Below are 280,776 nucleotides of genomic sequence, written 5' to 3'. Positions count from 1 at the left end.
GATTCGTAATGATATCTTCTACGAGTTCTAGATTGGCTGTTTCTAGTATTTGTCTGTCTCATGAGAAAGTTACAAGGTGATCTCGTGCTCTAAAATATACATGGGCAATTGTCAAAAACAAAATACATTTAAAATAAGGTAAATAATTATTGCAGAGTGAGACTCAGCGCGCGTGCCTTGATGTTACAATAGATCACGCGTTCTGTGGAGGATTAATTCATCTTTGCTGCCACTAATGAACCTACAGACGAAATACAGCACTGAATGGGTAAATGTGAGTGGGGTTTGTTAAAGATCAGAATAAATTTTGTACTGATTTATTTCTTGAGTCATATACTATCATTATGAATTTATTTTATTTTCGTAAAGAAATGAGTTAGTTTCTACGTATACGTGTCTAATTATATGTTTTCTGAAGAAAGAAAGAGTGTATTCTTTTAGGTGCAAAAGAGAGCAAGCACTTGTTTAGTCTCAACGCTGCTATAAGGGGAGAGAGCAAAACGATGTTACCCCAGGCGTTCTCTGAAATGCCTGTCTTATCTCTGGCTTAACCGTGAACTGAACGCATTATTATTTAACAAAATGGTGGTCGATGGAATACTGTTCTGTGTATAAACACAGAAAAAAGAAAACATATGGAAATAACAAGTATTTGGAAATATTATTTGAACCTGTTTCCCCAATAGGATAATATTGCAATCAAAATGAAAAGTTAATGAGCCAACCGGTCAAATAACGATATAAGGTAATTCAACTGCTAACTATATTAAAAATTCATTTTAAACTGTTAAACCATTTCATTGCTTTGGCCACTTTATATATACAAATTTGAAAATTAAAATCTTGTAGCAGCTGTCCCCTTTCTGTGCTAGGGACGAAATTTTCGAAAACGTCGGAGCATTTGGTCAAACGGATTTAATGATGAGTTTATATGCCGAGTTTCGTCATCCAATGATGAGAGGTTCATGAAATACTATATTTTTGGCGTGCACTTTTAATCCTCCTTGTTTCCGCTTAAGTTATGCATTGTAATGAAAGCAGCATGATAAAAATCCCGACCTAAGCTACGAAATGGTCAATGTTTGCCCGCTGGTAAACCTGAACACTATTTAGAGAAAGGTCGACTAGCCTTAATACAAAATATATGAGATGGAACTGCACAAGGAAGGAAGTTACGGGAGTTGAAGTAACGTTTAGCATTCAAACTCAGTTAAGAAACAGAATTTGATTCAGCAGCAATCGATCAGCACTATTTAGAGCAAAGGCTAACAATTTAGATACGTGTAAGAAATAGGAGAGTGGTTGGGGTAAATAATATGTTAAAAAGATGTTCAAGTGTTCAAACCCGTAAGAAGTATTTTTTTTTCGTTTGCGAGCCTCAAATTCTCTTTCTCAGTACTCCCAAAGCTAAATCTCAATACGATAAATATCCTCTCCTCGTGTTCACTTCCATCTGAAATTTTACATTAACCATTCTCTAAACTGTATCCAGGTTTTGTCAAATTTCCAGCAACAGCCAGCTAACCACTTCTTGCAAGTACTAAATGTGTACAAAAATTCATTTCAAACAGTTCAATAGTTTTCCAGTATTCATCAGGCCAAAAATCATTATGTCACTTTTATATATTGACTAACAATTTGGAATGTACCTCCTTTATCCCTTAAGCTTGTGTCCTAAAATCGGATTGCGATGGGATTTCTCTATATAATAACACGGCATATTTCTTTCCAAAATGTTATGAAAACTACTTATTTTATACACTTCGAAATTCGTCCAAATATTTTTTAGTATCAATATTGCATGTTCAGTTTTACTTTTTCTTGCTAGGATAATATTATAGCATGCTAATTAGAATTTAATTTTCTACCAATTAAAGCTGTTTAAAATATTGGCTGCATTTTGCAACAATTCAGAACAGCTAATAGAAGTCTAACCAGGTAAGTTTCTTACATTCTCTGCCCCCCCCCCCTTACCCGCTAAGTCACTTGCTTGAGCTTCGGGTTATTCCCGGAGATAAAGAAACTTATGCAATGCAGATTGAGAGCAGATAAGAGCAAAATCTCTTTCTTCTTTCTTCATAGATTGTAAAGATTTCATTGATTCTACATAAACATCTCCGCTAATAATTACCTTTAGAGGTATATCGGAGCAAAGGAAGTACGAAAGTTTCAGAAAATCTGTCTATGTAGCTTTCAAGTGAGGGAAGTGTTCATGTTGTAAAAGTAGCTTCGGCACGGCCAAAGACGCGTACGCTATCCACATAAGACCGGGGGAGATCCATAGACATATGCAGATCAATATTGAAACGGGAAGAGTGAAATTGTTTTACCATTTCCGGTTTCCGTGGACGGATATTGGTGAAAATGATATTTTCTTGAAATGCTCAATCGATTTTCGAAAATTGTCGCTATCTACTATCAATTTAGTTTTAAGGCGATCAATTAAAACCGGTTGACTTCTATCACTTCTGGTTTGAATACAGGGTTAACGGAAGAAAGGGAAAGTATTCTTGAGACGTTATATGAATTCCCGAAAACCCCTCAATATCTCTGACAGTTTTTGCTCTATGAAAATCAATATTGAAACCGGAAAAAGTAGTAAACCTCTACCATTTTCGGGTGTAATAGTGAGATAGTGGTATCGGTGGTAAATTTCCTTGACGTTGAATGGATTTCCGAAATCCTCTCGTTGCTAGCTATTTTCGTTTTTGGTTTATGGCAATTTTCAAACCGGTTGTGGCCGAATTCAGCCACTTACGTTTTAAAAGAAAAACTTGTTAGAAGCAATGTTGGGCAAAATCAATTGAAATGAATTGCAATTGATCAATCAATTGAAAGTAATTGCTCTTCAAATTAATTGCAATTGATTTCAATTGAAATTGATTTCAATTTGTAATTGACAATTAATTTCAATTGCAATTGAATTCAATCATAAAATTTGCAATTAAATTTTCGTTACGAGGGTTGCTATATATATTTCTGGCCTAGGCAACACTAAGTGTTGCCAGGTGCAATCTGACATTTCCATTGGAAAGTTTGACATTTTGTAGCATAAATGTACTCAGAACTTTTTGACTTACGACAATTTTTTTTTCTTTTACAGGTACTTGAAGAAATCAACTTGGCAAAAAAATGGAATTAACTCGTGAACATTTTCGTGCGATCATTTTTCACAACTTTCGACGTGGATTATCACGACAAGAGTGCATCGATGAACTTAAATCTTTGTATGGCGACGAAGCACCATCCTATAGCACTGTGAAAAACTGGTACAACGAATTCAATCGTGGCCGACGCTCGCTCAAAGACGAATTCCGTGAAGGTCGTCCAAAAACAGCCGTTGTGCCAGAAAACATCGATGCCGTACGTGAACTGATAATGCAAGACCGTCATGTGACTTACCGTGAGATAGAGGCATGCCTAGGCATTTCTTCCACCAGCATACATTCGATATTGCATGAACACCTGGCCGTAAAAAAGGTTTGTTCTCGTTGGATCCCGCACAATTTGACAATCGCTCAAAAGAAAGCTCGTGTGGATTGGTGTAAAGAAATGCTGAAAAAATACGATCGCGGTGCTTCAAAAGACGTTTATAAGATCGTCACAGGTGACGAATCATGGATCTATGCGTATGAGCCCGAAACAAAACAGCAATCGACCGTGTGGGTCTTCCAAGACGAGCCAAATCCAACGAAAGTTGTTCGTGGAAGAAGCACTTCGAAGCAAATGGTCGCCTGTTTCTTCGGCATAACTGGTCATGTGGCGACTGTTCCGCTTGAGCAACGTAGGACGGTCAATTCTGAGTGGTACACCACCATTTGTTTGCCTGAAGTCTTCGGAGAAATTCGAAAAATGAACAAGAGAAGACGAATCATTGTGCACCATGACAATGCGAGCTCTCACACATCGGCTCAAACCAGCGCATTTTTGACCGGCCAAAACGTCGAAGTGATGGGTCATCCGCCGTACAGCCCTGACTTGGCACCCAATGACTTCTTTTTATTCCCACACATCAAGAAAAAAATGCGTGGTCAACGATTTTCGTCGCCAGAAAATGCTGTTGAAGCATTCAAAAACCATGTTTTGGAGGTGTCTCAATCGGAGTGGAAAAAGTGCTTCGAAAATTGGTTTGAGCGCATGCAAAAGTGTATAAATCTTGATGGAGAATATTTTGAAAAACAATAAAACCATTTTCGTTGATAAATATTCGTATTTTCATTATTAGGCCAGAAATATATATAGCAGCCCTCGTAATTGTTAATTGGACACCAGGCAATTGAAACATTTAATTATTAATAGTCAATTGCAAAGAATGCAATTGAAACATTTAATTGTTAATTGCAATTGAAATCATCAATTAAAATTGAAGATAAGATATGTGTATATTCTGTTGTCCACTTGTTACTGTTTTACATATTTCAAATAAGGTACTTATAAGAAATGCTGGATAACTATCATCCCTTCGCCCCCCTGAGAAGAAAGTCGTAAAACTAAGTATTTTTTTTAAATATATTATGTTTATGATTCTATCCCCCTCGAAAGAACTCTATATGCCCGTCATGCATACAATAGGGATGGGCACGAGCCAGTTCGAGCGAGTTTTCTTTAAAACTCGACTCGACTCGAAGCAGACATTTTTGAGCTCGACTCGAGAACTTGACTCGAAAAATTTCCCCCAGCTCGACTCAATTCGGATCGAGTTTCCAGTCGAGTCGAGCCAAAATGAGCCAATTCCAGCTAAATCCTTTGTGTAGTTCCAAGTACTACTCTCTTCTAGTATCCTACATAGACAATATAATTATCAGTGATACTACTACTATAGTGGTTTTCAAAGCTAAACCAGAGCTCCTCCGTGGCTAAGCGGTTAGTGTACGCGCCTTTGGCGTGGGAGATCCGGGTTCGATTCCCGGCGGGAGCGCATGTGGTTCGTATTCCACGTTAATCAGTAGGTCCACGTCTCATATAGCCTCGCTGCTGAACGGGACGTAAAACTCAAAATCAATCAATCAATCAATCAAAGCTAAACCAAGTTTTCTTATCAGCAATAAAACTGTCAAATGGTTGTTAGCGGCCACGTGCGGTTTGTCAACCAGTTGGATGTTGCCGGTATTACAAAAGCTTAGCCGCTCTCCCTGTCGCCAGGGTAAACAATGAAGTCTCGAACTATTCTTTCTGAGTGTTGCAAACCAATAAGCAGATACATAAAACCAGAAAAAACATTTAAAATAGGGATAAAATACGTATCGGTCATTCAACAAGTACCGGCCATTTCGGGCTACTGTGCATTTGTGGTGATGCTCGGAAAATAGAATAGAAACTGGACCGCACGTTGGACCGATATTGTATTTTTACCCTATGAATCGGGTTTGTCCGATTGAACCGTATGAATATGGATGACCTGATGATCCCGTTTTTATGAAAACAAGCTTAGTCTGTCATTATTGTAAATTATGTGTTGTTTCACTTTATTATCATAACACAAATTGTTCTAATTATCAAGTACGAACTCATAACGAGTCTATCGGTCCAAACAGGCCAAACACGGGTCAAACGGGTTTATCAGGTCTAAGGATCGAGTAAACCAAACGCAATGGATATCGAGCGGGTACAGTTTACCCGAAAAGTTCAAGCACTAATTACAGGTTAAAGTCAATACTTAAGAGCTCTAATTGTTTGCATTCACTTTTTTCTTTTTTTCTTTCTTTTTTTTAGGTAGCCGACCAACGAACTTGCGGATACATAAAAATAAATGCTCAAATCTAAATTATTGCATTATATTATTGCAATGAGCATCAACGTGATTTACTATTAGGAGTTAGCGTGATGCACTAATGTCAGTCTTTTATAATTATAATTATTATTATTATTATTATTATTATTATTATTATTATTATTATTATTATTATTATTATTATTATTATTATTATTATTATTATTATTTGTTTATGCCCTTCATGCAACTTAGAATCAATCTCACATAAAGCACTATATCAGACCTGATTGAACATTATTTTGAAAATTCTCACATAAATAGATAAAATAAACAATTGGAACTTAACACCTCAAGAGTTCAAAACATGTCCTCGTTTTCGTTTTCCTCAGATTCTGAGGACGATTGATCTCAGATTTTCCAAGACATGATAACTTTGTTCAATGTCCTGAGAAAACATTATTATTATTATTATTATTATTATTATTATTATTATTATTATTATTATTATTATTATTATTATTATTATACGACAGGTCATCTGCCTATAATGACAATTTAAAACTTTCTTTTTTAAAAAAAGAAATGATTAAAAAGCATTCTATTAAGTACCTAAATCCTAATATGTATTAATGTATGCAGGTTAATATCTGAGTAATAAAGCTATCATTATTAATTTTCTGTGTATAGTATCCTAATTTGTAGTTTGTCCAGTTTTTATATACGTGACGAATCACATTAGAAAGAAACTGATCAATTATATATTTACCTGTATAACTATACCTTAAAGTTAGAAATAATATACTTACAAGCAGAGCACATAAACAGGCAGAATATTTATTAAGCCTATTACTAATATTACGTATTATTATTAGCAATAATAATAATGATAGCTAAATTCATGGCGCAAGAGCCCTTAGAAGGCCTGGACTTATGGCACTCATTTCTGTGGGGTAATGTGTTTAGAGGTTTCCACGGGCTCGGGCTACTATGATAACCGTAATGGGGTTACCCATACTGAGAGCTTTATACAGTTCTACCTGAGTTGGAGCGGCAACGCCGGAATCTAGTTACAATGAAGCATTTATGGTAGGGACAAGTAAACCCTTAGATCTTGACCTTCGAGGAAAAAATTGATTATGTTTTGTTGCGAGCTATACTATAACTAATTATTATTATAACACCGTGTATAAACAAGGTTTGTATCTGAATACTAAAAATTAGTTGACTGTCGATCTCGGTCGTCAAGAAATCTTCAGGAGGCAAGGACATCGGTTACGAGTTTCTAGATTAGAGTTCAGGAGAAGCAAGTATTCGGGCTCGAGCTAAAAATTGTTAAAAGTTATAGGACTCCAGCCAAACATGTTCAAAACTGCTCGACCCGGGTTTAGGGTTGTCAACGACTCAAGCGGCTCTCTCACAGCTCATTAACTTATCGAGTCGAACCGAGAAGTGAGCCGAACCAACAGCTCATCCAACCGAGCCATCTCGAGCCGGTGGCTCACACGAGCCGAACCGAACCGATCTGATTCCTTACGCCAACCGAGCCGGTTTGAGCCATCGGCTCAGTTGAGCTGACTCGAACCCAGCTTATGGACTCATTTCAACGGAGCTGGTTCGAGACATTGGCTCCAATCGAGATGAGTCAATGACTCGTCCCTACCGAACCGGCTCAAGCTATCAGCTCAATTGAGCACAGTCGATGGGTCATCCCAACCAAGCCAGCTCAAGCTGTTCGATCAGTTGAACCGAGTCGAGCCGGTTGACATCACTTTCCCGGTTGGGCTTCTACTTTGGCTAAAAAAAAATAGACCATGCAGTTCTCATCCTTGATGGATATTGCTGCTCTCGGCGTCACTTGCTTGTTCCACCACCAACGAGTATCGAGGTACTTTGTTTTGCATCGTTTTTTGCGTCTTTTGTGTAGCTTTGTGCGCCTATTCCCACATTTTGAGCGTCACCGGAAGTTGTTCAAAATTGACCTACAAATCTAGCGGAACAAGTTACTGCTGTTCCGCCACCAATGAATTTCGAGGTCGCTTCCTTCACATCGTTTTGTGCGTCTACTTCAACGTTTTGTGCGTCATGGGAAGTGGGTTAAAATGAAAATAAATGAAATGAAATCTTTGATTTTTACGTTCCACGGTTATGCCGGTTGGGCTAAAGGAGACAGTGATGACGATAAATGAATGAAATGGTGGAATGAAGAAAGTGGGAAGAAACGGGGGAACCCCGACAAAACCCACGAGCATGGTGTTTGTCCACCACAAAGTCCACACGGCGCGAGCTGGAATCGAACCAGGGACCAAAAGCACCGGAGATGAACGCTCTACCACTGAGCCGCCAAGATGGGATGAAAATGACCAGTTCTGCCACTATCGAATTTCGAGGTCGTTAATTTCACATCGCGTACCCTTTTATGCGCCTATTTCGACGATTTGTGCGTCACTGGAAGAGGGTCAAAATGGGCCTCGAAAGTAGGACGAAAACAAACCCACTGCTCCGCCACTACCGAATTTCGAGGTCCTTCCAATCAAATCGACTAGTGAATGTTTTGTGCCGTTTCGTGCCCCTATCTCCACGTTTTGTGCGTCACCGGAAGTGGGCCAAAATGGACCTATGAATATAACGAAACAGATTAATGCTGTTCCGCCTCCAATGAATTTGGAGAACGTTTCCTTCACATCGTTTAGTGGGTATTTTGTACCGTTCTGTTCGCCTACTTCCACGTTTTAAGCATCACCAGAAATGCGTCAAAATGGTCCATCAAGGTGTGAGGAAAAAGAGCCATTGTTCCGCCACTATCGAATTTGGAGGTCGTTTCTTTCGCATCGTGTAGTGCCTGTTTTGTACCGTTCTGCGCTTCTATTTCCACTTTAGTGCGACAACAAAAATGGGTCAAAATGGCCTACAAATATAGCGGAATAACTTAATGCTGTTCCGTCACCATCGAATGTCGAGGTCGTTTCCTTCACATTTTTTGTGCATGATTTGTGTCGCTTTGAGCATCAGTGGAAGTGGGTCAGAATGGTCGTTGAAAGTGGGATGAATATGTCTTTTCTGCCATATTTGTAGGTCTGTTTGACCCACTTTCGGTGGTGGACAAAACGTGAAAATATGCGCAGAAACGGTACAAAACATGCACTAAACAATGCGAAAAAACGACCTCGAAATTCGATACTGGTGGGAGAGTGGATCATTTTCCCCCCACATTGAATGCCCATTTTGACCCACTACCATTTATTCACAAAACTTGGAAATAGGCTTGCAAAACGGTAGAAAACACGCACAAGACGATGTGAATGAAACGATCTTGAAATCGTTCCTGGTGGAACAGCATTAACTTGTTCCGCCATATTTGTAAGATAACATTGACCCATTTCCGGTGACGCACAAAACGTGGAAATAAGCGCACAAAACGACACAAAAATGGAAATTTAGATTAACTACATGGAAATTTTAAGTTTGTAAGGTACGCTTAATTATATGGAAAATTTTATACATTTTTCCTTTACGTTGGTCTACTTTATGTTGATTTGGGACTTTTAAATTTTATTCTTTTTTCAACTGAAAAGTATCTTTAACTCAACAAGGAAATAATTATCAATGATAATTATAATAATTATCTATATAATTGAATTCGTTGTAATTTGGTCCATGACAAACACTTTGCCATTTCGCACTAGCTGTTATGCCCGTTCTTCGCACGGATCAGATAAAATATCAATGTAAAAAACTGAACAACGGGAGAACAATTAAGAAACATTTCTAAAATTGAATATATTTTGTGTGAATATATATCCAACAACGTACATGTGTTTTCATTGGGAAGGCCGATGGGGGCTGAATTTGAACGTAAACATTATCGGGGGTGTCACTATACATCTGAGCAACCCTTATAAATATGGATTCGACACAAACATTGATCATTATGTACTACTTTTACATGTCCCGGTGGACAGACTCCCTTGGTTCGAATTGTGAAAAAAATCTCTGGCCTCCAGCCAATACCGCGAAAACTATGAGTGTGACACTAAGATCTGCCATTTTCTACTACTTTTTACATATCCCGGTAAAAGCCCCTATGATCCTTTGGTTCCAATTTTCAAAAAAACAACGCCTCTCGCTCGTGGCCATAGGGGATGTATTTGAAAGTCATCACATGTGGAAGTATAATCATTCATCTCAGCGACAGCGAAAACTATGGATTTGACACTAATATCGGTCATTTTCCATTATTTTCACATGTCTCGTAATTCTCCACCCCCGGTCACTACCGGCCCGCACACAATGGTGGCTAAATTTGAAAATCATCGCTAATGAAAGTATCACCATTGATCTCAGCGACCGCGAAAACTACAGATTTGACACTAATATCGGTCATTGTGGATTATTTTTACATGTCTCTTGATCCCGTTTATAATGCCTCCGTTAGTTAGCTGATGGGAGCTAAATGTGAAAGTAAACGCGGTCTTGAAGTTCACCATTGAGCTCAGCGACGCCGAAAGCTATAGATTTGACACTAATATCGATCATTTTTGATTATTTTTACATGTCTCGGAATTCCCCCCTCTGGTGACCTAAGGACCGCATACCTTAAGTGGATGAAAGTAGTAAGTGAGTGACCTGATCTAACATTGGACTTTGACCCCGACATTTGTGACGTCATAGGTCAAAAGTCAATGACCTTGGCCCAGAGTCAGTGACCTAGGGGTACGTAGGACCAACCCCTCTAAATTTTGGCAGGAGTACCATGGCCCACCCACTAAATTTTGGCAGGGGTACCTAGGACCATACCCCTTAAATTTTGGAAATTGCCAAATCTAAAAATTTGGTATGGTAGCCTAGGACCATAGTATGTACTTCTATCAGGATTCTGTGTCTATGTCGTTCCCTTTCATGGGTAAAAAATTGCCAAATATTAAAATGTCGTGGCTTTTTGACCTAATTTATCCCCTTTGATGAGGTGTTATTATCCTATATAGTTATATGGGCGTATACAGGGGTCCATTCCCTTTCACAAGACATGGGAATATTAATGCGCCCCTTGAAAAATTTGGGAGGGAAACCTTGGCCCACCCCTTAAATTTTGGAAATTGTCCAATTTAAACATTTGGTATAATAGTATAGAACCATAGTATGAATCACTATAAATTTGGGTGGTCCACCTCGTTCCCTTTTAGGGGTACAAAATTGCCAAAATATAAACGTAGGCAATACGTTGTACCACGTGTTTGGTCTTTTGGCCCAATTTATCCTTTTGGATGAGGTCCTATTACCTTATATGATTATATGCTTATGTATAGGGGGTCTATTCCCTATTATAAGACATAGGTACATTTGTGACCCCTTTAAAAATTTGGGAGTGGTACTTGACCCACCCCTTAAATTTTAGAAATTTCTCATTTTACACATTTGATATAATAGTATAGCACCCTAATATATATTACTATAAATTTGGGTGGTCCATCTCGTTCCCTTTCATGGGTAAGAAATTGCCAAATTTTAGTACAACCACGTGTTTCGTTTTTGACCTAATGTATTCCCTTGGATGAGGTCCTATTACCTTATATGGTTATATGGTCATGTATAGGGGTCCATTTCCTATCATAAGACATAGGTACATTTGTTCATCCCTTTAAATTTTTGGGAGGGGTAACTTGACCCATCCCTTTCATTTTGGAAATTGCCCATTTTTATATTTGGTATTATAGTATAGGACCCTAATATAGATCACTATAAATTTGGGTGGTCCACCTCGTTTCCTTTCATGGGTACAAAATTGCCAAATTTTAGTACAACTACGTGTTTGGTTTTGGCTCAATTTACCCCTTGGATGAGGTCCTATTACCTTATTTGGTTATATGGTCATGTATATTAATCCATTTCCTATTTTAAGACATTGGTATATTGATGCACCCCTTTAAATTTTTGGGAGGGGCACTTTGGGCCCCTCCCTTAAATTTTGGAAATTGCCCAATTTAAACATTTGGTATTATAGTATAAAACCTAAATATAGATCACTATAAATTTGGGTGGTCCACTTCGTTTCCTTTCATGGGTACAAAATTGCCAAATTTTAGTACAACCACGTGTTTGGTTTTGGCTCAATTTACCCCTTGGATGAGGTCCTATTACCTTATTTGGTTATATGGTCATGTATATTAATCCATTTCCTATTATAAGACATGGGTACATTGATGCACCCCTTTAAATTTTTGGGAGGGGTACCATGGCCAACCCTTAAATTTTAGAAATTTTCCAATTTAAGTATTCGCTATCATTGTACATGACCTCGACATGTATCATGATAAATTTGGGTGGTCTACCTTGTTCCCTTTCATGGGTAAAAAAAATTGTCAAAATATAAACATAAGCAATATGTGGTACCACGTGTTTGGTTTTTGGCCGAATTTATTCCCTTTGACGCGATCTTATTACAGAATATGGTTATATGTTCATGTATATAGGTTCATTTCCTATCGTAAGACGTGGGTATATTGATGCACCCTTTAAAATTGGGAAAAGGTATCTTGGCTCATCCACTCAGTTTTAGAAATTGTTTAATATAAGCATTTGGTATCATAGTACAGGTCTTTAATATGTACCACTATAAATTTGGATGGTTCACATCCTTCCCTTTTATGGGTAAAGAACTACCAAAAATCAAATTTCGGAGGTTATTGACCCCTTTGATAAGTATTTAGCACGTTATATGGGTATGTACAGAGATTTATTACCTTTATATGTTTATGTTCCCTTTTAAATTTGGGAATTATCAAATAACAAAATTCGGTAAACGTTTTGTAGGACCCATTCTAGATGTTGGTGTTCCTCTTATGGCTAAATATTCAAAATTTAAAGGTTATTGACCTATTTTTTGATACAGCTTTATTATTGAATAAGTACAGGATTAATTACTTTTTCATAAGACACAGGTGTATTTTTGTACTAATCTTACATTTTTGGAGGGGTACATTTCTTCTTGTCAATCAACAATTGGTAATTGTTCTTAAAATTGGATAGTATCTCATTCATCGGGTAAATCATTGTCAGATATTAGTATGATCACTTGATCAGTTATTGACCTATGATGTTATTAGGAGTCCAGGACATTGGTACATTTAAACTTTGTAAGATAATTTGAGAATTGTCAAATGAAATTGCGTCATTGGTTTTGGTTATTACAATGAAATTGCGTCATTGGTTTTGATTATTACAGCCTATGGACCAAATATAAACGTAAGCAATACGATGTAGCACGTGATTGAACTTGATGAGGTAGTGTACAGGGATTCTTTCCTTTGTTGTGGTACTTTTGAGTACACACTTGTTAGAAACAGTTGGTTCTACTCGGGTAAACAATTGACGGACATTACTAACCTTATTGAACATATAATGATATGATTAAGTCTACGGCTTAGGTATATCAAGAGAAATATTATTTAAATTTGGGAATTGTGATAAACAGAACTTTAACATAAGGCGCGAAATTTGAAACAATACTTTGAACTTTAGTCACAGCTCATAGTCTAAGATCCTACATGCTACAACACTGAAATTTAGTCACAAGGTGACGTAATCTGACAATGGCAAAGTTATTGTTGATTCAATTTGATTGGTTGATCACTATCCTTCGTGCAATCTGATTGGCTCATCACTATCTTTCGTGCAATCTAATTGGTTGATGATTTTCAAATCTTTGCTGCATTAAGTTGTTTTATTTACATTTAAAAAGTTTTTGAAATTTTTGTTTGAAAATTTTTTGTTTCTAACTTTGGTTTGACATTTTTTCGTTTGATATTTTTAGTTTGAAACTTTTTGTTTCGAAATTTTTGTTTCAATTTTTTTTTAAAATTGTGTTCAAAATTTTTTGTTTGAAACTGGTTTGAAATTTTTTCGTTTCAAATTTTTAGTTTGAAAATTTGTTTCGAAATTTTTGTTTCAACAATTTTTTTTGAAATTGTTTTCAAATTTTTTTAAAAAATTTTGTTTGAAATTTTTTGTTTGTAATATTTTTTGTTTTGAAATTTTTGTTTGAAAATTTTGTTTCGAATTTTTTTTAAATTTTTCGTTCCAAACAATTTTTTGTTTAAAATTTTAGTTTAAAATATTCGATTTTTTGTTTAAAATTTTTGTTTCGACATTTTTGTTTCGAAATTTTTGTTTGGAAAATTTTGGTTTCAAATTTTTAAGTTTGTGCACTCATTAGTGAAGAACCGGAACTGCTTAGAAGAAAATTTTGTTTGAAATTTTTTCATTTGAAAATTTTTGTTTGTAAATTTGTGTTTGAAATTTTTGTTTCAAAGTTTGTTTGAAATTTTTAAAAGTTTGTGCACTCATTAGTAAAGAACCGGAATTGTTTAGAGCAAGAACCTTTGGCAAAATTGTTTATCATGGTGCAATAGTACACGTCAGAACATGGGGTTGTACTTGAAATGAAAAAACACAAATCATTGAAATGGATCATTTTATTACACTGCACTGGTTATTCACATACATCCATACCAGATAAAGGATCTGGATATTGTCTATACAATGTATTTTGAACTTCTTGCACTAGTTTGTCTTTAGCGTATAATTTTAATTCCAGTTGAAGTCTTTTAAAGTCTATTGCAATATCAATTGGTGGAAACTCAATGTCCATTTGATCACAAATAAACTGTTTATCAATACAGGTAAGTACCCACGAACTATGTTGACAACCATCACAACATCTAGATACATGTTGTACAATATGCATGACACATTTTTCAAAATAGTACTTTTTCACGAATATACTTGTTTTGTTGCACACTTCCACTGCATGTTTAACACACTGGAATACGTTGATGAATTTGTTCCATTGCGTTTGCATTAGATACACCATCTTGCGAGGGACATGCAATGTACTCTTTTTAAGTAACAGCACCATCTTTTCTTCGTGGGCTGTACGCAGCACCACTTCATGATTTGAGCCTAATGATTTGACTATGGTCACATTTAGCTCATATTGAAAATAATCATTTATTTGGTCGATTCGTGAACATAATATTTCTTCAAAGTTCAGTTGTACACCAAATTGTTCTGCTTTGCCCAATCGAATCACTGGTTCAAATGTTCTAGCACTGATACCAATCATCACATGTTTTGTTTGAAATATATTTATTGGATAATAGCTTGCGAAGATGAATTCTTTATCGTTAGAAGTACACATCTTTCCTGCTGAAACGCACTTGCTCAAATGATTTAATGGGCTGACACTGTATTTGCTGATTTCATAGAGTTATTGCTGACGTCATTGGAAAGGAATATCCTGACGTTTGAATTCATGATTTCATCACAGTTGCTGACGTCATCATGCTGACAAACCAAATTCATAGATCGCATTCTGCATACAGCTACGTCTGTCAAAGAAATGTGCTGACGTTTGAATTTACAATATCATCACAATTACTGACGAAACCAAATTCACTGATCCGGCTGTGTACTAAATTCAAATTGATGACTTCGACCCAAGAATCCTTTGTTACATAAAGATACAGATCCAGTATTTAAGAAACATAGCAGTTCTTGTTTTGATGCTTCCATGGGTAAATATCTTGCTGGTAAAATTATATTCTTATCGTTTTCAAGCTTCACTACGACTCTTAATCCAAACTTTTAGGGATTTTTTGGCTAGCTAAGATTCTCTAAGGTACATTCTGTTGTAAATCAGTAATCTCGGTAAATGATTTCATCACATCCGTGTGTTTCGAAACTGCAGACAAGTAGCCATGATGATGTTATCATGAATACTAACTCGAACGATACTTATATATAATGCAAAACTGATGACGTTGCATTATCATGTTCTGACGTGTACTATTGCACCATGATAAACAACGTTGCCAGAGGTTTTTGTTCTAAACAGTTCCGGTTCTTTACTAATGAGTGCACAAACTTTTAAAAATGTCAAACCAAACTTTGAAACAAAAATTTTCAAACAAATTTTCAAACGAAAAAATTTCAAACCAAATTTTCTTTTAAGCATTTCCGGTTCTTCACTAATGAGTGCACAAACTTAAAAATTTGAAACCAAAATTTTCCAAAAAAATTTTCAAACAAAAATGTCGAAACAAAAAATTTTAAACAAAAAATCGAACCATATTTTTAAATTAAATTTCAAAAAAATTTTGTTTTGAAACGAAAAATTTCAAAAAAATTTCAAAACAAAATTTTGAACAAAATTTCAAAACGAAAAATATTACAAACGAAAAATTTCAAACAAAATTTTCAAACGAAAAACCTTTGAAAAAAGTTTGAAACAAAAATTTTTAAAACAAAATTTTTGAAACAAATTTTCAAACTAAAAATTTGAAACGAAAAAAATTTCAAACCAAAGTTTCAAACAAAAAATTTTGAAGACAATTTCAAAATAAATTCAAACAAAACTTTCGAAACAAAAAGTTTCAAACTAAAAATATCAAACGAAAAAATGTCAAACCAAAGTTTGAAACAAAAAATTTTCAAACAAAAATTTCAAAAACTTTTTAAATGTAAATAAAACAACTTAATCCAGCAAAGATTTGAAAATCATCAGCCAATCAGATTGCACGAAAAATAGACATCAGCCAATCAGATTGCACGAAAGATAGTGATCAACTAATCAAATTGCATCAACAATAACTTTGCCATTGTCAGATTATATCACCTTGTGACTAAATTTCAGTGTTGTAGCATGTATTCCCTTAAGACTGAGTCATAAGATTCAATAAGGTTAGCTATCAGATTTCTAAAGCTCAAGGGCATTTCAATCACCACAAATGATCTTAGACTATGAGCTGTGACTAAAGTTCAAAGTATTGTTTCAAATTTCGCGCCTTCTGTTAAAGTTCTGTTTATCACAATTCCCAAATTTAAATATACTTCTCATGATATACCTAAGTCTCAGATTTAATCATATCGGTTGGATGAGCTGTTCGCTAGGCTCACTTCTCTGTTCGATTCGATAAGTTAATGAGCTGTGAGAGAGCCGCTTGAGTCGTTAACAACCCTAAACCCGGGTCGAGCAGTTTTGAACATGTTTGGCTGGAGTCCTATAACTTTTAACAATTTTTCGCTTGAGCCCGAGTACTTGCTCCTCCTGAACTCAAACCTAGAACCTCGTGGCCGATGTCCTTGCCTCCTGAAGATTTCTTGACGAGCGAGATCGACAGTCAACTAATTTTTATATTCAGATACAAACCGCCTATATTCCATGTTTATACACGGTGTTATAATAATAATTAGTTATAGTAGTAGTTGTTGTATGATGGATAATTATATTGTCTATGTAGGATACTTAAAGAGAGTAGTACTTGGAACTTCGCAAAGAATTTAGCTCGAATTGGCTCCTTTTGGATCCACTCGACTGGAAACTCGATCCGAATTTAGTCGAGTTGGGGGAAATTTTTTGAGCCGAGTTCTCGAGTCGAGCTCAAAGATGTCTGCTTCGAGTCGAGTCGAGTTTTGAAGAAAACTCGCTCCAACTGGCTTGTGCCCATCCGTATTGTATACATGACGGGCATATAAAGTTCTTTCGAAGGTGATAGAATCATAAACATAATATATTTAAAAAATGCTTAGTTTTACGGCTTTCTTCCCAGGGGGGGACGAAGGGATGGTAATTATCCAGCATTTCTTACAAGTACCTTTTTTTTAAATATACATAAAGCAGTAACAAATGGACAACACAATATACACATATCTTCTTATTTTCAGTTTTAATTGCTGATTTCAATTGCAATTAACAATTACAATTAACAATTACAAGTTTCAATTGTCAATTGCAGTTAACAATTAAATGTTTCAATTGCACTGTTTCCGATTAACAATTAAGAAATAAAAGTTTCAATCGCCTGGTGACCAATTAACAATTAACAATTGACGAAAAATTAATTGCAAATTTTATGATTGAATTCAATTGCAATTGAAATTAATTTGTCAATTACAAATTGAAATCAATTGCAATTGATTTTCAGAGCAATTACTTTCAATTGATTGATCAATTGCAATTGATTTCAATTGATTGTGCCCAACACTGGTCCTAGAAAACGTTTACCGAATTTTGTTATTTGATAATTCCCAAATTTAAAAGGGAACATAAACATATAAAGATAATAAACCTCTGTACATACCCATATAACGTGCTAAATACTTATCAAAGGGGTCAATAACCTCCGAAATTTGATTTTTGGTAGTTCTTTACCCATGAAAGGGAAGGATGTGAACCATCCAAATTTATAGTGGTACATATTGAAGACCTGTACTATGATACCAAATGCTTATATTAAACAATTTCTAAAACTGAGTGGATGAGCCAAGATACTTCCTCCCAATTTTTAAAGGATGCATCAATGTACCCACGTCTTATGATAGGAAATGAACTTATATACATGACCCTATAAGCATATACGGTAATAAGACCGCGTTAAAGGGAATAAATTCGGCCAAAAACCAAACACGTGGTACAACATATTGCTTATGTTTATATTTTGACAATTTTTTTTTTACCCATGAAAGGGAACAAGGTGGACCACCTAAATTTATCATGATACATGTCGAGGTCATGTACCATGATAGCGAATACTTAAATTGGAAAATTTCTAAAATTTAAGGGTTGGCCATGGTACCCCTCCCAAAAATTTAAAGGGGTGCATCAATGTACCTATGGTTTATGATATGGAATGGAACCCTATACATGATCATATAACCATATAACGTAATAGGGTCTCATCCAAGGGGATAAATTGAGCCAAAACCAAACACGTGGTTGTACTAAAATTTGGCAATTTTGTACCCATGAAAGGAAACGAGGTGGACCACCTAAATTTATAGTGATCTATATTAGGGTCCTATGCTATAATACCAAACATATAAAATGAGCAATTTCCAAAATTAAAGGGATAGGCCAAGTTACCCCTCCCAAAAATTTAAATGGGTGCACAAATGTACCTATGTCTTATGATAGGACATGGACCAATATACATGACCATATAAGCATATAAGGTAATAGGGCCTCATCCAAGGGGATTAATTGAGCAAAAACCAAACACGCGGTTGTACTAAAATTTGGCAATTTCGTACCGATGAAAGGGAACGAGATGGAAAACCCAAATTTATAGTAATATATATTAGGGTGCTATACTATTATACCAAATGTGTAAAATGGGCAATTTCTAAAATTTAAGTGGTGGGTCAAGGTACCCCTCCCAAAAATTTAAAGGGGTGCACAAATGTACCTATGTCTTATGATAGGACATGGACCCCTATACATGACCATATAACCATATAAGGTAATAGGACCTCATGCAAGGGAATAAATTAGGTCAAATCGAAACACGTGGTTGTACTAAAAGTTGGCAATTTCGTACCGATGAAAGGGAACGAGATGGAAAACCCAAATTTATAGTAATATATATTAGGGTGCTATACTATTATACCAAATGTGTAAAATGGGCAATTTCTAAAATTTAAGTGGTGGGTCAAGGTACCCCTCCCAAATTTTTCAAGGGATCCATTAATATACCCATGTCTTATGAAAGGTAATGGACCCCTGTATACGCCCATATAACTATATAGGATAATAACACCTCATCAAAGGGGATAAATTAGGTCAAATAGCCACGAAATTTTAATATTTGGCAATTTTTTACCCATGAAAGGGAACGACATAGACACAGAATACTGATAGAGGTACATACTATGGTCCTAGGCTACCATAGCAAAATTTTTAGATTTGGCAATTTTCAAAATTTAAGGGGTGTGGTCTTAGGTACCCCTGCCAAAATTTAGGGGGTGGGCCATGGTTGTCCTGCCAAAATTTAGAGGGGTTGGTCCTATGTACCCCTAGGTCATTGACCCTGGGCCAAGGTCATTGAAGTCCAAAGTGAGATCAGGTCACTCCCTTACTACTATGAATTTGAAAGTCATCGCTAATGGTAGTGTCACCATTGATCTCAGCTACCGCGATAACTATGGATTTGACATTAATATCGGTCATTTTGGATAACTTTTACGTTTCGGTATCTTTCCCCGTTGACCCCGGCCCGCAGCCTAATAGGGCGAATTTGAAAGTTAATGCGATCGGAGTTTCGCCACTGATCTCAGCTACCGCGAAAACTATGAAATCGACACTAATATCGGTCATTTTCTACTACTTTTACGTGTCCCGGTAAACGCCCCCTGAGACCTCCCCTAGTTCGAAATTTAAGAAAACTCTTCGTCTTGATCAGGGGTCTAGACCAAGCTACCCGTGACCAAATTTTGAAAAGTTTCGGTCCACTCGTTTGGTCCACAGGCCGCACAAAGATAGACAGACAGACAAAAACTAACTCTTTATTTTATTTATATTAGAAAAGTTAGTTCCGCCGTTATTGTAATAGAGCGGTGCTTGAGCGATTGATCGTAGAAATTCAAATTCCGGTGAGTGATAATTTCATAGGCTTGTTTTATTACAAGTTTAAACTCTTTAGTCAGTAGAGAAGAGGGCGTGAATCATGGGTCAGAGTTGATGACAATGGGTTTTGGTGGGTCTATGGGTCACAATGGGTGAGAGTGGTTCATGATGGGCGGAGGGTCAGAGTGGGTCACGGTGGGTCGTGGATCACGATGGGTGGTGAGTCAATTGGTCGTGGCTAGTTTTCATTGCCCCACGCCTACTCTGAACTACAGTGTTGAAAATTAATCAGTGAAAATCAATTGCAATTGATCAATCAATCAATTGCAATTGAATTAATTGCCAATTAATTTCAATTGCAATTGAATCACTGAATTCAATTGCAATTACTTTCCACTGCAATTACTTTCAATCAATTGATTAATTGCCAATTGATTCTCCATTATTAATTGCCAACTGCAATTAACAATTAACCATTACTTACTTCAATTGTTAATAGCAATTAGCAATTAAATTTACAGATTAATTGTTAATTGTTAATTCAATTGAAATTTGCCCAACACTGGTTGGAAGAGACGAAACCTATTATTGTGCTGATAAATGGATTTCAGAAAACTACTTTTCGATATATCTTATCTTTTCTACTATATGAAAATCAACATTGGAAACGGAACTAGAACTAAATGTCTACGAGTTCTAGTTTTAATAGAGAAATAAGGTTGGAGATAGCATATTTTTCTAAAACCTCTTGTTGCTAGCTATTATAGTTTTTTCTTATTTATGGCCCATAAGTGGTGGATCTGTATCACTTCCGACTTATATAGAAGATTGACGGAGAATATGGAACCTATTCTTAGAACGCTAAATCGAATCCGGAAAATCCTTCTGCATATCTCTTACCGCTTTTAGTCTGATACCTGTTAAAAGACAGACTGACATAGCCGTTCTATCAGTTTTCCAATACTTACGTATAGCATAGTTTGGAAGTCTAATAAGCCCAGGTAGAAGAAATATTATTCATCAAATCTATTTTCGTGCAGATTAAGAGTAAAGGAAATTCAAGAATTATTTTAAATACGTTATTATGTCCTAAAGAATGATGGGTACCGCGGTGGCTCAGTGATAAATCGTTCATCTTTTGTTTGAGGGATCCCTGGTTCGATCCCACCTTGCGCCAAGTGGGCTTTGTGGTAGAAAAACACCATGTGCATTGGTTTTCTCAGTTTACTCCTGTTTTCTCCCACATTCTTCATTCCACCATTTCAATCATTCTCAAAACCCCCGTTTCCCTTAAACTAGTCGGCATAATCGTGCGACGTAAAACTCAAAGATTTCATTCCATTTCCAAAAAATAGCCTAATGCAATATACAGTGTTATATTCTGGGCTAATTTCTCAACAACAGCGTGCAGATTGATGATATGCATGCAGATTGATATGCCATAAAATCGAATATTGTTGCAAAAATTCACCAACACCTGCCAGGTAGTCACTACAAGTAAGAATGATATGTATTTCGTTCAGATAGTGTTCTCATGAGACGAGACGAGACGAGAAATAAGGTTTTCTCGACTCGCCTTCTAGATTTAATACTTCTCGTCTTATTTCGACTCTCGAAGACTTATTGTTCCACTTTGTTAATTTATGATATATATATATCGATAGATAGATATTCCCTAATTTGTTTCTTAATTTCATCTCAAAGTTACCACATTCGTTCCACGTCATGATTGGAATAGTGTGATACAACACTTAAACGATACTTATTATTGGAGTAAATTGTGTAATGACTTGCATATTTTCAGCGTGGATAAATGCTGTTCATTGCTTTAATATCATTATTTTATCAATTCGTAGTATTTTACATATCAATCATGTAATATTAAAACAGTGTTTCAGATTCAAGACTTGGGTGAATAAGTGTTGCCCACATTGCTCACAGGACTCGAAAAGTTTCTCGTCTCGAAACCGAGACGATAATTGTTGTGTTTCTTGCCTCGTCTCGAATTTAAAAAGGTACTTCTCGTGTTTTTTTCGAGACTATAATCAAGGCGAGATGACAAATTTCTAGTCTCGTGGACAACATTACGTTTAGAATAGAATGAACTAGTGGACTTGCGCCGGGGTGCGTCTGCAGAGAGCAGGTGCGTTAGCAACGGTGGGTACGAGCGTAAACTAAAAATTTATTAAATTATTATGTGAATTAGAAATAAAAAATGGTACCATACGTGTTTTGTCGGAAGCTGTCTGAGAGGGACGATTAAGGTGTCAATCGATTCAGCAGGACAGAAAGAGTATTTTAAGGTTGGTCTCATCACTTGCTGATGGGTAGTTGCCGGAATATTTATGATCAAAGTGTAAGGGAAGAGAGCCATAGACATAGTGTGAAAATCGACTCTAAAGCGTAGCGCATTCAGCAGAATCAGCACAACGTTGTGGAACAGTGACATACCATCGATCAGAGTTTAAATGGAAAGTCTAAATACCAATTTTTCTTTTTTTCTTTTTTCTTCTTTTTTTTTTTTTTAACTGTAAAGGAAATCCGCGGAATCAACATCTTGTTATAATAATTACTATCCTTACTGTTCCCCCCAAAGTAAAATTACCATCTAATAATTCCTAAGCGTTATCTTATGTCACAAATTCTATGTATTGTTTAATTTCAAGTTTCTACTTTAAGCAGTTTGTAGTGTACAAAACTCTTTTCATATATTTTGTATCTGAACTATTTTACTGTAATTCTTTCTCTTGTTATAAAAAGTACTTATAAGATCTATTTTATATCTATAGAGGCTAAATTCTTCTTTATTGATACTCAGTTTCTACCTTATTCAATTTTCATTGTTGAATAAAATTGTTTTGTTAGTAACTGCTCCTTTCAGTAGATGCGCTATTTTCAATTTAAAACCCCCTTCCACTTCCTTTTGGCAATGTGATTGCTTCTCACCTTTTTAAAAACAGACAAACAAAACATTTGCAATAACTTTTCTTGTATCCATAAAGGCTAAATCGTTGTTTATTGACACTAATTTTCGACCTTAAATAATAATTTTCATTGTTGAAAAAAAAAAAAAAACCTTTTTGTTCTAGTAACTACAACTTTCGGTAGAGGTCATGTTTTGAATTTAAAATCCCTTGTACAGTTTTACCTCGTGTATCCGTATATTTGTTTACGCGAGCTGCTTGGATTATCAAAAAGTTCAGATTACTAAGCAATACTAAAAAAGCCGAAAGAAACAAGCCTAAAATACGTACATAAATTTACTGACAGTATAATAAGCTGAAAAATGGCACAATAAAGACATACTGAAATATGAGACTTTGTATGTTACTGTTCTTTAAATACTACAGTACAGTAACTTTTTATAAACAAAAGTCATTTGAAAAAGCCTTTAATCAGTTTTCTGACTTGCTTGTTTTGATCTGAAAATACAGTACATATGTACAGACCACGATTGAAGGGCGTTTTGAGTAGCGCGGCGGCCGGAGTATCGTATGTGCGGATTAACGAGCTTTTACTATATTTATTTTACTCAATGTGAAATTCAATAGTGTTTTATCCAGTTGCACTGTATAAGCTCGAAAATTACTATTAATAAACAAGAATTTAGCCTTTATGGTAAAACAAAAGATCTTAGAAATAACTTTTTATAACAGTAAAATACGTTCAGATAAAAAAGAAACACTTGAAATTAGACAGTACATAGAATTTGTGTCATAAGATAGCGCTTAGGAAGGATTTGATGGTAATTTTACTTGAAAAAGGAAGAATAGGGATTGCAATAATTATAACATGTTCACAGTTCTGTTCGCAGAAATTTTAAATCTTGATTTATAACAATTTAAATGAACAATTTTGGGCAGGCCCCCCTAGCGGTCCCCCCCCCCCACACACACACAGAGTGATGCTGCTATAGGTCGTCAAACGGTGAGTTAATTGTGGCCGCAAGTTAAACTACTACCTAAACATATCTCGACAACAAAGTTACCAATTGCAGAATATCGTATGTTGCAATAGTCTGCGTTCCGAGCAAAAATCTTCAGGCTCCTTTTTGTTTGTAGTACAGCAAGATTTAATTTATCTAAATCTGTAAGGTGCATGCATTGACGTCAGCATCTGAACGTTCCTTTTAACCTCTGTCCCTTATCTGGTTGTCTTCTTTGTTTTCGACAAAAAAAGAAAAAAGAAAAAAAAAAGCAAAATCGGTCTGCATTCTGATTTGCTTCAATGTTGAAAGTCATACTAAAATAAGAGATGCTTACTTACAAATAGCATGCACTGCAGTGAAACATTACACTTGTGTTGGACGAAAGAAGTCTTCGTACACTAAATAATTAATTTCCATTGATTATGGCGACATAGAACAAATGAATAGCATCCATTAAGTAATTTGGTATTATTATTATTATTATTATCAAATAATATCGAGAGGTCTTGTTTATTATACAGTAAAAGAAGAGAGCAGAAGTATTTATTATTTCTGTCATTCTCTCTGCTGTTCGTATCCTAATAGTTCGAGAAAATTAAGATACTGAATACTACCAACACCTACTATTTACTACTGGTACTGGTTCTCCTTCTCGTCAACCTTCTGGTCTTGTCTCTAGTACTTCTAACTTGCTGACGCTCTTGGCCGTGGCAACTAAGTAGAAACCTTCTGCTGCGATGTTAATAAGCGATACTAGCGATCTCCAAGGAAAACGGAGTCAGCGTTTGGTGGACCTATTCTACTAACTAAAGTTTGGGGAAATGAGGCTAACAAAAATCAGTGATTCTTTATAAATAAATCTTTCAAAAGTATTTTCTTTTAAACTATTATAAATGTAGCTTATTCCCAAAACTGCTACTACTAGAGAAATTCCGAAATTTATCACAGAGCCAGTGCCACAAATTCCTGATTACTAACCATCAGGTAAGATAACGAGATGATACTACTTGGTCACGGCAGTAATGCTGTTTTGTGTAAAAGTGTAGTTACTCCCATGACCAGGTTGTATCATCCTGTTATGTGATGTTTCTGGGACTGGTCTACAGATATTCCATTCAGTAAGTTCAGTCAGTAAATACCAATTTTTATCACAGATTTATATTAATTCTGCATCAAAATATGCATTTCTGAGAAAATTAAGCATTAAGCATTTCTGAGAAAATTACATTGTAGGAATTATGCAGAACAGTAAATTAGTGGTGACATAGATTTTCAACAGGATATACTAATCAATGCCCCTGCTTCAAATCTAATCTCAAAACTTACAATATTAATTTAGCATCGACTACAGGATAGTAGCGTTATTTCAACTACATTTGAATTTGTTTTAAGGCTTTGAAACATCCGAGACTCAGAGGTTAGAAATAAGGGAAATTAGTCAATAGGGCCACCGAGGAAGAATCTTGGTAATCGCCTCAGTTGAAATATGAATCCACGAGGGATCTTCGGAATCTTAAGCTGATGTTCTACCGCTGAGCTTTGGCCATTCGGTGTGGGTATGAAGTGTTTGTGTATTTGAATTCGCGTCAAATTCTAAAAATTAGTGAAGGTAAACACACGAATGAAAGAAAAGGACCACATATACTTCTTTTGCTGTAAGGAGTCCCGATTTAAATGTCTGTTCTAAACTGTTTGATATTAGGGAAAGAAAAATATATTTCCTCTTTTTGTTTCAAAGAGTGCTCACTTCATCATTTTAATGACGTAAAGGCACACTCATTACTCAGTTTTAGAGCTCAAGGGTAAAAGTAACCAAAAGTAATTGAACTACGGCCAGATCAAAACAAGATCCTTAAACCGGGGCAGTTGCCCGGGCGCCAGCAAGCTAATATGTGTGTTTATTGGTGTGGATGTAGATGAAAGGGGTACTAATAGCAAAATTTGCCTCGGGCACCAAATATCTAGTTTCGTCACTGATTAGGCTACCACTTTTTAGAGAATGAAATTTTGACATTTTTCTGAAATATTAAGTATACATGATAATTATTGGCAGTTTACTTTAGAGTGAAACTTAAGCTTCAAGAGCAAGGCTTATAATTTAATCACTGTCCTGTTAGAGTTCAGTTCCTGTTTCTGCGTGACGTTTGTCTCGTAAGCACCTTTGTCCTCGTACATCACATTTCACTTTATCATTATTATTAATAATACAGTTTATCTACCAAACAACTATTTATAATATTATGCGGTATTAAACCAAATCTGGATCTTGTGATATTTATTTACTTCCATCATTCCATCCGGGAAATAAGTGTCATCTATACGAGATGGAATGTTTTCGGGTAAAATTTAATATTAATGCTGCCATGCTGTAACTTTGAGCTTCGCCTTATTTTAAGTAGATGCAGACATGTCGGAAGGTTTGATTCTTGTAGATTCACTAGTTCAAACGCTGTTGAAAATGTGGTCTGGAGAATATGACTCTCAACGAACAACATTCGAACAAATTTATCAAGAATATTTGTGGATACGCTTAGAAAATGGTCCTGAAATTCCTGAGCCGGAAACAAATAGGCTATAGGAGTTCCTCCTGGAAACGAATTAGACATTTCCCATCGAAATATCACAAATTCATTTTGGATTAATCTCTTCCTTTACTGGAGGCAGAAAACGAATTTTCTAAAGACATTTTTCTGCCTACTATTGATAAGGCAGTCACTGAGATGGAACACCGCTCTGGATCATAAACAAAATCATTAGATCAATCACCATTCTACATCCAAAAAGTAAAATCTTTCTAAATTACAACATGTGGAGCATATGACCCAGAATTATGAAAGTGATCTGGATTTAAATGTAATCTCAATATCCTCCCAAACACAATTAAGTTGTACGAAGACGAGAGAAAACCAAAGCTGATTCCTTGGTTCGTTGCCTGAAGTTCGTTGATCTTTGCGTCTACAAAAACGCATTCCTAAAAACCATATTGAAGTTATTAGTGTTAACTTAAATATGGAAATTGCCGATAAATCAATAACAAACAAACCTGGAACTATTATAGATTACCAAAGTCTAAAAAATGAAATACAGAAGTGTAGTTGGTTGAATGTGTATCAAAGTTTGGATGTAAATTTAGCTACTTCAGCTTTCATTTCGATATTAGAAAAATGTATTAAAACTTCACAAATAGTAATTGAAAAAACTATCCCAAAATATCGTAAGTTAAAGCCATGGATAACTGATGAATTGATATTACATATACGAGAAAGAGACAAATTAAGCAAACTTGTAATAAAAAATAAAGACAATCTAGAAATAAAAGAACATTATTAAAAGTATAGAAATAAGGCAACTCAACTGATAAAAATGGTAAAAAATGAGTACTATAAATAGCAGATTGTTAATTGTGAAAACAAGACAGGTAAATTATGGAATGTAATATCAAACATTATTGACAAAAAAGAAAACGAAAGCATGGACATTAAAGTAATACAAACGGCTACGGGTAACATTAACTTTCAGCAATATCCTAAACTAGTAGTTGACACATTCAACAAATATTTTTGCAATATAAGTGAAAGGTTAGTAAAAAATGTAAATTTAACCAAAATAAATGAAAATCTAGGAAACAAAGCTAAAAACAGTATGTTTTTACGCCTATTACTGAACAAGAAATCTCATTTTATATAAACCGACTAAAAGCAAAATCGGCTCCAGGACTAGATGAAATAACTGCTAAAATATTGAAAATGTAAAAGAAGAAATTACTAAACCACTGTTGCATATATATAATATGAGTTTAGAAACAGGTATTTTCCCTAATCAATTTAAAGTAGCACTCGTGAAACCAGTATATAAAAAAGGGTCAAGAAAGGATTTCAATAACTATAGACCAATATCGCTACTTAGTAATTGTGCTATAATATTAGAAAAATGTATTAAAAAGAGATTAGTTTCTTTTCTTGAAACTAATAACATACTTGCATTAAATCAGTTTGGTTTCAGAAAAGAGAGAAGTACATCTGATGCAATTTATAAACTAACGGAAATAATAACAAATTACATGGATCATAATGAAAAAGTAATAACAATATTTTTGGACTTAACCAAAGCATTCGATACAATATCTCATAATATATTGTTAACTAAGCTAGAACATTATGGAGTGAGAGGTGTAGTACTCTCGTGGTTTACTAGTTATTTAAGTAATAGATTGCAAGCTGTTAAAATTGGAAATTTTATGAGTGACTTAACACATGTTAGCTATGGAGTGCCACAAGGATCAGTGTTAGGTCCAATTTTATTTATAATTTATATAAATGATTTGTACAATATAGGCATTGATGGCTATATTCAATCTTTTGCAGACGACACCACTATAACAATAACAGGGAAAAAGTGGGAAGAAACTTATAAAAAAGCGGAAATAACAGTAAAGAAAATAAAACAATGGCTTGTACAAAATTCCCTGGTACTAAACTTAACGAAAACCAATTACATTGCTTTCTCACCAACAATAACCGGACAGCCACAAAATTTTGTCTTAAGATATCATAACTGTATTAATACTTTAGACTGTAACTGTAATACAATAAATAAAGTAACTGAACAAAATTATTTAGGAGTGAAAATTGATAAACATTTAAAGTGGATATCGCATATTCAACATCTAGCCAAGACATTAAGAAAATTGCTGTATAAATTTGTACAATTAAGAGGGTGTTTAGAATTAAAAGTTTTACGTATGGTATATTATGCACTAACACAAAATATATTACAGTATGGTATCTTAAGTTGGGGATCTGCCTATGAGACGCATATAAGACCTTTAAAAGTTCAGCAAATAATATTATAAGAATATGTTTAAAAAAACAAAGAAGACAGTCTAGAAAACCTGTATAGAGAATTTTCAGTCTTAACTGTTGAAAAATTATATATAAAAGCAGTCCTACTCTATGTAAAAAAACATGAAAATGAATGGAATAAAATTTCTCATGGGTATGGAACATGAAAAGTAACTCAAAAAGATCTTGAAACAATAAAAGTAAATAAGGGTATATCACAAAATCAAACATATTATTTGGCTCCGAAACTTTCTAATATTACTCCAAAAGAAATTAGGGAAGAAGGAAAATTGCATAGATTAAAAATACTAATAACTAATTGGTTAAAGGAAATAAAAATGATGACTTAAGAGCGTTAATGTATTAAATTAGTAAATAATCGACTAACGTCACTTGAAATATGCTTATCTACAACTACTGGGGGGTTTATTTTTAATTTTAAAAAAAATGGAGGAGAGAAGGAAGAAAAAAGAGAAAAGAGGAAAAAATTATAAAATTTCACTCATATATACTTTATGAAGATGGTTTCTCACTCACAAGCGAAAGCTTCTGCGAAGAGCCATCTATCATAATCACATTATGTCATTAGGCTGTATTATGTATGTGTCTTCTTGTTGAAAGATAATGTAAAATTAATAATAAATTAAATGATAGTTAATTGAAATTGTAGTAAAAAAGTAACTTCTGTAAAAATGATTTATAATATAATACTGATTTATATTAAAGAAACCCTGCCAAGAACTGGAACTTAACCTCAAGGATTTCCGGAGGTTACCAGACGTAGTGCTAATAAATGTATATAAAAAAAATAATAATAATTTTATAATTGTGGTGTGTGTATTAGAAGTGTTGCCATCAATATATATATATGTATGTGTCTGTCTGTCTGTATGTATTTCACAGTATGTGTTTTAATTTTTTTTTGGGGGGGGGGCCTCGTGGAATACCGCAGGCCATCCGGCCATTAGGCTGGTTTCTAAACTAAGTTTTTTTTTTTGTATAGGCCTGATATTGTCTATGGAGTTTCGGAGAATTTCCGGCCTAAGAATATAGATAAACTATTTGTGTGTGCAGTGTGTGTGTCCAATATGTCTGGATTGTTACTTGTATAAATAAATAATAAATAAAATAAATAAATAAATAAAACAAGCAAGTTAGATATAATCTCAGCGACTATATCAGATTCTAGTGCTACATGGGAAAGGCCATTCTCATGTTTGAAAATATTAAAGATTTATAGGCAATTCAATGACTGATGATAGGTTGAAAAACTTAGGATTACTTTATATTGAAGAAAATTGCTAAATTGTTAGATCTTGAAGTTGTTGATAAGTTTACTGCTGCCCACAAGAATAGAAAGATCCTCTTTTAAGTAGAGGCATGTACCTCTAAGTTATTTTCTTGACCTGTAAAAGTGTATTTCTCTGCTTCCACTTAAATCTACCAGCCACACATATTTTAAATGCAGCGATTAAATTACTACTTACTTATATTGGAAATCAATTGTATTAATGTATCCTAGTTGTTTGAAGTAGTAAATTCATACGTTTTCACCGTAAAAGAGTAAAATCATGAACAACAAAGATGAAAACATTCACCTTGAAAACATACACACACACACACACATATATATATATATATATATATATATATATATATATATATATATATATATATATATATGTGTGTGTGTGTGTGTGTGTGTGTATGTATGTCTGTGTGTGTGAAAAATTACTTCATTGGAGATGGCCGCTTCAAAATTTTCTTGGGCCCTTCATTGGAATTATTCTAGTTACGCTACTGACTTATAGCAATTTAAATTAACAAATTATGGACCACTTGCGATCCGACTGTCAACAACGTAATATAACTCTTTTATTTCGCAATGAAATATAGTTCTAATGAGAGTTCTGGTTAGCACTCGTTTAGTTCTATTAAATTCTTTTCGTAGAGTATTTAAATCTTTATTCATAACAATTTAAATTAACAATTTATAGGCCAATCGTAAACCGTCTCTGAACAAGGTGATACAACTCTTTTATTTCGCAAGGAATTAGAGTTCTGATGAGAGTTAAACTCGCTGTAAAATCTTTATTTACTCAGAACTATTGGTGCAACTTAGCAGGAACTCTAGAACTCTTTTAGTGCTACTCTGAACTCTAAAAATATATTGTTTTTTAAACTTGTGCTCGCTAACTTCACGGGGGTTGCAATATCTCGGGCGTGTGAAAGTACAGATAATGAACTGGAAAAGCGATATGGCTGGTTCAACTCACTCGCTTCAGCACCTGATGTGCTTGAAATCGTAGTATTTCTATAAATAATTAAAGAAAGCACTTAATTCAGTTCCAAATAACATATTATTCCCGTATGCAGTACTCAATGTTCCGTCACAATCAGATCAAGTTAAAAACTTAACGACTTGGGTCAAGCAACGAGTTTGCGAATGGAATGATTCTCATCGAGATGCGTTACTCCATGATTATTCAAAAAATACAAACTCAAATCTCAAAATTCTTCTGACTCAACATCCTTTAACACCAAAAGAGTCGAAAACAAACTCAACGATGGAGACATAAGAGGCGCAGTCAGATTACTAATTTCTGAAGATATCATCGCCACACCTAATGCATCTGTTTTAAAAGCACTTAAGGAGAAACACCCTTCACATTCAGACACCTTTCCATTACCAGACCTTTCTAAAGATCACCCTAATATACCAAGAGTTTCAGTTCTGAATTACGATACGCTGTAAAATCCTTCCCATCTGGATCAGCTGGAGGTATTGATGGTCTCCGTCCATCGATTCTTAAGGATCTACTTTTACATCATGAGTCAGATTCAAAAGAAAGATTAACTACGATGATTCTAGAATTACTTCATTTAATCCTTTCAGGTAATATACCTCAGGAAATAAGACCAATCTTTTTTGGAGCATCGCTTATTGCGCTCAATAAGAAGAGCGGTTGAATTCGACCAATTGCAGTGGGGAACATTTGGAGAAGAATATCAGCAAAAGTTATATGTTCCAGAATTAAAGAATCCGTCGTAAGTTTCCTTTACCCGAACCAATTGGGAGTATGCGTTCCCAATGGAGCCGAAGCCGCAGCACATGCAGCTCGCATTTACTTTTCTACTCCCCATTCACAACAAAAGGCTTTTCTGAAATTAGACTTTCGTAACGCTTTTAATGAACTGAACGGAGACGCTATGCTACTCACAGTTAAAACTAATTTTCCATCGATTTATCACTATGTATATCAATGTTATGCGCAACCAAGTAACCTATTTCTAGGTGATAAGATTATACTCTCGCAACGTGGAGTACAACAAGGCGATCCTCTAGGTCCCGCTTTGTTCGCCATGACAAGTCAGTCCATAGTGTCTAGGATTAACACTGAAATAAATATCTGGTACTTAGATGATGGCACCATAGCAGGAGATCCTGACACAGTTATAAGTGAACTACACAATATTCGAACTATGGCAGCAGACATCGGACTACACTTAAATTTTATGAAGTGTGAAGTAAGATTTTTAGGAATTTCGCAAGATCAAATGGAAGTGTTATATTCACAATTTAAAAATTCAGCACCGGGAATACAACTTATCACAACCTCGTCAGACTTTCTACTTGGTGCAGCCCTTTCACCTGAGACAACACGTAATTTGCTAGTCGATTAAGTTAGATTTTTTTTCTTGTCACGTCTGGCCCTAGTCTCCGCACATTCAGCTTTTTATCTCCTTCGTGCGGTGTTCTCCATACCAAGAATAATCTATTTTTTACGCTGTTCTACTTCTTGGCGTGAAGTCGATTTACTAGAGAAGTTTGACACCGTTCTGAAATGTGGACTGGAATCGTTACTCAACTGTAACCTAAATAGCAACGCATGGATACATGCTTCCTTTGCAGTTGTTTCTGGAGGTCTTGGTATTCGTCGGGTTGTAGATTTGGCGTATCCTTCATTTTTAGCTTCGTTCTATGACTCCCGTCATACCATTGAGATAATCCTCAACCAACTGAATGAGCCTCACATAGAATCCGATGTACAAGACTGCATATCTGACTGGTCTAATCTAGTTGGTTTAAACCCTCCTGAAATAACGGGCAGAAGTTCGCAATCAATTTGGGACAAGCCAATCATCAAATTATATCAATCAGTGTTATCACAAGAAGCAGACAGTCAAGAGGATAAGGCTAGACTTCTTGCCTCCTCATCATCAATTTCAGGTGCTTTCTACAGGCATTACCTTCACACACCCTAGGACTGCACCTTCCAAACGAACGTTTTCGTATTGCAGTTGCACTTCGCCTAGGAGTAGACATCTGTGAATCACACAACTGCTCTAAATGTGGTGCATTAGTCAATCAGAATGGTCTACACGGTCTGTCTTGTATAAGTAGCTCCGGAAGACATGTGAGGCATTCGAACGTGAATGGCATTATCTGGAGAGCACTCATATCGGCGGAAGTTCCATCTGTTCGTGAACCTGTGGGGTGTAACAGATCTGATGGCAAAAGACCAGATGGCATGACGTTGGTACCATGGAAGAGGGGAAGAATTCTTCTCTGGGATTTCACCTGCTCTGACACTTTCGCGTCATCTAATCTCACTCTTTCTTCATCTCGAGAAGGAGCTATTGCAAACCGCAGAGAATGCGAGAAAAGAAGAAAATATAAAGATCTGCTCGATAGATACTTGTTCGTGCCCGTAGGCATTGAATCGAGCGGCATTTGGGGCCTCGAAGGGCTCAATTTCATCAAAGAAGTAGGCCAACGTATTGCACACCTTACTGGTGACAAGCGGGCTACTATTTTTCTGATACAACGTATCAGCATAGCAGTTCAGTGAGGAAATGTGGCTTCCATTTTAGGTACATTACCTCCTGGAAAATTATTATAAGTTTTCCTTTTATAACTAACTGTCCAGAATTTACTGTTTATCTTTCTGTAAAAAAAATGTCAAATATATTCCAATAATTTTATTCAATATATAAAAAAAGAAATTATATAATAATAGACATAAACAGTTATAAACAATGTAGATAAAACAGAGACAATGAAAATTCAATAAACAATATACCAAAACAACTGTAGAATATATACTGTGCATATTAATACGTCACTGAAAAGGTTCTCGCTCGCTGAAATTCTCTCAGCACAAAGCAATGTTTTAAATATATATATGAAAAAACAATGAAATACTTCTTTGTCCAGTTGCGTGGGAAGGAAGCAATTCCCACCAAAGAAAGAACTTATTTGCGTCACAGAATAAAGTATAAGTCGAAAAAATAATCACTGTTTTTGCAAAATGTACAGAGCGTCCACAAAAAATACTTCTATAACCTGGTGGCGGTTATAAGATTTTAGATGGATAAGTTTTATCCCGCGAGGTTTTGGGCAGGCTAGAATTTGAATATGCGAGATTTTGGTGTCGGAAATCTTCGCCAGGCGAGATTGTAGGTCGCGAGATTTTGGTTGCGGTGATTCACCAGCAAATCAACAGATCAAGTATTAGCTCTGTTGTAGTGGGTGATCAACTAAAAAATAGAAGTACGGACGAATCTGGATATATGGACTAATATAGCTTTCCTTGGATACATTTTTATTGATTCCGTGCGATTTCTGATGATTCCACCTTGCGACAAGGCCATTACTGTTCAGGTATCGGCCAAATTTATTTGAGAGTTTGATAAGATTCCGGTGCTGAAAATAATAATTCAAGTTTGCGACAACCGGTAATTGGATCTTTAAATGAATCGGGAGGACAGAAGTGATACACGTTGCCAGGTATTTTTTCCGTAAAACTATGTAGCGTTATGAACTACGTAGGAGAAACGATGATAAATGACTCTTTATTCAGAAGTGAGGGAGTTGCCGTCAGGAAATTGAATCGAAATACTATGACACACACACACACACACACACACACATATATATATATATATATATATATATATATATATATATATATATATATATATATATTTATTTATTTATAGAGAGAGAGAGAGAGAGAGAGATGAATATATAGATAGATAGATAGACTGTTCCATAATTCCTGTAATTTTCTACAGCACTGGGAGAAGCTAACGTTTTCACACTATTAATATAATATTTGGCACTCTTATTGAGAAATATCTGAATTTTTCGAATTTCTAAAGGAAATGGGAGAAAATTTCTGTTTAGCCCCCCTTCTGTTTAGTCCCCCCGTTTGTTAATTAATGTGAAATGTGTCATTGAAACAAAATAGTATGCGTTTTTGAAATCTGGAATGCTATTTTGGTAACGCACTGCCTTAGAGAGGCACATGGGGAAAGCATTAGATGATGGATCTTTATAAAAATTCAAAATTTTGTTCCGGAAATGCCAGTGAGCGTCAGATTATTCACAAGTGTCACAGAATTAATATTCCAATGCTCCTCGCATGTGTAAGTGATTTATATGGGGCTATAGCCCCCTTTCAAAAATTAAAAAAATCGCCATAAATATCTTTAGTATTGACATACGGGAAGAATGATTTTTTCTCAATTAATGTGAAACTCGGGTTAGCAAAAGGTTATGCGTTTACCAAATCTGGAATATTATTTTGGCAATGTACCGCTTTAGGGGGGCAAAGTGGCTGAAGCATAAATTATTGGATCTTTATAAAAATTTCAAATTTTATTTTAGAAAATCCAATGTGTGTCAGATTTATCACAAATAATACAAAATTAATATCCTGATGCTCTTTGCATATGCCAGTGACTGATTTTGAGGTAAAAATGTACAATAAATATCCTTAGCACGGACATACGGAAGAAACGTGCATTTCATTATGTCCTTACAAACATAAACTTACGGAAATATACAATTGACTATTGATATTTAAATTTTTCAAATTAGAACATACTTTTAACATTAACGGAAGAAACTATATTTTGTCAATTAATGTGAAATTAGGCGTTGTGCTAGTAAAAATCAGGAATATTATTTTGGCAATAGGAGGCACAGGGCACGGAGGGTAATTTGGTACCTATGGGAATCATAGGGGGAGGACTGATAGAAATTCAAAATTTTATTTTGGGAGTGCTCATGAGTGTCAAATTAGTTGCAAGATGCACTGAATTAATACTCCATACTGTTTTTATATACCAGTGACTAATATGTTACTACAGCTATCTTTGAAAAGCATCATAAATTCAATATGGTTATTCTTACGCAAAGACCTACTGGCAGAAGCATTTTTTTTTTTTACAATGTGAAATTTGGCATTATTTAAAAAAAATGTTTTTGACAATAAGATAATACCCATATGTGGATACCCTTTAGGGGCGGAGACTCAGAATTTATTTTGCCTAATGGGGGTATGACATGGGTAAATTTGCATTTTTAGTTAGAAAATACAATAACACACTTTCGCTTGTACCTATGATGGTGCATGCGTCTGGAATTTTATTACTGCCATTTCTCCTTATTGCGTAACATAAAACAAAGAATTGTCCAGAGCGTAGTCATCCAGATATGTTGGAGAATGTATTCACAGTGCCTCTAGTAAATCGCATTAATTCATTCATGTCTGGCTCGTTCACGAGGGCATGCTGAATAAAGTAAGTTCATTTTATCTGTCTTACACTTAGATTATGAAATATTTAAGCAATTTAGTTAATGGCAACTGAGCCAAAAGAAAAGTGTTGTTTTTGAAAGGGATAATATGTTTTCTTGAGTTTATGGTATAGCCTGACTCAACCTGATCCTTAGTCCTCGCGAGACATTTGTTTTAACTACAACCATGTGTCCGTAGTATGCGATTTCCTGACGTGCTTACATGTGCAGTATACGAGTAGACTACTGCGTGGAAAGCGGGATTATACAGTTATTGTGGAAGAAGCAGCGGAATGATACGCTTTTTCTATGAATAAAGAAAACAATATTTTAATTTTTAAAATATTACTTCTCATTAAAATCTTTTTGTGCGTGGTATCTGCGTCATTTTCCAGTGTCATTTTGTGTTCTATTCGAGCTGGTTTGCTTAAGTGTGCAAAAAATATGCTGGTGACCTTATGTGTGATTTTTTGCTATAAGAAGAGACAAATTTGTTTTCTTAAAAACGCAAAATTCTTTGATTATATTCCAGTGATGCCAAGAAAACGAAGGTATATCCTCAATCTGTTACACTGACAGACGATATTAATTTACACTAGATTCGAAATTTTTAAAAAATCAAAACATTCTTCTACAATAATGACAAATTGCACATTATTGTAAAGCATATTTACCTCCTTCCCGTACGTCCCTGCTAAGGATATTTACCGTAAATTATGTGACTTTTGGAAGGGTGGCTGCAGCCCAATATGTCACTGGCACATGTAAGGAGCATCGGAATATTAATTTTGTATTATTTGTGATCAATCTGATACACATTGGATTTTCCAAAATAGAATTTGAAATTTTTATAAAGATTAAATAATTTATGCTTCAAACCCTGTGCCCCTCTAAGGCGGTACATTACCAAAATAATATTCCAGATTTAGTAAACGCATAACGTTTTGCTAACCCGACGCCAAGTTTCACATTAATTGAGAAAAAATCATTCTTCCCATATGTCAATACTAAGGATATTTATGATGACTTTTTTTAATTTTTGAAAGGAAAGCCCCATAAAAGTCACTGACTATACAAGGAGCATTGGAATATTAATTCTGTGATATTTGTGAATAATCGGACGCTCACTGGCATTTCCGGAACAAAATTTTGAATTTTAAAAATCCATTATCAGACGCTTCGCCCCCTGTGTCACCCTAAGGCGGTGCGTTACCAAAATAACATTCCAGATATGAAAACGCATACTCTTTTGCTACAATGACGCCAAATTTTACATTAATTAATAAAAAATGCCTTCTTCTCGTATGTCCCTACTAAGGATATTTATGGTGATTTTCTTATTTTAGAAAGGCGGCTGTAACTCCATTATCAGTCACTCTTTCATCTAAGGAGCATTCGAGCATTAATTCTGTGACATTCGTTATTATTCTAACGTTTACTGGCACTCCGAAAATAAATTTTAGGATTTTGGTAACACATCACCCACCACCTTTTTACGCTTCTTGCTCCCCAAAAGAGGGACCTTCCCGAAATAATGTTTGAGACGGCTTTACTAGCTTTGTGAATGAGTGTTTTTGCATTTTGTAACAAATACAACTTATTTGCCCCAAAATCTTTACGAATAATTATTGGAGAAAACTGCTTCCAAAATTTAACATTGAATCTCCCATAAGGAAAATGAATTTTTGTGTTTACATCCCCAAAAGAAGGACTAAACAGAAATTTTCTCCTATTTCCTTAAAAATTCGAAAAATTCAGATATTTCTCAACAATAGTGCCAAATTTTATATTAATAGTGTGAAAACTTTAGCTTCTCCCAGTGCTGTAGAAAATTACACGAATTATGGAACAGTCTGTGTGTATATATATTTGGGGATTTGTTGGTGTGTGGTTTTTTTTGGAACATCAGAACTTATATATTTACGTACTGTTTATATATCGATATGATATTTGTGTTATACAACCCCACCCTTTTATCTGGATTTTCGCCATCTTCGATATGCATTTTACTACTTGGATAATGATATTATACTGTACAATGTGTTGGGACTACCATGTTTTCTTCGATTATGTGGAATTTGATGAACACGACAATACCTTCTGTCAACAGTGAAATTATGGATGCAGAATTGGAATTGTTGCCAGCGCATTCTAGAAAGGTGGATGTATTTTCTTAATATACACAGCTTGCTGATTATTTAACGTTGATATATCCTGGGCTTCAAGTTTACGAACTCAAGTTATTATCATATATTGCTAAGATTCTTCCAATTAGTCCGTGTTTAGTTAGATATAGTAGTGGTGATCGCCTTTCGTTTCTCTTTCTCCACCCTCGCAAGCAAGCCCAGGTTGCTATATACCTGTATTCTTCGGCCACGTGAGACTTAGAACCTCTCAAGTGTTTCTTTTTCGAGGAATAGAGTTGAAACCCTTTAACAGATTTTTTTTTATTATTCCGCCCATCTTCTATCATCTTTGGTTAGCTAATTAGCCCGCATACCAAATTAGAGTGATTTTTCTTCAGTTGAAGTCTTTTATTGTTCTCTGCTTATAGTTGTTTTCCTACATTTTCCTTGCACTATTTTCCAATTATTCATAATGTTCCCATCAGGATCCTGCCGCCTATAGTCGGACAATTTGTCCATGCCGACCAGATGCCGCGGTCGGATTGCCGGCGCCGGACAACGGCGTCTTTCCGCTCGATTTTCGACCGCGACGAGCAAAAAGAGATTCGTTCACCAAAAGAAAACAAAGAGAGTTAGAAAGTAATTTGTTGCTTTAAAATACGAATTAGGGCTTATATTTCCCTCGTATAAAGCTTTCTCGAAACAGTCGGCAGACAGTCGGACGACGACTGCAAAAAGAGACTGCCGGCAATTTCTTGAAAAGCGACGTCGGCACGACGTCGGCGAAAGTTGCAATAACGCGTACCAGCGGCAAAGAGTCGAATTTGGAAAATGAATAGAGCCTGTATCTTCTTTAATGATGAAGTAAAAATTGAAAGTGTCCGAAGGTTTTTCTTGTGGGTGGGCACAAATTCCATAAAACATGTCTTGTGAAAACGGAGTCGGCAGAAAGTCAACATACAGCGGACGGAACAACAACGGCAAATGATAGTTGTAAAGATGTCGAAACGTTGACGGCGTGCCGACCATAAAAAAAGGTAAATGCATTAAAAGAAATGTAGTAATGGGACTGCACGTAAAAGGTATATGAGAAGTAAATACTTAAAATAAAATACAAGTACGAGAGGATCCTTGACAAACATTTTGGAAGGAGACGGCAAACAGCGGACGGCGACCGCCGCAAATGTCGGAAAGACGCCGAAACGTTGACGGCGTGCCGACAAGTAAGGGAGCCGGAAGAAGGTCGGCAAACAGCGGATGTACCGACCTTGAAAAGATGCTCGGACAGGCGCCGAGCCGCCAGTGCCGCTGAAGAGCCTGATTGCAGAAATCGTAGTCTGGTTGCGCTGCCTGTATGTTCGGTTCGCGTTCTTCATTTGTCACATGGTGATGCAGTGTGGGCCAAGTGTTCAAACAAAGTTCGTTGGGGTTGAGTTTCCAAGTGGCGATAACATGTTTATAAATATAAATATATTTCTTTAAAGTATATATCATGCTGCAACAGTTCCCGAAGGAGCAGGACGCTCACAGTTTTATGGATTATTCATTGAGTATGAAGTGAGAGCAATATACATTTGGTGAGTTAATTTAATATTATGCATATACATTTCAAATTGTCATAAATTTTATATGTTGTGTTACATATGTTAATTGGTAGATTCGGTTGTAGTACGTTCCCGCGCACTGGCGTTTGTGGCATGTAAATTTTGGGGGGAAGGTATCAAAGAAAGTGATTTAAATGGTACTACCTAGCCCAACCTGTGTATTAACTTCGATTCTATTTGTTACCTTTCTGCTTACCTTCACGGACCCCCTAAGGTATATCAAGAACTCGATTACAATTGTAGGGTCCGCGCTGGTTCAGTGGTAGAACGTTCACCTCTGGTGCTACTGGTCCCGGATTCGATCCCAGCCATCGCCATGTGAACTTTGTGGTGGGCAAACAGCGTCCGCGTGGGTTTCCTCGGGGTTCTCCCGTTTATTTACACTTTCTTCATTCCACCATTTCATTCATTACTCATCATCACCGTCTTCTTTAGCCTGACCGGCATAACCGTGGGACAAAAAACTTAAGGATTTCACTTAATTTTTTATTTAAAAAAACGAAGGACAGTTAAGAAACTGTAGTACACGATTTTCTTCTTCAAATTGCAAAAGTTTACATGCCTTAGTTTTTAAGGTAAGTGGCTTCTAACTCAACGGCAATGTATTTCTACACAGTGTACGAGAGCTGTATTTTATGTTTAGAACTGGAGCGTTAATAGTATGAAACCATAACAAGTGATATCGAAATATGTCTGATTACCAAAGCCTACATGTTTTCACTACCCTCGCTTACGCGTATACCCACCGTCGCTGACGCACTTGTTCCCTTCGAACACATCCCCGCGCGGGTCCACCAACGTTGCCCTGCTTGACTCAGTTATATAGAATTCGTGCTTTTTAGTGGCCAACTAGCACCAGGGGCGGATCCAGGGGGAGCAATCGGGGCGATTGCCCCTCTTCCAAATGAGGAAACTTTCTTATATATAAATAAAATCCATTCCAGAGTTTGGAGTACTCAAAAGTAGCTCTAAGTAGTAGTATTACAACCTCCCTCCCTCCCTCCAGAAATCCGTCCTGGATGCGCCCCTGACTAGCACAGGTTGGTTTGTGTTTTTTGCACTGTAGTTTTTATGCCCCTAATCTAATATAAAGTAATCGAACGTAACTTAATCTAATCCAACCAAATATAACCGCTCGGAGTACGTTTTGGTACTTTTTTTTTCGATTTTCAAATTGGTTCTGCGATACAACAGTAAATCCCTAAATTTAGGTTAGGTTAGATTAGATAATTTTTAGATTAAGTGCTCTGACGTACTACTAGAGGTGATAGCTTGATTTTGTTTTTTGTGAATAGTTGTTGCATAATAGAGTGAGAAAGTGACCCGCAACCTTTTCTTATGGCTAAAATACTTAATAAAGCGAGGTGGTATACAGGCTGCACTCTTATAATACAATCAAAGGAACGCTATTTCCAAGCAGAAATCCTACTCCAAGGGAAAACGTCAGCGCGGTGAGTAGTACACTGAGAAAATTAATCAGTAACCAACTGGAGGTTAAAGGATAACTTGGCTGCTAGAAGCAGTTAATAATTTTATCTATGCCAGGTGTGATATTTTCATGTCGCCCAGTGGAAATATTTTAGAAGCAATAAGAAGGAAATTGGTGAAATAATTAAAATTTTTCATCAATTATTCCGGGTGGTGCGCCGAAAATAAACCTGAACGAACACAAATTCGGATTTGTACATAAGTTTTATGCCGAAATACCCAAAGGAAGATAATTATCTTAGAGAAACGTGGACAATTTCTCACAATGCTTGGGCCATGACAAGGTTTGTGTTCCTTTAGTATTCTCTAGTATTTAGTGTATCTTTAGTAACCTAATAAGATCCACTAGATTATATACTACAGGACTTGTTTCACATGTGAGCGAAAACTTCCAATTAAAAAAAAAAAAAAAAAAAAAACAGGAGAAATGAGGTAGTGGCTAAACGCTCTTGTATACAGGTTTACTTGTGGCGCAATACTAAAAAAAATTGAAAAATTATAATTCTTTTACCAGTTTCTTTTTTATTGTCCCCTAGTCGGTTTCAAATGGGCGGAATATAATATTATTTTACTTGGCATAAATAAAATTCAAGGGGACCTCTAGAAGTAAGTGTTGAAAAACTATAATTCTTTTACGATTTGCGTATAAATAAGGCTTCCAGATGTCTAGCATAAAAACAGCGCAAAAAAGCACAAAACAATCTCTGCTGGGTGGCCACTAAATAGTACGAATGCTATCGAACCGAGTCAGATAGGGCGAAGCTGGTGGGCTCGCGCGGAAATACGTCCGAAGGGAGCAGGCACGTCAGCGATAGTGTGTATGCGCAGAAGTGAGGGTAGTGGAAGGAAGTGAGTTTTGAGAATAATACAAGTTTCAACAACACTTGTTGTTGTTTCATACTAGTAACTCTCCACTTGTAAACAAAATACAGGTTCTGCACACTGTGCAGAAATTTGATGCCGGTGTACACGGTGCAGAAATAAGCCGCCCGTGGAAAATAACATCTAATAGAGCCATTTTTCATATGCACTCATTTGTTTTATTCGTCGTAAAGCACTTGTAATGATTTAACATTAGTAAACCTAAGATACAGTTGTATTACATTGTATGTAATTAAGTTACCTGTAGAAATTCGTTCCTTATAAACATGTCTTTTCATGGAAAGTATTGAATTTTACCTGTAAATCTTCCAAAATGTAGTGCACCAAAACTACACCTGCACCAGACTGTCTTATTTTGATTTTTTACCGGCCGCGGTGGCTCAGTGGTAGAGCGTTCACCTCTGGTGCATGGGATTCCTGGTTCAAACCCTGCTCCTGTCAAGTGAACTTTGTGGTGGACAAACACCGTGTGCGTGGGTTTTCTCGGGATTCTCCCGTTTCCTCCCACTTTCTTCATTCCACCATTTTCATTCATCTCTCATCATCACCGTCTCCTTTAGCCTAACCGGCATAACCGTGGGACGTAAAACTCAAATATTTCATTTTCCGAGTGTTAACCCTTTCTCCTCACACTGTTTCACGATGTGTAGGTACAAAAACTTGGACATCGGAAGTTTGAAAAAATTAAACACTTTAACATTAACATCTGTAGAAAACCATTAGCGACTACTATTAAAACTTTTTTGAGGAGAAAAGCTCATCATGAACGAGGGTTTGAAAAAACCCGGGCTTTTTTGAAAAAGCCAAACCCACCTGGGCCCATTTTTCCGGGTATTTTCAGGTTTAATTGTTTTTTTTTTCGGGTTTAATCGGGTTTTTTCGAAGTATTTCAATGTCTTTGGGGTAAAAGTGTTAAAATGTGATTTATATTTCTATATTGTCATTGCCACAACTTGCAACAATTTTCTACTCACTGCCGTTTTGAAAAAATGGCCGCCATTTTGATTTTTTTTTTTACATTAGACCGCCGAGAAAATCTACACAGCAAATTTAGCATATCTTGTGCTTCTACCATCAAAATTTCAACTTAAAAGACTGAAAATTGCGCTTCGTAGCGTAGATACTCGTTCATTTGACAAAATGGCCGCCACTTTGATATTTTACGTCGGTATGCCGCCAAAATCTAAACAGGAAATTTAGAGTGTCTCGTGCTTGTACTCTGAAAATTTTAACTTAAAAGGCCGAAAGTTGAGTTGATTTTGTGTTTAACGTCCCTTTCAGCAGCGAGGCTATATAAGACGGGACCTACTGATTAAAGTGGAATCCGAACCACGTGAGCTCCCTCCGGGAAGCAAACCCGGGTCACCCACGCCGAAGACGCGTACACTAACCGCTTAGCCATAAAGGAGCTCGGCAGACAAACGAACAAATGTAAAGTTATAGTTTTGTGATTTTTTTTTTTTTTATAGCGTTTCTCAAAGTTATGTTCATTCGATTGAATTCTTATTACAGATGGTTTGTGTTTTAGATATGTTACTCAAATTGACTCCTAGGAGAACATAAGATGTATTTCTTTTGAAACTTTTATCATTTTTGCCCACCTGATCGATTTTACCTGTAGTTTATTTAAGTATATGTGCATTTTATTTGTTCCACTAACAAGGTTTTATTTTAAGATGTAATATTTTGAATTCAGCCGAATACAAAATTCTCAATTGCCAATACAATAGTGTCGCAAAACCCTGACGCGTATCGAATTCTATTTCAAAGTAATATAATGCTATCTTCACTAAATATAATATTCTATTTTAATACGTATTTTTGTCTGGTGAGGGACTTAGAGATTTATTGTTTAACTTGCAGCTTCAAGGTAATGTTTCAGAGATTTCTCAAGAAACTCCGATTCCTACCATTGGATATATGGCAGGATTTCTTTTCTTTTCTGATTCTCGCTTGGGGGGGGGGGGGCGACCGTACTGTTGTAATAAAGATTAAGTAAAAGTTAACTGTTTCGACGTAATTGAATTCTTCATCAGTGACTATAGTTTTAATTACTCTTATTGGTTTTCTTGTACATTTTTAAATGTTGAATTGTATCAAAGTAACTTATCAGTCTATTCGGTTCTCCGTGTTCTTCGCGTATCACTGTCATAGTAAAGCTGCTTTGTAAACATTTTGTAACATCCATTAAAATTAGATACTATAAATAGCTAATATGTTTATTAGAGAATTTAGAAGCAAATGATTGCTTCCATTTTAAGAATGTAATATCTAGTTTAACGTCTCACGATCACGCACTGAGGCTAATGTAGACAGTGATGATGAGAAATGAATGAAATGGTGGAATGAAGAAAGGGGGAGGAAACAGAAGAACTCCGAGAAAACCCTATGCGCACGGTGCTTGCTCACTACAAAGCTCACTTGGTCTGGGATCGGTGCTTTAGTTGAGAACCGTCCAAGTTGAGAACCGGTGCTTTAATTTACAAACGATAAAATTGAAATAATAATCAGCACGTCAAAGGGCCAAAACTTTTTTCTGCTTCTAATGTGACTACTAGAGGGGGCGCGGTGGCTCAGTGGTAGAGCGTTCACCTCCGTGGGACGTAAAACTCAAAGATTTTTTTTTTCATTTTTGTGACTACTAGCTCAAACACGTTTTACACTCAGTTAGCTACTCTGATTTCACTCAAGGTAAATGCACAGTTATGCATCTCGCTGTCCACTAGCTCCGAAGAATATAAAAATGTCTCACTCAGTTGACGATCTCTGGTCTAGGGCTTAGAGCGTTGGACTCATGTATGTATAGTCCCGGGTTCAATCCCCTGATGGAGTACCCCAAATTTTCGCTATCTACCCAGCGTCGTGATGTACACTGGGATCATTTAAATAAAAGACGTATCGGCCATTTGGTCTAGAATTTCCCCGGTACACCTGTGGAGGCAGGTAACACAATGGGTTGACTACATATTCGTCACTCAGGTAGACGTAGTTTCTGCAATCTCTAACATATAGCGCTGAAGCCGGTTCATTGCAACAAGGTCCATTACACTGTGTAGTTTGGTTTGGTTTTCGTGTGATGAAGTATATATTCGATTGTAATAAATATACGTGATGTGCTACCGCCGTACACATTGAAGAGTATATTTTACAAAGCATTATATTTGAGTTGAGTTGATTTTGAGTTTAACGTCCCGTTCAGCAGCGAGACGTGGACCTACTGATTAATGTGGAATCCGAACCACATGAGCTCCCGCCGGGAATCGGACCCGGGTCTCCCACGCCAAAGGCGAGTACGCTAACCGCTTAGCCACGGAGGAGCTCAGCATTATATTTGTTCTATTTTAGATACTTCATTTATTTCTGGAAGCAAGGGGAAGTGTTGCAATGGAAGAAGACCCACAGAGAGCAGTAGCGTAGCCAGGATGTGTTTGGAGGGGGGGGGAGTGCTGTTAAAGGTACATATAAAAAAATACCAAACAAAAAATACTTTTCTGATTTTACATACTGTATGAAGGCTATCTGTGTTAAAACTCAATGTTATGAAATGCTACAAATTTTTCTTAAAAAAAAAAAAAAAAAAAAATTGTAGTACATCCGAAGGTATATTACATATAACTTCTATTGAATGATAAGGTTCATTACATAGGCTAATGTATTTAAGTTAATGCGATGTGCATTGTATTTTGTTAATACAATTTGGTGTGTTCTTAGTGCTAATATAGACCAGAAAACAATGTGATCTTTCCTTCATTTATTCTCTTAAAGAATTCCTTTAAAACAAAGGATCTTTGCAAAGTATTATGTGAAAACATTTCATTTTTGATGTAAATGACTTCATTAACCTTTTTTCTCTATATAATGGGTATGCACTATGAGTATACTGTACATGTGGCTTTTTCACTTACGATATATATTATTTTCTCACATTTTTCTGTTTCGTTGTATACAATTAATGTATAAATCATATAGAAACGAATTAAATGAACAATTAGTTACCTACTTAATTGTTATTTTAACTTAATATGATTTCCACTTTTGAAGTGTAGGCCTATTTAAATAAATATTTAAGGCATAGAGTGAGAACTGATAGCTTAGTCGTTAGAACTTGTGTTTGGTGCATTTCAGTGTTTGGTTTCTACGAATATAGTCATGGGTGTAAGTAGGGGTAAAAGTGTGGAGAATGCGGGTGGACGCCGTCCCCTCGCTTCCAGGATATATCCGTGGCGTCCCCCCACTTTCTAACTTAATTACAATGTGCAAAGATAGGTACGGGTAAATTCATGCGTCTCCCTATTTTTTCAAATCCACTTTTACCCCTGGGTGCAAGTAAAGCTGTACCCTGGCCAAGGATGCCGATTTTTCTGTAAATTGGGGGGAGGGGGCATCTAGATGCAAAAGGCATACATAGGGATTTAAAGACAAATTGCATTCAAATTATACCAAATATGGTATATTCATAAATACAATGCGAGGAAGCCCACATGAGCTTTGGGGGGGGGGCTAGGTCCTCCAGGATCGGCGCCCTTGACCCTGGTTTCAACAATACATACATGATGCATTAGTATCGGGGATTTTAAATTATTGCCCCACACTTTCGACCATAGCCGGACAAGTGATCGCTCCGGCCACTTTTTTTTTTTTTTTTTTTTTTTTTAAATACCAAAGTTACAACAAATGCAGAGACATTTTGTTTTCAGTGTAGTATAAGAAAATGAATGCTTTCAGAGACGCAGGCGTGGAATTGCTAGTGAAAAATGTTTAACATTGTGGCCAGTATTTGAAGCTTGATTCATACACATAATCCCAAACGGCTGGGCTATACGGATAACTTATATTTTGCAGTATTATTATATTTTAATTAGTTTATTTGACTCTGTGAATAATTTTTCGAGTTAATTTTTTATCCACCATCTATTTGCAGTAAATTGAACAGAATATCAAAAACTCTGCAGTATGGAAACGGAAAGTAGAATTCACATTAAGGGCGGTGGGATACTGTCATGACTCTTTATAACATTGTTCTGCTTTTATTTCAATTGTTTCATATTGTTCACAATGTGTAAAAACTGACGGAGCTCCTGTTCTACTGTGTTTTACAGGACTATAAAAGCTTTATATTTTACAGGACTATGAAGTGTTTTATATTTTTCAGGGTTAAAATTTTGTATTGGTTTTAAGGTTAAGATTTTATGTCGAACCCAGAAATGTGTCCCAGTATAAACCGTTGAACCACTTAAGTTTGACGTGAACCAAATCCATTCCCCAAAGCTAAATTCTTTCCCTTTTATAAAACTATACCTTTTTCGTCTTTCTTCAAATGATACAGAAAGGTAGTAACAATTTTATGGATTATTAAATATACCCTCTACTGTACTTTTAGAAATCTGTTATGTTGCAGCCGAAATAATTTTTCAAATTTCAATTAGCAAATTACTATAGGAAATTAAGGAATTACCATTTCGCATTGCATTGATAATCCTCTTCTATACTATTATTAATTAATATTTCCAATTATTCATTCTGAATCATTCTAAACAATGCTTTTACCTTTCTGTATAAGACACCTTCCTCAGATTCATATTGAAAATAAGTACGTCACTTTATGTGGTTTTATAAACTAGAGAAAAATTTAGTTTTGTACATAAACTTTTATTTCACATCGCTACGTTAAGTGGTTCAAAAATTATAAAGCGAGAACAATTCTGAATTGGGCATAAACTTTTAACCTTCAGAAAGGTTAAACAGAATTTTAACCCTTGAAACTTTGTCAATATATGGACAACAAAGCAAAAGAGGTTATAACAAATTGAGTCATGGTTATTTCAACTAAGAAAGGAGGTTATATGAGACGAGATACTCGGTTACTAGAATTAACTTACCCTATTACATTCACCGAGTAAACGGGTTATTTCAATTAACTGAACAGGTTAAATTAACCGATCTACTCGGTTAAACATTTGCCCTACCTTATTACATTAATCGAGTAAATATGTTATCTTAACTAATTTAATTTGTTATATTAACCGATCTACTTGGTTATACTTTTGTTCTACCGTATTACTTTAACCCAGTAAATGGGTTACTTTCAGTAATTGAATATGTTATATTAACCAAAATACTCGGTTACTGCAGTTGATGCATCCTGTTTCATTAACCGAGCAGTCGGTTATTCCAACATACTAACTAGGTTACCGGTTACAGGCTATGATTGATAGTGGTAACTGCGTGATCGGTTAGCGTACCCCTGTGAGTTATTACACTGTAACCTAGCAATATTAACCTGTAACGCAAGGTTGCTATCACCTTCTCTCGTTAACCTTTTTGGTTTGGCTGATTGGACACACGTCTCTGTTTTCCATATATTGACAAACTAACTTGGTTACTGTCCACCTTTTTCTTGTTTACTAGTAACTTTTTTTTTTTTTTTTTTTGCGTGTAGGCTCGGTTTGAATCTCTCCGCCACCATATACCTTTTAATGCAGTATTTTTGTTTATAATTTTTACTTCATTAATTTTTATTTAAATCTCATTTTCCATTGGGAGTGTGACCCCTGTACTTTAAAAAATTTAGAAAATCATTGACCTTTAAAATTCTTTTTCCAATAGTTGATGGGAAAACGACAACCTGAAAAGACCGTATTCCGACGGATTCCTGCGGCTTTTTTTTTTTCGAAGAAAGCGTTTGCAAGTAGCAAATTTCGATTGCATAGAACAGTGTTGTTCTTAGTAGTCGTGATAGTGAAAAATGTGATTTGAGGGGGAAAATGTACTGACTGTTATAAGTTTTTCACATTAGGCCCACAGACATGTTAATTGAATTATTCTTAACGTTCATTATTAGCTGCTCAGTTGTTATTTTTAGGTCGCTTTTAAGCATTTGTAAGTCATTCACAGATACTTTCCCTCTATATAGCACTTAAATCGTACTGAGAATTGTAGAAATGTACTGCGTATGTACCGAGTGCAACATTACTGGTGGAATCCGCCATGATTTTCATTGCAGTGCTACGCATCTTTTCTGCTGTATGTCGACTGGTCGGAAAGGCAAGTTTCCACCGGCGGGGCCGGAGCATTTTATGCGCCTTTCCGGTTGTTTGCCGACTGCTCGAAAGGACCTCTTTTCGATGTCAGCTTCTCAATTCTCCCACAGCCGGCATCCGACCTCTTGCCGCAGTCGAAAAATAGCCCTTTGCCGACTGGATATCAATCCTTCAGGAAGGCAAAATTTTCACCACCTTTTACAGTAGCTTTGCCTAAGTTTGCCTCCGCCTAAGTATGCCTCTTGCCGACCGCGGCATCCTGATGGGGGTAATACAACTCCCTCCCTACTGTTTAGAGCTAGGACCATTTGCGCTTTTTTAAATTTACCTGCCTTCTTTTGTTCACAGTTTAACTTGCTAGTTGTTATTTATTTTATTCGCCCTTTATTCGTTCTTTCAATATATTTAAACATATTTTAAATTATAATATAGTGTATGTTTGCTCTTAATCAAAGTATGCATACTAATGTTTCTTTGCACCTATACTATTTCTACAACATACACAGGTTTTCAGTTAAGATTTGTGTTTCTGATACCATTTTAAAAAATTACTATTTTTATTTTATTTTACTTATACAACTTTATTTGGAATTGTTACTAATTAATTTTTTATTACAATTTCAAAATATTTCTTCTCACCATTACTTTTTCTTCTTCCTTTTCTACCACGCTGATGTCAAGCCAACTCTCGCTTGGGGCCGTGAATCATCATGCATGATTCTGCCAGTCTACGATTCCGTTCTGATTCAAACTGACCAGTTCCTTTTGAGTCGAAAGACTACATACATGAACGATCGATTCCTTCTACAAGTTATGAGCGCCATTGTTTCTGCGTCTGTACACTTATTGTGATTACCTGTACTTAGATGCAATCTAGAGATCATTTTTTGTATTACGTTAAATTTTTTCTATCCTCATCTTGTGTTTATTTTGGATATCAGCTATTAAAAAATTCGTTTAGTTTTTTTTTTTAGATTTAATGTTTTTCGTTCATACTCTGCGTTTTTCTCGATTCATGAATTAAAAACATAATTTTGGGGACGGCCATGATACATGATGAGAAATATGGTCCCGGAAGTCCGTCGTTCGATTCTAGTGGATGTCACTTACAAAATTGTACCGGTATATGTTTCTTTCGAGAAGATTTGAACTCATGAAGCCTCAAGCTTCTTTGAATCATTTGTTAAAACTTGTTTGGTTCATTAAAGTAGGTTCAATAGCAGAAGTCCTTTATCATGCACATTTCTACATCTTATTCCTTGTCCTGACATTTTCCCTTACTTGCTACCTTTTTACAATTCACAGCTTGTCATATATCAGCTATACTTTCTTATGTTACTTTGTTAAGTCAATATTTTGATGTTGACTCACATGCAGACAATGCTTTCTACATAGTGAAGCGATCAATATCCGCAAAACATAAACATTATTTTATTGTGAAAATCCTTATTTGCTACTTTATCAGCTGTATGGGTAAGTTCACGTTGGACGATGTCACTTCCTGTGAGGTCGATTGACCGTAACGCTTGTGGTACTGAACTTTGTAGGTTTATGTTCTAAACCTTCTAGAACTTTCGATTTACGTCAAGACAACGTGATTGTGAGTGTTCCCTAATATTTGAAGTTTCCTACCTTCTATGGAAAAGAGAAGAAAGGGTGTTGGATTTTGTAAATCCAGCCTTTGAATAAAACCACGAACACCGAGTTTGTCGGGAAAGTGTGAATAAGATTTTGACTTAGAAACTTCGTTGGACGATAGGTCATGGAGCTACCTCAATACTTGAAGGTATTGTTATCACTTGACATATTGAAAAATTTTACATCACAAAACCATTCCATTTTGCAGACCTAAGATCCCAGTTTACCTACCCAAATTCTGTTGCATCTTTCAAAATATGTATTTTGTGTATTGCATTTATAACTACAATAACGCTACATCCCGAATTAAGTATTCTTGCATTTTCATGAAAGAATTATACAATTTAATTATTCATGTTTCCAGCTTTTCATAAAGCTGGTGGTGGAGACAACACCCCCAATTTGTTGGGGAACGACGTTCTTACATTTTCTAGGTTGCCTTCTGTGCTATGCCGACACTATTTTCGGAAATGCCACACTATACCGAAAAATCTGTAATTTTGAATGGACCTTAAAATTTCTCTTGTTTCTAATCCACTGACTCCAGTGCCTACACCCGCAGCTTTGGACCACGTTCTTTTGAGAAGACGTCCAAATTCTATTCTCGAAATTGTTTTTTTTTTCTGGATGAGCATGTGCAACAACCTTCATTCATTATTATAATACTGCTTATGAGGCTTAAAGGATGCAACGTCAAGGGACAACATTTAGTTCGTAGCATATGAAGGGAGGCAAATCATGTCAATATCATGATCTAAATCATGATCGAGAACATGCACGTCCTTGCAGTGGGACCCATGACCATTTAACATAAGCAGAATCGATTATTCTAATTTCTGAGAAGCTAGGCGATCCAGATACTTTAAAAAAATGCCGGATACCAAATGTAAATGGGTGTAGCACTTACTCAGTTGGGAGACGGATTTTAACATTTGTCTTTGTTATTACTTTAGCTCCGGTGAAGAACAAGGCTTCAGCTTTTCGAACACTAAGGTTTGGATGCCGAGACAAGAATGAATCAACCCATTTATATCCTGGCATTTGGTCGGTTTTGTTAAATCAGTGTGTTATCTTATTTATTTATTTATTTATTTTTGTGAACTGACAGGCTACGTGACGTAAACCATTGATCTTTAACATATAGCCGCATCAATGTAATCCACAAAGACGTTTCTGAACTTTCTCCTCTTGTTGAATTGTAAAGGTTATGCGTCCTCCTAATATTGAATGCGAATATCCAGGAAGTACTTTGTCTCTCAGTGTGTTCCTGAGAACATTGTTTGCATGAGCAGCAGTAGCCAAAGACATACCATGTTTCACTGCATCGATAGTAGTACTCATTGTCTTAACAGTCCACTGGTATTTCAATGATATTTTATATACCTCCGCACCTTATTCACACCGTGGGAAACACAACATAAACTATTTTAAGTGTGTTGCTTAAATATATCAATCTACGCCTGAAAAACATTTTCATTCATGAAGAGTTTAAACTCCCCGATTTTCCTATGTCGAAGTTCTCCATAACAGAACGTCTGCAATTTGGTACATTTTTGGTACAGTTATTAACACTGCAAGGGCAAATGTTTTGTACGGCATTACTCAGAAACGATCTTGTGCCACCACACAATGCTGAATATACAAAAACTCGCAATGACTTTGGTAGCACTTGTTTCCTTTCAGTATTACAATTTTATAAGACATATTTCTGAATGCGTGAACTCACATCTGCTCTTTTTGTCCCCTCTTCTATCTCAACAAACTCAACTGTGATGGCGAGAGCTCCCACAATACATCTTAACACTTTACTGCATACATCTTGATAATTATTTTTATTTTGTTGTCCTTGAACTTGAAGTCACGGTGTGACTAACTATGAAATGTCGAAGTTTCCCAGATGGAGTTCTATACAATTATTCTATTAATATAAACTATTTACACACTTAAAGTACTAGACATAAAGGAGTCTTTTTTAAATAAAAATAATTACTTGAACATATAAATACGTCTCTAAAAATTATATTGTATTTTATTTATGTATCGAACATAGTATTGCTCTATGTTTGAAGCTCTTTGGTTTATTATAAACATAAGTGACACGGGGCAGAGGCTAAACAAGAAGGAATTTACAATTAAAAAATAATTTAACACTTATTTTGGTCATTTTCTTAAAAATCGAAATGCATAGACAGTGATTCATCACAACTAACTATACTAATTATCTGTTTTAGTGTGAAAATAACTGAAACATTTCGAACCCTAGCGTACCCGAAATAACATTATTAGAACTGTTACTACATGAGATTCGACACCATATGAAACTGCTATCCAACCAACTTAAAAGTATCATTTCAAACTAGACCTCCTTCGTGGCTAAGCAGTTAGTGTACGTGCCTTGGGCGTGGGAGACCCGGGTTCGATTACCGGCAGCAGCTCATGTGCTTCGGATTTCACGTTAATCAGTAGGTCAACTTCTCACATAGCCATTCTGCTGAACGGGACTTGAACTCAAAATCAACAAACATTCCAAACTTACTAAGCGTTGTTACTAGTAACAAAAATGTAAACTTTTTCTTCTATGAAAAGATCGTATATAAAGAAATAAAAAATAGTATATGTTATCTACTTTCATTGCAATTACAACCAGTTGGGTGATGATGTTCATATCTAGTTTTATAAAGGAAACAATGTCCGAAACAAAAACTTGAACTCGACACATCAAGAACTTAACCGATGAATAACATTAAAGTCATACTCAGTGGTATAGTATTCACTCGCCTGATTGAGATCCTTGGTTCCATTCCAACTCGCACAAGGTGGACTTTGGATTGGTGCGTGGTTTTCTCAGGGTTCTCCCGTTTCCTCCCACATATTTCATTTCACCATTTCATTCACTATTACCACCAACGTCTCCCTAGCATAGGGACATAATTGTAGGACGTTCAGTTTTAAAAGAAATCTCTAAAGCAAAACCATCGAAGAAACCAGAAGGTATGTTCACTTACATCCTTATAGGGACTTCATCACTAGTAACAATTCACTTTTTATGGGCATGTTTATTTAACAAGTCTCACAAAGAAACAAGAATTAATTTCCCAGTGCAATTAATGCGCTTCTTTTCAAGTGACAACCTCGGACAACATCACCATAAGTTGCAATTTACATTAAATATCAGATTCCTAAATACCCCCAAGTCTACACCCTCTTCAACATGTTTCTGCCTATGTGAAATCATTCGTATATATCGCTATAAACAACCAATTACTAAAAGTATTTATGCGGTTTTGAAATTAGCACATGTACTGGATCAAAATGATATCTACGGCGTCCGATTCATACCCACCTTACATGATCATCAAAGTACTGATATACTCAGAAATTTAATTAAATTCTCAAAACGAAATGGCTCTTTGTTGATCGAGAATCAGGAAGTGTCGGATTTTCAAATTCATCTCACCTCATAATGATACATTACATTGAAGTGTATGTTTGTTCTTGGTTAACAAATCTGTAAGTTCTACTTTTTACATAATGACTTGTACATCAAATACTCAGGGTTGATCCGTCTGTGCCTTTCTTATTTTGACGTCTCACTTAGCGAAAAAAACAGGGAACATCGTCGGTTTCCCTCCGTGTGAGCACCATGTCTCTTGAACCTATCCCTGCACCGTAACTTTCATTATATGATATTCCTGTGAAGTACAGGAAGAACAATCTTGAGCTACTCCTCCTGGCAGGTTTTCAACAGGCCACGAAAATGGTAACACGACGGGATGTAACTACTCTTTTCAGTAGGACAAGCCTTCAAACATCCATGGACGGTGTATCCTAGATGCCGGAGTATACTGTCATTTATTAGGGAATTTTCTGTGCAGAACGGGATGTATATGATGAGGCCTTGTCCTCATGCACACATACTGATTTATTGCATTTCCATTCAGACGGGGCAGATCTTCTGTATAAATTGGTGTTTGAATTTACCACTGATAAAATGCCTAGTTCGTTTTGCAGTTTGTATTCACATTCCGAATCGCTAACTTGTCTTCACAGCGGTATCCTCTGACAACCATTCATAAGACTTGCCTTGCTCTGACAGATGAAGTCAGGCTTGTTTCTTGCGGATCTTGGAGTGTACGTTATGGCCCGAATTTTGCCATAATCTGATGGATAAATCCATGCTTCAGAGAGTATGGTGACAAACGTCCACTTTTACCAGAGTACAGTAAATTTCGTTTGTAGAGAAGCCTCTAGTGGATCTTCCTCTCCCTCGATTTGCCGCAGTAAGGACATTAAACCTACTTCTAATCATCATCCGGAGCTTTTATTTGCCTTGTACGTTGCGGGTGACTGTACCACGTGCTACTTCGGCCACATACAATCGTCTTGTCGTCACATTTATGAAGGACGGATTCCCTCCAAGGGCAGTCGGAAAAATTTAAGTACTACACGTAGTCACCTCAATATACGGACGCTTTGTACTCCTCTTAATGGGTGAACGAACGCTGGAACGTCGTGGTGTTGATGTCGATTGATTATGTTCTGGATTGTCGTTGACCAAAATTCACATCTATTTTCACGCACTGTTCTTCATTCTGTGTCACAGAAAACTGATTGCTGAAGATTGCAACCTCTGCCTAGGTACAAAGCTCCACATCCTTTAGAGACCTCTACAAAGATGATCGTATTAACCCTCCAAATCATTTCTCAAGACTTGCTTCTTGGTATGAAACTTTGCGTTTGAAATTAAAGCCTAATAAATCTATATCTCTTACACTTTTTCTCAAGAAAATTCGTATTAAAATATACTATTTACTGTATGGCATTTCTCACACCCCTTTTCAAGTTAGACACTGTTTTCAACTTACTTCCAGAAATTGTTCGTGACAAGCTTCCAGAGCTATGTTGTTCAGGTAACGAAACCATTATTTGAACACTCAATATAGAATCACACCCTGCTCGTTGAGAAAAATATCTCATCTTATTTCTTCATAAAATTGCAAATGGAAAATTGAACCGCCATTCTCCTTTCTTCACACTCAATTTGAGGGTACCCCTTCGTATAGCATAGAATAGGAATGTATTCTATATCCTGGATCTATGCCCTCCAACAGCGCAAAGATCGCTCGTTTGTGGCCTTCCTACTGATTTAAACAGAAATCCAGCTGCTATAGATACATTTATCTCTAAAAGCAGGTAAAAGCCGTTTCTGAGCTGAATTGACAAAATTAAGTTGTATATTTCTTTCGATCTATAATTTTTTGAGAACATACTAGGGCAGTCCGAATAAGTTTTCCCTCTTGTTTTCCCCAGGAAAGCGAAGAACTACGGGGGAAACAAGACAGTGTAGCGGTTGCACTCGCAACATACCCAGACACAAATGGGTATCGTTCGCCCGAGATCCTGCAGATGGAGCCGTCGCAGCGTCTGCACAAAGCGGAGACGAGTTTCTCAATGTGAGCCTGATAGCTATGTAGAGAAGGCGTGTTTTGACGTCGTGGTCAAAGGAAGAATTACGAGAAGTTGTCCGCTATGAGTGATATATTGAGAGCAGACATCCATAAACTGTTGTTTAATGAGAATGGAAGTCGACATTCAGCGACGGCAACGCAAAACCATATTAAAACTCTTAGGTAAGAGCCCCTTGCTCATCCGCCATAGAGTTCTGATCTCGCACCTAATAACTTCCATCTGTTCTCGGCTTTGTAAAGGGCTCTGCGGCAGGTGCATTGGAAGCAATGGTGAAGACACAGAAGCTGTTCGACGGCTTTTCCGTATGCAGAGCCCTGAATTTTTCCTAGGTTTTTTGAGCTTACAAACTTTTATGATAAATGTCTCAATGTGCGTTTTACTTATATGGAAAAATAAAAGTGTGGCTGATCTTTAATTTCATATGCTGATTTTGTTCTTGCATCCCCACCTCTGTCCATATTCGTCTGAGTAAATTTATTTTGGACTGTCTCTTGTACATCAATTTTCATAAATACCAATATTGTTTTTCGATAATACTATTTTTCCTTAATGATATTTTGCAGGTAATTTAAGGTTAGTTTCCTAATTTCTTATGTTGTTGTTTATCTTTCAGTAGTTCGCTGTTTTTTTATTGGGCGTGAGTGAGACGAAGACCGTTAAGCAAAGAGGTTTTTTTGAGTTCTACCTAACCATTTAATGAACGCTTTCCTAGATACCTAAGTTGGTTTTGTGGCATTATAAAACTCATAATATGTTGGATCACTATTTAAATTTCATTTAAAAAAAAAAAAAAAAACAGAGTAGCCTTATTTTGCCTATTCCCTGAATGTGCAAATAACTTCTTCCTTTATAAACGTACGAGTAATATGGTCTGAGATTCTGACCTTAAACATAGTCTGAAAACACCTCGTAGAACTTAATGACCTTGTTCCCACATATTTTCATCCAGGAACTTATTGGATACTTGCAAACAATCATCTTGAGTTGTCACAAATGACTAGAAGTGACTTCGATATCTGAGAAGTTGGCCGACAAACTAAGATTGATATTAATATCTCTTCTCATTGTTCGTCTTTAATTATTCGAAACTTATCTTTCTTTCAAAGTCACTTCATGCAAACTATCATTTAATAGCTTCAAATGCTTAAATAATCCATTGGCTAATAATACGACTGGTAAAGGTGAAAACACAATGAAATTTTGCATCATCCCCTTTGTTTGCGAAAAATCTCTAGAAGATATTACCCTCAATTATCACTTGTTCGCATTAATGGCGTTGATCAAAATCATAAAGTAAGGCCGTTATAATTGACTTCATCTTTTTTCAGAAAATTAATTTTCATGTGTAAAAGTCATTTAAGAAAATAGAAATTAATAATCTTCACAACAGAACTGTTTTCTTCTGTCCTGCACTTGCCCGGCTGTACTTGTTTGGAATTTTTAAGAGGTTTGTTTCCTAAAACTTTTCATTATTAGCACTTCCTATTTCCGGTCACCTTAGAAGAACAATCAGTTAATTACTTGTGCTGAATTTCAAATGCATGATCATTCTGTAGTTTAGTACTTTTACGTTTGAATAAGCGCAGGTAGAAATGACCTGGTGTCAGTATTTTTTTTTTTTTTTTTTTTTTTTGTAAAGTTTTGTACTTTCCTATTTTAGTGTAAATGCCTTTGTGTTACTTTAAGGATGACGAGGGTCTTCATCCGCTGCGATAATTGCATCCTGACGAAACTTTCAATTGTTTCTTTTCAGAATAATTAGAATGTAAGCAGGGAAGAATTTGTAGTATACTCAAGTTAGTCTTTCTTTCAAAAGTATTACTTCTCTTTGTCTTAGTGCTCACTCTAGGGGCTTGGGGCTAAATACCAGCTTCAGTTTTACGTTATTGTAAGTGTTGTTTTGATCTTGTATTAAACTTTAAACGCAGATGGCATGTTATTTTCATGCCACAAATGATCAAATTCGTGAAAATTCGGCGAACAGGTGTCGTAAATTGAAAATATCTGATTCACCACGATGTTTCTAATTCACCACCAGTCACTTTACGTTTTTGTCTTAATGAAACAGTCATACTTCTATATATTGTTCATTGATTGAAATCCTCCCTATACAACCTTTCTTCCTTTCCACCATCCTTTCTCTCGCGTACTCCAATACTTGTTACATATTTTGCTTTCTAATTATCTTCAAAATTCATTCCCTTACTATCGAAGGATATATTCACACAGCGTGGAACTTCAGGTACACCGTCGTTCTATTTAAGGTTTAAAAGATTTCTAGAATTTTACTTTAACTTAGGCCGCTCTAGTATTGTAATTGCATTTAATTAGAACATTTTAAATATCTCAATTTATTGCTCTTATATGGACAATATGAGGAACCGTGTGAATGAAACATTTTAGAAAATGTACCTTGGAGTTGAATGAAATTAATATATCATAATATAATTGGAAGCATTGCATTTCAGTTTAAAAAAATAATAAAATTTACGACTGCCGATAACAGACAACATAATGCAATATGTAAGAATCAGTAATGAGTTTCTACACATTAAACTCATTCTGATTTTCTTTATAAAAATCAACAATTCTGACAAAAGAATACCAATATAATAGAATACTGTTGTGAACATACAAATATTAATTAGGTTAAGGGAAAGCAAATATCCACCAATATAATGTTTTTTTTTTGAAAAAAAAAAAGATTAAATATTTAAAAACAAATTATTTTAGACGAAGCCAGACAAGGTTGTCCTTCTCAGCAGAGTCTTTCTGATTGATGTGAGCAAGTTACAACGAGCGCCTGAATTTCTTAAGACGGATTCATGCAAGTGTCCGTTGCCTTCTTTGCTTGCAATGTGGCTGAATAGCCAATTTAATAAGTTATTTAAGTACGTTTCTACATGTAACATAATTTTCTGTTGGCTACATACAGGGGCGTCATTTAGGGGGGCAGGGAGGGGGCAATTGCCCTCACTTGCGTTTGAGATTTATACAGATATTATCAATAAACAAGTAGAAATTCAGCGAAAAACGCGATATTTTACATATATCAGGGGGTCTTGATCTCCAAGCAAAATCTTAATGACGCTCCTGGCTACATATAGAAATCGCAAGCAACGAACCCTACGGACGTATTCGTGAAAACTCACCATTACAACTTATAGCCGTTTTGTGAGCAAACTGATATGAATCATTCTTTTTTTAACTCTTTATTTGTTTTAACAAGATTCGATTAGAGCTATTACATTTAAAAATGACAAATAAGAAAAATTATGGTAGAATTGTGAATGTTTGCAAAATTTGGGCAAACCTTTAGTACATGTGTGGAACAGTAAGATATAGACTGATTTTATTTTCGCGTTCGTTTTTAGTCTCTCCAATTGGCAACTTTTCCTCGGTATTATGACTTTAAAAACTTGGACTTCTCGGCCCGCTCTAATGATAAACTAAACCCGCAATAGATCAACATACCAGCAAGAACAGCTTCTAATCTTCAGCTAACCAGTCGGGGATTAGTTTGTGGATAAGGAAAACCAAAACTTAGTAATCGACTTCAGAGTAATGTGTTGTGCCAACATTGATCTCAAGATTATATCGACAAATCACCTGGTTAAGACAAATAGTAGGAAACGTGAGATTAATCCCTTTTCATCATTGTTATAAGATAGCTTGCAGGAGATTATATAAATAATTTGGATACTCATGTGACTATTTTGAAATAAATTTTCTTACTGTGCTTATTCAATTGTCCCTAAAGGAAGGAAGAGTGACAATTGCACAAAGATCTGTCGTTACTACAATGGAACGATTAAACTACCATAAATAAAATACTTCATTATATTATTAATTTTATTAATTACACTGTTCAACAACGAAAATGTAAATTGAACAAAATCAGCTAATTCTTATTGATTTTGTGGTGCTGATCACGAATTTGAAAGTTATTTTCGAATATTAGCTCTACTTTTCGTTTTACAGGCATGTCTAATAATAACGCTTTAAAAATAAATATATTCGCTTCGTTTGGGGTAAAATGTTACACTGATCCGGCAACACTGGAGAAACTATATGCACGCTTGGTTTCATTTTGTTCCTTATCTCAGTAGTGTTCTGCTATTGTTAGAAAAGACAGGTTTAGTGCAGTTATCAGCGTTTTGGGTGTGACGTTTGTGTAGTGCAGGACATAAAAATGCAACTACAAGTACGCAAAAATACTGGTATTTCGAATGTATATTTTTAAATAGTTGTTGGGACTATTTCAACTGACATTTTGAGGATTTCAATAAACAAAAATGCCGCGAAATTGTGTAAACAGTGAGGATAGCTTCTGCTACGTGTGTGGGGAAGTGACATTTTCCTCACAAAAGCAGACTATAACATCACTAATAAGAAAAGCCTATCAATATTACTTTGGTTGTAAAATTGGAGACCAAGATAAATCTTGGCCACCCCACATTGAGTGTAACACTTGTGCCAGCAATCTAAGAAATCGGATTAATGGGAAGGGGCGCTCAATGCCTTTTGCAGTGCCCATGATTTGGAGGGAGCCAAGCGACCACATCAGAGACTTATTTTTGTATGGTTCCTTCCGTCAAGAAGGGAATTTCCACGAAGAAGAAGCGGGCCTTGATCTATCCTAACATTCCTTCTGCAATGCGCCCTGTTCCACATGGAGAAGGACTACCTGTTCCTGACCCACCTAAAGAATACGATCTTTTTTTCTGATGATGATCAAGAAGTTGAAGCTCCTGAATCAAATACTTCGACGGACCCTACGTTTGTTGTAGAAGAACCTCCATGTGAACCACATAGACGTACTCAAGAGGAACTAAGTGATCTAATCAGAGACTTGGACCTCTCGAAAAGCAAAACCCAAATTTTAGCGTCACGCTTAAAGCAATGGAATTTATTACAGGAAAAAGTAAATATTTCAGTGTATCGGAATAGGGGAAGATGTTTACTTCATTTTTTACTATGGAAGACACACTTGTGGCATGTACAGATGTAAATGGTCTCATGAGGGCACTTAAAATTAATTACGAACCTACGGAGTGGAGGCTCTTTATAGATTCGTCCAAGGTGAGTTTAAAGGCAGTGCTTTTACATATTGGAAATGAACTTCCTTCAATTCCTGTAGGTTACGCAGTTCATATGGAGGAATCTTATGAAAACTTGAAACGTTTACTTCAAGCCATTAAATATTACGATTTTCAGTGGCTCATTTGTGGTGACCTTAAAGTAATAGCACTGTTGCTAGGTATGCAGTTACGGTATACAAAGTATTGTTGCTTTATATGTGAATGGGACAGTAGAGATCGTGGATCTCATTACCGCAAAAGTGATTGGAGTACCAGAGAAACTATTCAGCCGGGAGTGAAAAATGTGCAGCATGAACCACTGGTAGATCGTAACCGAATTTTGCTTCCCCCTCTACATATTAAATTAGGTCTTATGAAAAGCTTTGTTAAGAGCATGAACCAAAAGAATGAGGCCTATAAGTACCTAAGAGGACAATTCCCTCTATTAAGTGATGCCAAAGTTAAAGAGGGTGTTTTCAAAGGGCCACAGATTAGGCAACTATTCAAAGATCACAAGTTTGACGAAAGGTGAGGAGAAAGATGCGTGGAAAAGCTTGAAGAGTGTTTGTTCACACTTCTTGGGAAGACACCGAGCAACAAATTACAAACAACTTGTAGCAAAGTAGTTATTGTGCTACGAAAATCTTGGTTGCAATATGTCTCTGAAACGCCACTTTCTTCATTCACATCTAGACTTCTTTCCCGAAGATTGAGGAGCAGTAAGTGATGAACATGGTGAGCGTTTCCATCAAGATATTGCAGCTATGGAGAAGATATATGAGGGAAAGTGGAGTTCTAACATATTGGCCGACTACTGTTGGACTATTGCAACGGATGCTCCAGATGTAACCTACAAAAGGCAAGCCAATCGAAGACGCTCAAAATAAAATAAACATAATCCTGTACAAGGGATCACTTGAAACTTTTGTCTACATTGCAGTGTAGATCTTGCACAAAAAGGTATTTGTACATATTTTTCATGTTTTGATGTTAATACTGATTTTTATTACGGAATTGTTAATGTTTAACTTAACCACGGTTACTTTATTTTCTTTGTCGCTGTGAAACTGGTATTTGCGCAATTTTGAAAAAGGAAGTACAAGGGTATAGAAAGCTATAGGTTAGGGTACTTCTCAACTCCCCAGCTTATCACATCATAGTGGAATAGATAAAAAAGTGAAATGTAGATTTTTACAAGGATTTTGCTTAAATGTTCTATAAATATTAATACATTTGTATATATACAGCTACTGTTGTGCAAGGGCGTTTTTTTTCACAACCTGAGCTAAGAAATTTTTTCTATTATCATTTCCTTTCATATTATGCTTAAATGAATGTAAAAATCGCAATTTCAAAGAATTTACATACTTTCGATCAAAATTTGTTGAACAGTGAACTATTTTATTTATTTGCTACAGTTTGTGAATTGAAGAAATTAACATTTCAGTGTCTACATTGTACAAGGGAACACAGTAGGTTAAATTCATGTTTATAAGATTATTTGATTATGTTTATAAGATTCTACTCTACTGCACAGCACTCTCTTGGGCTCAATTATATTTCGAAATACACACGGTTCCACCGTTCAATTAACAGTCCTATATGCATTTCAATTCTTTAAAATTTTCTTTATTTGAGTTATATATGGCCTTACAATTTAAATATTGCAACAATAAGTATTTTATAAAAAGTAAACCCAAGCAGTAAATAGGAACAGTTGTTATGGTGTTGGTAAACTATAACAGCTCCCATCCTTAAATTAAATTTGCTATCATGTTCTATAAATTTTAAAATCAAAACCATTGATTGCTGTTAACGTGCTTTCGGCAATGAGTCAAGTAGTAATTTTCCCTTTACCGCCATAAGGAATATACTCATATGTATAATTTCTTTTAAGAAATGTACTCAAATTTTTATTAGTATCGCCAATTCTTAACATTAAGCATACCCTATAGTGAATTACTAAAATAAGCTTCGTTTGTTTAATTAAACGGAACACACTTGTGTGCGTCAATGTTTCTTCTTGGAATGAAGCATGACCAACCGACGATGCAAATATCAACTTGAAAGTAAATACTTGTAAACCGTTGCTATTTCTTCCTGCGGAACAGTGCAGTGATGTAAATTTATGTCAAATTAGGGTTTAAAAGAGTGAACGCATCAGGGTCATGAGCTAGTGTGACTGTTAAATAAAGTGTCATGGTGTGGCGCGGTCATACGATGAGCTAAAGTAACCTAATCTAACTAACTGTACCTTCAATTGAAAATAATGGCTAAATATTGAATGTAAAGTTACCTAACGTAACTAAACTCAAACTACTCTTATTTACATTTGAACATAATGGCTACACATTGTGCTGACTTAACCTAACTTAACTTAGACTCATCTACCTTATCCTACAGTACGCTACCCTAATAACCTCTACTTTTTCCTACCTTACCCACTATTAAATGCAAAAACCGAACGTTGGATTTAAGAGAAGACAGTATTTGTCTGACATATAGCGTATTTTGTAGTAATATATTATGTAAGGAAAGAGAATTTCATCCCTCAAATCCTTCCTTGCTTGAAAGTGTCACTCAATGGCGGATTAAGATGTATGATCTGTTAAACAGGGTTTATTTTATTTTTTATTCATTTATTTGTGCCTTCAGTATTCGGACTCCAGTTATAGTACATTATTAATTTTTGATTTGATTTAATTTTTAGCTAAGCGTCTCTTTTCAGCAGCGAAGCTATATGACAAGCGGAGCTACAGCTTAATATGCGATCCTAACCACATCAGCTTCCGCCGTCGAATCTCCCACGCAAGCGTACTTATCCATAAAACAGTCCTATATATTCTAAAATATCGGAAGTGTAGCTTCCTTTTCAATATTTGATACGGAATCTGTTTTTTACACGAATATATTGGTATTTGTACACCAGCAGTAGTACATATTCCTCCTTCCGAGGAGTGATCTTTGCTCATCTTTTTTACTTATCTAGTACCAAAAGGTACCACATTCTAGAAGAACCAGTTTTAGCTTTTACGCAATTTTTAGTCAATCAAACATATGATATTACATGATGTAATATCGTAAACGTGATAGCTTTCTGCAGGTTTCGATTACTCGTAAATAAGTCACTTATTTCTCACTAAATGTTGATGCAATGATGTAAGCTCTTTTTATTCAAAGATAAAATAAACAACGGATTATCTTATTAGATGTTAATCCTCGATTGGTGCAACTGAGCATTAGTGAGAGAGGATTAACTTACGAACAAACAATCGGAAGCTGTATAAAACTATAATGATTATGATATGAAGTATGCAATTTCCTAAGTTTAATTTATGAATCAACCGAAAACTGATTCGCGTATCATGTGGTAACTTTCTGTACTAGATATTATAACCTCACACCAGTTCGAATATTTTTAATTATTTAAAAGAAGATTTATCGTAGTATATACTTATTAGAACTTGTTATAGTTTACTACGATGATAATATGATTAGAAACTTTTTTAATCACTTAGGAGCACTATATTACAAAATAATTATTAATTATTTCTCAGGAATTCCATACACTTTTAACTTATATGGCATATTTCTGAATACATATACCTCCTGATCCTTGATAACGAGACCTGTTACCAAAGCAAACGGTTTGCAACGTATAAACAACCACTTTACCTCTAACGGCAGTAAAGTAAAGCATCTGTTAATCAAAATTATTCCTGATTTTTTACAATAATGATTAGTCATCATCTTCTTCTTCTAAATTGTAGCTATTGCCAGATAAAATAGCATTTTTGCCGAACACATTGAACAAAAAGAAAATGTAGATTGTTATCGTTCTAATATGAAAAGAAAACGAGCGAAGTTTACTGCTCGGTTAGGTGACTACTGTTAACGCTGGTAAAACAAGCAAACTAACTAACTCTATGGCCTATGGAACCCGGAGGTTCAATGCCACGTTCACAAAAGCTCTCCCCTGACTTATATCCTTACCTAATTGGATCTAGTTTCTACTTTGTACTCCTATTTCTGCGAGATCCATCTCAGTATTGTCCTCCCATCTGCGCCTAGGTCTTCCTAATGGTCCTTTTCCGATTAGTCTTCCAGTTAAGACTTTGAAAGCATTCCTGCTTTCTTCCATTCTAGCTACATGACTTGCCTACCTAAGTCTCCTATATTTGACGACCTAACAATGTTGGGTAAACCGTATAAATTATATGGTTTCTCGTTATGAAGTTTCCGCCATTCCCCATTCCCGTTCCTTTTAGGTCCGAATATTCGTCTCAGGATCTTGCTTTCAAATACTTTCAGTCTATGTTCTTCCGTCGGAGTAACCGATCATGTTTCGCAACCTTACAGAACAACAGGGAGCATGATTACCGTTTTCCGATTGGTCTTCCAGTCAAGACTTTGAAAGCGTTCATATTTTAAGCTTCAATTTCTTTGGCAGAATTTGCGACGACAAGACATTTTGAACCGAATAGTAACACGAATTCCCTGCTTTTAGTCGACAGTTAATTCCTTCGTGAATATGATTTTCGTCTGTTATATTGATCCTAGATATTTGAAATTATCCACTTTATCAAAAGTATTATTTAATATTTTAACGCATCCATAATTTGCCGTATTACGGTCCCGACGCACTTCCATGTGTTTCGTTTTCTCTGCATTTACTTCTAAACCCAAGTCCCTGCAAGCGTTTAATAGGATCTCTGCATTTCTTTCTATTGTTCTCCTATCATCTCCTATTAAATTTACATCATCAGCATATGCCATAACATGTTGAATACCGTTCAACTCTAGGCCCTGGTTGCTATCTTTGATTTTCCTTTTAGCGTATTCCAGAACAAAGTTAAATAATAATGGCGACAACGCATCTCCTTGTTTCAGGCCATTTTCGACGTTAAAGCTCCTGGAGAAACAGTTTCCTATCCGGACTTTACTTTGGGATTCATTTAAACATATGTTAATTAATCTAATTAGTTTTCTCGGTATTCCAAGTTCTGTAAGAACGTTGTATAATGTTTCTCTCCTAACCGAATAGTACGCTTTTCTAAAATCAATAAATAGTTGATGTACCGGGGTATCGTATTCCCACTTTTTTCTAGTATTTGGCGAATGGTAGAACAAGCATCCTTGAAATAACAGGTTCCGTATCAAATGCTGAAAAGAAGATGGATTATGGTATAACTATGTTAATTCGTTAATTCTCATCCTCGTAATCAGCGTCATCAATAAGAGTAGCTCCTGGATCAAAAACCGGTTCGCTTTTTGATGTGCTCAAGTTCCTACAAAATAGGTTACAGATTGTATCTATAAGAGTTGTTGAGTTGATTTTGAGTTTAACGTCCCGTTCAGCAGCGAGGCTATATGAGACGTGGACCTACTGATTAACGTGGAATCCGGACCACATGAGCTCCCGCCGGGAATCGAACCCGGGTCTCCCACGCCAAAGGCGCGTACGCTAACCGCTTAGCCACGGAGGAGCTCTGTATCTATAAGAGGTAGGAGTGAAATGAGATATTCTTACTTAGCCTGATTTATCAGATTACGTTAGAAGCTGACATTTTTATTACAACATCATTCATTATTGATTTTCTAGAATCCAAATCAATTGTACTGAACGGATCTTCAGCGATGCAAATCGCCTTGTATTGAGTTATACCAAATTCTCGTTTGTATCATAACCAATGTATATTGAGAAATTTATATTTTCTGCCTTCGCTGTCGTGGCAATGAAGAGGTATGGTTTTGGAAAATCAGGAAAAGAAGAAAATTCTTTTGACTCATTTCCACAACAGTATAATTAGGCTCTGTCCCCTTGCCATTCAAATCATTTGTAATATTTTTGTGGATTCAATGTTAGATGATTTCTTAGCTCTTTCTATTCGAGAATGATCGCCATCACATTCCATGTAGGTATGAGCTCGTTACAAAAACTTATTATCTATGATGTGTAATGTCTCTTTCTTTGTCATGGCGTAACGACATATTGAAACAAAATTGATATTGCAGTTTGGTCTTCACATGTGTCCGAATACATTATTAAAGGTGCTTACACTGTCAGACAATTCACAATGACAGAAAACAAACGATAATTTAGTCCAACCCTCTTCCTGCGATTCCCTCATGCGTCATTGTAACATGTAATATTATTATTTTGAAATTTGTGTATTAAAGTAACAAGAGACAAAGTACAATAACACGTTGGAAACAGTCTCATGTTACTCTAATCGATAGGCTCCATGTGCGAAAGGTTACCTAAATAAATAAGTAAAAATTAACAAAATAAATACTATAATGAAGTACTGCTAATATGGTACTTTAATCGTTCAATCTCAGAAGTGACTGATTTTTGAATGATTGGTACAAATGTCACTTTTCCTCATTTAGGAACTACTGAAATAAGCATATTAACATCATTTATATCCACATAAACGTAAAAATTATTTATAGAATATTCAGTAAGAAATCCTAAAACAACATTGAACAAGGTTTAATCTCTAGTTTTCGAAGATTTATATTAATCCATCAATTTGTAGAAATAATCTTGCTGTCACAGTTGGCGCAACACATTCTCAATTCGGTGATTAACTTTGGGGTTATGAACATCCACAAATTAATCCTCGTTTCGTGTAATTGATCATAAGAATGTCGTACATTGACTTGGACTCTGACCAAGATCTCCCATTACTTTGGCCGTTTTCGATTGTCGTACCAGATCATTTTTTATATATATAAAGTGACAACCGAATTCAAGATACTTTCCCGGTTATTATTTAAACTCAATTGCCTAGCAGCACAGTTCCAGACTACTATTCTTGTTCACCAGGAGTTCAACGTTTTTACTTTACTGATTACACACTTCCGCCGAACGACTGTGGTTGGTTGTATTATTAACTCCCCTGAAAGGACATATAGAGTTTTCTAAAGGTCTGTTTCCTTCGCGTTTCTGAGAAATTCATCTGAATGCATGTTGTTTGTTTCCACAGAGCTCCTTTTGCAATGCTGTGTTACCGGAACAAATGCGACAAACTAACGGCAAACTGTGTTCATTCGAGGCTCACTGAATCAGATGTATTATGAAAGTTTTCTGCACCTTCTGTGCGGAATGTACCAGTTTGAATCAGTAAATGAAAACCCTTTATAACTATCTGTCCTTCATGGTGCAATTTCGTAAGATACTTTTCAACAGTACACTGACATTTGTCTGGATACTCCAGGCTATTTATTATACCGTTTTGATTTCGACACGTTAGACGTGTGACCTTAGTCCATTCCTGTATTCTGTTGCTAAGCCTAATACCTCCATTAGTTGTGAAAGATGGCAGTTCATCTCACCAACATAAAAATAACATAATTTCTTACAACATGCAAAAATTATAAAAGCTAACATTGTTAAAATCATTTCTAGATGGTACATCTTAAAAGTGGCGATTATCATGTAACATGCATGGTCTTCTAAATAGGTAAATTTGAAGTTCATCAGAAATGTTATCATCCGAAAATTGTTAAAATTATTATATTCATTACTAACGTACATGAGAAAAAGCAGCTAGAGACCTAAGGACATTCATTCACTGTCATTAACAACATTGCTTTAAAAGTGACATTTTGTCAATACCTTGAAATTAAAGCAGTTATGAAGCAAAATACTCTATAGAGGAATATTCATCACGCGTCACTGCACACTGTCTCACAAAATAGGTTCCGTAAACGTACGATAAGGAATTGAGAGGAAATAGAAAACAAAGTATGGTAACAATTAAACTTTACTTGGCGTTTACGCATTTTATTAAACATACTATAGGCAGCTGATTTCAACCACAAGGTTGTACTGGTGCATGTCGTGAAGCCATTTTACCAGTTCGAAATAATGATGTATATGTTTCAATTACACTGATCGGTAAGTAAACAGGCAATTAAAGTGCACTTTTTTCTATTCTTACATACCAGTATAGAGAATGGCTTATTTCTGATGCTCAAGCTCGTACTTAATCGAGCTACTTTTTGAAACACACAAGGTTCAATCCGACCTGGGTAACATATATTGTTATTAATAATATAATGTGGAAGGTGATACCATTCGTACGAATATTTACGGTTTCACTGTTTGTGAAATTTTAATTGTCGGATGCCAAACGACTTTCGATTCATGTCCGGACCACGGTGGTCAGTTTTGCTCTGTGACTTGATTTTCTCTCAACTGTGAATTACGTGCCACACTGTGGCAGGTAATCTACTTCAAAGTACGATAGTAATATATCTTACAATTCCACGTATTTAAAACGAGGTTTACTACTACCACCGCTTCTAATTGCATCTTCACACTTACGCCAAGTAGTTCACAGTAGAAATGTTATGTTGTGATGAATTGTAATATGCTAAAAATATCCACATACACTGTAGACTACTGTACGAAATAGAAAATATACAAAATAGAAAAAATAAGGATTTTAACTGTTAATGGAAATTTTTACAGAAGTATTGGCTTGTTGTACAAGACGCTAAGTCAGTCTTTCTGTTTCATTTGTTGTTTTGCAATTTAATGTTTTCTTTGGGCACATGCCAGTACATTCAGAGAAAGCAAATACAGCTATATGACTCTAACTGATCTTGCAAGGCTGCTTTCCATCTAATTTTCAGATTTAGAACGTTTGGTCATAAAATTCTCGAACCGGGTGGCAATATACTGATAGACTAAATTTTGTATTTCACGTGTGTTGCATTGGATAGGTACTATGGTCTCGTCAACAGTTGCTAACAATACAACACTGACAATACGGTGACTTCTTTCGCTCTAGTAATTCCCAGTTACGCAATCATACATAACCTCCGTCAAGTCGTCAAAATCCCTCCGCGAAACATGGTGTCTCTTACTGTGCTCATCATCACAGCATACGTCATATCCATCGGTCATTTCATACTTTCGATATTTCTACAGAACGTTTCCTCAGAAGCTCCCTCAGAGCTATAATGGTTAGCATACTCACCTTCTGTGTGGTAGATCTTAGTTTAGTTTTATGGGAAAACTCATGTGATCCGGATCCTACGTTAAGCTATAGGTCCACGTATAACTATGGTGCCGACCTGGATGTTTCACTCTAATCAAAAATTTAAGAATGTGAAACGAAGGCGTAATGGATTCCCCAAAACAATGATTGCTCAATCCGAATGAAATGTCACATACGTGTCTATTTTCACCATTTTTATACTTGATAGGGATCATGTCATACGTTTATGCTAGTTCATATCAACTAATAGAGTAGCACATAAATAGTTGACACATAAATTTCACTGCTACCTTTATTAATTAAAAATTGATTACATAAGTTCATTCTGATTACTACATTCCTGAAAAAAAAAATATGCAGCACATGTTCAATGTAGGCAGCTTTTCAGTTACCTCTTCTATGCGACTGCCTATATTTCTTACCACTCTGTGACATATGGCCTCATGTATCTCACTACTCAACTGCACTATGTGGGCTGAGACACCAAAATATTTTGGTTGTTTAACCGGTAGAATCTGTTCCCTAAATAATTAAAAAAAGGAGTATAGATTTAGATCAGGGACAGGTGGCCAAAATAACCTCTATTCTGCCGGTCACAATAACGATTGGAAACTGATCACTGAACACATTATTCAGAAATTCCAACAATGTTGGCTGTATGGGTGGTAGCTTTGCCCTACTTAAACCACTGGTTCCAATGGAATGACTAATTGTCAGTATCAGCAGTACAAACCATTTCGAAGCATTTCCCAGTATCATTCAGAATTCACACAAAAACCACAGGTCCTATCATTCCATAACTTGACAAACCTGCCCATACTGTAGCTTTTTCTCCATGCGGATCAATTTCGTGCACAATATGCTGTGCTACCGTTACCCAAAGCATGGCGTTCTCTTCATTATCACTACTGTGGAAATTCACCTTGTCAGAAAACCAAGTATTGTTCAGAATCTAATAATTACCTTCATACTACTGTGCAAACTATTGTCATCTCATTCTATAATTGGCTGAAAACGTATGCAGAACATTTACTTAAGAGGGAAATATTTTCAGATCACTGAACAGAATTTTTGAATTGCACGACGAGATATTCCAATTGCCAGTGGATTACGCCGAGTTGACTTAACTTAACTACATTACGTTACAACTGGAAGAGGGTTGATGTTAATTGGCAACTTAGTATTAACTTCCTTCTGCACCAAACGGTTGAAACAAATGAAGAATAGCATTCCTTGTAGGTGCTCATTGACAACAGAAATTCATTCCAAATCTGCATTGTGTTGGTGTAACGCTTCTAGTTTCTACATAAAGCACTACCACTTCCGTATACTGCAATACGAACAAACGTGCCTCTTCACCCACTCCTTTCTTAGGAATCCAGAATTACGATAAGTTTACTTCCTAAGCCACGCGTAACGATAACTTTCCGTGACTCTGACTATTCGTATTTCCAGGGATTACAAGAGAGTCTGTGAGTTGATTTAAATTTAAAATGCAATATTTTTGCCATACTCTTACAATTACATGCGTCAACTGTTTGTGCTTCACCTGGTGGGTAATATATAAATATGCCCATTAGTACAAGGTGTCACCCAAAATATCCGAGAATGCGATTTTCAAAATCAGAAAAATATACTTACGTCCTAATGTCCTCCGTCTCCTTCAAAGTAGTCCCCTCCGGCATGTATGCAACAATCCCATCGTTGTTCCAACTTTTGGAAGCACTCCTGTAGTCCACGGGGTGAAGAATGTTCAGGACCCCTTGCGATTCCACTTGGCTGTCTTCAACTGAGTTAAAACCTCATCCTTTCCACACGGGTTTCATCTTCCTGAACAGATATGGGGGCTAGATGAGGATTAAAAGTGGTGAGAAACTGTTTTCATTTTTTCTTTTTTGCCAGAGATACCTTACAACGAGCGAGATGTGCGCAAAAGCTTTTTGATTATGCAAGCAACTAGTCTATCGTCTGCCAGAGCTCTGGCTGTGGCGCCGAACATCTATCCTCAATCTCTTCAGAACCTCACAGTTAAAACTTTCCGTTGACCTCCTGACCAAGTGGAACAAACGTTTTATTCACAATTCTTCCAATGTGGAAAAAATGGTCAGAATCGACTCGAAGTTGCTGCGAACTTGTCGAGCTTTTCTCGACCTTAGAGAGGATGGCGTCTTCCATTGTGATAATTGCTACTATGTTTCGGGGTCACAAATACAGATCTAAGATTCATCACATGTAATAACTCTGGATAAGAAGTTTGGACACTCTCGAACTCTTTGTTGAAGATCAATTCACCTCTGGATTCTGAAAACCTTTTGGGCGATCCTGAGAAGGCGAGGGTCAATCTTCGCTGCAATTCGTCTCATGTTCAATTCACGGATAGAATTCGGTGACATGCGCCGTCGAATTATGTTACAAATATTATGAATTATGTACTTTCAGTCCTTGAAAATCACATCACGCACTTTTATGATCATTTGCGATGTTGTGCATGTCGACGGTCGACTAGAATATTGGTCATCTTTCACAGATTTGTGGCCTCTTTGAAACTATTGAACCACTCAAACGTTCTACTTAACTCAGTGCACTCTCACCAAATGGTTCTTTCAATATGTGGTAGGTTTCGTATGTAATTTGCTTCACCTCGATTCTGATGCCGATACAAATCTGTTCCTCCTTAACATCAGCCACTTGACAAATCGCAGAAGCACTGAAACACATCCTGGCACGCACAAAAGCTCACATCTGAATGCGTCAAAGGCTACGCAACTTTGTGGTGCAGTAGCTAATACATGTATCGCGAGACACCTAGCGGCAGATTGTCGTACTGCTACTGGTTTGCCCAATAAAAAGACATCTATGTTAGTTTGAGTAGCACCTCGAATTTAGATAGGTAAATCGATTTGGATCTTTTCAGTCGTACTATTGAATGTACTAGGTAGATTTCTTTGTTTAGCAACCATTTTCAGCACCAAAGCTATGAGATGTGAACAGTGACGACGCCAGAGGGGGGCAAGGGGGGCGAGCGCCCCCCTAGTAGCTGCTTCTGCCCCCTGACTGCCACCTAGACTGCCCCCCCTAGACTCCTATAGTCTTTAAACATTCTACATATAGTATTTTATATGAGTATCGTTACCAATCTCATTGTCAAATTATAGTCTACTTTCCATGCATTTACTATGTGGCAGATTAGTCCTGTCTCTCTTCTTTGAGCGTCTTAGTATGCACGCATATTTCTGTTTTCTAATCTAGCATCTTTAGAGGTAAATTTTTAGTTATACTTCTTTCTTATGATTTTTAATTATTATGCCTAGCGAACAATAGTAGATTTGGTCGACTTGTTTTCTTCTCATTGGATCAACTTCGATAGGAAACAAAAGAAAGGTAAAACCAGTTACGTAACTTGTTTGTGTTTGGTGCTTGGGTTTCCGGGTTCGATCCCAGCCCCCGTCAAGTGAACTTTGTGGTGGACAAACACCATGCGCGTGGGTTTCCTTGGGGTTCTCCCGTTTTCTCCCACTTTCTTCATTCCACCATTTCATTCATTACTCATCATCACCGTCTCCTTTAGCCTAACCTTCATAACCGTGGGACGTAAAACTCAAAGATTTCATTTTTTGTTTATATTTATCCAGGTTTGAAGTTTTCAGTTTCATATTTTGTTTTATTTAAAACTTCTTTTTTCTGAAACATTATTCTCGGCTTTCAATATTCAGAGGATGTGCTTATAACAGCTTAGTTTGCAACTACCAGGGCTTACTTTCTTGAAGGGGATAAAAAGAGTTGTCTTTTCCCTTTGTGCAAATGATAATAATAAATTTATGGAATTAAACTGATTCCCAATAAAACGTATTGTCAGAGTGCTGATCTTTCGTTAGTAATTGGTATATACTAGTGCTCCATTACTTATTTTGTTGCAAAGTACTGACGTGACGTCTACCGTATTGACTAGGAACTGTTGAAAAATTCGTAGCCCAACCCAGAAGGAGTGCACGAGGAATGGTGAAGTTTTACTTCTTCTAAGCTTCCCCCGAGAGTCAATATACTACCTTGTACAGTGCTCCAGTTTTTGCAAAAAAGTTAAAAAATCTGAAGATTTCCTTGCACCACTGTTCGTAGCATTACCTCTATCAGATCTAAAGTGGAGTCCTTTCAAGTGCTATTTAAGTTTGGGAAATAAGTACACGTAATAGTTAGACGGAGCTAAATCTGCGGAATAAGAATGATGATCTAGACATTGAAACCCTAGATTATGCAATGCCAATTGTGTTCGCAGGGGCTTGATGGACAGGTGTATTCTCCTGAAGGAGCATAATTCCTTTCTTTTCATTTTCCGCGGCGTTGAACTTTGATTTTTTCTTTCAGTTTTGTATGTAATGTAGAGATTCTGGATTAAATATCTGACCGTTGCGGAGGTAGTCTATGAGTACGACTCCATACTTATCCCAGAAGAATGTTGCAAACAGTTTCTCAACCTACTTCTGTGTCTTGAACTTCTTGGGGCGATGGAGAAATAAGTGCTACTACTCCATTGACTGTTGTTTCGTTTCAGGATCATGGTGGCGCAACCATATTTCGTCTATGGTTACTATTCGTGAGCGAAATTGATCAGCATTAGGGTCAGAAGAAGACTTCTCTTAATGCCGTTACTCTTTTATTCTCCTGATAGATATTTTGGGAACCCATTACGCCGTGAACTTTGCGCATACCCAAGCCATTCTGAGTTATGCTACCGACGAGTTCCAAAGAAATGCCCAGAACTGAGAAAGCGGGGTGCAGCTAGACCTCAGACTATAATAAGTATATTGTGAGTTTACTATACACTTTAAAAACTATATAAATAATAGCTTAAATTATTTTTGTCAGTTAAAAACTGGGGTGGCCTAGGCCCTCCAGCCCCGGGCTATATACACCACTGGCTGAAATCTTGTAATTTTCAAGAATAATGTCACAAATTGCATCCATGACTTCGGGAAGAGTCATTGCTTTTAATCATCCTGGATGTAAAGCATAATTTGTTGAGAAAACGCCACGTTTATACTAACAAGGAAGGTTCATAAACCGTGAGAGTTGGATTTTGATGAAAATTAGTGACAAGATTCAGTTCGAGTCACTAAGTAACGTAGTAATAGTCACTGGATGCGCAATTGCTTCGTTGAGCTGCTACATCGATGCCATTTTGAAATCCGGTAGGCAATGTCCAAGAATACCCTTTTTGCACAAAACGGAAAAGGTTTTGGAAGATATGACTTCACCAATGTAAACCCGGATAGGGCATTTATATGTGGGAGTACTTCCGGTGTATGATCGCCATCTTGAAAGGTGCCATATTGAATCATGGTCAAATATGATAAATGGCAAGGGGACCATGTGGGGTATCAAATAGCACTGAAATGTATTCCTGAATCCATTTCCGTAACCAAAATTTACATATCTGTTTTCACTACAAAGTTAAGAGCTCTCTCACCCACAGGAATATACAAAAACTGTGCGAGTTACATTTGTGTTAGGCAGTAGTAGTCACTTGCTATGAAGACTATGTTGCGAATAGAAAATAGTATTTATAACTGATGAAGATTGTGACAAAAGTGCATTTGTTAAATGTTTGAACTCCTCCACGATCCTGTAAACTAATTATGGATCTCCAGGATCACAACTGAAGAGCGAAAGATTAATATCTAGGTAGGTCAATATTTGCTTATGTGCACTAGTTTATATTATTTTTCGAATATATATCCGAACAATCCTTTTAATATTCTCTGCTCGTCAGTACTATTAAATGTGTGTTTTATCGTCCATCAGTCTATTCTATAGCGTTTCCAATAGATACAATTTGTTGCAGTATTGCTATTCCATTTTTCACTACAGGTATTTCAATTTTAATTAACGATATCTCTCACTAGGCTCAAGACCTGATTGGTATAGTGGCTATTGTACATCAAGTGACTACTACTGCATTAGTTAAAAAGCTGCGACTGCTCGCATGACCGCATTTCATAACACAAATCTAACTCGCACAGTTTTTATATGTTCCTGTGGGTGAGAGATCTCTTAACTCTGAAACGAAAACAGATATATAAACTTTGATTACGAAAATGGTTTCAGGAGTAAATTCCAGTGCTATCTGATACCCCACATGACCCCCTTGTCATTTATCATATTTGACTACGATTCAATATGGCACCTTTCAAGATGGCGATCATGCACTGGAAGTACTCCCACATATAGATGCCCTATCTCGGTTTACAATGCTGAAGTTAGATCTACCAAAAGCATTTTTCATTTTTATGCCAAAAGCGTACTCTTGGACATTGCCTACTGGATTTCAAGATGGCGTCGGTGTAGCAGCTCAACGAAGCATTTGCGCATCGAGTGACTATTACTACGTTACTTAGCATCTCAAACTGAATCTTGTCACTAATTTTCATCAAAATTCAACTCTCACGGTTTATGGACCTTCCTCGTAAGCCACTTACATCTTCACCACTGTATATAACGGAGGAGAGCCCCATGGTGTTTCACTGATTTCCTAATTAATTTACTTCGATGACTTTCCTTGGTGGAACAAAAATGTTATAACAATTAGGATCTGGATGTTCGTGAAATTCGCTGTTTGGGCACACATAATCACTTCAGAGGCCTGAGAAACAATAAGAATTTCATTATTAATATGAAAATTTGTATTTGTACATACAGAGATATGTTTTTCTAAACTACGGTTTCATTTTTCTACCTAGTACCTACACTCCTTCTGGATTCGACTACGATATTTTCAGCAGCTCCTCGTAAATTCTCTCTCTCTCTCTTGATATATATATATATATATATATATAGAGAGAGAGAGAGAGAGAGAAAGAGAGAGAGAGAGAGAAAGAGAGAGAGAGAGAGAGAGAGAGAGAGAAAAGAGAAGTAGCATATAGTTACTAGACGAATGTGTTACTTGTAGCATACGCGAATTCCATTTATGTTTAGGCTTCAAAAGTTTCATTGAAAAATATTTCATGTGGAGACGTTACTTATTTGTAGTAACAAAATTTACTTGAAATAACTTTAATTTATAATCATATAGGTCTAATATAAAAACAGCAACGAAATACACAATGTAATGTAAAATAAGTCAAACGTAATAAATATGTCATTTCTGGTATGGCAAATAGCCGCCCCCCCGAAAATGTATCTGCCCCTCCTTTGCCCCCCTAAGAACTTAAAGCTGGCGTCGTCACTGGATGTGAACCTACGATATAAGGTTGAATCTGTATTTTCACAACGTCCAACTCTATGCCGTAGTATCGAACGGGGAACAATATACTCCAAAGATACGGTCCTTGGCTGCTGGACTAGCAGGAAGGCAAAATTAATATAAGGATAGTATGTTATTCAAAAAATAACAAACAAATTGTGTAATTAATATTTCAAATGAGAGGTTATAGAAGCTGGTACGGACTACTAATTTGTAACAAGCTTTACTCGTACGGGAGACAGCATGACCAGAACCTAAGCCGACTTTCGCTTGACTTTCCTAAAGTAAACCTGCACTTTATCTATAGGGCCATCATTTTATTCTCCAACCTTGCTATACTGGTTTAGTGCCCTTATCCTTGTACATTAGATAAATGGATTAGAAATCACCATCGCATGGATAAAGTTTTAAATAATTTAATATCTTGCATTTTTCGCAGTCGTAATTCGATTTTAAACATTTAAAGCTACTAATAACGAAATAGCAGCAGATTCTGTGATACTTTAGATTTCCTTCAAAACATCGATCTAACATACAGTTATAAACAATTGAATTAGTCGTAGTTCTCATTCTGGTTAAACGATACTGTACTCAGCAAGGTGTAATAGGAGTATGTTGCATAAAACAATGAGCAAATCAGAACTCGTACTGCATGTACGAGTAACAGTTGACCACAAGGTGGACATGTCGCTCGAAAGCAATTGATCACGGTCAGGTTGTCGGGGCTAGATATTTCTCTACTTGATCACTGAAGTTATTGAGTCGTTGAGCTTTCAAAGGGGCATCATATCAAGAGTATACCAGGGAGTACGTGAATGTTTTGAAAACACTTCCACCGTGGTTAACTGTCGTGGTGTAGAACGCGTTGATGACCGGGTTCGCCGCGGATAGTTTGATGATAAAATTTGATAGATTAGCAGCAGTGCAGCAGATCACTCATCAGTGCCATGCTGGACAAAAGTGACGAGTGACAACCATACTGTCTAGAAACATCTCATTGTCATAGGATACAGAAGTAATTGTTCCACTAGGATATCAGTAGAGTGGTGGCACTTGATCCTGTTGCACTTATTGTTTTCCCGTACCCGGAATATAGCATGTACTCAATTTCTCAGGGCTGCATGATACGTGGTAGTACGAGTAAGATCTAGGTATGGGAAATTAGTACACCATAGAACTCGTTCTCTTTTACGGCCGTTTTTTTAACATGCTGATAAAAGATATTACCCTATATAACATACACACGAAAGGTTATGTCTACTTTTGCAACCCGTATTAAACATATCAGAAATTACATAAAGTCTATGCTATGCCATAGTAGTATGAAAGGCTATGATCACCTTTGCAACCCCTATGTAACAAAGCAACAGGGAATATATACAAGAGTATGGCCTTTTTTCCAACCCCTATGTAATACGCACGAAAGGCTATGACTCGCAGGTATTACAGAGTCTAGGCGACAACATTTCGTAGCAATCTACGAACGCACAGTGTAGGCTACTGCACGTTTTTGCAAGCCTAATTTAACATAGTAGATATTACACAATAGAAGATTATTAAACTAACTTAAGAGCCTGAAAAGAATATGAGAGTATTATTGCAACCTCAATTTCGAGATTAAAGATGACAAACACGTAGTCAAACCCTAACTTCCATATAGCAGAAATTACACAGCAACCTCTCAACTCCTTATATGTAGAGTTTCATCACTCTTTCGTAAAAGGTATGAGCATAGTTTCAATGAACGGTTATAAGCACAGTTTTCAACTCCTACTTAACATTATAGAGATTACATAGAATCTAAGTTACGGCCTTTTTGAAACACCTATTTAACACCGTAGAGATTGCGAACATATTTTACAACCTAATAAAAAGTATGAAACTTTTTCGAGCAACTATTTACCGTATCATGTTCTCTTTTGTTAGCGTTATTACACAAAGGTAAATTATGACTCGCTTTCAACCTTTATTTAACATAACAAAAAAGTAATTACCACTATTTTACACAATTGTTTGCGTATGAGGGTTTTCGAACTTGCTAATAATGAATATTATATTGCTCATGTGTATTTTATTTACCGTTACCCTAAATATATTACTTCAATTTCCTTGTAACTCTCTCTTTTCATGCTTTAAAACGGAAGAAAATTATGATACAATACCATTACATTTCAACGAATATTAGTTCTTTTCTTTCGCTACATAACCTATCTGAAATATGGTGGCATAAAGAATGAACAGATAATAGGTTTCAGAAAGTCATTTCCATAATGAAAAATTTATATAATAAAGCGCAGATTCCAATACAAAATAATGCGTATCGTATTAATTTGTTGCAAATATAAAAATAATTGTATTTAACAATCTTAATTAGCATTATATTTACACAGTTCAAATGAAATTTTCTCCACTGTTAAACTAGTATATACAGTTCCATTTCTATAAAAAAGCAAAGATTTTAACTTTTGAAAAGGAAAATAAATTTTGTATTCCGCATTTTCATTATTGAAGGCAACGACAAACACTAACTTTACAAAAAGAGCAGTGTAGGGCCAAACGGAAGAAAAGAGAGTCTGAAAGTATTGAGTCTATTACAAGGCATCACACACAAAATTTATCATTCTCGTTAGTAGAATAGTCTTCAGCCTCTTTCCGAAAATAATCAGATTCCATGTAAAAATATATTCATTATATAATTATATGATAGCATTATATGTACCAAGTACAGTGTTTAAAATAGCCAGAATTTAGTAATTTATTTCTACAATTTCAGTTCTACTTGTTGAACTCCAAGCAAACGTTGTAAGCTAGTGTTTGCATGTGTGTTTACGAGTTTTGTATTCAACTACATATGTAGTTATGAACCTAGTGCAAGCAGTAAAATTAGCTTCTGAGTCATGAGCGCGGTATGTAAAATGTTGCACACATCATTACTGTCCATTGCAGTGAATCTATTGCATGATTCTAATATCTATGTAGTTAGTTCTTATCACTCATTGGCAGCGTCAGAAATCAATCTGCCAAACGCAGAAAAGGAAACACAAGTATTGAAATAGTATTAATGATTAATACGTTTGAGCCTAATCATTATTTAATCACAATTTATTTTAGTAATGCACTATATTTTGTTATTATTACGAGAAGGATTTTGTAGTCTTAGAAACCAACATTTCAAATACAGGATGTTACAAAGTTAGGTAGCCCAGATCTGCTTCGTTTACTTTTTGGTAATATTCCATGTATGACATTTGCAAGTCTGTAAAGTAGACTAATGTTGTTCATTGATGAGATATGGTACAGCTTGCCCGCCTACTCAAACAAATAAAAAACTCGAATCAGGACTAGCAAAAGCCAACACGCTATGGAAGAGAAATTTTTTTCCATCCGGAAAATAGGTATGTTTCATGTTTCATTACAGCACCGCATAATTGGTCCAATTTATTTGACAGAACTGCAAGAAGCGCTGAATAATATTACAGTCTTCATGAACCATTTATGTAATAAATAAATCTTTCTTAAAGGAATATGTTACCTTTCTACCACGAGTGTATCCTAGATTCAATCAATTTTTCCTTGAAAACTTTTCCATCTTTCAAAGGTCAGGGATGTAAAGAAACATCACTTATGCTGGAGTTTCCACGAGGAGAAGATTCAGTTCTCCTCAGGTTCTGACTGGCACAACCAGTAAAATGCAACGCTGTGTTGAGTTGTTAGTAACCGGGCGCGGAACACCTTAAATATCTGCTGTAGTCGTCCTCCTTTGCCTTAGTATTTCATTTCCTCTCCAGCTGATGATTTAAATTCACAATTTCCGCGCTACCTTCGAGTGGGATAACCCGACAGTAATTTCTTCAAACCTAACGATATCATAGACATTCGTGCTGAAAACACATTTATTTTCCTTTTTCATTATAGAGATCTGAAATTTCAATTCTGAAGGAGGAAATCATGCTGAGACAAAACACACATATCCTTACTTTGCTCCTCATTCTCCAATTATCTCCAAATGCACTTTCTCAAGTATATGCTACAAAATATTTACGTTTCGGAGGAGACAATGCTGTGCAGGATAACTTTCAAGGTAGGTACTTACGCTTTTCTCATATTTTAATAATATAGTTCATATATATGGAGGTTTCTGAAATGCTATTGAAGAGAATTATGTTTACCTGAAGTATATCACAGTAGTCAATATCGTTTGACTACACAGAAATTTACATAAAGTGCGGGACAAAAATAAACGACCAATAATACCGTTAAAAGTAATAACAATTTTGGTCGTTTATTTTATTCCCGCACTTTACCTTAAATTTTATTTACGAGATGCCAAAATTACAATCATTTTTTTCATGCATTGGTTTGAAAAAATAATAATGGGAATTATGTGCTGTGTAGTTATGAAGTAGATTTTAGTTTTTCTAAAGTCTAATCGTCTTGACACACATGTTTACAAACTTGTACATTTAACTGAATATGAAATTGTACGTACTATGTATTAATGTGCTTGTGAGAAACTTATATAAATTCATCCGAACATCCGAACGGACATTTCAAAGTGGGGTGCCTAATTACTATCAGCTTAACAAATGCAAAAAATGTTGATATTCCCTTCTCTGATACCATATGTTACAAGAAAATTACAAGTGTAAATGAGCAACAACCATTAGATATATATCGAGTAACTATGTAGATCTTATCTATAGATATTGTCTATAGATCTAGATAGTATCAGATAAATATTGCGTAGCAATCAGATAGCTAGAACATCTAGGAAAGACAAAAGATCTAAGAAACACACAGCTATTACGCACTGATACCGATATATTGTTGATATAATTTTATGATTACAAAAGGTTAGATAAAAAGTGAAAGCAACATGTTTATAGTTCGCGCCTAGTTTTATTCACAAAACAGCAACTGTTACATTCCTTCAATGTAATTGTCTCTCATTTCTTTCACCTTCTGCCATACTCGCGGAAATAGTCGTGCACCGTCTGAGCTTCAATCTTCGTCGTTCTGCAGTACGGTCAGCCACACGGCATGGGTGATGGCTTATGTTCTGTCATAGCGCTTCCCATGAAGCGGTTTATTCATTCCGGTGAAAAGATCTCCACGAAGTCCTTGAAAATATTGTTGTGCACTCAGGGCCGACGCTAGCAGTTTTGCCGCCCTGGGCGGTACTTTCACATGACGCCCCTTTAATCCACAAACTTTATTTGGACAGAAAATGTTCAAGTGTCACAAAAAAAGAAATATGCCCCATTTAAAAAAAATGTGCGAAATGGGAAAGTAAAAAAATTAACTATTTCTCTCGAATGCTTACATGATATTTAAACGACTCCATACATGGCACAATATTCAGTGTGCTGGATTTCGCTGTACATCCGTCATGTACAGCAGCGCATAGAAAAAATAAAATAAAATAAGTATGCTTTAGTCACGACTAAGAATTTTAATTTTTAAGTTTATTTTATACCAAAAGGTGTTTCCAATAGAGTATGCAGCATGAAGATAATATAGTAAATCAAATATTAAAGCAAAACTAAGTGATTAACCAAAACATTATAATGTGCTAGAAAAACAATAGACAGACATAAATTTAACACACGTTAATTGAAAGAAACTTTTCTTGTTTGTTAAGAGCAAATTAGTTTATCACATTCCCGTAGTCCAATGATTCAGCCAGTTCGTATTCTATTGATATCATCGGTAGACTTCTCAAGCGTGTTTCAGACATGAAAGAACGTGTAGGTTTTAATAAGCTTAAGTTTCGAAAACAAACTTCTTTCTACTTGAAACTGTTACCGGTAAGGTTCACAAAATCCTAAGTGCAACACTGACATTGGGAGCAAAGTCATGTTCCTTAATTAATTTTAAAGTCCATTTTGGTGAACCTTTAGGCTTAATTATAGCGGATAACTCTTCTTTCAGTTTGTCTTTCAAATCACTTATTCGTGTGTTAAAATGCTGGCAAGTTTAGTACACTTTTCAGACAAAAGTGCAGGTGGCATATCTTTAAGATTACTTATATCGTAAAGAAAATAGAAATACTCCCTGTGATGTTTAAGTTACTCAAGGTAATTCTCTTAAAGCTAACACAATCACGTCTAGAACTTTGTAATAAAAATCTATCTTGTATTTTGTTTGTGGATCTTCAATAGCTTCATCCCCTGCCTCGTACAGAAACTCTCTTTTCATTTCGATTCAAGCTTGCACTGAATTACCTATCCGTGGGTCATCCATATCTAATGCTGATGTCAACTCCATCGCATCAACTAGGTAAAATTGAAACTTTCCATCATTTCTTCTCCTCTCAAAGTACTCAAATACCTTTTCAAGAAACCCGACTGCATCCAACATGAGAATCAATGCTTTGGAAACTTTTGCTCACTATGTTTATGTGGAGTAAAAAGACATACCAGATAACGAGTGAGCAAAGGAAAGTAGCCACGCAGCTGGTTTGCTATACACAGCATCGTGGGTGACCATTCTATCTGTTCTATTGTCGTTACTTATTTGAAATAAGACATCATAAACCTCCCCTATTTGATATCTAAGTTGCGTCAGAGCACCAATTCAGCTCTTCCGCCTTATGGTGCTTAATGATTTTAAAGTAAGACTGCTAATATGTTCCTAAGTCATAAACTTTTTTAACTATACAGGAAATGAGACGGTGTACATAGATGCTCTGGCTGCGTCGTTGAGACAAGATTTAGTGAATGACTGCCGCAACGAGCATAGAAGGCTCGGGAATTTATTTCTATAATTCTCTTCTGAATACCTGAATGTTTGCCTTTCATATTGGATCCATTGTAGTATCCTTGACCCCTCATGTCTTCGATAGGCGTGTTCATTTCCTTTAGCTGTTCAATTATTACTTCTGCGAGTCCTAGACTAGTGATGTCTGTTACCGGTACGAAATCAAGAAAGTGTTCACAAAGTATTACAAGGCAATCTCCATTACTGTATGTAATTTGTTCAAAATGAACGATTATTGTCATTTGCTCAATAAAGTGGTTAACAACTTGCTACTAGAACATAATTATCTCTAGAGTCTGTAGTCCAGAACGGCTTGCCTCAAGTGGGAGTGTACCTTTTGAATACTTGAAGTGGAACGTTAAAACATTGCTGAATAGAAAAATATAAAAGAAACCTTGATAGTCCTATCCACCCTACGTGAACATCTTAACTACGCCACTACAAGGGAAATATTCAACGAGATACCTGTGCCTAGTAGTTTGATAATGCAAAATGAAGGAGAATGTTCCGAATTTCCCAAGTGAATGTTATCTCGAATGTGAGTGAAGTAAGTTCAATAATAATCTCAGGTGAACACAATTTTATTTCCCCATGTGGGTCTATTACGAAGCATTATATTTTGATAGTATACTTTTCCTTTTCTAATTTTGCCGCCCTGGCTTTGGCACGGCTCGACCCTCCTCGCACCGGCCAGGTGTGCATTGCGTTTACGTGCCACTTCAATCTTGATCCATGCATGCTATTCGTCTTCCCAAAACAACCCATTAATGTACTTTCACCTTCCTTCTCTACTTTCAGGCACTGCTGTTTATGACTGAATAACAAAGAATCTTTACTACCCGCCACACTTCATCGCCTCAAATTCTCTTATCAACTACGAAGCTCTTAGAAATGAACAATATTGTATGATTTCCGTAACGACAAACATGCTTGAGAGAAAAATGTTAAGGCTTTCTCTCACTTAACAAAATCCTGCAGGTGTAAGAATTATGTTACTACTATTATTAAAAGCATATACCCAGACAGCAATTTAAACTTGCTGCAAGTTGCCTCAAACTTGCTGTTGCAAGGTAAATTAGCTTGCCGCAAGCTATACTATGCAAGCCAATTAGCTTGCTTTAAGCTTGTGGCAAGCTAGTTAGTTACATCTGGGCAAGGCTTGGGGCAAGCTTGTCTTCACAAGTTAAACACAAGTCAAATTATCTCAAAAGCAAGCCAATTTAAGCGTATTCTCATCAATGGCAAGCTTTATTAAGCTTATTGCAAGCGAAACACAATCCAGAGAAGTTATATGGAATCTTGCACTAAACGAATTTAGATAAAACAGTATGAAATCAGTATAATTTAACCGTCTGACTAAATCTATGCTACAATATATTGTCCCCTCACCTCCCCAATTATTGGGGCATAAACACAACCATGAAAACACCCAAGTCTCCCATCCGCTTTTGCAAAACATCAAAATAAGCATAATTGTTACGGTTTAGTTGTGACACGCAACGCGCCGTTGCTTCTTACAAATATCTAACATGTTGCTATATTAGTGGCGAGTACTTGAAATTTCTACCTTTTTATATAAAAACGTAGAAAACTGTTTATACTTTAAACACAGCGTTCAGATAAAGTTTATAGTAAACTGTAAGTTAAACTTGAAGTTTATATTAAAATATCTGCAACAGTTCTGTATTCTTTCGCGAAATAAGTAGACTCAAATCTGCTGCCATCTATGTTCACATTTATGCTTTATACGTAAATACTACAATTCGTTATGCCTCATAGTTACCGAAATATGAGGAAATAAAGAGCGATATTATAGGTACGTGGGACTAGAGTACAAGAGTAATAGACGGAACAATTAAAAAAAATAATTAAGTTTGTCCTTTATTCAAGCTGAATGCTAACAAGACACTAACAACGCAAACACTACCTTATCGCCGAAAGTAAGGAGGTCAGCGTCACGTGGATTTTGAGAACAACTGAAAATCGAACGCGCGCTGGCTTTTTACTTCAATCTAAAGAAAAGCGTCTCGCAAGCGAAGCGTGGGTTGTCCGCACTACGGCTTGCGCTAAGCAGAAATAAGCTTTTGTGTATAAGCCAAAGCGAAATAAAATCAAATAAAAGCGGCAGGCAAGCTTGCGGTAAGCAAACATGCTGTCTGGGTATATATTTAAAAAGTTCAATATTCACTGTAATTTCTCAAATGTGAATAGCTTCACTACGCAATATATCTGTTTAACTCTTTCTTTTGGAGTGGGTAGAATGCTTTGTAGTAAAGGGGACTAAATATGCTCTTATTCGGTTCACTGTGAAGTTATTTCTAGTACTGTCACGAATCTTCTTCATTAGTGAAATTGTAATGGACATTTCCAGTTTTTTTTAAAGGTTGTAATTTAGAGACATCATCGTGTAGAACTAGTCTCTAGTTCACACACATACCAGAAACCTCAGAAAAATGTTTCTTCGTTACGAAGGTACAACGCTTCAAACAATGCTGAAATGAGATGCTTACGTCACGGCAACCAAAACACGTGTTTGGTGTGACGTCATAATTTTGTATCGCTCTCTGAGCCGTATTGAAAGCTCAAGAGAATATTTTCATATTGTAGTTTCTTACCGTAAACTACAAAAGAATTTAGTAGAATAGTGGATGAAAAAGTGACAAAATAGGTAAATCATTTACCGTATATAAAAGCAACATGTTAGTCAGCCTATTCTCCTAGTTTAAAATGCATTAAAGGTCATTTGTAATGTTCTATCATCACAAATAGTTTAGATACCGGTACAAGCAGAATTATTTTATTATTGTATTGCACCAAAAAATTTAGGTGCCTTATGCAGAGTCGTTGTGACGGTTGATTAGTACCATACTAAAGAGTTCGATTAACATATATATACTGCAATAGTCAGGCCTTTAGTATGGCGCTAAGCATATGTCTAAATAACTCTGCGTAAGGCCTTAGGAGTCTAAGTACTATCTCAGTTCAAATTAAGTCACGCGGTGATTGACAATATCTAAGTCACAATATATATATATATTCAAGATTTGTCGTAAATTTCCATACTATTATACAAATAAGCACTTTTTGCACCAGAAAGCGCTTCATGTTTTAAAGAAAAATCCGTATTTTGTTACATCCTTACATAATTTTTACTATTTGTTGTATATAGTAGCAATTGGTCACTTCACTTCATTGCTACAACTATTCTGACCTTAACTCTGATCTTAACTAACTAACTAACTAACTCTATGGCCTATGGAACCCGGAGGTTCAGTGCCGCGTTCACAAAAGCTCTCCACTGACTTCTATCCTTAGCTAATTGGATCCAGTTTCTACTTTGTATTCCTATCTCTGCGAGATCCATCTTAATATTATCCTCCCATCTGCGCCTAGGTCTTCCTAATGGTCGTTTTCCTATGGGTCTACCAGTCAAGACTTTGACAGCGTTTCTACTTTCTTCCATTCTAGCTACATGACCTGCCCACCTAAGCCTCCTAGACTTGACGACCCTAACAATGTTGGGTAAACCGTATAAACTATGTAGTTCCTCGTTATGAAGCTTCCGCCATTCCCCATTCTCGTTCCTCTTGGGTCCGAATATTCTTCTCAGGATCCTGTTCTCAAATACTTTCAGTCTATGTTCTTCCCTCAGAGTAAGCGACCATGTTTCGCAACCATACAGAACAACAGGCATGATTATCGTTTTATATATTTTAAGCTTCAAATTCCTCGACAGAATTCGCGACGACAAGAGATTTTGAACCGAATAGTAACACGAATTCCCTGCTTTTAGTCGACATTTAATTTCTTCGTGAATATAATTTTCGTCTGTTAATATTGATCCTAAATATTTGAAAGTATCCACTTTATCAAAAGTATTATTTAATATTTTAACGCCTCCACAATTTGCCGTATTACGGTCCCGACGCACTTCCATGTATTTAGTTTTCTCTGCATTTACTTCTAAACCCATGTCCCTGCAAGCGTTTAATAATATCTCTGCATTTATTTTTACTGTTCTCCTATCATCCCCTATTAAATTTACATCATCAGCATATGCCATAACCTGGTGAATGCCGTTCAACTCTAGGCCCTGGTCTTTGATTTTCCTTATGGCGTATTCCAGCACAAAGTTAAATAATAATGGCGACAACGCATCTCCTTGTTTCAGGCCATTTTCGACGTGGAAGCTCGTGGACAAAAATTTTCCTACCCGGACTTTACTTTGGGATTCACTTAAACATATCTTAATTAATCTAATTAGCTTTCTCGGTATTCCAAGCTCTGTAAGAATGCTGTATAATGTTTCTCTCCTAACCGAGTCGTAAGCCTTTCTAAAATCAATAAATAGTTGATGTACCGGGGTATTGTATTCCCACTTCTTTTCGAGTATTTGGCGAATGGTAAATATTTGGTCGATAGTTGATCGATTTCGTCTAAATCCGCACTGATAATCTCCAATAATTTCATCTGCGTATGGGGTCAATCTTGCTAACAGAATATTTGAAAGGATTTTATAGGATGTTGACAGAAGAGAAATGCCTCGATAATTATTACAGTCAGTTTTGTCGCCTTTCTTGTGAATTGGAACAATGATTGACTCTTTCCACTCTTGTGGCAATTCTTCCTTGTTCCAGATAAGGAGAATGAGTTTGTGTATCTTGTTCCACAATTTTTCGCCTCCAGCTAAAATTAACTCAGCCGGAATTTCATCTACACCCGGAGATTTGTGTTTCTTTAATTTCTTTATAGCGGCTTCCACTTCTATTCGATTGGGTTCTGGAATATACGGTTCTGCGGTGTGTATCTCCTTTTCTCCACGCACATTAGTTTTTGGCTGCGTGTTCAGCAAATCGTCAAAGAAATCTTTCCATCTATTTAAGAGGCTATCCGTATCAGTGAGAACTGTTCCGTCAGATTTCTTTAATATATAAGCACGGGGTTGATAGCCTTTCTTAAATTCGCTGATCCCCTTATACATGTCCCGAATATTTTTATTTTTACTGTTACCTTCAAGTTCCTTAATTTTAGCTTTCAAAAAATCCCGTTTCTTTGTTCTAAAAGTTTTGGAAGTTTCCCGCCTGATATCTGCGAAATTTTGTGTAGTTATTTCATTCGGATTTTGTAGCCACCGTAATTTTGCCTGTTTTCTCTTCTCTACTAGTTTAATGCATTCTTGGTCGTACCATGGTTTGTTCCTACGTATTTCCGCGTGTCCCAATTTTTCTACTGCTGAACTTTTAATGCTATCTCTAATTTCAATCCAAGTATCCTCAACACTAGTGCACTCCGAGTCTTCTAAAACCGAGAATCTATTCGAAACTTCAATCTGGTATTCCTCTCTTACCTGGCTCTCTTCTAATTTCTTTAAATTAAATCTCTCCGTTTTCGGACCTTGAGTGTTACCTTTATTCAACGATAATCTCTCCCGTATTATCGCTGCTACCAGGTAGTGATCAGTGTCACAATCAGCCCCTCTAAACGACCGGACGTCAATTATGCTAGATTGTCTTCTTCTATCTATTAAAACGTGATCAATTTGATTATGTGTTTTTCCGTCTGGTGATGTCCAAGTGTATTTATGAACGTCGCGATGTGGGAATTTTGTACTCTTCACGATTAGGTTTTGGGATGTTGCAAAGTTCACGAGTCTAACACCGTTGTCATTACTTTCCTTATGCAAACTTTCGTTCCCTATAATCGGTTTGAAAATATCCTCTCGTCCTACCTTCGCATTGAAATCCCCTAATAGAATCTTCATATGGTATCGCGGGAGTTGGTCAAATATCCGTTCCACTTCTTCGTAAAAACTATCTTTTATATCGTCACCCTTATCTTCAGTTGGAGCATGTACATTTAAAACAATAATATCACACCACCGTCCCTTAAGAGTAATAAAAGAAAGTCTGTCAGTAACAAATTCAACCCGTTTAATTGCTGGTAATATTCGTTTGTGAACGAAAAACCCTGTTCCTAACTGGTGATTTTTATTTCCTTCCCCGTAAAAGAACATGAAATTTCCGGAATTCTCAGATCTATTTCCTTCCCACCTAACTTCCTGAACTCCTACTAAGTCCATCCTGTATTTCTCTAACTCACTCGTTACAGATTTTAACGCGCCTGCCCTATAAAGACTTCTAATATTCCATGTTCCAAATCTCATGTCCATTTTCTTTTGCTGATGTCGTGCCAAGTTATCAGTCCTTGTCCGAGGCTTTTGTGAATGTTTCTGAACAAGTACCTTTTTTTACAGGATGAGGGTGTTAGCCTTACCCAAACCCCCAAGCTGGAGGACCACTCCTAGTCGTCTGTCCGCGACTGCTTATTCAGTATATTCGCAGCTAACCTCTATATCTAGAGGCCTTCTCCTCGATCCGCAACCTGAGGACGCGCCATGCCGTGGTGACAGGAACCCACTTAACTCTGATTTCGGAGTCTACGTTTTTACTATATTTCCAGAAGTGAAATAAATTTCTGGTCACCGCGGTAGGTTGGAGTGAATGCTTCACAGTGAATACATCCTTGCCTTCTTTCATTTTGAGCATTTAATATACGAAAACAGTATGTCAGATTTGAGCTTTTGAAATGTAACATCTCTAAGGTAGAGTAGGCTGTTCCACCTGTTATATCGTCACACACTGATTGCGAAAAATTTAATTTAAAATTACTATTTTCCCTTTCTAAAAGTCTAGACTTTACAAAATACATTTTTGCCATGAAGAATTTAGCTCTATGTAGAAACCAATTTTGAGAGATTTAACGGCATCAACAATGCTTAATGCTAACCTAAACTAAGCTACGTATGTCGCGATGTCGTTGGTGTTGAATGAAGTGTATTATCAGTAAAATATGTTCGAAAGCACTTATCCACGCCGTGACAAGGCTGGTCGAGCCATATGAATATTTCAGTTGTCTGTTTAGATAAGTATGTATTTAAAAATAAATTCACAATTTTTTATTACTTATTCCGTTGCAAGTAAAAAGAATTTTCGATTTACATATGGGATAGATTAAAAGTTTAGTACTTTCAGCCGAATGTAAACCAGAGAAGTAGACACAGTTTTATTAAATGACCATTTTGCTATCGTGTAGAGTATTATCTCTATCCCAGATTGCTTACATCGCTGATGCATGCATGGATTTAGTTATTTCTTGTTTGCTGAAATTGAAGTATTTAGTCAGAATTTGTACTATATATTTCATTTATTTTCTTTATTCAGCATTTCGTGGACGATCACTGGGTTCAGCCTATCATACAACTAATATCCAGTACGATGAACGATGGACATACTTTTACTTCGTTTTATTTGTATTGCGAACGAACTTTAAATTTCATTCCTTTCATATTTCATGTATATATTCGTTGCTATCATCTCATTCAAAATTGGACCCATAGATTGCAAGAGTACATTGGCTTTAGCCGGAAAGGAATTTTGCTTGAACACGTGTCGGAGACAATTGTATTCACTTTTATGTTGTTGAAAATGAAGTCGAACAATTTATATACTGTTTAGATTTTGGAACTTTTTCATGAGATTTTTCATTTTGATATTTTATTTGATTCGATTGGACATTTTGAGTTCAATCTTCCATTCAGCAGCAAGACTGCATGAGGCGTAGACGTAGAGCGTCAAATATTTTTCGAACCATATGAGAACCAAAAGGAGATCGAATGTAGATCTCCAGCGTGATTGCCGTGTACGCTATCAACATGCAAGATGAAGTAAAGAAATGTCTTCTACGCAATAAACAATGTGCGCATAAAAAATCTAAGATTTGAATAAAATACTGAATTTTGAAAAAGGAAATGTTCCGACCGACTACGAATTCTAGATCCTTAGAGATGTGAAGCTGCCCAAAGATAAACCAGACACAGAAACGTAGTTAATGAAATTAATTTATGTAGGCACATACAGACCCACATAGTAATTTCTTTATTTTCAAGTGACTTAAATGGTTAGAAACTTAAAACATTAGCACATTACAAATACGTAAACAGGGAAATAGTAATTCAACTTTAAAATGTGACTTTTTTAAAGTTTAAGCATCTAACTCAAGAATTTTAAATTTCTTTTAAAGCAAATTTCGTTTTAAAAAATGCAGACAACACCGATAAATCTCCAGACCCTAATAACAATAATAAAAAGTGGGTTGTCAACAAACAACAACGTTAACAATGGTTTAAGAATGTCAGAGCGAGTTAACCCTCCGTCGGTCTAGGGGTGAGCGCAGTGCTTACTTTTGTATTTCTGGAGCTGGGATTGGTTGTAATGTTCTACTGACGTGTGGTGCCATCTAGCACTTATTTGTAATGTTACGAACGGAAAGTAGAAGGTGTGGCGCCAAGAATCAGTGTGAATTATACTGTATTTTGTATTGAAGTGTCACACGAATGAGCGCTGGGGTCATACCTCGACCGTTGGTGTCAGTGAAATTTCATTAGATACTTTACGTGACATGCAGGACAGTTAGTTTCAACTTCAATATTGAAAAGTATACAGACCTGGTTGTATGTATTGAAGCCATACGTAACATATTAATAGAATGGACCCCTCACAAATACAAATTAATCAATGGTTTTTAGAAGAAACTGATGGTGGTATTGATGTTGGTTTATCCAAAAATTCGGCTGATTCAGATGCGGAACAGCCATATAACAGTGATCATGACAATGAAAATGATCTGGAGATGAAGGTGATGTAAATGAAGATCTCGTAGTTCCTCGTGTACAGTATGTGGGAAGAAACCAGACGACTTTTTGGAATGTTTAGCCGCCACGACAACAACGTGTAGGGGACAACAAACCTCCAGAAACATAGTCATCCATCCACCATGAGTAAATGGAGCTACTGCAGTGACGGCTCTGGGTGGATGGAAACTTTCCCCTGATATTGTGATTAAAGAAATAACGAAGCATACAAATGACCGTCTACGAACAATGCGAGCTAAAGGATGAGTGACGTTGTAGACACAATCCTGAAGAAATAAGAGCTCTGATAGGTCTTCTATATTTGGCGAGGGTGCAAAAATCATCATATCGTAGAGCAGAGAATTTGTGGAACACAGATCGGACTGCATCTGAGTTAAAAAAAAAAGACAAAAGTAAATTATCAAGCGCAAAATGTGAGTTATCTTCAGGTGAGCGCCGCAGATAACCCTTCGACCGATGACGTAACCGAAGTAGGCTCGATTTTATATACCAATTCCCATTTGAAATGACCCTTATGAAACTTCATTTATTTTTCTTTCCTAGCAAGGAGTCGCATTACACAAGAAACTTATTTTATGGATTCTGTTATAATCAGTTGCAAATAGGGTTTCCAAATGCTTTGTGTGAGGAACATTTTAAAAGAAGGAAAATTCATCCCATTTGCATTACAACACACACAAATGAAACAAAACACACCTTAGATCGAAACAAATAGATACTCCTTTTTGAGAATAACACCTGCACGAGAGCTTGAAGCTCTTAAACACTACAAATATAAAATACAGAAAAGTAATCGTGGTACGTCAAGGTGCATAATACACATATGACACTCACATCAGCATTAAAAATTCTAATTTTTATAGGGACAACCAAAATATATAAAGTGCGCGTAACACACTAAAGAAAATGGAAAACATGGGCGAGTTAATCATTCAGTATCTTTATAAAGTATCACTATAAGAATATAGCGTGTTAGACAGCTATGCAAATGGTGGAGGAAACCAGTAGCGTAGCCAGGATGTGTGTTTTGTGGGGGAGGGGGCAAGTGCTGTTATAGGTACACATAGAAAAATTACAAACAAAAAATATGCAAACATAACAATATATATAAAAAAGTACAAACATCAAATTACCAAAGTACATTGTCGGACCTCTTTGGGAAGCCCAGGCCCTCTGGGTCCTCCTTCCCTACGCCACTGGAGCATACTGTAATGCCAAAATGGATGCTGTAACAATAATAATAGAAATTTTTAAACTTAAGATAATTTGGGAAGTTCACGAGAAACGAAGATTTTATAAGACACAATTTAAAGAAAATCATGACTGGTATTCTAAAAATAAATCATATAAATTTAGGAGGTTATAAAATAGTGTGCGCCAAGTTTTCTATAATTACACGTGGTGTGACAAGCGACAGGAGAAAACGAGATAGACGTAAATCCTTATAAAATTACATTGTAAAATTTAATTATGTGATGGAGCCCCCATTTGGAGAAATGGGGGCTAATTTAAGAGTCCTTAATATTTGCTAAATTTACCGCCATTAGAAAAAACAAAATATCAAATTTCTTGTGTCAACGTCCAATTCACTGAAGAATATAGCAATAACAACAGTACCTGTTCTGCTGCGTTGAACATCAGAATACATACAGGTTACAGTTCCTGTATTTCACTTCACTCACTGTCCAACCAACCACTTCCTTCTCAATGTAAAGTCCAGTACAGGAGAGAGGGGAGCTCCACACAAACTGAAATCTATCATCTCGTGTCCAGGAGAATGGAATCCTAATTGAACGAATTTTTTTGATGCTTCGTATAAATCCAAAATCTTTCTGGGGTATAAGTCAAACAAATTTTCCAAAATAGTTCAACAATAACGATGAGTTCCACGCAATATGGCTCAATTCACCAAACTTTTTATGTCATTCAGCTCAACATGGCGCTGAGCTAGCCACAAAGCGACGATCCAAAAATCAAATTTTGACTGTGTCACTGAACCTAAATTAAACGATAATATACGTACGTGTTAACATATTCACAGTCCTAGGCAAACTGTCCTCTTTGAACATATCTCTAAAATTTCTATCTAGTTCCAAATATGCTAAGGACTTCTGGATCGTATGAAATTGTTCAGACACAACTTTTATCAGAATATCTCTTTTCACCAAGTGTGTCAAAAGCAGTAGTGAATTCTTGAACCAGATTCCTCAAAAGAGGAGTAGAGATTAAATTTAAACCGCATTATAAATACAGAAGATGTAAAATCAATTTAGAGTTTTACAAAAAAATAAAACAAATAAATAAATAAATAAAGGAAAAAAGAAAGAAAAAGAAAAAGAGAAGAAAAAACTAATGAAATTATAGAAACAAATTTAGATAGCTGACGACCATACTATAGAACTATTACACATCTGGCGGATCATCTCGAGAATTGGAGGGACTAAAACTAGCTGAAACTAGCTCCTCTTGCGAGGGTTTGACGGGTTAGGCAGTAAAATGATAAAAATACGCTTCTTCTTTGTTCGAAATAACCGAATAAGGGTGCAAATGGTTTAGAAGTTTATGAAACAAGAAATACTTGAAGTTTGCTGTTGAGCATTTTCTTTTATGAAACTAAATATGTGTATGTAGAATAAAATTTAAAAGAAACCATGTTTGTCCTAAAACGATAGAAAATATGAATCCTCTAAAAATAAAACAAGATTCAGAAACTTTGGAGAAAATAAAAAAAATATAATGTAAAATAGTAGAAATAAATAAATGTAATTATTCTGATGAGAATAAGCTACAGAGTGTAAGTCAATAAATATGTGCTGCACTCTTGTTCTAATCGTCTGTAGACTGGTTGTACGACTTCTTGCTCTCGCAAGCAGATAAATGACACCATTGTATTTGCTTATGGCAGGAATTAGCATTATTATTTAAGCTTGCTTTGTTCTGTTACGAAGTAAAACAATGGCTGCTTCACTGTCCGCAGAAAATATTCCGAAATTCTTTTCTTATGATCTAAAGGTATGGGAGAACCTGAAATCCGTAGACGACTTTCAGCACAATACAAGAACAATGATTTACAACGCCAATGTTTTGCTAATGTATTGAAAGTTTCAAAAGTTGTGTACTCTTTTCTCATCTTTCAAGATTTTTTGACAGCTTTTCAACTTTTCAATGCAATGGTGAACACTTCGTCATGGTAAACTATTTGACCCTATATTGCTCTGAAGTTTTCCTAGGATTCAAGTTCCTAGTCCACCTACAGATCACACACACAGACATTAAAAAAACGGATTACGGAACGCTATTCTTCTGCAGAGCAAATGAACACTGGCGGAACCATGTTTGCTTCGCAACAGCGCCAAGCAAATTGAAGTGATAATGCTGAAACCTGCCACAAAAGAAGACAAATGCCTTTATCGGTTTGCATGCGCAGAAACATGTACAAGCAATCTACAGACGATTAGAACAAAGTTGCATAAACTTAGTGACTTATCCTCGTAGCTACGAGGCGGTCCCTTTCAAAAATAGAGATTGATTCTGAATAGAAAATGGATGATACTGCCTCAAAGACAAGTATAGGGCATGTTTTATTTGACTCTCTTGTTACATACTTATTGAAAATAAAAATGTATTCCAAACTTAGAAAAAATATAAATGTATAATTTCAATTTCAATTTAAAATTTCAATTTCAATTTCTTAAAAACTGAGTAAAGCCTTGCACCTTATCTTCCACTTAGTCTGCTACATAAGTGATCAATAACAAATAAAAATAAAACAAGAAAGAAAACAGAAAAATACACTGCATCGGTAAACATGTACGGAAATATTACGTCTCTTCTCGAAAAGTAAATATTATATAAATGATGATTAACTTCTTATTCCGTCACATAAACTTTTACTTTTATGGATAGTTCACTTTTATGGATAGTTTCTTTACATTCTAAGCTTACATTCATAGTGTGCTAGTGATGCTAGTAAAGTAATTATTCAGTTCAGTATCTAATTCTTGTCTTTCTCTTTTCTATCAAAATATTAAATTATCTAATAAACTGTAAAAGATATATCCACTTTTTGAGATATTCTCCGGCAATTATTTCTGTAGTAGTGTTTTGCTTTCCAAAAAGCTTTAACGAAAACATTGCCAAATATAAGAACAATTGTTATAATTATATACAAGTAAATTAAATATAATTCGATACAGAAAAACGTTGTTGTTTTCAGAAATTCCCTTAAAATAAGACCAAAAGCTTAAATGTATTTTTTTTAGTTTCTTTCAAAAATAGAAAAGATAAATCTGTCTGCGTGAAAAACATGTTTTCCAAAGTTAATGCGCAAAGCTCTAGTTGCTAACATATCTCCTTTTCTCTTTCCTTGTTACGTCAAGATGGTTTGAAAGAATTGATTTTGAAAGAAAGAAAACAGTAACTCTTTCCTCAACCGTGACTTACGAACTCTTCTCGGGCTATTAGCTAGGTGATGGTATCGACATCCGACGTTTTGAATGCAGACATCGCATTCATCCTGAGCGATGCCCTAGCAATCCCTGAAGACGAATGCGACGCATCCGTAAAGTCGGATGTCAATACTTTCACCTAGCTGATAGCGCAGGAAGAGTTAGTAAAATCAAGATGGTTTTGTTTCTTGTTATTCATTTAGTAGAATCAAGTATTCATCGTAATGAAGTTTGAATTTACAGAAGGTGTTAAAACAATATTTTCCTTTGGTAATTATTCAATACATTGAAATGCTTTTGTTTACAAGTAGTTTATTATCCCTAGAGTGTGTGGTTTTCTCATTTGACTATGTTTCATACATGTTGCCATAGCTGCAATAGTACAAAGGCAAACGGCTATATCATACATTTGCTATGCTCTACTGTGATACTGATTGGAATGTTTCAAATTATATTTCAGGTAGTTCAATTTTGGTAGGACGTAAACATCAAATGGTAATATAAAAAGAAACAATAAATTCAAAAAGTCATGCACTGTAGGGTTAAGGAAAATAATATTTCGTAACAATGTCATTTACCTACTAAAAAGTATGAATTTAAAGTGATGTCACTATAGGCTTCAAAACAAATATATCGTTGTCATTGCTAGGCTGAGAATCTCACTATTGCATTTAGAATTCAGACAAGATTGCTTGCTGTACAAGTGTACATCAAACAGATTATGGCATCCTTCACAGTTCAGTAAACCATTGCAAATTACGTGAATCTTGTGCTGAAAATATAGTACCGTTCGATAATGACAGTCATGAAAGTCTACTACGTAATGTGTTGTGCAGGTTATATTGTTCTGGCTCAAAGTCTATTGAAACAGTATGATGCTACTTAAAAAGCGGTTAACTTTTACGACGTATTAACAGAAGTAGTCGGTGCTTATATTGAAAATGATGGACAAAATAGAATTTGAATATATCAGAACTTTCATTACATATCATTCGGATGGACCATGTCATTCACTAATAAAATTAAATACTTTTGCAGGAATTTGCGAGTATATCAATACTAATTATAAGATAGCATACTTTTTTCTTAAGTAGCACTGTCAAAAAGAGAGATAATGAACTAAGATTTATTCCTATACAGAACTGGCAATGTTCTTATACACTGCATTATTCAATCTTAGTGTGAGCGATTATAAGGAAAAATGTCCAAGGATGACAAATATGCAATCAATAGGCCTCATTAAGCTGAACAGAATTATATGAGGAGTGTAAATCCTACATAGTTTCCGAGACATAAAAACCGATACTCTATGATAATTACGGCACCTATCAAGAAGCAACTGATAGTGAGATACACTCTTATCAAGTCTTATTATGACACTAGCAAAAAAGGCTACATTGTTGAACCATACTATTACGGCTATTGAGACACATTAGAAAAGTATCATTATACCTTACAGTTTAATTTTTGTTTATAATGTTCCCCACATATAAGAAAAATAACAATTGAAAATCACATCAAACTGAACAAAATGGAAACACTATCACTAAACAATCGATGTTCATTCTAGGACTTTTGTACAGATTACCAGAAATACGGAACCTCTCTTCCTTAGCAACATTAGGAATATTGTTCAACTATCTAAACATTGGCGCTCTTACAACCAATCCCGGTAGGATTTAGTTCTTAACTTCTCCCTGGTAATAGTACGTTTCAGAGTACCTTGCACATGTGTGATGACAAAACACAAACTGTTAAAAGCACTAAATATTCAATTACCTGACACACACTATCTGTATATACTCACACATGGTCAACTCAGGTTCGAAACACTACTTTTAAAATTGAATTTCTGAATACCATTCATACAAGCACGTAAGAATACGACCTAGACTTTCAATTAGTTCAGCGTTCTCTGTTCTACAGGCGTCCTAAATTATACAACGAAATGAAAAAAAAAAAAAAACTCGTAGATTTACTTAATTCTGAAGTTACATATAACCCTGCACTACGATGTAATTTTTGTAGATAAACTTTAGTCAGATATTGTCAAGGTTCCTTGTTGTTACGTAGATGTTACATTATTATTATTATTATTATTATTATTATTATTATTATTATTATTATTATTATTATTGTATAATGTTATAAACTCTTAGATTTGTTAGATATTCCAGTGTAAAATGGTGTTCATCTCTATCTGGAATTATGTTGAGTAGAGTTGGTTATGAGTTTAATCTCCCGTTCAGCAGCGAGACTATATTAAACGTGGACCTACTGATTAACGTGCACTCCGAATCACTTGAGCTTCCGCCGGGTATCGAACCCGGGACTTCCGCGCCAAAGGCGCGTACGCTAACCGCTTAGCCACGAACGAGCTCCTATCTGGAATTATATTCGCAAATAAAATAAATAAACGAATTCTCATATTTACTCCTAAAGCGATTTTATTGCTGTGAAAGCAACATCTCTCGTTAACAATATTATACTTTTTATATTGCTGGAAGATTATTTATTTATTGTATATGTAACGATACAATATTAAGTAGCAGATCGTGTCCATTAACTCTTCTAATGGTCTCACAAATAGTATTAACATTGACGCACATGCTCTTAACAGTCATACGTACTCACAAGGAAAGTATGAATGAGCTCATATCGAAACCAACCGTAAAATTTCACTCAGAGGAAGGAAATCCCACAGAAAGACCACACACAAGAAAGCAGCTGCGTTTTTGAAGTGGAATTAACCAAAATGGCAGATTGAAATGTCGCTTATCCATGTCGACAATTGCACAATACGTTCAGTACCATCCCTTGTAAACGGCCTGTTAATAATAAAAGGTCAATAACAACAATGTGGGTACATACTATACCTAAGGGTAAATCGTTCGATAAGGTGAAACTTGACGGCAGCCATCTTGAAATCCGCCTCTTGAATTCAGGTCAAGTTTTGTAAATAGGAATAGGGCAATATGATACATAATTTTAGGCTGGAATTTAAGCAGAAAAACAATGGTAGCAATAGTTTTAACATAAGTGCATTTGGTAAAAAGTTACAGGTATATTTATGGTGTATGTTTCCATTGTTCATTACGAAATATTAAAAGTGCTAATAAGTATACATCAGAAGTTCCTTTAGATTTGCAATGGAACTTCGTGTAGGCGCAATTCGCAAAAATAATAATAATAATAATAATAATAATAATAATAATAATAATAATAATAATAATAATAATAATAATAATAATAATAATAATAATAATAATGAAATAAAATAAAATAAAATAAAAAATAAACTAACACAAGTTTTTAGTTTGTGCGGAAAAACAGTATTGGCGCCAAGGCCTCCTCCAAAAAAGATAAATATTGCCGTAGTAGCGCAGGAAGGAGTGGACCAAAGGAAGTGAAATTGTATGCAGATATTTTATATGGAAAATAAGGCCTTTCGTGTTTCCCATGTGTCCCCATCTGATTTGCTTCAAAAACTGACATATCAACATTAAACAGGAAATAAATTGACAAGTTTTTTTGTTTATTTGCAAAAACATTATCGAGGATAAAGGCGCCTACCGAAATACTATAAAATAGGCTATTCTGTTTGTGATTACTGTTGATGTGCCAAATTTAAAGAAATTTAATAGGGACACTTGGGAAACACGAAAGGCCTTAATTTACTGACAGATTAGTCGCTTCTGTGCACCTCTTCCGCCACCCAAAGCTTCGGTCCACCCACGGTTCTTTGTTTTTGTTTTTCTTTTGTATTTTTATCTGCAAAATACGAAACATGTATTCAATCATCTTACATCTACAATATCTCTGCACAATTTCATTCACTTCCGTCCACTTCTTCCCATTTGGTAGTCAACTTTCAAGATTTTGGTGGGGGCTTTTGATCCTAAGACCTTTTTTCCGTAGAAAATACAAAACACGTATTTCATTGTATTTTCGTTCATTGTTTACTTATTGTTCCTACAGAAGTCTCGTTGAAATTCTTCATGTCCGTTAGACGCTTTTGACAAACAGTTATTAGCACTTTTGATATTTCACGATCATGGTTTGGAGGAATCCGTGCAACACCCAACCGCTTTTGCTTTCAACATAAAATACCTGTTTAATAATTTTAAACGAGAAGTCTAAATTCCTGTTTTCATGACTCTAAAGTAATAAGATTTTGAAAAATGGGCACCTTAATATAATAATTGAAACCCCATTCCTTTTTGTCGTATCCTTTCCCTTTCTGTAAAATAAATTCAATATTTAAAAGAAAACAGTAAAAGTGATTGTTAGTTATTCAATATACCTTCGGATGGTAACATGGGGTTATTGATAACCCTAACATAATATATGCTCGTGTTTTTTTAACACAAGGTCTATGAAATCTGGCAAAATTTATAATTTTCCCTCTGGCTTAAATAACTAACCAACTAACTATCTCTATAGCCTATGGAGCCCGGAGGCTCAATGCCAGGTTCACCAAAGCACTCCACTGACTTCTATCCTTAGCCAATTGGATCCAGTTTCTACTTTATATTTCTATTTCTGCGAGATCCAACTTTATATTGTCCTTCCATCTGCGACTAGGCCTTCCTAATGGTCGTTTTCCGATTGGTCTTCCAGTCATGACTTTCAAAGCGTTTCTACTTTCTTCCATCCTATCTACCTGCCAACCTGAGCCTTCTAGACTTCATGACCCTAACAATGTTTGGTAAATCGTACAAATTATATAGTTCCTCGTTGTGAAGTTTCCATCATTCCCCATTCCCATTTTTCTTGGGTCTGAATATTCGTTTCAGGATCTTGTTCTCAATTACTTTCAATCTATGTTCTTCCCTCAGAGTAAGCGACATGTTTCATAATCATACAGAACAACAGGCATGATTATCGTTTTAAACGTCAAATTCCTTGACAGAATTCGCAACGAGAAGAGATTTTGAACTCAACAATAACACGAATTCCCCGCTTTTAGTTGACATTTAATTTCTTCATGAATATGATTTTCATCTGTTAATATGATTTTCATACCTTCTAGACATTTGAAGGTATCCACTTTATCAAAAGTATTATTTAATATTTTAACGCCTCCATAATTTGCCGTATTGGGGTCCCGACGCACTTCCATGTATTTAGTTTTCTCTGCATTTACTTCTAAACCCATGTCCCTGCAAGCGTTTAATAGGATATCTGCATTTCTTTCTATTCTTCTCCTATCATTCCTTATTAAATTTAAATCATCAGGATATGCCATAACCTGGTGAATACCGTTCAACTCTAGGCCCTGGTTACTATCTTTGCTTTTCCTTACAACGTATTCCAGAACAAAGTTGAATAATAATGGCGACAACGCATCTTCTCGTTTCAGGCCATTTTCGACTTGAAAGCTCCTGGACAAAAGTTTTCCTACCCAGACTTTACTTTGGGATTCACTTAAATATATCTTAATAAATCTAATTAGCTTTCTCGGTATTCCAAGTTAAGGAAGAACGTTGTATACTGTTTCTCTTCTAACCGAGTCGTAGGCCTTTCTAAAATCAATAAATAGTTGATGTACCGGAGTATTGTATTCCCACCTCTTTTCGAGTATTTGTCGAATTGTAAATATTCGGTCGACAGTTGACCGATTTCATCTAAATCAGCATTGATAACCTCCAATAATTTCATCTGCGTATGGGGTCAATCTTGCAAATAGAATATTGAAAAGAATTTTATAGGATGTTAACAGAATAGAAATGCCGTGATAATTATTACAGTCAGTTTTCTCGCCTTTCTTGTGAATTGGAAGAATAATTGATTCTTTCCACTCTTGTGCCAATTTTTCCTTGTTCCAGATAAAGAGAATGAGCTTGTATATCTGTTTCACAATTTTTCGCCTCCAGCTAAAATTAACTCAGCCGGAATTTCGTCTAAAACCGGAGGTTTGTTTCTTTAATTTATTTATAGCGGTTTCTACTTCTATTCGGCTGGGTTCTGGAATATACGGTTCTGCGGTGTGTATCTCCTTTTAACGACGGAGATTAGTTTCTGGTTGCGTGTTCAGCAAATCGTCAAAGAAATCTTTCCATGTTTTTAAGACGCTATCCTTATCAGTGAGGACCGTGCCTTCAGCTTTCTTTAATATATAAGCACGAGGTTGATTGCCTTCCTTGAATTCGTTGATCCTCTTATACATGTGCTTTTATGCTTTTATTTTTACGATTATCTTCAAGTTATTTAATTTTAGCTTATAAAACATCGCGTTTCTTTGTACTAAAAGTTTTGGAAGTTTCCCGCCCGATGTCTGAGAAATTTTATGTAGTTATTTCATTCGGATTTTGTAGTCAACGTAATTTTGAATGTTTTCTCTTCTCTGCTAGTTTAATGCATTCGAACCATGGTTTCTCCCTACGTATTTCAGCGTGTCCCAAGTTTTCTTTTGCTGAAATTTTAATGCTATCTCTAATTCAATTCAAAAATCCTCAACACTATTGCATTCCGAATTCTCGAAAACCGGGAATTTATTCGAAACTTCAATCTGGTATTCCTCTCTTACCTGGCACTCTTCTAACTTCTTTAATTTAAATCTCTCCGTTTTCTGACATTGAATATTTCCTTTATTCAACGATAATCTCTCTTTTATTATTGCTGCTATCAGGCAGTCATCAGTGTCACAATCAGGCCCTCTAAACGACCGGACATGTATTATGGTAGATTGCCTTCTTCTATCTACTAAAACGTGATCAATTTGATTATGTGTTTTCCCGTGTGGTAAGGTCCAAGTGTATTTACGAACGTCGCGATGTGGGAATTTTGTACTTTTTAGGATTAGTTTTTTGGATGTTGCAACGTTCACGAGTCTAACACCGTTGTCATTACTTTCCTTATGTAGACTTTCGTTCCCTATAATCGGTTTGAAAATATCTTCTCGTCCTACTTTCGCATTGAAATCCTTTAATAGAATTTTCATATGGTATTTGGGTGTTGGTCAAATATCCGTTCCACTTCTTCGTAAAAAAGACTTCTTCGTCTTTTATATAGTCATCTTTATCTTCTGTTGTGATATGTATGATCTGTCAGGAAAGTAAATGTACACCTATTTTTCGAGTCTGGCATTCCTGCGCTCCATCCGTGGAGAGTATGAGAATTAAATCAATCAAATGTTTACTGAGGGGCAAAAACAAAAGCTTAATCTGAATAAGACATTGCAGAGGGGCACAAGCTGTGAATACGAATAGTGCATTGTGTAAATAAAGGACGACACGAAACAGAAAGCCAGAAACAGCTGTTAAACTTACAAAAAAAGAGTAAAAATTGTCGAAGTGGGAACATAAAACACAAATACAACAAATACGCCGACAACTAAACGGTCACCATGCAATGATCTTGGTGCAGTGGTTAAGGTGGTGGCTTACAAATGCAAAGGACGCAAGTTCGAATCCTCGGCAAGGACATTTTTAAAATTTTTTGTTAACAATACATACAACTCATTAGAGATGGTAAAAGAGGTCGTATTTAGTTTTTCGTAGCAATTATTATTGGTAATGTTTAGTACTGATAATACTTTTTGTCTTTGCGTATTGCTTTTGCTCTTGTCTTCATTTCGAAACAGAAGAATATCCGAACAAATGCCACCAAAATTCCTCATATTTTGAATGTAAACGCCATTTGCAATTAGTAAAGAATAAAAATTGAACGTTCCGAAGTAGCTGCAAAAAGTAAAAGGAAAAGCATGCAAGTCGACCATACTCATAGTTACTAAAAATACGATTTCTACATGTCTTACACCTCCCGACCACGTTTCTACGTTAGCAAGTAAGAGGCTTGTGTTTAGGTTAGGCTCGTCAATACGTTTTGCAAAGGGGCCCGGTTTAGCTCTGACGCACCACAGGTGCGAGAAGGGAGAAAAACACTTATTCTCTCTCCCTCTGTGTGTCTATTTATCTATTTATTTGTATATATATAACGCTATTTGTGAATGCCATAACCACCCTAATTTTCAGCGGATTGAGACGAAACTTGGCACAAACATTAATTGTTGAAATATCTTGATGAGTTCGTCAACCAGAATAATCAGATGAAAATGTTCAAAATGGTGGCCCTTCAAACTCTTAAAAAGTTCCAAGGGAACCAAATTTCGCCCATAAATAGGTATTCAGAAAGTTTGAATAAATTTTCCTCTTTTACTGAAATATTTGTGTGCAGAAACTTATTGAAATATTGGACCCGATTAATCGCCTAAAGAAGGTTCATGCCCTTTCGCTAAGGTCAGTTTTTTTTTTTTTTTTTTTTTTTTTTTGCAGGAGGGGTTATCTTCCTATTGGAACAAGATGATTGTTACTGATGATATGAAATTACACATTGAAAGTGAAGTAACTTATGTAACGTGTTATTTGAAAGAATAATATAATAAATGTGCATTCCTCTAACACAGAGAACTCATGTATTTCGAGTTCGGGAGCCTGAATGGCGAGGAGTGTTATTTGATTTGCTTTTTAGTAACACATTGCATTGCAAATAAAGGTAGGCACCATTAGTGGTAAGTAAAACAATAATAATAATAATAATAATAATAATAATAATAATAATAATAATAATAATAATAATAATAATAATAATAATAATAATAGGTGTTGTTTGTGGCAAGGCAATATCTTCCTCAGTTCTTCTTCAAACGTAATGATTGTAACGCCATATCTCCCTTACAAACAAAATATTAGCAATTTATATCGAGAGAACGGGAAACTGTAGAGCGATGGGACCAACGTTGAACAGTATGCACTCATAGTACTCAGAAAAGTAAGCAATTTCAATGCAAAATTAACGAAGAGTCATTGTCATGGGTACTCATGGGGCCACGGCAGAGCCCTCTTTAGGCAAAATGTCCATAGCTTATATCGAGGAAACAGGAGGTGATACTGGGATGGGACCAACGTTGGACACCGTGGACCCATAAGGCGCATCGAAAAAATTAGGGAGGCGGGCGCCAGTCAGCCTTACTTATTTCCACATAATAATATAAAATTATATTGTCGAAATACACACACGAGTTAGCTACTAATATTTCATATTATTATTATTATTATTATTATTATTATTATTATTATTATTATTATTATTATTATTATTATTATTATTATTATTATTATTATTATTATCCTGTAGAGAAAATCCATCCTGTAGCGAAAAGAAACAATACTTTCTCTCAAATGGATAAAATATCAAGCCGAGATTGATTCGAACTCGCATGGACGGCGCGAAAAGCCAGTGCTTTGTCCACTTGTTTTTTTAACTGACTCACCGAACGCGTATCAGTAACTTACTTATTGCTAATTTTACTTGCTTCACTCGTTTAACTTGCTTTTTCTAATAACTTATAACGACAGGGACACGAACACAGAAACATCGAGAACAGTTAAAAATGTTAGATGCTCTCCCGCCGAGAATCGAACCCGAGACTCCATACACCAAAGGCTCACGTGCTAGCCTCTAGACCAGCGGCGATGGCAACGCTCACTTCCTGTGTCGTTAGGGATTACGACCACTGTATTGCCAGCTATCACTTCTGTGGGTTGTATACTATGATCACATGTTTCTTTTTTGCTGGAAGAGTAAAACCTACATTATATGTAATACATGAGGTATTTAGACCTACATGCTCTTCATATAATGTAATAAAAGGGTCATGGTGTCGGATTTTAATACATGACGTATTGCAGTATACAACATGCTTTGCATTACTTGTTTGTTTGTAGACAGCTACTAGCTTAGTGTTCTGAAAGGTTGTGTATAAACTAGGGATGGCCCGTTCCGGAATTATTAGTTTTCGGATTCCCGAAAGTAAAGCCGGACAAATTCCGGAATTCGGAAAATTCCAATTTTGTAATAATTTCGGAATTCGGAAAAATCCGGAATTTAGAAATTTCTGATTTCGTTAACATTCCGGAATTCGGAAAATCCGGATTTTTTCGAAAGTCGGAGTTTTTCTCAATTCCGGAATTTTCTAAATTCCGGATTCTTTCCGAGTTCCGAAATTCTTCTGAATTCCGGAGTATAACTGAATTCCATAATTTTTCGAAATCCGGAAAGTTAAAGTTCCGCTTCCGAAAAATGAATTTATTTTGGTTAATATGAATCGTGGCGGAAATAAGTCTTTGACCAGGTAATGGCGACTGCTTTGAAAGAAATGGGAAGTATGAGAATTCAATCTGTCATATTTGTAGTTTCGTGTGGAGAAAGAACGAACTTATGAACCAGTGGTTTAAGAAAAACTCAAGTTATTAATATAAACTTTGCCGACTTCATAAAAGAAATACGAAAGACATTTTGAATCGAAAAATATAACATACAAGTTTGCAAGCGGAGACAAAGAAACCTAACGTAACCAGACTAAAGACGGATTGTTTACCGCGTAGCGATCGCGGTTCAGTGGTCAAGGTGCTTCTGCGAATGCACGTTGCAATTTTTTTTTCTTACTTTAGAATTTTTGATTTCGATTGATCAGCGATAACATACGTTTTATTATATTCAGATATTTGAATACTCGGATGTTTCAATACTTGAACTATGAAATCTTCAGGAATAATAATAGTAATAATAATAATTATTATTATCTCGTAGAAGATTAAAAGCTAGAAGCTAAATTATCTCTCAGGTCATACCATTACAAGCAGAAACGTGACATTTGGAAAGAATATTTCGGTTTGGTTTAATGTTGCTCACGAGAAGAGGAGTTTCTCATCTCGTTTCTAAAACAAATAAAATAACATGAGAATTAACATTTTACATTCGAGACGGGTCAGGGCTAAATCAAAATTTTCGTCTCTCTTTGGAGATGAGAATCGAGCGGAGACGAAAAGTATCGTAAACATTTCCCGTCTTGTCTCGATTCTCGAAATAGTGTATGCCCATTCTTTAAGTAACAATTGCTCTGTAGACTGAATCTCATAGGCTATTTCGTTACATTGTATTTCAGAGCTCATTGAATTATGCTCTGTGTAGGTATTTTTGTAGCAAAGCTTTTATATTTACCTCTTAGTTTATTATATGCCTTACTGTCGCGTGATATTCAGTTATATTTATTACAGTTATTTTCCTCAAAACATACTTTCTACATGAAACTTCAATAAAAGGTTCTAGTTTAAAATGTTGGTAGTTGCAGAGGTGTGTCTTGAAGGTACGGAACCCTTTCCCCGAAATCTCTACTTTTAAGTAAGGTTTGCCAAATTTCAGGGCAAGTTTAAAACTATTATTATTATTATTATTATTATTATTATTATTATTATTATTATTATTATTATTATTATTATTATTATTATTATTATATCAACTCCATGTATAATCTTTAAAAGATATACGGTTTGTATCTGATAGTAAAAGCTAATTGACTGTCGATCTCGGTCGTCTGGAAGTCTTCAGGAGGCAAGGACATCGGTCACGTTCTGGGTTTGAGTTCCGAAGGGGCAAGTACTAGGGCTCGAGCAAAAAATTGTTAAAAGTTATAGGCTTCATCCAAACATATTCAAAACAGCTGGGACCGGGTTTGGACTTCTCAACGGCTCGAGCGGCTCGGCTTACAGCTCATTCAATATCGAAGCGAATCGAGAAGTGAGCCGAGCCAACAGCTCACCACACCGAGCCGATTTGAGCCATCGGCTTAGTTGAGCTGAGTCGAAACGTGCTGATGAACTAGTTTCAACTTAGGTGGCTCGAACCGGTTCACATGAGCCGAGTAGGTGACCCATCCCAACCGAGAAAGCTCGAGCCATCGGCTCAATTGAGCTGAGTCGATGGCTTGTTCCAACTAAGCCGGCTAGGGTCATCGGCTCATCCCAACCGAGCCGACTCGAGCTGTTCGCTCAGTTGATACGAGCCGAGCCGGTTGATATCACTACCCGAGTTGGTCTTCTGCTTGGGCTCAAGAATTCGACCGTGCAGATCTCAGCCTTGATTTTAAGAACTACAGTATATACTTATATTGGTGATTACGACATTTGAGGCTGTCTCGTAATAATAATAATAATAATAATAATAATAATAATAATAATAATAATAATAATAATAATAATAATAATAATAATAATAATAATAATAATAATAATAGTAAACTCTTGTCTTCTCGTTACCTAGACGAGACGAGATACACTAAATTGCCCCACGAGATGCACTAAAATTACGAGATGAGACGCACCTCTGTCGTGAGCAACACTAAAAGTATTCCACATTACTGCTTACATTTCTCATGGCTTTTGCTTTCCAGTCTGATCAGGCCAATATTTCAAAACGAGTTAAAACGAGCTGAACGAGCGAGAGAGCCATTATCAAACTCAACTCAACTCGAAACTAGACCTCGAAAAAGCGACTTGGCTCGGAACTCAATTCAAGAAAATTACCTTTGACTCGACTCAAATTGTACTCGAGTTGAATTGAATTTTGGCTCGACTTGTGCTAATCCCTATTCGTGTTTGTGTTTTATGTTTCCACTTCAACAATGTCTACTCTTTTTTCTCCTTTTACCTGCTGTTTCTGGATTTCTCTTTCGGTGTCGTCCTTTATTTACACCGTGCACTATTCTTATTCCCAGCTTGTGACCCGCTTCAATGTCTTATTCAGTTTAGGCTTTTCTTCTTACATTGACTTCACATGTGATTGATTTAATTCTCACTTTCCGCGCACGACCGATGAAAATGTTTTATTATTATTATTATTATTATTATTATTATTATTATTATTATTATTATTATTATTATTATTATTATTATTATTATTATTATTATTATTATTATACTATTGAACTTGCACGGCGAAATTACTGTATAATACGATATCATTTCTGTAATTTTACTCCATTGTATGTTATTTAGTTTATTAATGGGCACTAAATTGTCTCCAGATCAACGAATAAATTAACTACGGCATGCACTTTGGTGGAAATATCGTTGCAATAAGATTATTGGTTCGTTCCAAACATGTTCATGTAATGATATTTCCACCAAAGTGCATGCCGTAGTTAATTTTTTCGTTGATCTGGAGACAATTTAGTGCCCATTAATAAATTAAATAACATACAATGGAATAAAATTACTGATATGATATCGTATTATACAGTAACTTCGCCGTGCAAGTTCAATAGTATAATAATAATAATAATAATAATAATAATAATAATAATAATAATAATAATAATAATAATAATAATAATAATAATAAAACATTTTCATCGGTCGTGCGCGGAAAGTGAGAATTAAATCAATCACATGTCAAGTCAATGTAAGGAGAAAAGCCTAAACTGAATAAGACATTGAAGCGGGTCACAAGCTGGGAATAAAAATAGTGCATGGTGTTAATAAAGGACGAAACCGACAGAGAACAAAATACACCGAATACAAATACGAACCGACAAAATACAAATACGAATAGGGATGAGCAGGAGTCGAGCCAAAATTCGACTCGACTCGAGTTCAATCCGAGTCGAGTAAAAGGTATTTTTCTTGTAGTACTTAAAATTATACTGTAGTTCTTAAAATTAAGGCTGAGACCTGCACGGTCGAATTCTTGAGCCCAAGCAGAAGACCAACTCGGGTAGTGATATCAACCGGCTCGGCTCGTATCAACTGAGCGAAGTTGTTGTATTACTATACATCTGCTTCCGCCCCTGTCAAATCTGGTCGATCTCGTTGACGCGACATATTTGCTTTTTTATACCCCTTTCTTCGTTTACTGAACAAAACAGTAACTATTCTGAAATATACTACTGCGCATGCCTCATAGATAAGTATTTCTGATGCCAATAGTTTCCGTTTTGTCCAAGGAATGTTCTTTTTCTTATTCCCAGCATGACCCTTTTATTACATTATATGAAGAGCATGTAGGTTTAAATACCTCATGCATTACATATGATGTAGGTTTTACTCTTGCAGCAGATAAGAAACATGTGATCATAGTATACAACCCACAGAAGTGATAGCTGGCAATACAGTGGTCGTAATCCCTAACGACACAGGGAGAGAGTGGTGCCCTTCCCGCTGGTCTAGTCGCTAGCACGTGCGCCTTTGGTGTATGGAGTTCCGGGTTCGATTCCCGGCGGGAGAGCATCTGTGATTTTTAACTGTTCTCGATGTTTCTGTGTTCGTGTCTCTGTCGTTATAAGTTATTAGAAAAAGCAAGTTAAACGAGTGAAGCAAGTAAAATTAGCAATAAGTAAGTTACTGAAACACGCTCAGTGAGTCAGTTAAAAAAAAAACAAGTGGACAAAGCACTGGCTTTTCGCGCCGTCCATGCGAGTTCGAATTAATCTCGGCTTTATTTTTTATCCATTTGAGAAAAAATATTGCTTCTTTACGCTACAGGTAGTCCACTCTTTTCGTATTTTTCGCTGTCGTTCACAGTTAAAGTAACTGACTATTATTCTTTCTACGAATGATGGATCTTCTCTTTGGCTTTATGTCAAACACGCACACGTAATGAAAAGACGCCTTCTTTAGGCGATTAATCGGGTCCAATATTTCAATAAGTTTCTGCACACAAATATTTCAGTAAAAGAGGAAAATTTATTCAAATTTTCTGAATACCTATTTATGGGCGAAATTTGGTTCCCTTGGAACTTTTTAAGAGTTTGAAGGGCCACCATTTTGAACATTTTCATCTGATTATTCTGGTTAACGAACTCATCAAGATATTTCAACAATTAATGTTTGTGCCAAGTTTCGTCTCAATCCGCTGAAAATTAGGGTGGTTATGGCATTCACAAATAGCGTTATATATATACAAATAGATAGATAAGTAGACACACAGAGGGAGAGAGAAAAAGTGTTTTTCTCCCTTCTCGCACCTGTGGTGCGTCAGAGCTAAACCGGGCCCCTTTGCAAAACGTATTGACCAACCTAACCTAAACACAAACCTCTTACTTGCTAACGTAGAAACGTGGTCGGTAGGTGTAAGGCATGTAGAAATTGTATTTTTAATAACCATGAGTATGGTCCACTTCCATGTTTTTCTTTTTACTTTTTGCAGCTACATCGGAACGTTCAATTTTTATTCTTCACTAATTGCAAATGGCGTTTACATTCAAAATATGAGGAATTTTGGTGGTATTTGTTCGGATATTCTTCTCTTTGGAAATGAAGAAAAGAATAAAAGCAGTACGCAAAGACAAAAAGTATTATCAGTACTAAACATTACCAATAATAATTGCTACGAAAAACTAAATACGACCTCTTTTACCATCTCTAATGAGTTGTATGTATTATTAACAAAAATTTTTAAAAATGTACTCGCTCAAGATTAGAACTTGCGGCCTTTGCATTTGTAAGCCAGCACCTTAACCACTACACCAAGATCATGGCATGGTGACCGTTTAGTTGTCGGCGTATTTATTGTATTTGTGTTTTATGTTTCCCACTTCGACAATTTTTACTCTTTTTTTGTAAGTTTAACAGCTGTTTCTGGCTTTCTGTTTCGTGTCGTCCTTTATTTACACAATGCACTATTCGTATTCACAGCTTGTGCCCCTCTGCAATGTCTTATTCAGATTAAGCTTTTCTTTTTGCCCCTCAGTAAACATTTGATTGATTTAATTCTCATACTCTCCACGGATGGAGCGCAGGAATGCCAGACTCGAAAAATAGGTGTACATTTACTTTCCTGACAGATCATACATTTAAAACAATAATATCACACCACCGACCCTTAAGAGTAATAAAAAAAAGTCTGTCAGTAGCATATTCAACCCTCTTAATTGCTGGTAATGTTCGTTTGTGAACGAAAAACCCTTTTCCTAATTGTTGATTTTTATTTTTCTTCCCCATAAAAGAACGTAAAATTTCCGGAATTCGCAGATCCATTTCCTTCCCTCCTAACTACCTGAAATCCTACTACGTCCATCCTGTATTTCTCTATCTAATTCGCTACGGATTTTACCGCGCTTGTCCTACAAAGACTTCTAATATTCCATCTTCGAAATCTCATGTTCATTTTCTTTCGCTGAGGCCGTGCTAAGTTATCAGTCCTTGTCCGAGGTTTTGTGAATGTTTATGAGCGAGTGCTTTTTTCACAGGATGAGGTTGTTAGCCTTACGCAAACCCAAAGCTGGAGGATCACTCCTAATCGTCTATCAGCACATAATAGTAAATCTATTATTGATAATACCTTTTATGTGTGGCTGACCTTTGCTTATCTCCCACTGTTGTCAACTACACGAACCATCTACGAGCTTCGAACGTAGAAAAACGGAAGCCAAAAAAACGAAGGCTGTAAGGCACAGCTAAGTTAATTAAGTATGTTAAAATACATTTTCTAGCAGAGAACATTACATAAAGTATTACTCAATCAGAAGTGTGAAAGGAGAAAAGACTGGCACATTTTTCTATTCTGCATTATATATATATATATATATATATATATATATATATATATATATATATATATATATATATATATATATATACTGTATATATTTGTGTGTATCTGTGTGTGCATTTGTCTGTCTGTCTGTTTTTCTGTGTCTGTATTAAACTTGTTTGGTAATGATTCGAATCACGTGAGTCAAAAGATATTTTCATTATTATGTTAATTGTAAGGTTTCTCACATTCCTAAAGTCAGTTGGCAAGAAAATGAATGTGTCTGTGGTAATTTGGAGCTCATAATTTATGCGTATGTTCCTGGATTCAATTACCTGTATTTCATTAGTAGGCTTGTTGATTTGAAATTTAGGATCCTTTTCCTCCATCGAATGTGTTCTACATTTATTACTACTCTTACTATTACCAATAATAATATTATAAAATTTCCTGATTTTACAGCCCTGATTTTCCTGATTTTATATTCTATCATACGACCTCCAGCTAAGTGATGTATGGTGACGGGATGTTTACTGGATTTCTAAAACAACCACATTTCACTTATTTGAGTGTGTGTGTCCTCCACATTGAGTCAAGTGGGATTGTTACTAACTAGAAAACATTACGATTTGGTGAATTCAGTTGCTAAATATGATTGGTAGCACTGGATTCAGGAGCAAAAGAAGTAGAGAAAAAGATGACTTTTAGTGGCAGACCGTATACAGCGTGGAAGATAAGTGAGGGCAAAGTTCGAAGATAGAACGCACTAAATGTCTAGAAATGCCATGTTAATTGTGAAACAAGTAGGAAGATTGAGGCCAAATGCTAGATATGAGGAATACATGTAGAGCACCACTGAATAGGCCTAGTATAAATCTTGTGGGACATCTGAAAAGCCGTCACGTTGGAAGAACACACAGGAAAGAGAGGAATACACAGGAAATGTGTCATGTGATATATTGCTCTTGACGCACACAGTCTATTGAAATCAATAGTGGCCAATACAGTTTGAGACCTCTGTAACAGGAGGTGTTTCACGCTATGGCACTGTAGCAATACTGTCGTAAGGATGTCATAAGTAAGGAACAACATAAACATGAATGAGGATACTTTCCAACCAACAAACGTCCCGATCCACCCAATATTGGTTCACACGTAGGTAAAAGTGCAAATATGAACAAGGACAAACTGAAAGACTTCATGACTGACATTTTCTGGCCTTGTATAGAGCAGACAAAACTGTTGTTCCTCGTTGATTCATGGAGAATCAATAAAGATGAAGAGTTGGTGCAGAAAGCGGATAATCTTGATCTCACCCAACTCCTTATCCCTGATGGTTGCACGTTACTCATAAAACCGTTTGATGTGTTTGTCTTCCGTAAATTTTGTAAAATATATAACAGATACCCTGTCATCTGACCTCAAAATATGACAAGGGGCAACTTCATTAACTAGGAATCACTCATCCACTTCCAATTTACAGCACCAAGGTTCCAAGTTATAATTAGACATCCTTTCTACAACACTGGATATTTGCAAACAGCACCTGACGTATTCGTGACACCTGCCGACTACTGCTTCATTTCAATACCTGTCACAGATGTGAGGAGCCCGATTGTCCATTTGTATCGTTTTTCAAATGTGCCCACCGTTGCCTCCATTTATGCATCAACCACACAATCATTAAGGTTCATAACATTTACAATTAAACAAAGGACTAAAACCTTATCGACTACTATTGATTCCAGTAGACAGTGTGCGTCAAGAGCCATATGTAACATGAACCCTTTCACGTATATTCGTCTTCCAACATGGCGGTTTTTCAGATGTTTCCCAAGATTCACATTACACTTTAACAGTGGAGTTCTACATGCATTCCACATATCCAACAGTTGACCTCAATCCCTCTACTCGTTTCAAAATTAACATGGCATTACTAGACATTTTCTACGTTCAATCTTCGCCCTTTGCTCTCACTTATCTCTGACTCTGTACGGTCTGCCACTAAACAACCTAGTTTTCTCTGTTTCTTTTGGTGCGGAATCCAGTGCTACCAATTACTTTCAGCAATTGAATTCACCAATTAGAAATGTTTCCTTTTAAGTTTTAAGATCTACCAGAATTGTTTTGGTTGAATGATGTGTGATTACAAATTGACTTCAACTAAGCTTGTTAGTGAAATTCTAAGCCTAACAGCCCTCTTTCAGTTCAGTAACGTATTGTCAACATACGGATCTGAATGCAATTGTTACTGAGGATTCTACGATTACCAGACACCTTTTAGTTAAATAGTGTGTTGTTTGCACATTACAGGGTAATACTGGATCGCGAACAAATTTTCAAATGAGAAGACGTTGTTTTGGGATTTAAAATGAAAACAAAATATTACACGGAACCTATTTCTTTAATTAGGTCTTATATATATATATATATATATATATATATATATATATATATATATATATATATATATATATATATATATATATATATATTGTCACGTTAAAGATATGATCACTAATAGTGAAATAAATCTGCACTATGGTGAAAACACCAAATGTTCCAGGACAGGAACAGGGATGCACACGTGTAAAATTACATAATATGAGCAATATAGTGTCCGGTATGCATAACACTCAACTCCAATCTTTGATGCAATAAAATCGCTATATCATCTTCGCTAAATACTGCCACAGGTTTGCGTAGTACGTTGCTAAAAATGGTGCTTGTTTCGAATTTTTACATTGTGCAAAATTTCTTTCCGGCCCTCTCAACAGTATAAAAATCAAAGGGTTAAATCTGGTGATATAGGTGGAAGTTTCACTTTACTCCAATTCAACTTTACAAATCCACATACCGCAGTGCAGTGCGGCTCCATCTCCTTGGAAATTATAAGCTCTAATCTCTATTTAGCAAGGAAGAAGATACTGCAGATTATAAAGTACCGATCAACATTCTAAGTAGTATCACAAAATATATTAATTGAGAAAAGTGGAATTCAACAATATACTGCATTCGCGAATTCTACACTACACAGTAACTCTTTGAAGTAGCCCTTTCAGAGGCGTCTATTCAATGAGAAGTACAGTCATTTAAATATCTTTTACTCTGATGGTTAACCTTCTATGCAAAGTGGCCTCATTAGTAAACAGAATCCCTTAGGAAATTAGCGATATTTTTCATTCCGGTAAAAAGGACCAGATGGAGAAAGTCAAAGATTTTGCTGCTGTCAACTTTTAAAATTCATGTCACTTAATTACATGCATACAACGTACAATTGACATTCGAGTGATCAGAATTGTGCTCATATGAAGTGTATTATGCATTTAAATCCTTGTGAAGGTAGTTAATACATTGCTTATATTATTTCATTACCGGGAGTTAGAGGTCTGCCATTTACGAAGGTTCCTTGAAACAATTCCCGTTTCAGAGAATTTCACTATTAGGTGTGCAACATTACTCTGTGAAGTTGGTAGTCTACCAGAATAATGATAGTTAATGTTCACAGTTACTGCAAGACAGGTATGCTCCTTAGACTTTAGAATCACTTTTATTCTTTCGTGTTTTGTCACTGCCTACATGTTGATTTGTAAGAATGCACTCTTATCGTGAGCAGGCCCGCAACTAGGGTTTCTGTCACCCGGGGCAAACACACAATTCGGCGCCCCCCTCTCCTTCCAAGGTTTAGTCGAAAAGTATCACTTATGGATTGCTTCTGTAAATAACATTCTTAATGAAACCAGTTATATCGATTTTTAAGTACTTTAACCCTCCAATACGCGCGCGGGCTACCATTGTAGCCAAGCGTTTTTATTTTCCTTGCCGCAAAGTAATTCGAGATGATAACTCAAAGGGTGTCTGTGTACCTTTCTATCAACTATCATTCTGCGTGTTTAGGGTGTGGTCAAACGTAAAATTGAACGGATCTCATTGTTATTCTGCTTGAAAGTTTCATGGGCTACATCTGTAGCCCGCGCGACTATTGATGTCACGGGTGTTCCAAAGCGTCAAAGTTTTTTCATTATAGTTTGAGTGTTGATCAGATGGTCAATGAGTTTGCAAAATGCCAATTCTGATGAGAAATGTTTTTAAAACCAATATTTACCATCCAAAATCATTGAGAACATAACAATGCAACAATAAAAAGCTTATTTTTATTTCTGTAAATTTTTCGGTGTAATCCTTTGATGTGGAGAAAAGAAGAAAACTTTCCATCAACAATGAAGCACACAAGAACTCCACACTATATTATGTGTACCTCTCGAACATGAGCACTTTCTGTACCTTTTGGGCACCTTTCTGTATACTTTCTCTTTCTGTATATATGCACCTCTAAGGTGCACACAAGTGATAGAAAAAACTGATTCGAGCAAAGCATCTCTCTTTACAGTGCATTAACTAGAAAGTTCATTAAATATGAAAGAAATTGCTTCATAAAATATTAACAAATAGATCAAGATATTTAGATTATTTAATGTACAGTAAATAATATACATTATACACGATTAATGTAAAAAGAAATGATTGAAATTAACAATAAAGCATAATAAAGCATAAGTTGGACTGATAGATAACAATTCAAAATGCCTCGAAAAGCTCTCAAGCAAAACTAATAGATAAAGCTTCATACAGCCTTCACTCGCAAAATCTCTTGGTAGGCGTACAAGAAACAATTAAATACACCGAGGCGTGTAAATTATCTTTTCCGTCACAAAACTGCCCTCTAGTTTAAAAACATTACAGCAATTGCGTAACATTACAGGGGGCGCGTCTGAGCTAAACTCTTCAACCACCAGCAAGCAACAAAAATCGGGAAGTTTTCGCCCCCGCCCCTATTAATAACAGCGTTTTAAACTTCAGAGCTGTTCTCAATGGAATTATACAAACAAACAGCTCCTTGTGATAGGAAAAGGAAAGGGGGGCGGATTCTCTGTGGTCGCCCAAGGGAACAAATGCATGCAATATTTACAGGTTTTATGCATTACAGGTTTTTAATGTATGACATTACACCTATTTAGATGAGACTCTCTCTCTCTCTGTCTCTCTCTAAGGTCCCATGGAAAAGGCCAAGTAAACTTTTGATTTCTTTTAACCTCTAGAATAAGTTCCTCAAGGGAAAGGGTGCTCTTTTTAAAACAATTGATATATCTTCTTTCCGGCGCCCCCTCCAACCACGCGCCCGGGGCACGTGCCCCCTCTGCCCCTCCCTAGTTGCGGCCCTGATCGTGAGTCCCCATAAATGCAGTTCAAATGGAATCAATAAGTAAAATCTGATTACATACATCGATTAAGGGAAACTTTTTAAATGTTATTTAATACCCTAGATAAACCACTTTACATTTTAGGAAATGTCTTGATCAAATATGTCGGTTTCAAGATACCGGCAATGAAATGGAACTAGCACCGAATAGAGTGTCCTTATGATAATGCAAGACAATGAACTTGGAATTTTCAACATGTGTTTTGGTTCAGAGAAAATACGCCATATTGTACCGTACCTTCGATTAACCGTGTTCAACGGAAACACAGCCATTATTTAAGGAAACACGTTTTTTTTTTTTTTTTTTTTTTTTTAGATATTCATCTCTCAATGTGCATGCACGTTTCTACTTTTCGGTTTACAATTTTAGTACTAAATAATGTCTCAGACTTATTTATATGTGACAACAAAACGCATTTTAAGGGCATTTGAACTAATGAAAAGAATTCTTACTCTCAAATGTTCTAATATTTAAGTTTTTATGCTTTCTAAAGAACTGTATCGTAGTACCATGGATCTTATACATTCTGTTTAGCAAATTTAGTTCACTTGTTTCTTTTAGTTTTACATCCCTTGGCCTTGATCCAGAAGATAATAGACACTGCAGTTCAATCAGGCTCTTCCGCGAGATCACTGTTTCCAGGTACTATAAAATTTTGTAAACGTTCACTCTTTAAGCAAGACTTCACTTATAACTGTCAACTTTCTGCCTTGTAAATACTAGGAATAAACAAATAGTAAAATATTTTATTTTACATTTTACTGAAACCTAAAAAACAAACAAGTAATCAATTGTCAATTTTCTGAGAATGCAATACTAAATTTGTAATGTAGAATGTTAAAATGACTTTACTAATACAACATAATACAACAATAATTTGCAGTGGGTTGTGATCTTAATAGAATCCCAGATCAAAACGAACGTGACAATCTACAAAATTCACGAATCTATGCAACTATAAATCGAAACTTTTTGCTGTTTTTGTGATTTTCATACTACAAGTGTTCTTTTAAAACTAGCGGTGCAATTCCATGCATTAACTACACTCATCTTCACTGAGACTGTCAATATAACGTACTATATTAATGAGAAACACAAACTATATTTTGACAGCAGTGAATATGCAAAAGAATAGGGAAGAGATGATTAAGGAAATATAATACGTCGTTCTATTATGTATATTATTAAACTCTGGAAATTTCCCTTCCAAATGCAACCTTTTATTTCATTTCACATTTGGGTTGTATCCTCCAATTTGATGAACAATGCGTGTGACAATGGAATATTCAGGGCACATATATGATGATGTGTATAGTTCTGTACAAATTCAAATTAGAAATTGCTGCAGATGACATATTACATTAGATAAATACCACCGTTAAATACTGTAACCGTAATGAACGCACAATACAATGTTCTCTCTACCGATTCACTGTGGCTCAAATTGCCATAAAAACCTTTCTGTAAAAAGGATTCATGTTAGTCACTTTTTGCATTCCATAGAAAATTTTCTCAGTAGTTGAAACGGTCTACAACACTGTGTGTTTGGTGAGTTGTATAGTTCATTCAGACATTCAGTCTACAAAGTTGGAGTACTTTCGATGTCAACTATAAACGTTAGTGTTTGGTGTAACGTAGTCCAATGGTAGTACTCTCATTAATCATTTCACTTATAGAACTATTTTCACATTTTCCAAGAGTTTCCTAATCTGACAAAGTTCTCAAACGAGTTTTGTCCTTCTGAAGTTTTTTGTGTGTTTTTTTTTTCATCTTTCCCTTTGAAAATTTTCAGTTCCTTGGTATGTTCAAGTTATTCATATGTCACAGCAAATTGACCTTTGGGGATATAAATTCGTTTTGAAATCTAGCTTCCCAGAATCTTTGTAGTAATAGTCAAACTATTAGACTTGAGGCTAATATATTATGAGATTATATTTCTCTAAGTATTAAACTTCGAGCTTCCTGATGGTTGTTTTCACTGTGGTTTGTTTCTCTAGGTTATTGTCTTCGAATAATTAGCAAAATTTCTCTCTGTATGCAATATGTTATTACTCAACAATGTACTATTGTTTATCCAAATCTTACTAAAGAATCCTTAAAGTTTAGCCGATTGTACACTACAATAGTAGTCTTTCTGCTTCGTTTCGCGAATTATATTTACAATTAGAACCACTTACTTTCTCATACGATAACCAAACGGTTGGAACAAGTACAATGTGTACTCGCCCGTTCTTCTATTCTCACTACTTTGGCATCTGTGTAAAAGAGCGAATATCATATAGGTCTAGCGGGAGATCCGACATTGTTCAACACCTGGATGTGTTTCGTTTGAATGTTGAGAAGTCAGTTGGATTTTTTAATGAATTTTCACAATCGTTTCACTATTATTCTACGTATAAACAAACAAACGAACGGATAATTTTGAGGGACTTTTAGTGGAATGTTGAATGACATTAGTAGTCTAAGCCACTATTCTATCATTTGCTATTCGATATATATAAAGTGCAATTCCCCTTGCGATAGTCTTGCATTTGTTCATGAGATCTCTGACTAAGAGAGGCAGACCGTCGATATTTATATCCTTTGTGATACACGTTTGAATTTACAATTGGCTTTATACATTCATTAGCAGATAAACTAGTAAAGAACCTGTTTGAAAACACCGCCAAATACATAATATGATTTCAGTTAGTCTTATTGGAAGCTCTTCAACAATGTCGCATTTTCAAATGATCCCCTTCTGTTTATAACCCATATTTCTCCCATCTCATTAATGCATCACCACAGTAAAATACATTAATGTAAGAATTGCTGTTGTTTTAAAGAATACTTGTTTGAATTCCAGAATTGTTGATGTTCTTCATTGATGAATTTAGGTTTCCTTATAAGAAAGATGAAAGCATATGGATGCAGATGGAAGTAACGTTCACTGTACAGGTAACCATAACACTCGAAAATGTTCACATTATTAAAATTTTTGTCGACAACTTATTATAACAAGTCTTTTATGCTTGAAAATATAGACAACGGTGCGAGTGTTTTCAAGTTAGAAATAAAATTGTAGACGAAGTTACTATTGGTTTAAGTACATTCTTCTTCAAGCTTAACTATGCTTACTAGGGAGTCTACAAAATTTATGGCTCTGTTTTGTCCATAAATCCGACTCTAAATTTGTTTTCAGATGAGGATTTCAGTTTGCAAAGAAACTGTAAACTGATTTACACAGAATCATTTTTTCATTACTTAAACCACAACGACGAAATAACCAAAGGCAATGGAACAATTAGTTTTGAAAGTTGTTCTTTACGGTAAACCTAACCTTAAAAGAGTTGAATGAATTACCTGTAAATAGGGATGCATTCGAGTCGAGTCGAGTCGAGATTTAAGCCTGTCTCGACTCGTCTCGAGAAAATGTTGTCTCGACTCGTGTCTCGACTCGAAAATATGTTTCTGTCTCGACTCGTGTCTCGACTCGACAGTCTCTGTCTCGACTCGACTCGAATTCGAGTCGAGACGTCTCGAAATTCGAGTCGAGACAAAATGTACGAGTTAAAATATACGCACACATCAGCCAGACCATCATGACTACCTACCTAATTGTCAGTATGTCGACTTTTGGCATGGATAAAAACGGCGACACGTCTTGGCATACACGCAATGATCCTTGATAGGTCGCTGGAGAGAGGTGGCACCACATGTGCTCACTCAGGTCACCTAATTCCCGTAAATTCCGGGAATTGGGGCGATGTGCTCTGACGTCACGTTCAATAACATCCCACAAGGGACATCACTCAAATGTCCGGCTCCAATTTCAATGGAACTTTTTTTGCTGATAGAAGGCATGTATGCATCATTACTTGTGATGACAAATTTTTGCCATGGTGCATGTTTTCTATTTGTTTTAATAACTTTTAAGAGTTGTGATTTGGTTATTAGAGATTACTACAGAAGTCCCTTACTACCCCCCAGGACTTTGTAAACGGAGCGTTAATGAAGAAAAGTGAAGAAAAACCATGTGGATACATATAAGTCCTGGGGGGAAGTCGTATGGTAGATATGACCTTGATGGCATCCATCTTGAAATCCACCATTTTGAATTAAGGTCAAGTTTTCAAAATGGGAATAGGGTAATATGATACATAATTTCGGGCTACAATTTAATTAGAAATATAATGGTGAGGTTAGTTTTAAGATACACCCATTTGGGGGAAAGTTACAGGCATATTAATTGTTTTTACTTACTGTATGCGTAAGTCCTTTCTTACTTTCGTCTCAAGAAATGTAAATCGATCGCAACGGGAGAGCCCGGTTTCGCACTAGTGTTTAGAAATCTTTAAACTCACTTGAGACAATATTTGAGGATTGTTGTATTGTATTTTGCCTTTAATTAAATTTGAACCCACTTCATGATCTTGTGTAAAGTATCACTAAAAGAGAATTTCTGTTTTTATGGAGAACGTAAGCATGGCAATTATAAAAAGTGAGTAAGGTGCGTATGTATTTATAAGAAAGTTAGTAAGTAAGAAACCTATTCTTTAGTTGTTTTGTTTTTAAAATACTCATATCTCATAAATAAAAGAGCTATTATAAAATCTCTTACCACTATTCTTTAATACTTATAAAATTTTATTTATTGTAAAAGCACTGGCGAGATATTTCTTAACGCCCACTAAAATTATGGTGGAGCTCCTTCGTGGCTAACGGTTAGCATACTTGCCTTTGGCGTGGGAAACTTGGGCTTGATTTCCGGTGAGAGTTCATGTGGTTCGGATTCTACGTTAATCAGTAGGTCCACGTCTCACATAGCCTCGCTGCTGAACGGGAAGTTAAACTCAGAATCAATTCAACTCAAAATTATGGTTTTGAATTTATTATGATGTCATTAGTTTAAACGCCCAACTGCCCAGTAATTATAAACATTGACTACAATATAAAATTGTAATTTGTTCGACTAAAATATCAGAAATTAAAGATTATTCTTTGGGTTTTGGAATATTTTGAAAAACGTGAAAAACTGGTATTGCACCGATACAACACATCTTTTGGATTTGTCATAACATGTCTTACATAGCTTTGGTTCGATTCTCAACACGGACTGCAACTACCCGTTAAATTGTGCATCCGAAAGGCACTCTTTGTTAAACCTCGCTTATCACCGCTCATCTTAATAATATATATAACTTCACCTCGAAGCAAATGTTGCATTTCTCTCTTTCATCCTAACACAAAACAAAACTAACCACAGCTGTGACACGAAGGAGCTATTTCGAAAAGAAACAAGCTATGCTTCATAGAGATGTGTACCAAATGATAGAAGTATAAAGTATTGTTTTCTTTCCTGTTTATTGATATCAGTTGGTGTTCTTAATGAGTTTACTCATTAGTTTAGAAAGAGTATATATGGAATTTGGACATATGTTGTACGTATTCTCCTGAGAAATTGATGAGACCAGAAAAATTATAAGGACAGATGGAATAGGTTTAACCGCATCTACGTGACTTTATCAAATATTTATTCTCCGTAATGGTACCACGCGGAAAACTTGGTATAGGCCTACTTTTATCTTTGCCTCCCTCTGTTAGCCGTTTCGTATCATATATATTGGATGGTTTTGATATTTCTTCTGATCATTAAAACAACAATGGTACCTGTGTGCGTGCAGAAATGCAAAAGCACAAGGTAACTTCCTATTTGTTTTGGAAACAACAAACTTATTTCACGTGTGCGAGAGAAATTGAGCACAGCGAGATCGGGTGTTTACTCACGGTCAGTTCGCAGCAGGAGTCCATAATAAAAGATTTGGCTATCTCGAAAACACTCGCAAAACCTTACAAATACAAAAGACTGCGCTTCAAAGAAAGTTTAGACACAGATGTTTCAATTTTCTTTTAGCATCTTTCTTCAGCAAAAGAGTCGGTTCATTGTATTCGAAAAAGGGAAGCGAGAAAGGGTGAATTTATATTTTATGTGAGGGGTAACGTTGTAAGTAGTATAAACAATACATACCGCTTCCGACTCTGTACTGAAGCACTTCCTTTAGCAGTATATCACTAGTTCTATCCTGACCCTCATCCCACCTCAAGTTGTAAAGTAGAAAGGGACAGAAGTATTCAACATGACTGTGCACTTGAGTTTCAGTTCACAATACGAAAACCAGTGAGCAAGTAAACAGTCTTTTGTAGGATCGTGTTTTACTTCTTGAATTTATTTTTGAACATTTCTGTGAATTCAACAACAGAACGCAGTAGAAATACGGACTAGTTTTTACTCCAACCATTACTTTCGCTCCAACGCAGGGATGCCACATTTATGATTTCGTACTAGATTTAGTGATTTTACTATTGAACTAGTGATCTAGTACGTACTTTGGGTAAATAGGCACATTCTAGTGATTTTTTTTGCATTTTTTCTGGTGCAGACAAATGAGAAGGAAATGGTTCTTAAAATAAAAGGAAGAAGTATATTGCAGTTCAAAACAAATGTAGAAACCTTAAATTATTTTTTCTTTTCCCTCTGACTGAATGAAACCCCTGCTGTGTAACGACCTTAGGTAAACAACGGCTATCTTTGGTCCGCTACCTCCTTTTGTTAGCCGACATGACATGGGTTACTTTTTTTCTGAAAGAAAGTGAAGAAATAATTATCCAGTACATTTACGTTTTGTCAGGCACACAGGCGCAGTCTGTACTTGTTTCCTAACGAATTTTAGCAACATAACATAAATGAAACATATGTACCAGAAAATAGAGGCAGTACAAACGAAAATTTTCATCTGTGACACATTTGATGAGAAATATAGTTAGATGTCACGTGCAAGCAACCTAAACATGTCCTATCCTGTAATTCTATTCGTATGTTTATGTAGGTGAGACTGAGAAATCAAGAAACAATAATAACTGGTTTTCTTCCAGGGGGAAAATCTAAATGTGAAGGGGTGTTACACTGAGACTTTAATTGCGTCCTTTGTACAAGATTAACAAGTAATAGAAATTTTTTAATTTATTTTAGTTCTTGGGGAGAGGAAGATGGAAGCGATCCCTCGTAAGGACCTCTGCAAGAAACATGAATACTATCCGCCACTGTTTGTTACATTACACAAAATAGTTTTATATATATATATATATATATATATATATATATATATATATATATATATATATATATATTGAGTTTTAGTCAGGGTTTTCATTCTGCAGGAGAGGGGGGATAGTAATACCTGACGAACATTTTGTATTCTCAGAGTGTTGCAATGATAGCATTTCCTCCATTATAACTTGGCCAAGCTAGTTGCATTATATGTAAGGATTAAGTTAGCCTAAAAAGCTTAAATTTCTATGGCTGTGTTACTCTGTACCCATGTTTCTCATTTTCGGTCTACGGGACTCTGTGTCCGGAAATTTTCGATGGCTTCCAAGTCGGAAAATAAGTGTATCAAAGGCATATATATTATATCTATGGTTATATGAGGCATGGATCTACAGTTTAAAGTGGGATACCGGTAACAACTTCATGAGCTTCCACCGTAAATCGAACCAGAGTCTCCCGCGATCAAGGCGTATGTGTTAACCATACAGCCACGAGGAAATTCACATAAGCACACACACATATATATTGTTGAGTTGATTTTCACTTTACCGTCTCTTTCAGCAGCGAGGATATATGAAATGTAGACCTACTGATTAACGTGCAATCCGAACTACATGAGCTCGCGCTTGGAATTGAACCCGAGTCTTCCACGGAAAAGACGCGTACACTAGCCGCGGAGTTCACACACACACATAGAATCAGAGTCCTCACACACCAAGGGTGAGAGCTATGCCACTGAGTCACAGCGGCCACGGGGCTAGGTCGAGTCCACTTTACGTTCATAGTTTCTTAGTACATAAATGTTACGATTATGAAATAGATTTTCCTTAATGAGCTGCATAAAAACAAAAGCTTTCGAAATGCATTAAACAATTAGCTCGATTTGAGTGTGAACTTAAAGTTATATCAGAGTGTAAATACGGATACGCACCAAAGCTCGAAAACTTAATACACTATTTCTCCTATATAGTCAGCATGTATCAAGCAATCGTTCAGCTTTCATTTGAGAGGATGGAAATCGAAGGCCCCTGAACAACTGTGTTATTAATGTGCGGAATGTATTTATCTTACAGTGAACTGCTTTGATGCCAAGTGGTCTAACTCCAAAATTGAAATTTTCCAGGAGTGAACGTTGAAGTTCAATATCTCATGAACAATCCATATTTCTTTTATGTTGGGAACCAAAACCATAACTACTGTATGTAGTTCATTGTTTTATAACTTAGTGTTTACAAAAATCCTTTTAAAAAATACCTATTCATAGAAGTGAATGGTACTTATCAGTACTAGTTCTTGGCATCCAAGCAGTCCATTTATTGTAATACTAACTTAATATACCCATTCTTCGCATGGGGGCTGTATTTGGAAGTCAACACCTGTGGAAGTATCACCATTCATTTCAGTGACCGCGAAAACTATGGATTTGACACTAGTATCAATCAATATGGGCTATTTATACATGTCTCGGTATTCCTCACCCGCTGACACCCGGCCCGCATACAGTAGTAGCTGAATTTGCAAGTCATCGCTGATGGAAGTGTCACCATTGATCTCAGCGACCGTGAAAACTATGGATTTGACACTAATGTCGATCAATTTGGATTACTTTTACTACATGTCTCGCTAAACGCCCCCCTGAGACCCCCTGGTTCCAATTTTGACAAAAACGCTTCGCCTTAGACTGGGACCTGGACCAAGGTATCCGTGACCAAAATTTGGTAACTCTTGGTCAACTTGTCTGGTCCCCAGGTCGGTCCCAGTAAACGTCCCCCCCGAGACCCCCCTGGTTCGAAATTTTAAAAAACGCTTCGTCTTGATCTGGGGCCTGGACTAAGGTACCCGTGAACAAATTTTGGGAACTCTCGGTCCACTCGTCTGGTTTCCAGGTCGCACACAGACAGAGAGACAAACACACAAACAAACTCTTTATTTTATTTATATTAGATAAGATATACTATGTAAAATAGTCTCGTATCATAATATGTGATTTACAACAAATGTTACATTATATATTATCCGTAGCTCGTGATATGCTGCAACATATTAAAGCCTCAGAATAGTTGGGCAAGCGAATAATCCAGAAGTTACGTAACCCTATTGCGTTCATGGGAACGAAAACACAATAATTATAACTATGCTAAATTACTATAGACTACCAACTGCTCATTCAGAGAATTTATGAAGTTCACTTTATCTCAATAGTTTTATACAAACTAGATTTAGACTACGAATAATAGTTTTATACAAACTAGATAATCAATTATTATTATTATTATCATTATATTTGCCGTACAACCAAATACAACGACATTAACTATTAGTTCTAACTAACTGAATTGAGCTGAAAATTAAATCTTGATCTTTAAAGATTAACAATTAATTTTATGCGTTCTGTACGTTTCTGAAGGAATAAAAGCTGGAATTGGTTTCAAGGCTGTTTCTGAGTGAATACTTTCTTCAAAATAATATTAAAAATTATAGAAAGATTTTCGAGACATTCGAGTCGAGTCGAGATTTTTAAGAGCCGTCTCGACTCGACTCGTGTCTCGACTCGAAAATTCGAGTCGAGAAATACGTTTGTCTCGACTCGTCTCGAATTTTATAAAGTGTGTCTCGACTCGAATCTCGACTCGAATTCGAGTCGAGTCGAGTCGAGATTCGAGACATGTCTCGACTCGAGCGCATCCCTACCTGTAAACTCAAGATTTTTTGGTTGCAGAAATAGAAAATACTGTAGAAACACAAATATAAAAGTACAAATATTCAATTCAAATAGCAAATTGGTAGTTACCTTTTATCAACATTAACTATTTTATTGTTTAATTTTCTCATGACAGTCATGACAGATAAGTGTGACGTGATCTTTAAAATTGTAACCAGAACGCACTAAAAGCAGAAAACAAGCATAAGGGTAAGAATCTTTTTTAAATGTTGTAATATTGTATTAACAAATATTGTAAAAGTACGTTTGCCTAAATCGTGAGCATGTAATAGGACCTCGTAAATATGCAACTCAAATATTAAACACATGTTTTAATATATTGTACTACTAATAAAAGCAAAATTTATGTACACATCAGTTTAGGTTTTATAAAAGTTATTAAAAGTGTACAATATTAGAATTTAAACAATGAAGGTATAATAGACAAATAAATCTAACATAATATATACTGCTCAAAGTTACATAAATTTTTCACGTATACGTACATGGTTCGTAGTACCTAATACTGTGACAAAATGTATTAATTTAATGCATGTGTATTTAACATAATTTTACAATACATTTCATCATTATTTTATTCCTTACATCGGATTATAAATCACAAAACCTCATTTGTAAACGTAACAAAAATTAACTTCTCTTTCATAATTAATTAAATATGATATGCATATTATAAAATATGCTAATACGAATACACATATTGTTTCTCATACTATGTTGTCTTTCTTACATAATGTTCTTTAGTATAGTCTCATTTTTCTCTTTTGCACGACATTATCTTGTGTAATCCAATGACTACAGATTTTTTATTTCTTGAGCCACAAAAATTACAGTAAAAAATAAACCATTCTTTGAATACATGTACAAGGAAAGATACTGCTACGTTTATCTACTTGAATGTAAGTAAACGTTTACTTACATCGTAATAAAATTATGATTAAATTTTAAATGTAAATCCATCTTTATGACAATATACTGGAAACATATTTAACTTCTTTAGAACAGGTAACAAGGACATTAGCTTATAAGTATAGTAAGTATAATATAAGTATAGTATTAATATAGTAAGATTACGGGGTACGAACTAGAAAAAAATAGTAGTTTTTTCTACCAATTTTTATATCCGTAAGACGATCAAACTTGCTCTTTTTCTTACAATTATATCACCGCGTTTTGTGTTAAAATATTATATATCTTCTCACTTTCTCCGAACACGACAAAATGGAAGTGATTGTGCTTAGGTGTGAAAAATTAAAAAGTAAGTTTAATACATACTGATCTTACTATTTCTCTGTAGGTGAGAAAGATTACAGTAAACTTATTAATCCGGAACTCTTGTATATAGGTATTCTTATAATGTGATTTTACGCACTCTTGACCGCGACAAAATATTGCAAGACAGCGTCCAAAATCATAGTTCGAATGAAATGTCCGATGAAGCTGGCAAAGAAAATGATACATTGTAAGAAATAAATACATAACACTTACATACTAAAAACAAACTAAATGGGTAACACATACCTAAGTTTGACCTGTTAAAATATTCGAGGTATGAATGGAAAACTCGATAATTTCTTTAATCAAACACTATGTAATAATTTTGATTTAATTAGTATTTCTGAAACTTTGTTGAAAATTGAGTGTACATAATGAAATCGTTAAGAATATGATTACTTAATAGTCAAGAAAGATGTACGAGAGCAAAGGCAAATCAAACGAAGGTGGTGTTATTTTCTTACTTAATATGAACATCAAATACAAAGTGTTAAAGCTGGCTCCACACGATCTCGATATAATATCGATTAAACTTATATCACAATGCATAACCTTAGCTAAAGGTCTACATTATATCCATCTAGATACTAGTCTTGGCTATTTCAGTGATTATATTAACACACTTGTAACGAAGATGCATGTATTTAGAAGTAAAACGGTTCTGTTAGGCGATTTAATGTTTCTGGTATGATTTGGAATTTACCAAAATTCGCATACATATTATATTAAGCAAAAGAGAGAAAAGATAATTTAGTTTTGTGATATACTAGAGATTAAACAATAGTATAGATCAAATCATACTAACGATAACATTAGGATTTTTAAAGTTTCGCTAGGAAGCTTAGTCAAAGGTGTGTTATTTAACAACTCCCCAGCTTTAGCAAACGTAGATAAATCGTTCACAATTGATTGTTGAGATACTTAGTAATGATTTGTAATATAACTAGAGATAATATTTTATGACTACATAAAGGGCAATTTTACAGAAATTGACCGCAATCTCACTAACTTTACAGCTGAAAGCTCATTTAATAATAGCAAGGGTCTATTTGGCCAAGTATACACATAACTTAACTCTGGTTTGAAAAGAACATTCCAAAAAAACGCAAATAAAATATGTCATCATATTTTCACTGGGTAAACAGAAAGTTACTAAATTTGATAAGCACAAAAAGAAGGCTACTTACAATGTACAGAAGAACGAAAATGCTAAAGTGGTATTTATAATTTTCAGTTTTTTAGAAAAGCGGAAAGGAAATTGTGTAAGCAAATAAAATATGATTTTTTTTAAATTAGAAAGAAACTTGTTAACAACCAAACACCAATAATGAATTATAAGGGAGTTGTATATATATATATATATATATAGAGAGAGAGAGAGAGAGAGAGAGAGAGAAAGAGAGAGAGAGAGAGAGAGAGAGAGAGAGGGAGAGAGAGAGAGAGGAAGTACCGAATTCACTGTTACGATATGTTCATAAACTTTACTCTACCCATTGCGTTACCATATTCCCTTCATATCTACGACAGATGTTATTACGGTAACTAATAAAGTGAAACCTTGCACGTTAACTGGCCAGGATCACATACCAAATTATATAAAAATGTGATATCCCAACAATATTGTACCAACCCTAGCAGACATATGTAATACTTCTTAGCGAACAGATTTTCTCGAATAATGAAAAATTTCTTGTAATATCAGTATTCATAGGGAGAGATAAAGGGAATCGTAGTAATCCTAGAGCCATTACTTTTCCAAATGTGAAACAGAAAGATATTCGAATCTTTAACCTATGAGCAATTGTCCTTTCAGTTAAAATCACTTATAGTTCTAAATGAATATTGATTTGTTCAAAAAAAAAAAAAAAAAAAAAAAAAAAGATGAGTACAACACACTCCGCAGCAATTACATATTATATATCCGAAGTAGTATATATTGACATTATTTTTATGTTATTACAAATGTTAGCTGTATTGGTTTATGATCATTATTTGTTTCTTGGTTCGAAAACGTTCTTATTAATTGAACGTTTAGGGTAGAAACTAATAATATTTTATCAGAATAAGGAAATGTTTTGAAAGATATCCTTAAAGATCCAGCCTTAGAACCATTATCATATACAATTTTCATTAATAGCACAGTGCACAATTTTAAAAATGTAAATGTTTTATTATATGCTAACGATGTAAATAATGAAAATGGTGAATGTAAATGTAACGTAAATGGTTTTTACAATGGTGAACAATCTAAATAACGTAAAATTATTTCAAACATTATCAGATTGTATCTATAAGTAGTACGAGCATAAATAGTATTAAATGCTAACATGTAACGTACAGAAAGATAACTCATTATATAGTGACTAAGTATAGCATAAATATTAAATCAATAAATAATGTATATTTGTCAAGGATCTTTAGGTTACATTTGATTCTCAATTCACATTCAGTCTTTATGTGTCCGATATTATTAAAACATAATACAGTAATTGGCAATCGACTTAGAAACTATCGAATTTTAAGATGTATAACACATAGGCCTATATAAAGTTATTACAAAACTTCTGTCACAAGTATATTTCAATTCGCAAGTTTTGGAAGTTTATATATTTCACTTACATTTATATCAATATTACTGTGAATTTGAGCGAGTATTAGAGGGATTTAACCTACATGATTTGTCACGAAGTAGAGAACACCAAGCATTATAATTTGTAGACTCAATATTCAAAGGGGGCTGCGGTGGCTCAGGAGTGAAGCGTTCACCTCTCGTATTTGGGATTCCTGGTTTGATCCCGGCTCACGCCAAGTGAACTTTGTGTTGGTCAAACACCGTGTGAGATGGTTTCCTCGGGATTCTCCCGTTTCCTCCTACTTTCTTCATTCCACCATTACATTTATTTCTCATCATCGCCGACTCCTTTAGCCTAGCCGGCATAATTGGGGGACGTAAAACTTAAAGAAGATTTCAATATTAGAAAACAAATTACATATTCAATACATAGTTAGTAATATCTCATTGATAGTAGAATCTCGCAGAATAAAAATACTAACCCGTTGTGTATAAATATTGCAAAGAGTGCAATTATATATTTAGTACTTTTAACAAAAGACAAAAATAATCCAAGATATTAGGAAAATGATAAATTTTTGTTATGTAATATATTTTACCTTCTTGAATAAATAATTAGTACACGTTCTTCTTTTATATGCAATTTATATTTTAGCATTAAAATATCTAATTTTTATTACTAGAGCAATTTTAGTACTGTTCTTTTTATTTCTATTCATTTTATTTTATTTTATATGACTCGGTTTTTAAGTTACAATATGTACTTATCAACGATATTCAAGCTCTAATTTTCTACTTTATTAAAATGTTAAATACAAAAGTATTGATTTACTATATGCATGTAATTGCCACCTTGCGGTGCTATACTTGACAAAAGCTGTTTTTAGTTCTCTAGATATGTAATTAAATTAATTGAAGTACAATTTTGTATTCAGCTTCTAATATTAAACGCTGATCTTTGCTATGCTATTGCTACTGCTACTTTTTAAGCGTTTAACTTAAAACCACGAATTATTACGTTTTCGTTTGCCCTAAAATTATGATTACGAACATACACGTGCAAAGAAAAAAGTTCTGAATATAAATTTAAATGGCGATTCCTTACGTTTGCCATACGGGTGTTCACTAGATGTGGGTACGATCAAGGGCGCCGATTTCTCTCTAAATTTGATGGGGGTCCACTCAGACGCAGAAGGTGTATATATGAGGATGTTAAGACAAAATGCATTCAACTTGTGCCAAATATTGTATATTCGTAAATGCACTAGGGGAGCCCACATGAGCTTTGGTGAGATTCATTTAACTATTTTGGGCTAATAATTTGCATTGGAGGCCAATGCTTATTGACGAAATGAAGGATCTGAAATAGTATATCTACATTGTATCGAGAAATAGTTTGTCTGTTATTTCTGTTTACATAATGGTATTTTTTGCAAAAAGAATACAAAAATTCTTAATAGATTGAATGGAATATCTACTTATACTGTACTCATTTTCCCCACTGTTTCGTTTCCTCAAGATGCTAGTGTAATTTGGTTATGTTTCTTGTGGAACGTACATATTCGGAATATTAAGATTTCCTGCTGGAAAATTTAAATCTAAATTTTGATCAGCTTGAAGTTCAAATAAATTAAACAAAGTGAATAAAACATTTTAAAAGATTCGTTGTCGCTTCATATACACAAAAAGTGTTCAAAAAAGTAAGACTAACGATAAAATACACCTGGTTTTAATACGAACGAATATACTCGTGGTTTTAAAATCAATGATTTTTCAAGTGCCTAATTCGGGCCTAAATTTTTGACAGTTTTAGTAATTTTTGCTTCCACGTACCTCTACCTTCAAAGTACGACAAAAATAGCCAATAAAAGAAAATATAAAATTTGGAACGACTTTTGCGAGAAAAAAATATAAGTTAAACGGTTAAAGCGAAAATAAATCACAACTGCTTAACGTCTGATGCACAATCCATTCATTGTTCTTCCACAAGACAGCAAGAACGCGTTTCTTCCGCTCTTACGCGTTTCTCGCGCGTTTCTGCAGCTTCACCAAAACCTTCTGTTAATACTGCTTAATCATTTTATGACCTGATGGTGCCCATTAAATCAGGAGGAGGCAGTTGATATCAAAAAACATAATGAGTAAAACGGTTATTCTTGCGTGCCTTTTTTATTCGCAGTGCTGAAGAAATTTTTTCAGTCCATGGTTTGTATTTTCCTTTGATGATTATTCTGAATGATCAACGTCTCATCACGAATGGCGATTTTCATTAACAAGTCTGGTTCTGCTTCCAAGTGTTTTATTTTGTAACTCCGCAAGTGCTTCCGAAATTTCTTCTATCCTCCATGAGGTGTTTGGTAACATTTTAGAGCAAAGTGTTCGCATGTTCAAACGGTCCTGCAGATTTGCTTGGGCATATTCTTTACCGATTCTCGACATATTTGCTATCATTAGAATTCCGAACCTGAAATCTTTCAGGACAATGTCAATCACTTAATCCATATTCTTCTCTGTTGTTGTTGTGACATCATGACCTGGTATTTCATCGTCATAATCATCGCTGAAGCGTTTGTAACATTCAAACTCTTGCGAACGTGACATCGTACTATTACCGTACACAATACACACCCTGCAAGAGTTTCACAAACTCACTCTGTGGTTTCTTTAATTTCACGAGAACTTTCAAATTAATACGCAGCTCTATTTTCAAATTTGCCATTTTTTCGGCAACATGAACTCCCCACTCCTACACTTATACTAATGAGACAGTTGTCAATCCCTTTTTTTTCCACCAAGCCTAGTTCTAGTTAAAGTGATATGCTTTTTAAGTGTGTAATGCAAGAAAACTATATATATTCACACTATGTTTTATAGAGATATTATTAAAACTTTAGTTTTTTACTACTTCTAAATATATAGTATTTTCATGTTAATGATATCATAAAACTTTCTTAACATTATAAGTATAAAATTAATACATTTAACGAAATAATTTAGATAGAGTTATACTAATAAACATAAGGAATATATTTAAATAAATTAAGGAAATCGAATTACCGAAAGCATAATTGTTGTTATAGCATTTCATTGCCACTTGGTAGAGCAAATTTATAGATCGTTTATTTGACAAAGTTGCTTTCATTATATTAACCAAAAACATTAGTCGTTGCAATGATTTTTCTGAAAACATAAGAAGTCCCACTACACGTTGAGAAGTTGTCCGCTTCTAATCATTAGATTAATATATGCTTACTAACTACTTTACTTTAAAACACAAGTTGCTAAGACATCAAAACTTAAATTCTGGATGAATTAATGTGTCTAATTCTGCTGACACAAGGTATACTATAAGATATACATACGAAAAGAAATACATACAAAAAGAAAAGAAGACCAGCTCTTTATTCTTATTTAGTTCAAAACTTTGATCCGAAATTCCTTAATACGAAACTTCTTTTTGTTCAGATCACTAAGTACATGCCTCATGCCAATATCAATCAGATCATAAAGACCAGGAACGGGATGATAATCAAAACACTGGATCCAGAATTTCTCCGTACAATCCGGAACAAATTCAGTTTCGAAATTTTCGGAGTAAAATCTACCATGACCAAGCTGAGTGACCAACGCACCAAATAGCCACCACCACCGAAAAACTCACCCCCTCTATCTGTTGTTATTTGTGGTGTAGATCCGAGTTATACTGATGATGAGGTTCTTGAAGAACTCAAGTTAGAAGGCTACACTATCATCAAATGTATCAGGATCAAAGGCGACCATGGTCCGACATACATGGTGCGCGTCCTTACTAATTCACAGCAGACTGTTGATGACTTGCTTACTCGCGGTGCCTATATCTACAAACAGCGCCATCGTGTAGAACCGGCCCGCACCTCTTCCCCATTACCTCTTCGCTGTGAGCGCTGTCAGGTTTATGGTCAGCACTCTAGTTTTCAGTGCAAAAACCCATTTAAGTGTGGCTACTGTTCAGGTCCACACCCTACACGCAGTTGTACAAATTTAAAATCACCTCCGACGTGTTCCACATGTCAAGAAAATTCACATCCGACATATAGTTACAAATGCCGATTCAAACCAGCTCCTGAGCCATCAAAACCAGAAACAGTAGTGCCACTGCGCATACCTGAACAAATCCAACCAGCTACAAATCCAGCACTTCAACAGCATGTAACTGTTCATCAGCTCTTAACATTTCTCACTCTCTCTTTACAAAATATTCATCTGTTCTTATGTAACAACATCGGTCAACAAATTCAGTATGCAGCCAAAGCAATTTTCCACGCCAACATCTGTCCTACATATTCTGGTAATAATGTCTATTATCATTCAAATGTATTGGAAACCGAAGTTTGAAAGCCATCTTATCTTTCTTCATTGCACTATGGCGCTCTCTTTCTTGTTTTTGAACATACGTTCTCTACCACAACACAAGCCGCTTTTTGAAACGCTTTTGCTTGAAGAAAAGATCCATGCATTTCTTCTTAATGAGACTCATCTCACAGACAAACTGACATGCCGCATACCTCGATTTCAATTGCTAGCACTATAGCAACTAGGCGAGTAGCGATTGGATTTTCTCCTTCCATTCCATTCTGCAGTCACTCTCCAGCTTTTACAAATCTTCCTGAACATCTTGTCACATCTTTATACTATAAGGAACTTTACGTGACCGTTGCTACTGTGTATATCCGTCCTGGCCATGATATTCCTCTTAATTTCTTCCAATACATCTCGGATAACTTTTGCACCTACATAATCATGGCAGACGTGAATTTACATAGCCGACCAGTCAATCAGCGAGATCAGTTCCTTAATTACATCTCTAGCCATACTACTGGCGTGACTCTGCCACTACCGAAACATACCAGGGCTTCTAGTCAGACTACCCCGGATATCGTTATTGTGTTGAATAACATATATCATCGTAGCAGTGTTGAGGTTCTTGATCTCATTGGTAGCGATCATGCTCCCATCAAACTACTTATTACAACTCGCTCAGCCAATACTTCTCAGGATACACATAACCGAACTACTTGCCGCTATCGCTATGATAAAGGAAATTGGACTGCATATAGATCGCATCTCACCGACCATCTTTCTGATTATCGCCACCTACTACTGAGTCAGAAATTTACCATTTTCTGGACTCTCTGGTTACTGTCGTGCAAAACGCTACAGACAAATATGTTCCTAAATCTACTGCTTCTATATTTCGGCCATCCTTGCCTCCTCAATATCTGCCGCTGATTAGACGTTCTTGTCAGTTTTATAGGGATTTCGTTGCTACGGGCAACCTAGACTCCTTGCATCAACACCGACAACTACAACTTACCGTTCATAACTACCTTAGAGCTTACAAACTACGATGCTGGATAAAAACTTGCAACCATCTTGGTTCTCTTTCTCATCTAACGCAGTATTGGAAGCGTTACCGGCAACTCAGTGGTCAAACTACAGCAACAACTTACCCTCTCATAGACAACAATACGCCTCTTCATACCGATACTGATAAGGCTAATGCTTTTGCACACTATCTTCAAGGCATATTTACACCACTCACACCTGATTTGCCTCCTCGTCGTTATCCCGTCGACAAACTCAATCTTGAATCTCCGCATTTATAACCAAATATTCAACACACTCTTCCTGCGAACAATCCTCTTACTGAGCCAGTTCAAATTTCTGACATCACTTCTGTCGTTTCTCATAGGCGCAACACTGCTCCAGGCATGAACTCTATCACATATAGGCACGTTCAAGAAAGTCCCTACACTGTCTTATATTTGCTCTCCCTCATCTATACATTTATTCTTCGCACCGGCTATATCCCATCTGACTGAAAGACGTACAAAACCCTTATGTTTCTCAAACCAGGCAAATCGACCCACACTGTCAGCTCTTACCGGCCTATTCAGCTAACACCAACTTTCTGCAAAATTTTGGAGCGTGTCCTTGTCAAGCGTCTTCATTGCTATCTGGCATTTCATAACACTCTTCCTCTCGCACAAGCTGGTTTCAGACCCTCTTTCAGCATCAACGACCAATTATTACGCCTTCCAAATTCCATCTACAATAATTTTAATACAGGACATCCCTCTTGACTGGTTCTATTTGACTTAGAAAAGGTATTTGAAAAGGTTTGGCATACAGCTCTTCTATATAAACTCAAACAGCTCAGATTACCTCTTCCATATCTTCGCTTTATTTTCAATTTTCTCACCTGTCGCCTGGCTTACGTCTACATAAATTGCAGCTCCTCATTTCCAATTTTTCTTCATTCTGGGGTTCCACAAGGATCGGATTTGTCACCATTACTGTACATTCTCTATGTTGCCGACTTTCCTGCTCTTCCAGCCACAGTACAGGTATTACAATATGCAGACGACACTGCTTTATTCGCCACTGGTAACACTATCCACCAACTCAATTTGGCTTTACAAGAAGCAATCAATACTTTTGTCGATTGGTGCTCTCACTGGCGCTTGAAAATAAATCCTACGAAAATTCAAGCTATTGTATTCCAATCTCCAACCTGCGTATACACCGTAATCCCAGGCTCTTAAGTCTCACTGTTCAAGATGTACCACTCAAGCCTTCTCGTACTGTTAAATATCTTGGCCTTACTTTCGATCACCGCCTTAACTGGTCGGCACATCTACAAGATATTTTAAAAAAGGCGTATGGTCGTCTAAATCTGTTAAAAAGTCTTACTGGAACAACCTGGGGACTCTCTGCGACTACTATCCTGAATACCTATAAAGTTTTTCTGCGCTATATACTTGTCTACGGTCTAACAGCCTGGTTATCTGCACCACCATCATATTATGAGAAACTACGCATTCTTGAACGACATGCCTTGCGTATAGCTTTTCGTATTAAGCTGTCCAGTCCAACCCGAGACCTCTATGCTCGCCTTACATTTCCGCATATCTTATACCATCTGGAAACACTTCGCACAAAATATATTACCCGCCATCTGCAATCCAATCATCCACTTCTGCAGCAAACATTTGAAGAACACGCCCGTAAGCTCTCCCCTTCTGCTACTCTCATTCCTCCTCTTTCATTACTGCTTACTCTATAGCGTTACACCATTTCTCCTGACCATCCTGACAGCCGATACTACGCACCATACTCTTCAGATGCTCATCTCCCTCATATCTAGCCATCATATGCACAATAATACCTACCCTTTCATCAGGGCACCCCTGTCTTCATTAATGCCTAGCATCGTCCCTAGGCGAGAAGATAACACACATTCGTCTTACTAACCGAACCTCTGTGTTGTGATGTGATCTGCACTTCATTTCATCTTTCATCCAAACTTGATGCTTCTCCTCTATCTGTAGCTATTGCACCTTAACAATCATTATGGTTAAAGGCCATAATGACCTATAAATTGATTATCAATAAAGTATTTCCTTTAACCACCCATATCCCATCTGTATGTTTGTTCTGACTGCCATAATATTTCTGAATCTCTTCCCCTACAGAGGGCATAACCCTACAGAGGGCTTTTGCTAGCGGACAAAAAAAATACATTCCTCCGTGATTCGTCACCCGTAAGCAGGACTAGTGAATAAATATTCAATCGCAAAGTGTCCGAAATACAATCAAATCAAAATAACGAACTTTGTGCAGTTTCACGTACCTTGAATTTCCGACTAAGGTAACCTATCACCACAACTGGAAAGAATCAAGGGAAATAGAACTCAATTGTCTCCAATATTACAGGTTTTCGAGGATAATATGTAAGAATTTGTAATGCTTCTATGTACGATCGTGATCGCTGTGCATACGACATGACAAGGGTTTAACTACCATGTCTACATGTCGGGTGAGAATCGAAAGTACGTGGTGACGTTGGTCGAGGTATATATTCATATTTCTCAGAATGGCATACTGTTTCTTTATATTTATTGCAAAATCTATAATAATGAATTTAATGGCCTTGTTGCCCGATAATATTTATACACGTATTACATACAAGGCATTGGATGGAAAAGTGACGTAACTCTTTGTTTTTAAATGAGATTGTCATTTTCGTGAACTTGTTGCGTATCTCAGAGTTGAAAGACTAGCCCATAGGAAAAAAAGATGGCAGTTCAAAGGACCGATTTTGTTCGCTTTTCTATATCGATTCTAAGAAAAGTCTCAAAACTGAGTTACGCCAATTTGCTATCCAACGTATCATATGTAAAACTTATGCTACGTACAGCAACTATAACATTAGAATGCTCGTTTTACTAGAATATATAATGTGTCTACGAAGAGGTGATATGATTCATTATCATTCACATAAAAAAGAGCCTCCGTAACACAGAAACTTAGATTTTAACAAGAAGTGAAGCAGAGTCATTACCGTGTTTCGAAGAAAGTTCTAGCTGCCAGTTGCACTGACTTCAAGATTTTCGATTTCTCACGTCATTGCGAAAACATTGTCGGGTTAGAGATTATACAGCACGTGATAAGTTTCCCTAATACCATGAGGTAGTATTTCTACGTTTCATACCCAATGTTGTATCCATCATTAGGATTTCCGTAATAGGGTATTTACCAAGAATTCTATTCGCTAAAATCACTTATGACAATACAAGACAACCAACCACTTCTTCTTGTTCACCTCAGCCATAGGTTGGTGGGCAACATGGAAATTTTAAAACTTCATTCTCCCTTGAGAGAGCTGTTTTAAACTTTGATTACGTCTCTTCTTCGTAACTGCATTTAAATATTCTGTGCTTGCTCTTCTTCATCCTGGTTTTCCTTCTGCATTTCCCTCTATCAGCACGGTGATCCAATGAGAGTGTCGATTAAAATGGCCAATCACGCCGTTTCTTCTTCTTCCTATTATCTTCATGATCTGTCGTCCATCATCAGCTTCCTTTAGTACGTCTTCATTAGTTTTCCTTTCGGTCCATAATATGAGCAGCTTTCTGCACCAAAACCACATTCTAACCATCTACTGGCCATTGTGTATTTGAAGTCACAAACTACGTCATAACACTTCAGGTGATGTTAGTGGTGGATTTGCAGTGTTTCTTCGTGAATTCTTAAATGCATGGACTTCCTTTCAAGAGTCAACCCCTCTGCATTCATTTTTTTAAAATAATTGTTTTGTTAGTTTCTAGGGACAAAATTAAGTTGTATAAATACAGAAAGGAATTTTTTGGATGCTATTAAATAATTCAGCCGGTAGAGGGTTAAATGTTTCCAGCTTGGATATTTCAACTATTCTCAATGTTCACGTCTCTGATACGTAAAACGCCACACTTCACACCACTGTCTTAGTAAATCCCTTGCGAACTTCCAACGACACATTTCTTCATATTACACTAGCCGTAATATTTCTAGATGTGAGTGTTGTTAATTGTTCTCTTGGACGATTGGATTACGCTTCTACATCTACATTGCTTCAGAATAATAAAGTGATGGATTGAAAAATATACAAAAGGAGATTATAGAAGGATTGGACAAAAAATCTAAAACGTTAGCAAAAGTTTAAAAATCATACTTAGTATAGTGTGGGGCCTTCTTTTGCGTCCAAAACAGCTTGGATCTGACGTGGAATGAACATATACAGCTCCTGAAATGTGGTGTGTGGAATTTTGTACCATTGTTCCTCCAAAACATGCTCCAGTTCCTTAAGGGATGCTGGTGGAGGGTAATGAGACCGATCACGATTTTCTAACTCAGACCACAATGGCTCAATTATGTTCAGATCTGGTGATTGTGGGACACAGTGGAGGCGTGATAGCTTCGAATCATGCTCCTCAAACCATGATTTTACCGTTTTTGCAGCATGACAGGGTGCTAAATCATCTTGATAGATGCCATCATCATAAGAGAACAATATTTGGGCATGGGGAAACGTGGTCCCCCAAAATGACCTCATACGCCTTAGCATTCATCATTCCATGCAGGGCTATGATGGGACCTCCAGAAAACCACGATATCACTGCCCATACTGTAACAGAACCACCGCAATGCTTTACAGTTGGGAGCATACAGTCTGTATAATAGGCCTGTGACGGTGTTCTCCATACGTAAACACAACCGGTTGTTGAAAACAAGGTGAAGGTTAATTCATCGGACCACATTACGTGTTTTCACTACTCATGAGTCCACGCCTTGTGGTCTTTGCACCACTGGATACGCCTCTTCGCATTTACTGCTGTGGCCAGGGGTTTTCCAATTGCGGCCCTGCAATGAATTTTCATTTTATGAAGTTCCCGTTGCGCTGCTTGCGATGAAACCGAGTTCTGTAGGCCGAAATTGAGTTCAGACATAATTTTCATTGCAGTGATCTTCTTTTTAGTTGCTACTATCCGTTTTAATCCCCTCCGGTTCCAATCTGACAGGATTGTCTTTCGACCACTGTTGTGCTTTGCAGACGTCGTTTGCCCATGAATTGTGTATGCGCTCGTGACATTGGACGTAGTGCTTTTTGATAGCCCCGAAATGTTCGCCAGTGTTGCCACTGAAGCTCCGACCAGACGGCCACCAACGATGTCTGGTGCCTCTTTGGATGTCTGTCAGGTCGCCCATTTTACCGCACTACTTTCACACTATGACACTCACAGATGAACTGGTTACTGCTGACAGAAGAGGGAGGTCCGCACGACATGTTGAAAACAAATAAGGATCGGCAACCGCAACACGCGTTGTACAATGGAGGGCGAAACTTACGTGTCCTGTATGAAATGTTTTTAGATTTTTTTGTCTAGCCACTGCATATGTCATTCCCTTTTACTTCTCTTCTAGCATGATTATTCATTTTCATAATTTTTCATAATGGAAATATATAAAGGTAATCAGGAAAGTTCAGTCGCTTTTTCTTGAGGTCTGTGCTAAATTGGCCCTCACACCGTGAGTTGAATAAGAATGAACATAAGGCGAAGATCAGTTTTTGGTGTGGGTATATCCAACTTACTACCTGATTGTGGCTGTTCAGTTACACCGTAAACTTGCGTAAGGACAGAGTGAACATGGAACCTCCACAGAGCGTCATAAGGGCGTGGATGCTGCACGAGTTCAAACTGCGGTCAGGCACCTATGCAACTGTGTAGTGTAAGCAGTTGAGCCGTGTTCAAGAAAAAACTCAAAACCCTGGAGCCAGCACTTCTGAATCGCAAGGGTGTCCTCCTGTTAGAGGACAACGCCTAGCCCTACATGGCTAATATACTCCGGGAACCATTCTACGCCTTGGATGAGAAACACTATTCCACCGACCAAATTCCCCGAACATTGAGCCAGCTGATTTTCACCTGTTTCATTTCTTGGACGATCACCTTAAAGAACACCACTTCAAATCCCAGCAGATCTGAAAAATTGCACTTGATAGCTTCCTCCCTTCACAGCAAACCAAGCTCTACCTCGATGAATCCATGGTCTTCCAGATCGTTGGCAGAGGTTCGTCGATTCTGATAGGACTATATTTGATCTTCCAGGTACGTCTTAGGCGACATATCTATGTTGAAAATGCTGGGCGTATAAGCGACAGAACTTTCTTGGTTACCTTTATAATATTGAAGTGCCACTCACAAGTAAAGAGTCCAAATGGATTAGACATAGTGCGCCTGATAGAGGATGTGAAAATATGTGTATGTGCAAAATTATAGCATCTGAGCGCCATAAGAAACGGAGGGTGGTGAAAGTTGGTGGATAAAGGGCTACGCTATGTTATGGAAATACATCAAATAAACTGTTAAATCGTAAAAGTAGTGAAAGATAGACAATGCAATCGGAAGTCGTTTCCCATATTGGCAAAATAAGAATGGTAGAGTAGATCACAAACCTCCTCCGCCATCTTGAAAACCGCCATTTTGAAATTTGTGATATTTTTTGAAATGGAAAGGTAGTTATATGTTAAATCCATTAGGGCCGGCATGTTCTCAAAAGGTCAATTATAAACTTTAGTGATCGTTATCTGTAGTTATTTGCAAGATTTAGGATCATCTTTATAGTTATTTACGAAAATGTAAGATACTTCTGCCCGTATGTTGAAAGTCTGGATTATAACGAAAATAAATGTAAGTTAAACAAATCTACAAGCCAAGAAAACTAATAATGAAATTTGATATATAAGTTATATATTATTACAATAATATTTATGATATTACTTCTACTTTGGTTCATATGGTCCCGAAGAGAACTGTCCGCTGGAATGACCTATCCGCTTGTTTTTCTTGTTTCTTGCGCTTTTGGTCGAAAACAATGTGAAGTTTATATAGTTACTTTGTTAAATGATATACTTACTAATATAGGCCATAATACAATAAAATCTGATAGATTGAAATGCAATTATTACGTATAGTACGTAAACCACTATTTTTTCACCACTTGCTATATTTTTCACTTAACATTCTTTGTCCACCTGCGTAAGCAATAGCAACTTGGGACGAGTGTAGTAATTGGATTATGATGGATGATAATTGGATTACTGCAGTTTAATACAGCAATGAAGTTAAAGTGGAAAATAAGTTATCGCGTGAGATGGATTTCTCGAATGTCTATCGTGTCGCATTATGTTTGATCAGATTGTTTGAAACATGAAGCCTTCGATTATTGTGGCAATATTGTTTCGCGAATTCGGAACTTGCAATGATGATCCATCATCGGAGGAATACAGTGCGCTTGAAAGAATTAAAAAGTTGTTGGAAGAAAACGAAAGTGTTGCAAATGATATACAAACACAGGTAATCAATGACGACTTGGAACCAGATGAAGATTGTGATGTCGATAATACCAATAATGATTTAGAAGAGCAAGAAGATGTTTCGAAATTAGAATCATCCACTGAAGGTATGGAATATAATTGTTCGCACCAAGGCAGCAGCTCCTCATATATACCTTCCACGGCACGAAAGCATCCAGTGCGTTATACCCAAGAGCAACTACGAAAAGCATACAACTATTGGGTCGAAACAGAAGCAATATCCTGGAAACAAAGAAAGTCCTCGTCTGCGTTCAGCCGGTATAAATGTTTGCAAGGTAATTTGAATCCTCTGCGCACGTTAGAGCAAAAGATAAAAAGACCATCTACAACGAAAGTAAATAATGAGATGCTACATATCTTTAAGAGTGCGGGAAACAGTGGAGCTATCATTCATGACCATACTCTTTGTACGTGGACGTTGCATGTGAAAAAGCAAATCCATCTAATCAACACCACAAACTTCAAGGCGCCCGTGTCATGGGTAAAGAAATATAAGAAACGAAACCACATTGTGTCGCGGAAAATTACACACACTGTCAGCAAGACCTCGCAATATGAACAGGATCTGCGCAAAATGTCAGAAGAGTTTATTGCGAACACAAAATGTCTAATATGTTGTAATGAGCTTCAACCACATTGGTATTCAATGCAGGTCAAGGACGGTTTGATAAAGAACTTCATTCCGGAAGAACTTTGGTATCGAAGAAGACCAAAAAGATTAGTGCAAACGTTGGCAGAGTAACAGCCAACACTCACTCCTACATGATCATACCAGTCATCTCAATGCATGGATCTCTTCACTCTCCTATGTTTCTCCTGTATGCTGAACCACGCTCGCAAATTCCCCGCTACGAAACCTAGCGATCCTACTAATGTACGATGTATCGATCCTAAATCATGTACCAGAAAGATAGCCAATATGTGCAAGGAGGATTTAAAAATATTTCTGGAAGATGTGTTTTGGTCAAATATACCAGAGAAGCAACTCATGCTTTTAGTTGATTCTTGGGCATGTAATAATAAAGACGACGAATTAATTAGTCAACTGTTCCGGATGGTGTTCTGTTCCACAAAAAGCTGAAACCTCCCAAGTGCACAGGACCTTTCCAGCCTTTAGATGTTGGATTTTTCAGAAGTTACCAAAACATTGTAAAATATCTAACAGACGCAGTACTGTCCATCGACGACTACAATATCTGGCATCGAGACAATTTCATCCGCCTTCAAGAGTTCACGCATTTCCAGTTTAGTCCAGTTTCCAGTCAAGAAATTTTATATGTCACGCCTTTTTCAAAGCAGGATATCTTGACAAGCACCCAGGGCCATTTCAAACTTCCACTGAATATTGCTTCGATGCAGCAAGTGCAGCAGATTATCAATATCAACAATGTACTAATCCTAGTTACGTCACATGTGCACATTGTGAACTGTCCTTTTGATTACGTCATTCACTCAAAGAAGAACTCCATATCAACTGCCCGAGGGATTAACACAAGCAGGTATATTTTTCACTTTTTTGTCTTTTGGTTTGTATTTATGTACTTTTTAAAATTCATGTTCAAATATTTTGATATTTAATGTATATTACAGGCACATTATTTCTTAGCTTTCAATAGATGCATAAACGTATCTTACATTCTAATAATCATGTACTTGATATCTAGGAACAACTATATGGTATCCAAACGGATAAAAGATACCATAATTCATGAACTGTTAGTGGCATATGATCAAAACGAAGTCTTAACACATGCGCCACATGACTACCTTTCCATTTCAAAAAATGTCGCATATTTCAAAATGGCGGATTTCAACATGGCGACAGAGGCTCGTGATCTACTCTACCTTTTCTTCTTTTGTGAATATGTGAAACTATTACCGTCTGCAATGTCTATCTTTCACTGAGTTTACGATTCAACAGTTTATTTGATTTATTTCTATAACATAGCATAGCCCTGCTCCCATCAATTTTGACTCCCTCCCCCTCTGTTTATTATGGCGCTCAGATGCTATAAATTTGCACATACTCATATTTTCCCATCCTCTATAAGACGCACTATGTCTCATTCCAAAACTCTATTTGTCCATTTGGATCATGTACTTGTTAGGGTCGACAGTTTCCCTTTAATAATCTTGCAAGATTAATTAATAAAATTTCTACTAAGCATTTCTTTCTTCTTACGTCATTAAAATGACTTAATATTTTGGGTATTAGATTAATATTTTGGGCAAATTCTATTCAATACTTCTTTTCCGTTTTGATTACGGGATTCCGTTTTGATTTACGTCTTTGGCTTGCTTATTCAAAGTTTTCCAACTATTAGTATTTTAACCTTTATCCTATACAGAGCTACATGACTGACAGCAGGGCTAAAACTTGTAAGGGGCCAGGGGCAACTCCCCCAGGGAAACTCCCTCCATTCGAGGTGAGCCCACGTAAGGAAAAAGATCGATATGATACGAATATGAGATTATAAATGAAGCATCGAAATCGTGTTCACTACATTACATAAACAAAATAGCACACAGAGGTAAATAAAACAAAAATGAGTTGTGGGCCCATTTCAGTTACCAAAAATGCCTCCTATTAAGGGCCCTATATACAGTATTTATTTGTATTGCTTCGAGATTTGTCAATATTGTCTCCTTAATTAATTTGTCATATGTGGAACAGGCCCAAGAGCGTAACTGACGGTCCCGTAAACCTTGGCATGCGGGAGAGCCCAAGGGCGTAACTTACGGCCCCGTAAACCTTGCCATGCGGGAGACCCTACAGGCTCCCTGGGTGGGCAAAAAGACGAAGAGAAAGATAGAAAGAAAGGGATTTACAACTTTTACAAGGGGGCCCAAATATTAATGCTTGCCCCCTAAAAATCTAAGTTACGGCGCTGTTTGACAGAAGTCACCTATGGTTATACAATATATTAAAATGTTGAGGAAATTCATGAGTTTAGAGATAAGGGATTCATACTTAAGCTTGACGGAAACTGGACGATGTCTTCTTACATTGATCAAATATGCCTATCTCATGATGTTATACCTTAAGGAAGACTTATAAACATATTTAGCCATGTGAATTTTAAGAGGAAAATTTTGCTTAATGAAGCAAATTTTATCACTGTATTCACTTATTTCTAGAAAGCTGTAGACCGTTGATTCGCTCCCAATCTTTTATTTTCATGTTGAAGATTGTGAATATACTAAAGAATGAGTATAATGCAAGATATCAAAAATTATATGTATGGTTCACCTTAGAATCAATGTTAGTTGCATGTTTCTTCGTAAAATATATTAATAAACAATACTTAAAATGTACAATATGAGATGCATTATGACTACACTCTTAGAAATACTTAATATTGAAGTAGTAACAGTATCTTTCAATTTGTGGGAAAAATGAATAGATACACTTGTGAATTTATTGTTATATTTCAGAGAATAGAATTCCAAGGTTGATACTACCAAATGTTGTAAGTCACATCAAGGTACAAACCCAGAATGGAGATCAGCAGGAAGGTATATTTTATTTAATCTATTAAATAGCTGAATAGTATAAGCCCCAATGAGATTACCAGAATTTTGTGAAATGTGAAAAAATGTGAATGCTAGGTTATTCTGGTTATTTCAATAGGTTTAAAAGGTATTACAGAATATATTCACTCAGAATGAATACCCTCTTTTGAAATCGAATAGAGACTCATTATACAGAACCTCCTGCTACAAAATTGCTATAAATATACATAAATTCTAAATTATTAAAATAAAAAAAGCACAAATAAAACACGTCATGTGTCTCCTTTAGCTCAATCGTTAGGTACAGATGTATATTATCAATACATGGCATAATTGGGACTGTCTTAAGCTTTCAAATGATGTTGATGTTGTAGTAGATAAATTTTACGAAATACTTCATAACGTTTTAGGTGCAAGTGTTCCTCCTAAGAAACTCACTAACCATAATTATCCGTGCTGGTTTACGGCTAGTATCATTAAAAAACTTAAAGCAAAATCATACCATCATGAAAAGTGGAAAAGTGGAAAGGGGAATATTTCATTTCACAGGGAGGAGTTTCGCAAAATGCGCAGGGAAATAAAACTAGAAATATCACAAGCTCTTAGAACGTTCATATTAGAAACGGAAAATAAAATAGGCACGGACCCTTGTTATTTCTGGAACTACATTAAAAGTAAAACTAAACATATTTCAACTGGGTTTCTTACCTTTAATGGTCAGGAATTAAAAAACAACAACGATATTGCTAATGCGTTTGCTAATTATTTTCGGTCAGTATACTCAGATATCGGTGCTAAATATAATATACAACATTACACTCCTGATAAACCTGTATATGATACATTAGATCTGTTAGTACTCAATGAAATAAAAATGGAAGAAGTAGAAGAAGCGATAAGAAAATTGAAGCCAAAAACGTCTTGTGGTTCAGATGGCATACCACCTTATATACTGAAAGGTTGTATGGACATTCTTAAATATCCCATGCATATTATAGCGAATATCTCAGTAAAGACAAGAATTTTTCCAGAAAAGTGGAAAGAAACCATAATCTGTCCGATACCGAAGGCCAACGGAACTAGAGATATAGATAAATTTAGACCCATATCAGTATTGTCACCATTTTCAAAGGTATTTGAACAGATTATTTATCAACGTGTTCTAAATCATGTGAAACCCGTGCTATCGACCTACCAACACGGCTTTGTACGAGATAGATCAACATCCACGAACCTGGCCATCATTACTAACTACATCTCAACGGAGATAGATAAAGGTAATCAGGTGGATGTAATCTATACTGACTTTTCTAAAGCCTTCGACCTAGTGGATCATGACATTTTACTAGCCAAATTAAACTCTTTCCACTTTTCTCAAGAGTACAAACAGTTAATATCTTCCTACTTAAGTAACCGTAGGCAATCAGTTGTTTATAAAGGGTGCATTTCTGAAAAGTTCAATGCTTTGTCAGGAGTTCCCCAGGGCTCAAATCTCGGACCGCTTTTGTTTCTCTTAGCAGTGAATGATTTGCCGACTAGGATTAAACATGCTAACTGTCTTCTATTTGCAGACGACCTCAAAATATATATTAAGGTAGATTCAATTGATGATTGCGAGAAAGTACAACAAGACTTAACTAACATTATGGAATGGTGTAATAAAAATAAATTTAAAATGAATGTAAATAAATGTAACTTCCTACGTTTTACACGTAAGAATAGTTATGTAGACTATACTTATTCGATTGATGGGACAAAATTAAGCTCTCCCAAGTATATCAAAGATCTTGGAATTTTCTTTGATCAAAATTTAACCTTTAAACATCATATGGAAACAGTAACGAGCGAGGCTTATAGAAACCTTGGTTTTATCATGAGGCTAGGTAAAGAGTTTCGTAATGATTTAACTTTAATGAAATTGTACTTCACTTACGTTCGGTCTAAGTTAGAATATGCTACTGTTGTGTGGACACCAAATATGCAAAAATACTGTGATATGATTGAGGGAATACAGAAAAAATTCCTAAGACTTCTAACGTACAGGAAAACTGGGCTTTACCCGAAATATGAATCTTACAGAGAGTTACTGGAAAATTATCAACTACCCACTTTATACGAAAGAAGAAGATATAATGATCTAATATTTTTATATAAATTAATACATGATAAAATTGACTCTATTGAGCTGCGTTCGTTACTTTGTTTTCAAGTCCCATCAACCAGAACGAGGATAGGAAACACATCTACGTTTTATCAAAGAAAGGCAAGAACAAATATCCTTCGGAAATCTCCTATATGGAGGATAAGCACTCTCCACAATGAAGTCGAAAAAGACTTCAATATTGATATATTTAGCATGTCGGAAAGTGTGTACAAAAGAACAATTAAACAGGCATGTTTTGAAAACGGCATATAAGGAGCTCATATGCTAAAGACAATATGAATGTGTTTTTTTTTAAATTGTCTATTTTGTTATGTGTATTTCTTTTAATTATTTGTATATCTCATTGTTTTGTATTAATATGTATTTCGTTGTCAAAGGCAACACAATAATTGGGCCTAGAGCCTGTTGTGTTGTGCTTGAACTAAAATAAAATAAAATAAAATAATACATTCTTATTAATACATGACATTACATGTGTATCTGCTAAAAGACTAGTTATAAATAAAAGGTCAATGAAATATAAGAGTTTAATGAATAAAAAATAAAAAAGTAAACTTGAAGGAAGATATTAGAAGATTGCGTTGTTTCTAAGCACATTGAGAAAAAAATTGTATGTGGCGTGCGTAAAATCGTACGTTAAATTTATAAATCCTTATTTTTTGAACTTAATGTACAGGAAGCGTATAATTGAAAACGCATGTTTTATAATACTTTGTGTGTAAGTGTTCCATCTGTACGTAGTTTACGAATGAAACAATATAGGCGGTCAGGATCTCACATACAAATGGATGTACATAACATATAGCTAACAAAGGTAACATATATTTTAAAGTATTTTTTTTTCAAAGTAAGTAGGTATGTAATACTTTAGTATTATATGTATGTAATATAAGGAAGACTGCTAGATATCAGACATTTTGTAACGGCATGATGTAACATATAAGGGCAGTGAATATGTAGAATACCGAAAACGTATGCACCATACTGATTACTGTAGTAAGCAAGAGGATTGCGTATATTTGTACAATATACCACTGTCTGGAGAACGGAGGTTTCTGTGTGCAACTAATTAGGAACAAAATACTAATTTTAAAACATACAGTATGTGTATAATGTATATGTAACTAGTCATTTCAACGTATTTTTTTCAACTAAAGCACGCATGTAACATCTTATACTGTGAACATTAATATGCGTCTCTTTTCGTATTATTTAGACTGATCACTAGTTAAATAAACACGAGTAATTAGGCATGTTCTTAAGTGAATTCCAATTAAGTAAAAGTCAATATCTCAATGATGCAACCAGTAATTAGAAGGATATTGATATCACTTCGTAATACTAACATAAGTTAAAAAATATTAAATTAATAAATATGTTTCTTAGCTTTTATGATGTTTACAAATCAAACCTTGTATTTTGATCGTTTTAATGTGAGTAATAAAAGTTATATTGTGTAAGATAGTATGGAATTTACCAGAATGTTACCACTGTCTTGGAATTTTGCATATATTTGTAAATTACATTATAAAAACCGAATGTTCTCTGAAACACTTCAGTTACAATTTATTGCTATTGTTTTATTAAAACGTGTTAATTAATTATTAACTTCTTGCTTAATGTAAACAACTATCACTACGAATTGACGATTGCGGTAGAAGATCTGTCTTCCTTATAAGGTCACGTATTCATGTTTTGTAGTGGTACATATATTATATATTTGTGCAAGCAAGACTGTGAAGTAATTTGAATGTTTCCAAGTGACGTCACGACATTGCAGTGTAGAAGTACTGATTCTAGTTGATAGTCATTTCAAGTATATAAATATTTAAAGAAAACAATGGATTATCTCAACCAAATAAAATTTGTGTGAGGCCAGTAATGTACACTCTATAAGAAAAAAAAATTAAACATTGGGAAATAATTTTGAAGAGCGTATAACGTTAATATTTTTGTTGTATAGGATATTTATTTCTTACTTAATTGCAGTACTTTAGATACACAGAAGGTAGTTCGACTTATAACTAAAAATTTTGACGGCTACTCACCCTAAAAGATACAGCCTCGCCACAACCGGAAGGAATTAATGATATCCGTTCATTTGCGAAAGCTAAATTGGAAGCGTGACAACATAATTTTGTAATTCTGAGTATCAATATTAAATGTAAAGTTTAAAATCATAAAGCGAAATATTTTAGTTTTGCTTCCCACAATTATACCGAATAGGCTAAAGGAGAAGATGATGATAAAAATAAATGAAAGAGTGGAGTGATCAAAATGAAAAAAAAACAACAGGAAACCCCGACAAAACTCAAAGACAAAATCTCTTCACAAAAGTTCACTTGATGCAAGTTGGGAACAAAAAATGTTTTAAATTATAGGTAGGAAACACTGAAATTTTAAATTTTCGCGGGAAATTTGAATTAGCAGCACTTCCGATCTTGGATGTCTGGCACCAAGGCTCACTAAGATTGAGACTCCGATGCAATATATGAACATAGAAATGAGTGCATTGATCATTTCTAATTGAGAGCATATGTAAACTGATGCACCGCTTTCAAAATTTAGCAGAGCTCCAGAGAGATTTTGAAGATTGCCAAATAAAAATTTGGCATCTTGGTATAATATCATTGTATGTACATCTGCAATGTTTGTTGATTCACCTTTTACTCTTTTAAGTAACAAAACTGGCAAAATTCAAATGTTGAATATGTTCATGATTTTACCTCTGTGATCACTTTATCATGTTCAATGGTTATATGGTTCATTAGAGAAGAGCGTTCTCATTGATGAAAGATTGGCACATTGATGCCTCTTCTTCAGTATCAAGGGGGTCCATTTATCGATTCCTAAATTTGCAAACTGTTTTGAAATGTTGAAAGTTTTCCTTGACTTGAATATATTTTTGTAAATTTAGTTGTTTTTTTTTCTTGTCAACTTCCGTGGATAAAAATGTAAAAAACAAAGCAAAATATACAATTACGTGATAAGTTATTGACCTAATTTAGCCTTTTAATGAGATTTTATTGCATAATATTGTTATATGGGTGAGTACAGCTGTCATTATTTTGAAGCACACGCACGAGTTATAATGTAAACATCTTAATTTTTGAAAGAGCGCATAGAATCACAACTTCTTAAATTTTGGAATTGTCAAAAGTAGTAATTATTCTCTAGCATGCAATTATATAAATCTACAAAGATTAACACACCTCATAGCAGTTTATTTTTTAGAGTTGCTAATGTTATGGGTACGCATATACATTGGTTCAGTTACTTTCCTGAATTCAGCAACCATATTTGGGAAATATAAATTCGAAAGGTCCTTTTCTTGTTTTTAGATGAAATTTTATCAGATATCTCCGTGTAAACGTTTCACATTTATACGTACTCGTATATATTGTAATATTGATTAACAGAAAAATCTTTTCTTGCCATATTCGGATATTTTTGTCTTCAAAATAAACTTAAGACAGTTTTTAGCGAGAAGTTTGAACTGTTTGTCTCTAAACTGTTTATCTAGAAGTTTCGAACTTTAAACAGACCTCTTCTAAATTTTAATAATATGATTCATGTATTCTAAAGTCACATTCACATATTTTATGTTCTCAATATAATCTTATATTTTTAGTACTTAAACCCGGATACATAATCATTAAAATCAATCGAAGTACAACAAGAAACCTTAGGATTTCTAATCTCAACACAAAGCTTAAGATCATCGGTGTGCTTGTATGGTTGAAAACTGGATACAGTTTTGGCGAATGTTATGCTCTTCCAAAGTGCGCAACTATTTCTATTTGGAAATTTCGGACAGTTCAGAAAATTTCAATGAAAGTTTCAAATTGAAAATTTTCAAACAAAACTGTAAAACATTTTTCAAACAAAAGATTACATTTTAAAGGTTCAAAACTTTTCTAGCAAAAATTGCATCTTATTTTTTAAGATCCCATATTTAAAATATTAAAATGTTTTCAGTGGGTGCAAAGGTCAGTATAAAAATTAAACTAAAAATTTTGAAACAAAAAAGATTGAAAATACTTTTAAACAGAATATTTACAACAGATGGTTTTAAATTTCAAATAAAAGTATATTTTAAATTAAAATTCAGATTAAGTAAATGTCTTCAAATTAAAATTCAGATTAAGTAAATGTCTTCAAATTAAAATTTCGAATCAAATATTTCATATCTCAGGTACTTTTTCAAACTAAAATTTAAAACTTTCTGAAGGAACAATTTTCAAGTTTAAAAGTTTGAAATTTTCAGCGACGCGAAAATACTTTTAACAGACCTTCCACTGTCTACCAGAAATTTTAAACTGAAACTAAACATTACTTAACCATAAATCTCAAAATTATCAAAACATAAAGATCGATAATTTGTCTTTGTTACTCACTTTCATAATTTGTGCAAAAAGATTCAAACAAAATATTTTCAAATATAGGGAAATATGTATTTGTGTCCTAGAAAACATTATACTTCTTATGTTTTTGATAATTCCCAAATTTATGCTGATTTTATGTACTCTTCCGAATTTAAAAGAACTTACACCATGATGCCTCTGTCCTGCTGAAAGTGCCCTGTACTCATCAATATAAGCATATAAAGCAACGGTCTCATTAAAGAGGATAGATTATGCCAATAATTTTTCACGTGATAATACATATTGATTACGTATATTTTTGACACGTTTTTACTTAATGGGCGAAGAAGTAAGATAATTAAATTTTAAAAATATATGTCAAAGTACTGAACATTTACCAAATTTAATTTTGAACAAGTTTCAAATTTAAGGGGTAACTCAATGTGTTCTTTCTTACATATACCCCTCAACGTACTCATGTCTTATGAAAGCGAAATAATCTCTTTATTAAACTCTATAACATAATAGAAACATGATCAAATAAAGTAAATCAAAAACCTTCGATATCTGATTTTTCGCAGTTTTAACCCATTGGAGGAAACAATGTAAAACTAACCAAAATTACTGAGCTATTTATTCGCTTCCTTGAGAATATTAAACAATTGTTACTTCTTGAGAGTTCCCAGATTTACGGAGTGGCCTTATGTACCCTTTTCAAAATTTAAGAAGAGTACATCAAAGTACCTGTATCTATGAAAGAGAATTAACTCATGCATCTAACTATAAAACCGTATAATGCAATAAAGGTTCATTAAAAATCACAATTTAGAAAAAAACAAATGGGAAGCACTTTTCGAATACATACATATTTGGCAAATTTTTGCCCATAGAGAGACATAACATACAAACTTCATTTAGAAAAGTAGAAAATCTCGTCTTTGAAATTATTTACTAAATTTTATTTTTAATAGTTTTCAAATTTGAGAGGCAGTCCTATATAAACTTTTCTAAATTTAAGATGAGAGCAGCAAAGTACCCAATGGGTACTACCCATATTCTACGAAAGTCAGCGGACGTCTATATTCATCCATATAATCATGTAACGTGCTGAAGGTTTATCAAACAAGACGTAATAGGTAAAAAGTCTCACAATTATGAAGTGTTGGTAATATTTGCCCATACAAGAGAATAAGGTATAATTAGAAAACTTACAGAAGTACATACTAGAGTCCTATATTACCGTACCAAATTTTTAAAATTTTGTTTTATTGTAGTGTACACTTTTGTGTTAGTGCATTGTGCTTATTAAGCTATTTTATTGAACTTAGACCTCCAGTGACGGTTGGGTATGACAACAGTGCCGATATTGTAAATAGGACCTGTTTATCAATCCAGTGTTCCAATACATGTTCTATTGTAATAGTATATAGTAATTTAGTGTTAGTCTTATTACCTTCTATGTTTGTTTGATTCACAGAGCCTGTTCTCTCGTTTTCTTTTAAAAAATGTATACATAGATACATAGATAGAATTGTGTGGAAATCAGGCCAACAACTAAAAATGTTGCAGCATCTAAACTAAAGATGCCGAAAGCTTATCACTACCGTTGTAGGTGCAGAAGAACTTGCAATAATCAGCTCTTAAAAACTAGAAAAACACGTATAACCTGTGAGGGGAAAAGGTTGTAAAAAACATAAATCCCAATCCCACCCTTTTACCCTATATACTTATTAGGACACATATTTAACAAACAATTTAAAACGGATAAAAATTTAAGTAATTGTGAAAAACTAATTAACTTAGTTATATTTATGAACTTGGAATATAGGACAATAATATTTTGATGATGCTTTGAAGTTTAAGTATATGTTAGATATCAATGGTTTCTAAAGCAAATAAGTGATTTATCCTATTCATTTCTACGTGTAATAAGTTGCTCCAAAGGTTCGTGCGCAAGAATTGGTTACTAAAAGCACAGTCGCATTGACTCTAATTGTGTGACTACTTTAAAGAGTATTGAAGTACTTAAGAAGACATCCGTAGAAGTCGAGAGATGCGGGTCAAATCAAAAATAATAAAATGCACAACATACTTGCTAATGGAGATATAATATATGTAGAAATCATTATAATAAAAATATATACCTAATTGAAAATGTTTATATAACTTGTTTGTAAGAGTTCTGGGAACGAATACATAATCATTATTTAAGTCTAAAATTGATTTATTTGTGTTATGCTGTTTTGAATGCTGTCGTTCAAACTCACAGGCAAATACGACATGTGCTGGAGAAGAATGAATTTTACTCTTACTTCAAATCAAGATTTTCGCCTTCAAAATAATAACACTGGACAGCTGCGCACCATTGTTAAAGTTCATTCTATATGGACATTGTTTTCAATCTCCATAGCTGTCATCTGGTGGTATACTTTACATCTTGTCGGTTACGGTAATCGGGACATTGTCTAAAGTACCAAACTGACTCATTTTCGAGTCGTTTTTGAGCAAGAGGAATAAAAGAGAAGTCACAAATATAGACATCCGATGAATGGGGGGATGGGAAACCTAAGGATTGATTTTCTTTGGCAGAAAACGATTTTCCATACTGCTGAGTGAAATAGTGCGTTGTGGTGGTGAAACATACATACGGTACCTGTTCGCAAATGTGCCAGCCTTTTCCTGAACCTTTCAAGGACTTCCCTTTTTTCACTAGTTCTTCTTCCACTCATTGTCGGTCTTTTACAAATGACTTGCGACGCTAAAACACTTGTGTCCTAGATAGAGTATATTCTTCATAAATCCTTTGTAACTGTTCATAAGTGACGGATGACTCAATTTTTTCACAAAATTCCTTTACTCAAATTTCTGTCGGTCAATTTCTGTAACGCACGTCACAAACAGCACTTCGGACATTCTCAGCATCACCATGTAGGAACTCAAGCAAATTGAAACAAGCATTGAGCAAAGGGCAATGGTTAAATTAACTTCATTGTTAAGGAGAGGGCAACAACTTTGTCGGGTGGTAAAGAGCGTTCTCAGATTCATTACTTTCCTAACACACCCCGTATGATTTCCCCAACTGATTAGTAATTCAATACATAACTAGGAATGCAATGGATGTACCCGATCGCAATGAAATGAGCTGAGCGAGCTTAAACTACGTAATCATTCCTGGCCATTATGCAATAATAAATGCCACTTTTAATTGTTGACAAAACAATCGCGTGAAAACTTTTTCCCCATGTCCAGTCTATGCAAGCGTTTTTCGCTGATTATTCCTCGATGGTACATCGCATTTTTGATTTCGACCTATGTTGTCACTCAACACGACATACTCTATCAGCGTGCTAAGTTTTCTTGAGATCGGACAAACGGTCTAGGAGGAAGCGTTTCTCGGTCATTATTCCTCGATGGTACATCGGATTTTTTCTTTCGACCTATGTTGTCACTCAGCACGATATACTCTATCAGCGTGCTAAGTTTGGTTGTGATCGGCCAAACGGTCTAGGAGGAGTTCGCGGACAACCAAACGGCTAACCCGAGTATAAGAGCTTCGCTTCGCTCAGCTCAATTAAAACACACCAATTATAAATAAGTATAATACTCTTGATATATATAGTGATTTCGAAAAGTATGATAGTGTAAAAAAAATATTCACTTATTCGAAATATATAACTACGGCATTCTTAAAACTACTTTCGGTACAAATCACTCCCATTGTAGTCCTGTCTTATTACTAAACATTTTTGCTTTCTTATCAGACTATATCAGTTTTTCAAAAAAAAATTACAGTAAAAACTAGTTTAGAAAAATAATTATTGCTTATTAATTTTAAGAAAAACATCGAAACGTAAACAAAATTTAGGGTGAAGCATGGATGAGTGCTTTATAACTCTGAGTTGCTTCACAGTAATAGATATAACAGCTTCAAATCTAGACATATTTTTACAACTACCGTTGAATTTGTCAGATAATATCATTTCAAACTAGAATACGCAGTACTGGTTGCCCGAAGAATGTGTATATATCGGTATATATGTTCACATTTTAAATAATTGTGTTTATACTTTAAACTTAATTAATTGTGTTTTACGTCAAATATTCTTTATCATGTAAAGACCTTTATAAGTACCAGCCAATGTATTGATACATTACAGGAAATAAGTTTTCCAGGTTACCATTACCAGAACTAGTGTTTCCAAACAATGTACAAACCCAACCAGGAGCACCAGCACCGGCACCACCTGAACCACCTGAACCAGGTACTTTTCATTGCAGATATTAAAATAATTATTATTTTCTGTTGTCGATCCTTTAATGTAACGTAATGAGTTCCCTCCTCATCTCTTAAATATTGTAGATACCAAAAGTACTAACGTCAAAACCTACCACAATGAAGTCAATATAAATTTCTATGGCGAAAGTAATATTTCATTATATAAAATTATCTCATTACGTTATTTTAAGTCTAAGTTTTGTCTGTCGCAGTAAATGTTATTTCAACGTAAAGAGATGATGAATCAAGGTCCATCATAGTTTTGTATATAATATTTGTAATTTATTTAAATTTGCTTCCAATTTTAGTAGTTTCATATTTAAATTGTAGAACATGTGGTATAAATTAGAATTTGAGGTTATACTTGATTTACAGTCTGAATTATTATAGACAATAAGAATGCATGTAAAACTAATTTGATACAAGTATGTATGTCAGTACATTCTTTTTGTTCAATTTAATGTCCGATATTTATGCTTCGAGTCTAAGGCAGACGGTTATGTTAATAATGAATGAAATGGTGGAATGAAAAAGTGGTTAGGAACCGGAAAGCTCCGAGAAATGACACACACATGGTGTTTGTCCACCACAAATCCCATTTGGTCCGAGGTGGATCAAACCAGGAATCACATACACAAGAAGTGAGCACCAAAAGTGAAGTACTGAAGCCCCAGTCACTAAAATTTTCTTTCTTTTTTCTTTCTTTCTTTCTTTTTCTTTTTTTTACAATCAAAGCATACGCTACTTCATTAATGGAGATTAAGCGTAGGCATAATTACAATATATAAAGACATTTATATTATTCAAATCAGATATTTAGGCATATTTAACACTTTTAAAACATGTTTTAAGCTTACAGCACTTATGTAAGCACATAAAGAAAGTATCATAAATAACTGCTGAAGTTTGTTATGATACGTAGTGAGTTGTTTATAAGAAACTATTAATAAGGGTCCAAAGTTAAATCTGTTAACTCACTTTCAGTCATTATGATCTTTGCCAAACACGCTCTAAACATGAAGATATTTTCAAAACTACCGATTTTAACACTTTCCATCCTGGGCTAACATGACCTTGTTTATTCCAGTATCCTGGTTCATTTAGGGCTTTTTAAATTAAAGCACATTGTTAAATAATAATAGAGGCACTAAAAGCATTGCAAACAAGTATTTGGACTTTAGATTTAATTATGAATATATAATTTGGTGATGTAAGACGAGGTAGTTCGCTACACTGACAACAGAAAAATAATAATCCCGCTTTCTGTGAAGTGCGAGCAGTCACAATGTATGTGATAAGGAGCGGGAAATCTGCGGGAGCTGACCGCTGAGTTCCGTTATTGTGAACCGACGATTCTGCATGATGCTTACCCGAACAAGGTCCACAAGGTCGTCTGTGATGACGCTTGGCCTCCCTAGTGCTCCTCATCATGCAGATTTTAGCGTTCTGCTGCAAATTGTCTACACCAGCAACACTCATGACGTTAGGTCCATAGACCTGGCACAACGCACGATGGACTTCAATCGGCGCTGTGCCCTGTACATTGAAAACCTTTATAACTTCTCGCACTTCACACATGGCGGGAGTATTATTTTTCTATTGCAAAAAAGATTCTGTTTGTTCAAAAAGTATATGTTTCTAACAGCAGTGTACCCAACTTCCACTTCTTCTATCTTCCATCTCTAACAACTGCCACGGCGCTTGTGGGAGCATTAGGAACGTTCTGCTGGCGCATGCGCCAAGCTATTACCTTACTCTCTCACGCCAACACATTCGCTGCGCACCCCATACGGTTTCCTAACCTCGAGACGCGTGGGAAAGTTATTTTCTGGATGGGCCTCGTAAAATATTTTTATGTTGGTGTTCTCATGTACAGTACCGTGCCGTGGGGGACGAGCGAGGCGACGACCTCGGGCACCGAAGTAAGGAGGCGCAGAATTCGGAGGAAAAAAGGAACAATATATATAGAATGGAAGGAAAAGTAATAAAATGTGCTCAAAATGAAGGAAACGTCACGAAACTGCTCATGTACTCACCTGCTTTTTAAATTTCGAAATCACGATCTAAATCTAAATCATCAATTTCACTTTCCGAGTCGGAACCTAAACTGGACTCTTCTAAAATCTTTGATATTTCTTTTATATTCTTTTTTCTTGCTTCAAACAACACAACTTCTGTAAAATTAAATAGTTTTCGAAACAAAATATTCTATTATATTATAGCAAGATTAGTCAAACGCAGAATGCTCATCACAACGATCAAGATGCAAAGTTCGTTTACTATTCGCTGGATGTCAGGTTAATAATATTTTTTAAAGAACTGAGTCTCAGTGAGTATTTAATACGGCCGGCAACTGACCGTAACCCATAATAAGTTACCTAGGGGCTATTACGTAAAAAACGAGTTGAACTTGGGCACCGGTGATTTAGAATAAACATACAAAATGAGTCTGACTCGGGCTTAGGATCGAAACTGTTTATATGGTTCTGTATATTCTTTGATCCAGGCATCAAATCCATTAAATGTATAGATTTACTGTCGTATAATACACATATTTCTTATACATATTAACTTCAGAAAATAGAGTGAATCTGGAAGTATTATTTTTGTCAGTGTTTATATCATCCAGTTTTCTTTTATTATATCAGCATTAAGAGATGTTTATATTGTATATTTTCACTAATAATTCGGTATACAATAACATTGGTCAACAAGGCTTTGGCACAAGGAATTTGAAGAGTGTTCTAAGCTAGGTCGAGAGTGCTAAATTCGAAAATGAGATCAGATTTTGCCTATCAAGCTGCGTTTTCTTCTGACATGCTACCCCCTCCTTACTAAAATCCTTGAAAATCGGTAAAAAGCGGTTTATTCTTCCATGGTTGAGTTTAACAGGTTGACTGCCAAGACATTATCGTTCGCATTGCTTCCGAGGCCACATATTTTTTTTTTTTTTTACGTTATCGGTTCCATTTGAGCCCACAGTTGCCAGAATTGCAGATTTTGGTGAGATATGAAAGTTGATGATGTAATTGTGCCCGAGTACCATCATTGGTACTCATGACAATCGAATTTTTTTAAAAAAAAAAATGCTCTTTTCCAATGTGTACCAAATTTGGTACTCGGACATAATCACGTCATCCACTTGTTTATGCAGCCAAAGAATGAGTCCCCATGGAGGAACAAGGGGGAAATTGCATAAAATCAGCAGTATTTATATTTCCAGGTGGGAGGGACAAATTCCCTCTTGTCCCTTCCTGGGGATGCATTCTTTGGCTAGATATGGAAGTTAATCACGCAATTATGCCCGAGTACCAAATTTGGTACTCGTGGGAAAAGAGCAAGTCTTATCTCGTTACCATGAATACCAAAGATGGTACTCGGGTATAATTACGTAATCAATTTGCTTATCTCACCGAAGTGCATTTTTGGAATTGTGGCCTCAAACGAAACTCAGCGTGCAGAAATCCACATTATAAACCTCAATTTGAGCAGTAATTTACATACAGAAAACTCTTATATCCATAGTGCAATAACTTTTATTTTTTTTAAATAAATAAAGACATTTGAACGCTAAAGCTACCGTTCTAAAGCGTGATTTTTACTCTGTTCAAATGTATGATAAAACACATAAAATTGAGTACTGATCGATAGAAAAAAAGTGGCGAGTATCAAATTTCTTGCTCACGGCAACCTTGGCAAGTAATGTGACTATCATTAATGGTACTCATGGCAGTCAATCTGTTAAGTAACTTGCAGATTTATTGATTGAAATAAAGTTGAAAAAAAGTGAGATAAAATCGAGAAAAGTGCAAGAAATTCCTATGCAGGGGCCCTGAAGTCAAGGAATTATATTTCGGGAAATGAGTGACGTTTGGCTACTTTGCCAATGTTTCACATTCAATCACCTAGAATTGTTTTATGATTTTCCCCACCTGTGTCGCAGCATTTTGAGTTCTGATAGCGTAGGAAGTGACTGCATGTTGTTCTAGGTTAGTGCAATTTGATTGCTGTCGTCATTCAGAAAGAAATGCCTCGTACCTGTGTTAATAGTGCAAATTCTTTTTGTTATATCTGTGGAGAGGTGACTCTGAAGTCTCAAAGATCGACAATTGACTCCGCTCAGAAAGAAGTGCTAAGAACTTTATTTCTGGTGAAGGTTTGCGACCAAGTCAAGAAATGTGCCCCTTACATTTTTATGTTGCTTGACGTGTTTTCGACTCTTAGCAGACTCGTCAGAAGGTTCACGACATATATCATTCGCTGTTCCCATGAATTAGGAGAAACCAGCGGATCACACAACAGACATTTAATATTGTCTAACAAATATAGCTGTAATCACTTAGAAACAAAGAAGAGTGTACAATACCCGAATTTACATCTGCTATGAGACCTATATGCCAGAGTGAGAAATTTCCGGCAGCAGTGCCTCCAGAAAATGTGATAGTGAGTGACGATTAATCTGGTAACGAGCATGAAGAAGGTTCAGAAGATGGAGGATCCACTCCTGCCGAACCAATATTTGAATTACCCTATGAATCAAATATACCACACATTTTGGCACAAGATGTCAAAATACAAATTAGCAGTAATCTGAGCCTATAACTTCGCAATTGAAAGGATGGAATTTTCTTTCTCCCGATGCAAAAGTGAGTATTCTTCGTGACCGTCATGCTGTTTTTGCTGAATATTTCTCGAAGGAAGGTGACGTGTTGTTTGTAACAATATCGAATCCGTTATGGAGCAGAGCCCTGCACGGGCCGGGCGTGCCCGGTTAGGCCCGGAATGTGCCCAGCCCGGCCCTGACCGTTTCATGTAATATCAAACTGGACCGGACCCTAACCGGGCCGAACCGGGCACATGAATTTCCGAGCCTGAAAGACGGATCGGAAAGTAACCCTTTTTCAATGTCAACCCTTTTTTTAATGTCCTCTACTACCCCTGACTTTGCCGTGTTTGTATGGTCTTACTGTCAGCCTATGTTAATCGTAATGTTTTTGGGAAACTGACTCTTTATTCAAGATTGCAAAGTACTGTAATACTAGTACTATTACTATTCTACTACAACTACTACTACTTCTACTATTACTACTACGATACCGCTTATACTACTGCAACTGCTACGACTTTGCGTCAGATTTGACATGTCTGGTGGTACCGAATTTACCTTCTAAGTACAGAGGAAAACGGAGAAATGCTAGTTATTATTGCCGGTCTGCATAGAATGTGAAGCGATGCTTGATCTACGAGGGACAATGGTGGCTCAGTAGGAAAAGAACTCACATCTGGTACTAGAGGTCATCGGATCAATCCATGCTTGTGCTATGTGAGCTTTGTGGTGGACAAACACCATGTGCGTGTGAGCTTCCGGGGTGGTTCCGCTTCCTCCCACTGTTTTCATTCCATCAAATCATCCCTTCATGATCCATACGGCCTGAGCCGTAGTTACCTAAAGAACGTATGATAAAGTCAAGTACTTGACCTACTAAGTAGAATTTGGTAGGCTAACATTAGACCACGGAGGCCAAATCCGTGAACTGGCGTGCTCATAAAATCAGCGCAATTTGTAGTAATGTTCAATTAGCAAGGCAAATACAAAATGGTGTTACATGTTCCTGTATTGTTTATAGTATGATACTACCAATATAACAAAATATAATGATCAAATAAATCACCAAGACGCCAGGGTTTATTAGGTGTTCCTCGAACGGTGGCTCAGTGGTTGAGCATTCACCTCTGGTTCGATCCCAGCTCTCGCCAAGTGAACTTTGTGGTGGACAAACACCGTGTGAGGGGGTTTCTCGGCGTTCTCCCGTTTCCTCCCACTTTATTCATTCCACCATTTCATTTATTTCTCATCATCACCATCTCCTTTAGCCTAGCCGGCATAACTATGGAACGTAAAACTCAAAGATTTCATTTTCATTGTTATGTTTTCGTATTACTAGTAATAGCAGTAGTGGAATGCACTGTTGTATTAGTATAGTAATGAGTAGTTGCAGTAGTGGTAGTAGTAATAGTAGTAGCTGTGGCAGCAATAGTGGAATTAGCACTAGCATTCGTAATCGTAATAGTAATAGTAGTACTAGCAGTAGTAGTTGTAGTATTAGTATCATGTACGGTGTAGCAGTTTCACATCTCTTCTCTGTTACTCGTTATGCATAATGAATGTAGTATAAGACTTTTACTTACATGAGCTGTATTATTGTATAATAAACATAGATGGACAGAGCAAGCACAGATAACAAATACACAGACAGTATAGGGATATAGAAAACAAACCTTTGGTAACCTTTCACACGATTTTCTCATTCGAGAAGGACAAAGAGACATTGCAATATTATGACTACACATTTCTCATTTTCCATTGTATATTGAAGGATTGACTTGACTTATCGACTTGCTTGTTCTCAGGCCCGTTACGCTCGGCCAGTTTGTGCCCGGCCCGTTTAGATCCCGGCTTGTTTGCGCACCGCCAGTTTACGGTCCGACCAGTTGTGCCCAGCACAGTTAGAGCCCGGCCCGTTCTCTGCCCGGCTTGAGATTCGGGCCGGGCCGGGTCGGGTCGAGCCTGGCACAATACAGATCCATCCGGGTCGGGCCGGGACGTCTTCGGGCCTGGCCTTGCAGGGCTCTCTTATGAAGACACTTGACCATTCATACAAGTGCAAATGATTGGCGCCCGTTCATAGATTCTAGTAAATTGAGTCTCAAAGTAGTTCTTCTACACAACGGGAACAAACTTCGATTGTTCATGCAGTTAATCTTACGGAGAGTTATGAGACTTTTAATCTTCTTCTCACTCTTATCCAATATGACAAATACAAATGGAATATCTATGGAGATCAAAAGTTAATTGCTATTTTTCTTGGCATGCAGCCGGGGTACACAAAATACTGCTGCTTTCCACTCCAGTGGGACACCAGAGAAAGAAAAAATCACTAGTTTGAGAAAAATGGCCTGCTCTCAATGAACTGCAGCCTGGACATAAAAATTTGGCGAACACTCCTCTTACTGACCCAATTTAACGTACATTTACCTCCACTGCACATTAAATTGGGACTAATTAAAAACTTTCAGAAATTTATGGATGAAACATCACGTAAATTCCTGTACTTGCGACAGAGGTTCCAAGTCCAGTAGTACAAAAACAAAGGAAGGAATAGTTGTAGGACCGAAAGTTAGGGAATTAATGATTGATAAAAAAATGTGTCGACTTGTTGAGTGATGTTGAGAAAACGGCATGGCTTTCCTTTGTAAGTCTGTGCAAGAGTTTTTCAGGCAATGTAAGGCAGAGAAGTATGGTGATATTGTACATAAACTATTGAGATCATATCACGGTACGGGATGTAACATGTCACTTAAACTGCATTTTCTCAACGACCATATGGATTTGTTTCCAGATAACCTTGGTGCTATTAGTGACGAACATGGTGAACGCTTTTACACGATATTTCTCTAATGGAAAAGTGTTATCAAAGAGAGTGGAGTGCAGCAATGTTGTCTGACTATTACTGAACTTTATGACGGGACTTTGTTTAGGCAAAGTTTTGCATGAAATTGGGTAGAAAACATTTTGAGATAAGTTTCTTAATTTTTACTTACTTTTGTGCTGCTCATTCATTTGACTCTTTTGTATACTAATACCGATTTTTTAAAAGTTTATGTAAGGAACTATTCTTGCTAGACCATGTTTTTTTATGTCAAATACATATAATACGCAAGCTTTAATAGGCATGCGCAAAAATCACTTTCACATACAAACTGAGGCCAATGAAGAAATTCTGCAATTTTATCTCAATTTAGGGCCAAATTTTCTTTGGAAACAGTTTGTTTTCTTCTTGTGACAAAAACTTTATTGATTTATTTATTTACTTATTTATTTGTTTATTTATACCAGTGTAATCAATTTTCTAATCTTATTGTCATTTTCACTTCATTTCTATTTGCACAGACATATGAGTAAAGTTAGTAGTACTTATTCTGAATCTGCGAGTTATAACCTTTAGGAATAGTAATAAGTTAGTTTGGTATTCGCTTAACGCAATGAACATAATCGCATTAAATAAATATTGTACTGAAGTTATTTTTCTTATTTCTGTGTAACATTGACACTTTTCGTAGTACATTTTTGTAAAACTATGTTCATTTTTTCTAATACATAATTTCCTTTCAGAAGACAAAGAACCTTTAGAGCAGACGACAATTCTTAATACAGATAGGAAGAACACGAGACCTAAAGCAGGTATATTTTATTGTTTCAGCTTTTTAAAAGTAGTTCTCTTCTTGTTTGGAAAGTCATCTGGCACCTCTTGAAGAAAGTTACTTTCATGAAAATAAAAAATAAAAAATAAAATATTTCTACAAGCTAAAGAATAAGAGATTATTTGCCATACTAGTTTTTATACACAGTTCTCTGAAACTGAATACAGATTTCTTCCCTTAGCATATAGTAATAAAATGTATTGTGACTTCCCTTGAGAACCACTACTAATCAGAGGGTGAACATTGTTTTGAACAAAATTGATTATTTGATATTGCAGCTTATTTCATTATTATATGTAATTGCGTGCATGTCTTCATTCAATTTTTATTGATGATGAATTTCACAATGAAGTCACATTTATAAATTAATTACATACAACAAAATGATAATACAACTACGTTTTATTTCATTTTTGCTTGAGATATCACAGTTAACAAAGTCATGCATTGTTGGGTCCATTTCTTAGTAAATCCATTAAAGGAATTTCGCTTTATTGACGATATGTATTTGATACAATTGTTCAATGGTAGTTATCTCAATTTGGTAAATAACATTAAAAAAATGTGACTAGTGAACTAGAAATAATGTTCCCCTTCTCAGAGGCCAATATAAACTCTGTGAGAGCAATATATTTTTAGAATGATACGAGAGTTGAATGAATGAAACTACTGCTTCTAGCTGAAAAATTACCATGAGTGGCCGTAGAAAGAATTTTTGTCTTGAATTTAAACTGAACAATACAGCCAATAAGATAGAGTAGTTTGTCACTATCAATCATATTATTTACTGGAATGTAAGTGCGTTAGCAGAAAGAGAAAACTGTAATGTTGTATTGCAATTATACATGTTCCTTGATCTACTATATATGGTGCAGAAACAAAAGTCTTGAATAGTCTCCATATGTCGGAAAGGGAAATATTGAATAAGGAAAAGAATATGAAACCCTTGCAGGATTTTTTATAGCTATTATTCTGGATAAGAAGGTTCTTTACCATATATCATTTTATGGTAATAAGAATACCATACAAAACAGTTTAGAGAATAATTGAAAGATTGTGGATATACCACTGAGAGGATCGAAGTTCAACATTTGACATATTTGTGTCTCAGGCAAATTAAAGGGGCGAACTGTAGTTTGAAAGAGAAAAGATGGACGCAAATACATAAAAAAACAGTTATGGAATCAAACGTCAGAACTTCGAAATATCCATATGGTGTTTCAAAACCATCAAACAACGAGGAATTTGTTATAAACAACGAACTTTATTTCAGTTTCGACAGGTCAGATTATGCAAGAGCATGTTTTCAAGAGAGTGTAAGTGTTGGTGCCTAAGTCAAATTCGGACGCACTCCAAGTTTCTACTGAAACTTGTCATCTTAATCAGCCCAAATGGCTAATTCGAGTCATGCTTTGGACATTTCCATCTCTGCGTCAATCAGTACATAAAATGTAGGTACAGTAGGTGATTAATTCTCTTTCTCAAGAAGTACCATAGTTACGACAAAATGTGAGTTGTAGCCGAACAGAACCTCTATGCATTATACGTAGAGGCTATTCCAATCATAGAAAACTAGAAATTCCGCTACATATCACGTGAGAGTTTCAGTTTTGAAGTTCAGAAACGTCTTTTAGGAAGAACGAATTGTCATAATTACTCCAGTTTACTTTCGGAAACATAGGACAGTTGTTACACTGATTAGAGTTAATAGCTCGCAGATAAATTAATCATGGTCTCAAACCCCATCGAGGTTGAACGAACTGTATATTATTGTATTTCTTGTTTTCAATAAATTTGTCTCAAGGCATTATTGTCTGTAAGTATATGCAGATCTTTTTTACACATAATTAATATAGATTTCAAAATGAAATAATTTTAATGTAATGCTGTAAGTTTATGGAAATATGTAAAGTATTTTTTTTGATGTCGAAGTCTTTTATACAGATTACTGTTAAAAAATTTGCGTGTTCCTTTTACTGTATTACAAATATGTTTTGCTTTCTGTATATCTCTATATTTTGTGGTGAGTTCCTACATTCCCTCAACCAGATGATCCATCAATTCTTGTGTTATAATAAATTCATAAAGTGATATCCAATTCTCCAGAAAAGGTTCTCAAGATGTGTACAAATCTATCCAAAAGTGAATGGAAAAAGAGTGATATGCTGAGAAAACTAAAACATAGATCATACATCAGAGAACATATTTGGTGTTGAATAAGACACTTTTTCGTCTTGGGAAACATTGAACGTTAGAGTTATTTAAATGATAACGTTGTTTAGATTGCTGAAAGGCATGGCAAAGTAATATATAACACTACCTTAAAATTTATTGAATTTATAAATAATTTTGTTATTTTTTTACAGTGATCAAACTTTGAATAGAATTTAATTGTAACTAATGAAAAAATGCAGAAATAAAAATCCTCGGGTTTTAAATCTTACGAAGATATTTAGGATGCACCTATAGAATCCCTAGCATCTATATGGAATTCCTCGATTACAAAGAAGTCGTTTTAAAATTCATAAATCATACAATGTCAAATTTGTTTATTTATTTATTTACGATTTACGACAGTGTATGTTTTATTTACGTTCAGTAACTGCATTATCAAATTAATTTCACGATGATTTCTTAAGTTTCAAAATAACTTTCTCCTGAAGCTGCTTACTTCCTAGTAGGAAGACTTGCTAATAAAGATCATTTACCTAAGTAACGCCGTTCCGCAATTGGAATGTCTGCTCATCTAGTAATCGAATAATTTGAGAATAGAAGAAAGTTCTTTTGTAACATTTTCTCTGATTTTGGATGAAAATCATCATGGAAATTGTAACCATTTTTGGCCAGGTATTTGCCACACCTCATAAGCTGCTGCGCACCACGATCATCAACTAATCTCTTCGTTTACATGTACGACTTTTCTGTTTTAATATCATTCATTAAGTATAGCCTCTTTCGTCTCTCCTTCTTTCCTCTGCTACCTTACCCTCTAGCACGTCCCTCGTGATACAGTTCCTTTTAAGCAATGTCCCAACTAGTTACTCCCCCTCATTTCAATTAGACTAGATTTGAAACTCTTTTTTCCTCCCCTACTATTATTAATACTTTTTCATGAATTTTCCGTTGAACTCAACTACACTGGATCTGTATACCGAATATATCTACATGTATTACAGGATATGACTTTAAATACAAATCATAGAAACAGGATTTACAATATTTTGTTATTTTATTCTTTCAGCAAATTATTACGTATTCCGTTCTCTAGTTTTGCCCATTACAGTACATCTACATATTGTTGTTCCTGACTCAGTTGTATGTATCTACATTTATTCGTTTCTCATTCAGAAGTTTCAGCAAAAAATAGAAAGTTGAAACGAATATTGTCAACGCTATAATATTTAAATGATATTAATCATTGTTAAATCCATCGCAGGAACATAATTATAAAAGAATCCATTTTTTTATATTCAAGCAATGCCGAAGATATAGATTGTATGTGTTCTGTTGCTTTATATTATTTCATCACATTGGAGATTCAAACAATACAAAGTATTCTAACTTTGATTTGATGTGTGAAGAAGTTGGTTTATGATGATTGACTCAGTGCTAAAATATAGTTCTCCTTCATAACAAAGTCTAGATTTATATGCGTGCAATTCATTACTGTTTCATTGTGATATGTCAAGGTTACCTGTAGGTAAAAAATGATTTTAGCCTTTATTAGACTGATCAGATGCATTTAATCTGTAAACAAAGTTAATGTATTGTTTAATGAACAATATCTCTAGAAAATCCTATCACAAGATAGGCTGTATTCGCTCTCTTCTCTCTGAGTGATTTCGGTCCCAAACAATGGTATTATGTCTGGTAATTTAAAAGAAAACAACGTATTGTCCATAAAAGTCTCATCTTATTGCATTTTTGTAACCCTTTTTCCTTTTATAAGTCGGGGTATATATAAATTTAATCCCTGTTATTTCCAAACTGTATTATTTTGAACACCAAGATCACTTAGCAGAACACACATTTTTATTCTGTTTATAAACAATAAACTAAATACACAAATTGGTTTGTTGCAGTCATGAAGTCGAATAAGTCCTTAAACACTTCAACACATTTCCCTAATTAAAAATAAGCTTTTCAAGGATGTTCAATTGATTCAACCAGGCCAATTTAAGTTTCAAAGATTAACTTGATGACGCTATAATGCTAAAATCTACTTTTCAGGTGTTAATTGTTAACGCTTTAACCTCAATATTTTTTCTGTAGCATTCTAATAATTACAAGCTAGTGTTTTCAGAGTTATTTAAATTTCCGTTAGAATAAAAATAAGTAATTTTTGTATAACATGAGCAACTAAGTGACATCCAAAGTAAAAAATCCTATATAAATTGTATTGTTTTTATGAACGTGGAAAGAGAGGAGTTTGAACAATTTTTTGCGGAGGACACGTATCATTGGTTTCGCTACTGGGGAGAAGCATTTAAGTGGATACTTAGAATCTACGACCGTTCAACCCAGTGCGTACGTGAGCAAGGATGTACGTAAAAAACTAATGTGTTAACAATTTATTTTTTGCCATGTATAATTATATTATTTCGACATGGTTCCAAGTTTTATTAAACGTACTGAGTATTACATTAACAATTCTTTTCTTTTTTTATATATAAAAGTTGTCGTTCCAATTTAAGTGGGAGCTAAATTATCAATGATTGGGTCAGTACACCCTTATGTTAGTCTTAAGTAATTTTAATCCTAAGCAGAAAAAATATAAAATTCTACATAGTGCACAAAATAATTGACGTGAGATAAGGTACATACCACTCAATAGCTCATGTTGATCTAGAGAACATTATACTGTGAGTGTAAAAGTTCATACATAGTTTCAAAGAAAATCAACAAAATACAACAAATGTGTAAACCTAAAAATTGTTGCTTTAAGAGAAAAACTCTACTTACTGAAGTGAATCTGATATTGAAATCTACTTTCATTATGCTCTTCATCGTGGTACTAGGAAAACGACAGTGCATAGTAGAGGTAACAGTGTATAGCATCTATCGTTAATCTCTTAATTTCAATTACTGTTTAACATAACTACAACATTATTCAAATAGCAGGCACTAACTGCAATGCCCGTTTCTCGCACGCGAAAAATAGTTTTTCCATAATATTTGAACCTGCTTCGCTAATTTAGATAGGCATTTGAATTAAAGTTTAATGATAAATCACATAAAACGTACTATTTCAGAGATAATTTTTAACAACTCTCTTCCCTTAGGACGAAAACTTTAATAAGAATGATATGATGAACACTCAATATCATTATGTATCAACTATGTTCTGAAATTCACTCTAAAAGATTTAGCCATTCCCTTGTGATGTGATCACAAACAAGAGACAATGTCGATTTTAATGGGCCAAAAATATAGATATTTCTCATTTCTCCCATTAAACTGAAATTTTGAAACAGGCTGAAATAAATGTTTAGGTCTTTTTAATGGGTGTAGGTCAAAACTCCCACAGCCAAAACCCCCACACTCAAGAAATGTCAAAATGCCCACAGGATCGGTCATAACTCCCACACAAATGGACAAATCTCCCAAATGCACGAACGGTCAAAACTCCCACAGCCAAAACTCCCACACTCAAGAAATGTCAAAACGCCCACACAACCGGTCATAACTCCTACACAAATGGACAGAACAGCCACACATAGCAATGATCATAATCCCCACATAAATGGACAAAACTCGCACACAAATGGTCAAAACTCCCACATGCAGAAATTATCACAACTGCCACACAAATGGACAAAAGCCCCACACAATCGGACAAATCCCTCACACTCTGAAATGATCGTGATTGCACGTCTTTGTTGCGGCTCTTCATGACGCCCACTTTAGTGTTTCTGTCATTAGGAAACAGTGCAAGAAGAATAGTTGCAACATCAGTTTAAGTGGAATAAAAAATGTTATTAAAAAGTACAAGGGCAAGACATGCAACCAGGACCATTTCAGAGTGTGGGAGAATAGTCCGATTGTGTGGGGGTTTTGTCCATTTGTGTGGCAGTTGTGACAAAATCTGCATGTGGGAGTTTTGTCCATTTCTGTGGGGATTGTGAACGTTGCTACGTGTGGAAGTTTTGTCCATTTGTGTGGGAGTTATGACCGTTGGAGGTTACGACCGATTACCAGTGTGGTGGTTTTGGCTGTGGGGGTTATTACCGTTCGTGCATTTGGGAGATTTGTTCGTTTGTGTGGGAGTTATGACCGATTGTGTGGGCGTTTTGACATTTCTTGAATGTGGGAGTTTTGGCTGTGGGGGTTATGACCGTTCGTGTATTTGGGAGATTTGTCCATTTGTGTGGGAGTTATGACCGTTTGTGTGAGCGTTTTGACATTTCTTGAGTGTAGGGGTTTTGGCTGTGGGTGTTTTGACCTGTTCCCTTTTTTTTAATGAAGAGGTTATATACCGTTACATATTCTTAACTTAACAGAGTCGTAAGCCACTTTATTTTTCGCAAAAGTGTATCTCTTTTAACCCATTCTCCTTTCCCGTTCCCATTACAAAACAATAATACCCCTTTCCAATAAAAATTGTAAGTATAAGGCGAAGAAGGTTTTAACAATGTTCCAAAAATAATCTCAAATTTCAACCATTTGACGATAATACAGTCGTAAACAACACATAATACTGTATGAAAAGTAAGAACTTACAAAAGAAAAACATTAATAAAATAAACGTTCAAATGTGTATTTAAAGTAATTAACACTTTTCCATATTGTTTAAAATCATTATCTTCATGTGATATTAAAAAAATATCTTTCATTATTGTAAGGAGAGAAGTGATACATAGAATTTTGCTGAAACTATTAATTACTTTCACATTACTTGATAGCTTCTTTAATGATGTTTTATATAGCTCGATTGGCTTCTCCATGTATTACTAGCATATTTTCAAAATGCATTTAGCAAATTATGAAATATAATGTTCTAGTACAGCTGACACCTCGGTATTTCAACGCTATTATGTCTTCGTTCATGTCCTCTTCTATTTCTATACCTATTCGATATAATATTGAACAGGTGTATGAATTTGTATCATACAAAATTGTTTTTTCCCTCTCGAGTACCACAGCGCAGCGTATTATAGTGAAGTGTTTTAATAGTGGCGCCTTAAACCCGGTAAAAGGTGAAGATAAAAGATATAAACTAAAATACGTATATAGAAACTGCCTTTCACAGCTATAAATATAGATAACTACGTTAATATCATCATTTCATTTTTTATTCTATTGGCAGTAATCCATGTGTACATAATATCTGGACTGAAATTATACTCGAATTTAATATACATACAAAATTACATTCGAAGAACAGTAATCAGTTGTAGTATCGAGATGTGTATCATGTCTTACACTGTGAACTTCAACCAAAGGCTGGGATATACACTCATGTCCAAAAGTATTCTCGCATGTCTATATATGTTGGTGCAGTTGTATGAGTTACATTCTGCAAATTATATTATAGACTCGTTATCAAATTATATAGTGTCTGTCGCATTTGTATGAGTTACATTCAGCATTTGTCTACAATAAGCATACAGTTTCCTTGGGTAACACCGAGTATACACTAAGAATCTTCATTTAATTTTAATTATGAAGAATTTCCAACAATAAAAATATATTATTCAGGGAAAATATTTATATGTTGCTGTTGTTAAATGTTTTTATACATTCAATTCACAGATCCAAGAAAAGAAATTATTTTAAAATTTCATTATGTTAAGGAAGACATCTTACGAATAATATCTACGGATTTAAAACTGACAATGGACAATTGCAATATTATTCACTAGTGCTTTAGTACTGCGCTCAAGCTATCAACCGGGAAAGAGCTGGTGGAAGATTCTGGGCCTTTAGTAAAACATTGTTTTGATGCAATACGGAATAATTACCTTCTAGGATTTCATATCAACGTATTCTTCTAAAATGACAAATATAAACAATCATTAACTTCAAATTAATTATTACACTTTACTTTGTCAATTACGAGTATAATAAAACATAATTCATTTCGTAGCCGAGGAAAACGTCGTAGCTACTCCTCAGCGGCGAGCAAGAGACAGGCAGCAGAATCACTGTTTCCCAGAACTAGAAAACAAATGTGTGAAGAAGTGGACTAGCAAGGATTTACCCAAAGTGAAAGCTCCCCACTATTACAGCACAATTAATCCAAGATATATTCTCTATTCTCCTGAGCATCCTGGTGTAAGTACATTATTTGCATACTGGTATATAATAAGCTTCATGTAGCTTCCACAAAGCTTTCTACTATAGGCTGAAGTTTTTAACATTTGGTAACTTCGTACTTTCTGAAAATCATGAAACACTATAGGTTATACATGAAAAGTAAATTAATTGCTAAATGATAATCATAGCTATGAAAATGGTATGTACTCTACAGTAAGATAAATCTTTAAACGGAAATTCTCTAATAGAATGAAAATTATTTGTTTATCTAGAATTGAAAATGCTTGACAACAATTCTGAAACACATGCTCGTGTTTATTCCATTTATAAGTGATTCACTCAGCAATAGTATAGGACCTAAAAATAAGAAAATTAAACTATGAAATCATATTTAGATGAAACTAATTCAATTGGCAAGATTAAACAACGACAACTATGTGTAGTTGGATATGGCAAATTAGCATGGAGAGATACGTAATTGAATAAGACGGTAAAAGTTGCCACGATGTTGGCAGACTCTTGATTTATCACACGAAAACCTGCATACATTTGTTTCCTCGACAAAGATGATGTGAGGTAGTTTCTGATACCATGTGCACTCTCAAACATAAATAATGTTCCATAAGGTTATCTGAAGTTTCAATCATATGAGAAGAAGCCACGAAAAATTTGTGAAATAAAAGAAAATATCGACTGCTTTATTATCAATTATTACAAAAAAATATGTTCAAAAGTAGAGCGAAACTGGACTTTGAGAATCCTTGTCCCAGCAAAAGTGAACACTTGAATGACATTGAATTTTCAAAATATAATGTAATTGTTCGTTTTCCACAATTAAAACAAACATTGTGCTTATAGTTTTCACTGGATCTTATTTTAAAGTTTTGAGATACTTATTTCATATCTTTTATTTTCCACTGTGCAAGTTAAAAAGGGCTAGAACAAGTTATAGGAGAAGTTAATCATAAAGATACAAATTACTTCCAGACATATTGCTATGATACTGAGTGCGCACTTTTATGAGCTAATATTCCTCAGAGAGTTGTTAACAAGCCGATCCGTTTGAAAATGAGTTACGGTAAGACAATAGCAGGAAATGAAGTTACAGTAGAAACAATCCAGAATTATGCTTCAGCTTAATTTCTCTCACACAAGCATTGCTATTCGAATCTTAATGTAAAAACATTCAACATAGAAAGAAACAATGCATAGTTTTGCATGTTCCACAGCAGTTTTAATCTAATAGTTTCATTTTTATACATTTTAGATTTTATTTTCTGTAATTTATTTCATTATTTTTAACAAAGGCCCCCTAGTTTTATCGCGAAAATTTTGTTCCTCTTTCCCATGCATAATATATATGTATAGTTTCGTGCACCCTTTTGTGAGCGACGCTTATTTTACATGGAAAGTTCCCACATATAGCAAATTTTGTTTCAATATTCAGAGATTTAACAATGCGCATTCTTTCCCTGTTGATGAAGTGAATGATAAATTCATTCTATATTATGCAAATAACAACTAAGTAATTATATGGCCTATGGAACCCGGGGGTTCAATGCTGCGTTCACAAAAGCTCTCCACTGACTTCTATCTTTAGCCAATTGGATGCAGTTTCTACTTTATATTCCTATCTCTGCGAGATCCATCTTAATATTGTCCTCCCATCTGCGACTAGGTCTTCCTAATGGTCGTTTTCCGATTGCACTTAGATCAAGACTTTTAAAGCGTTTATACTTTCTTCCATTCAAGCTACATGACCTGCCCACCTAAGCCTCCTAGACTTGACGACCCTAACAATGTTGGGTAAACCATATAAATTATGTATTTCTTCGTTATGAAGTTTCCGTCATTCCCCATTCCCGGAATATTAATCTCAGGAACTTGTTCTCAAATATTTTCAGTCTATGTTCTTACCTCAGAGTAAGCGATCACGTTTCGCAACCATAGAGAAGAACAGGCATGATTATCGTTTTATATATTTTAAGCTTCAAATTCCTCGACAAAATTCGCGACAACAAGATATTTTAAACCGAATAGTAACACGAATTCCCTGCTTTTAGTCGACATTTAATTTCTTCGTGAAAATGATTTTCGTCTGTTATATTGATCCTAAATATTTGAAAGTATCCATTTTATCAAAAGTATTATGTAATATTTTAACGCATCCATAGTTGGCCGTATTACGGTCACGACGCACTTCCATGTATTTAGTTTTCTCTGCATTTACTTCTAAACCCATGTCCCTGCAAGAGTTTAATAAGATATCTGTATTTCTTTCTATTGTTCTCCTATCATGCCCTATTAAATTTACATCATCAACATATGCCATAACCTGGTGAATACGGTTCAACTCTAGGCCCTGGTTGCTTTCTTTGATTTTCCACATATTTTCTAGACTATTGTTATTATGCAAAAAATAATAGTTTCGAAATATAAAGCCTGTACAATTGTGGTTTGAAGAAGTTCCCTTTCATTTTGCTTGTCGTATTTAATTCGTTTCCCCCATATTTCTTGCAGGTGGGATTTCGTCGTCCAAGAATCAGATATTCCTATTCTCTATAACTATAGTCGCTTAGATACAATTCATATTTTGCATCATATGTTTTGTCAAAGATTAAAGCAAATCAAAGGTTGAAAGATGATTAAATTCCAAACAAAATGTTTAAAGCTCGATACTAAAAAGTCCCAAAGTTCGAATGAAAGAGCTTTTTTAGTTCTTTACCCACATTTATTTAGGGTACAGTAATTTAAATGACGGGTTGCGTTGGCTCATTGGTAGTTGGTTTACCTTTTATCCATGGGGTACTGGACTTGATTCAGCTAGTGCCAAGTGAGCTTTGTGATGGCCAAATACAATGTGGATGTGATTTCTTGCGGTTCTTTCGTTTTTTCCCCACTGTCTTCATTCCACCATTTCATGCATTTCAAATCAACATTGTTTCTTTTAGCCTAGCCGGCGTACTCAGGCAAAGTAAAACTTAAAGCTTTCAATAACGGAAACATGATAGAAAGGGGGTTTGGAAGTACAGAACTGTAGAAAGATATTTTGTTTCACGTAAAGGTCTTTCGCGGAAAAGCGAAAGATTAAAAGCAGTACATAGCCAGTATGACTCAATAAACTAATATCTCAAGTGTCTGTTAGATCATAGCATGGCAATTCAAACGCTATTCAAAAGCACTTAGAAACAAAACACAGTACAGAGATGTATTTTATCCTCTGTCTGTAGTTCGTAAAATACATTTAATATTAAATTAAAGAGCAAAAATATCTACCGCTCAGTAGAATAACTGAAACTAAACTGGCATAGCTTTGTAATTAACAATAAACAATCTTTGTTAACAGTTATGCTTTCAATATATGCATCCAGTGGGGCACTGTTGCTCTGTGGACAGCATCTACCTCTGGTGCCTGGGGTCCTTCATCGATCCCCGGCCAAGTAAGTTTGTGGTGGGCAACACAGTATTCGTGGTTTTTTTCGGGGTACACCCATTTTATCCCCCTTTTTCAGTCCACGAATTCTTCCATCATCATCATTCACTTTCTTTAACACTGCAGTAGCCTCGTAGCCCGCTGGAATGGCATTAGTTGCGTGGAGGAAAATAGTCCTTCATTTAAAATTTCATATATTTTAATGTAATATTTGTACAGTTAACGTTTAGTGTGTATGAATTCCATGTCAATGAATTATTTAACGACTTATATATGAAATATTAATATGATATATTAAGATAATAAAAATAAGTAAATTAAATTGTAGTAACAACAGAATTTACTGAAATGGTGAAAGAAACCATGTGGAGGACTATTGTCCTCCACACGACTACTAAAGTGTTAATTATCGTCTCTCTCTTAGCGTAAAGGGCATAAACTTGGAACGTTAAACTCTAAGATTTCATTTCATAATGCTGCTTCATAAACCTATCAGTTACCAAACACTATAACCTACAGAAGAATAGATTTTTTGAAGAATTCAAAACATATCTTCAAACCAATTAGCAATAACAGATGACAGTTCAAAACGTTTATTCTGTGTTAACATGTATCTCACAGAATATTTGACTTGAACATACTCTCTCACAATTTGCATGGCGATATTTTAAATTATGTATATACCCGCTATATCAAAATATAGTTAGTCATGCTCATATTAGACTACTGTTATAGATAAAAAGGCCTATATAGCCATCATGAATATTTTTTTCTTCTTTCAGGGAACGGAATTAAAACTTAAATCCATTACCCCTAGTAACTTTGATGCTACCAAATCAACTATATTCTTTGTGCATGGCTTTGTTGGACGACCCGGGTCTATTTATGCAAACATAGTAGATGCACTAGCAAAGGTAATACATCGTCTACACAAAGTTATTTACTAGTTATATAAATGCGTAGAAAATACATATTAAGTAGAATGTCAAGTAGTAAGATTAATTAGATTTTGACTCTAAAAGTTTTTATTATTTTCTCATTTATTTATAATCTTTTCATTAATAATATTAATATACCGTATTATAAACTTATGAATTTCTTGATATCAAAAACATAATAAACGCTATCTCTAGCAGATTTGCTTTGGTATATCTTCTAAAGACGTTGACGTATATATTGAGAATCAGAGTAACGTATCGACGCAGGTATATTACTGTTGTAAATGAAGTCAATTGCTGAGCGCATAAGCAAACTACGCGATTGATCAAATTTGTTTCCACATGGAACTCGCTGTCAATAATTATATTATTGACCTAATAAAACATTATTTAGATTGTACTTTTAAATAATGATTAAAAATTGAATTATGTGGTCATCTGGTTTTTGAGAAAAATTTTGGAAAAAAACTTTACATTTCTAGATAAATTAGTATATAGTATAAGGTACAGCATATAGAGATGTTAATAGTAATACATTAATAGTAAGTAGATACAGTTCCAGTTTAACTTAACTGACTTAATCAGGACGATATTCGCAGTCACGGATTTCAAGAAATGGAAGTTCGCGAAATTCAGCATTAACAATTTGGAGGCAAGTCTTTATACATTACACGGGCAAGACGAAGTAATACAGTGAAACCTGAACATATACCGTAATTCCAACCACCAAACACTGAACATTCAGAATACGAACATACCTAAAACAAGGCGAACAATATTGCTAAGCAAATAGTGTGGCATCAAAGAGAAAACCGTATATTTTGGTAGCAAATGCTGCCAACTCAGTTTATAATATAATAAAGAATTAGCTGGTCCCAAAGTGATTCACAGTTGCATTATACGATCTATTTATTGTAAATGCATTTCCAGCAGTTATCGAATTGTGTTGTAAGACGATATAAGTTCCACACGTTGAAAGAAGAATACGATTGCCCTCTCAATCTTATAACTGAAAGTCACATCAACTGTTGCTAATTAGTTCAATTTAAGGAGAATGTAATTAGGGACCAAATAGTATGCCGTACCCCACCTATGTAGTCAGCTAGAATATGCTGTAAGTAGGGACTTAAAAGTGAATAAAGCTAAATAGAGTGATATGCAGATCAATTTGTTGCAGAAAGAAGTCTTTGTCCATTATCGACCAGATTTAGAAATGGATCTGATGAAACAGATGAATAAAGTACGTACCGGATAACACTTAAGATTCCGACGTGAAAGCGAAGATTTTAGAAGGAAGAATTTCAAAGAGGAACTGAATAATTTGGCACATTATACTTAAGATAACGAATACGAACATACTCTGAATTAACGATTCCCAAATCAGTAGGTTAATTTTTTAGATACGAAAGCAGTTTCCTCGTCACAAATCCCTGAAATAACTAACTAACTAACTCTAAGGCCTACGGAATCTGCAGGTTCAATGCCGCGATCACAAAAGTTCTCCACTGACTTCTATTCTTACCTAACTGAATCCAGTTTCTACTTTGTATTCCTATTTCTGCGAAATACATCTTAATATTGTCCTCCCATCTGCGACTAGGTCTTCCTAATGGTAGTTTCCTGATTGGTCTTCCAGTTAAGACTTTGAAAGCATTTCTACTTTCTTCCATCCACGCTACATGGTATGTCCACCTAACGCTCTTAGACTTGATGACCCTAACAATGTTTGGTAAACCGTATAAATTATGTAGTTCCTCATTAAGAAGTTTCCGTCATTCCTCACTCCCATTCCCTTGCGTCCGTCTATTCGTCTCAGGATCTTGCACGGAGAAAAATGTATATTCCAGTAGGCATGCAAATGCTGTTTTTACCAGGTTACGGGCGTCACCACATTAAGTAATGTTGTTTCATCCGTAGTACGATCTACACCACCGTCCAATGAAATTTTTGTATTGTGGAACCACCATTTCAATTCTAGAATTAACGCCATACCCATTCCGATAAACACATTTCTTCAATGAAGGAAGAGTATCGAGAAATGAACAGCAAAATAATTAGCAAGATGCTAAATGTTTTGGGTCTAACATCATTTTGAAGGTATTGCGGATAGAATTACGGTACAGGAAGGAGCGTAAGGCCATTTAACGCCCATAAGAGGGAACAACATAGGAACAAAATTTACAATTTGTTCTAGAGAACGATTACCGAATTTTGTTATTTGGTAATTCACAAATTTTAGAAATTGTCCTATGTACCCAAAGAAAATTTAATAAAGGGAGCATTAATATATACTATGTATTATATATTATGTACTATAACGCGCTATATGAGTATGTACTATGAAGGAACTGAACTCCTGTGCATACTAATATAACGTGTTAAATCCTTATCAAAGGAATAAACTGGGTCAATCAGTTCCGAAATTTACATTTTTGACAAGTTTTACCCATGAAAGGAAACGAGAAAAACCTCCAAAATTTATAATGGTATTTATTAGTTCCGTATACTTTTATATACAATTCTTGAATTGAAAATTTCTAAAATTTAAGAGTTGTGCCAATGTACCACTCTTAAATATTGAACCTACCTATAGCTTAATAAAGAGAATAGACCTCTGTATACGTCCATAAACCCATATAAGGTAATAAGACCTCATCAAAGCGCGTAAGATGAGTCAGTAACCGAACACATGGTTGTAGTAATATTTGGTAACTACTACTTAACCGTGAAAAAGAACGAGATGGACCACCAAAATTTATAGTGGCATATATTAGGGTCGTGTACTATTATACTAAAAACTTAATTTGGAGAATTTCCAAATTTAAGGTGTGGTCCAAGGTAACCCTCTCAAATTTTCAATGTACCTACATCTTAAGAAATAGAATAGACTCCTGTAAACGTCCATATCATCATATAGGGTAATAAGATTCAGAGACATTTTGTATACTTTGGTTTCCAAGTTCGGAAGCAATGTATATCAAGATGAAGAAAAAGCCTCATAGTAGATCAACGCGGGAAAGTGTGAAACGAGGCTTATTTGGCACTCCAACTGAAATGAGTAAAGTTTAACTACCCACGTACGCTGACGTTATGCGACATTTTCATTCGTTTCGAAGTGGTTTAAGTGGTGACGAAAGTGTAACTTAATTACCAGTGACTGACATTTGTAAACTAGTTGGACAAAGAGCTGTACATATTTGGCGTAAAGCAAGAGTAGTATGTATACCTAACTTCTGGCGCATTTTCCCTCCACCCCTAACTAACAAAAACTATGAAGCCGCCACTGTGCACTTTAACACAGAGGAATAACCCAAAGTGAGATTGAATATGCTTTTATGACATTTAAAATAATAAAAACTCTATAACATAAATAAATTTTCAAAGTAAAAAGCACCAAAACCTGTGTACAGGTGGACCTGAGAGGACTTACGCCTTTCTCTTATTTGTTTGTTTGGTTTGCTTCTGGCTGCCTCTCAGGCTCCTTTTTCTGTTTGTTTCTCTTTCTGTTGCTGCTTCTCTTGTGCCTCCGTTTTCTTTCTGTTGCTGCTTCTCTTGTGCCTCCGTTTTCTTTTCCCGACTACCGCTAGTCTCCATTCACGTCAACTCAATCTGATTTGCTGCTTATAGATGAGAGAGTGAAAATCCTTCTTCTGGCTTGGAGGCGACTCGAACCTGCGACGTCCACGCCGATAACTACTTACAGCTGGCCAGACTGCAAGCGAGCGAGCTCGGCTAACACTACGCTCAAGAAATCAAGTGAAAATTGGTCCTTATATATGAACAAATACTTCTACAAGCAACGCCATCTATTAGCAAAGCGATAAACTACACGATATGCAGCACTATCTACTGAGTAACTGAGTAACTTCTTAGAATGTCCACCTAGCTACCAAATATAGCTAAAACATCAATGTTAAAAAAAAGAAAAAATGTAAGTGTTGCCAATTCACTTGCCCAATATTATAGTGTTTACCCAAAATATTTTTAATAGGGTAGTTTTACGTCCCCATAGTTATAATGTGCTAACTGATCAAATAAAAAAGTTGGCAAATTTCAGAAAAAAATTGAGTTGGTATACACTGCAAAAATAAAAATTCAGATATTTGAAAACTAAAAAATTCTAGCATAATCTTCACAAAATTCTAAGACTTTTTTAAAGAATAACATTTTCCCGAAAACTCAAAAATAAACCCGTAAAAAATTCCCGAAATTTTGAACTTGCTGTAACTTCGTCAAATATTAACCGATTTTCAAAATTCAAACGGCAATCAATAGACAAATAAATTTCCTATCTATTGAATGTCTTATAAATTGCATAACTCTAAGGATATATTTATAAAAAACTAAAAAAATCCCTTATTTATACATGTATCTTTAAAATTCAAATGGTATTATGTTCTGTATATTCAAATTCCTTAGCTTTTATAGTGCTGATACTATAAAAACACTTATACAGTTAAAACATACTTAAAATTACAAGTTCGGATACTGATAATGGAACCTTCTGCTAACCTCGTTCTCAATAAGAAACAATGACTTCTTAAACTCTGTCCACTGATCATAATTCAAGCTGAATAGACAGCCGTTAATATCAAAAACAACTTGAACTTCGGTTTGCACATATTTTACAATTACATTAAAGTTATTAGTAAGAATGAACTTTTATGAGGATCCATTTCTAACCACTCCATTTTTTATTTCTAATGGCATATTTTTGTTCATTTTTGTTCATTTTTTGGATTTACATACAGAACTTAACTGTTGGATAGTTATCTTTTAGACCAGTGTATTTGATTTTTATTCCATCTTTAACGATCTCATCAATCATTTTATCTGTTAAGTGTTTTGTAAATCTAGGGGGAAGAAAAACCTTGAACTTCTCACACTCGACCAAAATGCTCTTTCCAAACTTAGTTTTAATCTTTTCCATTTTCACAATCTTATATTCTCTATTTAATTCTAATTCTCTTAATCCAATAACCTGTTTTTGTTCAAGACTTCCAAGCTTGTTTAAAAAATCAACGTGTTTTGCCATCGTATTTATTATATAGAAAATCAATGAACACTCTTCAATTTTTATCTTCAACAAAAAATATTTAATCATTTTTTCTCAATTTCGTTTTATGGAAAAACTTCCATAAAACAATCGTTAATGAAAACAGTTTGAGGATGCAAGGGTATCTTTTCGATACCCTTTAAAGTTGAATACTGTTTTTGATATTTTTCTCTTACATGGTCGCCTATGACTAACTGATAAAGGGCCAGCGCTGATGGACCTTAGATTCTTGAACCGTAGGGTGAGCAAAACGCTCATCCTTAACATTTCTATATGCCCGTTGATATTTTGTTAACTATTTAAAACTCTTCTACTACTTTCTCATTCTTAGGGTCATATGTAAAGTTCTTTCGCCCAATTAAAATCGCATAACATATAGTATCAGCAGCCACAGCTTCTGCATAGTCTACAACAATCTTTATGTTTGTTCTCTCATTTACCGATACATTCTTCCTCTTACTACAATTAATCACATACATTGGTCTGTTATCTATAAACTCTTTAGGGTCATAGTACATTTCGGTATTGCTACACGTTATTCTCTTAAACGCAGTATAATCTTCATACATCTTAAAATAATCCTTGTTAGCAATATCTAAGTTTCTTGATTCTTTTGGAAATACCTCATTCCTCCCATTCTTAAGATAGATGTTCTTTACCTTACAATGATCAAACTTACTTGCATCTGCTGTTTGTTTGCCACTTCTATCAGTTTGGAACATTACAACTACGAAATCAGGCATATCAAATTGTCTAGAATTAAATTGAGTAGTAACATCAAACTCCAAGAAAGAACCTGTAACATTCTTTTGAACACATTGATAAGTATGGAATGAAAACATGATTTTGGGTTCTTTAAGAATATTCAACTTTAACTTGTTTTCATAATTAGATTCGTATTCAACAATAGGCATTCTTATCTCCATACTCTTTATTGTTATTTTTCCATCATGAGGAGCTGCCCCTGATCCAGTCCATTTGTACAAGACATCGTTATTGTTGTTAGCTTTTGTAAATGTTATTCTCAATCCACCTTTCCACATACCCTCTTTATAATCACTTAAGAAGCCTGGAATTAATCTTAATGGGTAAAAAACGCTAAAGTCCTTTCTTAGACCAAGTTTATCATCCGTTTCAAATCCTGCTTGTTTTAGATATTCAACTTCTGGCTTGGAAATCTTTAATGTTCCGACAGCTGTAGATGTTATTCCTGGTAGTTCAATCTTATCTATAACAACACCATGCTTTCCAACCTCAATTTGAGAAAAGAAGAATGGGAAGAAGTTATCTACAAGTTTTATAGTATCATTTCCACCAAATGTTCCTCCAAATGATGCACCAACAACTTCAAAAGTCATATGACAATCTGCTTTGTGTGGATGTATAAAGCCATCGCCCACATTGAAATCAAACTCAATATCTTTGTTAGCTTCATTCTAATTATTAAATGTTCTTGTGTTAGCTTTAAAACTCTGTAACTCGTAACTCTCAGCACTATCCATTTATTATAAAGAAAATCTTGAAACAACGCTTTGATGGGGTATACCCATAAAAGAATCATACATAATAACAATTAAAAACTTATAATCCCCATCCCAACTTAACCTTAGCATTCATAGCAGTACCAACCCCAAAAGCAGCTAATCGTTCACCAATTGGCGCATCACTACTAAATGCTCTTTTCCATGCTTTAGTTTCTAGTTCCTTATCCGCAATATGTCTTGACTCTGTATCTTTATTGTCTCTGTAGTATATATCGTGTTCTTTACAAGCCTCATCTAATGGGTTAATACCTTCATCACCTCTCTCTAACCTTTCTTGAAGCTTCGTAAAAGGCCCGCAAAATCTGAAGCCTGGTATATGTAACTCCGGCATTCCCTTCATGTTTAAAATCTTATTCATTAGTCCTTTTCCAAGCTTCTCATCATTCCAGAATCGTGGTGGTAATGTATTTAAGATCTTAATCAAATAACCTATACCTTTTGGATCACTAGGAATAAATTGTGAAAGCTTATTATTAATCATACTCACTATACCTACTTTCTCATTGTAAAAGTTATGATTACCAGCCTTTTCTTCTCCATCTATAACTATTAACCGATCAATTAGCTTTCTCACATCATCCATCCATATATATTCTTTAGGTATCTCTGTATATTGTTTAATTCCTTCACCAGTCCTTTTAGGCGTCGTGTTCTTTTTAGGAGTTGGAGGTAAAGATGGTTTAATATAATTATCCCAAATAGGCTTGATAATATTAATGTACTTAGAACCTCTGCTAGATGCTACTTTTCTATCTCGGCTATATTTTTGGAAGGCAGCATCTGATTCTACTGTTATTTCCTTGTACTGTTCAAAATCATCATCGTCATAATTTTCGATGGTTTTATTAGTATTCACCGTTAACAATGCCCATAGACCTTCCGTTCCTTTATAAGTTTTACCATTAATTATCAAATCATCACCATTCACTTTAACTTCATAATTTCCTATCTTATTTATTATTTTTCCATCTTCTTCTACAGTTCTTATTCCAAACACAGTATCATTTCTTTTACTATAATATTTTGTTGCAATCTTACCAAATGACTGTGTTGTTGTTAAAGGTTCTACTCCTTCCACTTTGTCTTTAATTTGTTTTCTTATTTGTTTTATTTCTCTCGCTATAGGTGTATCACTACTACATGGAGAACTATCATAAGTTATCTTTATAGGTGTTTCTAGTAGACTAGGATCTATTGAAGCCGTCTTATGTGCAACTGGAACAAGTTCAGTTATTACATTTTTATTTTGTTCTGCTACTTCTTTGATCTCACTTCCCAAGTTTTGAATAGCATCAATTACAGGTTGCTCTTGTGTTTAAATTTATCGTATATACCTGCTCTCTCTTTCTTCCAAGATTTGAAGCCCTTTATCAAGAACTCCTTCAACTTAATATTCTTATCAATTTCTTTCTCATCCATTTATTGTATAGAAAACGAACAAACGTCAATAAACGTCAAAGAACGTCAATAAACGTCAAAGAACTTCAATAAACATCAAACGTTTAAGAAGTGTTTTATCTTGTTCCTATACTTGCCATTGTTTACCTTCCTTGTCATATCAATTACTATAAAACCATAATCTTCTTGCCAACATTTTGAGCACATCTCTTTAAATTTATCATAAGACATATCTCCTCCAACAAACTCATTATACACATGTTTAAGATTAGTATCATCTTGTCTGAATATGCATAGGAAGTTAACGTTATCTCTTATAAGCTGTTTAGGTACTTTTGAATATGTTTGTGCAAGATAGAAACAGTCTAAATGTCTATGCCTACCTCTTGTAAAGTAATTTCTAACAGTATCTTGATTCTCCAAAATGTAATCGTCAAACACAACAACAGAGTATCCTTCACATTCATCAATAGGCACAATAGAATCATTACCGCTTAAGAACGTTGCTATTTGCTTCTTAAACTTTAGTTCTGCCTTTTCAAATCGATCTTTTAACTGCTCATACTTTGGCTGATTCATGCTTTTAGAATATATGTAGAAGTAATTATTGTTTAACCAACCTGGCTGTAATAAGAAGTTAAATAGCAAAAAAATTTACCACACGCCGACGGACCCACGATAAGGCATCGAACATCATCAGGTATAAGTTCTCCATTTCTTTTCTTAGCTGTTGTTTCTTTTATCATCTCTTTCACATCCCAATTAATAGTTTTCTTACTCATTTATTATAGAGAAAATCATCACCTTTTATGATCTTATTTGTCTTAGAGTATTCACAACCTAGAAACACCATCCAAGATCATGTAGACGAAGAAGATAAGAAAAATTTTTCAGAAGTTAAGAGCGGCAATTCACCGCCCCACGTTGGGGTCCACCAGCACTGGACCCCTTTCAAACAATTTGAGGATGAACTGTAGGGTGAGCGTTTTGCTCACCCTTAAAATCTCTATATACCCGTTGATGAAGGTTGTGTGAGGTTGTTCATTTGGGTGTCCGTAATGCGGACACCATTTGTAGTCTCCAGGTGTTACATTGTTTTTAAGGGCTTGACTTGTATTTACATAGCCTATCTCATATCTTTATGTTGTTCTCTGATCTTAAGCAACGTATGTTTCATATATTCGATATCCATTTCACCATTCAATGTTATTATCATATCTAACTGTTCTTTAAATGAGTTAATACAAGTGACAATGGTTTTATATTCGTCTTTTCTTTTGCTTATGTTTAACTTCGAAGACAAACCTGTTATTATAGCACTTACAGTTGCAAGAGACGTTGTTAATATCGAGTAAATTGTTACAGGTATAAAAATATTAATAAACCCAGTTGTTGCAGAAAGTATAACCGACAACGTGATCAAAGTGTAGTATGCATATCTAACAATTCGTAGTTTTCTCTTTTTCTTCTTTAAACTGTATTCTAACTTTTGAATGACATCTTCTATTAACTTGATTACTTTCTCTCTTGGAATATCTCTAGGTAAATCAAACTCGTTCATTTATTATATAATAAATGGCTAAGTTATTTAAGATAACGAGTGATACCTCTGTTTTAAAGAAGAAACTCCATTACGAATTAGACAACACGAGCAACTATTTAAGTATAGGACTAGTTGGGTTTTACAGTACATATCTAACTCCAAACATAACAACAGAAAAAAACAGTTTCTCATATGGTGATAGACAAGTTTTTATACCAGAAGGGCAATACAGCTTAAACAGTCTTAATGAATATTTAAAATCTCAATCCATCAACATAACATTATCAGAAGATCATTTAAGAAATAGAGTTAAAATTGAAACTGATAGTAATGATGTTACAATTGGGAGTATAAGCACTGTCCTCGGGTTTAATGTTTTTGAAGTTTTAGAAAAGAACAAACACATATTGGAAGTAAGTTGCCAAAGTTTCATCCGTTTGATACTATAAATGTTCACTGTAATATAGCAGATGGCATGTTTGCTAAAGATACAGAATACACACATAGAGAAACAGGAATTTTAGCATCATTTAAAACAGATGCTGAGTTCAAACATAGTATTATTTACGAACCTACTTATCCATTATTTTTCCCTATATACAAAGACAAGGTTGATAATTTTGAGATAAGGATAACAGATGAGAATGATTCCTTAATTGATTTTGGTGGAGCTACAACAACTGTACTTTTACAAACCAAGATTTTCTCTTAGATAAATAGGAAGATGTGTTCTATTAAAGGTTGTATGTTTAGTGTTCCTTATAACGAACTAAAGGATCTAAATATTGATCATGTATTAACAAAGAAACAACTTAGCGATAAATCTAAGAAAATTAAAGAAGGTAAAGGAATGGATTTAACTTTAACTACTGCACAAATGAAAAAGATTAAGAAAGAGCATATTGGCGGTTTTATCTTTACAATTCCAGCCATTTTAGCAGCGATTACTAAAACTGTACTGGATGCTAAGAAGAATAAACAAGAACTTGAAGAACAAAAAAGACACAATATGGCTATGGAAGAAAAGCAGGGAGTAGGTAAACCAAAGACGCCAAAAAAAATAAAACCCTTGACCAACTTCGATATAGAGAGGTTGGCTAAAGAATTAAAGATAAAACGATTTAGAGGTGTATTTATGAGTGATGAACTTCCACAAAAACCCTATGTACATGAGTGTGGTATAGTTAACCTTGATAAATCAGAAAAGATTGGTACTCATTGGATATGCTATTGGAAAGATAACAACATAAAGTACGTGTTCGATTCTTATGGTGGTGTTCCTCCTAAACCACTGGTACAATATCTTGGTACCGAAAACTTCTTTTACAATGATGAACGAATACAAGACTTTAATTCAGTTACATGTGGTCATCTTTGTGTTAAGGTTTTAAATCTTCTAAATCAAGGGTATTCTTTTAGTGATGTTATGTATATGATTAAAAATGATTAAGTGCTTTTATGGCTTATATCCATAAAAGTTTTGCTTTAAGATAAATATGGAAGCTATACACAATAGATTTTTAGATTATTTTGAGAAGCATGAAGATGAACTAGATGCATTAGATAGATATAATTTTTATCAGTATTTTCAGGATGTTAGCGAGATAGACTTAAAAGATAAAAACAACGTATATAATGCTATTGATCTATGGAAAATGTTAATACCAAAATTTTTGTACACGGAAGAAGAGTTGGAAAAGTTACGCCCAATAATTACCTTAAAGAACTTGTCAAATTATAGCTCTAGACCATTAGAGTGCAGTAATTGTGGTAGTAAGTCATTAGCAAAAGGTATGAGTAGATACATTTGTGATGATTGTTCTGTAGAGAGTGGTTGGGTTTACAGTACTTGTGAAGAAACGAAAGCTGTTTGTATAAGAAAACCATGGTATGATACTATAAAAAGATTTAAGTTACAGCTATCTCGTTTGCAAGCTTTACAGGATAGAATTATTCCCGAAGAGGTGCTCAAAGTGTTAAATAATGAACTTAGAGATATACCAAGAGATTTAATATCAACAAAAGATGTTCTAGAAGTACTAAAGAAAAACAAATACACAAAATATTATGATGATGTCTATTTAATACACTATCGCCTTACCGATCAAAAACCATTAAAATTACAACGTATGGAAGAAACACTTATTAACGATTTCGAAAACTTACACGAGGTCTTTAGGGAGCTGTATCCGAAAAGAGTATTGTTTATTAACTTGAAATGTGTATTGTACCATCTGTTGAAAAAGCACGATGTTCATGTTGATATTGATTTTAAACACTCACCTAGAGAAATAGAGATGTTAAAGAAATGTTTTGAAAAATTAGGATGGGCATTTTATGTATAATAAATGAGTATGGATATATTTGGTAATGTTAAAGATAGAAAAGATAATGTTATATTAGTGAAAAAATTAAAATTGTTGGAGAATTTAAATGATCTTGTTAGCGTAAGTCAACTTAGATCAATAGAAGCCCAATTAGAGAACGATAGAAAACGATTTGAAGATGCATTAGAAACGTTACAAGACACATACATAAAGAAAGAAGATTTTCAAAAGATTAGGATGGATACTACTAAATTGATTATGCGAAAGAAACTGTACCTCTACTATATCGATTAAGAGCTAAAAACGTTAAGGAGCCAATCTTTAGAATATTTAATCTCTCTAACGGTTACAAATTTCTCTATAATGGGAAAATAATGCACATGGAATTAAGTTTGGATAAATACTTTTTAGATATATATTTGGGTGATACTTTGGTTAAAGAGATACCTTTTGACTTTAAGAAGAACGATATAATTACGATTAAACCAAATAAAAATTCTGCTATGGAAGAAGGACAATTATTGTTTGTTGTAATGTACATAGAAAGAGAGCTTTCCTAAAGACGTTTGCTATATAATAAATATGGATATCTTTGGTAATGTTAAAATGACATCAGAGTTAGATAATACAGCTGTGAGAAAAGATATTGCTATGTTGAAAGAAGAGCTTAACTTCATCAAACGGAGTTATGTTATAGAGCTTCATAGTCGATTGATATCAGAAAATGTTGAAACTCCGTTCTTTTTAATACATAATCTATCTATCGCATACAAATTTCTTTATAAAGGTAGGATAATGCATATAGAATCATCTTACAATACGTATTATATAGATATATATTTAAATGATTCTCTAGTTGAAACTTTTCCATTGCACTTTCATACAAATGATAAATTGACAGTTAGACCATCTAAAGGTTCTGATCTGAAACATGGTAAATTACTATTGCTTCTTATGCATGTAGAAAGAGAAGACGAAGATAGTGATGATGATGGTGAGAATGTTGATAGCATAATATTAAACAGCGATAGTTATTGATTTTCTATATAATAAACAGGATGTATTGTGTTAAGTGTAAGAAATCGACAGATACGAAGAAAGATACTATTAGAATTGAACAAACAAAGAATGGAAGATATCTAAAGAAAGGTATTTGATCTGTATGTGGTGTTACTAAAACTCAATTCGTTAAAAAGCCTGATTGACTAGAAGAAGGTAAAGGTGTTAGAGAAGACATTATAGAAGAAATTCACAAACCATCTAGAAAAAACTTTGACAGATTAAGTGTAGTTATAAAAGGTATCGATGATCTTTGGCAAGCTGATCTTGTTGAAATGGATAGCGGAGTATTAAAAGGCGTTTCCAAAATCAATAAAGGTTATAAATATTTGCTAACGATTATAGATGTGTTCTCGAAATATGCGTTTGCTGTTACTGTTAAAGATAAGAGTGGGAAGAATGTTACAGAAGCATTCGAATCCATATTAAGAACGTGAAAACCTAGTAACTTACAAACAGATCAAGGTAAAGAGTTTTACAATAAAGAGTTTAAGAAGTTGATGGATCAAAATAAGATTAATCACTACTCAACCTATAGCGGTAAGAAGGCTTCTGTTGTTGAGAGATTTAATCGAACACTTAAGCAGAACATGTGGAAAAGGTTCACAACACAAGGAAATTATAAATGGATAGAGATATTACCAACACTAGTTAAAGAGTATAATCATCAAATTCATAGAACAATTGGTTTAAAGCCTGTAGAAGTTAATAAGAAAAATGAGCAAACAATATTGGAGAAAGTGTATCAAAAAGAATATAAGCGTGTTAAGCCCAAATACAAGTTAGGTGATCATGTTCGTATAAGTAAGTCGAAAGGGTTATTTGAGAAAGGATATACACCTAATTGGTCAACAGAAGTATTTGTTATTAGTGAAGTTATTCCATCTAATCCGCCTACATATAGAATTAAAGATTTAGAAGAAGAGGATGTGCAAGGTAGATTTTACGAACCAGAACTATTAAAGACGAGGCATAAAGATGAATACTTGGTAGAAAAGGTGTTGAGAAAGAAAGGTGATAGAGTATATGTTAAATGGCTAGGGTTTGATGATTCGCATAATAGTTGGGTAGATAAAAGTAATGTTGTAGTGTAAATATAAATGTTTGTCTTTTATGGTTATTATTCCATAAAAGGATAGTTTAAATGAGATAAGGGGGTAGCGAAACGATGCCTCATAACATATATTTCCAGCGCTCGTATTCGAGCTGTGAAAATTATCAAAAAATAAGCGACTCCTCATATACGAGGGGTCGCTCCAAAACAAAGTTACATACAAACAAATATAGGTCCTCGAAACGGGGACCCGCCTTAATCCACAACAACATATAATCTTCATCAAGGAGTCTGGTCTACTACAACAAACTTCATGGTTACAAAACAAACACTCAAAAGATTTATTGGATTATTATAAGAGAAACCTAGTTTCCCAGTTTGCTGGGGAGCTGTAAAACCCATTTTACAAACCCGGCCACTTCAGAAACTCATCTTACACAGTAAAACTAGCTGGTAACGAAATAAACAATCTAAAGAGTTAATTTCTTATATAAAGCCATCGCACTGAATACACGCGTTTAACGAAGAAACACAAAGAAACTCCCGAACGGAAGATTTTCCGGTTGCAAAATATACCATCGTGACACAAAACAAAACATCAGAAGACAAGCTCATTTCAGAAAAGATAAGCGGTCTAGATATAGACCACTTCAAAGAAGCGACGTATGCATGTTTGAAAGGGGTCCAGTGCTGGTGGACCCCACGAAAATGAAGTTAAAAATAAAGATTTTCTATATAATAAATATGGGTACTATGGATAGTCCTCTTAGTTTAAACGATATTTGTTATGAACAGATTAAAGACAATTATTGGTATGGTCTGTTTGGAGATTTTAAATTGGTTATAGATAAGAACACTGGATACTTTAACGCTACCAAGTTGTGTCAGAGTGCTGGTAAAAGGTTCAGAGATTGGAAATGTAGCAAACGTAGCATAGAGTTGGTCTCTTACATAAATCAAAGCCAGTGCGGGATATCTGGCGCCGGCTACGAAGTAACTGGGGATAATAAAGATGGGTTAACAAAGAAAATAACTGGTCAATACGTAACTAAGGAATTAATTCTTGCTATATCTTTATGGCTTTCTCCTGAGTTTTATCTTAAATGTAACCGGATTATTATCAATTACTTCACTCGAGACTTTAGACAATATGCACAAGACAACGAAAAATTACTAACCAGATTAGAAGAAGTTGAGCAATCAATGGAGAAATTAAGGATTCGACGAAGAACTCAAGACCATAGCAGCCGAACATACAGAAGATCCGGGGAAAATACACAAACTAGTTATTGTTAAAAAGAACCTCACGGCTGGTCAGCTTCAAGACATAGTAGACAAGTACGACACAGACAAACATGATCAGGTTCGACGTTACGAGTCATACAAATATTGGGTTGGAAGGGTTCAACAGCGCAACATCAAAGCAAGACTTCAGTGTCTCAAAGAAAAGTACCAAGCATGTCAGTGTTATCAGAAACCAAAGATCCAAACTCAGTCAACCTCCTAAACAAAGTCAAAGAAAAATACAGCTGTGTTGTTTCGTATGGTTGTCATGTGGATATTGATGAAGAAGACGACGAGTTTGTTGTTGATTTGTTTTTGAGTATAAGAGATTCGTAAAGGTAAGGGGTATGAGTTTTGGACACCCCTATCAGAAGAAGAATTGATTAACAGTATAGATCGCTTGTATGATAGGTTATTATCTGATAATTAAGGTTACGACTTTTATGGTTTAATCCATCAAAGTACAATTTCAAGCGTTAAACAAACCATCTGTTGTAACATCGAATGCTAAATTCAATATACCACCTAAATCGGGATTATTATGATATTTTCTTATTATGGCTCTCCAATCTACGTAATGTCTAAATATATATATAAAATCTACAGAGAGGTCTTGATAAATTGAAATGTTATGCCAATGAACTCTGTCTTTGAACTCTACAATAAATTCTTCTGTTAAATTTTGAGACTTTGAAATCATTTCCCAATCTACTTTGTCAGCTTAATCTCTTAGAAGGTTTTCTGATAATTGATGAGTTCCAGATAAGCACCACCAATGAACTCTATCTGCATGTTTTCGTATAAAGGCTTCAGAGAGTTTGTTTTTATAAGATATAGCATGAAAATCAACTTTATCTATAAACCCATTAATAAATTCTTCAGATAGCTTTTGATTATACGATACTTCGCCCCAATCAACTCTATCTGCAAATTCTCTTATAAAGTTTTCTGATAAGTCTTGGCTTCCTGAAATAATCTCCCAATCAACTTTATCTGCAAATTCTCTTATAAACTCTTCCGATAACTTCTTCCATAAACATATTTCAATCAAATTAACTTTCTGCAGATATTTACGTATGAAGTCTTCTGTAATGTGATCATAGTTATATTCCCCCTCATAATCATCATAGCCTATAGATAGCCATTGTTCATCAGTCAGTGAATCTAATATTTCATCAGACAAGTTCATAACGTTCGCATAGAGAATGTTTTGTGTAAGAAATGAGTTGTTTTCTTTAGTGGCTTTCTTGAACAAATGATCTAACATACCTATGGACACGCTAAAATTTATTTTGTCTTCATCATTATAACCACCAATATCTAAATATTTACATACACAATCAAATACACGTTTGTAAGATAATATTTCCTTAGCAGTAGTCATGTTCGTTTTTATTCTTAAATTTTTAAAATTTATTTCATTTTTGTTGGTTTTGTATATAATAAATATGGAGAAAGAATTTGATTTATTACATGATAGACTTAGCCTTATTCATGAAGATCTTAAACTTTTAGCAGCACTACTAGAGAAGCAAATACTGTTAAAGGAAAAAGAATTATTAATAACACAGCAAAAAACATCTGATTTGAGTAGTGATGATGAATATAAATATGGTAGTGATGATTATGATGATGATGAGTAAGTTTACAAAAATGATTTAATTTTAATATGTGTATATGTGACTTTGATGGGGTATTCCCATGAAAGTCCTGTTCTAATACAACGCGTAATATGTAGACAATGGCAGGGGTGTACAATGTTAAGCGTTGTACTAGGACAAATGAAAATGAACTGAAATAACCCGGTGAAGATAAAAATTGAAGATTTTCTATATAATAAATGAGTAATTATAATAAATTTACTGTAGTAGAGTTAAGACGACAATATAAAGAGAGGGGAATCGGAAGATATTCCCGATTAAGAAAAGCAGAACCGATAGACCTTCTTAAACAATATGACGATGAACAAAGCAGAAGGCAGATTAGAAATATATTCCCATTTAAACAAGAAGTAATTGAAGAACCAAGAATCAAAGTTGAATCAATACCAATCGATGTAAAACTTAAAAGCACAGCATTCAAATCAAGACTAGAAACATGGAGATTTATAACAACTTACAAAGAACACGATCCTCTAGAACAATATATCACCTCAACATCGAAAGCTTTAATAAATAGAATAAACATCAGCTTAGAGAAACATAATTCATTGAAAGTTAATCTTTTGATAAACTGTGAATATAAGAAAGGAAAAGAAAAACAGACCTTCTATTTCAACACTAATAATAGAGAAGTGCATCAATCAACCAACTTAAAAGAATTTATAACTACTGCAAAACAAATATTAAGAACAAGAATAGATGAGTTCCAAGCTAGAGGTTCTGGTTGGGCTCTTATCAATATTAACTTTTTAGAATTAGCACTTAATAAATACACACCATATAAAGGATCATCATACATAGAACTACCAGATACAATTAAAACGAAAAAAGTTGTTATCAATGTAAAGAACATGGATGAAAAATGTTTCTTATATGCGATTTCTTCTTCATTACATCCTGTTGAGAAAGACCCCCAAAGACCATCAAAATATAAGCACGTGTTCATAGATTTAGAATCTAAACTAAAAGATATTCATTTTCCAGTAAAACTAAGTGATATTCCAAAAATTGAAAGAATAATTGATATATCAATTAACGTTTATACCTACAACGAGCAATACATGGTCTACATTTTATATCACACTCAAAACAAAAAACAAACACATGTTAATTTATTATATGTAAAAGAAGAAAATAAAACACACTACTGTTGGATAAAAGACTTGAGTAGGTTAGTTAGCAGTCAAATGACTAAGTGGAGAGCCCGAAAATATTTATGTGATAGATGTTTGTTATATTTCTACTCACAAGGTGCATTAGATAGACATGAGAAAGATTGTTCTAGTCACGAAGCTGTTAAAATAGAAATGCCACCAAAAAATACATACGTTGAATTTAAGAACTACCAATATACGATGAAGATGCCATTTGTGATTTATGCTGACTTTGAGTGTCTACTACACAAGGTTATGGGTTGTAATGAATGCTATTCACAAAATAAATCATATACTAAGAAATATCAAGAACATAAACCATCTGGATTCTGTTATTATATTGTAAAGAGCGATGAAACTAAAACAAATCCTGTTGTGTATAGAGGTAAAGATGCAGCTAAGAAGTTCATAAGTATGTTAAAGAAAGAAGCCAAAAAGATATCGAATATATATAAACAGAATAACGAAGTACCTTTAACAAGTAAGGAGAGAAAAGAATTCAATAAGTCTACACACTGTTCTTACTGTAAAGTAATGTATACTACAAATAATCATAAAGTTAAACATCACGATCACATAACTGGAAAGTTTGTAGCTGCATTATGTAATAATTGTAATCTAAAAGTGAAAGTACCTAAGTTTGTACCAGTGATTATACATAATCTAACAGGATATGATTCCCATTTGTTTATTAAAGAGCTAGGATGTAATAAAGAGCAAATAGATTTAATTCCTAATAACGAAGAACGATATATATCATTCAGTAAAAATGTTGGAACCATCAAATTAAAATTCATAGACTCATATAGATTTATGGCTTGCAGTTTAAATAAACTATCGTCAAACCTAACAAGAGAACAAATGATTCATACACAACACTTCTACACTAGTGAAGAACAATTCAGACTTGTAATAAGAAAAGGTGTTTACCCGTATGATTATGTTAGTGACTGGAATAAGTTTAGACAGAGAAAGTTACCATCAAAAGAAGCACTCTTCAGCAAGTTAACTAACACACATATTAGTGATGAGGATTATGAGCATGCAAAGAAAGTATGGGAGACATTTAAAATTAATAACCTCGGAGAATACCATGATCTATATCTAAAAACTGATGTCCTGTTATTAGCAGATGTGTTTGAAAACTTTAGAGAGACATGTCTTAAGGCTTATGGTCTTGATCCAGCATGGTACATGACAGCACCAGGTTTAGCTTGGGATGCAATCTTAAAGATAACAAATATAAAACTAGAGTTACTAACTGATTATGATATGGTATTGATGATAGAGAAAGGTATAAGAGGTGGTATTAGTCAATGTTCCAAAAGATATGTAAAAGCAAATAATAAATACATGGAAGATTATGATAAGAACAAAAATGATTCTTACCTAATGTACTTAGACGCAAACAATCTATATGGATGGGCAATGAATCAGTATCTACGATATAAGGAATTTAGATGGTTAAGTGAGGAAGAGATAAATGAAACCGATTTCGCAAGCATACCTGATAATTATACTACTGGTTACATACTAGAAGTTGATCTTGAATATCCAAAAGAGTTACATGACTATCATAAAGACTACCCATTAGCTCTTCAAAATATATGTCCACCTGGTTCAAAACAATCAAAGCTATTAACAACTCTATATGATAAAGAGAAATATGTGATTCACTATCGAAACTTAAAACAGTGTCTATCACTTGGATTAAAACTTAAGAAGATACATCGAGTAATAGAGTTTGGGCAATCAGATTGGTTAAAGAACTATATAGATTTAAACACACAAATGAGAACAAAAGCAACAAATGGCTTTGAGAAAGACTTCTATAAGCTGATGAACAACAGTGTATTCGGGAAGACAATGGAAAATATTAGAAAAAGATGTAAGCTTATAAAAGTAGAATGTGATCCATCTAGAGTAGAGAAACTAATTGCTCAACCAAACTTTAAAAGTAGAACTATTTACACAGAGAACTTTTGTGCGATAGTATTAAATAAAACCAAACTAACATTTAACAAACCGATATATGTTGGAATGAGTATATTAGATCTTTCAAAGTATTTAATGTATGACTTTCAATATAATGTGATGAAGCCAAAGTATCAAGACAAGATAGAAATATGTTACACAGACACAGATAGTTACATTTACCACATTCAAACAAAAGATGCGTACAAAGATATGAAAGATTATATTGATTACTTCGATACAAGTGATTACCCTCAAAACAATAGATACAACATACCACAGATCAATAAGAAAATACTTGGTAAGATGAAGGATGAGATTAAAGGATCAATCATAGAAGAGTTTGTAGGTTTAAGAAGTAAGATGTACAGTATAAAAGCACCTCAAATAGATTTAACAGATAAAGACTTTAAAGGTAAGTTCGATAAAGAAAAGTGTTGTAAGAAAGCTAAAGGCGTTAAAAAGAGTGTCGTGTATAAAGAACTTACCTTTAACGAATATAAGGACTGCTTGATTAGTCAAACGGAGTATTATAAGAAGATGAACTTAATTAGAAGTTATAAACACGATTTGAACAGTATAGAAGTAAATGAGTTAGCTTTAAGTTGTGTAGACGATAAGAGATGTGTTCTAAAAATGGGATCAATACCCTACCATGGGGTCAGTATAAGTTAGAAGAGTTGTAGATTTAGATGTAAGGTTTTAGATTGTAAGTTTTTAGATGTAAGTTTTTATGATTTTAAATGTCATAAAAGCATATTCAATCTCACTTTGGGTTATCCCTCTGTGTTAAAGTGCACAGTGAGGGGTGGAGGGGAAATGCGCCAGAAGTTAGGTATACATACTACTAGCAAGCTTCCTGTGGTTTCAGAAAAGAGAGTTTTTGACATCCAGAAAACATTTTATAATAAGTGTCCAACCAAGCAAAAACATTTCAGTCGACAAGGACAAGTAGCAACATTTCGTGCAGGTTTTGTTGCACACGCGGAAAAGTCTCTTTTTGATATTGCGACTTGCAAATGCAAAACCGCCGAATATTGCAACTGTGAGAGGACACGTAAGACTCCAAAACGAGAATTCAAGTTTCTTTTGAACCAGAGAACATCACAGAAAATGAACACTGGTAACATTGATTTCCGAGAAAGCAAATCTATCGAAGTTGTTTTCCCGTAAAGTGAGCAGATTTAAGGGACAGACTACGAAGAAAGATGCTGGAAGTGTTGAATCAAGTCCATCAATTAGTAGGATTAGGCATAGGCACAGGATAAAGATACTGGCGTCGTCAGCGGAATCCAGCGAAGCTGTTGAATGTGGAAGCACTTCGGGATCTGACTTCGAGGCGCGACGAAGAAGGAAACATAGGTTAAAGCGCATTTGTCTTCAAACTACAGCGGAGGCAGCGTTCAGAACTGGAGCTGCAGACAAACAGGTTGCTTTGATCACTTCGGTCCTACTTCAGGACATGAGACTCATAACGCCAGAGGACAAAAATCTTGTTGTTGATAGATCTAAGGTACGAAGAGATAAAGATAAACTAGGTAAGAAGATCCAGAAAGAAAAGGCTCACCTAGGCCGGGCGATTACAAGTATCTACTTCGACGGAAACAATGATACAATTCTTGTGCAAGAAAAAATTAACGGCAAATAACGAAGACGAGAGGTTACAGAAAAGTATATCACAGTTCTATCGGAGCCCGGTTCAGAATACCTGGGTCATGCCACATCTAAGTCAGGTACTGGCAAGGATATTGTTGACTCTATATTGGAGCTTTTAGAGAAGAACCAGTATGATGTGTCAAGTCTTGAGGCCGTCGGCAGCGATGGTGAAGCCAAGAACACGGGATGGGATAAGGGCGTGATAAGTCAGATACAAAGATTCCTAGGAAAGGACCTGCAGCATCCCATTTGCCTTCTTCATACCAACAAGTTGCCATTTCGACACCTAGTTACCGAATTGGATGGTGGAACGACCGGACCCAGTGCTTTTTTCGGCCCCATCGGAAAGAAATTAAAGGATTGGGAACGTTCACCGTTCGTCTCCTTTACACCCATTCTCGAAATTTAGTGGGTGAACAGAGCTACCCTTGCTAAAATATAGAGGAGTTGTTCTAGGTATCCTAGATCTTTGACCCCGTGTCAGTTACAATGGTCCTGAGACAGGGGCGATTAAGCGGTAGGGGGGTCTGTACTACTACTTGAATTAATGTGATAAAAGTAAAAAGGTTCAACTAATGAATGGACAACTAGACTTTACAGGGGAGTACTTCTCAATAAACTTTGAGTACGTGTCATATCCTAAGAGAACTGCTCTGTAACGGTGCAAACCTTTTGTTGCAAAAGTAATTTACCTTGCTTATTTGAAATGACAAATTATTTCCTTATTATTAAGCTTTCGTATAATACATTTCAATCAGAACCATGCTCTTAATACACGATTGTTTTCTTTGCAGAAAATCGCACAAAAATTTGTGAAATATCAAAACGCAAACGTCATTCTTGTTTATTGGAATAGTGGATTTAGTTACCAAGATGCTGTTTCAGACGCAAGAGTTGTCGGTCTGGACTTAGCACGGTTTATCGATACTCTACAGGTAAAATAAGCTAATACCTTAACGTGACATTTGTAAATAATTTAAGATTTTTTTCAATTACCATCGTAAGGAGTCATTCAATTCGATGAAGTGCACTGTCTCTTTTTGAGCAACGAGACTATATGAAAGTAGAGCTACAGTTTAAGGTAGAATATGAACCGCCATAATGCTTTCAATGCTCCCTCCACGTGAATAGAAATCAGATCGACGAGCCCGAAAGAATGCCTAAGGTCACTAGGTGACCGGAAAGTGTCATAAAATTTACAATTCACCCATATTACTCTGGATATATATATATATATATATATATATATATATATATATATATATATATATATATATATATATATATATATATATATATATATATACACATTTGCAACACTCTAACAATTGTCCTTTTTCTGGCTCATCAATTCTATTCTAAACAAAAAGTGTATTGTGCTGGCATCAAAATTCAGCCTATCATATTTATTCTAAGTGTACTATTATGACATTGTAATTCATTTGTAACTTGAATATAATCAATTGGTGCCCAGTTCATTCTAATACAACACAACTAATATAAGATAGAAAGATACAACTCCAGGGAAACCAACAGTCTACCATAAACACACATGGACATCAATGTATTTAGTAACTTCCAGCGGGAAGTGAGCGCTCCAGCTAAGCTGACTTAACTGGCATATGTCTCTTGAGGTTAAGTTTTCCAAAAATATATATAATGCTGATGTTAACATATTAAGAAATACTTTTTCAAAATCAATTTATCCCAGATAATTTATTTTTTGTAATACGTATAATTGACATTTCCAGGAACCAGTTCTCTAAACTACATGGATGAGTACCATACTTCAAAGAAGCAGGGAAACAGTAATGGTGACGTAATTGTTTCCGATAATTCTAAAAGGGACATGTATTTATATGAATTGACAAAGTAGACATGCATTTATATCAACGTTTCACACAATGCCTCATTTGATAAACCACTATAAACTTTAACCTTAGTGGTTGCAAAATACTGATAGTCAAATAAAAGTACTTAACATTTTTCTTATTTTTGTACTCAATGCTCAATAAAAAAGAAAAACAAATACTGAATGATTCAAAATTATAATTACAATTGTGTTTCCTTCTTTTCTTTAGCAAAACCTTAGCTTAAACTCATTTGATGTTCACATAGTTGGGGAAGGTATAGGAGCATATATAGCTGGATATGTTGGGAAAGAAATTCCAGACATTGGACGAATCACAGGTAATATATAACGCTTCAAACATAAAGAATATGTTCATATTTAAGTTTACTGTCACTTTGAACACGAAGGTTATCTACACTTATAATATAGATAAATTTTAAAATCAATATAAATAATAAAATGCTCTATTCTAGTGTTTTTAAACATTTAATAGAGCACATTGAATCCCTGTGAACTCTAAAAATTAAGGATTAGAATAGGAAGGTTGTATTTGTTAATAATTTTTAATGCGCACTACCACATTAATTACTTATACTTTTTATAGTTCACAGGTAATTTTAAACAGCGGAATCAATGGTTGAAATATCTTGCTAAGGAATCAAGTAAGAAATACGTAATCCCTCGAAAATTCTTATTGTTGTCAATGAATCTACTGTTATACGGCAGACCTCTTCAAACTTTAATTTTTAAGAATCTACTTCCTCAATACTATGCCATAATTGGATCTTGAGTAAGCGGATTTATTTCCTATATGCATAAGAAAATTTTTGGCATACTCATATTCCATATTTCCCTCGACTTATAATCTGCATTCACAACCAGGTTCTCCTAACACATTACACTGCCATCCATATTCTCTTTCCGAAACTCCTCTGGAACATTCCAAGGAGTTTTTGTTTTGAGTAGCAGACATTTTCACTTGGTTCAATGCCGCATAAATAAAATTTATTGTGTGAGGTCAGAACTTCTAAAATGCTACTCAGCCAACGCCATTTCCTATAAACTCAGAGATTTCATCCACTTTCGTACGTCGATCATTCAAAATCATATCAGAAACCTAGTGTTACACTCTCCAGATATCTTTCACATGGGTCAGATGGGTTATGGTTAGTAGGGCCATGTTCAACATAGTTGCTCATTTATTAATTATTGGAAACAACTTAAACGTACTATTTCAAACTTTTAAGTTGGTGTGATTCTCCCTTCGAGCAAAACTGTCATTAATAAGAAACTTTCTCAAAGTATGATACTAAATATTCTCCATTTCACGAAATGCACACAACTTTTGCTCTACCTAGCTTACTAATACAAACTCTACAAACAAAATGTCATGCAATTTTACACCAATTATTACGAAAGAGCATCATTTTTGGAGAAAAGAAATCTTGCCCATACAACAGCTAATAATGAGTAAGCTTGAGAAATTTTCAGACCACTTCATGTATACTATGCAAATAAGCTAAGATAAAGTACTTATTGCACTCAACATTAAAATACTTCTCATGAAACTGTGATACTTTTATTTGAAGATCATTATGTTATGATAACAGCCAAATCCATTAAAATATTAACCATAGCCCCTCCCGTAGTACTTGTAGCACTTCTTTACGTATCAGTCAATGATCTTAATCTGCATCATATCCATTTTTTAAATCTGGACCAGAAAACAACAACCTGGGGAGTAATGATTTCAACAATAGCGGCAATTGTTTTTTCTTTATGTATGCACGCTGTTTCTTTAAAATATTGCATTACTGATTTTTCTTATTTTGGAATGTAGTCGAAAGATAATTTCCGCCATAATTTATTTATTAAATCAAAGAACAGTTTTAAAATCATGATATACAGTTTATAGACAATAGCAAAATTATTTGTCTTTGTAGAAATTGCTATGCAAGTACTTCTTTAGTTGAAAACCGTACAAATGATTGGTAATCACTGAATCCAAAAAGTATCCAAACTCCGTCAGAATCAGACAAATCTGAAGTCAGAAGCTTTCGCGTAATATATAGTAGGGGCACATGGGGGAGCGTACTATATCGTATAAAGATTTTCTTTGCTTTTTCTTATAAAATAGAATGTTCTTTTGCAGATTCCGATTTATGCCACCTTGGCATCTTTGGGCAATTTTCAATATTACGTCATATATTACGTCACTGTTTTACACCTCTAATTTACGTAGTAAACGCTGATGGATGAGTTAAAATCTCGGTAACACAGCAACCATACACAGTATAAAGACAATATTGGCAGGATGCATTTAGTCAAAATTTTCCACAATTTGGAAAGTTTTGGTGACGATTTCTGGTATGGGAACAATATAGTTACGTCACAAGTTTTGTAAAATATTCATTTAAAAAATGCATTTAACAATTCACTGTGGACAAAATATTTAAACAAATTGGACCAAACTAAAGGAGATAGCAAGGAGAAACATATATTACTCTTGCGTTCATGAGTCTTACTATAGTGTGGCTTATATTTATCGAACACAACAATGACATCATTCTCTCTACAACAATAATGAGTAAGATTTCTGAACAGATCATATATGGTTCCTTTGTATATACAATATTGTATGTATCTGATACCATATCGTATTTCCAAAAATTAATTCAACATCTGGAGATATGGTCTCGGAAGACAGGACAGCCAGTTTCTTCATAAGAACACTTTCATCGCTTTTCCTTATCTTTCCATACTCACCGAAAAGACTAAATGACAAAGGAGAAAGTTCAAAATTGAGAACATATGAGAGATCCATTTGCCTCTTCTACGGCGTAACTAATAAGCGGATGTATACTTCTTCAACATCATATTCTTCCTTATTTCCAAAGTTGACTTTCTTTTTCAATGACAAAGTGGTATCACAGTTTTTCTTAGGCTTTGGTGGAATCCATGCAGCAAGTTATTTTTGAAATCTCAAACTATTTTATCACCAATCTCCAGAGCATCGCCTGTGTGTCCAGTACTTTTGTTAACAATATTATTATTTTCACTATTTAATGGATGAATGCATCATTGAAAAGCTTTTCTTTCTTCTCTCGGTCATTTTGATCAAGAACTACACGGCCGGCTCCATCCTCTTTATGAGTATTCTCTTTAGAACCCTCTTCCATCAGATCCATTGATATGAATACAGTATTTCTGATATGGTGAGAAACAATCCATCTGGAAATTTGAACTGGAGAAATAGTCACCTCAATAAGACCCCTTTTGCCTTCCCCTTTCTAACACAAGTTTTTTCCCCCAAACTTATCTACAAGAACATCATTACAGGGTCCAGCTGTATGGTGGTAAACAATATGTCCTTTTAAGAGAGTGTCAGTAATCTCACTCAAAAGGGAGATCAGTTTCCATCTCAATAATTTGGCACGTTATGTATCTCACAGAGTTGAAATGTGCATAGCTGCAAAAAATATGAAACCATACTCTTTAGACAGTGCATATTAATTAATTAGTCACCCTCTCTTTGTGATCTAACAAACAACTAAATAATGACAACATCGATGATTAACATGTCAACCCACAAACGACTAGTTGCGTGTTCCCTTGCTTTGTCAAGTCAATACTGTAGCTCTTCTACTGTGTTAGTCCCATCGTGAATAAAGTGCTCATGAAGAACGGATGCCACCACACGCAATCCCCTCCTGCTTTCACCCATACTTTTCTGGAAAGCATGTCTCTCATACCTCTAAAAGCTGACTGTAGCAAATCATCTAAACTACTTGCTCTCATAAGACATCGAATGGATCCAATGAATGTCATTAATATGTGCATCATACCTGATCTAACAACAAGGTAATGCCAGTGTCAATGTCAGGCCACTTTATTTTCGTAATGACTTTGTATATTTGCATGTCTTCTGTGATATGTATATGAAGATTTTTTCTGTGACAACTTCTTCCACATAACACAACGATTTAAGAACAGTATCTGGATGGGACGATGGAGAATCAATAAATTGCCGAAACATATAGAGTGTTGGAGTTGACGTATAGTTTGTTTATTTGGCGTTTAAGTTCATGTACCCCGGCCATTCTATATCATCATCCGTTAAATTATTTTGCAATCAGTGTGTGTCCATTTCTAAGACGTGAGAAATATTCTCTGAAGTCTTCATGATATTATTGAGAGATGGACCTTGCCAGATAACCACAAAGCATGGGCACGGTTCCTTTGGACCGCGGTACTGCATAGTCGTTACTTGAAGCAAGTCGCTGAGTTCCCGATTATGCAAAGATAAACCTTTCAGACGTGGTATGTTAATTCTTATGATTGTCTCGTTAGGATTTAGATTTTAGGTTTTAGATTTCTGGGCTTTCGGCATCTAAGGCTATTTAGCCCGTCGGATCCGTTTGACGGATGACGTCCCTCGGCGAGCACACTATCCGGGAGAAGGAAAGGAAGAAAGATTTGGGAAGGAAGGAAGCGGCCTGGTGTCACCGGGTATATATAATTCCTGTTGGAGACATCCCACAACCATAGCATACGTTTCAGGAAATTGTTTGCCGTACCTTCAATATCCTCTTCCTGAAAGAGGATCGGGAGATAAAATTAGGAATTGCAAATCATTCAAACAAACAGCATATAAAATTACCTGTTAACTTGTCGTTAGTGATGACACTGAAAACAGCGCAGCGCTGCCAGGATGGCTTCAGTCGGAATATAAAATAAAACGTTCCAATCCACACGAGGAGAAAAAAGAACATTGTACATTTTAGCGTAACATAAACACCATCTTCCCACTTTTTATTTTTATACAAGTTTTACTGCAGATCGTTCATGAACAAGTAATACTTATATTTATCTTTGCCATTTCCTTTAGTTTGGTATTATTTGTTTAAATAGTTGTTCACAGCGAATTATTAAAGTGCATTTTTATGTGAACATTTTTCCAAAATTGTGACTTAATTATATTCTTCGCATACCAGTAATCCTCACTAAAATGTTTCAAATTGTTGAAAGGTTTTACTACATGTACCCTGCCAAAACTTGTCTTTTTACTGTGTATGGATGCTGTGTTACCGAGATTTTAACTCATCCATCAGCGTTTACTGCGTAAATTAGAGATGTGAAACAGTGACGTCATATATGACCTAATATTGAAAATTGCACAAGGATGCCAAGGTGGCATCAATTGGAATTTTAAAGTGAGCATTACATTTCATAATCAAAAGCAAAGAAAAACAACCTTATACCATGTGGTACGATGTAGTGAATTTTACCATTGCTATTTTCTCGACTAACATATTACAACGTAGACATGTTTTATAAAATTGATTTCATTCTGGTTAATGAGCATGTACACTCATATCCAAAATTATTGTCGCATGTCTATAAATATGTTGATGTAGCAATATAATTTGGTAACAAATTCGCCATGTACTTCTTATAATGTTAGTATGTGTATAATCGGCAAAGACATGTATGTGCTAAATTTCATGTCAAAAGAGCAGTAAATAAAAACAATAAAACGAAAATAAATCTTTCTTGTCTATTTAGCAACATTGTGTTTTACTCATTCTAATTTTCGTATTTATATTTCTTTTCCTATGAAATTTACCACAAATATACATTTCCCGATTATACACATAGTATCAGTATTAAAAGTACCCTGCAAAATCATTATCAAATTATGTTCGTACAAGAACACAATTATAGATATGCGACAATCACTTTGGACATGAGTGTATATGTGGGGTGTTGAGCTATATATCATGACGTTATACTTTCTAGGCAACTATCTATAAAAGTAACAGATTGGTCTAGTAAAAATTTGATTGCATGAATTAAATAAATTTATATTATTGATATAGTACGACGATATAACTAATAAAAAGTGATAAATATATTTCAAAAGTATTCAATGTTATTGTTTTATGAATTGTATTACGTATGCGATAGATATTGTTTTGACCAATTCCGTTGGGGCATGGGGTTCTAGAAGCCTTGATTTTATCAGAGAGGTAGGCAGACGCATATCTATCGTTTCTGGAGATGTTCGTTCAGCGTCCTTCTTAGCACAACGTATATCCATTGCGGTCCAACGTGGCAACGTTTCGTCAGTTCTTGGTACGTTGCCGCATGGAAGGGAACTGGAGGAGATATTTCTTCTCTAGTAGAGTAAAGCGGGGCAAAAGGCCGCACTTAATGTTCAGCATGCTATCGCTGCTATACCAAAAACAATATTGAGATGATCCATAATTGTTATTTTTTCTCGAAAGCCATGTGAAATGAATCTTTTTATAAAGCATATTTAAATATGATAAATTAATATATTGTTATGTTTTAAGTGAAATTATTTATTCAGTTGCTGGTAATTGCATAACTTATATGTAATAATTGTATTCCTATAAACATGTTACCTAAGAATTTTATTCAGTGATATGTATGTAAACTGTGTTAGAATTAATTAATTCGCCAAAATCTGTGACAACAGAGAGATTAAAACAATTATTAACTTACTGAAAATAAACAAATATAGTACAAAAATGAATAGTAGAAATTAATTCCTTGGAAATGTATATTTCAGATAACAAAAAATAAATAAATAAATAAATAAATAAATAACAATTTTGTTTATATATTTGTCTAACACATCGTACTGAGTTAAGCGATAGCTTGGGTTTGGCTGCACTATATGTAGTTCTTGAGATATCAGGCGTAGAAGAAAATTTTTGCGTGAAACATATTGGATCTTTTGATAAAAAAGACAAATAGAGAGACAGATAAGATAATAATCTTCTAGATTGCAATTTCGCATTCATAGTTCTGAATTTGTTTGTTTTCTTCCTGTGAAACAACAAAATACTGATATATAAAGTTAAATATTATATAATGAAGACTAATGAATGCTAGGAGCAATCATACAGATATAAATGATAAATTAAAATATATTGGTTACGCTAACAATTTTGTGCTAATGTTTCGTTCGTTTTTTTAGTTAAGTCCTCAATAATAAAATTATACCAATATATCTCTTCCTCTTTTACTCATTTACTCTGTAAAAATTGTACTGGCCCGTGACGATGGAAAGATTACTTGTAGTATGCAGTCTTAACGTAAGACTGACAAACTTTAACATAACTAAACTACAGTTTAAAAAGAAAACTTAAAGATTTCCTGTCTTTATTTCAGGTTTGGATCCGCCAGCACGTGGATATAAATCAGCTCCTGACTCTCACCGCTTGGGTCCAGATGACGCAGCATTTGTTGACGTAATTCACACAGATGCTCAAATACGTGGAAAGCGTGCTGGCAATGGTAAACACATTCGTTGCAACATAGTGTATTATTTAATATGTGCTTATGAAGTAGAATATTTACGTCCTTCCTTATTAAACTAGATTATCAAAGTAAGCATTCCTGCACTGGAAAAGTAAAGAACCTATTAAGAAAAATATAACAATAACATTGAGTTGAATAGTAATATTAATATGATCTAAGTTGTAGACCTGTTGCAGAATTTTTTCGTTCTAAAGCATTAATTATTTCATATTAGTATAAGCCAATAATAATTTAGGAATATTTTAGGGACTTCAAATGTGAGTAATTTGAAGCATCGTACTAAAAGAAAATATGTCTTAAATAATTTGAAACCAACAATTATGAATATCTATTTGGTTTAAAGTTATAAAAGATATAAAAGAAGAGAAACTGGAAGCCGAGGGCTAAATATTTCAAACCACAGATATAAGTTTAATAGGGGATTGAGTATTGCCCATTATTAGTGTTTTGTAAAACATTAGTTTATAAATGAATAAGTATCCTTTTCATAACGAGTTTCATTGACTTTGAAGCGGAGACGGATGTGCGCCACACCTTAAACCAGGCCTTCAGTTAGTTCTCAAAATTTAGAGAAACTAAATCCCTTGAAACCAGTATTAACTTTTCAAAAAAAAGTCAAAAGGCAAAATCAATACCCTCAGATATATGCTACTGCAAATTCGTTCCTACATCACAATTTCAATAGCACTAATTAGAAATACTAGCTAAATTGCTGTAGAACATTAAGAATTTTTGATATTTTGTTTATAAATAAACAAGGTGTGTCAAATTTAAATTTCCTCATGTACTATATGCCAGTAACACTAATTTAGTGCTTAGTCGAGTAACTTGAGAGAAGGGAAATTGCATGTTAAATCTTCCAAAATAGTAAAGTTTAGACTAGATAAAATGAAATTTTAAGTTTTTTTAAGTTCTTTCAAACAGGATGAAGAAAGTTTTCGGAGCGAGATATACATAAAAATATTCACATACCCTATCTGAAAAAAAAAGTTCTTCCTATGCAGGTGTACATGATTATAAGAAGGGATGTTAGTACTCCCTTCAAAGTATCCAACAAAGTACTATTTCCATTAGAAACTTTTAACTTGAATTAAAACAATAAGTGCCTAAAGTTATAAATTAACGATTGATTATAACTTTCATCAAACAATTTTAGATGACTTTTTACGAGCAATGAGTACGTTATTACATAGGTACAATCATAATTAGTTTTAACTAACATCAACAATCAATAAGGAATGATAATAAATGAATAAAATATTTACTAATTCTGTACTTATCCTCCAAATGTTGATGGTCATTTTCATAATAGCCCCCATTACATGCAATGCACTTGTCTCAACGTTTTTGACAGTCTTCAAAGATATGCCGGAAACCATTTTAGGACAGATCTTCAAAATCGCCTCTGCAGCTTTCACCACTGCCTCTGAAGATACGAAACGAAGTCCCTGGAGGCGTTTCTTCGAAATTGGAAAGACAAAATAAATTACAAGGAGATAAAGCAGGGCTATATGGAGAATGGAGTACACATAGAAAGTTGATCTTTGGAAGATAATCGATAATAAAATTGACAATATGAGGCCTTGCGACAACATGGTGCTGCATCCATCATGTTTCTTTCAAATGCGGTCGTTTGTGATTAATGTGACTGTGGGAGGTTTTCAATACACCCTTAAAATACACTCTCGTGGCAGTTGTATGTCGTGGGACGACATGTTGGTCCAGCATGCTTCGAATATCCGAAAATAGGATGACCATAACTTTGTCAGCAGAAGCAACCACTCTTGAGTTCTTGGATTGGTGATGAAGGAGACTTCCACAGAGAACTTTGCTGCTTGGACTCAAGGTCATAATGATGAAACACAATTTCAATGTACTGTACTGTTCTTCGCGTGTCTCTTCCATGTTGCCTTATGCGAAACTGAAATTGCGTGTGCTTAAACGGCTGCCAAGATCACATTCCTGACGTCATGATTTTCAAACTTGGTCGATCTATTCTTCACTTCTGGCCACTACAGAAACTTGCTCCGTTTTTGTGCCTTGCTGTTGTATTCACCTCATATGCACTGATAATCAGCCTTTGTTGATGAGCATATGTATATTGAAACTCAAAATATTACAGTCCAAAAATAATACATTTATTTCTCTACTTTTACTAGCAAACTTTAGTTTATTGAGAAGGAAAAATATGATTGCTAATAACAGGAATTTATTTTAGTACGCAACTGAATTTAAAATACAAAGTCTACTCTTGCGTGGCATGAAAAACTAGCCTTTCATTTAAACGAACTCATTGTAATTTCTATATAGCAAACCAACCCTGTACTGGGAGGACCGTGCCAATTACCGTCAATTCGTTCAATGTTAATGAGCAGAAGTTAAATCACAGCAACAAGCAGAAAAGTCTCTGTATTAATTACCAATAATAAAAACAAATAGTTTAGTTTTTGTTGTCACGGCATGTACAAACCGCATTTCCCAGCTTTAAACATCTTTTATCAATGTTGATATACCACTACTTAAACTTCATATTGCTTTGTATTGTTTCTATATATCTATTATTTTACATTCATTAAAGATAAATGATTAAAGATAATAGATTTACTTTTATGTAGGTATGGTTTCGTATGTCTTAATCTTCCCATACCCAAGGGAGGTACAAATGCATCCAGTTCTTAAATGTATTATATATTTTATGTCACAGACACCCGAGATTGACTAGCGTTCTTTACATTGTGGGCCGGATTGTAACAAGACTTATTTCCTCAGTACCAATTATGTTGTAAGGTGATCTACTTAAGTATGTGGCTAAATCTACACTGTGGTACATTTTTACTCCCCTACGGGATTTATGTTACCATATTTGTTTCAAGTATTTTAATGTTGTACTTCATTATTGTAAAGAGCAAAATAAAGAACAAATAATATTAGAGCCTATTGTAATACATTGTTGCAATATTGCATTAATATCTCAATATTGCAACATTCCTTTAAAAATATTACCAAATTAACACACTTCTATAAAAAAAATTGCGTTTCACTAACTTAAGCTATCAAGACTTACCCTAAACTAACCTATACTAACAAAACCAACATAACTAAGAAAGCACAACCCAACATAAACTAACGTACCAATATTATTGATAAGGTTATTTCTAATTGCAAAAATTTGTATTGGCGTACACCTGTAACCATGTTGGGAATCCAAAATTAAAAATATAATGGGTATCCGAGGACACGTATTAGCAACTAATATGATTAATTTGAAACCACTGCTTTTGCAAGTACGATTTCCTACATTATTTGTATTAAATGACACATACACACACGCTGATTTATTATGAGAGAAAGGAAAATGAATTTCCCTCGAAATGTTTTTTATCCAATTTTATGAGTTGTTATCTCATGAAATAACAACCTATCATCAACACTTTATCGAATCCCTATTACGTCACACTCTGTTGGATTACTTTTCTGTCAATCTATAAACAACTGTTTTGCAGATGTGTGTTATAGAACTAATTTTAACTTGATTAAGAGTATTTTCTCTATTTCCTTCACGTACGTGTCTTTGGAGTAGGAGACCAGGTTTCAATTCCCGTTGAAGCTCGTTTGATTCAGATTTCGCATTAAGCTGTACGCTAGTGTCTTATCCAGAATTACTGATGAAAGAGGCACTAAACTTAAATCCCTTTGCGTGCTGTAAAAAACCCGGCCCTTTAGTGGCCAAACGGTCAATGATGGATGGTTGTACAAATTGAGACCTTTTCCCAGGATCACAATATCTACAACACATCACGGTTTCAATCATTTTTACCGAAATCCAGAATACCGTTACATTCTGTTTAAAAAATGTGGCCCTGTAGTGGCCAAGCGGTCAGTGATTGTTGGCTGTGCCTATTGAGACTTTTCCTCAGGTACACAATATCTACAACATATCACAGTTCAATCATTTGATCGAAATTCAGAATAAAACTATCTTCGGCTGCTTTCAAAAAATTGACCCTGTAGTGGCAAAACGGTCAGTGATTGTTGGTTATGTCCGTTAAGAATGTTTCTCAGGATCAAAATATCTACAACAAATCACGGAGTAGTAGGCCCCCGCGTTCGCCCGAATGACTCATCCTCACTCTCTTTTATAACCCTGGTCAAAGTTCAATGACCTTGGCCCAGGGTCAATGACCTAGGGGTACATAGGACCACCCCCTCTAGATTTTGGCAGGGGTACTATGGCCCACCCCCTAAATTTTGGCAGGGGTACATAGGACCACCCCCCTTAAATTTTGGAAATTGCCAAATCTAAAAACTTGGTATGGTAGCGTAGGACCATAGTATGTACCTCTATCAGTATTGGGGTCTATGTCGTTCCCTTTCATGGGTAAAAAATTGCCAAAAAATTCAAATTTCGGGGGTTTTTGACCTAATTAATCCCCTTTGATGAGGTGTTATTACCCTATATAGTTATATGGGTGTATACATGGGTCTATTACCTTTCATAAGACATGGGTATATTAATGCACCCCTTGAAAAATTTGGGAGGGGTACCTTGGCCCACCACTTAAATTTTGGAAATTGACCAATTTAAACATTGGGTATTATAGTATGGGACCCTAATATGTATTATGATAAATTTGGATGGTCCACCTCGTTCCCTTTTAGGGGTACCAAATTGCCAAAATATAAACGTAAGCAATACGTAGTACCACGTGTTTGGTTTTTGGTCGATTTTATCCCCTTTGATGAGGTGTTATTACCTCATATGTTTATATGAGCGTATACAGGAGTCTATTACCTTTCATAAGATATGGGTATATTGGTGCACCCCTTTAAAAATTTGGGAGGGGTACCTTGGCGCACCCCTTCAATTTTAGAAATTGCCCAATTTCAACATTTGGTATTATAGTATAGAACCCTAGTATGTATCACTATAAATTTGGGTCTTCCACCTCGTTCCCTTCCATGGGTACAAAATTGCCAAAATTGTAGTACAACCACGTGTTTGGTCTTTTGACCTAATTTATCACCTTTGATGAGGTGTTATTATCCTATATCGTTATATGGGCGTATACAGGGTCCATTGTCTATCATAAGACATGGGTATATAAATGCACCCCGGGAGAGGTACTTTGGCCCCACCCTTTAATTTTGGAAAATGCCCAATTTAAACATTTGGTATTATAGTACAGGACCCTAATATATATTATTATAACCTCGTTCCCTTTTAAGGGTACAAAATTGCCAAAATATAAACGTAAGCAATACGTTGTACCACGTGTTTGGTTTTTGGTCCATTTTATCCCCTTTGATGAGATTCTATTACCTTATATGATTACAGGGGTCCATTTCCTATCATAAGACATGGGTACATTTGTGCACCCGGGAGGGGTACTTTGACCCACCCCTTTAATTTTGGAAATTGTCCCTTTTATATGTTTGGTATTATAGTATAGGACCCTAATATAAATTACTATAAATTTTGGTGGTTTACCTCGTTTCCTTTCATGGGTACGAAATTGCCAAATTTTAGTACAACCACGTGTTTGGTTTTGGCTCAATTTATCCCCTTGGATGAGGTTCTATTACCTTATATGGTTGTATGGTCATGTATATATTGGTCCATTTCCTATTATAAGACATGGGTACATTGATGCACCCTTTAAATTTTTGGAAGGGGTACCATGGTCAACCCCCATAAATTTTGGAAATTTTCCAATTTGAGCATTCGGTATCATAGTACATGCCTCAACATGTATCATGATAAATTTGGGTGGTCCATCTTGTTCCCTTTCATGGGTAAAAACTGCTAAAATATAAACATAAGCAATATATTTTACCATGTGTTTGGTTTTTGGCCCAATTTCTCCCCTTTGATGAGGTTCTATTACCTTATATGGTTATATGGTCATGTATATGGGTTCATTTCCTATCATAAGACATGGGTACATTGACGCACCCTTTAAAAATTTGGGAGGGGTATCTTGGCTCATCCACTCGGTTTTAGAAATTGTTTAATATAAGCATTTGGTATCATAGTACAGGACTTCAATATGTACCACTATAAATTTGGATGGTCCACATCGTTCCCTTTCATGGGTAAAGAACTACCAAAAATCAAATTTCGGAGGTTATTGACCCCTATTTAGCACGTTATATAGGTATGTACAGAGGTTTATTACCTTTATATGTTTATGTTCCCTTTTAAATTTGAGAATTATCAAATAACAAAATTCGGTAAACGTTTTCTAGGACCATTGGTGTTCCTCTTATGACCAAATACTCAAAATTTAAAGGTTATTGACCGGCTTTATTATTGAATAAGTACAGGATTTATTACTTTTTCATAAGACACAGGTGTATTTGTGTACCAATCTTAAATTTTGGGAGGGGGTACATTTCTTATTGTCATATCAATAATTGGTAATTGTTCTTAAAATTGGATAGTATCTCATTCATTGGGTAAATCATTGTCAAATATGAGTATGATCACGTGATCAGTTATTAACCTATGATGGGATTAGGAGCCCAGAACATTGGTACATTGAAACTTTGTAGGATAATTTGAGAATTGTCAAATGAAATTACGTCATTGGTTTTGATTATTCCCGCCAAATATAAACGTAAGCAAGACGTACCACGTGATTGTCCTTGATGAGGTAGTGTACAGGGATTCATTTCCTTTGTTGTGGTACTTCTTAAGTTTGAGTACACACACTTTTAGAAAACAGTTGGTTCTACTCAGGTAAACAATTGACGGACATTATTGACCTTATTGAACATATAATGATATGATTAATTCTAAGACTTAGGTATATCAAGAGAAGTATTCTTTAAATTTGGGAATGGTGATAAACAGAATTTTAACATAAGGCGCGAAATTTGAAACAATACATTGAACTTTAGTCACAGCTCATAGTCTAAGATCATTGGTGGTGATTGATTTGAAATCTGATAGCTAACCTTATTGAATCTTATGACTCATAGACGAAAGGCAATACATGCTACAACAGTTTGAAATTTAATCATAAGGTGATGTAATCTGACACTAGCAAAGTTATTGTTAATGCAATTTGATTGGCTGATCACTATCTTTCCTGCAATCTGATTGGTTGATCACTATCTTTCGTGCAATCTGATTGGTTGATGATTTTCAAATCTTTGCTGCATTCAGTTTTAAGTTTTGTTTAACATTTAAAAAATCTTGGTTTCGTTTAACATTTTACACTCACTGATAAATATGATCAAAACCGTTTATTTGTTAATCGAATAGTTAAAAACCGGATAAAGTTTGACGGTTAACCGTGAAACGTAAATTTTTTTGAAACTTTCTGTTTGAAAATTCTTGCTTTCAAATTTTTGTTTGAATTTTTTGTTTCTGAATTTTGTTTGAAATTTTTTTGACTTTTGTTTCAAAATTTTTCGTTTAAAAAAATTCGTTTGAAATTTTAAAAAAAATTTTCGTTTCAAAATTTTGTTTAAAATTTTTTGTTTGAAATTTTTTCGTTTCCAAATATTTTGTTTGAAATTTTTTGTTTTAAAATTTTGTTTGAAATTTTTTCGTTTCAAAATTTTGTTTGAATTTTTTTCGTTTGAAATTTTTTTGTTTGAATTTTTTTCGTTTCCAAGTTTTTTCATTTCAAAATTTTTTTTCAAACTTTTGTTTCAAAGATTTTTGTTCGAAATTTTTGTTTGTAAACTTTTTTGTTTGAAATTATTGTTTGGAAAATTTTGGTTTGACATTTTTTAAGTTTGTGCACTCATTAGTAAAGAACCAGAACTGTTTCGAGCAAAAACCTCTGACAACATTATGGTGCAATAGTACACGTCAGAACATGATAATGCAACGTCATCAGTTTTGCATCATATATAAGTATCGTTCGAGTTAGTATTCATGATAACGTCATCATGGCTACTTGTCTGCAGTTTCTAAACACACGTGATGTGATGAAATCATTTACCAAGATTACTGATTTACAACAGAATGTACCTTACAGAATCTTAGCTAGCCAAAAAATCCCTACAAAGTTTGGATTAAGAATCGTAGTGAAACTTGAAAATGATAAGAATATAATTTTACCAGCAAGATATTTACCCACGGAAGCATCAAAACAAGAAGAACTGTTACGTTTCTTAAATACTGGATCTGTATCTTTATGTTACAAAGGATTCTTGGGTCGAAGTCATCAATTTGAATTTAGTACACAGCCGGATTCGTCAGCAATTGTGATGAAATCATGAATTCAAACGTCAGCACATCAGACATAGTTGTATGAATTTGGTTTGTCAGCATGACGTCAGCAACTGTGATGAAATCATGAATTCAAACGTCAGCACATTCCTTACCAATGACGTCAGCCGTAGTTCTATAAATCAACCAATACACTGTCATCCCAGGAAATCATTTGAGCAAGTGCTTTTCAGGAGGAAAGATGTGTACTTCTAACGATAAAGAGTTCATCTTCGCAAGCTATTATCCAATAAATATATTTCAAACAAAACATGTGATGATTGGTATCAGTGCTAGAACATTTGAACCAGTGATTCGATTGGGCAAAGCAGAACAATTTGGTGTACAACTGACCTGTGAAGAATGGCAAATATTATGTTCACGAATCGACCAAATGAACGATTATTTTCATGATGAGCTAAATGTGACCATAGTCAAATCATTAGGCTCAAATCATGAAGTGGTGCTGCGTGCAGTCCTCGAAGAAAAGATGGTGCTGTTACGTAAAAAGAGTACATTCCATGTCCCTCGCAACATGGTGTATCTAACGCAAACAGAATGGAACAAATTCATCAGCGTATTTCAGTGTGTGAAACATGCAGTGGAAGTGTGCAACAAAACTAGTATATTCCTGAAAAAGTACTATTTTGAAAAATGTGTCATAAATATTGTACAACATGTATCTAAATATTGTGATGGTTGTCAACATCGTTCGTGGGTGCATACCTGTATTGATAAACAGTTTATTTGTGATCAAATGGACATTGAGTTTCCATCAATTGATATCGCAATAGACCTTAAAAGACTTCAACTGGAATTAAAATTATATGCTAAAGACAAACTAGTGCAAGAAGTTCAAAATACATTGTATCGACAATATCCAGAACAACTATCTGGTATGGATGTATGTGGAGTGTAATAAAATGATCCATTTCAATGAATTGTGTTTTTTCATTTCAAGAATAAACCCCATGTTCTGACGTGTACTATTGCACCATAATGTTGTCAGAGGTTTTTGCTCTAAACAGTTCTGGTTCTTTACTAATGAGTGCACAAACTTAAAAAATGTCAAACCAAAATTTTCCAAACAATAATTTCAAACAAAAAAGTTTACAAACAAAAATTTCGAACAAAAATCTTTGAAACAAAAGTTTGAAAAAAATTTTTGAAACGAAAAAACTTGGAAACGAAAAAAATTCAAACAAAAAAATTTCAAACGAAAAAAAATTCAAACAAAATTTTGAAGCGAAAAAAATTTCAAACAAAATTTTGAAACAAAAAATTTCAAACAAAAAATTTGGAAACGAAAAATTTTAAACAAAATTTTCGAACAAAAATTTGCAAACAAAAAATTTCAAACGAAAAAAATTTCAAACAAAAATTTCAAACGAAAAAATCTCAAACAAAATTTTGAAACGAAAAAAATTTCAAACAAAAAAATTTTAAACAAAAAATTTTGAAACAAAAGTTGTCAAAAAAAATTTCAAACAAAATTCTCAAACAAAAAATTCAAACAAAAAATTTGAAAGCAAGAATTTTCAAACAAAATGTTTCAAGCAAAAAAAAAATTTCAAACTAAAAAATTTTTACGTTTCACGGTTAACCGTCAAACTTTATCCGGTTTTTAACTATTCGATTAACAAATAAACGGTTTTGATCATATTTATCATTGAGTGCAAAATGTTGAACGAAAACAAGATTTTTAAATGTAAAACAAAACTTAAAAACTGAATACAGCAAAGATTTAAAACTCATCAACCAATCAGATTGCACGAAAGATAGTGATCAACCAATCAGATTGCACGAAAGATAGTGATCAGCCAATCAAATTGCATCAACAATAACTTTGCCAGTGTTGTAGCATGTATTCCCTTAAGACTATGAGTCATAAGTTTCAATAAGGTTAGCTATGTATCCCTGTACACTACCTCATCAAGGTCAATCACGTGGTACAACGTCTTGTTTACGTTTATATTTGGCTGTAATAATCAATACCAATGACGCATTCTCAAATTACCCTACAAAGTTTCAATGTACCAATGTCCTGGACTCCTAATCCCATCATAGGTCAATAACTGATCACGTGATCACAATGATTTACCCAAAGAACAATTACCAATTATTGATATGACAATAAGAAATGTACCCCCTCCCAAAATTTAAGATTGGTACACAAATACACCTGTGTCTTATGAAAAAAGTAATAAATCCTGTACTTATTCAATAATAAAGCCGGTCAATAACATTTAAATTTTGAATATTTGGCCATAAGAGGAACACCAATGGGTCCTAGAAAACGTTTACCGAATTTTGTTATTTGATAATTCCCAAATTTAAAAGGGAACATAAACATATAAAGGTAATAAACCATATAACGTGCTAAATAGGTGTCAATAACCTCCGAAATTCGTTTTTTGGTAGTTCTTTACCCATGAAAGGGAACGATGTGGACCATCCAAATTTATAGTGGTACATATTGAAGTCCTGTACTATGATACCAAATGCTTATATTAAAACAATTTCTAAAACCGAGTGGATGAGCCAAGATACCCCTCCCAAATTTTTCAAGGGGTGCGTCAATGTACCCATGTCTTATGATAGGAAATGAACCCATATACATGACCATATAACCATATAAGGTAATAGAACCCCATCAAAGGGAAGAAATTGGGCCAAAAACCAAACGCATGGTACAACATATTGCTTATGTTTATATTTTAGTAATTTTTACCTATGAAATGGAACAAGATGGACCACCCAAATTTATCATGATACATGTTGAGGTCATGTACTATGATACCGAATGCTTAAATTGGAAAATTTCCAAAATTTAAGGGGATATGGAATGGACCCCTATACATGATCATATAACCATATAAGTTAATAGGACCTCATCCAAGGGGATAAATTGAGCCAAAACCAAACACGTGGTTGTACTAAAATTTGGCAATTTCGTACCCATCAAAGAAAACGTGGTGAACCACCCAAATTTATAGTAATATATATTAGGGTTCTATACTATAATACCAAACATGTAAAAGGGGCAATTTCCAAAATTAAAGGGGTGGGCCAAAGTACCCCTCCAGGGTGCACAAATGTACCTATGTCTTATGATAGGGAATAGACCCCTATACATAACCATATAACCATATAAGGTAATAGAACCTCATTCAAGGGATAACTTAGGTCAAACCAAACACGTGGTACAACGTATTGCTTACGTTTATATTTTGGCAATTTGTACCCCTAAAAGGGAACGAGGTGGACCACCCAAATTTATCATAATACATGTTAGGGTCCAGTACTATAATACCAAATATATAAAATGAGCAATTTCTTAAATTTAAGGGGTGGGCCAAAGTACCCCTCCCAAATTTTTAAAGGAGTGCACAAATGTACCTATGTCTTATGATAGGGAATAGACCCCTATACATAACCATATAACCATATAAGGTAATAGAACCTCATCCAAGAGGATAAATTGGGCCAAAAGACCAAACACGTGGTACAACGTATTGCTTACGTTTATATTTTGACAATTTTGTACCCCTAGAAGGAAACGAGGTGGACCATCCAAATTTATCATAATACATGTTAGGATCCGGTACTATAATACCAAATGATTAAATTGGGCAATTTCCAAAATTTAAGGGTGGGCCAAAGTACCCCCCCGGGGTGCACAAATATACCCATATCTTATGAAAGGTAATGGACCCTATACATGACCATATAATCATATAAGATAATAGGACCTCATCAAAGGGGGATAAAAATGTACCAAATACCAAACACATGGTTGTACTAAAATTTTGGCAATTTTGTACCCCTAAAAGGGAACGAGGTGGACCACCCAAATTTATAGTGATCTATATTAGTGTCCTATACTATAATACCAAATGTTTAAGTTGGGCAATTTCCAAAATTAAAGGGGTGGGCCAAGGTACCCCTCCCGGGGTGCACAAATGTACCTATGTCTTATGATAGGGAATGGACCCCTATACATGACCATATAATCATATAAGGTAATAGGACCTCATCCAAGGAGATAAATTAGGTCGAAAACCAAACACGTGGTACAACGTATTGCTTACGTTTATATTTTGGCAATTTTGTACCCCTAGAAGGGAATGAGGTGGACCACCCAAATTTATCATGATACATATTAGGGTCCTGTACTATAATACCCAATGTTGAAATTGGGCAGTTTTTAAAATTTAAGGAGTGGGCCATGGTACCCCTCCCAAATTTTTCAAGGGGTGCATTAATATACCCATATGTTATGAAAGGTAATGGACCCCTGTATACGCCCATATAACTATATAGGGTAATAATACGTCATCAAAGGGGATAAATTAGGTCAAAAACCCCCGAAATTTGAATTTTTGGCAATTTTTTACCCATGAAAGGGAACGACATAGACACCCAATACTGATAGAGGTACATACTATGGTCCTACGCTACCATACCAAATTTTTAGATTTGGCAATTTCCGAAATTTAAGGGGGGTGGTCATATGTACCCCTGCCAAAATTTAGGGGGTGGGCCAAGGTACCCCTGCCAAAATTTAGAGGGGGTGGTCCTAGGTACCCCTAGGTCATTGACCCGGGCCAAGGTCATTGACCTTTGACCCCGGTCATAAAAGAGAGTGAGGATGAGTCATTCGGGCGAACGCGGGGGCCTACTATTCACGGTTTCAGTCATTTTTACTGGAATTCGAAATATCATTATCTTCGGGTGTTTTAAAAAAAGTGACCCTGTAGTGGCCAAAGGGTCAGTGATTTTTGGCTGTTCCCATTGAGAAGTTTTGTCAGGTACACAATATCTAAAACATATCACGATTTCAAGTAATTCCACTGAAATCTAATTTCCGTAAGGATTGTGCAGAGCCCTTTGTCATTTCGGAGGGAGCCATTACTCTCTGAAATTCTTTTCTCGCAAAAACGACAAAATACCCGTATTTCCTACTTTGAAGTCATCTTTCCACATTGAGAGTTTCGTTTCTTTAATGTGGCGCTCTTAGTCAAGGGAACCCTTTTTTTGAAAAGGGGCCCTTTGTCCCCCTTAACCTATTTCCCGAAAGAAACAAAGTATACGTGTCGATTTATTTTCGGTCTAGTATATATTTGCTAAGTTTGATGAAAATCGGATGGCGAGAAACCCTTATAGGTTATCTCATTTACGCTTTCACTTTTTGGACTTAACGGGTTTTTGCCCCAGAGTCTGTACTTGCTTTCCACAATACTCGTATATATTGCCAGTTGCCAAAGTATTTTCTAACATGATATGAATCGGAGAACCTTACCTTCCCGTGTCCTCAATTTCATAAGGTGATCGGAAGAAGTTAATATTTCTGAGCTTTATGTAGATGGTCTTATTTTACCCTCTAAGAGTATATTTTAGCAAAACGAAGGGGGGCCTGCCAAATGCCTCCTCCCTGGATTTTGACATTTCTGTTCAATATTGGATGACGATTCATGTTGAGCTTCATAGGAGGATTGACTACGAGCAAATTTGTTGTTTCGTGTGCCCAATCTGTTTAGTGGATAAATTCCAGTGCCTGCAAAGCCAACTACACATTTGCAACTATAGCAGCTTTTCCTCACGCTTGACTGAATAGGCAGTGTAAACTGTGCCTTTGTTACTATTCTGCTTGGATGCGTAAAGATACATTGATAGCAAGCTTGCTTGAGGAGTACAGAGTCGGTAAGAGACGCCTGTTGTAACATATTGAATGTTGTACGTAGTCATTTACAAGGATGTCGTGCCTACTGTGGCAGAGGTTATCAGAAATTAGTCATGAGTACTTCAGAGTTTATGGTAAAGCATATAAAAATTTAACTTTCAGTAGTTTTTCTATGAAAATTACAAAGGGTGGGAAAAGTATTCTAGTTGTGTTGTAACAGGTAATCGCTGGCACATTTTCATCGCTTTTTTACACTTGGCAGATAACAGGAAATCCTCTAGGGGCCGAAACCGTTCCTGCAAATTCGTTGTTAGGAAACAATCCGGTTTCATTTACGTTAACAATCCTTTACCTTTACCCTATAAATTGAATATTTGTTTGGATATTCCAAACCATCATAAAATTCTTGCAAAATCGTTTGAGTTAAGCCCGTGAAATATAGATAGTTGTTCGATGGCGACACAGAAAATTATGAAAACAATTATATCCTGCTTTGTAAGTCTATGTGTTAAACAGATGCTTCACTCACAGACATTCTGAATAACAAAACTGCTCAACAAATCCCTCCTGATGACGGACGGAAACATTTTGGGGAAAAGTTAGCAGAGAACATTCTTAAGCACTTCCTATGTATGACTAAATACAAATTGACCTCCAGTGTTCAGTTTTCCCAAGTTGTTCGTGAGTACGTATGCGTAATATCTCATTAAGGAACATTGTACTGGCACTATTAAGTGCACATCCAGTTCATACTGGTTGAATTGTTTATGGGTATTTCCGGTTTTTACCTTCATCATTGAAAACTTTTAGTTTCATTTAAATATCTATAGCATTTTAAATAACAATAAAAATATTGCCGTTAAATACGTAGTGTATTAATATTTTGTGGTTGAACTTCAAGGATACAAATGCATGGTATCAAGAAAACCTTAATGTATATTTTGAGTTACGTTTCCCACCATTAAGAAAAAAGTAAAATTCACTGAAAGAATTTGTTTAGAACCTTCTTTCGAAGTTAGCGACTACTGATGCATAAATGTAATAGTAGAGATCGTTAAAAAAATTAGCAACTCTCGAGTTGTGAGGATAAGGATATCTATTTACATCGCAAAGACATGTTTTTACTTTGCTTCACATAGTATCTGGTATTAGAGCGAATACACTGAAATTGATTTCTTAGTTCACCACCACATAAAGACTCCTTGAATCTCAACTGGTGTAACTTCAAAAATTGAATGTTCCAGGAGAAAACTTTGAACTTCAATATCTCATATAAATGGCATCAAGAGAATCTTGTTTATTATCACCAATAAAAGATACACTTCATTTTTAAGTTTTTTAATTTTTATTTTATTTTTATTATATTTTTTTTTTGCAACTATAAAAGAAATACGAATTTTTAATGAGATATTGAATTTCAAAATTCGCTCATTACAATTTCCAGTTTGGAGTTAACACATTTGACATCCAAGCGTCCACATATAAGTAAATCCTTACCTCGTAGAAATGACAGCTTTATTTTATCAACGACTAGTTGCATATTTTGACTTTCTGATCTGAAAACGCGTTTTCTCACTGTTCTTGGGTAAAAGTTCAGAAGATAATACAATGCACTAACAAGAAGTCTTAGTAATTAGAATTCAACAAAAGTTCAAGAATTTTCAGTCTTATTCAATAAGACTTCCCCATGCTTATATATTTCACTAAAATTAATTGTGATAACATCGTCTAATATAGTGTACTACTAATAACAGTCAAAAAATTCATACAATAATTAATCTGAGAAATGTTATCAAGATGAATCTTTAATTTGTTCGTTTCTAAATTACATTCATTTCATATTTCCAAAAAGAGGATCTTTTATATGTGTTTGTCATTCTGCCTCTAGACCAATTGCTTTCACGGGTAAGTCTGAAAGCCGGAACACTAGATTTGGAATGGTTTATACAATCATATATATTATTACAGTAGTAGGGTAACCCAGGGTAATTATTAGACACGCAAAACTAGAGGCAAATATGAAACACTGGTGTTATTAAGCCAGTGTACATGATATGAAGATAGCTTTTGTATAACATATAAGTCCCTTTCCTGGGCATTTCAAAACTATATTTACTGAACGTCTCCTACAACTTCACAATTTGTGGTATGAATATTTGTAATATTTCTTATCTTTTACCTAAAAAACCTTTTAATAACATGATAAAACTTTCCAGAAATCTTTGTAATAAAACATCACAGATTCTTTAGGGTTTGCATGGTTGAGGTCATGAGAAAAAATTCAGAAGAAGGAAACGATTTCTGTCATTGTTTTTGTGGGTATAATTTTGTACTAAATCCATGGGGTAATTTTGAGACAAAATTTTGAGAAAATATGAGACATTCTATGGGTAAATATGAGACATTTATCTATTTCTAGTTCTGATGGGTTTTTTTTGTTTTGTTTTTTTGTGTTTCAAGTATTATGGAAATCACATTTCAACTATTTAATGGACTACGAACAAAAATCACGGTTCGAAATTCTGTGCAAATATCGAAAATTTATAAACAATCACGAAAGCATGCAGGTTAAGCTATAGCACCTGCAAAACTGTCTTTGCGTGCTCCTGTAACATTATTGTGTTGACAAATCTCTTATCTCCAGATGAAACCACAAAAACACATAGAGGCAAGGATGTAATAGTGCTTTAAGTGTTATTCAAGAAAGGAAATTGGCTGAAAACCTCGAAATAATGGCAAAGTAGGACTTCGTCCTTTCTAAAAATTAGGTATGTTCTGGTATGCAATACTAACACAAAATGACTTACAAGTTCCTTTTGGCGTGAACAAGCCTCGTAATGTCTGCGTTAAGAACTTCTGTCTGCAACCACTTAATCCTGAGAATACTGGAAACCCTCTAAGCAAATGGAAGAATATCTACAAGTACCAATTTTGTAATCTGAAAATTACATTTCGCTTAAATGATGGTGATGTATCACTTAACAAGAGTCAAGTGATTGGAAAATTGCCTTCTTCAGATATCTCACCAGTTGAGGGAAGAATTCGATTCATTTATCCCCATCCAGTGGATATTCTTGAAGAAGGGACACAATAGATATATTGTTGTAAATAGTCTTCTCTATGTACTAAGTCTCAGAGTTAAAGCCAGCTGAATTTGCATTGTGCACATATTCTTGAGCTTTAAGTAAATTTATCTTTCAGTTTTGTAGTAATCGTTAGTCTTTACTAGTAAGTTTAAATCATTTCTTCAGTTTAACAATGTAAACCTCTTAACTATTTCAAACTGTACGTTCATTGTAGTGTTACGTATTCATATGTTAGATACTGTAGCACTATTCAATGTTCAAGTAGATTCTCAAGTGAATTAAGAAATCTATTTTACATTCATTGTCTTAGTGAGTTAAGTTTAACTGTTCTTATAAGAATATATCTTCTGTATCCATTTACTGTAATATAGTTTCACATCTGCTGAGTTTCTGTTTCTGTATTATCATTCATATACACATCAGTATTACCATATAATATTCATCCACTTGTAACAAAAAATATACAGGTGCGTCGCACATGCCCCTCCCTATCTCCAATTTCTCCTAGCAACTTTCAATGTTATTCAGGAATGAAGGGAGAGTAGTGTCTTACTTTTGCCTCATGGTTATCTCATATTTCCCCATTGGCAGAGGAAATATGAGACAAATTTTTCATTTTTTCCTCTTTCCTTTTGTAAAATCATACGAAATCGACAAACAGACAGGAGGATTATAATATGTTGGTTCTTCTCCTAAGTAGTGCAGTTTTGGATATATTTGCAATACTATGCAAAATGTCTCATAATTACCCTGGAATACCTTAGATGTAATAAAATATCTTTTTTCAATTCGTAAGTTCATCTTCACTTGTGTGCTTTGTTGTATTTGTAAATAACATTCCATAAATGTTTCAGTTCAAATAACTATTTCAAATCCATGATTCATTCAAATTTACTCCTCGCTTTGAAAAATTTGTTAAATACTTTTGTACTCTGGTGACATAACGAAAAATTTATCCTTAGAATTCATGTAAATTTACAGAAAGTTTACTGAGTAAATGGTTTACGAACGATTCATTAGAGAAATGTGGAAAAGCATTTTACAAATAATAAAATATCGATAGATTGGTTTAACGTTACTCAACAAAGTTAGTTTCATTCTAACTTACAGAATTTGCTTTAACGGAACCAGAAAGGACATCTGAAAAGAAAATACAGTAAATTCATCATTAGTGAAGTTGAAAAAGCATGGAATATTATAAAATTTATGTTGTGTTAGTAGTAATATATTTATTGATCCCTTTTATCATAGGTTTGGGCATTGGATATCCGCTTGGCATCTTAGATTTCTATCCTAATGGAGGGGCAGCTCAACCAAGGTGTCCGCCAAGCAAAGCAAAATATTGGAATTCAATTCTTTCTAACATCGAAGTTAATGGAGGTCCATATTGCAATCATTTAAGAGCTTTACAATATTTTCTGGAGTCCATAGGTTCCAAAAATTGTGCTTTTGTAGGTGTACGATGTGACAGTTATGAATCCTATACCAAGGTAATTGTCCACCATAATCCATTGAGTACACTATTTTCACTAATATTTATGCGTCTGTTATCTAATATCATTTGCATGAAAACATTAGCAAAGAATATTCCTCTTAAGACTTTCTAACAGTTATTCCCATTATTATAACTCTAAATAATTCATTTCTTTCTAAAACAGAGACCACAGCATGCATACATAATACTTTTGCATAAAGTATATTCTCAATGCCAAAATTATAGAAATGCTAACCCCCTGTAATTCCGATCAAATTCTAAGTTTGGTCTTACAAACAGCTTGTAAAATAGATTCTTATTTGAAAACGATGTAAGGTGAATTACCCTTTTTCCTCCTTGTAAATACAGACTACACTAGGTTGTAAAATAATACATGTGTAACTGTCTTCCAAATGTAAATTATGCACAATGTTTATTTTCTTTATGTTTACAATCATATTTATTAAAATAGTATAGAATTCTGTATGTATACACCATATAATGTTAACATGCTGATTTTGTATCATAGTTTCTCAGCAAATTATACATCGGGCATTTATTTTACTGAAATCTGTAGATATCATACTCGTTATTGAGTAGTCTAAAGAATTGTTTGTCCATTTTTTCGAATACTCTGGGGAGATCATTTGTAAATAAAGAATACAAAAGGGCCTTAAGAATGATTCTTGTGATTTTTCATTTCGTGAATACCGTGTAGTAGAATATAAAGGTACAAATTTAGCTTTATATTTTCAATTTCCCAAGTAGCGTTAAAATTCACAAATATACAAAGAGATTTAAGAGCTAGATTTGTTTAGTTATAGAAACGAAAGCTCTTGGAAAATCTATATTCATTACATCGACATGTGATTTATTTATGACAGCACAGTAATGAAGACAAGTCCAAAGACAACTTAGAATTGACTTGTGATTTCTTGCAATGTACCAAGTTGTAATTTCTTTAAACTACGCCTTAAAAGAAAATATCTAACTCTTACTAACTCCATGGAATATGGAACACTGACGTTCAAAGCCACGTTCTCGTTAGCCAGGACTTCCATCCTTACCTAACTGTATCCAGTTACTACTTTGTATTCCTATTTCCGCGAGATCCATCTTAATATTGTCCTCATATCTGAGCTTAGGTCTTCCTAATGGTCGTTTTTCTATTGGTCTTACATCAATAATTTTAAAGCGTTTATACTTTCTTCCATCCTAGCTACATGGCCTGCCCACCTGAGCCTCCTAGACTTTATGACCGTAACAATGTTTGGTAAACGGTATGAATTATGTAGTTCTCATTATGAAGTTTTCGCCATTCCCCATTCCTCTTGGGTTTGAATATTCGCCACAGGATCTTGTTCTCAAATACTTTAAGTCTATGTTCCTCCCGCAGAGTAAGCGCCCATGTTTCGCAACAATATAGAGCAAAAGCCATGATTATCGTTTTATATATTTAAACGTCAAATTCCTCGACAGAATTCGCGACGACAGGAGATTTTGAACTGAACAATAACACGAAATCCCTGCTTTTAATCGACATTTAATTTCTTCGTGAATATAATTTTCGTTTGTTAATATTGATCCTAAACATTTGAAACTATCCATTTCATCAAAAGTATTATATAATATTTTAACTCATCCATAACTTGCCGTATTATGGTCCCGACGCACTACTATGTATTTAGTTTTCTCTGCGTTAGTTCTAAACCAAAGGCACTGCAAGCGTTCAGTAGTACCTCTGCATTTCTTTCTATTGTACTCCTAGCATCCCCTATTAAATTTACATCATCAGCATATCTCATAACCTGGTGAACCCCTTTTAACATTAGGGCCTGGTTCCTTTATTTGATTTTCCATACAGCGTATTCCAGGAGAAAGTTGAATAATAATGGCGACAACGCATCTCCTACCCGGACTTTACTTTGGGATTCATTTGAACATACCTTAGTTAATTTAATTAGCTTTTGCGGTATTCCAAATTTTGAAAGGACCTTGTACAATGTTTCTCTCCTAACCGAGTCGTATACCTTTCTAAAATCAATAAATAGTTCCTGTACCGGAGTATTGTATTCCAGCTTTTCTTCTAGTATTTGTCGAATGGTAAACGTTAGGTTGATGGTTGATCGACTTCGTCTAAATCCGCACTAATACTCTTCAATAATTTCATTTGCGTATGGGGTCAACCTTACTAATTGAATGTTTGACAGGATTTAAAAGGATGTTGGCAGAAGAGAAATACCTCGATAATTATTACAGTCAGTTTTGTCGCCTTTCATGTAAATTGGAACAATGATTGATTCTTTCCACTCTTGTTGCAATTCTTTCTTGGTCCAGATAAGGAGAATGAGTTTGTGTATCTTGTTTCACATTTTTTGCCTGCAGCTAAAATTAACTCAGCCGGAATTTCATCCACACCCGGAAATTTGTGTTTCTCTAATTTATTTATAGCGTTTTCTACTTATGTGTGGTTGGGTTCTGGAATATATGATTCTGCGGTGTGTATCTCCCTTTCTCTACACATAGTTTTTGGCTGCAGATTAAGCAAATCGTCGAAGACATCTTCCCATCTATTTAAGATGCTATCTGTATCAGTGAGAACTGCTCCGTCAGCTTTCTTTAATGTACAAGCACGTAGTTGATTGCCTTTCTTAAATTCACTGATCCCCTTTTATATGACACGAATGTTCTTATTTTTACTATTCTCTTCAAGTTTCTTAATTTTAGCTTTCAAAAAATCGCGTTTGGTTTTCTAAAATTTTAGAAGTTTACCGCCTGATGTCTAAGAAATTTTGTGTATTATTTCATTCAGATTTTGTAGCCAACACAATTTTGTCTGTTATCTCTTCTCTCCTAGTTTAATGCATTCCAGGTCGAACCATGGTTTGTTCCTATATATTTCCGCATGTCCTAATTTTTCTTTTGCTGAAAGTTTAATGCTATCTCTAATTTTAATCCAGGTATCTTCAACACTACTGAAATCCGAATATTCTAAAGCCGAGAATCTATTCGAAACTTCAATCTGGTATTCCTCTCTTACCTGGCGTTCTTGTAATTTCTATAACCTAAATCTCTCCGTTTCCAGACATTGAATATTTCCTTTATTCAACGATAATCTCTGTCTTATTGTCGCTGCTACCAGGTAGTGGTCAGTGTCACAATCAGCCCCTCTAAATGACCGGACATCACGGATGCTAGATTGTCTTCTTCCATCTACTAAAACGTGATGAATTTGATTATGTGTTTTTCCGTCTGGTGAGGTCCAAGTGTATTTATGAACGTCGCGATGTGGAAATTTTGTACTCCTCACGATAAGAGTTTTGGATTTGCAAAGTTCACGAATCTAACACCGTTGTCATTACTTTACTTATGCAGACTTTCGCTCCCTGTAATCTGTTTGAAAATATCCTCTCGTTCTACCTTCGCGTCGAAATCCCCTAATAGAATTTTTATATGGTATCGCGGTAGTTGGTCAAATATCCGTTCCACTTCTTCGTAAAAGCTGTCTTTTAAATCGTCATCCTTATCTTCTGGTGGAGCATGTATACTTAAAACAATAATATCACACCACTAATTCTTAAGAGTAGTAAAAGATGTCTGTCAGTAACAAATTAAACCCCTTAATTGCTAATATTTTTCGTTTGTGAACGAAGCCCCTGTTCCTAACTGATGATTTTAATTTCCTTCCCCCACGTATTATGTATAATTAATTCCAATGTGTTTGAAAATGCAATAAATAGAGCTATTGATCCATAGTTACTATCGTAGTATTTACTCAGTTACTCGATTAAATATCGGTACAACATATATGAAGTTCTGTTTGGGAAAAACATGCTCTAGTACAAATTTAAAGCACAATTTAAAGCACAAAGCTTTTCATAATAACAATAATGATATAATACACTCCTACTTACTTCTGCCTCACAGCATACTTAGATTACATAGAACATTTCATTTATAAAATGGATGAGGTTACTCATTATTTTAACACCGTCAATCCATACAGTGAGGAGCTAATTCCTATAATTTTAAAATAATAAGAGGAATTTATTTGTAGGGACTGTGCTCCACTTGTGAGGAAGATACTTGCGCAGAAATGGGAGAAAGAGCCACTGATTTCAACTATGGAACACACAGCAAAATCTCATTCTTTCTGCAAGTAAACGAGAATCCACCTTTCTGTGATCCAAATTCGGAACTCTATCTACAGTATAAAGAAGAGCATGAATTGGGTGAATCCGCTGAAAATGAAGCCCGTAAGTATGGTTTATTATGCGTAACGCATTCATAACTTTCAAAATCGACCATGAATATATGAAGCCAGTTTGAATTACTTCAGCTTAAAAAACTAAGAACTTGCATCTTAGAAAATGTAACTAGAAATATTAATATTTTCTAAATATAAAATGCACCAACTTTTATTAATCATTGATTTGGGGCATTTAACTTATATGTATATTTCTTCTTTCTTGATGTAAATTTGATATAAGAAAATAGGCAAATGCTACACAGATTAAACAACAATCTGTAACTGTTATTCACTTAAAGCTACAAAGTATACCCCAACAGCCATATAGTGAGTGAGTGCTAATGGGGTATATGCATTTGTTTATATATACCTGTAGCGACGCAGTTCCTCAACGGGAACAGTCTCTCCTTCATTAGGATTCTTCAGCAGAATTTTGTTTATTTTTATTCACTCTATTCATAAGGGATTTTTCTGGACCTACAGAGGAAAACCTAATGACCATGAAAACTCCTTGTTTTGATTGTATCGTGATCACTGCTTTCATGTATATATTTTCTGTGTTCGTTGGGTGTGAAAAATTGCACATTTAAAATGGTTTGACTTCTGTGATGGTGTGGTCAGGGATTTTCTGTGGTGTGATCAGGTATTTTCTTTGGTGTGATCAGGGGTTTTCTGTGACAACCAAAGAAACTTCCTTGTAAGCTGAAATAGGAAATCCGGAAATTACCCTTACATGCTTTATTCGGTCATTGGTTTTGAAAACTATCTTGATTTTTATGTGTGATGAATGCCAAGTGATTCCTGGTGAACGGGTACAATTGTTAAAGAGATGAATATTTGTGAGGTTTTTCATCTATGTCTGAGATTCTTCCTCTTTTCAATAGATCAGATGAACAATAAGTTCATATGAACATCTTTGGTTTCTTTTCAGATCACCAGAAGCATTTAAGTGTTCTTAACTATGTTCTCCACTGACTCTCAAAATGTGATGGGGTCTTCTTATTTTGACTCAATTTCTAGCTGCTGAGACGCAGTAAGATCTCATTGATTCAATCTTTGAAGCATTGTTCACTTGAATTAGGAGGCTTTTCATTAGTACATTCGCTGGTAGAATAAGTTTTCTCTTTCACACTTTTTACTGAGTATAGATTGATACAGAAATTGTCTGATACTAACAACTCGAACCGATAAATGTTGGGAAAACTTTATTTAAGTTGGAGGCTTCAACATTTTCCCATTGAAATTTTTCCTTATCAAACAATAGGAGTAATTGTTCATACTCCTAGAAAAGACGCTACTTTCATAGAAATTCCTCCCAAACACTTATTCAAAAATTGCTCTTAAATTTATTCCGTAGCCTCCGAGTTTAGTAATATTATTGGTGAACAGTCGGACGCCATGTAGAACATACACGTCACGTTCCAAGCAAATTTGATAATTTTTAGGAATAATATGTATTTAAACATTTATTTAAGTTCGAATAACATATCCCTTACATTTGATTATGTTGCAGATCAAGCGAAACCATGTTGGGACATTTCAAAGATGATATAAATCTAAATTTTACAAAAGGTGTCGATAAGCAACTGGATATTCGGAATAAGTCCTTACTTATTGATTTAACCCAGAATAATAGGAGTAAGTCTTAACCGAAGGACACATTGTTTGATAAACATCAAACAAATTTTAAGATTTTTTCGTGAAAATGTCTTCTCTAAACTATCTGAATTCATCTGTGAATCTTAAACCATTTCAACTCCAGCATATAGGTAATGTAATTTCCTAGATCCTCAAAGATGTTAGTTCAATAGGAAAGGCTTCAGAAAAGAATAGCCGTGCTTCATATTTTTACCTTTCTTAGAAAAGCTAATTAAATAAGTTCTCAGAAAGATGCAGGAAATTCACCGCTTGTCAAAGACTAATTTTGACAACAATAAAGAGGAATAGGTGTTAAATCCCAAACAGAGTATCGAATAGTTCGTTCTATTAGTTTGATGCCAAAGTCCATCCCGTATTTTGATGTTATATGCTATTGAAGCACAGAAGAGAAATGGTCGGTGTTACACGTGTAAAGTTTTGCTGTTCTGTAACACGAGAAATTTCTGTGACTACAAGGAACAAGAATTGGGTGGTTTGGATTGTTGTTAACATGTGTAGCTAAACAGTTTCTAAAAATAAGGAACATTTTCGCCATATATTTCTTTTCTAATTTCGGTAAAGGCGACAATCGCAAACAGAAAGAGAGATATGTGCTGCCTATGGTGAGGATGCGATTGTTTATTCCAAGTGCCTTAAGTGGTTCAGAAAGTTTCGTGATAACGTTTTTAATGTTAGTGATGCAACATATGCGAGACTACCAAAGAAGACTAATGGTAACGAAATATTTGTTCTGATTGAAAGTGATTGGCATAGAACAACTCCAGAGATCAGAGAAATTCTTTGAATCAACCATTATACAGTGACAAAATTATCATGTTTATTTAGAATGGTTAACAAGGTTGATCTGTGAATATTTCATGTCTTAACAGAGAAAAACCGATAAACTGAATTTCTGGCTGCTATTCTGTATTTATTCATCCATTCGTTTATTTATTTTCGAAAAAGGATCGAAATCAATCGTTTCCATAACGGATGGTAAGTGGTGATAAAAACCTGATTACACTAGTTAACAAAGGTTTTGTTACATAAAACGAAATACCTGTTCTTAAAGGAACTTTTTGCGCTGAATTCGAATATGCACTCGGTTTTTCTCCATCACGTACGATTTTCCCGTAACAGAGGGATTTTCGGGAAAATCCCTCAAAAATTTCCCTTTTCGTTTATTTTACACCCCAAGATCTTGTCCCCTTGCATATACTAACATAGAAATAATACCTAAGTATACTTTGATTCATATTTAACAAACCCTCCAAGTTACGTAATAGTCGCTTTATTCTTTCTAGAGAAATAAATATGTTTCTATGTATACTGTGTGTACTGTTTATTGCATCTTATAGTAATGCTTTCAGATCTCTTAAGTTGAGGTAAAACGTTTTGCTTTATTACCACAAACACATATATAAAATATAATACAATATAATTTACAAGAGTGACAATTTACAATAAACAATAATACAAATGTACCAAAAGGTCATGAAAAGACAATCAAAACTATCACAATATATGAAACTTCCATTGGGTTACAAAAACGTACACTACTTCCTTCTTTTGTAAGAAATGTTGCATTCTCTAACAAGACCCCAACAATAGTCCCCCATTATTGAAGGATCCCATCGTCCCTGGTACCTTTTCTCCATTGCCATTATATCTTGGTGGAATCTTTCCCCCTGTTCGTCGCTGAGAGCACCTAGGTTAGCGGGAAAGAAGCTGAGGTGGGAGTGCAAATGTGGATTTTTAAAGACATCCTACAACCCAACTCTTTGTATTTCTGTATCATGTCCTGTACGATTTCTGTGTAACTCTCAGCTTTGTTATTGCCCAGAAAGTTGCGCACAACACACTTAAATGCTGTCCAGGCAGCTAGCTCAGCACTGTTTAACTTGCTGTCAAAGCTATCATCAAGCATTAATTTCCTAATTTGGGGACCAATAAACACTCCCGCTGAAATCTTAGCATCACTCAGGTTAGGGAACTTACCTCGCAAATACTTGAAACCTTCACCAGATGTGTCCATGGCTTTGACAAAGTTTTTCATAAGTCCTAACTTGATATGAAGTGGCGGTAGTAATATCTTATTAGGATCTACCAAAGGAGCGTATTTGACGTTGCATTCTCCAGGTACGTAATTCACTCTAGGTTCCCATTCCTTCACTTCATAATGTTTGTTATCAGCACGGCTATCCCATAAACATAAAAAACATTGGTACTTCGTGTAACCGCACTGCAGTCCTAATAAAATACCAACTACCTTGAGATCACAACATATTTGCCAACAATGGTCCTTGTAATTTATAAGATTTAGCAAAGTTGACATGGTGTCATAGGATTCCTTAATCTTCACTGAGTGCGCAAGTGGTATAGAAGGTTTTTTATTTCCATTATGTAAAAGGACAGCTTTAAGGCTGACCTTTGACGCTTCGATAAATAACCTCCATTCCTCTGGAACGTAAGGAATTCCTAGCTCCGCCATCAACCCATTTATATCCGTACATACGCACACATTATCTTGCATTGAGAAATAGCTTGAAAATTGAACATGCCTTTTCCTGTACACTGATATGTTCGTTTCTGCATCCAATAAGTTCCACTGCTGGAGCCTTGATCCCAGAAGTTCCGCCTCTTGTTTTGTCAGGTGCAAATCACGGACTAGGTCATTAAGTTCACATTGCCGGATAAAATGTGGCTCGCGAACACATTCAGGGATGAACGTTGGATCCTTGGATGTACATGTTGATGTCGATAGTTCATCAAGATCATGATCATCATCAGAGTCTTTTGGCCATATCTTTTCCCAGTTGGTAGTGGGCTCGGGAAGTGGAAGTTCATCCCCGTGCGGAATATGTCTAATTGCGGATTTAACGTTGGGATAACTTATTGTGTATTTGCTTTTTTTAGAATGTCCCTTAACTACTGTGAGACAAAAATAACAATCATCCAGATGGTTGGTGGGTTCTCTCCACACCATTGGTACAGCAAATTTCATGAACCTCCGTTTCCCTTTGGCCCATGCAAGTAAAGTGACGTAGCACGACGCACAAATTATGTTGGGTGCCCAAGTTTTGTCCTGATCTCCCACACGACATCCGAAATATATATAATATGCTAGTTTCACCGATGGCGTAATGGATCTACACTGTCCTTTAACTACAAACTGGCCACACACATAACAAAAACTATTTGGTGAGTTAACACACGAACGCCGTCCTCTTGACGCCATTGTACTGATCACTAACTAAACTTCTGGTCTTAGTTGAGTATAATGCCGTTAAGATCAAACATGAAAGCACTCTTAGCAGCAAAGACAACTTTGAAAGTGAAGTAGTGTTAAACCACACGTCAATATAAAAATGTACAAAACTCCCTCACCAGGTGTCAAGAACACAAGAAAGAAAGAAATGCGCGGGGGGAGGGGGAAACGATACCGTAGTGGAAAATTCAGACTGCATTAGTTCATTGTTGTCAACAATGAGTCTGTATTCCATTCTTTCTTTCTTTTGCTTTCTGTTACATTTGATAACAAATATTGATAACCATTTCATGAACAAAACGAAAAAACTTGGAGAATTGTATATATATGTATTAAGATATACATATACTGTACGTTTAAAAAAAATATACGTTGGAAGTACATTCTATTTTTATACACGTTTCTAATTTACAGAGAGCAATACAAGTGTGTTGTTGACTATTGTAAATATTCATTTTTATGTCTGTGTTTGTAGTAATAAAGCAAATCGTTTTTACCCCAACTCAGGAGATCTGAAAGCATTACTATCAGGTGCAATAAACAGTGCACACAGTATACATACAAATATATTTATTTCTCTAGAAAGAACAAAGCGATTTTTACGAAACTTTTAGGGTTTATTAAATATAAATCAAGGTATACTTAGGTATAATTTCTATGTTACTATATGTAAGGGGACAGGAGATAGGGGAATAAAATATCTGAAAAAGGGAAATTTTTGAGGGAATTTCCCGAAAATCGCTCTGTTACGGGAAAACTGTACGTGATGGAGAGAAACCGAGTGCATATTCGAATTCAGCGCAAAAAGTTCCTTTAAGATCAGGTGATTTTTCTCATGTAAGAAACAAAAAGTTTAAATTTGTTAACTAGTGTTATGTATAACAATATTAGGCAAAGGGACTATGGTGTAAGGATGGGTATGCCCCTTGAACGAATACAAAAACAAGTAACATCGGGAGAACGTTAAATTGTCCATTTTGTGGACCTTGAAAGAAACGCTTATTCTGAGTTGTTACCTGAAAACCAGGCTATCAATTCGGAGCAATACTGTTCAAAACTTAGATAATTAAAAGAAGCAACCGGCAGGAAGTGCCCTGAAGGAGCCAACAGAAAGATTGTCCTGTTCCTTCAAGACAATGCAAGATCATGTGTCTCTTTGGTTGCTCGACACAAAATTTACAACTTGACTGGGACGTTCTGGTCCACACGCTGTACACTATCAACTTTCCGCCTTCCGAGTATTATTTATTTCCAACGCTTCAAATCAGCGTAAGTGCTAAAAACTTTATTACTGTGGAGGACCGGAAAAATAATCTAGGGTTATTATTTCTTCAGAAGGCTCAGAACTTATATGACAGAGAGATTATGGAACTATCATAGAGATGGAGAAAGTTCATCGAGTAGAGCGGCATATAGTTTAATAATTCTAGCTTATGTGTAAGAAAGCAACATTTTTTTTTTTTTTTACAAAAACTTGTTCGTCGAGTTTTGTTACCAAGACAGGACGAACTATTGCATCAATTGACTTTTAATAAAAATAAAAACATTTTAACGAAATTTGTCATAGAATGTGTCTGTCTTTTAGAAGTACAAGATACATATACCATTCATTCTTCACTGATGTTAGCACTAAGTAGTGAGGATGATTGGGAAATTTCATTGAAAATATTCTCCTTATTGCATTAAAATAAAATAAACATTTTACAAGAAACATTACTATAAATTATTTTCCTAGCGTTGATATAACATCCACAATATCCTTTTTGTATTTGATCGATTCCAATCACAAGAAGTAAGTATGACTATAAAATCCGCAATACAATATACACTATATTACATTAAATATAGTGTATATTGTCCTGGGTTGGATTCCCACTCGAGTCATGTGCTTTTTTTGTTTTATGCTTTATCCAATAAAGTAGTTATTTGTACCTACAAGTAAAATAAAAGTTCACCATATGTTTATAATGCATAAAACAAAACAAATTTCAAATTAGTTGGAGAACCTTGCAATGTTCCGTGTTAAGTAGCAAGAAAATGTGATCTATTCACTAAATATATTGATATCACGAGTTATGTTATGGTTACCAGAGTCGTTGTGTAAAAATGTTCTTCATGCTTCGTGTCTATATCTCTGGACAGTAAGAATTACAAGGGGAATAAGAGGAATTCCCTTGGTAATACTGAATGTATGCTATAACTTGGGTCGTTATTTCAGATTTTGCTTCAGGGGGCAAAAGCAACACATAAGACAGATGTTTTGTATTAGTATATTAGTAGACAATCCATTAAAATATATATGTCTTCCTAAAATTCTAAGAGAGCTAATTACCCCTTGATGCTCCTATAAATGACGCCCTGGATTTATAACTGCTACAGTTCCCCATGCTATTGCCATCTGAAGTGACACTCCTGGTTCTTGCTTATTACTTAAAGAAAGTTATCATATATTGATTGTGAATGACAATATCATATACAAGATGCAGAGTAATGACTTACAGTGTACGCAGGAGCGTTTTTTTAAATCAGACACGGTCAGTAAGAAATACATTTTCTCCCTACGTTTTGATCACACCTCTAAGTAATCTTAAGTTCAGAACTTTCATTCATTAAGTAATTAAGTAATTACTATAATTTCAAACATATTTGCTAGCCAAATTGCTTTTGGATTTTAAATATAAAGATTAAACATATTCTTCATCTCCACAGAGCAGTACTGACATATTGGCAAAGTAGATTACTTCTTAATTTCCGCTATATTTACAAAATAATTTTACCTAAAAGAAGCAAAATTAAAATGTTATTCGTGTGCTCAGAATAAAATTACAAAAGTTTACTGTTATTACTGGAAAGTAATGTCGTTACTCATTTGGAACTTCTAAAAAGCAGATAGGTTCTAATGTATTGAAATTTCTTATCAATAGCATGAAGCGTTGTAAATAGTTATAAGTTTCCATTAATGTTCTTCAAGTGAATTCGTACATAATCAAAGGAAGTTCTCTCGAGTTTAACAAAATGGCCAAAATAAGATTCTTGAGAACACCTAGCTTAACATAGAAACAAAAATCTTATTCTCTTATATGAAAAAAAGAAAACTTGATAAGGTGAGCGTAGGAAGCGCAGAATTGTGCTTTGCCCCGGACTCCGAAATCCCTAGCTACGGCTCTGCAGACGATGCTTGTACAGTATCTGACCATAGTTTGTGGTATGTTATACAATAATTTTTAGCAGTAGTTCTTTACATGAGATTAACGCCCCACATGGGTCGTTCTTGTTTCCAAAATATCTGCTAAAATAGAAAGACGTGATTAAGGGGTAATAGAGTATTTAACTGGCGTTTTGGTATTTCATGACCTGTTAGATGTTTTTCTTATTATTGAACGAAAACAATTATGGACTTTGCAAATTATCAAGAGCTTAGGTTTGTTTACAAATAGCTATAATGATCAGCTGATTATAATAAACATTTGAATTGCAAGAAAAGAATCTGTTAAACATTCCTCGTTGAGTTCTTTCTATTAAAAAAGCTGTTATGCTAGATCACCAATGGGCCACTGTACCTTTCCCTGATGTCATACACCGAAGCTTTCCGACGTCCTAATTGGTTGGAGTGATTCAGATATCTTTACCATTTCCTTAAACTAGCCGTTATTGTAATCTCATTTTTAAATTGGGGAAAGCATTGGTTTCAGCCTAGCACTCAATTTCAACCTTTACCGGTTTCTCCAGTTTTATTCACACGCATCCACCAAATAATATTACCGATGTTGTATTATTTGCTGGGCGGGTACAAAATAAAAGTTTTTGTTTTCCTTTGCACACGTAAGTCGGCACCACCAGTCCAAACTACAGATTATCGTGCCAGATCTGAAGATAAGTGAAGAAGTCTCCGAAATAGGAACCAAATATCACTGTTTTGGTAAGGGATGAGTTAGGATGGCACGCACTTATTAAAAATAATAAATAAAAAATGCAGTTTGGAAATTAAATGGAAGAGGAAAGACGGCTAGTTTAAGATATTTTTTTAAAGCAAAATGTTATATCAATTGTATATTCTTTAAACCTAGAACTCATAGTGTAAAAACTTTACACTTTTACATAGGTGGGGTGTAGTTGACTCCAGCCGGATATCTCAGTGGAAGTAATTATAATTGCATGTTTCGATCACTACAACGTAAGGGCATCTGTTAATAGTACTAATATTAATTTGGCATATCAATACTCATTTTGACAACAAAAAGTTTCGATATGTTTACTGTAAGAAGTATAGAATTCACCTAACTATTTACATGTAGATCTGTAGTAGTAACATTTTACCCTCTTTTACTTTCTCCTGAAGCTATGCTTCTCTCTTCAAGATTTGCGCAACATCAAACATACCTTGTATAATATCAAAATTTCATCAAACATATCTTGTGTAATAAAATACTCCCATGCGCCTTGTGGAGTAGTTGTTTCGAACCCGCGTGCTGGTTCGGGTGTGTGTGAAGCACATTGTGTTGACGAGTCTGACTGTAAGTAATATGTTCGGAAGTGGAAAATTATACTGTACAATCTCTTTCGGCTAAAATATTTTATTCACCGCTTCTGAATCCGAAAACAAGTTTCCTTGGCATTAGAAAATTCGATTTCTCTTGAACTATTTGTTATGGATCATGTATCCTGTGCATTTTCGAAGTATCCTCTGCATCACTCTCCTCAATAGATAAAACTCCTTCTTCTGTAGGCCACTCAGACACAACTTCTCTAAAGTTACTATCTTCTAGACTGAACCATCGGTCTTGCTTTTTATTGAACTCATTTTGACTGGCTAGTCGGCGTATTTTGAAACTAACATCAAATTACTCTCACACGTAATAATGTAATACTAACTTTCCACGTATTAGAGCACTTCCTTTATGCCATTAAAATTGTGAATGAAGAGGTTTATTTTTAGCAAGACAGTTCATAAATACTTTCATAATCTCGAAAACGTAAAGCAAAAGGGCTACATAGAGAAAATGACAAAACAAATACAATGAGTTTTCTTTATAGTCAAGTAGTTGCATGATTTTTCGTTTGGTAGGCGCGTATTATGATCTAAAATGAGTTATTTCATAAAACAAATTGATGAAACACCTGTAAAGCTTACGTCTATCTTTATATGACAATAAAATGTATTTATCTAACAACTTTCATGTATAGCATTACATGAAAAACAATGAATTATTTGTTGTTGAGGTCTGAAAGACCCCAGGTATGGAAACTTGGAGTAGTGATATAAAATTAGTGTTTTAAAAAAAAAACGGGTTTTTTCTGTGAAGTTTTTTTTCCAATAAACTTCACTTTTTTTTCTTTTTCATGTTCTTTTTCAAATGTCTGTTTTTTTTTCTGGCAACTATTATTTATTGATTTATGTTGCAGACTATTGAAATAATCAACAGAACTTGAGTCGAAGCCCTCGTAACGTACAAATCGTTTGTTTAACTTTGTACCTATACGGCCAAAATTGTGTAATTATTCCAGGCCCCCAGGTCATTTTTGGCGTTTTCCTATATTTTCAGTTAGTGACTTATTGCTCAAAAACCATTCATTCGATTGATATGGTTAAGGCTTTATTTTTTAGAAAATGGATGTGGCTATGTTTTGGTGTAAGTTGTATTGCAGTGTTGCTAACGGGTGGGAAATTATTGAGGGAAATGTAGGGGTGAAATTTACAAAAAAAATCCCTAACCGAATTTTAAATATTTTTGTATCAGCACCACTGCTGCTATATGGGTTCAAGTCACCTAAACAAATCATTGGTGTGTTGACAAGGTACAGTGAAATCATGAAGTCGTTGGCTTCCATTCAAAGAGGGAAAGAAAAAATTCTCTGTCATCATACACATGGAATTTTGATACGTTTTTCGCCTCAGAAGCAAAAATCAACAGATATGCCGGGGCTACAGCTTCTCTAATTATCCTATTGAAACTTTTTATGGTGCGCTGTGTAGACCAAAGAGGAAGGTTTCAGGTAGCGGTACGTTTGTTTCAAAGTATCCAGTAAGAGGGTAATTATAGAGGGGGAAAGGAAATTTTCCGAATTTCTCACCTAAAATTGGAAATTAATTGTTTTGGCTAGAAACACTGCCATCAGACAGACAATATCAGACAGACAAGTAAACCTTAGTTCTCCAAGAATATATCCTAGAAGTATCATGGCGATATCTAACAAAGCAAGCATGGAATTAAAAAATATCTCAATCTACCTCAGAAATTCATCATTTTCTTACCATTTCCAGAACATGGTTTATTGTAAACCTTAACTGTACTTCCCCTAATTATTCTAGTGAAACTTTTTATGATGTGCTGTGTAGGCTAAGGACGAGGCTTTTAGACACTGGTAGTTTGTTTGAGTGTAGCCAAAAAGAGGGAAAAAATAGAAACAAAAAGGGAATTTTTCCCAAAATTTGACCCTAAAATCTGGAATTAAACTTTTCTGTACCTGGCAACACTGCTACGAGACACACACACACACAAGCTATCTTAAAATAAGGTTTGGTATCCCTATAATATATCCTACAAGTATTGTGACGATATCTAATAAAGTAAGCAAGTCAATAAAAAATATCTAATTCTACCTTTAAAAAATCAGTTATCTTTCAAATTAGAGAACAAGGTCTACAGTAAACCTCAACTGTATTTTCCCAAATTATCCTATTGAAGCTTTCTATAGTGCGTTGTGTAGGGCAAGAACGATACTTCTAGATACTGGTACGTTTGTTCCGATATAGCCAACAAGAGGGAAATAATAGAGACAAAACAGATAATTTTCCCAAAATTTCCCCTAAAATCTGGAACTAAAATTTTCTGTAGCTGACAACACTGCTACCAGACAGACGTAAACTATCTTAAATTAAACACTAGTACACCACTAATATATCCTACAAGTATTATGGCGATATTTAAAGAATAAAGCTTCTAATTATCAAAAATATATCACGGTAAACATAAAAGTAGGGGAAAACTAGAAAAATCAACTGTTAGAGCCTAAATACGAATTTTTCGTGGGCCCCCTAATTACCCCATTGTAATGATCTGTACTTGCGTTTGTTAAGTAAGGACAAATGTTCGATTGGCGTAAGTTGACTTGCACTCGGACGTATAGGTACGAATTTATAAACAAAAATTTCGAATTTTTGCCCAAATTTAGGGAAATTTTAATTTCGCTAATTGGCAACACTGCACGCAGGCCCGTCCAATTGATGTCAGCAGTTAGGTATCCATCCGATGTATCTACCTGGCAAGTCTTAAGGAGGTCTTTTTACAACGAAGGAAGCTACAAGGAAAAAAGAAATAAAGGAAATTCGAAATTTGAAAATTCTCGAATTTTTGACTGGGCTGAAATTTGAGAAGGAAATTCGACACCAGAAGAAAAAAAAATAATATGATAAACTATGGTCCGACCATATTTGGCGAGAATAATATCCCGATATCTTAAATTAGTGTCCACACAGGAGCGAGCGGATTAAAAAAGTGACACACCCGTGTGTACCATCTTGGTCACCTGGGCCACCGAGTGTACATTTGATTACATTTTTTTCACTAGTAACCCTTGTTGTTGTTGTAGTTATAGTCTCGACTAATAATAATATCGTTGTTTTAAACAATATCTTTATAAGGAAAATTTTCTCTCCTTTTTACATCTTAGTTCCAACATTGTTGGTGAGAAATGCAGGGTGTTTCAAAATGACTATCGGGTTTTTAAGTCTCTGTAGTACTTATTACATTTTACGTACAATTATATGCAATGCATCAAGTAAAAGAGCACGTCAAACAGCATTTGCTACAGGTGTTGGATGTGAGATTCATTCGTCACATGGCACACATCTAGTCGATAGACGAGAAAGGCCCATAAACTTTCCGCCATGGCACAAAACAGATTTAATTTAGGGGAGTCTTGTTTCAACTGTACCATCTCCTGAGGATTTGTTGACTGCCAGATGCAAACATTATGAGTGTTCACATTAGCTCTTAGGTGAAATGTCAATTATCACTGAAGACGACACGATCCAGAAAATCTTCATTGTTATGCAGGAATATTTCACTTGCGAAATTGGTACGTAAACCGTAGTCTGTAGGCTTTAGACCTGTAGCAACTACAAACGATAAGGACGTAGTTGCAAGCGTCTCCTTACTATTCTTCACACAGACGGTTGCACTGTACAGAGTCAGTTTTTATTAAAACACAAAAAGCTTTCTGCTCTCTAGTCTCCATTTTTGATACTTGCTCTTTCTAACGGAGACGGAAGAAACAATGCATGTACATGCGTGCGTGCAAAACTATTTGAGTTGATCTTTCATTTGATATAATATTTATAATTGTAAGTTAATTGTCATAGATACTACAAAGTTTCAAAACTATAATATTAATTTTGAAACACCCTGCATTACTTCAAATTGTGTCATCCTATATTCATGTCTTGTATATACATATCATCAGGGCTGGGCAATTTGTCGCCTCGTGCAATGGCATAATTTGCCGCCTCCCACTTTCTCCAGAAAGAACAAATCTTACAAGTCATGATTTTAAGTATGCTTTTCCAGGATGAGGAAGGAAGGGAAGGAATAAAAATGCACTCGCACTCAGAAAGGCTTAAATACTTACTAAAAATGCAATCCCGTTGTGTGTGTTTTTTCTTTAAATATAATCTATTATGTTAGTGAAAGATAAAGCAAACACACCTGCAGAGGAAATATGGTAATCTTCTTTATGGAATTCAATATCAAGCTTCAATCTCAATGTATCAGTTTGCAATTCCAGTGCAACTAGCTCTTTTATCTTTATTTCTTGATTTTTCTTCTACATCTGTTGACATTTCTTTAAATACTTGTTTCTATCTTCAATGATAAGGAACTTGTTTATGACAAAAACAAGATTAGTTGTCATATCAATACTCTGATAACTTACTAAATGGAACAGATATTCGCTACTATTCGAGAATTGAATTCTTGCATTTGACAACAATCAAGTAATTTGTGATCTGATTTATTCGACCATTTGCCTTAGCATTGTCCATGTGACCTTAAACTAATGCAACGTAAACATAATTTATGAATGTAGTATTCTAATAAGTCAGCTTAGTAAATGTAACTACCATCATCATGGAGTCTGTTTTCAACAAGAAATATTTAATTTAAATATTATTCTTATGACAAATTTTGCCGGATTCTCCAAACTTGCTGCTCCATGCAAATGCACGTGTTGCATGTATGGTAGAGCCGGCTCTGCATATCATATATATCTACTAGACAAATAATTCATATATGATATTTAGAAAAATACTATTTGGCAAATTAGTATTAGTTTTTACCTTTAGACAAGTTATTTGAATTTTATACTGTTCGTGACATTATTTCCGTACTTATTAGAGGCCTGCTTTCACGCAAAAACACAATTTCATTTATACTTTTATTTCTTAGTTAATATTGATGAAAACTGCTGAAGGCGAATTGTTAGTAGGTATGCTAGTCAAATAAATTGTAAAATATTTGTAGCGTATCAGTACCTAGCGTTTGATTTATGTTGCATTTTACAGTGATTACACCTAAATAAAAAATATTTCATACTTAAATAGACGTAAGATGCATTACAAATGACTATTTAAAAAAACGAAATTTAGAAAAACAACGAGAGGCAATGTTTTTTTTCTGAAAAAACGTACATTTCTGAAAAAAATACGAACGGTTTTTTTTCTATTTACAACACTATATAAAATAACAGAAATCTCGAAAATTGTCGCTTGCACAAGGCTAAAATTACGTAACATACAAAAACACATTTAGGTATAAGATGTCACGAATGACGAAGATTTGATGCGCATTTATTATACCACAAGACACTTTAATTACCCGCATGGGGTCTGTGAGAACCCACATATGCGTTCTAGGGTTAAGGCTGATTTTAAGAACTGAAGATCTTTTCCTAGATCTTAGACTCCTTCGGCCAAGTCTTGTGGATAGGAGGACTGAGTTATCATGACGGTAGCCTGAGCCGAAACATTACAAAAATGACATTTGTCTAAGAAGCTCTAGGCTCAAAAAGGCTGAGAACCACTGGTCTGCTGTACGTCAAGGAGGTAGAATCAAGGTGTATATTTCAAAGAAAAAAATGTGTAAAGCAGTTAATTGACGCAGAGTTTGTCGTTTGGATGAATGTAATATGGTAAAAGAAGTATCCTCAGACTTGGAAGAAAAATGTTTGGAGTCTATACTGTATATTTTCCAGAAATTGCCAGATTTTTGTAGATAATTTGTACCTGCTTTGAGACTTTCCAAGTAGGACCATGGACTATTGTTTCGGCCTGCTATCTACCAAGAGAAAGAGGTTAATCCACTTCAAGTTCAATAACATGTTTCTGTGGTATCTTTCGTAATACACCCATATATATATGGCACGTGAGTTTTCTCGAGATATATTACTGGTAGATGATAACAATGTTCAAGATAAGAAGTTGAAAATAGTCAATTTAAGAAAGTAACTTATTCTCGTTTATGCAGTGCATGAGACACTAGATTTATTAATTTTCAATCCTCATATTAAGTAATATGTGCGTTTCGTCGTATGTGGCTCTTAAGGCTCAACATTTGGGACAGAAATTTCTGGAATTTCGTTTCCTTGTTTCTAATGTGTAAGTTATCGAATACTTTATATATTCTCTTTGTGTATCTATTCTCTTTGTGTATCTATAATGTATAAATAATATACTTAATTATGCCTATTGTTTTATTTCCAGCTGAAGAACCTCCAGCAGATTTAAACACTGAATATGAAACTTGAAGAAAGATTAAGGAAATACAAAAGTAATTTGAATAATTCAAATGCTGTTTATAGAATTTAATATTAATTGATTTTAAATTAATAATTGATTGTAAGACGAACTTATTTTGGATTATATATTTTTGTTGTCGAGTAAGTGTACAGAAATTGAATACTACCAATTAGAAAATAAATACATGTCATTGGAAAAGAAATCGATTATTTTTTATTTATTTTACATAATACTAGCTGAACGTATACTCTCTGTACAGAGCATCACTCACATAAATCTCCTTGTCATTGATCGAAACATCTCTATATATGTCCCTTTACAGATACAACTGAAGGACGTCTTGATTTTTTAAAAAAATCGGTAAGGATTATCATAAAGAGGAATTTTTTTCGATTATTTTCTCAATATCTCGCACCATTTGCATAATTTGAGCCTACTTCCAGTTGGGGTTTATAATTCATGTATGAACAGTGTTTTCTTTCTTCTTGTATGCAATATGAAATAGGCAAATACATTACGCATACTTAAAATAATGGATATTTGATTTTTTTTAATTATTCTATCGATGCATTTGATTTTTTGTTTCTTGTACTAACAAAAGTTGAGTAATTAATTTGTATTGTTAATGAATTTCCTAATTTCATTTATACATGTTAAAATCTTTAACTGTATATATTTGAAGTCTCCAATGTGTCAAAACTTAACCATAATAATGATGGCACTTTAATCACAACTATAACGGTTATCAGATATGCTAACAAATGTGTTCTCCATACTACTCATTATCATATTTTTTGTTATATTAATCTACGCGACGTAATTTAAGTATCAATACAGCTTCTATGTTCAGTAATGGCACACGGAAGAAGGCTGTAAATACATCTTGTATGTACGCACCACACGCCAAGACTACAAGAATGATGTAACTGATACTGGACGGCATTAGATTAATCGCTGGGCCATATCGCGTTCAAAAGGTCCTGCTAGTTGACGCATTCCAGGGATACCTCAGGCAATACTTCTCGCTGGTAGCCTCGAATATCCTTTTTTCGTGAATTTTTCAGATTAACTTTAATTTTTTCTCCTAATTCCGATATCTTCAACTATGCTAAATTCGCGACAAATTCATTTTCCCGAGACTGATTTTTCATTAAGTAGTTCAAATAATGTGTGCGGAAAGGGCCAGCAGAGCCGGATCTACGGCGGGGAGGGACAATTCGGGGCATTTGCACGGGGCGCAGCAGGTTGAGAGCATGTAGGGGGCGCGATTTCGAGGCAAGAGTAATGTTGGCAAGTTTGGAAGGTTGTATGGACGATGATGGGATGGTTGGTGGAATGGAGAAAGTGGGAGGAAAACTGAGCTGAAAACTGGTCTCGCAGAATTTGATGAAATTATGAACTTCCTCTAATTCACAAGTCAAATCAGTTACCAAATACTTAATTGAATCAATTAAAAATCTGAAATTTGTAATTAATTCAGTATTTTGGAACTCAGTTTTGCATGAAATGTCGTTTGATTTGTTGTGTGATCTTTTGAACGCATTCTCCAGATTCAGAATTACGGATTTGACATGGCTATCGGAAGCAAAAAGTTACTGTTAATTTGATAAATGTGGAAGATCAGTTCAGAGAAAAGTGTATCTTGAAGAAGAACAGAATGTAGGGAGAGGATGAAGCAAGACTTTTTACTGAATAGGATCGTCTTAGACAATCTTTCTTTAAAATTGTTGACCTCTTACGGGAAGAACTCTTTACTAGAATGGACAGGCTCAAAGAAGTAAGCAAGAACCTCAGCTTCCTGAGAGGAAATTAATTGTGTGAAATGTCTTCGGAGGACCTGAAAAAATTGTGCGCGGATCTCACTTTGAAATACGAAGACGATTTGAATGCTGTAGAATTATGTGTAAAAATTGAGAGTCCTAATGACCAGGCAGTTGTATTATTGCCGGATCTCAAAAAGTCCATCTCAAAGAACATACTCGACATGATTACCGAAACTGGCCTTCAAAGTGTCTGTCCAAACGCCTCAGTTGCTTTTAAAATTTTTCTTATCCTTCCATGCAGTGCTGCAACTCGTGAAAGAAGCTTCAGCCAACTAAAACATTAAAACATACTTACGTTCATCCATGGGACAGGAAAGGCTCTCAGATTTGGCAACATTAGTTATAGACAACAAGGTTGCTCAATCAACATATGAAAATAAATATTAAAGACTTTGCATAAAAGAAGGCCAAAAAACTATTTTTGTGAGTTCATGTTACAAAACGAGAAGGAAATACATAGAATACCATTATTAACAGATACTATAAATAAAAGCACTTGTTTAATATATTTATTGTTACATATAAATGCATGTGTGACTATGTATCTTAAACTTAAGCATATTACTACAAGAATTATTTACACACAGGTGGAAGGTCCACACATACAGTGAAGCCAATATACATATGCGAGGAAAAGGCAATATAGACATGCGGAAAGCCAATATACACATGAGTAAAACCAATATATACATCAGAAACGCCAATATAGCATGAGAAAAGCCAATATCACTTGAGGAAAGTCAATATACTTAATTATCTACATACAGGTGGAAGGCCCGCACAAAAAGTGAAGCCAAGCATACAACTGAAAAAACAATACACACACACACAGGAGGAATCATCAAGTAAGTCAATGAAAAGGAATTTTCTTAGCCAACATAAGAAGATGAAGCTACAGGTTATCAAGTTAAGGGTCCGTACTTATAGAAAAATGTTTCTAAATATGAAAGTAACCAAACAAGTTCTGCCGCTTTTTCACCCAGCACATTCGAATATCAATATGTCATCTAAGACGTACCTGAAAGATCAAACAGTGTTCCTATCAGCATCGATGACCATCTGCCAACATTCTGGAAGGCCATGGATTCCATCGAGGTACAAATTCGTAAGCCGTGAAACGAAGAAGTTATCAAGTGCATTTTGCATCTCTACTAGGGATTTGAACTGGCATCCTCTAACGTGATAGTCCAAGGAATGGAACAGGTAATAATTGGACGTTGCAATGCCTTTGGAGTATGGTAGATGTAAAAGTGTTTCCAATCCAAGGCGTAGAATGGTGTCCCGGTTCATCCTAGCCACGTGGGGTTTTGCGTTGTCCTCGCAATTAAGAAGTGCTTGCTCCAGGGTTTTCAGTTTTTCTTGAACACTGCTCAACTACTGACAGTACACAGTCGCATTAGTGCTCTGATCAGCTGATAGCAGTTTCCGATACACGATGGCGCGAGCAGTCCACCAAACATACAGGAGGATCTTGTTCTGGTACAATACTGGTTTCAGCTGCTAACCAATGATGCCGGCGCCGTGGAGCTTCGTACAGGACCCACTTCTCATCACATGTCAACACCCTGTGAAATGGCTACTTCCTCAGACGAGAGAGCAAAGGAACACAGGTGTCTGCTCGCGTTTTATTCTGGCCCGAAGTCAAATCATGTTGGACCCATCGACCCAACTTGTAGTGTTTCCCAAGTTGATGGAGGATTGCCGAATGGTTTCTCCACTCACACTGAATTGTAGTCCCAGATCCTCACATGTTTGGCCACTGGTCGCCTTAATTGCTGCCTGAAGATCTTTATTTTGTACATGTGTTGCTCTTCCGGCACGTGGTACGTCTTGGAGTGTTCGTCCTTAAACTTGTTAAATCACCGCTGCAGTGTCCGCGTAGTCACGGCACTCTCTTACGAAAGGCCTGGCATATCTTCCGTCCCGCTGAAGCGGTATTTGACCCCAATTTGAACTCCTACAGCATACACGCCCTTATGACGCTCTGTAGAGGTCCCACGTAAACTCTGTTCTTACTAGAGACCTGCACGGGCCGGGCTTGGGCGGCCCGACTCTGCTATTTCTTTGGGCCGGGCCGGGCCTGGGCGGGCCGACACTGTTATTTCTTTGGGCCGGGCCGGGCTTGAGCTGGCCGACACTGATTTCTCTTCAGGTCGGGCCGGGCTGGGGCCGATTAATTGCAATTCTTTAATAATTATTGACTTTCGTTAAACGATAATTGGAATAAAGCCAAACGTTGAAGAAGTGTGACCGTGAAAAATGTTACAAAGAATGCAATAGCTATTATCGGGCCGGGGCCGGGGTCAGGCCAAAAACTTTTAAAATTTATCGGGCCCGGGCCGGGCTTGGGCCAAGAATTTTTAAAAACTTATCGGGCCGGGCCGGGCTGGGCCGGTCCTATGTACGTTCGGGCTGGATTGGGCTCGGGCCGAAAAATTCGGCCCGTGCAGGTCTCTAGTTCTTACGCAAGTTCACGGTGTAACTGAACTGCCACAACCAGGTAGTATGTTGGATATACCCACACCAACAACTGACCTTTGGCTTATTTTCATTCGCATCCAACTCACGGTGTGAGAGCCAATGGAACACAAACCTCCACAAAAATCAGAACTTTCTTGGGTACCTTTACAGCTTGTTTAATTATTATGTATTTGTTTTGTTTTTTTCTATTACAACACTAATATTTCTTTGTTAAAATCTTAAGGACATTTCACATTAGGTCCCAATACACGTATATAACAAAGTTGCATCTTTACAACTATGGATTTCTTACGAGGAAAGTCTTGAGAATATTGTTTTCAGTATAAGAGAGTATTTTATTTTCGAAATAAATGAGCTTCAACAAAAAAATTGAAAATTTAAGTTTTAATAAATATCATAAATACTTAATATAAATAAAACATCAACATTGGATTATGTATCGGTTTGTGTTTCAATTAAACGATAAATGACTTTTAATACTTCTGACTTTGTAACTTTTGGATACGCTTCAAGCTCGTGTGTGTTCACAAGTTTCAGTAAAAGTTATAAAAGGGTGAAAGATGATAAATAGTTTAAGCTTTTTAAAATATATACTTTAACCTAAGATTTGTTCCAATTCCTAAAATAAAGTATTTAGACTTGGGAGGAAGGGGTCGCCAGAAATATTTCTTTGCCCCGGGCGCAATATTTCGTAGGTCCGGCCCTGAGGGCCAGCTTAATTTTTTCCACCTTAGATTTGATTTGATTTTGAGTTTAACACCCCTTTCAACAGCGAAGCTTTATGAGATAGAACCTACTGATTAACATGGACTCCGAACCACGTGAGCTCCCGCCGGGAATCCAATCCGGATCTCCTAAGCAGCGCATGATAATGGCTTAGCCATGAAGGAGGTATCTTGCCACTTACAAGGGTAGTTCGTCAGAGAGCAGTCGTCTGCAGAGAAACGAGGCATGTCATTTAAAGGAGCAATTCATGCTGATTACAACAAACTTATAAAATTCCTGAGAACAGTTTGAGAGATTCTGTTTTGAAATAACTAATAAATTTGCTACATAAAATTAGTCATTATACTCTTCACAATAATGATAGGTTAGAGATGAAAATTGATCACTTGTGTTCTATGAAGAAATGACGCAGTAAAACACTTCCTTGCACAACTACCGTTTTTCAATTGCATTCCATCCATCAAACGAATAGTTCGCATAATGAAAGCGAAAATTAAATTCGGCAGGTGATTCAAAACGTATATAACTGTCTGGTAACCTGGCTTGTGGAACGCAACCTGAAACAATCCAATGTACGGCGGTGATCGCAATTGATTTATTAGCATGAGCAAAAAGCTTTATTTGAATGTTAGTTGGTACATCATAGCGACTCCGTAAAGAAGTGTCATACTATGTACAAATCTTGTGACATAATCTTTGATTCATCGGAATCCAAACACGTCAAATGGTTGTACAAACCGAGTGCAGATTTTCATATATTCTTAACTATTACGTCTTTGCAATCCGTTGTCCAACTAGTAATGGACAATTTGCCTGTGAACGGATCTTAGTGATCAAGCAGTAGCAAGTTCAAATCATCAGGCATCGCCATGGGAGAGAATACTTCGGTTATTAATTTCTGACAATCGTACATTTAACGTTGAATGTCTCGAAAAGTTTTCAACAGTACTGGGATTTCATTAGTTTCTTATATCCACCATTAGTTAGTTGTGCCTCCCGAACTTACCTTGTTAGGGAAAAGACATACCGAAGAGACCTCGCGATAGGGGTGAAGGTTTAAGTCGTGGTCGCTACCTCGATGTCTAGGTCGCGATGGATGAAGGGCGCACATAGCAAGGAATTCGCACCCTCGCTGTAAGTTCTCAGTTTGAGGAGAAACATTACTGTGACATGTGTGAAATTATTGCATATAATTTGCTGCCAAACAACATTTTGAAATTAAAAGGACCAATCAGTTTATAAATAGGGATGGATGCGAGACAAGACATAAGAACTACTAAAGTCTCGTCTCTTGTTTCGCAAAAATATTTGAGTCTCATCTCTTGCCCATCTCTATCAACAAATCAAAAACTTTTACAGTTTTTCAATTTTCTGTGATGAAATGTCCTCCTTCAGCACTCAGGCGAGAAATCATTTCTCAGAAAAATTAAAAATAGCAAGTATGTTTTCAGGTTTCAAGGTGGAGAGGGTATTATCTTCAGCAAATGAAACTTCGTCACTGCAATTCCATTATTCGACTTTTCCTCCCTATAAATACGCGCCTGTCTTTACAGGTATTTCTTTAACTTATGAATAACGAATTTAGAAGAGACCCTATTTTATTAATCTCGGAATTTTGGTGGGGGAGCGTGGAGTTTTTAAATATAGATATAATTAAAAGTGGCTTATTTTTTCTTTAGAAATTCCACAATTTAAGGTCTTCAGCTCCCTCCCTCCACGGCCTTACATAATAATAAGCTACAGTATAAGTCTTAAATAAATATGAATAAAGTACCTGACATTCCCATTTCAGTTGTTATATTCTTCCAGTCTCTACTTAAAACGTGCCTATTATAATGTTGTTTGTGTTTCTTATCCCATATTGCTAGAACGTTCCTCACTAATTCTATTAACATGTCTTCCATAATCAAATTTAAGAGTTCAGTAAAACCTCTCGAACACAGACACACACAATCCTCTTTACACGAAATTCGAAACAAACCAATACTTTATTCCGTGCAGCGCTTCGGGGAGAAATAATAAGAATACGATCGAAAGCGATGCTGAGAATACGATCGAAATGAACATAGATATAAAAACGAACTAAGTTGTTCATCATCGCGACCACTAATTCAATCTGATGGTCGACCTCTAGGTCGCGATGTAGCTTAAATCTTCAGCATGCGCTTACCCATTTGAATCCATGTGTTTGCTCCAGAATCGAGGGTGCGACGGCTACTTAAACCTCGACCTCGATCGCGAGGTCTCTTCGGTATATTTCTACCCCTATAACTCACCCAAACCAACGGCGGTTTCATGGTTTTGACGGAACCACACCAAATAACAGCGTTGACAAATGGGTCAGATAAAAATCGATTAACTTTCTACAGTCAATAATCATTCCGTCGTATATTTAAGTGTTTACTGAGATTGACGTTCCTTTCGATAACTTTTTGCAGCACTAGCAGCATACCCTCCACAGTCACTACGACCGTCCTTCGGTATGTGGAGATTTTCAAACTAAGTACTCATCCGCCATTGTTTAAGAAAAATCATATTTTTCAAGAGCATGGCTTCAAATTAAGATGCTAGTCAGACAAAATAAGAAAGAACGTTTAATTACACTGTTCAACAAATTTTCATCGAAGTATGTAAATTCTTTGAAATTGTGATTTTTATATTCATTTAAACATAATATGAAAGGAAATGATAATAGAAGAATTTTCTTAGCTCAGGTTGTAAAAAAAGCGCCCTTGTACAACAGTAGCTGTGCTGTATATATACAAATGTATTAATATTTATAGAACATTTAAGCAAAATCCTTGTAAAAATCTACATTTCACTTTTTTATCTATTTCACTGTGATGTGATAAGCTGGGAGTTAAGAAGTACCCTAACCTATAGCTTTATATAACCTTGTACTTCCTTTTTCAAAATTGGGCAAATACTAGCTTCACAGCAATACAGAAAATAAAGTAACCGTGGTGAAGTTAAACATTAACAATTCCGTAATAAAAATCAATATTAACATCAAAACATGAAAAATATGTACAAATACCTTTTTGTGCAAGAACTACACTGCAATGTAGACAAAAGTTTCAAGTGGTCCCTTGCACACGATTATGTTTATTTTATTTTGAGCGTCTTCGCTTGGCTTGCCTTTTGTAGGTCACATCTGGAGCATCCCTTGCAACAGTCCAACAGTAGTAGGCCAATGTGTTAGCACTCCACTTTCCCTCATATCTCTTCTCCATGGCTGCAATATCTTGATGGAAACGCTCACCATGTTCGTCCCTTACTTCTCCACAATCTTCGGGAAAGAAGTCTAGATGTGAATGAAAAAAGTGGAGTTTCAGAGACATATTGCAACCAAGATTTTCGTAGCACAATAACAACTTTGCTACCAGTTGTTTGTAATTTGTTGCTCGGTGTCTTCCCAAGAACTGTGAACTAACACTCTTCAAGCTTTCCCACGCAGCTTTCTCCTCACCTTGGAGAATTTCGACGAGCTTGTGATCTTTGAATAGTTGCCTAATCTGTGGCCCTATGAAAACACCCTCTTTAACTTTGGCATCACTTAATCGAGGGAATTGTCCTCTTAGGTACTTATAGGCCTCATCCGCTTGGTTCATGCTCCTAACAAAACTTTTCATAAGACCTAATTTAATATGTAGAGGGGGAAGCAAGATTCGGTTACTATCTACCAGTGGTTCATGCTGCACATTTTTCACTCCCGGCTGAAGAGTTTCTCTGGTACTCCAATCACTTTTGCGGTAATGAGATCCACGATCTCTACTGTTCCATTCACATATAAAGCAACAATACTTTGTATACCCTAACTGAGTACCTAGCAACAGTGCTATTACTTTAAGGTCACCACAAATGAGCCACTGAAAATCGTAATATTTAATGGCTTGAAGTAAACGTTTCAAGTTTTCATAAGATTCCTTCATATGAACTGCATAACGTACAGGAATTGAAGGAAGTTCATTTCCAATATGTAAAAGCACTGCCTTTAACCTCACCTTGGACGAATCTATAAAGAGCCTCCACTTCGTAGGTTCGTAATTAATTTTGAGTGTCCTCATGAGACCATTTACATCCGTACATGCCTCAAGTGTGTCTTCCATAGTAAAAAATGAAGTGAACATCTTCTCCCTATTCCGATACACTGAAATATTTACTTTTTCCTGTAATAAATTCCATTGCTTTAAGCGTGACGCTAAAATTTCGGCTTAGCTTTTCGATAGGTCCAAGTCTCTGATTAGATCACTTACCTCCTTTTCAGTAAGTCTATGTGATTCACATGGAGGTTCTTCTACAACAAACGTAGGGTCCTTCGAAGTATTTGATTCAGGAGCTTCAACTTCTTGATCATCATCAAAAAAAAGATCGTATTCTTTAGGTGGGTCAGGAACAGGTAGTCCTTCTCCATGTGGAACAGGGTGCATTGCAGAAGGAATGTTAGGATAGATCAAGGCCCGCTTCTTCTTCGTGGAAATTTCCTTCTTGACGGAAGGAACCATACAAAATCAACAGTCTCTGATGTGGTCGCTTGGCTCATAATCATTAATTTCGTTATTCACTTTTGATTTGTATACGACTGTTAGAAATGTTACCTAAACGTCTAACCCATGTTCGCGAATCGAAATCGCTTACTAATAAGATATACACAGGATTGTTAACTTACTCGTGATATGATTACAACTACCTATTTATCAATGTACTATCTATACATTCACACATGTACGGACTAATTGCCGACACTCATAACCTATTTCAGGACAGACGATGAAATCTACCAAATACATTATCCAAAGGACTTGAAACAGCTGAACGCTACTTAAGATCAAACCAAAATTAGAATATTGCATATGTTTACTTTATCATTGTACAGATCAAAATAAATCTTATGATAATGTTGACAGCAGGGACAACACTAACATATTTAATCTTCATAAAACTACCTTCTCTGAAATGTCCTTCTACCGAGAAATTTCATAAAATAATCTAATTTCGAAAACAATTTTCTCGTTAAACAACAGATAACAAATCAAATACGCCACGCGCAAAATCCGTCGAAACCTCAGACAGGGTCAAGAAAGAAAATAAACTAACCTTGCGCTCAAACGTACAAGGTTAAGTCAAGTTTCAAATTGCATCGCGAATTCTAGTATCTACATAACAAATTATACTCGTATGAATTAATATACAAAGCACTATAAAGATTTACATACCACATAATGTCCTCTATACACAGAGCTAAATATTTCTTCGGAAATAAATAAATAGGTATTACATTTTTAATAAACATATCCTTACACTTACCCAACGCTTACGCAAAATATTACACACTACTACAAGCAGAAAACACACACCCACACACACGCAATTTTATATATATACGCATATTCTGAATCGATTTATTATTACATATTTGGGGGGAGACTCGTGGGGAAAAGGGGGAGACTAAATTATCAAAACATTGTTCTCAAAACTCACATTTTTTATGCTGATTTATGCCGTAACGTATTTGCGTCCTTTTCTGAGCGAAAAGGGACCCTGGAGATATAATCTAACCCATGGTAATTTAGAAGGGACACCCAAATGGGATTTACACACACACATGAAGAGAAACATCCTAACACAAATGAATTATATAGCACTTTTACCGCCATATTTCCCTAACCTTACTGGGTCGTACTAAGTTAACCCGCCACTTTCAGTCCTAGGCTTCCATAGGATTACTGAATTCTAAAGTAAAGTAGATTTGCGTTGATTGACAATCCCCATTGTTGTCCTTATCTTTACAGACAAGTGAATGACGAATAATATTTACGAGCTCTATATTATGAAGCTATAAACCTAAGAAATGTAACGGAGGTCACGTGTCTTGATACACAATATCTGATATTCTGCACCTTATTAAAATTAAACATTAAATTGAAAGTATGTTCTTTTGATGTTACAGTTTACTAAACGTATAGAAATATAAACGTATGTACCATTTAATCTCCGCAAGCAATTTATGTGGATAGCACAGACCTCCAATGTCATGTCTCGATATTTCTGTGTAACGGAGGTAATACCATCAAGCGATGTCATTATTCACCGAACGAAACCTGTTCAGAACTGGCAACACTTTCTAGTGAAAGAAGATGGCGCGTTTGATTAGTGACTGCAGCTGAATCGACCAGTTAAGCAATCAATTACACAGGTAAGTGCAAAATATATTAAAAATTTCAGGCATGACTTTTGAAAACATAACAACGGTCGCCTGATTCAAAGAATAAGTTGATTCCTGTATGTAAAATAAACTACTATTTTTTAAATCACATTCACAATACTAACATTACTGAAGAGGGCAGCACGATTAAGCCCACGTGCGAACGATAGCTAAAGCTATAGTCCGAAAATGGAACGGTGACCACTGTAACAGCAGTCGCGAATTGGCTAATTTTTGCGTGACCGATTATACAAAAAATGACAGCTGTTACATGCGTGACCGCCGATACTTCTTTGTAATAGAGCTTGATCATTGAAAGAATCTTCTAATTGAAACCGCAAAAAAGCGGTTTCAATTAGAAGATTCTTTCAATGATCAAGCTCTATAAAACTACAGAATTAAGGAATGCAAAGAGTAATGAAAAGTTTTTTAGAAATATTTGAGATACGAGATGGATTAGAGGTTATTATTTATCTCTTAGCATGTTTTAGAATTTTATTGATTGCTTTGCTTTCTTTTAAATACAAATAAGTTTAGGAAACCATTCGGCCTTTTGTGGAGTAAAATACAGTCAGAAGCGGGGGTCACTGAAACCTGATTTAGTTCCTTCTAAGAATAGCACTTTTAATATTTTATTGTGAGTGCATGTAATATTAATTGAAAGTATAATTTATTAACTCATCAGAGTTCGTAGTATTGTACAGAATGAAAGGAAGATTTTCTACAATTTTCCTAAACAAAGGATCAAGACGCTGCGTTCAGTTTGATATTTCATTTTATTTTGTCCTACAGTGTATGGTAGGAAAAAGGGCCTGCTTCTAGTTGCTGGAATTATTCTGAAGGAACACTGATTACGCTACGAGATTTTGTAGATCTTTTCAGATGATGATCAGTATTTTTAAACGAATATGTTTTATAAGTTAAAATTTGAAACCACTGCTTTACAGGTATTTGTTTCTTTTTACTTCCTATTTAGCGATGGATATTCAGACTCCAACGTCTTCAAAATCACAATTCACCCTACGGAGGCATTTACATGATTGAAATGAAAATCTTCTTTCACAGAAGAAATTCAGGCAATGAAAGAAGCTTAGTGGTTCTGCACTTGAAGAAAAAAGAACGAAGGATCGAGAGGGGCAACGTAGAAGATGTGCAAAAATGACAGAAGATGAACTTGAAAAGAAAAGAGAGTACGACAGAAGATACAAAGCAGCAAGAAAACAAGCGAGCACTTGGAAAACTAGACACAATATGACGGAAAGGGAAAAGAGAATTGACAGAAAAAAGTTTTGCAGAGGGTGCGCAAATGCAGAGAAAAACAAAAGAAAATGAAAGAAGCTGAAAAATTATTAGCCGCTACTACATCATTAAGCAGTGAAGACAGCCCACCAGCTCCTGTATCTGTGCCTCAGAAGGCAAAGAAGCATAGAAAATGTAAAAAAAAATTCAGAGTTAGAGAGAAAACTAGAAGAAGAGCGTGAGAAGACGAAAAATTGGGAAAGATTGGCTTATAAATGTAAAAATCGGTTTCAACGTATAAAGATGACAACATCTCCTTCTCCTACCAGTAAGATCAGAAAGTTAGCTAGTGGATGCAAACCTCCGAGTGCACTTAGGAAATGGCTTATTTTCACGGAATCAATTGTGTGTCATCTAGAAGATGTGAGAAAAGAATAAAACCTAATACCAAAGAAGGGGAAAACTTCTCCAAATTATATCAACAAAGAAATTTAAAAAGTATTGCTGCATAAAACAGGCCAATCAGCTAATAAGTTGCAGATCTTACAGAAGAATTGTAAATAGAGTAGCGAAACGCACATGGAACGACAAAAATACAATTTCACCAGTTACGGCAAAGCTTGTGTCAAATTTTTATCTTGATGAAGCAAATTCAAGAATGTGTCCTGGAAAGAAGGATGTTGTTTGTAAGAAGGGAAACCAACACCAGAAACAGTTACTTTTAGACACAATAAAAAAAACTTGCATAAGAATTTTCTCCGAATGTAGTCAAATAATTACATTTGTTATGAAACTTTCAGAAAACTGAAACCATTTTACGTGGTATCTCCAAAACCTGCAGATAGGAAAACTTGTCTCTGCTTGCTATGTGCTAATATGAAACTCATCCACAAAAAAGGTAAAAATCTTAATATCGTGGGAAATACTCTTCAAGATGACGTTGAAGAAAGTGTGTGTTCACAAGAAAGGAAAAGTGCATGTTTGGAACTTGTCAAAGATGCGACGGTAAGTTGAAGTTCATGCAACAACAAAATACAACTGTGCCACAGAAAGAGGTTGGGGATCCTGTCACAGCCGAAGGTCATATTGAAACTTTTGGATTTTCAAAGTTAAATGTTGCTGCAGCAGCTAGAGTCACTTCTGAAAACAGCAAACAAATTACTCATTTGAGTGTAAATTTGTGCAAAAAAGCATTTCTGATGATAAAGTAATAAAATATTTCGAGAAAAATTGAGGTTACCAGCTCTAATATAAATGAATTCTGTTCAAAATTGGAAACTCAATTCGCGAACTACAGGAAACATCTCTTTCAGTTTATATATCAGCAGCGTGAGATGAAGATTCTCAAGGAACAGTTAAAATATAATGAAGCAATTATTCATGTCGATTTTTCGGAAAACTATCAATGCAAATATTCAGATGAAGTGCAAAGCATGCATTTCGGGGCAGCGAAAACATACCTATCCTTACATACTGTAGTTGCATACAAATACAATCCAAGTATTTCTAAAGTAGAATACTTCGTATTGCACAGTCACTGAAAGTAATGATCATGCAGCTCACGCTATATGGGCACACTTAACGCCGCTACTGGAAGACCTATCAGAAAAATATTCCGAAATCGACACTGTACATTTTCGGTCAGATGGGCCAACATCACAATACAAGAATAAATTTAACATGTTCTTTCTCAAAACATACATGAAGAAAATTTTTCCTACCATAAAGTATTTGACTTGGAATTTTACTCGGAAAGTATTTGACTCGGAAAAGGTGGAGCTGACGGAGTGGGAGGTGTTGTTAAAAGAACTGCAGACTCAAGAGTAGATATGGGACATGATATATCGCCAAGTGAATCATTTATCACTGAAGTGCAGGAAGGATGCAAATCCTTATATATTTTTTAAATAAGACCTGAAGAAGTGGAAGATATGAAGAAATTGATCTCCTTTGCTGTACATACGATAAAAGGCATCGCAAATATACACCAAGTTTCGTTACAAGTTGAGGACTATAATATATTTTTAAGAAATCTTAGCTGCTTTACCTGCAGATATGACGCCTCATGTGTTCATCATGTCTCTAGAAGTAGCCCTGTTTTCTTTGACTTCAGTATCCTTTTTGGTCATAACTTTAAGCTTTAGCTTAGCTTTTTTAAAGCATATTTTTAAAATTCTTTGAAAAGATGGTAATGAATGTACTTATTTCTTTTTACTTCTTTCTTTCTTTATCCTCTTTCGTTTTTCTCTCTTTCTACATTTTCTGAATACCTTACAATTTCCACAAAACGTTGCACGTGAAAAGTATCTTTAATGTGAAGAAATCTACTTAAATATTACACAATTCCTTTAATTCACATTCAAGATCTTGTGTGTGACCCGGTCTTACATACTGATGAATTACAAAATTCTACTCCTGATACTTACTGCCAGGAAGCCATCAGATTCGAAGAGCTAGTCATTGAACAATGGGTAATTGTGAAGTTCGATGCAATATTGTACCCTAGGACTATTACTAAATTGAACAGCTGTAATGTGATACATGTAAATGTAATGCACTATTCAGGACCCGGACAGGCCTAAGAGAAAGGATACACATCCTTATCGCTTAAGTGATGTGAAAGCTGTAATAGATCCCCCAGTGAAAGTCATGACACCAAAGAAGCGAATATTTCATTATGAATTTCCTAAATGTGTTCTGCTTTGTAATTCTTCTAAGTTAGACTAAATGACAGTAAAAAGATGAAGTTGCCATGTTAGCTGCGAAAGTGTTCAGAACAAAGCTTTTTGTATTCTGTTTAAACTTATTTTATTTTATTTAAGAAACAAGTAGCCTTTCATTTTAATCTCTTAATGCATCACTAACTTTGGAGAGCAATATTTTGAAGATAAACTAATTTCCAGTACTTCACTGTTGTAACTAATGAGAAAAATATATGCAGAAAATATTTAACATATACAGTTCAACATTTTATTAGGTAATAAAATACTTCTTGTGAACAGACCTACTTACCTGATAAAGTTACGATAATCATGGATATGTACCAATGCCACTGTCGAAGTAACAGCGGTCACAGGTAAGTAACAGGATGTCACAAGCGTTGTAACAGTGGTCCATGGTAAATAACAGGGTGTCACAGGCATTGTAACAGCGGTCACGTTGTAACGGGAGGTCACACAAGAAATATAACAAATATAAATTGGGCTTTTACATTTCTGATAATATTCAACTGTTTTAGTAAGTTGGTTTGCAAAGTTTTACTGTAAAAAAAATGCAATCGGTCCACTAGCAACGATATTAACTGCAGTAAGTAATCTAATTCACTATTAAATTCCTCTTTTTTCTAGAAAAGAACAATGGATCTTTACATTTTATTGACAATCTACATCAAATTTTTATTTAAATTTGAATTAAACGCTCAAAAGAAATCACAAAAGTATTGAAAAAAATGGGTCATAATTATGATCCATTTTTTGATTGGAAATTAATTTGATCATGAAAGTGTGACCTCCTTTACAATTTTCAAAACAAGCACACAAAGACGTGCGTATACCCAGCAATGTACGAGATATTTCATCGAATAATATAGTGCACTTGTTTCTTTGATTCATAAGCTAATATAAGGCAAAATTTCAGTCTTATACAATAACTTTAATTTTTCACCATTTTCAGTAATGAAAGTGGCGGGTTAACTTAGTACTACCCTACTACACACACACTACTAATCTAACAATACAGTTTACCTAACATGTTTGCTAAGTTTCGGAAAAGGAAGGGGAAAATCAGTGGGTTCAAGAATCTTCAAAAAGGTGTTTTCACTGATCACTTGTAAAGAAAAATAAATTCACTTATTCCCGGCACCTATTCTTCCTTAACTAAAACCGTTGTCGTTGAGCAGAAATTGGGTAATTTTAAATTTCGCCTTCTCATTAGGTTAATAATCAATAAGATTTTTTAGTCCGAAAATGCTACTGGATATTTAATCTTATTTGTTTCGTTAGGTATTTACCATATTTGTCGATGGTCCGTCGATTTGTCCATAAATTTTTCGCAGCATGGACATGTATGTCCTCTCCGTGAGATTTCATGATCACAAAAGGCGCAAACTACTCAGGTCAGATCAAGTTGTCAATAGTTGATGGCATTTTCACGTGGAGATGAATAAAATCGAATAAAAAGTAGTACAAACGGGATTAAACTGGATTTGGCCGAAATATTAGTATCTCATCGGGATGAGGGGTACTGTGAATTTCCTATCTGACATGGCATTGGCAAATAATTTGAGGAAATTTATATCCAGTTCTTGAACTGCGATTTAACTTGAAGACAATACATAAATCATAGTTTGGTAATTAGATGCCCATATATGGCAAAAGCATATAAAGAAATAATAAATAAATAAATAAGTAAAAATTAGTTATTTTCAATAATTTAACAGTTTCAAAATACTACAAATTCCACAAATTTCACTGTTTAAATTAGAATGAAGATTTATATTTAGAATATAAACGATTAGTACCCTTAAGAGGCCTTATCACTGCGAAATTAAAATACCGTTAACTATGTGGTATATTCAAACAGACAAAACATAATCAAAATATTTAACAAAATCACCCTAGACAATATTATTTTGCATGAAGTGCCGTTATCACGAGTCAAATAGTATCTTTCCGCTTGCAGCCATTTAGAACCGCGAAAATAAATGCCCATTTTCTAAATGGCTGGAAATCGAAAACAGATAAGTCAGTCATGATAAAGGTATCTCATGTAAAATAATATTGTCTAGAGAGCTCTTGTTTCAGTTTTGGATTACTTTCTATATGTTTGAAGATATCACATACAAGGTCAGTCCTTAAAGTAGTAGGACTGAGTCAATTAAAAATAAGATATTGACAGAAATAACACTTACGTTTAGTATTCTTCGAAATATGACCTTCCTACATCCACACACCGCTGCCAGCGAGATTTCCAGTTTTCATACGCTTCCTGGAAGGCGAAAACTTGAATGCTGTTCAGCTGCCTCGTCACGGACCGAGCCGTGATGATGCCATTTCAGGGTGGTTTTAAGGCAGAGGAAGAGGAAAACGTCTGGTGGGGCAAGGTCGGGACTATAGGGTGACTGAGGCCAGGTTGCAATGTTATGTTGGGCGAGATACGCCACCACTCAGAAGGCTGTGCGGCTGGGCGCATTGTCATGGTCCAGTCGCCAGGAGTTGGCGTTGGCTGGGCGTTCCAAGACCTAGAGATAAAAAACTGCATTGACAGTCTGTCCATGTGGAACAAATTCCCTGTGGATGATTCCTTGTGAATCGAAAAAGCAAATGAGCATGCTTTTCACTTTTGATTTCGTCATGCGCGCCTTTTTGGGGCGTGGAGAATTTCGGGTGTGCCATTCCGCGCTTTGACGTTTGGTCGCAGAGTCATACTCAAACGTCCACGTCTCGTCCCCAGTCACCACATTGTCTAACAAGTTTGAATTTTCACTCACTTTTTCGAAAATGTCCTGGTGGATCCGTTTGCAAACGTCCTTTTGCTCGCCTGTCAGCACTCGCGGCACCAACTTTGCACAAATTTTCCTCATTTGCAATTGTTCGTGCACAATCTCGCGAACTTGGGTTTTAGCAATGCCACGTTCATCGGCAATCATGCGAACAGTTAATCTTCGGTCACTGTCCAGCAAAGTCTTCATTCTTGCACCATTTCCCTCCGTTTTAGAGCTCGAAGGTCGTCCTGACCGTGCAGCGTTTTCAACTTCTCTCCAATCGGTAAACAGCTTGTGCTACTCAAACACAATCGATCTTCCAATGGCGTTATCACCGTATGCCGTCTTGATCATTTCGTGAGCCTCTTTCCCAGTTTTACCGAGCTTCACGCAAAATTTGATGGCGTAACGCTGTTCGAAAAAATAGGCCATGACGCAGTGTGACGAGGGTCACTCGCAGAGGTTACGATGACGAGCGATCTTTACCCTACTATGGCTGGCAGCCGACTGGCACTGCTTCCTGTCTTTCCTTAGACCCATCGCAACCAACAACAGGTGGAGTAACCGCCGTCAGTCTGTAAAAAGAAAAGAAAGAAATCAGTTCTACTACTTTAAGAACTCACCCTGTAATAACTGTAAAATTACCGATATTTGATTTCGCCATAATTGGGCCTCTTAAGCATTACTAATATGTGCGAGAGACAGTATGAATATTCCGAATATTTCCATAAGCTAATGGTGTTATATTCGTAAGCCCAATAAAAAACGATCAAGACATAATGTGTAGTGATGTTTTGTAAGTAATTAGCATCTTAGAAATTATCTATTTTTAATTAATCAGTGTGGCAATAGTAAATTGTAGTGGATATTTATAAAATGCAATATTTGTGTTGCAGAAATAAAACAAGATTATTTATAAAATACAAGGCAATAAGTAATAATAAGTCAAAGCACTAGAAATGTTTCTACTAGAATATATCGTAGTCTTTCCTTCAGAATACACTTATTTTCCCTGAGTTGGCCATCTATATTATATGGTCAATTTGTAGTGATACCGATACAGATCATAGTGGGCATGTTTCAATATGATTTAGTGAAACGCCAAAAGTATACAATGCAATCCGATTGTACGTCAAAAAATAAATTTTCATTATTAAAATGTTAATAATTTTCCCAATTTTTAGGGCAATCCTAGATCTTTAGAAGTAGCGGTGTTGTGTTCGTAGCCGTATCATGATAAAGGCTCGAATGATAATTTTTTGTCATAGATTGTGCTTTATATATTTGATTCTCTAATTAGAATCGAATTGTATCTTAAACATGTATTATTTTAATTACAGATAATATGTAATTTAATCAGTACTTCTATGTAGGTTATATTCTGATTCTTATTTCAGAAGCCTTGAACTTAAAACAATAAATCGCATATTTACTGAAAACATACAATTGTCTGCATTTCAATAGCGACAACTTCAGTCATCAAGGCAAGTATTGATTAAACGATCAGCTGAACAGCATCGTAAATGTAAACATCCTCCAAGATAAACTAACACAAAAATCTAAAATGTTAACATAAGTTATGTACAAAACTAATTTTAGAAAATATAGTTTGTCGTAGTTGTTACAGGAAGAAATAGCATGAATCAATGATGTTATCTTTTGTAGTAGCATTCCTTTCACATGAGGTAAAAATAAAAATTTAATGTTTCATGCTAATCAGGAAATACGAGTATGTATTTCATACATTCATAATTAATAGTAATTATATTCTTCTTTCCTTCCTACCTAAGAGTTGTTTCCATAACTATGAACATTTAAGGTCTTTTAGTCTTGTGAACAAATATTCTCCATTGATCCATTTAATAAAACACAGGAAAACACAATTATTATTTTCCCATTGCACAATTATTAATCCAGCGTATGTCATCCATTTTGAATACTTTACTCAGCATAAAGATTCAAGCTACTCGAGACGGAAAACTGCAGGATTTAGCGAGAAAGAATTGCGATTGCAAAAACTGCAAAACATATTTAATTGGATTCGAATGTGTCAATCGATTTTGTAAAAATCATTCGATTATATGCTTATTAACGATGTAATTTGAAACGGATATAAAAATAATTAAAAATCTCCGGTGAACTAATTTCACTTCTTACATATTGGTAATAGATGCACTATTAAAACGCAAGTGTCCAGTCCAGTTTCATAGTTTCTAAACCAAATCATTAATACATTAGACCATTTAATTCAGCATCAGTGCGTCAACGTAGTATTTCTATCACATGTACTTCTGCTGGGAACTAAACTCTGACTAACAATATATCTTCAAGGGTTCAAAAATATACGTGAAATTCCGCAAGAGGCGGATTCTAAGATTCTTGAGCATCCTGCCCCAAACCTACCATATCTACCTAACCTACCCCTTAAAGGTATTATTTTGGATGTATAAAAAACAGTAGTGTAATGTTCATGTAATTGTTCGTTTGTTTACTGTATCTTAGCATCTCTTGTTACACCAAGGTTATTTCAGATGTGGAAGTATAGTTTATTGTGGAATCGAATTACCCTGATGCAATCATTTTTAGTACTGTCCAGCAAAGAGTATGTATCCAAGATAATGTATAGCAAAGGCGCATACGCTAGCCACTGGACAGCAGAGAAGTATGAAATATGAAGTTGGATATTTCATATTTCCATATTTCAATTCACTTGGCATTTTCAAACTAGAAATTTGAACTTCAAATGTAACAATTATATACTTGTATCTGACTTCGCAAGTTTGCATTCACAGTAACATTTCAAAGGTAAGTAAATCAAATTAAAATCTAGTTGGAGAACAATGTTATTCCAAAATAATTGATGGGCCGCAAAGTAACAGGATCCTTGTTACAATTACCAAAATGTGTGTTCGGTCATTCAGAATTCGTATACTAGAATAAGTGTTCATATTTCTTTTGTCCTTTTAATAGTCTTCTTCGAAGAAGTAATTGAGAAGGAATGCGAGTATAAGGTTCTATGGCAGAGATGTGGATGTTTCTATTCTAGACTTCTATTGACGACTTGCGTCTGGAAAAGTCCTGGTTTACGCCATGTTAATTAGTTCTTCAAAACGGGAAATGTAAGATCTTTTCAACAAGACCTTAATATTGTTGTATTATAACAAATGATTCACAGAAACCCAATAGACATGCTGCATAGGCTTAACCTGCTTTGTTCCCCTGTACTACTACAAGTATAATATGTGGACTAGATAGATATTCAAACATTGTGGACACGTTTTAATTGACTTGCAATCCACCTATTAAGAATCAGCCGGAATTTTAAGATGTTATATTCTTTATTAACATTATGGTCATTTGCATATTATTTCTTGTGACGAATTTTATATCCCGTAAATGATTCAAGTGCTTTTGTGCAATACACAGGAAATATTAAAATTAAAGTTTGTTTATGATTGCTAAGTAAGTTTATTTCAAATGCAGAACTCATATAATTTAGACTTAAAAGACGGCAGAAAAAATAATCGAAATAGTTTTCTACTTTCAATTGCTTTTACGCATACAATATGCATAAATAATTTTAGATATAATAAAACTGATATTTTACGAAATTGAAAAATAGACAGTTCATATAAAATTAAGGTATTGATAATCATGTAACTGTGAATCATGGCACAGATTATTAATTATCATCCCATAGAAACTAGGTGCGTGCTTCATAGTAAATTTAATCTCCTATCTACACTGTAAAAAATGTCGCCTTAAATTTACTGACCGATTACCGTCAACTCTCGCTGCCATCCGATTATCCTAAATTTTACGGACCACCGTTTTTTCATAAAAACGGCAGACCGTATATTTAGAAGTAAAATAATATTGACCGTGTTTAGAAACAAATTTGGTACCGTATATTTTACGGTAATTGACCGTAATATTTAGGGGTCGTTTTTTTTTAAAAAAAAAGCACAGGTGTGTTATTATCGTACAAGATTTACGGTAGTAACACACCTGTGCCCTCTTGCTAGGTCAAGTAAGAATTCTTGCTGGTCAATATATATTGACCCAATTTTCATCGAATTGCTGGAAACTGTATCACACACTGGCTAGCAATAATTTTTGCTGGATGGATGCAACTAGAGTGCACACTGGTCCACTGCTGTTAAAGACTACTTAACTAAAGAAAACAAAAGTGAACGAAAGAAGCGCTGCACCTACGACGTGCATAATATCCATAAGAATAAAAGTTGAAATTAATTCTTAGTTTGTAATATCGAACCCTTGTTCTGATATCATCTTGAACATATATTGCTTTTTCTTTTCAAAATTACTAATTTTGTCATGTATTGAACAAAACACCAGAAGAGGATTCGATATTACATACAAAAAAATCTTGAATTTTATAGCTGTTTTCGCACGCTTTGAAGATGTAGTTCGAACAAACATCCATGCCCGTTTAAGATATTCATAAATCGATATTCTGTTACAGTGTTAAGACTAGCTTTATTGCATGTATTTTCGCTATGAGTACGAGTAGACTAATAGACCTCAAATATTCTAATCAGCGATTCATTCGATTAGTCGCATTATTACGGTTTCAGATAACCAAGCAGGCACTCGACAACATAGCTTAGAATGACCAGAAGTACAACTAAACAAGTGTAAAACCATATGACTTCTCACAACACTGCCTACAGTATCCAGTATCCGCTATCTCAAATTAATAAATACGTGTTTGTATAATTATGTAACAGTGGCATCAATGTTTTTAAAAAAAAGTCACCAAACCTCCAGAGTATCGAACTTTATCATATTTAGACTATTAAACGCTCAAATGTATTAACAAGATACCAGAACATATTATAGGTACTCATAACAAAATTAAAGATAAAAACATTTACAGAAATATTTTTCAAATTAACAATTTATTTATCCAGAAAAAATAATGACAGCATGGGCGCCCGATGAAAATTTTCTAGGGGACTCAACTCCCTGGTTACTATATACCCTGCTATTTTTTATTTGTATTAAGAAATTTAATACGTTTTCACTAGCTAGGGGAGCGACCCCCTGCCCCTCCTTCGGGCACACATGAGTGACAGTATACTTTTGTTTCTGTAACATGAAAAATTCCAGTTGATGCAACACAAGTTATGTAATGCTGTTACGGTAAACCACGAAACACTTTTCCTAATTTATTTATTTATTTATTTATTTATTTATTTTATTTTATTTTTTATTTTTTATTTATTTTTTTTTTTAGTATTTCAACATTGTGATTCTAATTCTAGCTTCACAAACCACTCGTAGTTGGCTACATTATTATAAGACTTTATACATCCAGCAGCTTCTTGGTTTTGAATCATTGCACTTTGGAGCGACCTGCTTGCCACGATAGCCAACTAAAGTTTTGTTTGTTACCGAACAAAGTTCAAATATTAACATGGTGCTTTCCCATACATTACCTTGCTTATGTTGAATTTCCAGGATATCTTCAACTGTAATACCGTATATATCTCGCCAGAAAACGACACTAAACAAACAAACAAACAAAAGAAAGAAAGAAACAAAACAAAGCACAACACATCCGAACCTACGCGCCATGAATCCTCGCTTCGAACATGTGCTTTTTCTCTCCAATGCGCATGCCCGACACAAGCATCTGACAGGTAAACGGTCTCCTACCATTAAACCGTATATTTTTAATGGTGGGAGGCACTTATTTTCACGGTTATTGGTTACAGTGTAGAAAATAGAACATTATAATAAAATATATTTCCCTTTCTTTGTGTTAGGCTATATAAAGTGAACATCCCTTAAATTTCTTCTTGGAACGAAGCCACATGTTTTTGTATAATATAGGACTATTCCTGCTTTTGCTTAGCAACAACCGAAGGAGAAAAGTGTATCAATATTATTCATATCTACTTTGGTTTCATATTGAGTGGCAATTTATAAAACAATAGTAAGCGTAAAAGATCTAATCGACGGGAAATATGACGTTTCTTTCCCAATTCGAAATTCTTGAAACTCTCGGAAGATTTATAATAAAACTAATTGAGAATGCTCAAAGAGCATTACCAGAAGAAATTTTAAAAAAAATTGATATTTTTAATTATATCTGCAGCATTTATACCAATTCTTCTATGTACTTCATTATTATATTCAATAAAAATTCTTGTAATGTGTCTATCCATTTATAATTTCATTGAGTTCTAAATTTGTTTCCATATGATTTATTTAAGAGTTCTGTTAAAGCGTTCTACGATATATTGTTTTACAAATGCACATGTTCAAAATTGATGACTCAAAATCGAAATATTTGAAAATATCTTCTCTGTACGACTTACGATTCCCAGGATACGGCTCCTTAAATCTCGTGAAATCCGAACCGTTTTGGCCAATATCTGGGGAACTATGGCCAGTTGGCCATTCCCAAAATGTTTATTATCCTCTTAGGTATTGACCAACACCAATATAATCTCTCTATAGCTTACGGTTGTCAAGATATGACTTTTTAAATCTCCCGAAATCAGGACATTTTATAACTAATATCTCGGTAACGGTAAGAAGGACGAGAAAAATTCCACTACTTTTATCATATAATTGTTTATACTCTATCCAATCGAGAGTACAAAATTGAAAAATTCTCAAATAACAGACACACACACACACACACACACACACAGAGAGAGAGAGAGAGAGAGAATTCAGTAACGATGACTAGGAGCACGCATTATTTATTTGTCGAAGTAGTTTCGGAGATAGATTATATTCGGCTACTTGTGGCTTGACCATTTCAGAGTGTACAAATTTGAAAAAAAGGAGGGAAATTCCTTATTTATCTCTAATTTCTTCATTTTTAAATTTCTTGCATGCATATATGCCTTTGCTTCCATTTGAAAACTTGTTTCATTCTGAAGAGAATAACGTATTAACCATGATATTGAAATGAGTGATACTGTGCCTCGAAAGATATATTTTATGTCATTTATTTCCCTATTTATAAATTAAACTTGGTATTGTGCAATAGGATTGCAATTTTTAACCTCGTAACTATTCTAAATATTGCAAAGAAACTTAACACACGTATTGCATATAGATCATAGTATTTTTCGTGGTAGATTATATTCAGGTACAGTATTTGTAGCCAGGTTTCTCCAGAGGCGACACATTGATATGCCCCTGTTTTACCTCATTTTTTTCTTTTGTAGCGCATTGTGTATATTTGACCATGATACAATTTAAAATCGTGCTTTATTCTGAGGATAATAATGTATTAAGCAAGATACTCAGATGGATAGTATTGAAGCAGTAGCTTCCAATGAAAGGCAATCATCAAGAAATGCAAAAATCTAACTTGGGTAGGGATTTTTTTAAAAAATGTTACTAGATATAAATTTTGTTCAAAGTTTTCTCTTCCTTCCATTTAAATTCAGGATTAAGCACTTACATGGTTTCAGATAAAGTTCCCAAGCTAGAAATAAATGAAATTTTCAGTCTTACGTCATATGTGATCTAGGTTTAAAAAAAGGGGGCGATTCGTCATTATCATCATAGGTATTCTGCCTTTATTGGCAGGTCACTTGCCGCAACTCAGAAGTTTCATGCTCCACAATCTTCAGATAACATCTCCGTCTTCACGCATTAATTTCTGATTTGATATCATCCATCAACTGTTGCTTCCTTCGCTCTTCACTCTCTTTCCTGCCACCAAAGCTTCTTGCACGTGCATCATGACCAAGCCGATTTCTCAATCAGTTTCTCTTCTTCTTTTCAATTTTATCTGAAATTGTTCTTTTCTTCCCCGCCGTTTTCCTCGCCCTCACATTTGTTTTCCGCGGGACCAAGAAAATCATCTCCATTACTGTCCACAACATTTCAAAAGCTTCGAGTCTTTTTTCATATCTTTTGTGTAAAGTCCATCGTTCTGTCCTATACAGTACAATACTTCACATGGAGCATTTTATGAATATTTTTCTCAACTCTATTCAAAGGCCTACAAAATATATGTTTTTTTTTCTTCTAAACCTTCTTTTGCCATTCCTATCCTTGCTTGTAATTCACGCTCGCACTTCATATCATTACTACTAACACTACCCGGGTATAAAAACTAGTCACCACTTTTATTTCTTGTTGTCCTTCTTCTACATTTGACACGAACCGCTTCGTTTGCAATCACTATAGTGTTTGTCTTTCTAAACAACACTTTCATCAAATTTTCTTCACAATTTTTCGTCTAGTTCTAACATACTATTGATTTTCTTGTCCGATGCCGCAACTAACACCGTATCATTCCAAAATAGTGTGAACTTAATTGTCTACCTTCCACTTAAATAACATCTTCATAGTGTAGAGCATTTTCCACTATCTCTTCTAGATATATGTTAAATAATTTTGGCGAGAAAAACCATCCCTGTCTAACTACAAGTCGAATTACACTCTCCTCTGTCATTTTCTCCACTCTTTTAATATTCACTTGTTCGTTCTTATATAAGTTTCTTATGAGTCCTCGATATTTACGTTCCAACCCAGCCTTCTTTAAAACCCCCAACAACAATGGACAATTATGGCCGTCAAAAACCCTTTCTAGGTCAATAAATACAACATACACTCTATTTTTCAACAAATATTTCACCGACTGCCCTTAGCAAGTCAATTGCACATTTTCCTCTTTCATATGTCTCTTCAGAATCCCGAGGTCTTTTTCTGCATATGATATGAGACTAACAGTTCTATAGTTCTCAAATCTCTCGGGGTTCCACGTGTTTTACAACGGTATCATGAGCGTCTTCACTTCACTGTTTCATATATTTCATTGCAGATTTGGAACAATTATTTCTTCCCCTTTTCTCTCATATTCTTAATGAATTCAATTAACATATTACTATTCGAGTTGAACTCCCATTGCTAATCTCGGATATAGCTTTCGCAAATTCATATTAAAGAATACTAAACCCTTAATTGTCCTCGTGTACTTCATTTCCTACTTCAACATTCAGGGTACACGTACTCTCTCGTTTTCCCTGCAATTCCATAGGTTTTATCTCCTTGTACATCTCATATTTTCCAACTATTCTTCTGTGTCTCATATTCGCTTTTGTAAAACTCTTCTCTTACTCTTTTGTTTTCTTGCGTAGCTCGTTGTTTTACTAGCTGTGCACTTTTCTGTTCTCTTCTGTATTAACCTCTTTCCATGCCTATATGTCTCTTATTTCTTGCAACATCTGCTCTGTAACCCTCGTTTATTAATCGGTTTGTGTTCGCGGTATTTCTTTGCAGCCTGTTTTATACAATTTAACATGCTCCCACAGTCTGTCACTGCTTGCACCAATCCTTCCATCGTTTCAATACTTTCCTTCAAAGCTTGCAATGAAAAAATCTTCTTACTTTTTGTTTTTCAACTTTTCAGTATTCAATTGCTTATTGTCTACTTTTTCGTGGGTACATTTATCATTTGAATATTTTCTTCGGCGAGCACAAGGTTATGATCAGATAAAATGTCTGCCCCGGAAAGGGTCGGTTCAGTTGGTGTATTCATTTTTATACTTGATAGCAGCATAAACCAGAATAATCTTCCTTAGAACTATTTTAATCAGAATTTATTCGTTACGAACTACGCTTTAAAACTGTAGTACTAATCATTCTCAAACAACTTGAAATCTCCAGTACTGTTACGTATTAAAGATACATTTTTGTTCAGCATTATAAAGGCCTCTTGCATGCGAAATATATGATTAATACCAATTGAATGTTAAAAAATGATATATGTAGGAGCTTGACAACACTGCAATTTCCACAGAACTAGGTGATAATGCTTTTGGATAACCTGTGTTACATGGATATGGCTAGTATTTTTTTTATATAAATTGCTAAACTACATCTAACGTTCTTTGAATTTAGCTTAAATTTTTATTATAGTGTGAATTAATTTCGTCAAGTCTATTCTGCCATAACGTCATTATTTATGCCAATTGCTACCTACAACGTTTACATATGCAACTCTTAAGGGGATATTTAAAAGTTTTCAGATGATCCAAACCCCATTTTAAGACGTTGAGCCTCATGTACACCTATTTGATTCACAGTAAGATCTTACATTTTCCTCAGACATAATGATTGCTATCTAAGACCTGTGTATCTGCTAGACTAACACTTTTCATTTGACTAAATGGTTCAATTGGAAACTTTGGTCACTGGGAAAGGAAATGTTGACTTGGGCCATGAAAATTTCAACAGGTTAAAGCTGTATGATATCATTTTCTGCGCCTTTATTGTTACATATTGATCTGCCCAGGATGGACAGTGCTTTTATCCCGAAATAAACTTTACTCATATAGGCTTGGGGATGAATGTGTTAAATTTAGTTACTGGTTAGATTGCACTTTGAAATCCCTCGTTAATATTTGGATAGGGTATATTCATTCGGCGCGGGGAGCCCTTGTTGTATTCTCTGATTGGAGCTCATGTGGCTCGAATTCCACAAGAATCACTGTGGTTACGTCTTATATACTCTACTTTTGATTTTAAATGGCACACAAAGCTTGAAATCAACAAATTAAGATTGAGCATAGACCGAAAGGGAAATGAAAGATATAATTTGAAATAAAATGTATATCACATGCTATAGTTGAAAATCTCGAAGATTGATATGATATATGAAAACGTCTTCTGGTTAGTCTGCCAGTCTTCAATTATATATGAAGATCAAATTACGTTTTTATTAACCCCAACATAAAATTAATTTTAATTTATACTACTTTATACCTTTTCACTGATACTATTTCCACAATTTCTCCCATATGTAGAGAAATATGATCCGCCACTCTGGATACGCCACTCACTTGAGCTGATACGTATGTTTACACTACAATCTGGAAAATCGCAAGCAATTATATCTAGTCAGTTACTTTTGTAGCTCATTCTTCTCGCATTAAGAATACACCAACGAAAAATTAATTTTAAACTAATACATAAGAAACGTTGAAATTTTCAAAGATGTAAATTTGAAAAAGGACAAATTGACAGTGTTGCCAAACCAGCATAAAGTTGTATTTCTTCAATTGGCACTGCTTAAGATTATTACCTATTTCAAATATACATGTTAAACGAATACTTGCAATATAACAATTACTAATCAGTGTTACAAAGTGATGACAATACAATATCCAAATTGAAATATTTGAGATGTATATTATACGATGGCAAATCATTAAGTAATTTACACTAGCTTTCCGCGAGAGCACGTGAGTGTTGTGACCGTGCCGAATGTGGGGCAAGCTACAGTATCTGTTGACACGTCCGAAGGTTTATGTGGTCTTCCGTCATGTTGGGTGTGCAGAGCGGGCTTGGTTTAATGGAGCGTCAACTGGATGTTCACTCCAAATTGGAGGTGCGTGGAACGATCAGATTTCTATGACATATAGTCCAGTAAAGATAGGATAGAGAAAAAAAACAAATTAGTAACAAGCTGAAAATTGGTATGAAAGTAGGGGAATATGTTAAGAATAACATACTAAAAGTCCCCTAAAATCCCACTGTAGCTTCCCCCACAATTTAGAAAAATGTCCGCCATCTTTAGACGACGACAAGGAATTTATGGAAATCGTCACCCATTATGTTTATTCCTCTAGCCACCGTTTTAATTATCATAAAGCCATGAATCATACATGGTTGGAAATCTCGAAAAACAGAAAATCTAAGTAAATAACGTATATGCCCATCGTGCTAAATTTCTAGAAGAAGAGGAAGAAGAAAACAATTTTTTATTTAAAAAGATATATTATCAGAAATCATGAGAAGTTTGCAACACTGAAAATTATTGCTCACCAACAGATGTCCTTGATATTTATCTCAATCATAGCCAACAATGACACAAGTCGGTGCAACACAAGCCGACAAAAAGTATAACTTATGTTACTTTCTGACCTCTTTGTATAAAAGTGCGTAAAGCGACATACACTTTCACGGTTCTAGTCACCTTCTTTTATCACATAGGACCAAGAGTTGTATATAATTGGAAATCTTAAGAAACATAAATTCGAACGAGGTAACACTCAGTGGCTCAACTAAATGCTTGGAGGCCCCACCGCAGAAAGTGAGAAATGGGGCCCCGTCTCTACATCCCACTTCACGATTTGAGGCTCCCTGATGGCTTGGGCCCCCACAGTGCGGGGTTAGCGGGTTAGTTATTTACGCCCCTGGTAACACTTATATTAATCAAGCCCAATTTGTGGAAGAAGCACAAAACCCAAAATTTCGGGAAAAAACGTGTTTTTCGCATAAATTCTTTAAAACTTGCAACGCTGACAATTTTCGTATGTTAAAAAAAAACTCAGCCACCGTTTTACTATCATCACAATAATTTAC

General features: G+C 35.1%; 1 protein-coding gene across 7 annotated transcripts; it reads left to right on the top strand.

Moving 5' to 3' along the window:
- Positions 1–39,974: 39,974 nt before the first annotated feature.
- LOC145669121 (pancreatic triacylglycerol lipase-like) lies at positions 39,975–250,650 on the top strand. 7 transcript variants are annotated; one of them, XM_081737462.1, is made up of 14 exons: positions 39,976–40,165; positions 81,957–82,122; positions 120,092–120,172; positions 149,358–149,438; positions 160,121–160,225; positions 168,413–168,481; positions 176,588–176,775; positions 180,973–181,104; positions 203,633–203,773; positions 204,920–205,028; positions 211,891–212,016; positions 230,285–230,523; positions 234,565–234,763; positions 250,419–250,650. In XM_081737462.1, the coding sequence occupies exons 2-14, from the start codon at positions 81,990–81,992 to the stop codon at positions 250,460–250,462; spliced, it is 1,647 nt and encodes a 548-aa protein (XP_081593588.1). In that variant the 5' UTR covers positions 39,976–40,165; positions 81,957–81,989; the 3' UTR covers positions 250,463–250,650. The 7 variants fall into 7 exon arrangements, with proteins under 7 accessions (XP_081593592.1, XP_081593588.1, XP_081593591.1 ...); XM_081737463.1 differs by lacking the exon at positions 39,976–40,165 and adding an exon at positions 58,059–58,156; XM_081737466.1 differs by lacking the exon at positions 149,358–149,438 and having other exon boundaries at positions 39,975–40,165; positions 168,416–168,481.
- Positions 250,651–280,776: the final 30,126 nt, after the last annotated feature.

This window comes from Thermobia domestica, chromosome 13 (assembly GCF_964235325.1).
Source record: "Thermobia domestica chromosome 13, izTheDome1.hap1.1, whole genome shotgun sequence".
Lineage (NCBI taxonomy): Eukaryota > Metazoa > Arthropoda > Insecta > Zygentoma > Lepismatidae > Thermobia > Thermobia domestica.
Note: the sequence above shows the minus strand (reverse complement) of the source record. Positions and strands in the feature narration are given on the sequence as shown.

Bases quoted from the DNA above. Each gene is read 5' to 3' on its own strand.
- LOC145669121 (XM_081737462.1), top strand. From the start codon at position 81,990: ATGCTGAGACAAAACACACATATCCTTACTTTGCTCCTCATTCTCCAA. The intron at 168,482-176,587 runs GTATATTTTATT...TTCATTTCGTAG, and splicing joins GAACACGAGACCTAAAGCAG to CCGAGGAAAACGTCGTAGCT. The intron at 212,017-230,284 runs GTAAACACATTC...CTTTTATCATAG, and splicing joins TGGAAAGCGTGCTGGCAATG to GTTTGGGCATTGGATATCCG.